Source organism: Dama dama, chromosome 26 (assembly GCF_033118175.1).
Source record: "Dama dama isolate Ldn47 chromosome 26, ASM3311817v1, whole genome shotgun sequence".
NCBI classification, from domain to species: Eukaryota; Metazoa; Chordata; class Mammalia; order Artiodactyla; family Cervidae; genus Dama; species Dama dama.
In genome coordinates, this window is record NC_083706.1 from 50,312,360 (window position 1) to 50,551,750 (window position 239,391).

Here is a 239,391-nt window from a genome sequence, read left to right on the forward strand (position 1 = left end):
GGTGTGAATCATAGTCTCCAGCCAGAGTTCTTGTCTGGATTTGGGGGGTTGGCGAACTCGATCGCTGGACTCCCGCTACCAACCGCAGCCCGTGACTTGGCACCTGCTGGGGCTGCCTGTGTTATTTTCCCGGATTTCCCCGTTCTGCTCTTTCAAGAAGAATAATTTGGCATTCTTGCCTTTGAACCCTGCAACTGCTTGACCTGATTGTGAGGAAAGAATAGTATGTCCTCTCCACATGTAGGTCAAGTGGAGCCACAGGCAGGGGTGGTCTTGTTCTGCTGTCTTTTTGTCTTATTTGTTATTTCTGCCTGTGATTGGTGTGTGTGTGTGGGGGGGGGGGGGCGGGTACTCTTTAGGATGGCATTGGCTGCATCCAAGGGCAAGGGAAGCAGACAAACACCTTTCCCGAGTGAGGGTGGAAGGATCCTCATGGAGGTCGGCAGCTGCCTCTTTCGGAAGGTCGCTTCTTGATATATCTGCCTATTAGAACATCAGAAATCTAATCTAGTTTGCTTTCTCCTTCTTTTTCTATTGGGGTCTGTCTTCCTGTGGCTAGAACAGCATGGGTCTAAAAGTAGTGACTCATAGACGCCCTTCTCCCCAAAGCAGCTGCAAACATCTTTTTTTTTTTTTAAACGAAGCAAGAACCCGGGTGCCTGTGGGATCCCTGTCTACCTCCTCTGGGTCCTGTTGGGCGCCTGGAGGGGCTCTGCTTGATGGTGACTGGCTAGGGGTGGGGCTCCTGCCATCACTGACCCCTGTTTGAGTGAGCGGATTCAGACTCTATAGAACCAAGAACCGGTGGAGTATTTCTGGCACAGAGTTGTAGCACGAAGCTCATCCATGCATTTCTACCCATTGACTATTTGATGTGCTCGGTCGCTCAATCTTGTCTGGCTCTTTTGTGACCCCGTGGACTGTGGCCTGCCGGCCTCCTCTGTCCATGGACTTTTCCAGGCAAGGGTACTGGAGTGGGTTGCCATTTCCCCCTCCAGGGGATTTTCCTGACCCAGGGATGGAACCCATGTCTCCTGCATTGGCAGGTGGATTCTCTACCACTGAGCCACCAGGGAAGCCCATTCAAAGGAGAAAAGAGAACAGAAGAAATGAGACTTGAGTTGAATTGCTGGCTGTACCCAAACTGGCCAAGGCCAAGAGCAGACAGTGGTGAGCAGGGGTCTCAGCTTCCAAAGGAATACACTGTCATGACCTGAAAGCACCAGCCCTGCGAGATGCATGGCTTGTCCTGCATTCATCTTGGATAATAGATGACAGGAAGGATTTCCAGGGAGACGAGGCCACAGCCAGTTGCCTGAATCTGGAGACGGGATCCAGTTCTTTGCTCAGGAGATCTCCAGAGGCAGAGAGATTTTTCAAATAAAGATGAAAAAACCACGAATAACATAAAGGGCAGAAAAAGCATGCCAACCAGCAAAAAGATAAGGTGATACTGAGCAAGAAAAACATGGCTTGAACTTCCTTTCCACGAAAATGCAGTGGATGACCTTTTCCTTCCCACTGAGCACAACAAAAACCCCTGGACAATTTATATGAAACAGTCACCAGGAGACGCTATACACTGGAGAGGAGGCAGACCCGGTGGGCACGTCTCAGCCCAGAGAGTGACATGGGCCCAGACCAGGTGCTGGAGAAGCAACAAGCCAGAAATACCAGTGGTCCCAACCCAGTACCATGCAAAGCCCCAACATAGGCCTGCTCTCTCTAGATTCCTGGGAGTAAGTTGGAGCTTTATCAGACCACAATGGACATCTCCTTTCTCTTTTCTTTTCAGTGTTATATATATATGATCGGTCTTCTGCTAACCCCAAATCACATTGTCTCTTAAATAATCCCAGAACTCTGAAAGATGAAGCACTGCTTTAAGAGTTGCTGTCTGCAGTTCTGCCATGTGAGCCTGTCCTCTGAACAAAGGTGCTGAGCACCTTGGATGTGGTTCCCCGGCTGAGAACAACTAGCAGGGACCAGCGGTCACCTCATCTCGCCACTGTTAAACTTGTGGGTCTCTCGACAGGATCCTCAATGCACAGCCAGGAGACCTTGGAGGCTGCCACCTTCACTGCCCGACACTCGCTATTGATGGTCAGATCCATCTTCACTATGCCTGTCCACATGTTCTCTACCTACTAGCCCGGTTCTCACCTCCAGAACTATCAGAAGTCCCCTCCACTTCCCCGAGGGGACCCCTCCAGCCTACAGTCGAGGTTTGTGCTTTGCCGAGAGTGACGCAGGGAGACTGGAGAGGCCTGTGTTTCCTCCCCGGAGTCCAGCAGGGCCGGCTGGGGCTTTGGTCTGACTCCTCCACGTCCACCTCGTCTCTCACCCCAGCTGCCAATGGCGGAAACCAGAGGAGGACCGGCAGATGGCAGAGAGCGTGATGGAGAGGAAGGGAGGAAAGAAGGACACTCGGGTGTGCTGAGCATGTGCTGTGCTCCAGGCAGCCTCTGGGGAGCCGAGTCTTTCCTGTAATAAGGAGATCGTTTCCACAGGGTGGATATGAGTGTCCCTGATTTACAGAAGAAGACACGAGGGTCAGAGCGGTTTATAGACTTCCTAAGTGTCAACCAGTCAATTAAGGATGAGTCAGACCCAAGGCAAGGATGTCCCCACATCTCCTTTGCCTTTTGTCATTGGCTGAAAGTGACATAAAGTGAAGTGAAGTGAAAGTCACTCAGCTGTATCCGACTCTTTGTGACCCCATGGATTATACAGTCCATGGAATTCTCCAGGCCAGAATACTGGACTGGGTAGCCTTTCCCTTCTCCAGGGGAATCTTCCAAGCCCAGGGATCGAACCCAGGTCTCCCACATTGCAGGTGGATTCTTTACCAGCTGAGCCAGCAGGGAAGCCCAGTGACATGAGAATGGGTGAATTAAAAAATGACCAAGGTCCTAAAACTCGACTCCATTCCCAGAGACCCAGAGGTGGTCCTGACTGCCTCTTACAAACCCCTGCAGCCGGGATTTGACTGTTTGACAAGTCCACTTCAAGAGACCAGATCTTCACGCCATGAGCCAGAGGACACCAGGTGAGAGGCCAGAAGAACGCCATTTGCCACGGAGAAAAGATGTTGAAACTTGCTGTGAATTACTTACAGTGAGTGACCAGATAAGGAGAAGGCAAGGCCTCAGGTCACTTACAGCTCGGTCATTTGACACTTTTCCATTGAAGGACTGGAACAGGGGCAAAGCCCACAGCATGGCCACCGTAAAACCTGTCCTCTGGGTGACAGACCCTACAGCAAAGCCACATGGGCCCTGGGCAGGAGACACACATGAGGGAGGGAACAGGGCGATGGGGCAACCCCCCGCTTACTGCCTGAGTCTCTTGGGCACCCACCAATTCCTTTGTGGGGGTGTCTACACACCCAGGAGTGGGGCATGAGGCTAATACGATCCCACGCTGAACGATCACTTAATCCGTATAATCGGATGATTCATTGAGTTGAGTCGGAAGTATTTCTCGATCTTTTATCAGGTTCCTTCATAATGTAAATAAATGCTGTCCCCAGATTCGGTGTTCTGATAGCACCCAGGAAGGCCAGGTGCGCCCAGGCTGACTTCTGAGCTCTCCCCACCAGAGCACCGGTGGGCACTTGGAAGTTTGAGTCCTACCCAAGGACAAGCCAGCATGTAGGCAGTAGACCCCTGATAGAGACAAAAAGCGCGATGTGGCCTCTGGCCAGTGGTGCCCCCTAGGTATGTTGGAGCCCACCCGGGACCAGGAAGATTGGAAGCAGGTGTCTCGGGGTGATGAGGGCTGTGTGTTCTCCAGCCGGGTCACTGGTGTAATGCTGGCACCAGACCAGGCAGGACCCGGAAGGGGAGTCCACGCTTCCAGACCAGGCCCATCCTTGCCCTCGAGCACCCGTGTCTCTGGGCTGGTTCCCAACTTGTAGGCTGGTGACTATGCCTGAGTCAGAGAGCTCATGAGCAGGACCACTCGGGACCCCCTGCCGCCGTGGCCTCTGCCATCAGCCTCACCCACAAGACATGCTTCACCACCCCCTTCCCCCTCCCCGCTGTCCCCACCCGTCCTGAACGCGCCTCGCACCTCTTCACTGCCTGGCTGTCCACCTGCAGAACTGCGCCACGGCGGTAGGAGGCCAAGCCTGACCCAGAGGGCTTCCCCGGTGGCTCAGCCGATACAGAATCCACCTGCAATTCAGGAGACCCGGGTTCGATCCCTGGATCTGGAAGATCCCCTGGAGAAGGGAACAGCTACCCACTCCCCGTATTCTTGCCTGGAGAATCCCATGGACAGAGGAGCCTGGCGGGCTACAGTCTATGGGGTCACAAAGAGTCGGACACGACTGAGTGACTAACACTTTCCGTTTCAGGCCCTCTGAAAAGAAGGATCTGAGAGGACACCGGAACAGTGCCGCCTGACACGTCAGTTCCTCAGAAATGTTTGTCCTGCCTGGCTCCCCTCAGGTACAGGTGAGCTCACCGCACAGTTGGGTGTTACCAGCTGCTGGAAAGATCTTCTTCATCCAGCATCAGGAGTCATCTTCCAGAACCTTCCACATGCTTGGACACTGTTCTTTCCTTTGGGGTCGGATAGGTTAGGTTAAAACCTTCTTACGCAGAACTTCCTGTTTGGAAGAGGGCTTTCTTTGACCTCAGAATATTCTCTTTTCCAGAGTAAACATCCCCGATCCCTGGTAGCAGGGGGTCTATTCTCCTCACTGCCAGGAACGGCCCTAACGTCAGCTCTGGTTTCTCTCTTCCCCTAACTTGCGGTGTCCGGGGCCTGGCACACCACTCTGGGTGGGGTCCCTGGGGTGCTGGAGAGCTGGGTGCTGCCTGCTCAAGCGGGGGTGGCCTGACCCCCGCAGGCGGGCAACTCCTCCGTCAACCCTCCTGCCAAGGGAGGGCTGACGGATACTCTCTTTGGGCTTCCTGCATTGAGGAAATCTCTGGTTTCGTTTATCTTTATTGGGTCTTTTCCCCCCACAAAATGATGCCCTGTGCTTATTCCCTTCAATCCAGGAAGGCGGGCTCAGACTGGCCATCAGATTAGGGTGCTTTCTTAAGAGGGGCAGGAACGAGGAGGTGACTGAGGTTTCGGGGGTCCCTCCTGCCTACGGCACCTTCTCTTTCCTCTTAGTTCAGCTTCCACACCTAGGATCGGGCTGGGGGCGGGGGTGCAGCTCTGGGGGCTACACAAAGCCTGGACCTTGAGTGTTAAACTACAAGACACCTGCCTGACTTCTTGGGCTTCCTTTAAAGAACTGTAGGGAAAACTAATTTTTAAAACACCCTGACAGTTAATCTCACAGACAGTCTTTGGCATGGACACCACTTGCGTTCAAAGCTGTATTATTTGTTAAGCAAATAGTGCAGAGAGTTCAGTTTTGGCCTTTGGCTTCTGTGTCAGACTGAACCTGAAGCTCAGACAGGCCTGATCACAGAGTGATCAGGCAGCTCGGCCTTCACGCGGTGTTGTTTGCCAAAACACACGCCTTACTAATGTCCAGATACGATCGAACTTTCGTGGGCACTTAACTAAACCCCTGGAGTGAGTCAGCTAAGAATGAACTGCTCTCTTCAAAGAGAGTGTGAATCTGGTCTGGCTGGAAGGGATATCCTTAATTGTCACCTGGGTGCCCCTGGAGAATGAGAAGAGAGGAATCTTTAAGACTTTCATTTCCATTCTCAGCTTTTGTTTTTTTTCTTAAGGGTTGGATTAGTGATCAATTTCCTCCTCACCCCACCAAGTTATTATTTCTTCAGACTATTTATCCAGAGCACTGAGGGCGAGGCTGCCTTTTAATCCTCTTCATCTGATTCTTAGGCAGGTATTTCTACACAGATGTGTGTGCCAGGCTCAGAGGGAATAAATCATGCTAATATCAATTAATCTCAAGCCAATTAAAAAAAAAAGGTGTCAGAAACAGAGCTTGTAGTTCATAGCAAAGCCGCTGGAAGTGTCATGCCTGAGGTTCAAAGAGTTCTGGTTAAAGAGAAAGGGCTGGGACCTCTTAACTTTTCTGGGACGTCGGCTCAGGGCCGGGGTGCAGCAGATAAAAGGGAGGGCCGTCTCCTTGGGAGAAAAACCACTGATTCCAGATCAGGGGGAGTAAATTCAGATGAGGCGCTGGGACATCGTGCCAGGTCAGAAAATACAGAGTGCTGGTTATGCTGAAAAGGCAAAGAGGCCCCTGAAGCTGCTCCCATATTGGCCTAAAACAAGACAATTTGGGCACCAAAAAGGATAATAACCGAAATGGATTGAAATGCATGTATCTTAAAAAATCAATTACTTTGTAATGATTTTTTTTGGATCTGGGCATCAATCTTCAACAGACACTAAATTCCTAACAGGCAGGTCATGGTTCATAGGACTAGGAGTAAGTTGGTGGACCTACAAGCCAAATTCATGTACCCAGGGCAAGCAAGAAAAGAATGCAGTGTGAAGAAAATTGTCTATAACCAAGAATTAAATTTAAAAATTTACATATTTTCTTCATATTAATTTTGGAGGGTGAAATAATTCAGTTTTAGAGGGAAAAAATTCATTTGTGTAAAAGCTAAAATAAGCAAGTGTGGAAATGAACAAAAATGATGCAATTGAGGACAAGTGTGTGTGTTTGCTCAGTCACTCAGTCCTGTCCAAATCTTTGCAACCCCATGGACTGTAGCCTGCCAGGTTTCTCGGTCCACGGGATTTCCCAGGCAAGAATGCTGGAGATAGTTGCCATTTCCTCTTTCAGGGAATCTTGCCAACCCAGGGATCAAACCCACATCTCCTGCGTCGGCAGGCAGATTCTTTACCAGTGCACCCTCTGAGAAGCCCAGGTGAGGACAAGCAAAGGCTCTCTATTCAGACCTTTGGTGGCAACAGAGTCAGCCACCATCACTTGCATTCTGGCAGAGACTCCAGGGTAGGCAGAGGAGTGCTGGGGGGCTTCTTAGTGGAGAAGGGCATGGCTCCAGGTGTGTCCTGATGGAAGCTGGGGGTGTGGGGAAGCTGGAGGCAGCTGACCAGAAGCAGAGCATCCCTGTGACTGGTTACGGGTGCATATTTTGTTTTCTCTAGAAGTGAAAGTCGCTCAGTCATGTCTGACTCTTTGCAACCCCATGGACTACGGTCCATGCAGTTCTCCAGGCTAGAATACTGGAGTGGGTAGCCTTTCCCTTCTCCAGGGGATCTTCCCAACCCAGGGATCAAACCCAGGTTTCCCACATTGCAGGCGGATTCTTTATCAGCTGAGCCACAAGGGAAGCCCCTTGTTTTCTATGGTGTATCCTAAATTGGAAGCCAGAGCAAAAACTAGAGATGCTGTCACTTATTAATCAAGTCCTGGCCATTTTGGTTCAATTGTTGTTTTTTAGTCGCTCATTCGTGTCCAACTCTTTGCGATCCTGTGGACTGCAGCATGCCAGACTTCCCTGTCCTTCACCATCTCCTGGAGTTTGCTCAAACTCATGTCCATTGAGTTGATGATGCCATTCAACCATCTCATCCTCTGTTACACCCTTCTCCTTCTGCCTTCAATCTTTGCCAGCATCAGGGTCTTTTCAAGTGAGTCAACTCTTCACATCAGGTGGCCAAAGTATTGGAGCTCCAGCTTCAGCGTCAATCCTTCAGAGTTGGACACAACTGAGCAACTTCACTTTCACTTTCACTTGTCACTCACCCTGCAGTTTAATTTGTCTATGTTCTGTGCTGTGCTGAGTCACTCAGTCATGTCCGACTGTTTGTGAGCCCACGGACTGTAGCCTGCCAGGCTTCTCTGTCCATAGGGATTCTCCAGGCAAGAATACTGGAGTGGGTTGCTATGCCCTCCTCCAGGGGATCTTCTCAACCCAGGGATCGAACTCACATTGCCTACATTGGAGGTGGATTCTTTACCATCTGAGTCACCAGGGAAGCCTAGATAACATGTTAAATATCTCCAAATGAGACAATCCAACAACACAGAAAAAAAGTTGAGGAAATGAAAATGTCCATCTCAATGATGGGATCAAGTGAAGATTCTCCTAAAATCAAACTGTTCTGAAGCATCTAGTATGTGCACAGTAGTAAGAAATACAAGCAATTCAAGGATTAATTCAAGGATCATACAGTAATTGAGAAAGCTGGAGATGTGTTCACCCTCAGAGAAAAAGTGGCCTAGTAATAAGAGTGTTAAAATGTGGACGACTTCAGGGAATAGACTCTAGGTCTTAGACTAGATAGCTGGTTTCTTCCCCCTCCTTGCAAGATTCTTCTTGCTTGTGCCACACAAGTTACACAAATGTGAGGAGGATTCCTCTATCAGTCTTATTCTTTCTCTTGTATTCTGTATTTATAATAGATACCATCATTCTTTTAATCAAGTTAGAAACTCTGAAGTCATGGGAGATGACTCCTTCCTACTTCACTCATTCAAACAAATAAGTTTTTCATAAGTTCTAATATACTTATTTTTCCTCTATTTTAACCTCTGGTATCAGGGTGTATCTTATAATCAATGGCATCTAGCAAGTGACAGCAATTTGTCTGTAGCGTTTTACTTTAACAGCTAAATTTCCATTTGGTGCTTTTTCAATCTCCTTGTTTGTTTATTTTTTCCTCAATGTCATTTTGTATTCTTACACCACACATTCAAATACTTCCTTGCAGTACTTCAAACTTCTAAAACCTACTCATTTAAAAATATCTTTTAAATGGATATATGTATATGTATATATGCATATATATATATATATAACTAATTCACTTTGCTATAAACCTGAAATTAACACAACATTGTAAAGCAACTATAATTTTTAAAAAAGGTTAAAAGTAAATAAATAAAAATATTTTTTGGATTTCTTTTTTGTGTATATGTTTCTGGAAGTCAGTTTTCTAACCCTTAGCTTGATTTGGGGAACTCAGTTTCAGCTGCTCATCACCTACAGGGCTTGAATCCATGACTTCTGCGTTTCTTTAGTGTTAGACTGAAGTGCCAAGGGGTTTATGGCCCTCCCTTTGCAACTCATGTGGAAACTCAAGAACCACTTCTCTGATTTCGAGTTCCTTCTATGACTCTAGCCTCTAGGGAGATCCTTCTGTTGCTCTGGAGCTTGGCTCTCCATCCAACAACGGTTCTCTCCAGCATTTTCTCATGTGAAGAGCATGGCAGACGAGACCTGCAAGTCTGCCATACTGACCAGCGCCAACTAATATTTATGATGTGCCTACTGTATACCTTCATGGCTAAGTGCTGAGGATGAGAAATGAACAAGACACAGACCTTTAGTTCAGGGAACTTAGAATCCAGAGGGCCAGACAGACAAACGAAGCATTTATATTAAAATACAAGAAGTTAAATGCCTCATAGGATTCTATAGAAGCACCAAGTGGGGGGCATCTGACTCTGGCTTTAAGGGGAGGGTGAGAGTCAGTGAAGAAAATGAATGTTCTTCTAAACAAAGACTCTATTGGAAAAGATGGATGTGAAAGAGCACTTTCTGGGAAAAAGATTTTTGGCTTTATTTTATTTTAAAAAGCTGCACATGGGCCCAACAATCACAATCACACATGGAAGTCCGTGCCTCGCTAGTTCCCACAGTCTAGGACTTTCACAAGCTTCATTTTTCTTTCAACACGAAAGACATTATTTGATGAATCATTTATTCAGCAAACATCATCCAAACAGCTACTAAGGCAGTTTCTCAAAAGATTAATTTTACTGCTGGGATGTGGATTATACCCCAGAAGACTTGCAATCACTGCCAACTGCCATCATAAATATTTGTTAGGAGGCTGTTTCCGATGATTTAGGCGGCTTTTTTCTATTGTTTTTTTTTTAAATATTAAAAAGTGCTATTAATCCACATATTGTTTGTAATTTATGAAAATTATTACTTATATTGAAGATAAATAATTTGGGACAATTTGAAAATAAAGGATCTGAAATGGAAAAAAAGAAAGTGAACTATCTATAGACCCATAGGATGCTTGAGCTGTATATTGTTTAGACACTAAGTCGTGTCTGACGAGTCTTTGTGATCCCATGGACTGCAGCCTGCCAGGCTCCTCTGTCCACGGGATTCTCCAGGCAAGAAGACTGGAGTGGGTTGCCATGCCCTCCTCTAGGGGATTTCTCGACCCAGGGATCGAATCCGAGTCTCCTGTAATGGCAGACGGCGGATGGCGGATTCTTTACCACTGAACCACCAGGCAAGCCCTGACCTGTATATTACCTTGTTGGAAATCTAGTCTGATCTAGCTGAAACCAGGTTTCTTACTTAGAAGCATACCTGGTCTCTCCTCACTAGATGCCGCTGACACAACCCCCACGCTAAGTCCTGACCACATGACCCGGATGTTGCTAAATGTCCCGGATGGGAACCCGTGGTCCACATCCTTTCTCTCAGAGATGAGAAGTGGAGGCCCAGAGAGTGAACCGTGTCACCCGACACAGGTAATTAGAGAAATTAACATTCCTGCAAGAGCATCCCTGGTCTCCTGCCACCTCTTCTCAGGTGCTTTTCCCAGAAACTGCAATACGGCCTCCATGCTATTATTAGTTAGCTGCTCAGTCTGATTTGCAGCAGAGGCCCGGGCTCAGACCCTCAACATAATGTAGCTTCTATTGACAAACTTGGGCTTGGCAAGCTTGTACTGTTTGAGTTGTCTCCGACATAATACTTAAGAACCAGGACTTTTGTGAAATTTCAATGATGCTCATTGAGTTCACTCTAAGTAACCAAAAAGTTCGTTCCAAGCTCACATTTTCTCTTTTTTTGAGAAAATATCAGTTTCTCTCTTCATCTCCTTCACTTGTGAAAAAAATAAATGCCTCGAACCAGGCCCAGAGGATTGTGCCCTTGGTTGTTCTCCACGGTGCCGGTTATTGGGTGACAGAATGCTTGCCAACTGCCATCATAAATATTTACCATTGCCAAATGGTAAATAAATCTGTCCACAGCTTTTGTTCGTCTGATAACTGGGTGTGATATATGCAAAGTTAAAGCTCACTCCATGAAAACATCCGGTTTTATCTGAGATCTTTCCTTCTTGCCACTATATTCTGACACCTGGAGAAAAAACCCGATAATTCACACTTTGAAACTCTGCGGTCCTGTTGTTGGCCTTTTATTCACCATGCTGACATTTAAGTAAGAGAGATGGTGGGGGGTGAGAGAAACCAGGCCGCAGAGTGCCCTTCCCTGGGGGCTGTACCACCGTGACCCAGCGCTTCCTGGTTATTGAGACGCTCCCTTACTCACAGGTTGCTCGGGGTCACTGGGCATCTAGTAACAAAGGCCTGACTTAGATTCTGACACTGCAAAGCTGTTGTCTTTGAAGTCTAGCAGCCTGCGGTTGGAAAAGACCACCCGAGCCAGCAAACGGCCAGTGACACGCAAGCCCAACTCCAATTTATGTCAGTGTGCCGGTGACGAAATTCACTGCTGGCCATCTGATGGGGCAAATCCTCGCCGACAGCCGGTGCCAGCGGCCACAGCAGGTGCTGCTGCGTGCTCGTTGTTGAAATGCCCGCAGCTCTGAGAGATGGCTCAGGAATGCTGCTGACGCCACCCAAGCACTCAGCACCCCTACCTGCTTACGCTACCACACTGCCAGTCAGGGCGGGCAGCTATGTTTCCCTATTGGGACCGGATGACGTCATGGTACCAGATGACGAATTTTAACCTGGCTTTGTGCAGAACCTAGAAATATCCAGTCAAACTGGAAACTGGGGGTGGGAAAAAAATCAGGTCAGTGCTGCAGGGTCAGGACGTCTGGAGGCCCTGCAGACCACAGATCGCTTTCCCCTGAATTACCATTAATACATCTTCTGCATTGTGAACTCAAGTCATGCTGTGATTAAGTCCAGGTGGGCAAGGACTCTTTCCTGGTGCCTTTTCAAACACAGCTCAGTGCTGGATGTGGCAGTACAACATAGCCAAAAGAGCACTGACCAAGGCGGGTCTAAAGATCTGGAGTCCATTCATCCTCTGACAGTGTGATAAGTTTGGGTAAGTAGCTCATGGGCTTCCTTGATGGCTCAGGGGTAAAGAATCTGCCTGCCAATGCAAGAGACCTGGGTTCCATCCCAGGATCAGGAAGATCCCCTGGAGAAGGAAATGGCAACCCACTCCAGTAATCTTGCCTGGGAAATCCTATGGACAGAGGAGCCTGGAGGGCTACAGTCCCTGGGGTCGCAAAGAGTCAGACAGGACTTAGGGATTAAACAATAGCAACAAGTAGCTCGGGAGCTGGGGGAGGAGCAGGTGGACAGAAAAGCTCATCATCTCTTACTCATTCTCGATGGGCACGGTGTTTGCTCCTGCATCTCTTTTCCTTCCACACCTTACAGAGAGTCCCCTCCAGCTCTGCCTACCTGGCAATCAGCAGCTCTGTAGCCCCTGACCAAGCTCTCTGCTGCTTAGACAGCTTCTCCCTCGAAAGCTGCTCGCTCACCCTGACGCTGCCTCTCTTAGCTGCTCTCGTCAGGACCCAGAGATGGTCCAGCTTATTTTTCCCTATAGCTCTACTTATCAGTTTTACATGGGCAGCAGAAGCCGTGAATGAATGAACATGAAATTATACAAATGCAGATCTTCTCCAAGTATATTCCCCAGAAAGCAATGTTTTTGCCTGAATGGGATCCATTTTAGCTGCAGCTAAGGCCAGACTCTCCCTGTTATTAATCAGAAAAGAGGTGCTTGTTTTCATATTTTTTCTCTAACAATTTTTTTCCTTAGATTTCTTTGTTGTTGCTTAGTCACTAAGTTGTATCTGACTCTTTGTGACCCCACGGACTGCAGCACGCAAGACTTCCCGGTCCTTCACTATCTCCCTGAGTTTGCTCTATCTCATGTCCATTGAGTCAGTGATGCCATCCAACCATCTCATCTTCTGTTGCTCCCTTCTCCTCTTGCCCTCCATCTTTCCCAGCATCAGGGTCTTTGCCAGTGAGTTGCATCAGGTGGCCAAAGTATTGGAGCTTCAGGATCTATCTTTCCAATGAATAGTCAGGGTTGATTTCCCTTAGGATTGACTGGTTTAATCTCTTTGCTGTCCAAGGGACTCTCAAGAGTCTTCTCCACAGTTCGAAAGCATCAATTCTTCAGTGCTCAGCCTTCTTTATGGTCCAATGCTCACATCTGTATATGACTACTGGAAAACCTATAGTTTTGACGATACAGATCTTTGTTGGCAAAGTGATGTCTCTGCTTTTTAATATGCTGTCTAGGTTGGTCATGGCTTTTCTTCCAAGGAGCAAGCATCTTTTAATTTCTTTTTTTTTTTTTTTTCATTTATTTTTGTTAGTTGGAGGCTAATTACTTTACAATATTGTAGTGGGTTTTGTCATACATTGACATGAATCAGCCATGGATTTACATGTATTCCCCATCCCGATCCCCCCTCCCACCTCCTTCTCTACCCAGTCCCTCTGAGTCTTCCCAGTGCACCAGGCCAGAGCACTTGTCTCATGCATCCAACCTGGGCTGGTGATCTGTTTCACTATAGATAATATACATGTTTCGATGCTGTTCTCTCAAAACATCCCACCCTCGCCTTCTCCCACAGAGTCCAAAAGTCTGTTCTGTACATCTGTGTCTCTTTTTCTGTTTTGCATATAGGTTTATCATTACCATCTTTCTAAATTCCATATATATGTGTTAGTATGCTGTAATGTTCTTTATCTTTCTGGCTTACTTCACTCTGTATGATGGGCTCCAGTTTCATCCATCTCATTAGAACTGAGTCAAATGAATTCTTTTTAATGGCTGAGTAATATTCCATGGTGTATATGTACTACAGTTTCCTTATCCATTCTTCTGCTGATGGGCATCTAGGTTGCTTCCATATCCTGGCTATTATAAACAGTGCTTCGATGAACATTGGTCTCTTTCAGATCTGGTTTCCTCAGTGTGTATGCCCAGAAGTGGGATTGCTGGGTCATAAGGCAGTTCTATTTCCAGTTTTTTAAGAAATCTCCACACTGTTCTCCATAGCAGCTGTACTAGTTTGCATTCCCACCAACAATGTAAGAGGGTTCCTTTTTCTCCACACCCTCTCCAGCATTTATTGCTTGTAGGCGTTTGGATAGCAGCCATCCTGACTGGCATGTAATGGTACCTCATTGTGGTTTTGATTTGCATTTCTCTGATGATGAGTGATGTTAAGCATCTTTTCATGTGTTTGTTAGCCATCTGTATGTCTTCTTTGGAGAAATGTCTGTTTAGTTCTTTGGCCCATTTTTTGATTGGGTCATTTATTTTTCTGGAATTGAGCTGCAGGAGTTGCTTGTTTATTTTTGAGATTAATCCTTTGTCTGTTGCTTTGTTTGCTATTATTTTCTCCCAATCTGAGGGCTGTCTTTTCACCTTGCTTATAGTTTCCTTTGTAGTGCAAAAGCTTTTAAGTTTAATTAGGTCCCATTTGTTTATTTTTGCTTTTATTTCCAATATTCTGGGAGGTGGGTCATAGAGGATCCTGCTGTGATTTATGTCAGAGAGTGTTTTGCCTATGTTCTCCTCTAGGAGTTTTATAGTTTCTGGTCTTACAATAAGATCTTTAATCCATTTTGAGTTTATTTTTGTGTATGGTGTTAGAAAGTGTTCTAGTTTCATTCTTTTACAAGTGGTTGACCAGTTTTCCCAGCACCACTTGTTAAAGAGGTTGTCTTTTTTCCATTGTATATCCTTGCCTCCTTTGTCGAAGATAAGGTGTCCGTAGGTTCGTGGATTTATCTCTGGGCTTTCTATTCTGTTCCATTGATCTATATTTCTGTCTTTGTGCCAGTACCATACTGTCTTGATGACTGTGGCTTTGTAGTATAGTCTGAAGTCAGGCAGGTTGATTCCTCCAGTTCAATTCTTCTTTCTCAAGATTACTTTGGCTATTCGAGGTTTTTTGTATTTCCATACAAATTGAGAAATTATTTGTTCTAGTTCTGTGAAAAATACTGTTGGTAGCTTAATAGGGATTGCATTGAATCTATAGGTTGCTTTGGGTAGTATAGCCATTTTGACAATATTGATTCTTCCAATCCATGAACACGGTATGTTTCTCCATCTGTTTGTGTCCTCTTTGATTTCTTTCATCAGTGTTTTATAGTTTTCTATGTATAGGTCTTTTGTTTCTTTAGGTAGATTTACTCCTAAGTATTTTATTCTTTTTGTTGCAATGGTGAATGGTATTGTTTCCTTAATTTCTCTTTCTGTTTTTTCATTGTTAGTATATAGGAATGCAAGGGATTTCTGTGTGTTTATTTTATATCCTGCAACTTTACTATATTCGTTGATTAGCTCTAGTAATTTTCTGGTAGAGTCTTTAGGGTTTTCTATATAGAGGATCATGTCATCTGCAAACAGCAAGAGTTTCACTTCTTCTTTTCCTATCTGGATTCCTTTTACTTCTTTCTCTGCTCTGATTGCTGTGGCCAAAACTTCCAAAACTATGTTGAATAGTAGTGGTGAGAGTGGGCACCCTTGTCTTGTTCCTGATTTCAGGGGAAATGCTTTCAATTTTTCACCATTTAGGGTAATGCTTGCTGTGGGTTTGTCATATATAGCTTTTATTATGTTGAGGTATGTTCCTTCTTTTTTTTTTTTTTTTTTTTTTTTTGAGGTATGTTCCTTCTATTCCTGCTTTCTGGAGAGTTTAATCATAAATGAGTGTTGAATTTTGTCAAAGGCTTTCTCTGCATCTATTGAGATAATCATATGGTTTTTATCTTTCAATTTGTTAATGTGGTGTATTACATTGATTGATTTGTGGATATTAAAGAATCCTTGCATTCCTGGGGTAAAGCCCACTTGGTCATGGTGTATGATTTTTTTAATATGTTGTTGGATTCTGTTTGCTAGAATTTTGTTAAGGATTTTTGCATCTATGTTCATCAGTGATATTGGCCTATAGTTTTCTTTTTTTGTGGCATCTTTGTCTGGTTTTGGAATTAGGGTGATGGTGGCCTCATAGAATGAGTTTGGAAGTTTACCTTCTTCTGCAATATTCTGGAAGAGTTTGAGTAAGATAGGTGTTAGCTCTTGTCTAAATTTTTGGTAGAATTCAGCTGTGAAGTCATCTGGTCCTGGGCTTTTGTTTGCTGGAAGATTTCTGATTACAGTTTCGATTTCCTTGCTTGTGATGGGTCTGTTAAAATCTTCTATTTCTTCTTGGTTCAGTTTTGGAAAGTTATACTTTTCTAAGAATTTGTCCATTTCTTCCAAGTTGTCCATTTTATTGGCATAGAGCTGCTGGTAGTAGTCTCTTATGATCCTTTGTATTTCAGTGTTGTCTGTTGTGATCTCTCCATTTTCATTTCTAATTTTGTTAATTTGGTTCTTCTCCCTTTGTTTCTTAATGAGTCTTGCTAATGGTTTGTCAATTTTGTTTATTTTTTCAAAAAAGCAGCTTTTAGCTTTGTTGATTTTTGCTATGATCTCCTTAGTTTCTTTTGCATTTATTTCTGCCCTAATTTTTAAGATTTCTTTCCTTCTACTAACCCTGGGGTTCTTCATTTCTTCCTTCTCTAGTTGCTTTAGGTGTAGAGTTAAGTTATTTATTTGACTTTTTTCTTATTTCTTGAGGTAAGCCTGTAATGCTATGAACCTTCCCCTTAGCACTGCTTTTACAGTGTCCCATAGGTTTTGGGTTGTTGCGTTTTCATTTTCATTCATTTCTATGCTTATTTTGATTTCTTTTTTGATTTCTTCTATGATTTGTTGGTTATTCAGAAGCGTGTTATTTAGCCTCCATGTGTTTGAATTTTTAATAATTTTTTTCCTGTAATTGAGATCTAATCTTATTGCACTGTGGTCCGAAAAGATGACTGGAATGATTTCAGTTTTTTTGAATTTCCCAAGACTAGATTTATGGCCCAGGATGTGATCTATTCTGGAGAAGGTTCCGTGTGCACCTGAGAAAAAGGTGAAGTTGATTGTTTTGGGGTGAAATGTCCTATAGATATCAATTAGGTCTAGCTGTTCCATTGTGTCATTTAAAGTTTGTGTTTCCTTGTTAATTTTCTGTTTAGTTGATCTATCCATAGTTGTGAGTGGGCTATTAAAGTCTCCCACTATTATTGTGTTACTATTAATTTCCTCTTTCATACTCGTTAGCGTTTGCCTTACATATTGCAGTGCTCCTATGTTGGGTGCATATATATTTATAATTGCTTTATCTTCTTCTTGGATTGATCCTTTGATCATTATGTAGTGTCCTTCTTTGTCTCTTTTCACAGCCTTTATTTGAAAGTCTATTTTATCTGATATGAGTATTGTGACTCCTGCTTTCTTATGTTCTCCATTTGCGTGAAATATTTTTTTCCAGCCCTTCACTTTTAGTCTGTATGTGTCTCTTGTTTTGAGATGGGTCTCCTGTAGACAGCATATATAGGGGTCTTGTTTTTGTATCCATTCAGCCAGTCTTTGTCTTTTGGTTGGGGCATTCAACTCATTTACATTTAAGGTAATTATTGATAGATGTGGTCCCGTTGCCATTTACTTTGTTGTTTTGGGTTCATGTTTATATAACCTTTCTGTGTTTCCTGTCTAGAGAAGATCCTTTAGCATTTGTTGAAGAGCTGGTTTGGTGGTGCTGAATTCTCTCAGCTTTTACTTGTCTGTAAAGCTTTTGAATTCTCCTTCATATCTGAATGAGATCCTTGCTGGGTACAGTAATCTAGGTTGTAGGTTATTCTCTTTCATTACTTTCAGTACGTCCTGCCATTCCCTTCTGGCCTGGAGGGTTTCTATTGATAGATCAGCTGTTATCCTTATGGGAATCCCTTTGTGTGTTATTTGTTGTTTCTCCCTTGCTGCTTTTAATATTTGTTCTTTGTGTTTGATCTTTGTTAATTTGATTAATATGTGTCTTGGGGTGTTTTGCCTTGGGTTTATCCTGTTTGGGACTCTCTGGGTTTCTTGGACTTGGGTGGCTATTTCCTTCCCCTTTTTAGGGAAGTTTTCAGCTATTATCTCCTCGAGTATTTTCTCATGGCCTTTCTTTTTGTCTTCTTCTCCTGGGACTCCTATGATTCAAATGTTGGGGCGTTTCACATTGTCCCAGAGGTCCCTGAGGTTACCCTCATTTCTTTTTATTCTTTTTTCTTTTTTCCTCTCTGCTTCATTTATTTCCACCATTTTATCTTCTACCTCACTTATCCTATCTTCTGTCTCCGTTATTCTACTCTTGGTTCCCTCCAGAGTGTTTTTTATCTCATTTATTGCATTATTCATTTTTAATTGACTCTTTTTTATTTCTTATAGGTCTTTATTAAACATTTCTTGCATCTTTTCAATCTTTGTCTCCAGGCTATTTATCTGTAACTCCATTTTGTTTTCAAGATTTTGGATCATTTTTATTATCATTATTCTAAATTCTTTTTCAGGTAGATTCCCTATCTCCTCCTCTTTTGTTTGACTTGGTGGGCATTTTTCATGCTCCTTTACCTGCTGGGTATTTCTCTGCCTTTTCATCTTGTTTAGATTGCTGTGTTTGGAGTGGGCTTTCTGTATTCTGGAGGTCTGTGGTTCCTTTTTATTGTGGAGGTTTCACCCAGTGGGTGGGGTTGGACGATTGGCTTGTCAAGGTTTCCTGGTTAGGGAAGTTTGTGTCAGTGTTCTAGTGCATGGAACTGGATTTCTTCTCTCTGGAGTACAATGGAGTGCCCAGTAATGAGTTTTGAGATGGGTCTATGTGTTATGTGTGACTTTGGGCAGCCTGTAAGTTGATGCTCAGGGTTATGTTCCTGCGTTGCTGGAGAATTTACGTGGTATGTCTTGCTCTGAAACTTACTGGCTCTTGGGTGGTGGTTGGTTTCAGTGTAGGTATGGAGGCTTTTGGATGGTCTCTTGTTATTTAATGTTCCCTGTAGTCAGGAGTTTTCTGGTGTTCTCAGGTTTTGGGCTTAAGTCTCCTGCCTCTGGATTTCAGTTTTATTCTTCCTGTAGTCTTAGGACTTCTCCAACTATACAGCACTGATAATAAAACTTCTAGGTTAATGGTGAAAAGATTCTCCCCTGTTAGGGACACCCAGAGAGGTTCACAGAGTTACATGAATAAGAGGAGAGGGAGGAGGGAGATAGAGATGAGCAGGAGGAGAAAAAGGGGGACTCAAGAAGAGAGAGACAGATCTACGCAGTTGTCTGTTCCCAAAGTGTTCTCCGTAGCCCAGACACCCACAAAGATTCACAGAATTGGATTGGGAAGAGAAGGGGAAGGGAGGAAATAGAGGTGATCTGGGGGAGAAAATGGAGAGTCAAAAGTGGGAGAGAGTAATCAACACACTCCTGAATAAAAATGGGAACTGAATATTGGATTCTTAAATGTCCAAAATTTATATCACATACTGAAAAACAAAGATTAAAAATCTAGAGTAGAGGTTAGACTCTTAAAAATATAATATTAAAAACAAAAACAAAAACACAAAAAATTTTAGAAATATATATGAAGTTCGGTTTAAAAATAGGGCTTCTCTTTTTTTTTTGCAAGGTTATAGTGAAATGAAAATGAAAATTAAGGAGTAGTAGAGGAGTAATAGAGGACTTTAAAAGAAAGAAAAGAAAAGAAGAAAAAAAGGAAAAAAAACAAAAAAATTTTTTTCCTAATTAAAAAAAAATCATAATATATGAAAATGAAAGTTAAGTAGTAATGGGGGAGTAATAGGAAATTTTAAAAGAAAATAAAAGAGAAAAAATTTAAAAAGCAAAGAAAAAGATTTTTTTAATTTAATTAAAAAAAAAAAGGTAAAAATATATCTAGGAATATCTCTGGAGCTGTTGTGATCAGTGTGGGTTCAGTTCAGTTTCAAATAGCTCCTCGTTCCAGCTTACACTTCCCAATATCTATCTATCTATCTATATAGGCCCCTTCCGGTGTAGTCGGTGTTACCTACAGGGATTTTAATCTGTTGCACCAGTCCCTTCTAAAGCGGTTCCCTTTGTTTATTTGGCTTCTGTTTGCCGTTCTCTTCGTGCCTAATTTCCGCCCTGACACAGGCAGGCAGAGATGGTCTCTTGTTCTGTTCAGGTTGCTAGTTCCATGGCGCTGCGGGGAGGGAGGGGAACTGCTTTCCCTGTCTACGCTGCTCAGGCTCCTGGCTGCTCTATATGGAGCGTGACCTGCGCTGCGTGCGGTTCCAGTTTTCGGGTGTTCCACAAAAGCGCGGACTCGGTTGCCCCTGCGTTTTGTGCCTTCCCCGGCCCAGCAGCTCAGGCAGCCAGGAGCTTGACGGGCGCACTCTCCACGGGTGCGGTGCGCCTTCTCCCCTCCGCGTCCCCAGCCCCAGTCCCCGCCCGTGCAGGTCAGGTGCGTGCGCCCTGTGTTTAGCCGCGACCCTCCCGGTGGATGTCGACCATCCAGAATCTCGGGAAGTCTTTGGTTAGAAACTGGAGGCCTGTTTGCAGTGTGGTAGGGGATGCCGCCTCTGGGGCCGAGTTTGCCCCTTTCCCCTCCCCCCTGCCTCCTGCCTCCGGCGGGGCTGGGCCGGTCCGCAGTTGGCTAGCTCCTCTGGACTTGCTCAGACCCTTTGTTCTGTGAACGGCCCGGCAGTGTGTTCGGGCCAGTTAATTTTCTTTCTTTTTTGCTGTCCCACAGTTTAAGCTCCCTCCGATTGCCCTCAGGACACTCAGGCCTGGTCCTTACCCTAAGCAATGCTGCCCGCTCCTCTCTGTTCCGCCCCCCACTTGCTGGTGGCAGATGCGGGCATCTGGGGTACTTTTCTGCTGGGAGTTGCTTTTAGGCACGTAATCTGTGGGTTTTATTTATTTATTTTTCCTCCCAGCTAGGTTGGCCTCTGAGATTCGAAAACTTCCCCCAGACCCGCCAGTGCGAGGGTTTCCTGGTGTTTGGAAACTTCCTCTATTAAGACTCCCTTCCCCGGAAGGGTCTCCGTCCCTAGCTCTTTTGTCTCTCTTTTTATCTTTTATATTTTGTCCTACCTCCTTTTGAAGACAGTGGGCTGCTTTTCTGGGCACCTGATGTCCTCAGCTAGCGATCAGAAGTTGTTTTGTGAAGTTTGCTCTGTGTTGAATTGTTCTTTTGATGAATTTGTAGGGGAGAAAGTGGTCTCCCCGTCCTACTCCTCTGCCATCTTGGCTCCTCCCTCACATCTGTTAATTTCATGGGGGCATTCAACATCTGAAGTGATTCTGGAGCCCAAGAAAATGAAATCTGTCACCATTTCCACTTTTTCCCCATCTCTTTGCCATGAAGTGATGGGACTGGATGCCATGATCTTAGGTTTTGAATGTTGAGCTTTAAGCCAGCTTTTTCATTCTCCTCTTTCACCCTCATCAAGCAGTTCTTTAGCTACCCTTCACCTTCTGCCATTAGTGTGGTATCATCTGCATATCTGAGATTGTTGATATTTCTCCAGACAATCTTGATTCTAGCTTGTGCTTCACCCAGCCTGGCATTTCACATGATGTACTCTGCATGTGAATTAAATAAGCAGGGTGACAAAGTACTGCCTTGACGTACTCCTTTCCTAATTTTGAACCAGTCCATTGTTCCATGTCCAGTTCTAACTGTTGCTTCTTGACCTGTATACAGGTTTCTCAGGAGGCAGGTCAGGTGGTCTGGTATTCCCATCTCTTTAAGCATTTTCAAGTTTGTTGTGATCCACACAGTCAAAGGCTTTAGTATAGTCAATGAAGCAAAAGTAGATTTTTTTTTTTCTTGAAATTACCTTGCTTTTTCTATGATCCGGTGGATGTTGGCAATTTGATCTCTGGTTCCTCTGCTTTTTCTGAATCCAGCTTGTACATCTGGAAGTTCTAGGTTCACATATTGTTGAAGCCTAGTTTGAAGGACTTTGAGCATTACTTTGCTAGCATGTGAAATGAGTGCAATTGTGTGGTAGTTTGAACATTCTTTGGAATTGGAATGAAAATTGACCTTTTCTAGTCCTGTGGCCACTGCTGAGTTTTCCAAATTTGCTGGCATATTGAGTGCAGCACTTTCACAGTGTCATCTTTGAGGATTAAAAATAGCTTAGCTGAAATTCCATCACCTCCACTAGCTTTGTTTGTAGTGATGCTTCCTAAAACCCACTTAACTTCACATTCTAGGATGTCTGGCTCTAGGTAAGTGAACACACTATTGTGGTTATCCGGGTTTAAGACCTTTTCTTTGTACAATTCAGTGTATTGTTGCCACCTCTTCTTAGTCTCTTCTGCTTCTGTTAGGTCCTTGCCATTTCTTTCCTTTATTGAGCCCATCTTTGCATGAAATGTTCCCTTGGTATCTCTGATTTTCTTGAAGAGATCTCTAGTCTTTCCTGTTCTATTGTTTTCCTCTATTTCTTTGCATTGTTTACTTAAGAAGGCTTTCTTATCTTTCCTTGCTATTCTCTGGAACTCAGCATTCAGTTGAGTATGCCTTTCTCCTTTGCCTTTCCCTTCTTCTTTTTTCAATTATTTGTAAGGCCTCCTCAGACAACCACTTTGCCTTCTTGCATTTCTTTTTCTTGGGGATGGTTTTAATCACCACGTCCTGTACAATGTCACGAACCTCCATCCACAGTTCTTCAGGCACTCTGTCTACCAGATCTGGTCCCTTGAATTCATTCGTCACCTCCACTGTATAATTATAAGGGATTTGATTGAGGTCCTACCTGGATGGCCTAGTGGTTTTCCCTACTTTCTTGAATCTTTGCCTGAATTTTGCAATTAGAAGCTGATGATCTGAGTCAGAGTCAGCTCCTGGTCTTGTTTTGCTGACTGTATAAAGCTTCTTTATATTTGTCTGCAAAGAATATAAACAGTCTGATTTTGGTATTGACCATCTGTGATATCTATCTGTAGAGTCATCTCTTGTCCTGTTGGAAGAGGGTGTTTGCTATGGCCAGTGTATTCTCTTGGCAAAACTCTCTTAGCCTTTGCCCTGCTTCATTCTGTATTCCAAGGCCAAACTTGCTTTGTTACTTCAGGTATCTCTTGACTTCCTACTTTTGCATTCCAGCCCCCTGTGTTGAAAAGGACATCTTTTTTGGTGGTAATTCTAGGAGGTCTTATAGGTCTTCATAGAATCGTTCAACTTCAGCTTCTTTGGCGTTAGTGATTGGGGCATAGATTTAGGTTATGGTGATGTTAAATGGTTTGCCTTGGAAATGAACAGAGACCATTCTATCATTTTTGAGACTGCACCCAAGTACTGCATTCGGACTCTTTTGTTGACTATGAGGACTACTCCATTCCTTCTAAGGATTCTTGGCCACAGTAGTAGATATAATGGTCATCTGAATTAAATTTGCCGGTTCTGGTCCATTTTAGCTTGCTGATTTCTAAAACGTCAATGTTCACTCTTGCCATCTCCTGTTTGACCACATCCAATTTACCGTAATTTATGGACCTAACACTCCAGCTTCCTATGCAATAGTGTCCTTTATAGCATCGGACTTTATTTTCACCACCAGACACATCCACAACTGGGCACCATTTCTGCTTTGGCTCAGCCTCTTCGTTCTTTCTGGAGCTATTTCTCCACTTTTCCCCAGTAGCACATTGGACACCTACTGATGTGGGGGGTTCATCTCAGTGTCATATCCTTCTGCCTTTTCGTACATGGGTTTCTCAAGGAAAGAATTTGCCATTCCTTTCTCCATGGACCACATTTTGTGAGGCCCTGACTCAGTGTAGCTGGCTGACACGCCCGGTGCCCTGGCTGTCCCACTGCTGCTCCTCGTTGAGTGTGTAAACCTTCACAGGCCGTTGGATGTTGGTCAACGTGTGCCCTGGAGGGCTGAGGCAGAGGCCCTGCTGGAGGCTCCAGGAAGGGGGTCTGGGGAAGGCTGGAGCCGATGTTGGAGGATGCCCAGGAACAGAGGGCACCCTGCTGTTGTTCACAGATTTCTTTGTCCGATAAATTTTTAAGGAGACAACTAAACAAGTAGCAAATGAAGTCGTTTTATTTTTAAACTCAAAATATCTCCATTAACTGCCTTTTTAAAACAGGTTCAGAGTTTCAACTTTTTGAAAGGAATTTTGAAGCAAGCTTGCAAGTTAAGGGGCTTCCCTGATGGCTCAGATGGTAAACAACCCGCCTGCAATGCAGGAGACCCGGGTTCGATCCCTGGGTTGGGAAGATCCCCTGGAGAAGCGCAGAGCAACCCACTGCAGTATTCTTGCCTGGAAAATCCCAGGGACAGAGGAGCCTGGCGGGCTACAGTGCATGGGGTCGCAAAGAATGGGACACAACTAAGCAACTAAGCACATGCAAGTTAAGACCCCTGAACTGTGGGTTAATGGCAAGTCCATTTTTCCTGTTGTTCAGGCCCAAAACTTAATGTCAGTCCTGACCCCTATTTCTCTTGCACACACAGGTAACCCGTCAGCTCTTGCTTGCAAAATACGCAGAGGTGGACTCTTCTCAGCACCTTCCCTGCCACAGTCCTGGCCTAAGCCACTGTGCTGTCTCAGGGGGGTTGTGGCAAGGCACCTCCACCCTGTCTCCCTACTTCCCCAGGCCCTTTACGATCTACTGTTTCTAATCTAGCAAACGAAGGGCGCCCATTCCTACTCCATGGCTCTCTTTCTCTTTTTTCAACTATTTGTTAAGCCTCTGTTTATTTTTAATCGAAAGATAGGGCCTACTCAGGTGGTGCTAAAGGTAAAGACTCTTCCCACCAATGCAGGAGATACAAGAGACACGGGTTCAATTCCTGGGTCAGGATGATTCCCTGGAGGAGGAAATGGCAACCTGCTCCAGTATTTTTACTTGGAAAATTCCATGGACAGAAGAGCCTGGTGGGCTACAGTTCACGGGGCCACAGAGTCAGACATGACTGAGCTACTGAGCAGACACAATCGGAGGATAATTGCTTTACAAGATTGTGCTGGTTTCGGCAATACATCAGCGTAAATCAGCATGGTGCTCTTTCTTGCTCTGGGATAAGATCCTCGGGGTCTCCCCTGTCCCTGCACCCCACACTCACACACAGTTTCACTTACCTCCTGCTCTCTGTCACCTCTTGCAAGACCTTGCCTTGGCTGAAAAGCCAACCAAAGGGTACAATGTAATCTTTTATTGGCGGGGTTGGGGGGGATGGGGGGTGGGGAGGGGTGGGGTGGAGGGGATCCTCTGCCCATGACTTAGCCACTGAACAACAGCTCTTTTTTAAAAGCCTTCTTCCTCCTATTCATTTTATTTATTTTGATCTTTTGGCCGCTCTGCACAGCCTGTGTGATCTTAGTTCCTAGACCAGGGACGGAACCCACTTCTCCTGCATTGGAAGGTGGATTCTTAGCCACTGAACCACCAGGAAGTCCCCAAATCTGAGATTATTGATTTGAGACCTTATGTCCTTTTAAATACAGGCATTTTACTGCTATGAATTTTCCCAGAAGTGCAGCTTTAGCATCGCCACACGAATTTGGACTATTGCACTTTCATTTTCTTTCAGTTCAAAATAATTCCTAATCTTCCTTTTGGTTTCTTTTTCATTGATTCACGTATTATTTAGAAATGTGTTATTTTGTTTCTAAACATTTTGGGGATTTTCCAATGCTCTTTCTGTTATTGATTTCTAATTTAATTTCATTGTGGTCCGAGAACGTACTTTGTGTGACTTGCTTTTAGCTTTACCAAGATATATTTTATGGTACAGAATGTAACTCTCTTGATAAATGCTTTGTCTATACTTGACAGGAATGTGTAGTCTGCTATTTTTGGGTAGAGTGGGTAGAGTGTTCAATAAATGACAACTAGGTCAGTTGGTTGCTACTGCTGTTCATAATGAAAGGATATATATATATATATATATATATATATATATATATAGTTCTTAAATGATATAATTAATTGCTACTTGTTTGATCAGTTATTAAGAAAGTAGTATTTAAATCTCATTAACTGCAGGTTTTTTAAATTTCTCGTTCCACATATATCATTTTTTGCTTCTTTTTTTTTTTGGAAGTTCTGTTGCTGGATATATAAACTTTCAAGATTGTCCTCTTGATAAGTTAGCTCTTTATCTTACTGAAATAACCATTTCACCTCTGGTAGTATATATATGTTCTATAACTAACTTTGATATTAATATCCACTTCAGCTTTTTTTTTAAACTAGGATTAGCAAATCATCCATCTTTTTCCTTTTAACTTATTTGATTGTTTATATAAAAATGTGTTTCTAAAAAGCAGCATTTAATTCGATTTTGCTTTATTTATGCCCTCTGACAAGCTGAAACTTTTAACTCTTTTAGCTGAGCATTTCATGGACAGAGGAGCCTGGTGGGCTACAGCCCATGGGGTTGCAAAGTGTTGGACACGACTAAGCAACTACCACTTTCACTTTTTAGATAATTTACATTTAATGTGATAATTTATATGACTATATTTATCTAGCATCTTGCTATTTATCCCATTTGCTTTTTCTTCCCTTTTTCCTCTGTTCACCCTTCTTTCCCATTAATTGCTTGTTATTGTTCCATCTAGTCCCTTTTATTGACTTTATTAGCTAAAACTTTTTATTTTGCTATTTAGTGATTGCTTTAGAGTTTATAGTATACATACTTCAAGTGGTTTTATATGACTTCCATATAGCATAAGTATGTACAATATGATGCTTGCAGTTTCCAAAACAAAATCTGTTATCATCCTTATCTTTGTTCCTCTCTACATATTATATCTTTTTTTCCTCAGCTGCTTTTCTGATTTTTTTCTTAGTCAGTGACTTGTGAAATTTAATGACGAAGTGTGACTGAACTGAACTGAATTTGGTGTGATCTTTTTGAGCTCAGGGTTAGATAAACATTTTGGATATATGGGTTTATGTTGTTGTTGTTGTTCAGTTGCTAAGTCATGTCTGTCTCTTTGCAACCCCTTGGACGGCAGCACGCCAGGCTTCCCTGTCCTTCACCATCTCCTGGAGTTTGCTCAAACTTATGTCCATTGAGTCAGTGATGCTATCTAACCGTCTCATCGTCTGCTACCCCCATGAGTTTGTATTCTTCACCAAATTTGGAGAAATTTCATTGTTTTTTCTTCTTTATAAAATTTTTTAAAATTTACTTTTGGCTCTGCTGGGTCTTCATTGCTGCACAAGCTTTTCTCTAGTTGCGGTGAGCAGGGAGTATTCTCTAATAGTGGTGCATGGGCTTCTCATTGTGGAGGCTTTTCTTGTTGAAGACCACAGACTCTAGGGCCCATGGGCTCCAGTATTCCTGGCGCATGGGCTCAGTAGTTGTGGCACAAGAGCTTAGCTGCTCTGTAGCATGTGGAATCTTTCCAGACCAGGGATCAAGCCTGTGTGCCTTGCATTGTCCCCTGCATTGGCAGCTCCCCCTTATTTCTTTAAATAGTTTTTCTGATGTTTTTCTCTATGTTTTTCTTCAGGGACTCTAAATGCAAATATATTAGGTTATTTGAAATTGTCTAGAAGTTTGCTGATGATTTTGTCATCTTTTTAAGTTCTTTTTTTTTTGATATTTTATTTTGGATTGTTATTATTGCTCTATTTTCAAAGTCACTATCTTTTATTCTGCAGTGTCTAATTTGTTGTTAATCACATCCAGTATATTTTTATCTGTAGTTCAGTTCAGTCCAGTTGCTCAGTCATATCCAACTCTTTGTGACCCCATGGACTGCAGCACGCCAGGCCTCCCTGTCCATCAACAACTCCTAGAGCTTACTCAAACTCATGTCCATCGAGTCAGTGATGCCATCCAACCATCTCATCCTCTGTCGTCCCCTTCTCCTCCTGCCTTCAATCTTTCCCAGCATCAGGGTCTTTTCAGATGAGTCAGTTCTTCACATCAGGTGGCCAAAGTACTGGAGTTGCAGCTTCAGCATCAGTCCTTCCAATAAATATTCAGAACTGTTTTCTTTTAGGATAGACTGGTTGGATCTCCTTGCCGTCCCAGGGACTCTCAGGAGTCTTCTCCAACATCACAGTTCAAAAGCACCAATTCTTTGGTGCTCAGCTTTCTTTATAGAAACTATCTGTAGTTTAAAATGCATTTTTATTATCTACTTTACCTCAGTTTCATTGTAAACACTGAAAGTATAAAAGTAAAAATGTTGTGTATAATGTGAATGAAATACAGTAAAGGCAAGCCATACAGAATTATGTATTTTAAACTGTAAAATTAAAAATGTTAACTTAAATGACAAGATGCTAAATAAAGATTATACTGTCTCTGAAAAAGAATAAAAAATATAAATGCAAAAAAATACACTTTTATCTGCAGTTAAAAATTTTTATCTGAAATTTGTAGTTTTCATCTCTAGATGTTTGATTTGGACATCTAGAACACAGTTATACAGTTATGATACTTCTTGAACGTCTAGAATACAGTTGTCCAGTTATAACTGTTTTATGCCCTTGTTTGCTAACTCTAACATTTAATCAGTTCTGTCTTGGTTTTGATTGGTTGATTTTTTTCCTCATAATTATTTTCTTGTTTCTTTCCACGCTTGGTGAATTTTACTTTGGTGCTGGATATTTTTCTACTTCTAAATATTCTTGAGCTTTGTTTTGGGATGCAGTTAAATTACTCGGAAAATGTTTGATTGTTTTCGGTCTTGCTTTTAAGAATTTAGTTGAAACAGAGCAGCATTTAGTCTCAGGTGAATTATTCCACATTACCGATAAAACATGACGTTGAGTGCCCTACCCAATGACCCCACACATCATGATGCTTTCCTGTCTTGCTGTGGGGACAGGCACTTCCCCTGGCCCTGTATGAGTGGCTCAGCCTCTCAGGCAGTTCTTTACCCAGCCTCGCAGGTTCCTCACGTACATCTGCCCAGCAGTTGATGTTCTTTAGCCTCTACGTTGTGTTCAACTCTTTGGGACCCCACGGACTGCAGCCCACCAGGCTCCTCTGTCCATGGGATTTCCCAGGCAAGAATACCAAAGTAGGTTGCCATTTCCTTCTCCAGGGGATCCTCCCGACCCAGGAATCGAACCCTCCCCTCCTGCTTGGCGGGCGGATTCTATACCACTGAGCCATCAGGGGAGCCTGTGTCTAGGCTCTGCTGAATTCTTGAGGGAGCCCTTCCATAGATCTAAGGAATTCTCTCTCCTTGCAACTTTCCTCCCTGGCCTTTAACTCTGCAAATTCTAGGCACCCTGTTCCCCCACACTCTCAGCTCTGTTAATTCAATAGAGCTCTTTTGACTGTGAAAGTCCACTGGGTACCACCTGGATTCATAGTCCCTGAACCGTGGCATGGAAACTCTCTCATGGCAGTAAGCTGGGGTCATCAGAGAGCTCACTTTGTCTATTCCCCAGCCTTTGGGAGGACTGTTCTTCATTGCCTGATGTCCAGTGCCTTGAAAACAGCTGTTTGATACGTTTCACTGGGTTTTTATGATTGTTTTGGGCAGGAGGATAAATCTGGTTTCTGTTACTCCATCTTGATCAGAAGCAGAGGTTGCAAATTAACTAGATTTATTTCCTCCTAACAAGCATGTATGCGTGTGGCTATGATTTTATTAATATATTGTGCACATCTAGTAAATATTTGCTGTAAGTAAAATTGATCCTAATTTTTTATTGGAGCTGAACAGATGAATAATTAATGGATTTTGTTTGCTAGGTAAGCCATACCTGCCAGGTACTGACGAGGTTAGAGAATCCTGCCCTCACTTATCTTCCTATCACTAACGTGCATTCAGGGACTTCTTATCTGATCAGGGGAGTCATATCCCTTCCCAGTGAAGCTCTTTGCTCCCATCAAGTATCCACTGGAAATTTGGGGAAGTTCACTCCTTCAAATTCCAGTTTTTGCCTTTCTGAGGATTTTATGAAAAGATTTCTCTTAATGGGGCTGTCACTTTTCCAGCTTTAAAATTGAAATCTGAAGTAAACCACTTCTAAGAATATACTTCCCACGAAGTTTCTTAAGCATGGAAATATTTAGATATTTTCCGTAGACGTTCAGAAAGTAAATGGTGGAATTTCCACATGAGGTGGTCTGTGTTTCTGATGGATGGATGGGAGTCTTCAAAGCAGGAATAAGAACAGGACAGCCCACATCAACACAGAAATAGCCTGTTCTCTCTTGGAATGGAGAGCCAAGGTTAAGCCAGTACATTTTAGGAAGCTGGACATTTGTGCCAACAATTCTTTCCCAGCTTATTTTTGGCCTTTTTATTTTAAAGAGTTTTAACCTACAGAGGTGTTCAAATTTTAGATTTTTTTTTCTTTTATTTCTTCCATTACTTTTATACCTTTACTCGCATTATGAGAGGGCATAAAGTTTTAACATATTATTTTTATGGGGCTATTTCCCCTGTATCATTATTTAATTCCTATGAAATTTATTAGGGATGTGAGATAAGAAGCCAAACATTTTTTACAAAATGTCAAAAAATTTTGCTAGTGCTATTACTTTACTAAATACCCATCACCATTTATTTGTGATGCCACTTGTATAAAATAAAATATATATTTTTATGAGTGCTAAGATTTATTGATGGATTCTTAGCTCTCTTGTGCTTATTCTTCTGTTTATACTACTATAATGCTACTCTGCGGAGAAGGCAATGGCACCCCACTCCAGTACTCTTGCCTGGAAAATCCCATGGACGGAGGAGCCTGGTGGGCTGCAGTCCATGGGGTCGCGAAGCGCCGGACACGACTGAGCAACTTCACTTTCACTTTTCACTTTCAGGCATTGGAGAAGGAAATGGCAACCCACTCCAGTGTTCTTGCCTGGAGAATCCCAGGGACGGGGGAGCCTGGTGGGCAGCCGTCTATGGCATCTCATAGAGTTGGACACGACTGAAGTGACTCAGCAGCAGGATGCTACTCTGAATCATAGAAAGGGTCTTCTGTAGCTAAAACCTACTCTATTCCTGTTCATTGAGTGTTCTTTTTTATTCAATCCATGTTCCAGATAAACTTTATGCTAACTTTTTCAAGTTCAGAAAAACCATTAAAATTTTCTTTGAGATCAAATAGAATATCTCAATTCTTTGGGAGAAGAACTGCTGTTTTGATAATACTTCAGTCACCTCAATCTTACCCTTCAGAAATATTTTCTCTGTCAATTTATACAACTCAATTATGTCATTTGGTAAATATGTAAATATTTAGTAAGATAGACATATATTCCCTGTGTATTTTAAATAAGATTTCCCTCATTATTTCTTTTTGTTATTATTACTATTGTGGGTGGGAACACTGGACTTTATAACTGATTTTTGCTGGTTGATAGAAAAGATATTCATGTCTCTACATTTTCCATTGGTCTCCTTTAAATATATCCTGTAGTTTTCAGTGGGTTTTGCATTTTTTGGAGTCAATGTGTTACTTGAAACTCTTAATATTCTCTTGATTATAATTCTGTTTAATGAATACCAGGAAGCTCTATGAAATGCTGAGTTGGAGGGGAGAGAATACTACCCCTAGACTTCTAGAATATCCTCACTATGTGATGTCTTTTGTTATAAAATTCTAGAAATCCTTAGAGATGAGTAAATCTTTAGGTATCATCGATCCAGTTCTTTCACTTACAGAGAATAAAGCAGTGTCTGCTCTGTCGTTGTGATGCTGGATGCTGGCAGAGAGGGGAAAGAAACATTAGTGACCATATTATAAGGAGCAATCATCAGTTTCAGTGTTCTGGTAATGTGACCCTGCGGTTTTCCCCATAAAGGTTATCACCATCGCCCCCTTTTGTACAAAATGGCACATTTTGCATCAGAGCAGTGGCAGAAAAGGAGGTTCCACCTGCTCCCTCAGGCTGTTTTTCGAAGCTGGTTTCTAAGCACACGGCAAGTGGTGGGGAGAGCCCTTGTACTGGCTGCATTGCAGGAGGTCTGAACGGACAAAACAAACAAATTGTGACCCTCCAAGAGGTGACCTGCTGCTCTAGAGTCACATGTGTGTAAGGGGATGCAGGGGGTGCCTGGAACTCAGAGCAGCTCCGTGGAGATGGACCCTGGTGGGAACTTGTATGCTTAAAGCCACCAAAAAAAATGCTTTAAAGAACTCTGCAAGCACATCCCATTTATTTGCCTTGGAAGATGGGCCCTTATCCAAATCTCCTGAAGGAGCCAGCCTTGCAAAGTGGCTGAAGCAAACCCTCAGATCAGAGACAGGCAATACAGACCTTTCTCATCATTTGCCACCAGCCTGGAATAATCCTGCCCCTCTTCCTGCCTTCTTTGCCCTTGTCACAGCTTGAAAGTCCCCTGAGAGCAATTCCTGGGTGGGGAACAAATGAGCTTGACACGAAGGTCAAGGGCAGCCAAGTTCCCCAGACGACTGAGGACAACCCAGCTTTTGCAGCATCATCTCCAAACCTCACATAAAAGGGGATGGGGACCACATCTTCAGCTTCATAGAAAACGCTCATGAACTTATTCAGCAAATACAGAATGAGTTAGTTGTGTGTCCAAGACTTTGAGTTACAAGGGATGCAGAAGGTCTCAGCTTCAGGTTGGGGGGGTTCATCATCTAAGTGTGGACAGCAGGTTGGGAGAGACTCACTTCAGTGACAGCCTTTGCTATTTTCACCCACAAACATCAAGCACTGTGCTAGGTATGAAGTACTTAGAGTAGTTTGCTGCTGCTGCTAAGTCGCTTCAGTCGTGTCTGACTCTGTGCAAGGAGTATATTATAATGCGTATAGTAGCCTTTGTACATATCATGAAGTTATAAAGAGGCAAAAAATAATGGGATATATCAAAACACCAAGAATGGGATATTCCAGAACACCTGGAATCTCTGTTCTTACCACTCATATAATTTTGAACACTCATGGCACATATAAACCAGGTGCATGGATGCCACGAGGCCCTGATGGGTTATATAAGTACAATGACCCAGGAAGACTTCCTGGAAGAAGTGGTGGCTGGGATAGCCAAAAGGAGACAGAAACAGTAGGAACCCTGAGACATAGACTCTTACCAGGAGCCTTTCAGTCTCCTTTATGGGTAGCAGAGCAAGCACTCAGCCCTCCAAGGTGGAGTTCGTGTCCTGGTGATGGATTTCATACATAGGCATCAAACATACAGATGCCCCGTAAAGTTACACAGGTATGTGGTCTCCTGTGCCATCACTGGCTTCAACTGTAGAACAGGGGAGGAGGGAATACTTTCCAATGAGAAAAAAGAACTCGAAGTGTGATTTTTTTAGTCACAATCAGTATTCAGCCCTTCTACCTACAAGTTTTAAAATTTTAGTAATTTGTCTCATGGATGATCAGTAACCTTGGACTCAAGGGATCAGGGTCAAGGATCAACTCCTCATTTAGGTCCATTAGAATGGATTATTCTATAGCTACAGTTTGTAACCTCTAATTTTTTTAAATGAATAGGTCAGTATCTCATACTAAGAGGGAGGGGTATGCAAAGTGTGATCTTATATTCACACAACGATCAAGTATGTATTCAGTGACCTGCCTCTGCGTGCTCACCACTCACTAGACCGTGGATACCCTGAGGGCAAAGCCAGTGTCTTATTTGTAGCTCAGTCCCCAGCGCTGCTCTGGGAAGAGGAGAGGTCTCAGTCAAAGTTTGAATGACTGCATGAGTGAATCCCAGCATGAGAAGGACATTGAAGGAATTCACGGCTCCCGCCCTGTCCCCTGGGAGCTGGTGAAGACAGTGTCCTGCTGGCTACCATGGCTTTGCACACTTGGATCGGCACTGATGGGCTGGTGGGACAGGGCTCCCTGCCCCTGCTTTCTGGAGTGTGCGGAGTGAGAGAATAACACTTGGCAGGGAGATGGCACTCAGCTCGGGGGCAGAGCTCTGGAGCAAGCCTCTCCCTGAGGGAGACTGAGTCGTGGACTCCACCTGCTGGTGTCTGCAGAGACCTCACCTACCTGATCAAAGCCGGGAGAAGCCAGCGCCCATGGCTGGCCACTCAGGTTTGGATCTCATGTGGAGGAAGACTCCCAAGGAGAGCCTGGGGGCTGGGTGACTCCCGGGAGCATCTGTGGGCTCCAAAATTCCCAGGGGAGGTGGGCTCTGCTCCCCTGATCCCACCCTAGAGAGCAGCATCCCCAGGGAGACAGCCGTCTTACTCCCTGAAACATGGTAATAAAGCGTTCTGGGAAAATGCTGTCCGAATGCTCCTGAATGGTCCAGTTGTGAATAGCCAGCTATGGGGTTGGCTCTTGGACCTGTTTTCCCAGTGGGTGATCCAAGGGAATGTGCAGAGGGAACTTTCAAGGGAGACATCTTAGTCAGGTCTCCCACCTCCCAGCTAACCTCGCATCTCTGCTATGCCCACGCTGCCTCGTAGCTTTCATGTACATGGAGCTTTACCACTTATGGGGCACACTCACGTGTGACCTGGAACCTAGCTGGCCATCCAGTGAGGACAGATGAGGAGTGCCTTTGTCCATGACACAGGTGGGAAGGCAGACAAGTGAGGTCACCCAGCGAGTGACCAGCGGAGTGGGATCAGCCCAAGGCAGTGAGCTCTGCAACCCCCGACAGAGGCTAAACTCTCAGAATCCATCATCCCTGCTGTTCTATGGCTTGTAGCCTCAGTGTTCGATTTGAGGACTGATATACGCGTGTAACTGGGGCTTCCCAGGTGGTGCTAGTGGTAAAGAACTTGCCTGACAGTGCAGGAGACATGAGATGCAAGTTTGACCCCTGGGTCAAGAAGATCCCCTGGAGAGGGAAATGGCAACCCACTCCAGTATTCTTGCCTGGGAAATCCCATGGACAGAGGAGCCTGGTGGGCTACAGTCCTTGGGGGTGGCAAAGAGTCAGACACGATTTAGCGACTAAATAACGACGACAACATGTAACTGGTATAGCTTGCTCTATTTAGCAGACCATGCAGGGCTACTTCATGGTTTGGCATCTTATTTAGAGCAATTAGGAAAAGAAGAAATCTGAAGGTTTATTCAAGGCATTTCTAGAGCAAGCAAAACACTTTCCACATCTCTGTGGGCCTGACCACACAGGAATTGAGAAACCACAGCAAATATGCAACGGGTGTTCCAAAGAAAACACACACTTTTCTTTTTCTAAATCAGGCATTGGAGGTGGTATGTCTTTTCTTTCTTGAGGTCGTGTTGGACTGTCCATTCAATATGGGTATCTGGGACTTTCTTTTATGGGAGAAGACAATTACAAATGCACAGACTGAATTAGCTGAAACCAAACAGCATAGCGGAAAGAAAATTAAGCTGGGGAGAGGGGAATGAAATGTCTTGACGAGGCCACAGAGAGCCATATAAGATAAACCATAGGGACAAACGTAGACACTTCCTGAGAAGTGGTGCTGTCATGAGAAGCCAGTTTGATCTCTGATCATTTGACCCCTAGTGGAAGAGGACTGTATATAACGTTTCATCAACATCCTGTTATCAGAGAGGATTACCCAAACCCATGTCATTTCCCAAAACTGGGTTAACGTAAAATGAAGCAACAGAATTGCTGTTGCTTTGGGAGTTAAGAGCACTCAGGAAACACAATCCTATAAAAATATTTTTTTAATGAGCAAAAGTCACCAAAAGTCCTTCAACAAGAAGTGCAGAACGAGTCACAGCGGATGTTTGCTACAACTGGGATGACACGGGATGATCAGTCAAGGCTTTTACATGTACATCCACAAACATATATGCAGACATATACATACACATACATATGTGTACACACGTATATATTCACACTGATACAGGCTGGATCATGTCCCTTCCAGTTCCTAACCCTTAGTGCCTCAGAATGTGACTGTGTTTAGAGATGGGACCTGTAGAGGATAAGCTAAAATGAGGCTGTTTGGGTGGTCCCTAATCCAGTGTGACCAGAGAAGAGGAAATTTGGACAAAGAGGCTCCAGGGATACGCACGTGTGTGCACTGAGGGCAGACCACGTGAGGGAGGGCCCAGCGAGAAGTTCAGTTCAGTTCAGTTCAGTTCAGTTCAGTTGCTCAGCCGTGTCTGACTCTTTGAGCCTCCATGGACTGCAGCATGCCAGTCCTCCCTGTCCTTCACCAACTCCCAGAGCTTGCTCAGACGCATGTCCATCGAGTCAGTGATGCCATCCAACCATCTCACCCTCTGTCTTCCCCTTCTCCCGCCCTCAATCTTTCCCAGCATCAGGGTCTTTTCCAATGAGTCAGTTCTTCGAATCAGGTGCCAAAGCATTGGAGCTTCAGCTTCAGCATCAGTCCTTCCAATGAATATTCAGGACTGATTCCCTTTAAGATTGACTGGTTTCATCTCTTTCTAGCCCAAGGGACTCTCAAGAGTCTTCTCCAACACCACAGTTCTGTCAGAGTGAAACCAACCCTGCCCATGCGTTGACCTTGGCCTTCTAAACTGAACTCCCAGAAGTGAAGGGCTCATCACTATGAGGGGCACAGCTCCCAGTTAATAGAGTTAGAGACTATATAGACATGTGAAAAGTGAATGTGTTAGTCAATCAGTTGTATTCAACTCTTTGCGACCTCATGGACTGTAGCCCACCAGGCTCCTCTATCCATGGAATTCTCCAGGCGAGAGGACTGGAGTGGGTCGCCATTCCCTTCTGCAGGAGATCTTCCCAACCCAGGGATCGAACCCAGGTATCCTGCATTGCAGGGATATTCTGTATCAACTGAACCACCAGAGAAGTCCATATAGACATATACATATGTCTGTCTATGTACTCACCCATGCACACACATATATATTTATATATACCTGCGTAGTTGGTGCAGTGGTAAAGAATCCACCTACCAATGCAGAGATGCAAGAGACACTTCCCTGGGTCAGGAAGATCCCCTGGAGTGGGAAATGGCTACCCACTCCAGTATTCTTGCCTGGAAAATTCCATGGAGAGAGGAGGCTGGTGGGTTACAGGCCATGGGGTCGCAAAGAGTGGGATACAACTGAGTGAACACCACACACACACATATTCACACACATATTCACACACATGTACACATGCATCTATACCTCACACATCTGAATGATACTTCTTAGGTTTACTGACAACCGTGAGTTCACACCCACACCTCCGCCTCCATTGAACATTTACTCAAGTTGGAACCGTCCTTATCAGAACCTCCCGCCTCTGGCAGTGAGCCGCCTGGGCTGATCCCCGGGCAGAGGGCCCCTCACTCCTCCTGGACTCTCGCCTCACCCTTCGGGGCTCTGAGCCCCCAGCCAGGCCCCTTCCATGGACCCTCCTTTCCACCGGGCCTCCAACACCCCTTGTCGGGCGGCCTCCGTAAGCGACCAGCCTCCTCACTCCCCCAGGCCCTGTCCCTCCCCTGGGCGGCCTCCTACGCCTCACCCTCCGTACTCCGCTCAGAACCTGACTTGGCCAGCAAGGCTGCCCCTCCTCACCCTGACCAGCCCCGGCAGCCCGGGTATGGCTGCCTGCCCTGCGCACGATGTAGCTGAGTTGTTCTGGAAAAGAAGAGAAGGGGTGAGGGAAGGGAGGACCACCTCTGCTACCCTCATGGGCAGGACCCCCGGCAAATCACTCCATGTCTCTTCGTGGAGGTGGGCAATCTGCCTTGCACCGTGAGTGTGTTATATCAGCCCCCGGACCCCTTGCTGGGGTCCATTTGTTTCAATTTTTAATAATTTACTTTTATTTATTTATTTTTGATTCTTTTTTAAATTTTTTGTTGTTGTTGAAGGATAATGGCTTTACAGAACTCTGTTGTTTTCTGTCAAACTTCAGCATGAGTCAGCCGTAGGCATACATCTATCCCCTCTCTTTTGAAGCCCCCTCCCACCTCCCACCCCATCCCACCCCTCTAGGTTGATACAGAGTCCCCGTATGAGTTTCCTGAGCCAGACAGCAAATACTGTATTTATTTTTAACTGGATGATATTTGCTTTACAATGTTATGTTGATTTCTGCCATACAACGTGAATCAGCCACACCTATACAAATATTCCCTCCCTTCTGAGCCTCCTCACCTCCCCCCACCACCCCAGCCCTCTGCGTTGTCACAGAGCACCAGGCTGACCCCCTTTGCTATGCGGCAGCTTCCCACCAGCCATCTGCTTCACACACGGTCATGTGGACATGTCCGTGCGACTCTCGCAACGCATCCCACCCTCTCTGTTCCCCGATGTGTCACAGGTCTGCCCTCTGCATCTGTGTCTCTATTCCTGCCCTACAGATAAATCAGCCCGTACCATTTTCCTCGATTCCATATATATGCATCTAGATTCCATGTATGTGCGTTAATACACAGTACATTTCTCTTTGTGGCTGACTTCACTCTGTGTTACAGGCTCTGGGTTCAATAGACTCAAATTCATTCCTCTTTATGGCTAAGTGATATTCCACTGTACGATTGTACCACATCTCCTTTATCCGCTCATCTGCCGATGGACACGTAGGTTGCTTCCATGTTCTGGCAGTTGTAAACAGTGCTGCAATGAACATCAGGGTCCATGTATCTTTTCAAACTATGGTTTTCTCAGGGTGTGTGCTCGGCTGCTGGGTTGCTCAGTCGCTCAGTTGTGTCCGACTCTTTGTGAACCCATAAACTGTAGCCGGCCAGGCTCCTCTGTCCATGATTTCCAGGCAAGAATACTGGAGTGGGTTGCCATTTCCTTCTTTGATATTTTGTGGTCACAAAGCTGCAGTAAACATCCTTGCATATGCACTGGGTTTTACTTTTATTTCTATGGGACAGATTCCCAGGGGTGGGGTTACTGGGTCAAAGGGAAATGTTTTAATTATATCTGACATTTTTTTTCTGTATTTGAAAAACAAGTTTTATTAAGCAGTTTTACACCATCAGCCGTTCATGGTCTGCAGTTAAAACACTGTGCATGTTCACTGCTACTCAATTACAAAATCCTCAGACAGCAGAGAAAAACATATCAAATAACTCAAGAAGAAAAGTACTATGGTTCCTTAAAGAATAAAATATTAGGTGATGTCACTTGAGATAGAAAATGAGGGATTTTTTAAAAAAAATACACATTTACTGTACTTCGTTTAGGTGGGCTTTCCCCTTGTTTGCTTATAGCACAAGTTTAAGTGCCCAGAAACTGAAGTAATAATGTACTATGTACCATTTCAGCTTAAAATATTTTGCATTTATCACTTGACACATACTATTCTTTAAACATTTTAATACCTAAAACCATTGAATTTATTAAATTTATTAATAATTTTTAAGTTATTAAATAAATAAATTTAAAACAAATAAATTAAATTTATTAAATAAATTAAATCTATTAATAATTTTAAATGTATTAAGTACATTTTTTTCATTTATTTTTATTAGTTGGAGGCTAATTACTTTACAATATTATAGTGGTTTTTGCCCTACATTGACATGAATCAGCCATGGATTTACATGTGTTCCCCATCCCGATCCCCGCTCCCACCTACCTCCCCATCCCATCCCTCTGGGTCTTCCCAGTGCACCAGCCCTGAGCACTTGTCTCATGCATTCAACCTGGGCTGGTGATCTGTTTCACCCTTGATAGTATACTTGTTTCAATGCTATTCTCTCAGAACATCCCACCCTCACCTTCTCCCACAGAGCCCAAAAGTCTGTTCTGTACATCTGTGTCTCTTTTTTATTTAAAATAAATTTATTTATTTATTTTAAATAAATAAATTTATTAAATAAATTAATTAAATCTATTAATAATTTTAAATGAATTAAATAAATTTAAAATAATCTATTACATAATTTTAAGTTTATTAAATAATTTAAGATTATTAAATTTATTTATTAATAATTTAAATTATATTTATATATAATTATATATTAAGTAATTAAAATTTAATTATTTAATTGTGGCTGATAAGCTGAGTGTTTGTTTCCTCACATGGAAACCAAAGCGCTAAGTGGTATCTGACATCCTTGGTAGCCCTTGAGCCCCAGCAGGTTTCAGCTGCGCCTGACTACAGTCTCATAAGATGGGAGACCGTGTCATGTTCTCCAGCAGCCTGCCAGCCAAGAAACTCCCTTTCAATTCTGTGGGTCCCCATCAGGGGTCAAGTGAACCAGCTTTCAGACTTCCCGAACCCTTCCCTCCTCACCCCAGCTCCATGTTCCGCAGACTTAAAAGCTGACTCTCTGCTGGCACTGGGCTGCAGCCTGGCCCTGCTCACTGTGCACTGGGGAGGTTGACCAGAAAGCCAGTCCTTGTCACTGCCCCACCCCCCCGTCCTGTGCTGAGGGCCCTTGTGACATGGGACAGGCAGCTCAGACGCAAAGGAGGTCAGGGAGGGTGGTGAGACCTTCCCAGGGGAGTGACCCTAGTCTTGGAGATCAGGCAGGTACCAGCCAGGCAGAGGAGAGGCAGGGCATGTCCCACAAAGGAAGCAGGTGACCAGGCGTGTACCCAGAGTACACCCCCTCCACTGGGGATCCAGGGCCCCCACCTCCTCCTGTAGCTCATCCTGCCGGCCCAGTTCCTCCCAGCGCCCCCAAATGCAGTAGACTCTGTCTGGCCTTGCGCTCTCTCTCCTGCGGAAAAGCCCTCTTTCAAAGACTGGCTTCTGCCTGCGGTGTGAAGCCTTCCCCGGCTGCTACAGCCACACTTATCTCCTGCCCTCGGAGCAACCAGCCAGGTGCCTGGCACCTCGTGTTTGTCAAGTCCCTGCAGCTCTTAGTGCCAGAAACCTATCACACGTCTCAGCATCTGATCTCAGGCTGGGCAGAGGGCTTGGGGTTTCCTGCCAGATGGCGGTTCCCTGGGGGTCAGACCACGCTGTTCACGGATGGAGCCCGGCTGGTGGGCACAGAGGAGGAGCGGCTTTGTTCCGTTGTTTTTGGACATCACAAGGGCCTCATCTCCTGGAACTCCTTCACACCAATCTGGGGCTCTTCAGGGAATGTGAGTGCTCAAGCAAAAGCCTCCTCCTAGTTTTGGTATTTGCAAAGTCATCCAATCAACCTTTCCCATCACGTGGGTAGGGTGAGCAATATTGAACCCTCGGGAAGAGGGGAGGACGTTTCCTTTGTGTTTTCTCTTCCCTTCAATGTACAAGGTGACTAAATGTTGGCCAGCTGAGTAGCCCCCGTGTCTTGTAAATCCTCGTAAGGACTTGGCTGGGCTTCCCAGCTGGCTCAGTGTGTAAAGAATCTGACGGCAATGCAGGAGACCCAGGCACAGGCGAGTTCGATCCCCAGGTTGGGAAGATTCTCTGGAGGAGGGCATGGCAACCGACTCCAGTATTCTTGCCTGGAGAATCCCATGTACAGAGCAGCCTGGTGGGCTACATAGGGTTGCAAAGAGTTGGACACGACTGACGCGACTGAGCACTTAACGCAAGGATTTAACTTAAGAGTTTGACTCAGCACGCTCTCAACTGGGGGTGGAGCACCTGATGAACACGGCTGGTGGAAACGCGCAGAATCTGGACTTGTGACTGGGGAAAAGGGGTCATGAGCAACCTCCTGGCTGGGTTCCTGCCTTCCCTGTGCTGTGGGGATGGTGGTTGAGTTCCCAGCATCTGACCAGCTGCTGACCACACCCTGCCAGCAATAGATGAGGACAGCTGAGACCCACTCACCCTGCTGAGACAGATTCTCTCAGGAGTACTTGAGGTCTTTCCTTTGAAAGAGTTACTAAATTCAGCATTAAAGCTGATATCTATTGGGGAAAAAAAAAAGTTTGACAACCACCAACAAAAAAAAAGGTAATCTCTAAAAGCCATTTTTTGGAGGATCAGTATTTTACAGTCTAAATAAAGTTGCACTTTACCTTAAATTGAACTAACTAAAATAAAATCCATGTTTGGTGGGGAAGTCAGCATGTATTAAGGAATAAGATGTTTACAGTGAGAATTATGTGCACTGTGATTCAAAGTAACTGTGCTCAAATGGATTAATGTAGCTTCTGAAGTTACTAGTTGTCAAAGTTCTAGTCTGTCTATAAGGCAGGCCATTAGCAGCTGCGACATTGGGAGAATGGTGATTTCAAGGTCCCAGCCAAGAATCTGCCTTAGAAATGGCTGGCTCAGAGAGAGTTGATTAATTCTGGGTGGAGTGATTTCTAAGAAATTGCTATACTTGGTAGCCAGTCTCTAAGAGAACTCTTATCTGAGTGCTGAGCATCTCCTGGTTAGATTCTGAAGTCAACCAATAAGGGTTAAGTTGGTATTAAGGCCGGTGGAGGTTCTCCCAGGAATGTGTGATGGGACAGCGGTATGGCCAGTGTCAACAACCCTGGTAGCAAGAGGCAGGAGGCTGTTCTTCCTGGAACCAGCTTTGTGACCTTGGGCAAGTCACTTACCTCCAAGACTTCTTCCAGTCCTGTTGTTGTTTAGTCCCTAAGTCGTGTCTGACTCTTTGTGACCCCAGGAACTGCAGCAGGCCAGGCCTCCCATCCTTCCCAATCCCCCAGAGTTTGCTCAAACTCAAGTCCACTGAGTCGGTGATGCCATCCAACCATTTCATCCTCTCTCATCCCCTTCTCCTCCTTCCCTCAATCTTTCCCGACATCAGGGTCTTTTCCAATGAGTCAGCTCTTTGCATCAGGTGACCAGAGTATTGGAGTTTTAGCTTTGGCATCAGTTCTTCCAATGAATATTCAGGACTGATTTCCTTTAGGATGGACTGGTTTGATCTCCTTGCAGTCCAAGGGACTCTCAAGAGTCCTCTCCAGAAACACAGTTGGAAGGTACCAATTCTTTCCAGGCTCTCAGTCTTCTTTATGGTCCAACTCTCACATCCATAGCTTTGACTAGGTGGACCTTTGTGAGCTAAGTGACGTCTCTGCTTTTTAATATGCTGTCTAGTTTTGTCATAACTTTTCTTCCAAGGAGCATTCCAGTCCTAAAGGCTTTGATGTATTAACCTTGGGAAGGTAGTTACGAATATTAGGTAGGAGAGGTTTTTCTGATGAGAAAAATAAAAACACACATTCAACAGTTTAGACTTTCTAATATGCATTCATACTATCAGACTGTAATCACTTAGATTACGGTGACTGGAGCAGAGTGGAGCGATTCAGGAAAGGTTTGTGAAATAGGCAAGTTCCTGAATTTAGGGGAAAGGAGGAGCCTGACCTGAAATGGGAGGGGTTTTCCAGGCAGGGATTAGCTCATCTGATGCCTTGGAGGAGCAGTGAGTGGGAGGAAGAGTGGGCGCTGGGGTTTGGGGGACAAGAGAAAGACTGAGAAGCTAAGGTCATGGTAAAAATGCTTCTCTTGCTAAGATAAATACACACAGACATTTTGAAAATAAGAAAGGTGGACTTGAGCAAGAAATCTGCTGGTCTGTCAGTTCCAGGTGATTGTACATCACAAAACAGGAAAATAAAATTCAGAATTACAAAGACTGGCATAGTGTAGCCAGCAAGATATTCAAAAGCAAAAAAAAAAAATGAACCAAAGAAACAAGAATAAAATAATCTTCTATTAGTCTGACTCATAAAAGGAAGAGATGGCTACCAGAAATTATTGGAATCCTCTCAGGATTTAGACATAGAACAACGGTAGCTTTTAAGAAGTTGAATGATATTTTTCTCACATCCCTTCCCCATTTTGACACAAATCAGCAAAAGCTGTCATGGATCAGCACCATGATTTAACTGACCCACTTTACAGACAGAGAAGCTGAACTCTAGGACTAATCACAGCATATGTTAATTTCCACGAGTTCTTCAGTTAACAGATCACTTTAGCAAGATCTCTGAAAATAAATAAGATGTGTGTGTAAGCAGAGATGGTAGGGAATCTGTGGAGAAAAAGAACCAAGCGTGACTTTCTTGACATGAGAAGTCATTTTTGACTCAAGCCATTTTGGGGTCTGAGCATGGCCATAATGCTTGTCCTTGAACAGGTCTCAGTGGTTAGTGATCTTCAGGGAACAAATGAATGTAGAAAAATACAATTGTCATCAGGCAGGAGAAGTAACATTAGCAAAGATAATAGATCAGTTGTAAAGTTTCCCAGTTCTGTTTCAGTGATGAAGAGTAACCTGAAGTGCTCAGCCACAGGGTCAACTGGAACCTTGTGGCTGATGCTGCTGACCTTTTCTGATGCTCATGACTTCCGTTAACTGAAGCTTTGTCAACCACCTAAGACAATGCATGGACATGCACGTACCCTTAGCTTAAAACTTCCCCAATTTTGCGGTTCAGAGAGACACTGCTTTGGGGAAGATCTTGGTGTTCTCCTTACTTGCTACAAGTAATGAACCCTTCCTTCTGCTCTTTAGCTTGGTTGTGTCTTGGCTTTGATGCTGAAAGCTTGACCTCTGTGCACCAGTGCCGTAACTAATCAAATCTCAGAGACAGAGTTTTGGGTGAAGTAGAAAAGAATAGCCTTATAGGTTTGCCAGGCAATGGGGGACACAAAGGGATCCTACTCTTTAAAAATGATGTGTCCCAACCCAGGAGGATTTGATGAGGAGCTTTATAGAAATGGTTCAAGGGTGGGATTGCTGATAAGATTAGTGTGTGTGCCGGGCCTGTGTGTATGTGCTTATTTGCTCATACAGACTTAGTTGACTCTTTGCAGACTTTCTTGTGCCTGACTCCCTGCAACCGCTGCACTGTCCCCCACCAGGCTCCTTTGCCCATGGTGATGCTCCAGGTCAGAATACTGGAGAGAGTTGCATGCCCTCCTCCAGGGGATCTTCCCAACCCAGGAATGGAACCTAGGTCTCCCGCATTGCAGGTGGGTTCTTTACCATCTGAGTCACAAGGGAAGCCCATGAATATTGGAGCGGGTAGCCCATCCCTTCTCCAGAGGATCTTCCTGACCCAGGAATCAAACCTGGGTCTTCTGCACTGCAGATTCTTTACTAGCTGAGCTACCTCTAATCTGGTCCCAGGTAACCTTGATGAGCTTCTCTGGTTCCTTGAATGTTGCCTCAAGTGGTCTTTCTCTTGTATGAAGAATGCTAACATCTTGAAGAACTTAAAGACATTGTCATGTGTATCCATTGAGGTGAAACTAGGACCTGGCCCCAAGGCTGCACTCTCACTTCCCTTATGGGAAAGAATATGACGAGGACTCGTGGAATGGGGTCAACAGGGTCAATGGTCCTCCAAATATATTTTTAATGTTTGAGATAAACTCACCATCATAATGATGCTCCAGTCTGCAATTCAGTGGCTTTTAGTGTATTCAAAATGTTGTGCAGCCATCACCCACTGTCCAATTCCAGAATATTGCCATCATCCCCTAAAGAAATCATGTACCTCCCAATTCCCTCATCCTCCCATGCCCTGGAAGCCACTAATTTACTTTCTGCCTCTATAAATGTGCTGGTTCTGAACATTTCATATATTTGGAATCTTACAAAATGTGGCTTTTTGTATCTGGCTTCTGTCACTTAGAATAAAGTTTTATAGGTTTATCCATGTCAGGTCATCCATGTGTCAGGGCACTAAGTCGTACACCTATGTTTCTTCTGAGAAATTTATAGCCTAGCTCGCATGTTTAGGTCTTTGATTCATTTTGAGTTAAATTTTGTATATGATATGAAATAGGGATCCAGTTATGCTTTTGCCTGTTGTTCCAGCATCATTTGTTGAAAGGCTATTCTTTTCTCCACTGAATGGTCTTGGCACCCTTGACAAAAATCCATTATCCATAGATGACCACTTCATCATTCCTGAGGTCCTACCCAATCAACTAACATCTCCTTGGACAGAACTGGGTCCATGGCTGTACATTTCTGCAGAGGAGACTGGGGGATGTGGTCATTACTCCAGTTGTTAGAACTCACTGCAAATTGTAATTTTTCATTCATTTACTGCATTTATTAGAAGCCATTGATAGATTCATATAAATTTATAATTCTTCAGTACACTTAAAAGAAATATGTTAATAAATATAAAACATGTATGTAATAGAGATGATCAACCTTGCTAAAACAAATTCTTTGAAGACTCTAATAAGTCTTAGTTGCTCAGTTGTGTTTAACTCTTTGTGACCCCATGGACTGTAGACTCCTCTGTCTATGGAATTGTCCAGGCAAGAGTACTGAAGTGGGTTGCTGTTCCCTTCTCCAGGGGATCTTCCTGACCCAGGGATCGAACCCAGGTCTCCTGCATTGCAGGCAGATTCTTTACTGTCTGAGCCATCAGGGAAGCAAAGTGTTCAAAACTTTGGTTGGATTAATGAAGAAAAATAGAGTTGGTGCAAAGGGGGACAGAATGACAGACGCTGGGGTAGAATTTCCTCCTACCTCAGAGATGCAGTCTCTCTGCTTCCTGTTAAACTGCCCTGTTAAACTCCTAACATCAGCCATATGCATGCCCTCCCCTCTGCCCACAGCCCCTTTGCCTGGGTCTTCATTGTCTCATCTGAGCTGTTGCCCTGCCCCGACCCACCCAGCCCTCCTCCATCCTGCCTCACTGTGCTCTTCACGTGCTGCTGGCCTGCAGGAGAAGTCTTCCACCTTGACCCTGGCATCCCAAGACCTTCTTGCTCTGGAACTGATCTCTTTTCGCCTCTGTTTTCTCTACATCCATTAAAATACTCTCCATTCTCCAAATTCACCCCTGAGATTTCCAGCCTCCACAATTTCGCTGATGTTTCTCCCTCCAATTTTCTTCTTCTCAGAGAACCCAGTGTCACCCAGCAAAACTGCACTATTTCTATCAAGTTTTCAACTTGAAAATTAGTCTTCTTTCACTTGATACTTACAGTAATTTTGTGTATTATTTTGATATAATTTCACACATACAGAAGAGTTGTAAGAATAACAAAAAAGTCTGTGTACCATTTCTCAGATTTACCAATTATTTATATTTTGCTCTATTTACCCCCCACACACACTCTTTATGAACCATTTGAAATGAAGTTGGAGACATGCTGCCTCCTGTCCCTTAAATACATGTATTTATTTCCTAATACATGCATGTATTTCCTATGAACAAGGACATTTTCTTATATATAACCATGGTGCAATTATCAAAGTCAGAATGTTCAACACTGATGCTATACTGCTATCTAACCCAAAGTCTTTATTCCAGCGTCACCAACTGTTGTGATGATGTCCTTCATAGCTATTTTTCCAGTCCAGGACCATGCCCTGCCCTTAGTTATTGCACTTCTGGTCTCCTTTACTGTAGATTAGTTCTTTTGTTTGTCTTCCGTCTAGGGCTGTGACTAAACGTGTCATACAGAACTTAACAATTTCGCTTTCATACGAGGGTTATTTATACACATTCCTTACTTCCTCTTCCAACCTTTGTGCTCCTTCGCGGGGTTATCAATGTGTGACACAACTTTCAAGCTTGCCTGGCACTTACCAAAGTACCCAACACTCAGTAGATTTGTTATGAACAAAATGACTGCTGTTCCTCTGTTCCTGTCCTTGGAAGATTTATTTTGTAGGAAGACTTCCTAGCTCTACGTGGTCTCCCTCGATTAATGAGGCACTTGGAAATCAAAGATGGGTCCCCAAATAGAGAAGGTGGTAGGCGAAGGCAGAAAAAGGAGATTTTCCTAATATTCCCATAAAATCAAGCACAAAGATCTCCCAACTCTGAATCCTTTTGTGCTTTAGATTCCAACCTCTCTGGTCCTCTTTGGAACCATCAACCACCTTCCTTCTTTTCTAGGTTTAGTTTATGTTCAGTCTTTTCCTTGAATTGTATCTTTTCTCTTAACATTAAACACGTTCGAGTGTTTCATCTTAAAATAAAACTCTCTGCCCTTCAGTTTTATTTCTCTCCATCTCTCTATCAATAGCTATGATGACGTCCATGTCACCCACTCTAATGGACAGTTTCCAGACCTTGTCTTATGTGACCTTTCAGCACTTCCGAACACTCTTGAGCACTTTTTTCTTCTGAAAACAGTCTTATTTTGGATTCTCAGACACTACACTCCTGGGTACAACAAAGGACGAGATGGTTGGATGGCATCACTGATTCACTGGACATGAGTTTGAGCTAACTCTGGGAGATGGCGAAGGATAGGGAAGCTTGGTGCACTGCCATCCATGGGGTCGTGGACAATCAGACACAACTGAGCGACTGAACAATAATGATACATCTGAGACCAAGGTGTTGGCAGGAATGGCTTATTTTGAGCCCTCTCTCCTTGGTTTGTTGATGGGTGCCTTCTCTCTGTATTCTCACATGGCCCTTCCTCTGTGAATGTCTGTGTACTAATCTCCTCCTCTTTTTTTTTTTTTAATCTCCTCCTCTTATAAGGACACTAGTTATGCTGGATTAGGGTCCACTTACATGACCTCGTTTTAACTTATTTACCTCTTTAAAGGACCCATCTCCAAACACAATCACAGTCTGAGGTGCTGGGAATTAGGGCTTCACCATATGAATTAGGAGACACAGTCTACCCCACAACAATGTCTAACACCAAGTTTATTGTCTTTCCCTACAAATTTCCCATCTCAGTTAATAGCAGCACCCTGCACCTAGTTCCACAAACCAGAAGACCACGAACCATCTTTATGCCTTCCTCTCTTTCCCCGACTCATCTACCAGCACCAGCTAACCGTTTATTGTAGTATCCCCGGGGTCATCTATTTTGTCCATATCCATCTCTAAGTCTCTCCAGCTAGAACCTATCTCACCAGGACTCCTGAAATAACCTCCTAATCATTTTTCCTTCTTCCCTGATTGGCCCTCTCCAGTCCATGCAGTAATAGTAGCTGCTGTGATCTTTTCCAAATGAAAACTGGATCTTCTTACTCCCCCAGTTAAAAGCATTGGATGGTTCCCCATTGTCCTTAAGGCAAAGGCTGAAATCCTGAACCTGGCTCCAAAGCCTGGGGTGGTCCCTATAGTCCCACCGCCCCTATGGTCTCGTCCTGAACCATGAAAGCTCCCCTTCTTCTCCAGAGTCCAGCCTCACCGGCTCCTTCCAACTCCTATGAGCCTGTGTGCCCCAGTGGGAGACTCATCACTCAGGTTCCCTCCCCGGGAAGCACACTTGTCCTCCCCACCCCCAACTGCTCATCCTGTCCCTGACCTCTCAGCTCCCAGGGCATTTCCTTCTGAGTTCTTTCCTGCCTGTCTACTTAGGCGGGGTTTCATTATTATACCTGTGAAGAGATGAGTTTGCCTTCCTCTCTCTTATCTTTCCAGAGCCTGGCACCTTGTACATTTTAAAATAAGAGAAGGGTGGGACTTCCCTGGTGGTTCAGTGGTTAAGATGCTCCGCTCCCAATGTAGGGGGCCCAGGTTTGATACCTGGTCAGAAAATTAGATCCCACATGCTGCAACTAAGAGTTCATGTGCCTCAGCTAAAGATCCCACAAGCCGCAATGAAGACTGAAGTTTCCACGTGCTGCCAAATAAATACATTTAAAAAGAGAGAGAGAGAAGGGCCTTTTTGCAACTCCAAGTCAGAAAAGAGGTGGATAATCTTTGCACCTGGTAAAGTAGAGGAGATGTGCTGATGGCAAGCTGATCTCCACCGCTCTGGGAATCCAAATGTTTTGTAGAGGGTTTAGTCATTAAAGAATTTGCCTGCAATGCAGGAGATGCAGGTTTGATCCCTGGGTCAGGAAGATCCCTTGAAGAAGGAAATGGCAACCCACTTAGCATTCCTGCTTGGGAAATCCCATGGACAGGGGAGCCTGGTGGTTACAGCCCATGGAGTCGCAAGACTCGGACACGACTGAGCCACTAAACCACCACCACTCCTGGAGATGGAGCCGTGGTGGGGGGTGTTTCCTCCTCCATCTCAGCCTCAGGGGTCTGCACCTCACACCCCTTTCCAGCAGCAGAGCCGAATGGAGAGAAAACAAGTGCCCACCCACACAGGAGGCCACACGAAAAGAGGGGAGGCTTCGGTGACCAGGAAAGAATGAAGTGACTTAAAGATCCAAGGGGGCTGGGGAAAGAAGGTAGAAGAGGGAAGGTGGTCGCAGATCCAGAATGAAGACATCTCTCCCTCCACATGTTGTCTGCGCCCTCAGGGAAAGTGCAGAGAATGGTGTGTTGGTGTGTAGAGAAAGCAGTCTCAAATTTCCATAATTGCCTCTGAGCCAACAGGACTGGCCTTGTTCCGCCCCGCAAACATGCCTTGGCCCCAGGCAGCTGCACACACTTTGACCTTCCTGCAGAGGATGACAGGGATTAAAGAGTGCAGCCAACCAGGAGCACGCTTTTATTGCTGACCCCGCCACTTTCCTTCCCGGTTACAGGTCACATACATCCTCTTACTGCCCTGCCCTCTTGACCACAGATAACTGAACCAGGTATGGATACCCAACTAATGACTCACAGATTCTCTTTTCTGTGAATTCAAAATTAGAACTCGGAGATATCAAGCTTTCTTTGATTTCTTGGTTTACTAGGCCTTAATGATTAGGCAGAAACATTTGCTCCATGGATCAAGAAGCGAACAAAGCAGGTCTGTGAAAAGTGAGAGAAGGTTGGGCAGACATACAATGATCAGCAAAAACTCTGCATCTTCAAGGAAGAGAGAGAGAATGAATAGATGCTCTGGTGGCTGATAGCTTACCACATCCAATTCCAGGCTTTACAATGTTCAGTTCTAATCTTGTATTTGGCCCCAGTGTTTTACCTGCCGTAGGCCTCCACCTCCATGAGCTGCTCTTCTTTTTTCTGATAAAATCTCCTTTCAGCTCCAGCTAATTTCAGTGAATTTCTGTTTTTATAAACAGAATAATCTATTATGTAGAACCAATAAATCTCTAAACTGGTTTCCATTAGTTAGCACCAATAATGATCTGAGATTTGTAGCCAACAATTTTATAATGTGTTCTTCTTGTTGTTGTTGTTCAGTTGTGTCCGACTCTTTGCAACCCCATGGACTGCAGCACGCCAGGCTTCCCTGTCCTTCACCATCTCCCGGAGCTAGCTCAAACTCAAGTCCATTGAGTCCATGATGCCATCTTTCAAAGCATCAGGATCTTTTCTAATGAGTCAGCTCTTTGCATCAGGTGGCCAAAGTGTTGAAGCTTCAGCTTCAGTATCCTTCAAATGAATATTCAGGACTGATTTCCTTTAGGGTTGATTTGTTTGATCTCCTTGCAGTCCAAGGGACTCTCAAGAGTCTTCTCCAACACCACAATTCAATAATATCAATTCTTCAGTATTCAGCCTTCCTTGTGGTCCAATTCTCACAACCATACATGACTACTGGAAAAAGCATAGCTTTGACTATATGGATCTTTGTTGGCAAAGTAATGTCTCTGCTTTTTAATATGCTGTATAGGTTGGTCATAACTTTTCTTCCAAGGAGCAAGTGTCTTTTAATTTCATGGCTGCAGTCACCATCCGCAGTGATTTTGGAGCCCAAGACGATAAAGTCTCTCACAGTTTCCATTGTTTCCCCAACTATTTGCCCTGAAGTGATGGGACTGGAAACCATGCTCTTAGTTTTTTGAATGTTGAGTTTTAAGCCAGCTTTTTCACTCTCCTCTTTCACTTTCATCAACAGGCTGTCTAGTTCCTCTTCAATTTCTGCCATGGTGGTGGTGTCATCTGCATATCTGAGGTTATTGATGTTTCTCCTGGCAAACTTGATTCCTGCTTGTGTTTCATCCAGGCATCTCCCATGATGTACTCTGCATATAAGTTAAATAAGCAGATCGACAATACACAGCCTTGACATACTGCTTTCCCAATTAGGAACTAATCCATTGTTCCATGTCCGGTTCTAACTGTTGCTTCTTGACCTGCATACAAGTTTCTCAGGAAGCTGGAAAAATATTCTCATCTCTTTCAGAATTTTCCACAGTTTCTTGTGATCCACACAGTCAAAGACTTTAGCATAGTCAATGAAGCAGAAGTAGATATTTTTCTGGAATTCTCTTGCTTTCTCTATGATCCAACGGATGTTGGCAATTTGATCTCTAATTCTTCTGCCTTTTCCAAATAGAAAAAAGGTTTTAATTTAATTAATTTAATTTAATTTTAATTCCTTGTAACCCATCAAAACCAGCAAACAAAGCAATGAACCCAGGTGGTGTGATTAAGGCAGAGCAAGCTGTAAGGTTGCTGGGCCAGAAATCCAGGAAGTCTTCAGGTTCAGTGTTGCTCTGGTAAAGATGCCCCAAGCTTTCTATCCCCTGGATGTTTGATCTGACACTAATCTAGATAAGGATTTTGAAAGAACTTTGCAGGTGCAGTGAAGTTTAGAAATCACTTGACTTTTAGATAAGATTATCCTGCATTACCGGTTGGGCCGTGTATAATCACATGAGTCCTTTAGAAGCAGCAGAAGAAGGCAGAAGGGGAAGGAAGAGACATTCCAAGCAGAAGAAGGAGTCAAGGCACGATTTCTGGCTTCGAAGATGGAAGGGCCCCGAGCCCAGAAATGTGGGCAGCCTCAGGAAGCTGAGAACGACTGTCAGCTGATAGTCAGCGAGGAAACAGGGACCTCGGTCCTGCAACCCCAGGGGACTGAATTTGGCCAACAACCCAGATGAGCCCAGAAGTGAATTCTCTAGATAAGGTCCCAGGCCAGCCAACTCCTTGACATTCACCTATGACACCCTAAGCAGAGAAGTCAGCTGAATGACACTGTGCCCAGATTTCTGGCCCACAGACACTGTGACCTAGTAGGTGGGTCTTTAGTCATTCTGTCTGTGGCACATATTACTGCAGGAAGAGAAAACTAGTGTGACTGTTGTCTGGGGCACATCTGTACCACCTCGGGAATCCAGTCCACTCCAAGGCCTAGACCACTCTTTCCACTGTTTGTTTCATGTCTATTGATTGTACAGAAAACAAAGAGAAAAAGAAAATAAAAAACAGAACTTTAGGTCAAGCATTCCAGTCTCTCCTTGGGAACTCTTTATGTATATATAGACTGTATATGCACATTAATGAGGTTTTTACTTTTTAAAATTTATTTTTATTTTTTTTTTTGGCCCAGAGAATATTTTTTTTTAATTGGAGGCTAATTACTTTACAATATTGTAGTGGTTTTTGCCATACACTGACATGAATCAGCCTTGGGTGTACATGTGTTTCCCATCCTGAACCCCACTCCCCCCTCCCTCCCCATCCCATCCCTCAGGTTTATTCCAGTGCACCAGCCGGGAGCACCCTCTCTCATGCATCCAACCTGGACTGGTGATCTGTTTCACATATGAAAATTTATTTATTTGTGCTGAGCCTGAGTTGCAGCATGAGGAATCTTCTATCTTTGTTGTGACATACGAGATTTTTCAGTTGTGGCATGTGGGATCTAGTCTCCTGACCAGGGAAGGAACCCAGGCCCCTTGCGATGGAAGCACAGAGTCTTCCCACTGGACCACCAGGGAAGTCTTTAATGAGGTTTTTAAAAATCACAATAAATGATAAAGCAACTGATATCCTTAAGTGAAGGTCAGGATCATCTTGCTTCATCACATGGGCCTAGGAATCCCCAATTGTGGAATTTATAACTAACCTTCTTCCCAGGCAGGTTGGTAATACCACAAAAACAATCTTACTCAGGGTATTTTGGGAATTATATTCCCAGTGAGAAATGAGAAATGCAGGCCCACATGGAACCGGAAAGGCTATCGGGAGAAAACAACCTGCTAATCTTCCTGGAGCTGGAAAGGGAGAAAGAGGAAACGATCTCAGGCTTAACATTTTTAAAAACAGGGAGAGGGGCTCTTGGGAGTCGTTTGGGTCCTTGATTTGGGCTCCCAGTTGTGGCCAGGAGGCAGGGCACGGAGCTCCCACTCCTCAATTGGCCAGGAGGGCCCAGCAGAGCCCAGAAGGGATTTCTACTTGTGGAGTCTATGGGGCCATGGCAGACAGATTGTGAGAGAGTGTTTTAGTGACTCCTAAAGGGGCAGGAGGTCAGTTGGTAATGAATCTGCCTACAATGCAGGAGACCCAGGTTCGATTCCCAGGTCGAGAAGATCCCCTGGAGAAGGGAATGGCAACCCACTGCAGTGTTCTTGCCTGGAGAATCTCATGAACAGAGGAACCTGGCAGACTACAGTCCAGGGGTTCACAAGAGTTGGACATGACTTAGTGAATAAACCACCACCAAAGGGGCAGAAAGAAGTGACCAACACCAGGGTTACGGATGCAGCCCTGAGATTTGGAGCCCCAGGAAGACAGGGGCAGACCAAAGGCTAAAGGGCCCCCACTTGGAAAGACTCAGAAACTCTGAGCAGAAACCTTGTGGTCCAGACCACCCACAGTGACAAGGAGGCCAGCCTCGCCCTCTCTCCACCCTAGAGCCCAGGGCCAGCCATCTGTTCCTAGTGCAGAGTGGGCAGCAGGAGGGTGAACGGAGGCCCCTGCTCATGGGGGTGCCAGAGGAGGTGATGGGGAAATGCCCACTGAGCCAGAGTGGGACCAGTCCACAAGCTCGGTTCCGAGGGTGAGGGTGAGCCTCGGGTCGGGGGAAGCCTCTGGGATGGGCAAGGCAGCACTGGGGGGCCTGACTTGGCAGGTAGGCTACAAGGCCTGAGAACCCTCAGTTTAGCTGGAAATGTCAAATGATATCATTTGCTTCCAAAGGTCGGTGAAGCCTTCAGTCTGTACCCTCATGCCAAAAACAGTGTGTGGGCTCATTTAAGAGACTACCAAGATGGAAGACATCAATTTTCATTAGAAAAAGCAACATCAGAAACAGAATATATCTCCAAGGACTTCCCTGGTGGCTCAGTGGTAAAGAATCCTCCTGCCAATGCAGGAGATGTGGGTTTGATCCCTGATCCAGGACGATCCCACATGCCACAGAGCAACTGAGCCCCCATGCCGCAACTAGAACCTGGGACCTGTTCTAGAACCTGGGAGCTGCAATCACTGAGCCTGCAGGTCCCAGAGCCTGAGCTCTACGACAAGAGAAGCCACCGCAGTGTGGAGCCTGCACACCGCAGCTGGAAAGTAGACCCTGCTCGCCACAACTAGAGAAGAGCCTGCAAAGCAACAAAGACCCAGCACAGTCAAAAAAAAAAAAAAAAAGAATAGATGTCAAATGAAACCTGTGTCAAGATGGAGTGTCGGGGTTTCTTTTAATCAGCCCTGCCTCTGGCCCCTGCAAATCCTTCAAGAATCTCCCCCAGGTCCAAGAAAGCAGAATTCCATGAGGCCATTCTCCATGCCCACAGCCTCCTTCCAAGCCTCAACCTCAAAAAAATTCCTAAACACAGAAAATCAAGAACAATGGCTCAGCTGAACTCTAGCTTGGGCAAGAAACCCTGAGTTTGCCAAGAGGAGGTCAAGTTCCCTGGCCTATTTTTAGAGAACAAAGGAGGGGAAAGGATGCTTCCTCCATTTTTATATCAAAACTTGTTTTTCTAGGTATAGTGTAGTGGGTTGAATCATCCTCCTGTCCCCAAAAGATATGTCCTAAGCCCTGGAAGTTGTGAATGTGACCGTATTCAGAAGAAAGGTTTTTACAGGTGTAATTAAGAAAAGAATCTTGAGACGTGATCATCCTGGTTTATCTAGATAGTCCCTAAATCCGATGGATGACAAGTGTCCTTACAAGAGACACATGGAAGACAGAAAGGGAGCAGAGCAGACAGAGGCAGAGGTCAGAGTGATGCTGCCACAAGCCAAGGGATGCCTGAGGATGGTAGACAGAAGATGGAAGAGGTAAGGAACAAATTCTCCCTTAGAGCCTCAAGAGAGAGCACAGCCTTGCCCACAACTGGATTTTGGACTTCTGGGCTCCAGAACCACCGGAGAATAAATTCCTGTTGTTTTGAACCACTCAACTTGTGGTAATTTGTCACAGCAGCTGGGCTTCCCAGGTGGCGCTAGCAGTAAAGAACATGCCTGCCAATGCAGGAGACGTGAGACGCAGGTTCTATCAGGTTCCATCCCTGGGTCAGGAAGATCCCCTGGAGGAGGGCATGGCAACCCACTCCAGGGTTCTTGCCTACAGAATCCCATGAACAGAGGAGCCTGGTGGGCTACAGGCAGAGGGTCACAGAGTCAGACACGACTGAAGTGACTTAGCACGCATGCATGTCACTATAGCAGCAGGAAATGGATACTCATGGTTACAGGAACTGGGTCTGTACTGTTTAGCCTAAACTCTCCACTCCTTCGCCAACTATCAATTGGCCCTCGCTGTCTTTTACGAGGATTAAATCACGTGCTGCTGCACCTGCTGGCTTCCAATACCTTCCTGAAAGGAGTTCAGGGTGGAGAGCAGAAATGAGGCACTCCATGCTCTGGGAAAACTGGCAGGATAGGTCTTCAGACAGATATTTTCAGGAGTTGATTTCATGAGCCTAACCCTTGTATCTCCTTATATCTAGAAAAGCATGAAAATCCTTCATGGTGACGACTGCTCCTTGTGACTAGCAGCAATCTTCTGCAAAAAATACGTGCTTGATTGCATGGAGTCTCCCTTCACCAAAATCACATTTGTACTGACCACCCCCATCCCCGCCCACTTACTTCTTTGGAGCTGTTTCTCAGAGCTATCTGAAATGCTGTCTCCCAGGCTATAGTTCTCATTTTGTCTCTTATAAAATTTGACTCACAACTTTCGTGTTGTGCATTTTTTTTTAAGTCGACGTCTTCCTTTTATGTCACTTTCAGTTCTGGTCAGGAGGCAGCTAAGAACTTTCTGATGTTTTATTCATGACTCTGCCTCAAAATGAATCAGTACAAAAGTTGAACATTGAAATAACAATAACTGAAGAATGTGGTACAGTGTGAGCATTCTCACTATTTTGAGTGCTAGCAGCCAACACTAGGAAGACTTGATTAACAGTGAACTTTGAGGGGGGATGCCGGGTTTCTGAGGAATTTATTACATGACTTAGGAAAGATCCTTTTCAGTGTCAGCATCCTGGAGGTCTTATCAACTTTGACAAAAGGAAGTAAAAAGGGTGGAAAGTGAAGGATGAAGCTTGCTAGGATTCTTATATGGTTGAGTCAGGAAATATTTTCTAAGGTTTTAGAATAAGAAAAGAAGGATTAACAGTTTCATTTTTAAAAAGAAGATCTAAAATTTGTTCTATCATCATAAAACATGTAGAGGATTATGGCAAGCTCTTTGGCCCCCTGATGCAAAGAGCTGACTCATTGGGAAAGACCCCGATGCTGGGGAAGATTGATGGCAGGAGGAGAAGGGGATGACAGAGGATGAGATGGTTGGATGGCATCACTGACTCAATGGACATGAGTTTGAGCAAACTCTGGAAGATAGAGTAGGACCGGGAAGCCTGGTGTACTACTGTCCATGGGGTCACAAGAGGCTGACATGACTTGGCAACTGAACAAGAACAACAAAAAGAGGGAGGAATGCTTGTTTTTGTAGAAGAGTTGGTAGATCCTATCAAGAATTGCTAAATGAGAAGTGGAGGGATTTCCTAGGTGGTCCGGCAGTTGAGACTCTGCACTTTCACTGTCACAGCCCAGGTTCAACCTCTACTCAGGCAACTGGGATACCCTAAGGGGTGCAGCATGACCAAAAAGACAAAAGGCAGTTTAAAAAAAAAAAAAAGAAAGAACGGAATCAATGGAAGTAATATCCCGTAAGACTGAAAATGGAAATCATTAAACAACAGTCAGCTCCGGGAAGTCCTGAGGATGGAAATCATTAAAAATCTACCAGCTCTGGGAAGTGGCCCCAGGGACGTGGGAGGTTCATAGGGAGATTGTTGTTTGCCCACATTCCCTTCTGTATCTTTTTTCTTTTTCACACGCATATATTATTTTTAATTAATTTTTTAAAAATTAACTTATTTTTTTAATTTGGAGGCTAATTACTTTACAGTGTTGTAGTGGTTTTGCCATACATTGACATGAATCAGCCACAGGTGTACAAGTGTTCCCCATCCTGAACACCCCTCCCACCTCCCTCCCCATCCCATCCCTCACTGGGTCATCCAACAAGGAAGTGTATTTTGAGGTAGAAGTTGGGGCTAGTGAAGAGGGTCGACAGAGAGGGCAGGACAGCCAGGCGTGTCCCTGTGGCCCTTCCGCCAGCCCAGGGTATCAGGTGCCTGAGAAAGCACCACTTATAATGAGCTCTGGAGTTCTCGGAAGGTTGCAGTGTCAGACGTCCTGGTTTTAGGTACTTAGACGCGAGGGCCCTCATCTCATAAAGTCACCTTTGGGGGCACCAGGGTGCCTGTGTCATGCCTGGGCTGGGGTCACAAATCCGTGGAGACAGGGAAGATCAAGGTAATAAAAAGATGGAAGAGAGCAGCCTTGAACTCATCCGAGATGCCTCTTCTCCGGGAACAGCTCTGCTGGTGATGTATCACTGCGCTGATGTCACGTGGAAGGTACCATGAACTTTAATATCATGGAGAATTCTGGGATATCTTGAAGCTTGGGGGCAGGGCTTTTGCACTTATTTAGCGAAGGGTCAGAGTAAAGCAGTCGGTTCCGTCCAGTTTTCTCTTCCTTTCTCCCACCTCCATTTAGAATTAATTTCGAAGGTGGATTTTGGAGATAATTATTTCGGGACTTGGAGGCTGTGCTTATCACAGACAGAAATCAGTGAGCCTTTTCACTAGGTACTGGAGAATCCTGTGCTCAGATATTCAAGGGGGTAATCCATCATTCACCACTTCTGGGGTGGAAATTCCATTTCTTATGACCTTGACCATATTGATTCAAGATTCCTGGCAGTGCCGCTGGTAATAGATTATTTAGGAAGGCTCTTTCCCTGACAAACGTGTGAGCAAGGACCCAGGGGCATCATGGATTCTGTGCCTCCTCCTCGCCCCCTGTAGACCTGCTGTCTCCTCCACATCCCTCGTATCCATCAGGCCCTTCCGTCCTCACTGTACCTCCTTATGGAGCTGCTCCCTTTCTCTCCTGTGAGAAAGGGGAGAGAAAACCCTTCCCGAAGAGCCACCTGGCCTCTAGTCTCCTATCTTTGAAGCATCTTTCCTCCATTATGCAACCTCGCCTTCAGAGGAATTTTTTTAATTCTGTAGAAGTCTTGCAGCTTTTGAATTGTGACATGTGGCTTCTTTGTCTTGACCTCCGTACACTCATCCTCCTCACTCTAGAATGCCCTTTGCTTCTGTCTGACTCTCAGACAGAACTCGTGTCTCTAGTGTTCCAGCCTGACACCTCTGACGTGTTTTCATAGTCTCTCCCTAGACAGTAAGCTCCTTAAAGGCAGGGAGTTATTAAGGCAGGCAGTGTTATTAATCTCTGCACTTCTGGGACCGGGTGCCATTGTAGGAACTGAATGAATGAGTGCGTGCTTGAATGACAATGAAGCAGACAGGGCTCAATGCAACTTCGTGGAACTGCTTCCTCATTACACTTTTTCGGTTCAGTCCTCCAGCTCATAACAAACCACAAAATCACATTATCTGTGTCCAGGCCACACCACTCCTCTCATTTACCCACAGGATACTGTCGCAGACTCATACAGTGCTTTGCTGAGTTGCCTGTTTCCCAGAATAGGGCGCCAGGAAATGCCAGTATTTCAAGATGTCCTGGCAGAAAAGGATTTCAAGGTCACAGTAAGTTCTGAACGCAGTGCAAACCATTCTCCTTTGGGGGATATACCATGCAGCTTAAGGACTTTGAGAGTTTGACAGAAAAACATTTAGTTTGGTTGTCAAGGCTTCCCAAACTTATTTGAACCCTTTCTCTCCTCAAGTGACGCTTGGAAGCTTTAACATTTCTTATAGTTGGCCTGTGCAGTCTTTCGATTTACCCGCAGTGAGGTTATTTTAGTAATGAGTGACACTGGAATCCTATCTGGTTCCTAGGCAGTGACTTTGGGGGAGCTTACCTGGTGACCCAGATGGTAAAGAAGCCACCTGTAATGGTGGGAGACCTGGGTTTGATCCCTGGGTCGGGAAAATCCCCTGGAGGAGAGCATGGCAACCCACCTCAGTATTGTTGCCTGGAGAAGCCCATGGATAAAGGAGCCCACGAAGGTGGCCTACAGCACATGAGGTCACAAACAGTCACACATGATGGAGCGACTAAGCACGTGAACTGATTTTTGGGGCCATCTTTGCAGACAAAGTGGCATATGGTAGTTTTTGCAACATCTGTTTTCCAAATAAGCAGTTGTTTTGAGTTGATGACATGTTTTAGAAATTAATGATTTTCCCTTAATTAAGAAAACCTCTGACTATCTGAAAGATTCCATGTATCTTATGAGATTTTGTGGTTTTTTTTTTTTAAAGAAATATTCTTGTTCTTCCTAACCAGAATATAGACATACTAAAGTTACTATTTTGACTTCTTAATTGAAATGTAAGTGAGTTAGAGTCAGGTCTTGCTTCCTTTCAGGTTTCACTCCAGGCTCCTTAAGGGAAAAAGCAATACTAATTTCCAACATGATCTGGATGGTGAGCTTCCAACCTGAAGATTTTATGATCTTCACAGAAACTTAGGGTGTATCTCTACCAACATCTTAGACTAAAGTCCAAACTTCTTGTTTAAAAGTGAAAAGATACTTCATCATGAAAAGAAACCCATCTGCCTAGTTGACTTCTATATCTGGGCTTGTACAGAGTGAAATGATATTTCTTTCCCTGATAGCACTTTGGCTAGCTTAAGGGACTGCAGTAAGTACAAAGCGCCAGCCCGCAGTTCATCCACGCGGCATCTGAAACTGTTTCTACTACTCACATCCAGTAGAGTTACTTTTCCCAAAAGGATAATAGTAATCTCAAATCCTATTGCAGAGCTGGTATTTACAAGCTCAGTTTCACTTTTTTTTTTTCCAAGCCAAATTCTCTAAATATCTGGATTAATCAGTACTCTGAAGAAGGGACTCACCATCTGAAAACTGGAAAATAGTGCCTAGAAATGATGATTATCGAGTATTTGCATCATTTCACGTCTGGGTGAGGATTATGCTAATAGCTTCAGACATCACATCTGCAAAACAGTGTTTGATGTTCCTAATGGAGATTTCACAGTCCTGAGATAGCCGAGTGGAAAGAACTGGTTTGTCTCTCACCGTATCTGGTAAATAAAATGAAATAAGTGTCTGCCAACAACACGACCTGACGATCTTTTAGATTGTGTCTATATAATACCCGCAAGGGCAAGAAGGCGTAAGTCACCCATGGGGCTGCCAAGTTTCCTTTGTAAACTTGTTGTGTTGGCATCACCAGCTCATGACAAGTACATCAGAAGCACATCAGAAAACGTCAGTGGAGCAATAATTAGCAACTGCGTCAGGCGCCTGGGCCCATTTTGATAAGGTGAGCTCATGGCTTTCTTGCTCTTGGATGAGCAGGAAAGAACAGTTTCTGGAAGCCTCAGAGCACCTAAATCATTTTTCCACTTGTATGTGGGGGAAGGTATCTTTAAACCAAAGCATTAAGAAGAAAGAGGCTCAGAAGATATGAATATGCCACACTGATCACCAGATGAATCACTGAGCTTCCCTAAAAGGACTCAGAAGCCGAAGGATATTGTAGACGACTTAGAAAAATTACTCTGAGAAATACACGGTGCAGTCCTGGTAGGCAATAAGGCTAGGAAGATGATAATAACTTGTATGACACAACTAGAAAAGAGTATCTCCTGCTAAGTGGGGTGTTATTGAGCACAAAGTGATTTGACACAGGCATCAGTACTTAGGAGTCAAGAGACACAAGGAGAGTTTGGGAAAGAGGCAGGAGCAGGGATGGAATGCCACTAGGAAGGAATTCTGAAAATAATTAACGCTGATCGGGGCTTCCCTGGTGGTTCAGCAGTAAAGACTCTGCCTGTCAGTGTAGGAGACGTGGGTTTGCTCCCTGCGTCGGGAAGATCCCCTGGAGGAGGAAATGGTAACCCACTCCAGTATTTTTGCCTGGAGAAGCCCATGGACAGAGGAGCCTGGTGGGCTACAGTCCATGGGATCGCAAAGAATTGGACACGACTTGGCAACTAAACCACCACCACCACCATCGATGGAATTCTTCTTTTCGTCCAATGCAAAGCTAGGCAATCAACTTACAGCAGCTCATTTATTTTCCCATACAATCCTGAGGGTTTAATGTTGCTATTTGTCCTCATTTTACTAATGAGGACACTCAGACTCAGCAGGGGCAAGTGATGTCTCAAAGACACAGAGCAAATCAATGACAGAGGTACTAATACAGAGCAGCTTGCAAGCCACTTACCACCTTGCTACAAAGCTAGCTCTGTTGTCGTAGAAGACATGGGGATAGATAGGAATCTGAAGATAAATGTACATGTAGGTATAGATGTGGTGGAAGCAGAAGATAGTCGTATGAGACAGCATTTCATTGTGAGAAGACGGTTAGGTATAAAAGTAGGGACTGGCATGGATTTGAGGGGGTTGATGAAAATAACTGGAAAAAGGAGCCTAACTTGGGAGGGGGTAAGAGACAGGGGGATGGGTCATGGGAGATCCCAGACGGTGGGTCGGGGTTAGCACGTGCCAGGCAGGCTGACTGGTCTGGAGCTGAGATTCAGGTAAGGGCCAACTGGCCAAATACTAACAACCGTACTTTGCCTCTGTGCTTTGGACACAGAGAAAAATTATTTAGAGACAAATGCCCAGGCATGTCTTCTGATGTGACTGTAGCCCAAGAGCCCTGTGGGAAAGAGCTTGAACCCCGACTGTTTTTGGGGGTCAGACACACGCAGACCCGAAGGTGCGGAGCAATGGAATCTTGACGACTGAGGGTCAAGGGAAGCTGCGTCCAGCCCCCTTGCCCCTCCACTCAACTGAAACAGGCCCCCTGGGAGGGTGACTTGCTCTTCACCGCCATCAGCAAGCCTCCCTGTGTACACAGCACCATTCTCATCAGACAGTTTCCAACAAGACGCTCCTCTAGTGCACGCCCATCACTTCATCCAGTCTCTGCCCAGAGAAACCACGATCCGTTCTGGTTCTGGACCACTGAGAAGATTTGCGAGTGAGATTTTTGGGCCATATCCTCTTTTCTCTGTGGGCTGATTGAGAACTTAGCCCTTGAATGAGATGCGGTTCCACAGTGCACGTAAAAGCCGCCTGCCCCCCGCCCCTGCTCTGGTCCCCAACCATCATCCTAGGGATTCCTGGAAGGTATAAGGAGAACGGCTGGCAACTGTCCAAACGGCACGTGAGCAGCTCTAGTAGGCAGCCCTGTGCATTCCCAGAAAGGCTCGGGTGGAGCTGGGGATAGATGCACAGGCTCTTGAAGCGGCCACCTTTGTGGGCACAGGCTGGTGACGCGCAGAGAGCCAGTTCTTATAAACTGTCCCGGCGAGTCTTTAGGTGTGCTGTGGAGTGTCCTTGGGTGTGTTATGGAGTGTCTTTAGGTGTCTTATGGAGTGTGCACACAAAACCCCATGGGCCATGGGTATGTCTTAAGCAAAGAAAGCAAGTATTTTGAAGAAGGATCACTAGCACCAGTGACTAAAGTATCAAAGAACAGAAGAAACACAAATCCTACTGGGAAGAAGGTCATAGCTTTCTCATCAGATTTTGGCGAAATAGGATCAGTCACTGTATTAGCAAAACCTTCTCTTTTTTTGGCCCATCTAAAGAGAAATGCTTATTTTGAGGCAGATGAATTCCACAGCTTGTGGCTTCAGTTTCACTTGTCCTCAGTACCAAACCCAAGGACACACTCAAACGGCAGGCACACAGTCTCCAGTTTACAGGTGAGGGGAGCTCCAAGAGGACCCTTGTAAGTTGGTTTCCTGGATCCCAGGAGTGTGTCCCCATCGACTCTCAGCCTAGCCGTAAAACTCTCCCGAACCCCCTGAGTTCTGAAGCTGGTTCCAAGAGCCGCCTCCGTGAAACTGGGAGGCTGAGGATGGCGCTGGGCCAGGGGGTGGGGCTGGGCTTGGAGTGCAAGGACTATCTTGCCCTTGAAGGGAGGAGCTCAAGGTCATGGTCTTTGGGGCACAGGCTTTCCAGAGCTGGTTGTCATAGCAATCAATATAGCATTACTTTTGTTTCGTAAATAATTTTTTTGGAAACAGTTTTAAGATTCACAAGAAGTTGAAAAATAGTACAGATTCTATATATCCTTCACCCAGTTTCCTTAATAATCATCTCCTACATAATCATGGTATATTTTCCAAACCCGAAAACTGACATTGGCAAGATACTGTTAACTCAGAGGGCTTACATGAGTTTGACCAGTTATCTCCCACCCCCACACAAGCATAATGCTTTAGAATCATTAGATCATATTACTCTTCCAGTGTTAACAAAGCTAAAAAAAAATCTCAGTTTTTGCAACAAAATCTTCCATTCTTCACTATAAAATATTTAACTGATATTGTTATTTGAGTGAAGACTGAACAGGTTTTGTATTTATATAAATCCCTTTAATTTTGATATAAAAAAGTAAAGGTTTTCTTTTAAATTTCTATGCTATACTATACTTGTAGCCAACAGAATAATATATGAAATGACAACTTTAAAAGTTAATCTGAGTCAGTGTTTAATAACATGTTTCAGCCTGGCTCCTGGACCTATTGGTGTTATAAACTGAGTGAACTCATTTTAGATGAGTTACTTGATCTCCTTGTTTCTTAATTACTTGACTGCAAAATAAGGAAATTAGACTATATGACTGCTGAAATTTTTTTAGTTAAAAATCCCCTATGGGACCCCCATGTCATAAGTATTATATAGAGATTGTCATAGAAAGCATAAGATGGTTTTATTAAAAACAGACAAAACAAAAACCAAACCCTAGCACAAAAAGGAGACATATCTTGCATTCACAGAAAAGTCATGGGAAGAGGACAAAAGAAAATTCAAGGACAGCATCCCTGTGGAGAATGAGGACTCCTGCCTGCAGATGGTCCAGAAGAGCAGACATGGTCTGAATTTCCCATAAACCACTTAAACTTGTGGGATGTTTGGATGAGTGATGTTAACCTTTCCAAGTCTTCATTTTCCCATCTGTAAAGGATGATGAATCCTATTAGCATCGTTCTGAGGAGTAAAAGGGATATAACAGGAAGACACACAGTGGAGTCCTATTCTGTGAATGTTAACAGAGACTCTTGAGTGTCAGGGGTGAGCATAGATAGGATATGGAGTTAGATGGTGTGAATGGAATGAGGGATCCACCTGCCTCCCAGGAGCTTAAGTGGGGAGCTTCTGCTTCCAGAGGAGACGTTACGGTGCTTAGGTGTGGTTGTCATCACCCTAGGCTCTTGAGAACTAAGAAAGGTGACGGAGTTGCCCCTGTGGACACAGAGAGAGAGACCCCCGTTCTCAGCAGGGGGATGTGAACTGCCAGAAATGGGGAATGCTAGAGCATTCTATTCTGTTTTTAGGAAAAATAGGTAAGTGCCACATACTTTTATCTCACTGTAAATTTGGGATTAGAATTTAGACTCTGAATTCCACAGCCTAAGATATCTAAATATGAAAATGGAACACAGAGTTACTATTCTCTCCCCATTTTGCTGCTTGTACTCATTTCTTATCTACAAACGCCTTCTCTTCTGCCTGGCCTTTTCTGCTACTATTTATAGCATATCTAAAATATAGCCTTCCAAACACAATACTCAAGATAAATGGTAAAATCATCTAGACCACAATTAATTCAATAAAAAAGACAGAAAAATTAATTAATTCAATAAGAAGACAAATGTACTCCTGTCTAGCGGCCCGTATAACATTGCTATTTACATCAACATTTCCTAGTAGGTAGTCTTGTTCTCTTTATACTATCCCTTTGAGCCACATTTTAGAAAGTGTTCATTTTGAATTTTTCAGAGAGCTTTCACCTTTTCATGTTTAAGACATAGTTTTAAAATCTCATGACAGTGAATATTCTGTCTGCCAGCATTCTACAACTTGCATTAAAAAACCAATGTGTACCCACTCCAGTATTCTTGTCTGGACAGAGCCTGGACAGAATTCCATGGACAGAGGAGTCTATAGAGTCTGTCTGTGATTTAATAGTAATAAAATAATTTAAGCAGACCATTAAAGAAAAAAAAAAAAGAAAACCAGTGTGCATAGATACATATATATGGCTTCCCTGGTAGTTAGTGGTAAAGAACCAGCCTGTCAAGATTCTTGCCTGGAGAATCCCTTGGATAGAGGAGTCTGGTGGGCTACAGTCCACGGGGTCACACAGAGTTGGACACGACTGAAACAACTTAGCACGCACACACATGTATACATATGTATGGTTTCCCGGGTGGCTCAGTGGTAAAGAACCCTCCTGCCAATGCAAGAGATGTAAGGGATGCGAGTTCAATCCCTGAGTCAGGAAGATAGCTTGGAGAATGAAATGGCAACCCACTCCATTATTCTTGTCTGGGGAAGCCCATGGACAGAGGAGCCTGGTGAGCTACAGTCTATGGGGTTGCAAAAGAGTCAGACGTGACTTAACAAATAAATGCCAACAATACATATATACATAGATATCAGTTCATGTATATCTATACATATATACACATATATATAAATATAAATAAATAAATATAAATATAAATAAATAAATATATATATACATATATATATATATATATAAAACTGCACTAAATATGACCTTAAAAGACGCTTACTCCTTGGAAGGAAAGTTATGACCAACTTAGACAGCATATTAAAAAGCAGAGACATTACTTTGCCAACAAAGGTCCGTCTGGTCAAGGCTATGGTTTTTCCAGTGGTCATGTATGGATGTGAGAGTTGGACTGCGAAGAAAGCTGAGCACCAAAAAATTGATGCTTTTGAACTGTGGTGTTGGAGAAGACTCTTGAGAATCCCTTGGACTGCAAGGAGATCCAACCAGTCTATCCTGAAGATCAGTCCTGGGTGTTCATTGGAAGGACTGGTGCTGAAGCTGAAACTCCAGTACTTTGGCCACCTCCTGCGAAGAGTTGACTCATTGGAAAAGACCCTGATGCTGGGAGGGATTGGGGGCAGAAGGAGAAGGGGACGACAGAGGATGAGATGGCTGGATGGCATCACCGACTCGATGGGCATGAGTTTGAGTAAACTCTGGGAGTTTGTGATGGACAGGGAGGCCTGGCGTGCTGCGATTCATGGGGTCACAAAGAGTCGGACACGACTGAGCGACTGAACTGAACTGAAATATGACCTGGGTTACTGTAATTTATACATTTTATTTTTGTACTTAAAGGAAAAGAGAGCTTGAACTCATTGCATTTTACAGCCAGGAAATAGTCTAATTATCTTAATTTCATTGTACTTTTAGAAATAAATTATTTATTGGCCCAACCGGAACTCTTCGACTCCAGTATACCCTGGGAAAGTAGACATCTGTAACTTGAAAAATACAAACAAAAGGTAATTCCAAAAGGAAAGGAACCCACAAATAGAAAACCTCTCAGACACAAAATCAGCTGAGCACTCAGAGCCCCTTTCTGTGACTCTGCAAACACAGAGCTCATGTCTCCAGACCATCTTTCAAGCCTAGGCTCTGGAAATCGTTCATCACCTACAGTGTTACAGCATCTGTTTGTGCCTGGGGCACAATAAAGAATTCTCCTGGAGATGTACATTATTGTACAAAAAACAGGATTGCACAGAATGCACTATTAAAGCTGGTATGTGGATTGTCCCCTGCCTGCAATCCAAAAAATGCAAAAATTGGAAGTAAGCATTTAGAAACTTTTCTATCAATCTGGCATTGCCATGACATCCAGTGTGTGACTGGTGGACGGGTCTCCTTGAATGGGATATAGACCAGTTCCGATATTGTTGAATTTACCTTGGGGGTGTCTGTGTCTTGAGAAGCAGACAATTCATGACCAGTAAGACCACACATTGGTCTGCAGTAAGTCAGAAACAGGTTGACAAACACATAAACAGGCCTCCTTTACCATTTATGGGAAGCATTGCTATCAAATGCAGTCTTTGAAAGCTGTTTCTTTTACAGAACATGTGAGCTGTAGTCCATTTCAGTAACTATGTCAATATAATATCATTTTCAGTGAATGTGTTATTCTCCAGTTTCTAAGTTCAACTGTGTGTGTGTGTGTGTGTGTCTGTGTGTGTGTGTGTAGTCACAATCCCACCAGGCTCCTCCATCCATGGGGGTTCTCCAGGCAAGAATACTGGAGTGGGTTGCCATTCTCTTCTCCAGGGGATCCTCCTGACCCAGGGTTTGAATGCAGGTCTCCCGCAATGCAGGTGAATTCTTTACCATCTGAGCCACCAGGGATATTTAATTTAAGTTCAGTTTAAATTAAATGTCACTCAGATTTTAATCGATGCCTGAAAATCTCCCAAAACTGCCTTCTCCAAAGTGATGGTGGCATTACTGTGGTTTGTGGACAGTGGTACTGAGTCAGAAACGTGGATGGCTTCTGAATGCTGTGCTTGGGGGGACCTTCACCACAGGGCTGAAGGGTCCTCCCTGAAAGATAGTTTCATCCAGAATGAGGTCCAATTGGCAATATTTTAGCACTTAATAGCATAGTGGCCAAATCCCCAAAGCAATAGATGTCCTAAGAATTCTGGAGACCCACGGAGAATGTCGTGTCAGCCTGGCACTTCCCGAGCTACACGGATGACAGAAGATGACCCATCTTTTGCCCTCGAGCTCATTTCCCCTTTCCTCCACCTCCACTCCTAGTCAGTCATGATCTGACCTCCTCCCCACCTCAAAGGTACCCTCAGCATGGTGCTCTGGATGGCTCCTGCCCGATGACAGGAGTGGGACAGAAGAAACCCATTTACCATTCCTGGCCTAACCATGTGTGATGGAAAGGTTTTCAAGAGAGATAACATGCTTCACTTTGCACTTGTTAAAGTGGCACAAAACAAGTGTTGGAAGGAACTGGGCAAAGGATTTGCTTTTGTATCTATTTGGAGAGTAAACATGAACTCTCAAATCTCTTAGGCTTGAATGGATTTTTCTGCCTGGTCAAAATTCAACTCTCAAATATTTTTAGCTCTATTTAGCATTTTCTTCATGGCTACCATCTTCTCCAAAGATGACTTCAAGTCCAAGATCCTAGGTACTTCAAGTACAGAGAGCATCTATTGCCAAAGGATAATAGTCACTGTGATATTGTCTCCCAAACCAGAAGCTTTCTAGGGAAGTCCAAATTGTAGTCAACTAGAGAGAGAATGGGCCAGGGAAAGAAATGAATATTGGTCAGTCTAAATCAACATTAGGTTCTGGTGTTCTGCCATATAACAATGGAAGTGCCTTGTGGTGTTTACTAATTCACACACTAGAGTAACAATAGCCGTGTGTGTGTGTGTGTGTGTGTGTGTGTGTGTGTGTGTGTGCGCGCGCGCGCACACGCGCGCTCAGTCGCTCAGTTGTGTCCGACTCTTTGCAACCCCATGGACTGTAGTCCGCCAGGCTCTTTTGGCCATGGACGTTTCCAGGCAAGAATACTGGAGTTGACATTGTATTTAATTGCACTGAGCAGCTTCAACTACATGCAACAAATTCTGGTAAATTCTCTTCTCATTTTTATTCTATTACCGATATTTCTAATTTTCCTTGTTATGGTTTCTTAGAAACATCCATCACTTAAAAGCGGATGTTTAATTTCCAAATACATGGGATATTGTTTAAAGTATCTTTAGTATTATCATTTAGATTCTTTCTAATTTAAATGCTTTCTCCTCTGCAATCACCCGCTCTGCTTTTTTTAGTTTTCTAACTTTGTTGAGGCTTTCGATGGCTAAGTCAAAGATCTCTCTTGGTAAATATCATATGGCATTTGAAAACATGTGGGCTATTTTAAAATATCTTTTGATATTGATTTCTAACATAATTCCACAGTGATAAGAGAACAAACTCTGCACGATTTCAATAACTTTAGATCATGAAATTTTTGTACCTTGTTTTATGTCCCTGGATATATTCCAGTGTCTCCTAGTTTACAGCCTATGGGAACTTGAATAGAATTTGTAATCCTACTGTTGTGTGAAAATTATATAAATCTTAATTATGTTGAATTGGTTCACAGTGTTTTCCAGGTCTACTTTATTCTTATACCTCTCTGTATATTCATTATATTAAGTTTTGAGAGTTTGATATTAAAAGTCCAACTAAAAATTCTTAATTGATCTACCTAAAAAAAATTGTAATATACAGTGGAACTATACGTAACTTTGTTCTGTATTTTCCAAATCTCCTGTAAATGTGTTATCATACTTTCATAATCTAAAAAAATAAAAATTAAAAAAAGATATTGGAGTGAGTTGCCTTTTCCTATTCCATGGGATTTTCCTCACCCAGGGATCGAACCCACGTCTCTTGCATCTCCTGCATTAGCAGGAGGATTTTTTTACCACCATGCCACCTGGGAAGCCCAACAAATAGCAACTCCATTCCAAATAAGGTAAGAATGAGAGTGTTTTAAATATTCGTACCCATTTGTTAAAAAACGAAAAGAAAATATGATTTCTAGTTTTTCCCCTTTAGGCTTGAGCACACGCCTTGAGTCACTTGCCAAATTTTCTGTCAGTGGATTGTTTTCAAAAGTTTTATTTCAAGATTTATTGTAACATTCCCAAGGAAACCAGTCTTTTTTTGTGCTCTACAAAAAGCACAAATGTCATTGTGACGTATTTTGGTAACTCAATATGTGGTGAATAAACACTAATAATCTGGTATATCCATTCCTAAATGTGATTTTAAACATACCCACTATAAAATTTTAGGTAAATAAACCCCAACAATTAACTTTTCAAAAAGAGTTAAAGTCTGTATGTATAACAAAAGCTAAGAGTTGTGGGCCAATAGATTATTGTTGGTCCTATTCAATAATCATTTATGGGTCACTATGTCTGGAATGGGCTTCCCAGGTGGCCCTAGAACCCGTCTGCCAATGCAGGAGACCTAAGAGACACTGGTTCGATCCCTGGGTCAGTAAGATCTCCTGGAGAAAGAAATGGCAACCCACTCCAGTATTCTTGCTTGGAGAATCCCATGGACAAAAGAGCCTGGTGGGCTACAGTCCAAAGGGTCGAAAAGAGTTGGACACAACGGAAGCCACTTAGCATGCATGCACACATGTCTGGACCAGCTCCGTCCAACAGAATTTTCTGTATTGCTGGAAATGTTCTTGATCATCATAGTCCAATATTGCAGTCACCAACCGTGCATTGGTTATCGAGTACTTGAATTGTGGCTCGTTAAGAACACAGCCTTTCATTTCACTTAATTTTAATTTAAATGCAAATAGCCACATATGGCTAATGGTACCTTATTGGACAGTGCAGATATAAAACAGATACCACTGTTTTAAGATAGAAAGAGAAACATGATTTGGCTTTTCTCTCATAAATCTACAGAGTAATGGGAGAAATAAAATGCACACATGTAATTGACACCACTGATTGTATACTTTAAAAATTATTAAAATGGCATGTCTTATGTTTAAAAAAAATGCACACATAATTTTACATCAAAATCCCAATTGAATTTCTACAGAACTTAATAAAGGATAAAATTTATACAGAAGAAAAAAAAATCCCAAATTGCCAAGATGACTCTGAAAAGGAACAAAGTAAGGGCAGAGAAGGGATGAGACTTGTCCTCCCAAATACTAAGAAATGTTACAGAACTATTGTGATTAATAGTAAAATACTGTCACGGAGATAGACATGTAGAGCGATAAAAAAGAACAAAGAGCCCAGAAACCCTTTCATGCATTTTTTTTTCCTTTTGGAAGATGCAAAAAGCAGAAGCTATAAAACAAATTGACACATGGTACTACATCAGAATTTAAACTTGTAGTCACCAGGACACAACAAACACAGTGAAAGGACAAGCCACAATCCAAGAGGGAGGGGACATATTTCTACAGATAGCCGACTCACTCATTCCACAGCAGAACCTAACACAGCATTGCAGAGCAATTATTTGTTGTTCAGTCGCTCAGTCATGTCTGACTCTTTCCCACCCCATGAATGGCAGCACGCCAGGTTCCCCTGTCCTTCACTGTCTCCCAGAGTTTGCTCAAACTCATGTCCATTGAGTCGGTGATCCAACCATCCAACCGTCTCATCCTCTCTCATCCCCTTCTCCTCCTGCCCTCAATCTTTCCCAGCATCGGGGTCATTTCAATGAGTCAGTTCGCCACATCAGATGGTCAAAGTACTGGGGCTTCAGCTTCAGCATCAGTCCTTCCAATGAATATTCTGGATTGATTTTCTTTAGGATGGACTGGTTTGATCTCATTGCAGTCCAAAACTCTCAAGAGTTTTCTCCAGCACCACAATTCAAAACCATCAGTTCTTCAGCACTCAGCCTTGTTTACGGTCCAAATCTCACATCTATACATGAGTACTGGAAAAAAAAAGAATAGCTTTGTCTACAGGGCCCTTTGTCAGCAAAGTGATGTCTCTGCTTTTTATTTGCTGTTTAGGTTTGTCATAGCTTTTCTTCTAATTATACCAATTTAAACAAAAAAGACAAGCTACGGACTAAAGAGATAGAACATAATACATAGCTGACAAAGAAGCAAAGCAAACAAATAAACAAGTAATTTTCAAAAACTTCAGTAAGAAAAAGCAAGTAACAAAAAGAACACAGGCAGAGGATATGAGAAGTGACTCACAGAAGACAAACCTAAATGATGAATGCCAAGTGCTAAGCTGCTTTCACTCATGTGCGACTCTTGCAACCCCATGGACGGTAGCCCACCAGGCTCCTCTGCCCACGGGATTCGATGCAAACGTGCTCAGTCTGACCAAATCAGTAGTGTGTAAATCAGAACAACGGCACTGCGTTTTAAGCCCAGAGTATCTGCTACTGCCCTTGAGGGTAACGAGCAAGTGTGTTAGCGTGGATGTGGATGATCTCAGAGGTTGCTGATGAGACATGAATTGGGGCCACCCACTGAAAGCAATTTGGCAACCTCTGGTGAAGCTCAAAATAGGTACATACTATGGTCCTGACGCAACAGTTAGAACTGGACGTGGAACAACAGTCTGGTTCCAAATTGGGAAAGGAGTACGCCAAGGCTATATATTGTCACCCTGCTTATTTAACTTATATGCAGAGTACATCACGCGAAATGCCGGGCTGGATAAAGCACAAGCTGGAATCACGATTGCCAGGAGAAGTATCAGTAACCTCAGATATGCAGATGACACCACCCTTAAGGCAGAAAGTGAAGAAGAACTAAAGAGCCTCTTGATGAAAGTGAAAGAGGAGAGTGAAAAAGTTGGCTTAAAGCTCAACATTCAGAAAACTAAGATCATGGCATCTGGTCCCATCACTTCATGGCAAATAGATGGGGAAACAGTGGAAACAGTGTCAGACTTTATTTTTTTGGGCTCCAAAATCACTGCAGATGGTGACTGCAGCCATGAAATTAAAAGACACTTGCTCCTTGGAAGAAAAGCTATGACCAACCTAGATAGCATATAAAAAAGCAGAGACATTACTTTGCCAACAAAGATCCATATAGTCAAAGCTATGCTTTTTCCAGTAGTCACATATGGATGTGAGAGTTGGACTATAAAGAAAGCTAAGTGCTGAAGAATTGATGCTTTTGAACTGTGGTGTTGGAGAAGACTCTTGAGAGTCCTTTGGACGGCAAAGGGATCCAACCAGTCCATCCTACAGGAAATCAGTCCTGAATATTCATTGGAAGGACTGATGTTGAAGCTGAAGCTCCAACACTTTGGCCACTTGTTGCGAAGAACTGACTCATTGGAAAAGACCTGATGCTGGGAAAGATTGAAGGCGGGAGGAGAAGGGGACGACAGAGGATGAGATGGTCGGATGGCATCACCAACACAATGGACTTGAGTTTGAGTAGGCTCCGGGAGTTGGTAATGGACAGGGAAGCCTGGCATGCTGCAGTCCATGGGGTCAGAAAGAGTCAGACATGACTGAATGACAACTGAACTGGTGGTCCTGACAGTCTGTTTGTAGGCATTTACTTTAGATCAGTTCTTGCCGAGGGAATGTGCACTACAGCTTCACTGCCATATCATTTATGATTATGAAAAATTAAAAATGAGCTGAGTGTCCCTGGAATATTGTAGTACAGCCATTCAATTGAATAATACATAGCAGTAAATGAGCTAGATCCATATTTATCAAGACTCAGAGGTCTCAAAAATATAATGTGGAGTAAAAAAGGGAAGTGACATAAAAATACAGAGTATGGTATCATTCATGTAAATTTCAAAGCATCCCAAGTGCTATGCAGGTTCCCCCCATTCTCCAAAGGTAGAGCTTGCCCATGAAACTTCTGCAAAGCTGAAGTGTGGAAAAGCAAAGAAGCAGTCACCTTAGGACACACCTGGGTAACAGACGCAGAAAATAAACATAGATGAAGCACAGATGCTCACAGGCAATTCAAACCTATGCTGCCCTAAAGGTGAGACAATGCATGTAGTTTCTGGGTGTAGGCGCTGGGCAGGGCCACTCTCCCTGCTGGGGTGCACACTGCTTCTTGAACGACTCGCTGCAAAACAAACACCAAATGCTATTTTCAATTTTCATCTTTCATTATAAAAGCAAAAATCCTCTTTGATTTCCTTTGGTTAGGAAAAAACAGGTGCTGATGTAATTCTTTCATAAAACAAACTTTTGAAGCGCAGGGGACCCCTGTGTCGCTGTTTGTAGTACCTAGGTATAAAAAGGGTTAAAACATGGATGAGATGAGTAACAACTTCATAACAGCTGTACTTGGACAAGAGAGGGACTGAACCTTTAATAAAGGGGGCCACACTCTGCCTTCCTCTCCCCTAGGGCCAAGCGGGTGTACCCACCTGAAGCCCATGCCCTCTCCCATCTTCCTGCCCCTCACCTCCCACACTACCCACCCCCGCCCCTGCTGGGATCTGAGACCCCAGGACTCCCTGCCCAGCAGTCCTGAGCCCTCTCCTAGGGCCTGCACGACTCTCCCCCAGGCCCACCCTCCAGAGAAAGGGTCCGGTAGCTGCCCTGGGAGGATGTGGGGGTGACAAGGACAGGACATGAAGGCATGTGACGGAGACTGCATCTGTGTCTAGGAGTCTTAGTTCTTCGTAGCTGCACATCTAAGATATAACAAACAAAGGCAGACGGCCAAACAATTGATGCATTCGAACTGTGGTGCTGGAGAAGACACCCGAAAGCCCCTTGGACTGCAAGATCAAACTGGTCAATCTTAAGGGAGATCAACTCTGACTATTCACCAGAAGGACTGATGCTGAAGCTGAAGCTCCAGTATTCTGGTCCATCTGATGTGAACAAATGACTCATTAGAAAAGTCCCTGATGCTGGGAAAGACTGAGGGAAGAAGGAGAAGAGGGCATCAGAGGATGAGATGGCTGGATGGCATCACTGATGCGATGGATGTGAGCTTGGGCAAACTTTGGGAAACGGTGAGGGACGGGGAGGCTTGGCGTGCTGCAGTCCATGAGGTCACAAAGATTCAGACACGACTGGGCAACTAAACAATAACAAGAAGAGGAACAAGACATAATTACAGGACATTTGCAAATTCTGGGAAGGGTGGAGGTTTTTATTACTCTCTTTATTAAGAGCCAACTTATACATATTAATAGCACTCATCATGTGCTAAGCATGCTTTATTCACTCAGTTGTGTCTGACTCTTTGCAACTCCATGAACTATAGCCCACCAGGCTTCTCTGTCCATGGGAGTTTTCAGGCAAGAATACTGGAGTAGGTTGCCATTTCTTTCTCCAGGGGATCTTCCCAACCCAGGGATCAAACCTGAGTCTCCTGCATCTCCTGCCTTGCAAGCAGATTCTGTACCATGTTCTAAGTAATTTGCATTAAAAATGTAAAGGTTCCATACTACTCGATTTTACAGAAAAGGCTAAATATCTTGCCCAGGGAGGAAGCACAAGCTGGAATCAAAATTGCCAAGAGAAATATCAATAACCTCAGATATGCAGATTACACCACTCTTATGGCAGAAAGCGAAGAACTAAAGAGCTTCTTGATGAAAGTGAAAGAGGAGAGTGAAAAAGTTGGCTTAAAGCTCAACATTCAGAAAACTAAGATCATGACATCCAGTCCCATCACTTCATGGCAAATAGATGGGGAAACAGTGGTTGACTTTATTTTTCTGGGCTCCAAAATCACTACAGATGGTGATTGCAGCCATGAAATTAAAAGACGCTTAGTCCTTGGAAGGAAAGTTATGACCAACCTAGACAGCATATTAAAAAGCAGAGACATTTACTTTGTCAATAAAGGTCTGTCTAGTCAAGGCTATGGTTTTTCCAGTGGTCATGTATGGATGTGAGAATTGGACTATAAAGAAAGCTGAGTGCCGAAGAATTGATGCTTTTGAACTGTGGTGTTGGAGAAGACTCTTGAGAGTCCCTTGGACTGCAAGGAGATCCAACCAGTCCATCCTAAAGGAGATCAGTCCTGAGTGTTCACTGGAAGGACTGATACTGAAGCTGAAACTCCAATACTTTGGCCACCTGATGCAAAGAGCTGACTCATTTGAAAAGACCCTGATGCTGGGAAAGATTGAGGGCAGGAGGAGAAGGGGACGACAGAGGATGAGATGGTTGGATGGCATCAGCGACTCAATGGACATGGGTTTGGGTGAACTGCGGGAGTTGGTGATGGACAGGGAGGCCTGGTGTGCTGCAGTTCATGGGGTCACAAAGAGTCGGACACAACTGAGCGACTGAACTGAACTGAACTGAAGGTCATTCAACTCAGCAGAAGTGGGATTCAAATACTCCAAAGTCCATGATCTTAGCAACTTCTCTAGGTCTGCTTGTCCAAATGCTCAGCTTACTTTATTTAAAATAAATACATAAATTAAAAAATTAAATTAAAATAGCCTGACAATGGCAATACAAAGGAAAATGTAGTGAAATTTCTTAAGAAGGTTCTTAGACGTGTTCGGAGCACAGACGTGACTTAGGGAAGAAGGCAGGTAAGGTGGTTGCAGAGGACTCAGCAGAGGGGGTGCTGATGTTCCGCCCAGGCCTTGCCGGGCCGGAGCTGTGAGGATGGGAGGGCGAAATGCCAGGAAGAAGAAACTTCGTGTGGACAGGTGCAGATTTAGGGAAGTTAAGGATGGATTTGAGGATTAGCAAGTTGTATTATGTTTGGCTGTCACATGGGGGGACAACTTGGTGAGGGATATAGGTTGGGATCTTGAAAGGGAGGGTGAGAAATGAGTGTTTAATTTGGAAACAAGGCAAGCCCTTCAAGGCAGCACCTCAGAGCTGCTCTGTGGGAAGGCAGCGAGGAGGGCAGGCTGGCCCCCAGAACAGCTGCTGTGGGTAAGGAGCCCCCGCGGCACTGTGAACAAAGACAGCGGCAGAGTAGAAGAGAAGAAGCCATATGTGTGTGTGTGTGTGTGTGTGTGTGTGTGTGTGTGTGTGTAAGGCGTGGTGTCAGGAAGCATCCATGTATTCCACAAATATTTACAGAGAACCACTATGAACCAAGCAATATTCTAGGGGGTCGCAAGATAGAAAAGAACAAAGCAGAACTTTCTGCCCTCGTGAAACCTGCATCCTAGGCAGGTTTCGTGTCCTAGGGAACATGAGAAAAACAAGTAAATACAGTAGGACTTCCCTGGTGGTCCAGGGATTAAGAATCTGCCTGCCAACGCAGGAGACACAGGTTCAATCCCTGGTCCGGGAAGATTCCACATGCCCTGGGGCAACTGAGCCTGTATGCAACGACTGCTGAGCCCACGAGCCACACCTGCTGAAGCCCTCGTGCCCTAGAGCCTGGCTCCCCAACAAGAGAAGCCACTGCAAGGGCAAGAGGAAGCTTGGGCAACTAGAGAGTAGCTCCCATCCCACTCTGCAACTAGAGAAAGCCTGCATGCAGCAAGGAAGACACAGCCAAAAGTAAATAAATAAAGCAAAGGAATAAAAAGATGCACTTGTTAGATGGTGATAAGCACCTTGGAGACAGATGAAGCAGGGAAGGGTGCTGGGGGCTTGTCTGTATACGTGCACAAGTGTGTGTAAGCAGGGAGGGATGGTAAACAGGGATGAGGGGATAGCACGTTGGAGTAAAGGCCTGGAGAGTGAGGGGTGTTGAGATGATATCTAGGAGTCTAGGACAGGGGTATGGTTACACCGAAAGGCAAGCTGGGAGGTGGAGCTGGGTGGGAGGAGGAAAGACTGAGTCTGGGGTCGGGGGCAGTCAATAACAGAGACTACACCTTGGAGTGTGAAACATGCATGCACAGAAGTCATTGCTAATTGGGTGAGAGACCTGCTTCAGCAGCTAACAAGGATGAGAGAACCATCAAGAGAGCCAGGGCGATCATTCACTCAGCCCCGACTGTGTGCCCCTACCAAAGTGTTTAGTCCTTCCCAGTACCCGGAAGCCTTAGGGCATCCCTAGCCATGGACAGGATTGACTCCGCAACAAAGAACAATAGGATTAAGAGCTAACTTGTGAAAGGGTACAGTAGGGGTCCGGCACTTTCTTGGCACTTTGTATGTAATAATTTGTTCAACCATCATAGCAAGCCCAGGAGAGGATGTCTCATTTGACATGAGAAGACTGGGCTGGCCAAGTAAGGTGACCAAGGTCACAAGCTGGTGAACCGGACAGCCTGGCTCCCGTCCCAGCTCTGAATTAAAAAAAAAAAAAAAAAAGTCAGCCTGCGCTCTACCAGTTTTTCTACCCTCTGAGAAAAGAAATCTAAGCTAGAACGCTTTTTGGATAGCTGGGGTGGGGGTCTGGGGAGACAGCTGGAAAATTCTCGAGAAGGGGGAAGCTAGGCCAGGGCAGGTGGGAGCTGCTAACAGTGCAGGGTGGTCAGCACACGTGAAGGCTGCCGCCTAGAAGGGGCTTCCCACCCCGCCCGGCGAAGGCATCGGAGCGCGGACGCGGACACGGACAGACGGACCAGCAGCCCGGGCGCAGAGCAGAGGCCCGGACCCCAGACCGGACGCAGCTCTGCCAATCTTTGCGAGAAACGTCAGGAAATGAAAAACAGCCATTCAAGCCGGTCAGCAAGCACGCTTTCCAGGCGATTTCAGGCAGAGAAGAGGCCTTGGCTAAAGCAACCTGTAAGCGTCTGAGGTCCCTTCTCGCTTGGAACTCCAGGATTCTGCACAAGACTCTCAGCCTCTGTGGGTTGCCCAGCTGCTGCTTTTGAAAGTTGGACAATATCTGAGATGTCGCCAAGAATCTAACCTCGAGGAGTCCAAGTTCTGCAGTCGGTCCACTGTTCTGGGACCGTTCTGTAGGGGGGCGCGCGGGGCGGCTCTGCTCCGAGGGGACGAGGCCCAGGGCGTGGGGGGGCTTCCCCGGGGCACAGGAGTGGAACACGGAGCGCGGGCGTCCTTGGTCCCCCCTCCACCCACCGACCCCCGCCCCCGCCCCCCCAGGTTGCAGCCGGGACCCTCAAGAAACCGAGTTCCGGGAGCCCGGGAGTCGTTAGGTGGCCCTGGAACTTTCTTGTCTGGAAGCCCGACCCAGGCCCGCCCGCAGACCCGGCTGCTGGCAGGGACCGAATGGAGCCGCGCGCCAGCCCGGGAAGGCTGTGCGCGTCACTCGCAGTCCTGGGCCAGGTCCCCGGCGCGCGGTGGCGCTCCGCCAGGCGGCGCCACCCGGGCCCCGCCGCGCGCCCACCCGGCCCCGCGGCGGCGACCCCCGGGGGAGCGCGGCCCCGACCTCCGCGGACGCCCCCCCACTCCCCACGCCCCCGGGGGCGGGAGGCTGGGGTCCCGGGGCCCGAGGAACGCCGTCCGCTGGCGCGGCGCCCAGGGGCGTGAGCCGGGGAGCGCGGGGGAGGCGGCCGGGGCGGAGGAGGCGGCCGGTCGGCCGGCGGGTCACTCGGCGGCCCCGGGCGGCGGGCGGCAGACGCGCTCAGGGGAGGCGGGCGGGCGCACCATGCCGTCCTTCGATGAGGCGCTGCAGCGGGCCGGCGAGTTCGGGCGCTTCCAGCGGCGCGTGTTCCTGCTACTGTGCCTGACGGGCGTCACCTTCGCCTTCCTCTTCGTCGGCGTGGTCTTCCTGGGCAGCCGGCCGGACCACTACTGGTGCCGCGGGCCGACCGCCGCCGCTCTGGCCGAGCGCTGCGGCTGGAGCCCCGAGGAGGAGTGGAACCGCACGGCGCCCGCGCTCCCCGGCCCCGCGCCCCCCGAGGGCCGCGGCGACGGCCGCTGCCAGCGCTACCTCCTGGAGGCGGCCAACGCCAGCGCCGCCCCTGGCGCGCTCAGCTGCGCCGACCCGCTCGCCGCCTTCCCCAACCGCTCCGCGCCGCTCGTGCAGTGCCGGGACGGCTGGCGGTATGTCCAGGCCCATTCGACCATCGTCAGCGAGGTAAGGGGCCCGGCGGCGGCGGGCGGCGCGCGAATCCCCGCGGAGGTCGGGAGTCCAGCAAGCCGGCCGCCGGGACGGTGCGCGGAGGCTGAGACCAGTTGGTTACCTCCCGGCCCCCGCCAGCTTCATCGTGCACTCGGAAGGGCTGCGTCGCAACTGCTCGCCCCGGGGTTGTGGCTTTTCTTTTTACCCCTCTGCTAGGGAGTTAACGGGGCTTCCCTGGTGGCTCAGCTAGTAAAGAATCCGCCTGCAATGCGGGACACCTAGGTTCGATCCCTGGGTTAGGAGGATCCCCTGGAGAAGGGAAAGGCTAGCCACTCCAGTATTCTGGCCTGGAGAATTCCGTGTTAATGGAGAGGTGCTTTGGTTGCAGGAGTGGGTGAACGAAAACTGCCCTAGAAGCCGAGGGCTAAGATGCTTCGCGCACGCCTCCTCCGGGATCCGAGCATCCAATGGGATGCGTGTTATCTCTGAGCTGTGTGTGAGCAAGTAGTCGGAAGGGAGAGGGTGGACGCGGGTAGAGAACCGCAGAGTCTGGAGCGAGCGACACGAAACAGGTCCGCGCCGGCTGGTAGTCACCAGCCGGCAAAAAAAGAAAGGAGAAATCCAATTTTGAAGGCAGCGCCACCCATGTGATTATCTGAAATGCAAAAGGACAAAGGTCGAGGCTATCCCGGCAGCATGATTTTGGTAAAACTCCTTTGGGGCAAAGAGCAACATTTGAGAGAAGTTGGGAAAGCTGAGGTTTCGAATTAAAAAAAAAAATCCCCCCCAAAGCATGCAGAGTGAAGACCCCACTTACTGTGGGTGGCTGCTGGGGGCCAGGCGGGGGCATTCCTCATGGTTGGGGTAGCTGGTGCCGGCAGTCCCCACAGGCTTCTTGGCTACGTCTGGGTGGCAAAGAGTCTGACACGACTGAGCGACTTCACTTTCACAAGGAAGCAGGGCATTGCAGGTTAGGTGCCCTCTCCCTTGGCGGCAGGACTGTCTCAACCCCAGGCTGGCAGTTTGCATCTTTATCTTGGTTCGTTCTAACCTCAGCTCGTTCTAACCACTGAGCTAAGGTGCATGGGATGAGCAGTTTTATTGAACTTTGTCTGCAATCACAGGTTGGTTGGATTTCTAACAAATGATTGAATGTGCCCAGGCAATTTGGGGGGGGGGGGGATGTCTTTAATTGATTGTTATGAGGAGTGTTGAAGGACCACCTTGAATTATGTGGGAAACACTGGCTTCAGGGTTTGCAGCACCTCTTCTGCCTGTTAACAGTGTTCTTTGGCCTGGTGACCACATCTCTCTGGTGTTGGGATTGTCGATCTTTGAGGTTATGCACGCTCTGTGTGTGAACACGCTGTGTAAGGTCCTCTGCTAAGAGCTCTAGAAATCAAACCCCGGTCAGGCCATATCAGCGTGTGTCTGGGGTACTTTAATTTCTACCTAATTCGTGGGTCACCATCAGGACTGCTTTATAGACTGGTGTTGTTAGTGATTTCACTCTTGAAATGAATGGGCGTGGGAGAAGGTGTTATCACCCATACTTCCTTCGAGTTACATCCAAGGTGGCTGCTTCTATTCCATCCAGCATGACTGCTTAATGCTACTTTCCGAGCAAACCAGAAGATGCCCCTTGGAGAGTAGACACTTGATTTTTGAAAACGTGAATCTCAAATGAAGAATGAAATGACCCTTAAAAGCAACAGGCACATACACTGCAGTGGGTTCCCCTGAACACATGACCCACACACATCAGAGAGGAGAGATGTTGCGATCTCTAACCCCAGATACCTTAATCTGGACTTACAGATTTGTGTCAAGCATTCCAGGGTTATTTCAGAAGAGGGATGGTTATGAAGTCTTCTGAAGCTCTAAAAGGCACTGTGGAAGATGAGAGCGCCGCACATCAGGACCTGGGACTGCCTCCAGGTGGCTGTGTGGCTTGGGTGGATGGCTTGACCTCTCTGGGCTTAGCATTCTCATCTGCAGTATCAGGGGTTGGATTAAGCCCTTTGTGGTCCTACCAGCACCATCAGTGACATCACTGGATGGCTCTTCTCAGTGTGACCAGCACAATGACAAAAATCTTCCAGGAAAAGTAAAATGTTATCCAGAATCCTCTCTTAAGGCCTCTGACAAATTTTGGAAATATGTTAGAGATTATTCTTTATTTTCTTTTGGTCCAAAACTATTTGCTTATTCTAGTTTGTGTTTAATATTTTGATTCCTAAGAGGAAGTCCTCTGTCTATTCAGGAGGTTCAGCATCTAGAACAATTCCTTCCCTCTTAGAGTTCTTCACTGCTAATACACTGCTGTCTTCGGTTTTGCATGTGATCCAATTCGGGCTTATTTTTCATATTCTATCAGAGTGATGAAAGGAACTGTAGTTCTATCTCTGACTCACAGAGTGTACACAGTGTGTTTTCAAGGACTTAAAACTCGAACATATTAATCATGGAAAGGGAGGGTGAATTGGGAGAGCTCAGAAGGTGGAAGGGGAGCTCAGATTCCAGAATGACCGCCTGTGGCTGTCATATTTAATCCTTGCACCACTGCAAGGAAGAGAGCATTGTCCCAGCTTTGCAGAAGGGGAGCCTAAGGCAAGAGAAAGTGAAGGGACCAGCTAGCATCCCAGACCGTCCATGTAGCCAAGTTGGGTTTGGATCCAGGGGGTCTTGATTGTGACTCAGTCTCCTTTGGGCCAGGTGGTGCTTGGAGTCCTTGGAACAGGTCCATGCAACACGATGCCGGGTCACTCACCCTTCAGAACCTGCAAGAAATCTTGTTGAACCTCCTGTTTACTTAGTTACTATCCTGGTCTCCACTGACCAGTGGAGTCATTTTGTTTCATTTCTCGGTGTCGGGAACATGATACGATGCAGATGGGGCGGCTGCAGATGGGGCGGCTGTCTTCCCTGTCGTGGGAATGGCTGTCTGTGCTCCCGGCGTGAACACTGCAGAATGGGCACTGAAACCTCGGCCACCCCTTTTTTCATCTTCCAAAGCAAAACAAGTACCAAGGGGTTAAATCAGAAGTCAATGCCAAGTGCCGGGCTGTTTTGGTCCAGCTCTGCCTCCTGTTTATCCTGCTCTAGGCGATGCAGTGGATTTTTCACCTACATTGAAAGTCCTCAACACAGACTTTTCTGATGTCTGAATCTCAGCCTTATCTGGTTGCCAGACACTGGGCGGAAGAAAGCGTGATGTGTTGTGGACAAGTCCAGGCCCTCGCTACCCAGATATTTCAGTTCCTTCCCCAGGGAGTGAGTCTTTGAAACTGGTGCTGAGACTTTGAAATACTTGCTTGGTGGAGGATGGAGCGGGGGGCTCCTCTCTCACTAGGAACAAGGCTTCAGAGCACCATTAAAAACAGATTGAATCGCCCTTTCTAGATTATTCTTTCTCCCACACACAAAACATGAAGGTCCATTTGAAGGAAGTGGCTGCCCCACTGAAGAAAACGGAGCCTGCTTTGATCTTGGGGGCTGTCCTGGTGTTTCTCGTGTCTCTGCTCTGCTTCTTGCACATCCATCCCAGGACAGGAGCCCAGCCTCAGACATCAGAGCCATGCGCATCTGGTCCTTGGTGTCCCACCCGCGTGGAGGCACACTGCTGTGAGTGCTGGGGAGTGGAGGTTAGCCAGGCTCCCGGCTTATTCTGAGCTGAGTTTCTCGTTTGCTCTGGGCCCTTGGGAAAGATCTTCCTTTTCTATTGTTTTTTTTTTTTAACATGACGCGTGCCTTCCCTGGTTTTTTCGCTGAATCAACCTCACCAGAGCATCTATTTTATTATTACTTCAAAGGATCGACTATGACTGTTCATTTTCTCTTTCTCCCCTTTTATTTCTTTTTAGTTTTCATTATATATTTTTTTAAGTTATTTTATTGGAGTATACTTAATTTACAGTGAATTTCTACTCTACAGCAAATGATTGTTATGCGTGTACTCACATTCTTTTTCATATTCTTTTCCACTGTAGTCTGTCACAGGATATTGAATATAGTTGCCTGCACTCTACGGTAGGTCCTTGTTGTGGCACTTAGATTCTTCATTTCAATTCTTTCAGTGGTTACCCCTGAAATCTTACCAAGATTACTTAACTGAGTCTGCATTGAATACTGCAGCGTTCTCCTAAACAGTTTAGGATCGTAAACACCTTCATTCAGTCGCTCCTATGTCACAGGCAATAGCAGCCAGTATTCTAGGTTTGTTTTTTCATTGTTAATTTATGGGTTTTGTGTAGATCATGTATGTTTGGTTCACATTTGCCCTTTATCTACTCATCATTCCATGCCGTTTCACTTTCCCTGCTTCTTTTTCATATACATCTTTAAAACATTTTTATTTAGTTTGTATCTCTAGATGGCGAATGTTCTCCACTTTTGTTTCTATGGAAACTACTTTATTTCACCATTATTCTTGAAAGGTAATTCTGCCAGGTAAATAGTTTTATTTTGCCAGTTATTTTAACTTAGCTCTTTCAGGATGTGAGCTCTGCCTCGAAGCTCTCATTTTCTTTTGAGAAGTCTGTCGTCAGTCTAACTGTCCTTTTCTCTTGGGTTGTGCCTAGGTGGGTATTTTTTGTATTTATCCATTGCTTCTAAAAGGTCCCTGGAGTATAGTAAGCACTCAGTAAATAGCTGTTGAATGAACCAGTTGTATTTTCTTTAACTTCAAATTTTAGTTCTTTGGTGGGTTCTGGAAAATTCTCAACCGTTATCTCTTCATTTCTTATTTTCTACTCTTTCCTTCTGAAATTCTAATTAGACTTAATTTCGACCTTCTTTATCTGTCCTTTATGACTCTTAAGCTTTGTCTCATATTTCCCGTTTCAGTATCTGTATGATGGTTCAGATAGCTTTTCAGACTTATCTGTCAGATCAGTGTTTCTATTTAGCACTATCAAATCTGCTGTTGAATGCGTTCATTGAAGTTTTTTATTTCAGCCCTTATCTTTTTCATTTATCAAAGTCATATTTGTTATCTTTCAGATATCCCTGGTCATGTATTGGTAGCCTCTTATTGCTTGCTCATTTTTGTGTTTCCATTTTTCAGTTCCTTTAAATGTTTTACATATGATTAGGATACTGGAGTGGGTACCCATTCCCTTCTCCAGGGGATCTTCCCGACCCAGGGATCAAACCTGGGTCTCCTGCGTTGGCAGGCAGATTCTTTACCATCTGAGCCACGAAGGAAGCCCAATTCTATATTTTATATCTGGTATTTCCACTCCCCGAAGCCTTTAGTGTCCCAGATGTCTCACTTGTTGTTTGTTATGTGTTTGGCATTTGTGTGTGTGTTGGTTGAGCTTAATGAGTGAGCAGTCATCCCATTAGGTGTCTGCAACTCGGTATTGGCCACAGATTGGCCAAGCAGATCCATGCAGTGATGTGTATCTGAACCCCAGAGTCAAAAGAAATGAGAACCCCAAAGCTCATTTCCTGCTTTCTTCTGGCAACTTATTAATTAGATTACCAATGAAGCTCAATTGAAATCTATTTAGCATTTACTCTATGCTGAGTGGGCCTCCCTGGTGGGTCAGTGGTAAAGAACCCCACCTTGCCAGTGCGGGAGACATAATAGATGCAGGTTCAATCCCTGAGTTGGGGAGATCCCCTGGAGGAGAAAAAGGCAACCCACTCCAGTATTCTTGCCTGGAGAATCCCATGGACAGAGGAGCCTGGAGAGCCGCAGCCCGTGGGGCCGCAAAAGAGTCGGACATGACTTAGCAACTGAATAACAACATATGCTAGGCACTGAGCTAGGCTGGTGTATGAAGATGGCTAAGAGTCTTTCTCCCATGAGCTCAGGGCCTGGCAGAGAGACTTGCCCTGAGATAGCAAAAGGCCGCGAGTGGTGACAGGTGTGGTGAAGGGATGCCTTCTTCCGATTGCCTGGGGCTGAGTCAGAGCAGACTGAGCACTGACCTTGACTACAGCCTCGGGGACAAGGAGGCGCCCGAGAGGAATACACGAGGAGAAGGATGTCGCATGTGCACACGCTCTCATCTTCATCCTTATTTATTTGTAGCCATGCATCCCATATCCCCGGAGCAGTGACTGATAGGTATCCCTGGGACTTGCCCGCAGACATGAACTCAAAAGATGGGAGTGGTGTTCAGTAATCATCCTTGTTCACACACATGTAAGGCCCCTGCAGGTGGCCCCAAGACCACATGAGGACCGTGACAAGATCCTCGTGGGTGGAACAGCCTATGTGTGGTTGAAGCGAGTGCCAGCTCCCCCAGACACTCTGCAGACCTTGGGGCAGAAGCGTTGGCCCTTTCCTCAACCGGGAGTCCCACACTTTATCTGATGAAGTGCTGTGGTGTACTTGCAGAAAGCTTGGGGGTCTCCAGAGATGGGCAGCTGACAGTAAAACCCTATATTTGCTTGGAACGAGGTACCCACAGCTGCACCACACTCCCTGGGAATCTTGGCACGCCGTGGAGTGGGGCTTTGGGCACAGGCAGGGGTGAAACCACAGGGGATGTCCAACAGATAAGGCATGCCTGGTAGTCTGTACTTTTTTATGTATGGGTTAAAGACCCTTGGCATAAGACAGTTTTCTGTAACATCATACAGAAAAACCCAAATGAACTTTTTGGCCACCCCGATATAATGGGAAGAACAACCCTGTCCTTTGGGGTCAGAGAGATCTCAGCCTAAAGCCCAGCTCCTCCGTGTTTCAGCTTTAAGGACAAGTTGAAGAACCTGCCTGAGCCTCAGTTTCCTCAGCTCTAGAATGGACGTAATTAGGAATTCCCTTGCAGTCCAGTGGTTAGAACCTGGCGCTTTCACTGTCTTAGCCCAGCTTCAGTCCCTGGTCAGGGAAGTAATATCCTGTAAGCTGCCCAGTGCCCCCTCCCACACACAAAAATTTCCCTGTAGCTCAGATGGTAAGGAAACTGTCTGCAATGTAGGAGACCCAGGTTCAATCCCTGGGTCAGGAAGATCCTGGAGAAGGAAACAGCAACTCACTCCAGTATTCTTGCCTGGAGAATTCCATGGCCAGAGGAGCCTGGCAGGTTACAGTCTATGGGGTCGCAAAGAGTCGGACACGACTAAGCGACTAACACACATACACACATAATAACTTTTCCCTTAGTGATTGCTCTGCCATATGCATGTAGAGTGCCTATCACCATGCCTGGCCCTAAGGGATGCTCAAAAAACTGGATCCTGTTAACATATAGAGTCTTGAGCTGGATCAGGGTGGGGGAGGGGGAGAGAGAAGATAGATGCTGGGTCAGACTTGACCTGGAGCTGTAGTTTGCTGGCCTCTGGTCAAGCACAATATATCACTAATGAACTCACCTTCTATGTTGACGGGCACTGATTGCCACTGAGGCTGAGAGTACCGAGGTCCTTTCCTGCTGAGACGCGCAGCGAGGCTGTATTTCCCAGCTCCCCTTGCAGCTTGGGGTAGGGGCGGTCCCGTGATGGAGTTCTGGTCAATGCTGTTGAGAGAAACAACATACCTGGAGTCAGGAAAACCTTCTTCCTCGCAGTCTCCCCTCTTCCTTCCTTCCCTCATCTGCGTGCAGAGAATCCCGGAGCCCCCAGAGATGGCCAGGTCCTTAACGGGATGGGGATCAGATCTGGAAGCCTGCAGGAAGGGGAGCCTCTATCTTCCTCCCCTTTATCTCCTCTTCACGAGAATGTGAAATGTAAACTGTTTACGTGAAGCCTCCGAGATCTGGGAGGGGGTTGTTGAGCCTCCCCTGACAAATATACATTTTATTGTGCTTCTTAGAGGCTGCCAGCACTTGGTGCAATGGTAGGGAGGCTGGTTCCTTCAAGACGGTCCCCGCCTTGGTCTGCACACAAGGTCACCATGACCTTGTCTAAGGGCCCTGCAGGCCCCCTCCTCTGCAGGCTTCCCTCCTGCAGCCCCTCCGGGACTCGCCTGGTTGTCCTTCCCGGGCTGGGAGCGTGCCGCTTCCTTTTCTCCAAATACCTTTCCTCTTTCTTTTTGAGGCCGGTCCATTTTTTTTTTTTTTTAATGTAAAGATGCAGCTGTGCTATGTCTATGCTCAGTCGTGTCCGACTGTTTGTGACCCCGTGGGCTGTAGCCCTCCAGGCTCTTCTGTCCATGGGATTCTCCAGCAAGAGTACTTGAGTGGGTTGCCATGCCCTCCTCCAGGGGATCTTCCCGACCCAGGAATCGAACCTGCGCCTGTTGCGTCTCCTGCATTGGCAGGCAGGTTCTTTACTGGCTGAGCCACCTGGAAGCCCAAAGATGTAGCGAACAGTTACCTGTTCCAGAAATATACCTCCTTCCCCCCTGCTCTCCTCCCCCTGCCCAGCCCTGGGGGATCTGGTCCCCTTCCTCTGCCCACCCACCCTCCCTGTGTGCTGAATCAGACTGCAGCTTTCTTGAGGGTGGAGACTGTTTAGTAAACACTTGTGATGAAATCACAATTGGCATTTAATAAAATCTTGGTTAAATTAAGAAGTAAATGAGAAAGCGATTGAGTGACAAATGTGCCCCCTTTTATAACTCTGGCTTGGCCGGTCCTGAACTTGACCTTCATAGATTATAATAAGCTCTTTCCTGCAACAGTGCTGCTTCATTTTTGCATTAATCCTGTATATTAATTTAGAGAAAAAGGACATTTTAATAATTTTGATTTTTGAACATGCTGTATTTGGTGTCATTTGAATGTGATGTGTTGCTGCGCTTTCTTAGGTGTAATTGAACACCTTTCACGATGTTTTGTACTTTTCAGTAGGAAGGTCTTATACAAATTCCCTGGATTTATTCCTAGGTCCTTGCTTTATTAATAACCGTGTACAGCGCTGCTTCTTCACAGCTTAACCCTCCAGGGCTTGTGTCTCCCTCTCCCTCACACCCACGGGACCTGATGAATCCGGGGTCCTGCAGGAAGTCCCCCCAGCCCCCTGGAGCAGGGGTACAGCAGCCCCCCACTGACCTCAGTCTGCCAGGGTCTGTCAGCCTCAGAGTCTTAACTGGGGGATGCGACCTGGAACACGGAAGGGGGCAGCAGGAGGAGGACCGCTGGCTCTCAGGGGCCATAATTTTAGGTGCTGACGTCCACGGTGCAGAGCAGGCTTTTCTCAGCTGTCCTGGCGCTTTCGGGCCCGTCTGTGTCGTCAGCCGAGCCGGGCACAGGTGCAGGGCGTAGGTCAGCGAGGGGCGCCTGGGGCCGGCTCCCAGCAGTTCAAGGGCGCAGAGCCGAGCCCTCCAAGGCCTCCGGGGGTGGGGTGGGGGAACACTGCCCACCTGTCAGAACAGAATAAAACCCCTTCCATTTTTCTTCATTTTTCCCTCTTCAACTATAACCAAGAAAGGAAACTTCTATCCTGTAAGGAAAAAGTCAGGTTTCCTGGTGTGTAGCCCTCTAGAAGGACAAGAACACAAGCATAGTAAATGATGGTTGGCCTGACTTTTTATCCGAGTGAGAGTTGGGTAACATGGCTTTTGAAGGATTACTGCGCTCTGACTGTTCTGTGCTTGTAAATAAACCAAGTATTAATAACTTTGGGGGCGGGTGCTTGTATAATACTAGAGAAAAACAATGAGGGATGCAGTTTAGGGACCCTTACGAAGGTGAATAAATAAATGTGATGTTTTTTTTTTTTCAAAAAATCTTCCATTTCAATGGTATGACTAGTATGGGCCCCACCAAGTACGTCTCTCAAAGTGCACGACTGATTCAGAACTTATCTTGAAAAACTATGATCGGGGAAATGAAACATAAAAGTCCTCAGATGAGTGTGGTGATTCCTGTAGAATATTTTCTACAGGCTTGAATCCTAGTCTCTGATTAAATCAGTGAAGCGGGTGTCACAGCACAGAGGGTACGGATCCCAGACGGGGAGCTCTGGCACAAGTTACTGGGAGGAACCTTCTTTGATGGGTTTTGTTGTTAACTTGGGTTGTATTTACTTGTAATAAAACCCGAAAATAAGTGTGACAAGCTGTGTTTTCTTATTTCTTAGAAAATGGTTCAGGGACGAAATTTGGAGACTTCAAATGAGGTGAGAAGTGAGAGACACGCCTCTGGCTGGGTGTTTCCGGTTCCTCGGCAGGAAACAGCAAACCACCCACCTTGTTCTCCTCCTCCAAACTATGGAGGACGTTTTCTTCTTGCCTTGGTGTCAGCTCCGTTGTCGCTGCTGTTCAGTTGCTCAGGCGTGTCCGACTCTTTTGTGACCCCACGGACTGCAGCGTGCCAGGCCCTTCTGTCCATGGAACTCTCCAGGCAAGAATACTGGAGTGGGTTGCATTTTAGCAGTTATCAAAATAGAATTGTTTGATTTTTCTTGTAAGACAAGTTAGTATATCATAGTATAGAACGTGATTTTTTTTTTTTTTTTTTATGAAGTGAAAAGCTTATTTTATGACTGCTTGGGTAACGCAGAGACAGATTTGGTAAAATGGCAGTTTTCTGTGAAAAGCCATTAGCACAGTGGTGTCCAGTGTGAGAGACCCAAGTAGTGAAAGTGAAAGTCGCTCGGTCCTCTCCGATTCCCTGCAACCACATGGACTATACAGTCCATGGAATTCTCCAGGCCAGAATACTGGAGTGTGTAGCCTTTCCCTTCTCCAGGGAATCTTCCCAACCCAGGGATCGAACCCAGGTCTCCTGCATTGCAGGCGGATTCTTTACCAGCTGAACCACAAGGGAAGCGCAAGAATACGGGAGTGGGTAGCCTGTCTCTTCTCCAGTGGATCTTCCTGGCCCAGGAATCGAACTGGGGTCTCCTGCTTTGCAGGCAGATTCTTTGCCAACTGATCTACCAGGGAAGCCCACGTAAAGACTTAGATGGAGCCAGGGCCTCAGCAAGTCTTGCTGCCCAGCGAGAAGAATGTTGTCCTGATTCTTAGGACAGGGGGACCCATGAGACAGTTTGGTATTGGTGACTCCTGAGCTCTTTGTAAAGCTCTTGCTGTTTGTGTTATGAAGATTCCGGAGTTAGAGCCCACCTCCTCGGGAGCCTGAGGGTACCGCACCCCCTCACCCCCGGCAGGTACCAGAGCATCCACTGTCTGGATGGTGCTCACGTGAAGTTGGTGGGTCTGCTCCCAGTTGCGATCAAGGCTCCCCACCTCGAGCACAGCGCACGCCCTCTCATCATTCCCTCTGCTTGAGAGTGTCATGTCTCGGACGCCTTTCCCAGTGATGGCATATGCCCCTTGGACGCACAGGGTGGATCTGATGTCATGGGGCTTCTGCCAGCTGGACGCAGCGTGCGGCCGACAGCACAAGATGAAAGACAACATGTGTGCCTCTTGCTCCCGGGATGGATGCTGTAAGCTGATGCCTCTCAGACACCAGCAGAAAGGCCAGGCCCCAGAACCTCTTGAGATCAATGGTAGCACATTTACGGGAGTTCAAGGATTGCGGAGAAGACAGTGTGTGCTTTTAATATAGCTAGTTCTTTAATAAGAGAAACGTTTTTGAGACATTTATTGAGAAACGAGTGCCCTTACATTGTCCTCCAGCGAGGATTTCAAAGCAAACCCCCGTGGGGAAGTCACATGGACAGTTAATTAAATTGTATTAAATATCCAGGGGCGAGGAGAAAACTAAAATGGAAAGTAATTTCATTTAACTTGGCATTGATTTTTAAAAAAACAAATAGAGAAGTTTTAGAGTTTCTGGAGTGTAAAGGAAATTGTTCAAGAACCATGCCCACAGAGAACCTTGCTCTTTCTGTGTCTGCGTTTCAACTACTTGATAATAATGGTAGTAACACATTCATCAGGCTCCCGCTGTCCACCAGCCAGCATTGCCAGAGGAGGACTGTGACCCCTGTCCAGCATGTATATATACAGGGCTCTTCCCCCTGGAGAAGGCAATGGCTACCCACTCCAGTATTCTTGCCTGGAGAATCCCATGGACAGAGGAGGCTGGTGGGTTACAGTCCATGGGATCCCAAAGAGCTGGACATGACTGAACAACTAACAATGTACTATGTATAACTGTAGAGTTATTGACACAACTTTCCTGCTTAGAAACTTTCTTCTAATAAGAAAATGACCAGATGACATGAAAATACAGTAAATGGTCAGCTCATTTAATCCTCACACACACTCTCAGGCATGGTTTGTTATCCCTGTTTTGTAGAGAAGAGAAGGAAGGTGCAGAGAGATTAAGTAACTCACCCCCAGTCATGAGCTGCAGGATGAGAGAGCTGGAAAAGGTATTTTTGATGTCCGAATCAGCAAGAGTTTTTATTTTCTCTTTTTGGCTGTTCTGGGTCCTAGTTCCCTGAATAGGGATTGAACCCATGCCCCCCTGCATTTCAAGGCAGATTCTTAACCACTGGACCACCAGGGAAGCCCCTGAAAGAACTGTATTGACGCTCTCTTACCTAAAGTTGCTTTACTAGTAGTATATGTGAATGGAAAGACTCTCAGAAAATAAGGGGACCTTGTTCAAAGAAGACAGCCATGGGGGAGAATAAAAACCTCAGGCATCACATGCACCCAGCCTGGAAACTGTCTTCCTGTAAAAGGACTCTGCTTCACCCAGTGCAGGGTCAGAACACAAAGTGGGTGAAATGAATACGGGAAACCTATAATGGCCCCCCTTGATCTGAATCATCAAAAAGGAGATTGCTCCATTTAGAGGAATGAAGATTTCATCTGACCTAGCTTTTAATAGCTAGAGTCTATTAAAGTGTCTAGTGACCACATTATATTTTGCATTATCCAGGTTATATTGTTTAATATTAATGATTTTTTTTTAAAAACTATGTGACAAAGTACACTGGGGCTTCCCAGTTAGCACTAGTGGTAAAGAACCCGCCTGCCAATGCAGGAGACCCAAGAGATACGGGTTTGACCCCTGGATAGGGAAGATCCCCTGGAGGAGGACACGGCAACCCACTCCAGTATTCTTGCCTGGAGAATCCCATGGGCAGAGGAGCCTGGCAGACCATAGTCCATAGAGTTGCAAAGAGTTGGACATGACTGAAGCAACTTAGCACACAAGATATGTGATTCATGAACCATTAATTTATTTGGCTGTCTGAGATTATGTGCTATTGGGGGCTATTTGGAATACCAAGTTAATTTCAGGGATAAAATCATAGCAGTTATATATATATCCCAAGCCCTTTAAATATATTACCATTAACATCAAAATAGCCTTATGAGGGAAGTAGTTATTTTCCCATTTTTCCAAGGAGGGAACTGAGGCTGGGAACATTTGTGTGATGTGCCCAAGACAGGACTGTGTGAGAGCTGGTTTGGTCTTGAGGCCAACCTCACCCCAAACCAGTGTCCTGTCTCTGCCATCCGCCTCCAGCCCCGGGGCTCTCAAAGGAAGACGCACCTGGAGGGGCTTGTGAGACTTCAGATGACTGGACCCACCCAGTGTTTCAGAATCAGCACATGTTGGGTCAGGCCTGAGAACGTACATCTCCAGGTCCCGGGGATCGCACGGTGAGAACCGCCTGGTCTAGAAGAAGGTTCCCTTTGGGTAATGATGTTTCCACTGAGATGATGACTGGCTGGCCTTGCATTGAAGGGAAAACCTGGCCCTCTTCAGGCCGAGTTCACGGGAAGTTGGGTTATTCTCGAAACTGCGCAGCTGCTCATTGGCGATGTTTCTCTCGCAGTGGTGTTTCCCCTTTCCCGGCCGGCTTGCGCATCTCGAGGTGGGTCTTAGGGACACGTCATGGTGGTCACAGCACTTTCTTTTTTTTTTTTTTTTTTGCATTTTATTTATTTATTTTTTTATTATTATTATTTTTTTTTTTCCAGTGGGTTTTGTCATACATTGATATGAATCAGCCATGGATTTACATGTATTCCCAATCCCGATCCCCCCTCCCACCTCCCTCTCCACCCGATTCCTCTGGGTCTTCTATTTAGAAAGCCATCAAGACTCTTGCAAATGAGACCCAGTTCAGGTACCTCCATCCCGCGTCAACCTCATGTCCCTGGGGGACGTTCGAATGAGATGAAGCTTCCTTCCTCTGCTCGACACCAGGCTCCTCTGCCCGCCAGGCCGCCACTCCCCGTATCCCACCCGCCGGTCCTCCCGGAAGCCACACCATCACCTGGGGTGCCCACTCCCGCCTTCAGGACGCGGTGTCTGCGGAGCGGCCCGTGTGCGGGGTCCCCCGCTTCCAGGAGGTGGGGGTCCCGACTCCCGCTCCTCCCTCTGCAGCCCCCCCTCCGCCCCGCGCCCCTTCTACGGACCCCGCTTCCTGTCCTCTGGATTCGACTCCAGGTCCAGTTCTGCGGCCAGGGCCGTCGGGGACCCGCGCTGCACATCTCGGCGCTCCATCCTGCTCGGCCTCAGGCCTCAGCTCCTTCTGGCCGGCCCGCCGGACCCTCCGCCTCCCCGCTCCTCTGTTCCCCTCGGACTGCCAGCGCGCCCCTCGCCGCCCCCACCCTGGCCGCTCACGCTCGGCTAAGCCCCTCGGGTTACATTTCCCTGAAGCGGAAAGACTTGGGACCAGGGGCGTCATTCCGTGTGCCGCCGCCGGATTAAGGCAGGCACCGGCGCCGGCTCCCGCCCCGTCCTCCTGACGACGCATCACGACGCAGTCACCGCATCCCTTCCGGAAGAAGGCGTCTCGCTCCCCCTAGTGCAGAGTCCTGCCCCCCTCCCAGGCCACTGCCGCCCTCCACTCCCACCCTGTCCCTCCTCGGGCCTGGCTGTCTGCACTTAAATACCCTGCAGGGCTCCCCAGAAGGCTCCGTGCTGAAGAATCCGCCGCCAGAGAGGCGGGTTCGATCCCTGGGTGGGGAAGATGCCCTGGAGAAGGACATGGCAACCCACTCCAGTATTCTTGCCTGGAGAATCCCATGGACAGAGGAGGCTGGCGGGCTACAGTCCGTGGGGTCGCAAAGAGTCGGACATGGCTGAGCGCGCGCGCGTGCACACACACACACACACACACACGTGCACAAATACGCTGCGGTGTGTCTGGTCTACACAGCACCCTCCCCGTGCCCGTTAGCTCCCCCAGCTGAGGACCCGCATTCCCCCTCGTCAGTACACTTCTTCGCAAGCCTCCAGGTTCTCAGCTTTCACTCTCCCCGCCGACGGTCCCTTCTTGTTCCCACCGCGGTCTCTGGAGACCCCAGGCCGCTGCTCACCTCACCCCCACCTCGCTGCTGCTCTCGCTTGGAGCCCGGAGTGCCACCTGTGCCCCCGGGGGGAGCAGGGCTCACCCTCCTTAGGGACCTGCTGCCAGAGTCTCCAGTTCACATTTCACCGTTCTGCTCATTTTGTGCGTCCCAATCCGTCTCCGGTTTCACCCCGGCTGTTCCGTCCAACGTGTTCAGAAGCCAAGCACATTTAAACGGATGGGCGCCTCTGGGTTCCCGCACGCTTCCAGGAACCCTGGATCCCAAATCTGGGGACGGTCTGCAGAAAGTCTTCTGTTTAGTAAAATGCTGAAGCAGCTGAACTGTCAGGTCATTTGTTATCTCCACCGTTGCTCTGATTACCAAGTGCCTACTTGGAAAGCAGATGCTCTCAGAAGATGTTCAGCCTGAAGACTTCAGCTTGCCTTGCTTCTTTACTTTGGCAGTGATGACTCCATCCCTTAACCACCAAGCCCTCAAAGCCTGAAAGAGTGTATTGATAAACCCTCCCTGAATGCCTGTGTTTACTTGTTAAACCTTCCCAATCGGGTCAGAATCCATGAATGCTTCAAAGCATCATGTGAATAATGCATGCTAATGTTTTCCAGACTATTATGAAAAGATTTAATTCATAAGGATACATGCACCTTGGAGACAATGTGGGTTCAGTTCTGGACCACCAAAATTAATCAAATATTGCAGTAAAGTCGGAAACACATTTTTTTTTGGTTTCCCAGTTGCATATAAAAGTTATGTTTACACTACACTGTAGTTTATTAAGGGTACAATAGCAATATGTCTGAAAAACAGTGTATGTACCTTACTTAATAAATGATGCTGTTGGAAAAATAATGCTGACAGAGTTGTTTGATGCAAGTTTATCACAGACCTTCAATTTGTTTTAAAAAAAACAACAACACTGTCTGCAAAGTGCAATATGTCAAGGTGTATCTGTAATGCAAAACAGTAAAAGAATTTACTCCCTTGTCAGCCCACTATCAGAGAAATTCCCATGATGTGCTGGTGATGTTCATTGGTTGGTTATTGTTCAGTCACTAAGTCATGTCCATCTCTTTGTGACCCCATGGACTGCAGAATGCCAGGCTTCCTTGTCCTTCATCATCTCCTGGAGCTTGCTCAGACTCATGTCCATTGAGTCGGTGATGCCATCCAACCATCTCATCCTCTGTCACCCTCTTCTCCTGCCCTCAGTCTTTCCCAGCATCAGGGTCTTTTCCAGTGAGTCAGCCCTTCACAACAGGTGGCCAAAGTATTAGAGCTTCAGTTTTCGAATCAGTCCTTCCAGTGAATATTCAGGGTTGATTTCCTTTAAGATTGACTGGTTTGATCTCCTTGCAGTCCAAGGAACTCTCAAAAGTCTTCTCCAACGCCCCAGTTTGAAAGCATCAATTCTTTGGTGCTCAGCCTTCTTTATGGTCCGACTCTCACATCCGTACGTGACTGTTGCAAAATCCATAGATTTGACTCTATGGACTTTGTCAGCAAAGTTATGTCTCTGCTTTTTCATTGGTTACTTTTATAGTATTTTCACCTCCACCTTTGAATCCTTAAATGAACATAGTAAAATACAATAGTTTTCCAGGTGAGTCTTTTTGAAATGCTTTCTTTCTCTTCTTTTTCACATCAGCACTTAGAGATCTGCTGGAAATTTCAACAGTGTGTTTTATACTAGAGATACAAATGGATTTCATGTAAAGTTTTAAATTAAAAAAATAAATTTTTCAAAGAAAAATGTAACAGATATTCATGTTCCCATCACCCCAAATGAACAAATGTTAGCATTTTGTCGTAGTTCCCTTAGACTATCTTTTAAAAAAGAAAGAAACTGTTGCAGAACAAGTTAAAATTCCACTTCTTATTGCTGTGGAAGAATTTACACCAAAACTCAATGACTTTAAACCAGCACTTTTGTGTTATAAAGATTAAGAAGGTAAATCTGCAGCTTGCGTGCTACATTGCTTCAGTCGCTCCTGACTCTTTGTGACCCCATGGACAATAGCCCGCCAGGCTCCTCTGTCCATGGGATTTCCCCCAAAATACTGGAGTGGGTAGCCATGCCCTTCTCCAGAGGATCTTCCTGACCCAGGGATCGAACCCGCGTCTCCTGCATTGCAGGCGGATTCTTTACTGTTACTGTCACCTGGGAAACCCAAACCTGCAGCTTACCTATAAATAATCCTCAGCTTGACTTATTAAAATTGGAGTGTAATTGATTTGCAGTGATGTGTTAGTCTCAGGTGTATAGCAAAATGATTCGGTTATACATACATTTCTATTTTTATTTTTCAATTCTTTTCGTTATAGTTTATTACAAGATATTTACTATAGCTTCTTGTGTCATACAGTAAATCCTCGCTGTTTATTTTAAAAAACACTTTTTTGTACTTGCAGATTCCGTGCGTCAGGGAGTCAGAGCACACACAGCAGGGAATGGTCATCCCTGGCCTCCAAGTGGGAGTCTCCAAGGCTTCCTAGTCCATTCTTCACAGTTGTCCTATATCTGGGCATCCATGTGACTGTCCCCTTGTATCCCTCGCTTTCTAAAACCTAATCACAGGAAGCCGTGCAGATGCAGCCTTAGGACAAAGGGTTGTCAGCGTTCTCGTTATTACTCACCAAGCTGGGTTAGAATGGAGCCGGCATTAGTAAAGCAGCAAGTTCACTCCATTTAGTTATCCTACCCTCTCTAATACTTTCTCCTCATTAGTAATAAGGGTGTGCAAAGTCCCTCAGTCGTGTCCGACTCTTTGCACGCCTATGGACTGTAGCCCGTCCGACTCCTCTGTCCGTGGGATTCTCCAGGCAAGAATACTAGAGTAGGTTGCCATTTCCTCCTCCAGAAGATCTTCCCAACCCAGGGATTGAACCTAATAAGTACTTACATTCTACTTAATGTCACAGAGTTTAAGCTCTATTCACATTTATTCCCTGAGGTGAAACTTCGTGAAAATAAAACCTGATAAGAACCTTAAGACTCACCTTCATATTTTGTATGAATCAAATAGAGTACTCAATGATAAAATGCTTTAGAAGCCGTAGAGAGCTGTTAAGATGCCCATTGCTATTGAGACCCACGGTCCGATTTCCCAGTGAGCTGGTTTCGCGTTGCAGCCCGGCCCCACGCTTCATCCTGTATCTCTTTGGTGACCCTGCTTTTGCTTCCGCCTCATGTCTCTGTGCCCAAGTACAACCAGATATTCGAGGCCCGGCTCCAGCCCTGCCTCGGCCAAAACCCCGGGCTGGCACATACCCCAGCCCGGACCGTTTCTCTCCTGGCTCTGTGCTTGCATCGCGCTCTGTGCTTCTCTTGTGGGATTTCAACACATTCCACCTTGTATTCTGTTTCCCATGCTGCATCACCGGCGCTCAGCTGGGAGCTTCGAGCAAACCGGAGCCCACGCCCCTCTCCCTTCTCACTTGCGAGACAGCACGCCTGGCACCGGCAGCCTCCTGGACAAAACTTCTCACCGCGCTGGGGCGGCTCTTGGGCGGCCAGAGTCCAGGCTCTGGCCGCGCCTTGGGTGTGGCCGTATCTGGCCGGACAGGGGACTGTCTCCTGGCTTGTCCAAAGTCACCCTCGGTCCCCCGGTTCAGCAAGAGGATGCTAGCCTCTGAGAGGGGTGTTGCCTGGGCCTCTCCCCATCCTGGGACCGTGGGGCTCGTCCGTGGGGGTTGCGCTTTCCAGTTTGGAGCAGCTGTGGATCAAGAAGAGACACAAGGAAGACGAAAGACTTGGCAGAAGCAGGGCCATTCAGGGCTTTTCCGGGACGGGTGCCAGCCTCCGGTTTAAGTGTGAGGTAATTAAAATATATGAAAGGGTGTCTTGTCTCCAGCTTCACTTGAAAGCTCTGCAGTGACAGTGACGGGAACATCTACGCCTCCCAGGGGCACCGGGAGGGACAGGCCGAGCGGGCGCACGCTGTTTTCTGCGTGGCTCCCCCTGGAAGCTGGGTACCTATCGAGGTCCCAAGTGGGTAGATGGATGGCACCTCGAGAAGTCCATGTGGTCGCCTTACACTTGGTGGCAGAATCTCTCTCCGGAAACTGACCAGACCAGACCTGGACCTTTGACGTGGCGTCAAGCAGGGACTCCCAAGCAACCAGACCCGCGTTAGAGCCGCCAACCCGCACACGGCGCCTTGGAAATGCCCTTCAACAACAGAAGAAGTGCAGTCCTAGCAAGGGTCTATTTTCCTGTGACTTGGCCTAGTCTGAGCCAATGAAAAGACATAAATGGTCACGGTGACACTCTAGAACCTTCCTTCCTTTGTAAAACAAGAAGAAAAGAAGGCAAGTGAAGTAGCTCAGTCATGTCCAACTCTTTGCGACCCCATGGACTGTAGCCTACCAGGCTCCTCCACCCATGCGATTTTCCAGGCAAGGGTTCTGGAGTGGATTGCTGTTTCCTTCTGCAGGGGATCTTCCCAACCCAGGGATCAAACCCAGGTCTTCCACACTGCGGGCAGATGCTTTACCATCTGAAATTGTAAAACCAAGCTGCATAGCTCTCGTACGCAACAGACTGTACTCCCTGCCTCCTTCCCACTGCAAAGCAATTAGTTCTAAGAGCAATATGAAACTGCTAGAGTAATGCTTGAAGAGGGGAAAAAAAAAAAGCACATTGGTACAATGCCAGCATTTTTTTAATGTTATTCCAGTAGCAGAAAATTTTGCTGTAAGCGTGAGGCAGTTTTCAGTTGGTAAAAATATGATGGAAATAGCTCTCCTACTGAAGAGATGGCTTAATAAATTCTTACTGTCTTTTAATCCCTAAATCATGTCCAACTCTTTGTGACCCCATAGACTGTAGCCCACCAGGCTCCTCTGTTCATGGGATTTCCCAGGCAAGACTACCTGTCACTTGGCAGCTCCAGGCAACTTAAGACTTTGGGAAATACATGGTTGTATGTGTGTATTTCCCAAAATAGTGTTGTGCACACACACACTAGAAATACTGTTCAGAGTAGTACAGATTACAAAGTTTGTTCTGCGCTTCGGGTCAAATAATTACAAACTCTGCGGTCACAACAGAATAACACTTGCAAAGCAGTGCTCTCCAGGTGGAATTTAATGAATAATCCTATTGTTTTCCAACTTGCCTGACGCGCTGTCCTAAAAATCCTGGCCCAGACTCTCCTGACATGAAGTGTTTTCTCAAGCCTCTTTTCCTGATTCTAAACAATTGGAAATGTTATGAAAATAACTCTATTGTCAAATCCCACAGATTCTTGATCTCAAATATAAACCACCAAGAGAACAAAAAAACAAACAGAGTTAGCACAAGACACAGATGGAGGAAAAAGCCATCTGCAGATGCTGCTGAGAAGGCTTAATTTTGGTGCAAAGATATGTTTTCAAATTTTATTGAAGTATAGTCGATTGATGAAGTTGTGCTTCAGTTATCCATATACATATTCTTTTCATATTCTTTTCCATTATGATTTACCACAGAATATTGAATATAATTCCTTGTGCTGTACGGTAAGACCTTGTTGTTTGCATCTGCTAACCCCCAACTCCCAGTCCTTCATTCCCCCTCCTCTGGCAACCACAGTCTGTTCTCTATATCTTTAAGTTTACTTCTGTTTCATAGATATGTTCGTTTGTGTCTATTTTCATAGATTCCATATAAATGATATCCTATGGTATTTGTCTTTCTCTGTCTCACATACTTCCCTTAGTATGTGAGTATTATCATCTTAGTATGATAATCTCTAGGTCTATCCATGTTGCTGCAAATGGCATTATTTCATTTTTATGGCTAATATTCCATTATACATACATACACACACACACACACACACACACACACACATCTTTATCCATTCATCTGTTGATGGATATTTAGGTTGTTTCAATGTCTTGGCTACTGTAAATAGAGTTACTATGAACATAGGGGTGCAGGTATCTTTTTGAATTAGAGTTTTCAATTAGATATATACCCAGCAGTGAGGTTGTTGGGTCATATGATGTATTTTTACATTTTTCAGGAACCTTCATACTGTTCTCCATAGTGGCTGCACCCATTTACATTCTTAACAATGTAGGAGGGTCCCCTTTGCTCCACACCCTCTGCAGTATTTGTTATTTATAGGCTTTTTAATGATGGCCAGTCCGACGGATGTGAGGTGGTACCTCATTGTAGTTTTGATTTATGCTTTTTAATACTTAGCAATGAGGAGCATCTTTTCATGTGCCTGTTGGCCATCTTTCTTTGGAGAAATGTCTATTTAGATGTTGTGCCTATTTTTCGATTGGGTTGTTTGGTTTTTTGTTATTGAATTGTAGGAGCTGTTTGCATATTTTGGAAAGTAATCCCTTGTCAGTTGCGTCATTTGCAAATATTTTATCCCAGGCTGTACATAAGATGTCTTTTCATTTTGCTTATGGTTTCCTTTGATGTGCAAACCTTTTAAGTTTGAATAGGTTCCATTTGTATACTTTTGCTATTATTTCTATTGCCTTGGGAGGCTGACCTAGGAAAGCACTGGTATGATTTATGTCAGAGAAAGTTTGCTTATATTTTCTTCTAGGAGTTTTATGATGTCTTATCTTACACTTAAGTCTTTAAGCCATTTCAAGTTTATTTCTGTGTGTGCTGTGAGGATGTGTTATAGCCTCCATGATTTGCATGTAGCTGTCCAACTTTCCCAATACCACCTGCTGAAGAGACTGCCTTTCCCCCATTGTATATTCTTTGGCGCAAAGCTTTTTTTTTTTTTTTTTTGGTTTGAGTCCGTTTACCATTTCTAAGCTTTGTGGTCATTTATTGACTTTTGCTGACAGTAACTTCTGCTTTTCTTATTGATTTATATAATGTTCTGTTTCTCCTCTAAACCTTCTCACTCTATGTTGTTTCTTTCCTAATCTAATAGAAATTACTTTGCTGTTATGAGTCACCTGGTGTTTCTGACACTCATTCCATGTTCAGAGGACGGAAAATAGCAGAACGGGAAAGCACAGACCTTCCAAACTATCTGTTCAGTGTCCTGAGTTTTGATGTGAGCACGAAACGAAGGTTCCAAAAATTCTAGAATGAAGTGTCAAAGTCAGAAAGATGTGATAGGGTTATAACATGGCGTTTTTATAATTTATTTATTTTTCACTGAAGGATAATTGCTTTACAGAGAACATGACTTAATATTCATAGCAAAATCAATGATTTTTTAGAAGATTAAAAAAGATAAGCATTAAAGTGGGAAAATACCAAAGATTTCCTTTCTGTAAGCCAGTTTTTATATTCTGGAGAAGTAGATTTGTATGTGGCACTATTGCTGGTATTTCTTTAGCTTGGCTGCCTGTGTCATGAGAGTGAGTTCTATTAGAAAATATGGTCTTTGGCAGACTTTAAAAGGTGTACATGGTACTCTATGTTCTGACTAGATTATGAAAATCTTTGGTAATGGTAGTTTCCAAGAGGAGAAACAGTGTTTTCAACACACAAACTGAAATCTAGTAAGATGTGATGGGTCTTCTTGATCCTAGAATTCCTCTTCAAGCCATGCCTGATGGACTGTAATATATATCAGGAAGTCCTTGACATCTCAAGATGGCAGATTTTGAAAATTTCTGTGTCAAATCCTCACATGGGAGGTGGGGGCAGGGGAGTCTGTCTTTCTCTGCAAAGGACAGAGAAGATCATGTGTTTATTTTCCTATAAGGGATGGTTAAACTCATTGTGGGATTTATTATTGTTATTATTTTTAGTAGTTTTCCTCTGTCTGTTTCACCCAACCTACAATCAGATGGCTTATGAATCCTTCCTGTAGGTTCCATAACGTCTTACAGTCCAGAAAACTGCCAAATATCTATGTCTGTATTTGAGGACAATTTCTAGTAGCAAAATACCTCCTGGTACCGTTTTCAAAATGCCAACTACATAAGACAGAACAACTACTCGCACCTGTAAAAGTCCCCACGTCTTGTTTCATGATAAGCTAATTTGACACCTTCCTTTCCCCAAACCGAAGAATCACAAAAAGGCAGCTACATGTTTGTTATTAGTTTTAAACATTATCGTGTTTCTAAGGATATGTTCTGTGTGTTTTGTTTGGCCCTCTGTACTTACAATGATCAAATAGTGAGCTCATTTTTGTTACTAATTGTTGTATGTTTCAAATACAAATCAACCCCCGTGAATAACTGCAGTTAGAGTCCTAATAAGAATCAAGGAGTTCTGAACTTGTTTCTGATTTGTATCTCGTTGTTTATTACCTGCCCTCACAAATATATCTGACCTATATCTGCAGACTATGCCATCTGTTTTTGCTTTCCCCGTTGTGCAGTCTGGACAGCTTTGTCTCCAAAATGCTGAGTCATTTTAGTCTGTTTATGATGTCCTTTTAAATGTCTCTGCATTTCCTAATTATTACAGAGAACCATTATCATGTGAGGGATAAAAAATCAACTCCAAGAAGAACCTCTGATCACTCTAATTAACAATGAGGCTAATATAAACAGATCCTGCGTTTTATTTTCTTAAAAACTGGGATTGAAACACTTTGTTGGAAAAAAATGAATTTCTCTGGAATGTGCTCATGTATGTTTATTTTAGGGGTCTGCATAAGAGTTTTACAAAAGAAACTGCAACCTACATAAATTAGCAGGCTGCTTTACCTAATATTTTTCAAAATTTGTTTTGTAATAAGTTGGCATATGAGAAGGTTAACGAAAGAACTGGAATTTTTTTTGAAATTATAACTTAATCTTTCATCCCCAAATCTCTACATTTTGCTTGCTATGACTTGATTATATTTCAAAACTCAGCTTTTGCATTTCTTTTTTAGAGTAAGGCTTTCAGTGTATTTCTATAATGGTGAAAAATTTAAAACTACCCACTCTCTTTTCCAGTATAAAGAATAGGTTTAATATTTATGGTCTAATAATAGGTTTAATAATTATGATCACATATGCAATAGACTAAATGTAACCATTTATAGTGATGGTATGGAAAAGAGATTCACAAACTCACAAATCCCACGCAGACTGTGTAGAATGGTAGAAGGACAAAGAACAAATAAAATAGTAGATGAATATAACCTTATCTTTTGAAAACACATGTGTGTATATAAATATGTGCATGGGTAAAAGTATAGAAAAATATTCATAATAGAGTGGAATTGCAGGTGATTACGGGAGATAGTGAAGGGCAGGGAACCCTGGTGTCCTGCAGTTCATAGGGTGGCAAAGATTCTGACACGACTTAGCAACTGAACAAAACCAACAATAGCTGGTTGTTTTTCTTCTAATTTATATACATTCGCCCTGTTGCTTAAATAAAAAATTGTTTTTAAAAAGTATGGGCAACGATTTTTTTTTAAAACAGTCATTTTATTTTTCAGATTTTTTTTATTTGATAATACAGAATGATAGTGTTGCAGTAAATGAGTTTGCTGCTGCTACTGCAAAGTCACTTCAGTCGTGTCCGACTCTGTGTGACCCATAGATGGCAGCCCACCAGGCTCCCCCGTCCCTGGGATTCTCCAGACAAGAACACTGGAGTGGGTTGCCATTTCCTTCTCCAGTGCATGAAAGTGAAAAGTGAAAGTGAAGTGGCTCAGTCGTGTCCGACTCTTAGCGACCCCATGGACCGCAGCCTATCAGGCTCCTCCGTCCATGGGATTTTCCAGGCAAGAATACTGGAGTGGGGTGCCATTGTCTTCTCCCATAAATGAGTGTATCAATCCCAAAACAAGGACCTCTAGTAGGAGAAGTAACAAGTGCACCTTAGAGACAAAGAAAATTATGGTATTAGGACTTTTCTAGAAAATTCAAGATATGTGGTCACAGTTAAGGTATGTGACTTCTGGAGCTAACTGAAATAGATTTTCATGAAGGATCTGGTAGCTAGGGTGTCTCCAATCCAGGGAGTGCGTTTTATCTAGGTCTTGAAGAAGGAAGGAATGGAATTTTTATCTGACAAAGAAGAGATGGGAAAATGGTGTTTCAGACAGAGAAAACAGCTGAACACCCACAAAGGTAAAAATAACTGAAATATGGGTGAACAGGCCAGTGCAGCCAAGAGTGATGGGTGATAAGATTGGAAAATGTGTTGAGGTGCTATGGGAAGAGTTTGAAAGCTGTAATAAAAAGCCTGCACTTTCTTCTCTAAAAAGTGAGAAGCTTAATAGTAAAGATTTTAATCAAAGGAGGGATCATCTCATTTCCAAGGCACTGCTCCCTAATACCACATGTAGGACCTATTATTATTCTAAGGTAGATTATTATTTTAGTGATATCTCATAAAGACACACGCTGAGCAGACCCATTTTGGGAGGCCTCTGTCTTGAAGCTTGAACATCAAGTATTGGTGTTATGTATGGTTAATATCGGGGCTTCCCAGGTGGCACAGTGTTAAAAAACCCACCTGCCAATGCAGGAGATTCGAGTTCAATCCCTGGGTTGGGACGACCCCCTGGAGGAGGAAATGGCAACCCACTCCAGTATTCTTGCCTGAAGAATTCCATGGACAGAGGAGCCTGGCGGGCTACAGTCCATGGGATCGCAAAGAGTCAAGACGTGACTGAGCAACTGAGCACACATGAGCATGGTTAATATCACAGAACAGGATATCTGAGAAGTCAACTCATCACCAACACCCAAGGCTGATCTTGGTCTCCAGGACAGAGAATACTGGCAAAAATATGAGTCAGATATTGTGTGCCACTTTAAATGAACAGTGTTTTAGGGAATTTAGATGGGTATAGTATCTCAAACACTAATAGTTAAAAGTTATCCTGTTACCAAACCAAATTTGAACCAACAGTCTATTCACAGAGGATTGTGGTGAAGGAAAGAATGATGTCTATTGCAGCTCATGTTCACAAGATCCAAATCCCCTGATGGCTTTCAGAGAAGGTCTTTAAAGGCAAGGTGAGGACGAGGGTCACCGGGTGCATGACACGCTCACAGATATTCTTCTGATTGATTGATGGTGAGGTCAAAAGGTGGTATTTTTGGAGTCACGATCATCAACCTTCTGGTTTCAACAGGTCTGCGGTCTTCAAGGGCTTCCCAGGTGGCACTAGTGGTAAAGAACCCACCTGTCAATGCAGGAGATGCAAGAGACGCAGGTTTGATCCTTGGATCAGGAAGATCTCCTGGAGAAGGGAATGGCAACCCACTCCAGTATTCTTGTCTGGAAAATCCCATGGGCCGAGGAGCCTGGTGGGCTATAATCCATGGGGTCCCAAAAGAGTTGGACACAACCTAGTGACTAAACAACAATAACAAAGGGGGAAATTAAATTGAAATGAAGTCATTTGAGTGGGCCCTGATCCAGATGACTGATGACCTTGTTAGATGAAGATCAGGACACAGACACACATAGAGAGGAAGGCCCTGTAAAGACACAGCGAGAAGATGGCTGTCTTCAAGCTAAGAAGAGAGGCCTCAGAAGAAACCTACTCTGTTGACACCTTAATCTCAGACTTCTGGCCTCCAAAATGTAAGAAGATATATTTCTGTTGCTTAAAGCCGTACTTTGTCATGGCAACCCCAGCAAACAAATACACTGTCTGTCCTTGGTGGTCTTTAGCTCGCAGATGCATCGCTCCAATCTCTCCCTATGTCTTCCCAAGGTGTGTCCCCCTTGCTGCAATGTGCATGTCTGTGTCCCTGCCTCCTCTTCTTATAAGGACAGCAGTCATTACATCAGGGCCCACCCTGAGCCAGTATGACCTCATCTTAACTAATTACATCTGCAAAGACCCTGTTTCCAAATAAAGTCATTTTCTGAGGTTCCAGATTGACATCAACTGGGTGAGGGCTGGGGGACACTAGACAACCCAGCACACAATGTGAAAATTAACTACCCCTCAGCAGGCATGTAACTTGTATACCTATAACCTCCGTGCCTACCCAGGGTTTTCAAACTCACCTGCTTGTTAGACTAGATTCTGATTTAATTGGTCTGGAGCAGAGCTTAGGCTTGTTTTCACTTATTCTAAGTAATTTTAACAAGCAGTCAGTGTTGAAAACTACATTTTAAAACCATTCATTATAGTATTTATTATCATCCTCACAAAATTAAAAGATACTTGTTCCTTGGAAGAAAAGCTATGACAAACCTAGACAGCATAATAAAAAGCAGAGACATCACTTTGCCAACAAAGGTCCTTCTAGTCAAAGCTATGGTTTTTCCAGTAGTCATGTATGGATGTGAGAGTTGGACCATAAAGAAAGCTGAGCACTGAAGAATTGATGCTTTCAAACATCAATTGGTGTTGTGTGGTGTTGGAGAAGACTCTTAAGAGTCCCTTGGACTGCAAGGAGATCCAACCAGTCCATCCTAAATGAAAATCAGTCCTGAATATTCATTAGAAAGACCGATGCTGAAGCTGAACCTCCAATCCTTTGGCCACCTGATGCGAAGAACTGACTCATTGGAAAAGACCCTGATGCTGGGAAAGACTGAGGGCAGGAGGAGAAGGGGACGACAGAGGATGAGATGGTTCGATGGCATCACTGACTCTGTGAACATGAATTTGAGCAAACTCTGAGAGATAATGAAGGACAGGGAAGCCTGGTGTGCTGCAGTCCATGGGATCACAAAGAGTTGGTCACAACTTAGTAAACTGAGCAACAGCAACGTCATTGTCAGATCGCCAACCATAAGGTAGTTGGGAGCATTTATTGGGTATTTAATGTCTCGAGCATTATACTAAGTACTTTACATATATGATCTGAGTGACAGCATCAGGCCAGTTCTGGTGCTCATTTTATAGACAGGGACCCAGAGGGGTTAAAGATGGTAAGAAGGGTTTTCCTGGTGGCTCGGTGGTGGAGAATCCACCTGCCAATGCAGGAGCCACAGGTTTGATCCTTGATCCAGGAAGATGCCACGTGCCACAGAACAGCTAAACCCGCGCACGACAACTATTGAACCTGTGCTCTTGACCCCTGGAGCCACAACTCTGAGCTCAAATGCAGCGACCACTGAAGCCTGTGGGCCCTACAGACGGTGCTCCACAATAAGAGAAGCCACTGCAATGAGAAGCCCGCGCACCGCAACTCGAGAATAGCCCCTGCTCTCCGCAACTAGAGAAAAGCCTATGTGGCAATGGAGACCCAGCAAAGCCAAAAATAAAAACGAATAAATTTATATTTTTTTTAAAAGGACATTAAGAAAATTGCCAAGGGACACAAAGTCAGGAGGGGTCGATCAAGATGCCTGGGCTGACTCCAGAGCTGCGGCGCCTCTGTTCTTGGGTCTGTACAGATTCAGAGCCAGTCAGCTTTCTCTTGTCCTCAGACAGTCTCAGTTCTTTAGAGAAATCGTAAACATTTTCGGATGAGTAATTGCTTGTGTTCGCTACAAAGAAATAAAACGGGTTGAACATCTGAAGTTTGAAGGTGAGTCACGAAGGTCTTAATAAATAATGAGGCATTATTATTATCCAAGTAAATGTAGCTTTCTCCTTTCTTCCAGTTTCGCAAGCTCAGGCAGAAAGCTGTGCATTTAAAGGACATCTGTCCCTTCTATTTCCAAGTTTGTTTGCTTGACTATATATGAAAAGAGAAAGTCGTTCAGTCGTGTCCGACTCTTTGTGACCCCATGGACTATACAGTCCGTGGAATTCTCTAGGCCAGAATACTGGAGTGGGTAGCCTTTCCCTTCTTCAGGGGATCTTCCTGACCCAGGAATAGAACCAGGGTCTCCTGCATTGCAGGCGGATTCTTTACCAGCTGAGTTACCAGGGAAGCTTATATATATATATATATATATATATATATATATATATATATATATGAACGTGTGACTGTTATTGACCTTGGAGATCGCCTGTAGAACAAGTGACACTCTGTAAACCTTGCGTCAGACCGCGGTGCCACTTTACACCAGTGATCGCCTGCTCTAGGCGACTGTTGCAGACTCTTGGGTTTCTTGTCTCTGGGTCTTGCTCTCCTCTCCCTGGACTCTTCCTCTATCCTTTAGATCTTTCTCCTCCTTTGTTATGAGCGCTCTTGATGCCTCTGGTTTTCTGAGTAAGAAACTCTGTCCCATTGCCGCCTGCCCCACTGAGGGCATAGACACAGGTGATCATTCAGCTTTAAGTCTGAGCCCGCCACCCTCTCTGCTGCAGGCAGATCTGAACCTCACTGGCACATGTGCTTTGGTCTCTGTGCCTAGGTTGCCCATGGCCCGGCTCAAACACCCTTCTTTCCCCTTTGTTTCCCTTCTAAACGAAGCTCATTATTGAAGGCTTTGTTTATGTCCCACTTTCTCCATGAATCTAATTGCTCTGGATTCCCACCAGTCATGTCTTTCTCTGGGCCCCTCTTGCATTTAGTCTGTCCCATGCAGTTTAAATCTCAGTTGCCCTGTGTTTGCTTCCCATAAGCTACCCTGGCTCCTGGTGGCTCAGTGGTAAAGAATCTGCCTGCCAATACAGGAGACCCAGGTTTGATCCCTGGGTTGGGAAGATCCCCTGGAGAAGGTAATGGCAACCCACTCTAGTGTTCTTGCTGGGAAATCCCATGGACAGAGGAGCCGGGTGGGCTACAGCCCATGGGCTCTCAAAAGAGTCAAACATATCTTAGTGACTCAACAACAGCTCTGAGCCATGTAATAAGCTCCCCAGGGTGGCAGAAACGAAGCCTGCGCTGGTATTCCTCCTGGCCTCATCTGTGGGATGCCAGCACACCACTGGAAGCTTTAAATACTTATGATCAGTTTCCATACCTACAGCTCATCATGATGGCTCACACAGATCAGAAAAGCAGGAAAATTTTGGTATACCCAAATAATACCCAAATAATGCTATCAGATCATGTTAAAGAAATTTTCGTTAAAACTAGTATTAATAATGACATGCTTCCCCCTCATGGAGATCCGACCCAAATAATTTTCTTTGTGATTGCAGTGTTTTTAAAATATTCATTTGTTTGGCTGCTCCAGGTCTTAGTTGCATCATATGGAATCCTTGGTCTTTGTTGCAGCGTGCAGGATCTTTTTAGTTGCCATGTGCAAGCTCTTATTTGCAGCGTGTGGGATCTAGTTCCCCAACCAGGGGTCAAACCCAGGACTTCTATGTTGGGAGTGCAGAGTCTTAACCACTGGGTTACCAGGGAAGCCCCTAAGATTACAATATTTTAAGCCATTAACAGGCTCTGTGATGGCAGCTTGTTGATTAGAAATGGAATCCATCCATGGGATGAATGTGTGACTGGCCAATGCTAAATGTAGCCAGAGGTAACCCACATCCGGTGGTCAAACCAAGGGCGTACATGATGTTATTAACACTGATGAAGCGTTTGTTGGCTGTTGATTTTTAACTGAGAGCTAATGCGGAATGGCTCGATTTACAACACATCCTGAGAAAATCAAAGCAGAGGCACTCGGAGCTTATCATTCAATTCCAGCGACTTCTCTTTCTCCCACAACAATACAGAGAATGAATAGTTTTTCATGGCTGGAGTCAAATACTGTGATGTCCTCTCAACTTAGACTCTCTTATGTGAGAGTTTGTTCAAGAGGACTAAACAGCACGTCTATGGAAAAGTCAGCTGCCGGCCATCAGGGGTCACTCCCTGTGGCTTCAGGAGCAGGCAAGCCCCCTCCTGAACTCCTGTCTTTTGCATCCCTGCATTATTTTCACCTTACACCTTTGTGTATTGAAGATATTCTGTTGCCCTGGTTCTAAGGATAATTTAGACGTCAAAACTTGAGCCTATATCTGATGATGACCTGATTCAGCATTTTATCACTACAACTCAAGCAGACATAATGTCTGTTTGGATTTTAACATCTAGGAAAAGCTAAGAAAAGCACTTGGTTGGAAGCCCTTTGAAACGAACTAATTAGGCTAGAGTTGTGCTTTCTGCAAATGAAATGATGAGATCCTTCCAGAATTCCACAAACAGTTGTTTGAATCCTTATCTGATTGGCTTTCTGCTCATGCCAAGGGGAGTAATTTTCCTTGCGTAGAAATGAGTTGAAATTTAAATTAAAGTTACTTTAAAGGAAAATTAACAGGATGGATACAATGGATTTATGAGTATTTAAAAATAATTTTAAATGTGTACACTTATAAAAAAGGAGATGCTTCACTTGTTCTTCATAGATTGCCTTAGGACAGACATAAATGTTTGTGACTTTGATTCATACTTAGTTAGGTCTGACAAGAGATGTGTTTTAGGTCTCCCTGGGAACTACAACAAAATTTTAGTACTTCTTTTCAGGAAAAAGTCCTTAGCCTATAACATTCGTTGGCTTCAGTGCCTGCCAACCGCTCTTTAGGCACAAGAACATCTCAGGCCCAGAGCTGTTTGAGCAGCAGACAGTGAGCTCAGACCTGACTATGACGCACACGCCCCAGGAGGCAGGGGTCTGCCTCCCAAGTGGGTGAGCAAGAGTCAAAACCAAGCCCTTCAGTCTTGTGACTGCAGTCTGTTCCCTGTGCTGGAAACCTGTGTGTGTGTGTGTGTGTGTGTGTGTGTGTACTTGTGTGCACATGCATTTCTTTCCAGGTATGTAATTTGTTTAAATTAATTCACTTTCTGCTTTTGAAGGGTTTCCCTTGTAGCTCAGTTGTTAGAGAATCTGCCTGCAGTGCAGGAGACCCGGGTTCGATCCCCTGAAGAAGGAAATGGCAACCCACTCCAGTACCCTTGTCTGGAAAATCTCATGGACAGAGGAGCCTGGTGGGCTGCGGTCCATGGGGTCGCAAAGAGTTGGCCATGACTGAGTGACTGATGCACATCACACACGCTTTTGAAAGATAGCAGGCTCCCAGTCATTAAAAAAAAAAAAAAAGAAAAGAAACCAGGTATATAAAGCAGGAAGGGGTTGGAAAAAAAAAAAAAAAGATGTGGATTTGAGTTGTTTTGGAAAAGCCAGAGAAGCAAGGAGGGGACAGCTCCTGCAGACCCCCTGCCCTGCTCCTCAGCATCTCAGAGCCTGGGGGCCTGTCGCTTAGCCCCGGTGTAGCCGGGGAGCGGTTAGAAGCACTGTGCACGCTCAGTCGCTCCGTCGTGTCTGACTCTTTGCGACCCCATGGACTGTAGCCCGCCAGTCCATGGCAGTCTCCAGGCAAGAATGCTGCAGGGGGCTGCATGCCCTCCTCCAGGGATCTAGCGCTGCTCGTCCTTGCTACAGGTGGAGCCAGCGTTGCCTCCAACCGCCTCCCTCCTCCTTCTCATCCTGCACCAGCGCCCCCTACTGGCAGAACCTAACGGGCCCTGCTGGCCCAGGATTCTGAGAATGGTAGCTTGCACTCCCCCAACAGAGGAAGAGACGGTCGGACGTATCAACGGCTCCATGGACACGAGTCTGAGCAAGCTCTGGGAGCTGGTGATGGACGGGGAAGCCTGGCGTGTTGCAGTCCTTGGGGTCACAAAGAGTCGGACGCGACTGAACTGAACTGAACATCTGTAATACAGAGCAAAGCATAGAAGATGCTCCAAATACGGTCCAGATGGTATCATAGTGCTTTACAAACTAAGTTATCATAGCACATTAACCACTTAAACTTTTAAATTAATTTTATTGTCATAGGAAATATGGGAAAAACTTTTTGATAGCTCTCCTCTTATGTGAGAGTTTAAAATGTCATCAATTTTATATTAAAGAATTTTTGAGTGTATTTAAAAAGTATTTAGAGGCATCTTAATTCACACAATTCAAAAGGAGCTAAATATGTTCATTAAAAGGACTGGAGAAACATTCCTATACCTACGGCTAATCCAGGTGTCTGAAGCTCAGCTGGAGGAAGCAGCTTCTACTGTTTGGGAGTTTACATTTGACATTGGCTGATATCAGCATATTTTCTGAGTCAGAATGTTTTCTCTGGCAGTTAAATCTCCTATTTGATTTCTGAGATTTTACATACTTTAATTCTAGTTCAATTTTTTAAATGCTTAATTCCAATGAGAAATTATTTCAGATGAATAATCACCTGCAAGTTTACTTAAAATGAAATTGTTGTGCCTTAAAAAACCATCATCTATATTAATGATAAATCCCTTTTAAGTTACAACTACTATCCATAGATGTGTATCTTCTTACTTCTTTGGGGCTTCCCTGGTGACTCAGATAGTAAAGAGTCTGCCTGCAATGCAGGAGACCCGAGTTCAATTCCTGGGTCAGAATATCCCCTGGAAAAGGGGATGGCAACCCACTCCAGTATTCTTGCCTGGAGAATTCCATGGACAGAGGAGCCAGATGGGCTATAGTCCACTGGGTCGCAAAGAGTCAGACATGAGAATCTTACTTTTTTAGTCTTCATCAATCTTTTCGGTAGCTCTATGAAGTGGGCCAGCTACTACTGCCCCGAGTCTTCTTTTTTCCAGCTTCTTTTTTTGCAGCCATACTTAACCGGTTTAAGTGGTTAAAGTGCTATGATAACTTAGTTTCTAAAGCACTATGATGCCACCTGGATCACACATTGAACATCTTCTATGCTTTGTTCTGTATTTCAGAGGTTGGAGGAGTGCAAGCTATAATTCTCAGCTTCCAGCTTCTTTTTTCCAGCTATATTGGTCGACAGGTCATATATTAGCTGTGGGACCAAGACAAGAATTCAGGTTCTATAAATAAATATTGCAGCTTGCTTATGAATATATATCTATCAGACCACTCACAATTCTTATCCTAATAACATTAATTTTCATGTCACACTACAGTCTAGAGCAGTGCTCTTCATGTTGGGGCAAGCATGCCGTTTGGAGGTGTGCAGAGATGGTCATGTGGTGGGGGGTCTGGATTCTTCAAAAGCAATCAGCTTTCAGAGCCTCAGCTCACACATGTCCAAAGTGGTGTCGAGGATATGTAGTTAATGAGGATACAGGTCTTTTCTTAACGTCCTCCCCCTTTGCGAAAGGACTCCTACCTCTCTCCCATCTTACTATCAGGTACTGACCTGGAGTTTTAAAACCGGTGGGGAACCAGTGGGACAATTTGGAATACTGGTAAGGAAGTAACTAGGAAAGAAAGCAAATGACCTGAATGATTTGAATGAACACCTTTTTATGAGCTTGGTGGTTCCCATTTCTTTTCTGACAACAAGACTGTGGGAGTCTTAAATGGCATGTTGGTTGATAGAAAAGTTAAACATGAGTTTATTGATGGATTGTTCTGTGAATCTTGGCATTGAGAAAGAAGCAATAGAACCGGGTAACAATCCTGTAACAAAACTGTCTCCGTTCCCATTACTTTATTTATACAGATAAGTTTTCTTGGCACATAAGTTTATAAAAATGAAAAATCAGGAATAGAATTGATGTTGAACCCTAACTCATTCTAGTAATAAACAATCTTCAACCACAGATTACATGAGCTAGCTGGAAAACCCCGAGCTTTCTTAACCTTATTCTAGAAACAGGGAGGTGCATTTCCAATAAAATTTTACTCCAGATAGTACTTGTTTTTCAAGATTCATCTTATCTTACATTCTTATATCATGTTCTAAAAGTAACTAAAATATAACCCAATCAGAAAGGATTCTAATATTTAGAAACATTGTCTCAGGACAAAAGTTAATTAAATGTCAATTTATATACGTAACACAATATTTTCTACATAAAATATTAGGATATATCCATGTGTGAATGAAACTAAGAATTCAAAGAGGAAAAAGACTGGGGTCAAATTTTAGACTATTGCAGAACTTGTTTTCACTGGATTATGGTAGTTGTCATGGCTGCGGTACTCTACTGGATACAGTTGGGAGAATGATTTTAAAATGTCAGCATTTATAGTGTACCGAAAACTACATCGATGGCAGATAGTGAAACTGATAAAGACGACACATGTCACCGTAAAAGCACCTATGTGATACACTTAAGAGTTTTGAAGGATTGTGCGAGCAAAAATGTTCAAGGATACAAAAGATCAGGTGTCTTGAGGAGGAGCGTTGCCACGGGTCTCTCACGGGTTTTCTTTGTCTTCCCAGTTTGACCTTGTGTGTGTCAACGCTTGGATGCTGGATCTCACACAAGCCATCCTGAACCTGGGCTTCCTGGCCGGGGCGTTCACCTTGGGCTATGCAGCGGACAGGTAGGCATGGGTGAGACAGCCGCTTCACATCTAGAAGATGATGTGTACCTGTGCAGAGGGAGATGTTTCGTGTTGACTATTAGGAAGCTATGCTTTCTACATTTGGAAAAGAGTCTTCATGCCCCCATTCATGATGCTGAACACTTATTTGGTTGGACTCATTCTTTCCTTCTTCTTAAACTGTATCTCCTTACCCCTTGAATTGTACAACCCACTTGGGCCTCTCCACTTGGGTCTGAAGACGTCTGAGAGTGAACATAGACCAGCAAGGCAGTGACTTCGTGTCTGGGCCTAGAGCTGGCTTGGCTGGACGCTCTGGAGATGATTCTACGTGCTTCAGTAACTCCCTAGTTGTGGTTTGATTTGATTTACTCATAAAGTCAGCCCCTTACAAATTTGTTTCATTCAATTAAAAAAAATTGTATTTCATTCTACCAGTCAAAAACTTGGCAAAAAGAGTTTTCCAAAAACCATGAAAAGAATTTTATCTCTTATTGAACATCCATCAGTATAAGCCAGTTAATGGCAGACACACTTGACTTATTCAAGACAGTCATTCTCTGTTCAAAATGTTTCAGACATTATTATTGGTTATTGTAGCCCTGTGTAACTACTCATTTATCTCAATTCTAACTATGAAAATGCTTGTGGTGCTTAGGACAGGGACAAGAAAGCTCTGGCCCTTGACCTTATCTGGCTTACTGTCCAACACTTGCTAGCATGTCTGAAGGTGGAATCAGAAGGAAAAAGGGACAGAAAGAAGCCAAAACAGTCACTCCAGCCCAGGAGGGTCTCTTACAGAGCTGCCGACAGCAATTAATTAGCAAATTCCAACAAAACACCCCAAATCCTGTAGGCAATTGATGGTCGTTGTTTGACCAGACCAGGACTTCAAAATGGGTGGAACCTTTGGTTTCTGCCCCTTCCTCTTCTTCTTTTTCTCGAGCACACCCCTAGCCCTCCTCTGGGCCTGGTGCTGTTTCCCCCTCTTTTATGTGTCTTTCCTACTTTCTACTTCCAGCCTTTTCGATTCCTCTTTGCTTCCTTAATCCTCTCCCGTCCCCCACATCATTCTCTCTCTTGGTTGGCTGCCATTTGGGTTTGCGTTATGGGATTTCAATGTGTATTCCTTTCATTTTGCTGTTTCTCTCTCTAATTTAAACATTAGGTTTTGCTTCTGTGTGTTTCTCTTTGACAGTCAGTAAAGGTGTCTTCAAACTACAGTAAATCAGCTACTGGGGGCAGGTGGGCTTTTCCTACTTGCATTCCAGGAGGGGCTGGGCACCTGACCTCAGACGTGACCTGGTGCTCTGAGGAGGAAGGCAGAGTCGTGCGTGTTGCTTGGCCCCACCTAAGGGCTGACCGTCTTGAAACTGCTTCAGTCTCATATTCTTGACGGAAAGGACAGGAAACAATGGAGTAGGTCACCTATCTGCAAGCGGCTTCCCAGGTAGCTCAGTGATAAAGAATCTGCCTGCCAATGCAAGAGAGGCAGGTTTGATCCCTGTTCAAGAAGATCCACTGGAGGAGGCAACCCACTCCAGTATTCTTGCCTGGGAAATCCCCTGGACAGAGAAGCTTGGCGGGTTACAGTCCATGGAGTTTCAAAGAGTCAGACATGACTTAGTGACTGAGCAAGCACACATCCAAATTCCTGGCCCATCATAGATTCCTCTTATATTAATGGAAATATTATTATATATCCAGGGCATTTCTAATCCAAGGTTTGAAAATGGTGGGGCTTAAATGAAAAGCCAATGCATACACTAATGGCGGATACCTGGATGTTCAACACGCAGGACTCTGTCTTTCTTGTCCCTGGGAAGTATTTCTGACCTGAGTATTCTTGCCTGGGAAATCCCATGGACAGAGGAGCCTGGCGGGCTACTGTCTGCAGGGTCTCAAAAGAGTCAGACACAATTTAGCAACTAAACAGCAACATATCTGTGGGAGGACAGTAGGAAAGGCAGAGAGTGAATTTAAAACCCTAGGTAAACCGAGACCACTTCTATCTCTACTGTGAAGCAAGAAACTGTGTGAATTTGATAGAAATTGCTATGGAAATTCACCTGCAGTTGCATGACTGGTATATGGTTGAGCCAAGATTGAAGGCCAGGCCTTTTGGCTGTCATGACCATTTCGGCTACTTTCTGTGCCTCTCTCCTTCTGACTCCACCCGGAGAAATGCTAGGAAGTGTCCAAGCTGCCACCAGGGAGATCGTATGCGAGAAAACGCTGTGGATGAGGACGTGGAGAGATGGAGAAGCTTATCTCCTTGGAAACTGCAGTCCCAAAGGATGCCTTCTGTGCTTTAAACTTCATAATGTCATTTCAGAGGCATATGTTTTTATTTGCCCTGGTTTTGCTATAAAACAAGACGTAGCACTTTCCGTAACCCTTGACGTGATGATCAGGAACTTCTAGGGGACAAAAGTTATGCACTTGAAGTTCTTTTAACAGCACTTACAATGATCGTCTTCTCATGGTGTTCAAAGAAACGTTTAAGGTAATCTCTTCCTCTCTGATTCTCAAAAAGGTACGGCCGAATAGTCATTTACTTGCTATCGTGTTTCGGTGTTGGCGTCACTGGCGTCGTGGTGGCGTTTGCCCCCAATTTCCCCGTGTTTGTGATCTTCCGCTTCCTACAAGGCGTGTTTGGAAAGGGGACATGGATGACCTGCTACGTGATCGGTAAGACCTGGCTTCGTCTCCTTGTCTGTTTGAGAATCAGGGTTTGGGGGTGAGAAGTGCCACTGCTCAGCCCTCCTCCGGCAAGTCTGGTGACGCTTCACTTCTTCTGCAGTGGTTAACTCCTACAACATAGGAGGGTGAGGGACAAGCCGCTGAGTCTTTAGAAGTTAAAATTCCCACCACTGTGTTTGGTATATATTATGTATATATTTGAAAGCCAAATAGGGAACATCACAAAAAACTGGGGCGAACCATTTTCTAGCACTTTCTAGCCATACTGCATTCACATGCTTTCTTGCTTTGCTTCCTTTTTTCTTTTTTTCATGTATCTTTGGTTGCACTGGGTCTGCGTGGCTATGCACGGGCCGCTCGGAGTGGCGGTGCACAGCTTCTGTTCACGGCGGCTTCTCTTGTTGCAGAGCGTGGGCTCCGGGGAGCTTGGGCTTCAGTGGTTGCAGCACATGGACTTGGCAGTTACAGCTCGTGGGTTGCAGAGCGCAGGCTTGGAAGTTGTGGCCCACGGACTTAGTTGCTCCATGGCATGGGGGATCTTTCCAGATCAGGGATTGAACCAGTGTCCCCTGAGTTGGCAGGCAGATTCTTAACCACTGGACAACCAGGGAAGCCTTTGCTTTGCTTTCTCAGAGATGAATTTTTATAAAAATTTCAGTAGTTCCTTGAAACGTTTTAAAAGCATTTTCCATGTATTTCTAGGACACCGTGTGAGCTAACATTGCTGTGCTCTCAAATATTATTCCTTCGATTCTATTCCTTCCACACAAGTGGAGCACTTTTTACCACGCAGGAGATATGACCTGAACACGGGGGCTTCACTTGTAAACCTTTGCTATCTTCTATACCCAGAAAGATGGGCTTCTGATTATAAAGTGAAGAAAAACTTCTCTTCGCTCCTTGCTCCTATTCCTGGAGAAGGTCCTGGATGTTCTCTTTCCAGTTGTGTCTGGGATGGGCACCTTCTCAGAGTCACGGTGGATTTGTGACCAGGGAAACGCGAAGCCTCTTCTTGGATTATCACTCCAGACCTGTGTGCTTCCACTCTCTCCTGTTACTGCCAGACGATCCCTCTTTGGGGTGCCCACTTTGGGGATCTTTCGGATCTTTTTAGTGGTGGGGAAGCAGAGAGCTGGGGGCCCTAATGGTTGATGGCTAGCGTAGGCGGGGTAACTTCTATGAAGTGTTTTTAAGGAGATGTCAGTCTCGGTGAGTTTTCCTGGCTGTGTTCTTAGGACAGCAGTGAGGGAGCATACCCCAGGATGATCGGAATGGAATTAGGGGCAGATAGAAACCAATAGATTCCACGCGGTGCAAAGCAGGCGCTGCAGGAGAGGCGGATTTGATCCCTGGGTCGGGAAGATCCCCTGGGGAAGGATATAGCAACCCACTTCAGTATTCTTGCCTGGGAAATCCCATGCACAGAGGAGCCTGGTGGGCTACTGTCCGTGAGGGTGCAAAAGAGCCAGACACAGCTGAGTGACTGAGCATGCACCGGGTTTGACCAGAGGGCTTGGGAGCACAGGGAACTTACAGTGTCCTAGTGATGTTGGTGGATGGACATAACAGGTGTGATGTCTGTGTTTCTGTGTTTGTTTAGAGCTGATACTGAGCTTCTCTAACCTCTGTGTTTGTTTTCCCTCAGTGACTGAAATAGTAGGTTCAAAGCAAAGAAGGATTGTGGGAATAGTGATTCAAATGTTCTTCACCCTTGGAATCATAATTCTTCCTGGAATTGCCTACTTTATCCCCAATTGGCAAGGGATCCAGCTAGCCATCACACTACCCAACTTTCTCTTCCTCCTTTATTACTGGTAATTTGATTTTGGTCATTATCACATTTATTCTTACTCAACCGACACGTAGAATGTACGCTTCTAAACAAACATGGACATGAAGGCGATTACGGAGATGTCTAACATCTCCAGAATGGCTATGGGCTTTGAGAATTTCTAGAGAATTTTCAGAGGTTATTGATTGATTGATTTTTGACTAATTCTTATTATTAAATTATAAAATTCCAGAACACATTTAAAATAGAGTATTAATTATGTTTTATTATTTTGTAACATTTTTATGAAAACCACAAGGCAACAGACTGTACCTCCCAGTATTTCAACATGCAATTTAAATGCAGTGAACAAGATTGCTTCTCTGTATATTTTACTAAGCAAATTAATGTTACTCAGGAATTCTCAGGGGAACAAGAAAATCTTAAGAACCTCAGAAAATTAAATTATCAGAAAATTATGGGTGTAGGCATTTGATTCTTGTTAGAGTGAACATATTTTAATTATTCCTCTAATTTAATTTTAATATATGAGCAAATCAGTTTATATAAATTACGTTCCTAACCTTTTCCTAAATGCTCAATAAATCCCAGTTCTTTTCTTCTATGTAATTGAGGATGTGTATTCTAATATAGCCTTCTTGCAAGAGCAATGTAATATTGATTTATTTTGTCATGAGCAATGATTCAGTTGTCAAGTGAGCATTTTTTCCCTTTCAGTATAAGCTTGCAAAGGTAATCTACATTTCAGAGAACTAATTCTAAGCTCTCAGAATCTTCTATACGTGCATCTAATTGTAAGATCCATTTTGAATGAAACTCAAGTCATAAACTTTTGAAATTCACAAGCATAACTCAAAAAAGACTTCTTCTCATTAGGGTTGTTCCTGAATCTCCCCGCTGGCTGATTACTCGGAAGAAAGGAGATAAAGCCTTAAAAATTCTGAGGAGCATTGCCAAATGCAATGGGAAATACCTCTCGCCAAATTACTCAGAGGTAATTTTACATATTACTGGTAACAAGTATTGTTAAAGTGTGTGAATTTCAATTTCTCACACACATATTATCAAACATCTGACTAATCATTGACAGTTTGACTTTAAAAAAAAAAAAAAACCTTGGGAAGAATCATAGAAGTAATTGCAGAGTAGTAATAGCATTATAGCTGAAGTGAATTGGTCATTTAGTCCATATTTTATTAGTTGCACCAAATTACTAGATCTCATAGTAATTAACCATTCATTCACCTTACTCACACAAACTATAAATCTTTTCTTAACATTCAATTTTAGTCTAAAGTTTTGTTTTTAAATTTAGTCTTGCAAATATTATCTATGTCAAGCAGAGCTTGGACAAAGATGTCATGTTTCAACCCTTAGACTTACACATGCTAGACAGTCTGCCCTTCCTCCCATCTTTCTTTCCATCCTTCCATCATTCCTTCCTCCAGCAAAGGTGTTTTGGATGCCTCTGTATCACTGCACTGAGAGAAAAGAGGGGTGATGGATTAAAAGCTCATTCTTGGAAGATTCTCAATATGCTGTTGATATATATATATATACATATACACATATATTTGAAGCAATGCCTGAATAATTAGAGAGTAGCATCTAAAAAAAAGATAGAATTTTGCTTTAACTGCAAAAACTAAGTGAATGCACCATAACAGAAGGATTACTATAAGAGAATATTTAAGAAGAATTTTCAATATTACCATTATTCATATTGTTTTCTTTTGTAGCATTCAGTTTGTTTAGTTAGAAAAGTTCTGATAAAAATGGGTTTTGTGGGTTTTATTGTCAACTCCCTAGCTTCGTAGCTCCCTGGAGCCTGGTCAGGTGCATTTGGATTTCTGCCTCCTTTCACTCTTACGTTAAGTGGGCTCTGTGATTTACAAAGGTTTCAGCAGACCAGTTGTCACTGTTGGAAGCAGATTCATGATGAATTGGGTTGACCAAAAAGTTCACCTTTCAGACAAACCCCAATGAACTTCTTGGCCAACCCAATAACTTGAGGTTTGTTGTTTAGCTGCTCAGCTGTGTCAGACTCTTTGAGACCTTATGAACTGTAACCCGCCAGGCTCCTCTGTCCATGGGATTTTCCAAGCAATAGTACTGGAGTGGTTGCCATTTCCCTCTCCAGGGGATCTTCCTGACCCATGGATCCACCCTGTGTCTCCTGCATTGGCAGGTGGGTTCTCTACCTCTGAGCCACCCGAGACACTCACCTTGAGGTTTACAGATCGTAAAACACATGGTAAAGAGAAAACACGTCTGTTGACCGTGAAGACTAGTCGATCCTTGTCGTTGTTTGATCACATTTGAGCTGTGCTTTTAGGGGAAAAGCCATCCCCCTGCCTCTCAATTTGTAGTGGTCAAGCGAGCTATTGGGCTCCACAGCTGGATCAAATGTATGATACTTTCTACTCAGTTTTAGTGGCCAAACGAGTATTTTTTCTATTCATGCAATGAGTACCTTGAAGGTATTGCACATGACATCCCAGAGTGTAAGATCTAAATCAAGGTTTTAAGAGTATAGAAAAATATTATGTCCCAACGGCTTATGAAGGGATGCTGCATTAACCAGTCACGTCACGTGTTATCATGAGTCTTTCTGAGAGGCCCGAGGATGGTTCACAAGAACAGCTGCTGTCCCACATCCAATGAGTGTCCAGCCCAATGCCCACTGACTCGCTTTGAGTTCATGAGCAGGATAGCAATCATTTCAGCAGAGAGATACTTAAATGCCCTACATGGTTTTAATTGTGAAAGATCATGAACTGTGGGTTTGGTGACTTCTAAGACACTGGAACTCTAGTTTTTGCAGTTAGATGATTTCCATTTAAAAGTCAATTTTGAATTAAACTTCAGTTTCTCTGGAGAATTTACTCCAGCATCCTGGCTAACATTGTAGGCTTAGGATCCTAGTTACTGATCATTCTGGTTGATAAGCCCCTTTGGTCTTTTTAATCTGTAGGTTCACTTTTGCTTTTCTAGCAACTTTGGGGGTGGAGAATGCTAGGGTTGAGATCTTAGGTTCCAGACCAGAGACTGAACCCAAGTCCACCGCCTTGGAAGGGAGATTCTTAACCACTGGACCACCAGGGAAGTCCCTTGTTCTTTTCACATTGCTGAATTGGTTGCCTACATTCTCAAAGAGTAATCAATGCATTGTGGATTATGGGGTTTTTCTAAGCCTGCTTATGATTCCTGGATTTATACATACTGTGTCTGTTTCAGTCTTTTGTTTTTGTTATTATCCTTATTGATGCGCAAATCGCCCCTTTCTTTGGACAGATAAGGCTCATCTTCCTTGGTTCCTGAGTCTGTCTGCCACACCTTCAGTAGTTTCTGAATGCTTCCTTGCTCGTTAGCATCATGAGATTTTCCAAGCTTGTCTTGTAATCTCCAATCTCGTGCTTGTAATCACCTGCTGATCAAAGGGTGCTTCAATTTTTTAAACAAATGTCTTCAAACTGATCCTGTTCATCTCCAACCTTTAAAAATTTTACAACATAAGCCAAAAGGCAAAGTATTATCTTTAAAAAGGAAAAGAATTTTACATTTCAGTTTAAAATACATTACTATAGCTGAATTCAGTCAAATTATAGGCCAAACCATCATGTTTTTCTTTTAATTTCAGAGATCTTAATGTTTCCACAAAGCAGGATAATACACAAAATGTCTCTTTCATTACTCAAAAATACTGGATAATAGTGCAGACATTAGATTTGAACTCCAACACCAGCATCAAAGCAGGATCCCATTATATTTTCTGAGTGGGAGAGAATGCTGTCAGTTACTCACATTGCGGTGACTCAGATGATTGTCACCCATGTCAATGTTAGGGTCACCTTGAAACCTTATTTCACATAATCACTTCACACCTTCAGAAACATTTCATTGTTTTAGCTGATGTCCCTGCTCTCTGGATAGAATACCATCAAGGCACCCATGCCCACTTTTCACAGAACCTCTCTTCTTCGGTAAATCCTGACTTTTGGAAGGAGTTATTACCGTGTAAGTGACCTTATCCTCCAAGACCTGTCCAATTCCCACCTCATCCTAGGGGTGGACATTCTAGGTTGCAGTGAAGCTAGAATGAATTAGAATCTTCTGGGATGCAAAGCTAACAGCTGTACCTTCCTAGCCTCACAAGAGCTTCAGCTACCTCCCAACCCCGGCCTGTTCCATCCCTGGTACCTGGTCTATTTTAGGCTTGAGAAGCAGAAGTGGTAGGGGACCAGTTCAGAGCAGAACCTATAAAGGCATCGTGAGTTTCTGACCTCTCTCTTGCCTTTCCATCTGCTGCAAGACCAGCACATCCCAAACTGGAGCTGTTCCTTCAGCGTGGGTCCAGAATGAGAAGAGCTATAAGGTGGAACAGCTGACCTAGGGCGAGATATGGAATGTGGCCAAGAGATCATTGTTTCCTCAGTAAAAACTGTTGTCGGCTAAATGTGTCTCAGTATGCTACAGAAATTTGAGGGTGTTTGTTTCTGCCATCAAAGCTAACTAATGTAGCTGATCATAACAGTACTGGCTCAACTGCGAGAGTGGAGTTTGGTGATCCAACACATTTTTGGCTATCAAGATGACACTGGATAGTAGTCGATTAGATTGCTGTTTGACATAGTAACATCTTCCCCCTCATTTCCGGTGAATGAAAGTACTTCCTGGCTCCACTGATGGTGGACACAGCAATGTAACCTGCTTTGGTCTCAGATGGGTGGGGTGTACTGTCTGCCCTTCGATTCTGGGACTTGCTCATTCAGGTTGCTTTGGTCAATGCTAGGTGACCAGATGTGATGCGGTAGAGTCAGGAAGCATGCTTGCGTGCTTGGGCTTTGTCTCTGGGCTTCAGCCATCACTGTGAGAAGAACATTCCAGGCTCTCCTTCTGAGCATGCAGAAGACTAAGGGACGTTGGGAGGAAAGCTGCCCTAGCAAAGTCTCCTGAAACCGGGATCAGCAGTCTCCCAGGCAGCCCACAGATGGATGAGCTCAATGAATGCCTATTGTCTTATACCACGACGCCTATTGGACAGCATCATGTATCAATAGTCAACGGATACCCTGATGAAATAGCCATGACACCTACTGACCTGGATTATACAACGACATCAATAGTAACTCCGGCAGCAGTTTTGGTTTCATTTTTTTTTAAGGATTTAAAAAAAAAATCCTTTTCCTAAAGATCCCTCTCTTCCCCCCTCCTCCTCCTCTTGTTTCTTAGTGGGCTATGCTCATGGAAAATAGTAGGTTACAACTCTAGTTAACAAAGAGCTAATACCACAGAACTGAATGTGTCCGCATTTGTTGGCAATATTGTCATGCCCCTATTGACTCCAAAAGCTGTAAGGCTTGATTGTAATGTCCTTATTTTTATGATGTGCTTATATAGTTCATTGCTCATAGCTAATCACAGCTTGTTGAGATGTAAGTATCAGATGTTACACTGATGCTCATCCAAGCAGAAATACTCTCCTGGGCAGTTCCCATGGTGACATGTTTGGGTAACATTAAAAACTGACACTTGAGCTTTCTGACCCCAAAGGGACCATCATTGGTGTAAACAATCCCACTCTGATATATTTCCAAAACAGAATTTATTAAAACCTCATTAGAAAGGATCAGGCTAATTTTTCAATTACCTTGGTTACCAGAGAGACTTCCAACTCTTAATAGCTGCCATATTGCCTACATTTTAATGAACCATTACAGAAGCATCAATATTGCTGCAGAGAGGGACTTTCCAGCTTTGGGAATGTCTGTTTCTGACATTTCCTTTCAAAAGGGGGTTTTTATAAACGTAATTTTGGTTTTTCCAAAAGAGGAACCACACCATGATTCCAGCTGTCATGAAGCCCATGTGAGCTCTTTGACTTCATACAGAATAAATGATTCCATTCTACCAGCAAAGCTGTCATCCTTAACATGACACGTTAAAATGATTACTGTAGCCATATATAGTGGAACTATAGGTAACTTTGTTCTGTAACCTTGTTCTGTATTTTCTAAGTCTCCTGTAAATGTGTTATACTTCCATAGTTTAAAAAATAAGAAAGAAAAAAAAAAAGATTACTGTAATATGATATCACCATGTTAGCTTTAATTTAGAATATTCTTGAATGCATAAAAAATGTTGAAACACAAAGATAAAATGCACCTTTGATGCTGAGAATTAATTTAACCATGCCCCTACTTAAACATATCTTTGAAAATATCCTGAGTTCTATAAATGGCGTATATTTTAATGGATTGTTCTAATTCATTCCCATGTCTTTAATGTTTTGAAAGTAAGAAGATATTGCATAACGTGGCAAAAATGTTTGTGGCAGTTCTTTAAAAGCCATAAAGGCAGCACTGAAGGACTGTTGAGTCCAGAACGAGTTCCTTTCCCAAGTTGGGTGATGAAACAGTAAATTTCTTCCACTAAAGGAAACGATCTAAAAATCTTCCAGGTCTGAGGACTCTCATTAATTGGTATAGATCTCTAGGGAGAATGTTTCAGAGCATCACATGGCTTTAATTGAACGAGGAATCCAAGTCACATATCTTTTGATGAATGAGATTTCCACCCTGGAGCGGGCCAGGCAGATTTTCAGGGCACCTTCCTGGAGAGCAGTGTTTTGTGTGAGGAACCCTAGGAGACAGGCCTTCTCTCCCCTCCCTGACACTCACCCGCCAGAGGCCCTTGTGAAATAACCAGGCAGTATGCTTCTTGCTCTGAAGGCTTGAGAAGTATAATATCCATCAGAACTGTGAGAGAGAAGCACTCAGCATCAGTGTCACATAAATATAAATACATGTGTGTGAGCTCAGTTGTTCAATCATGTCCAACTCTGTGCAACCCCGTGGACTGTAGCCCACCAGGCTCCTCTGTCCATGGGATTTCCCAGGCAAGAATACTAGAGTGGGTTGCCATTTCCTTCTCCACGGGATCTTCTCAATTCAGGGATCAAGCCCACATCTCTTGCATCTCCTGCATTAGCAGGCAGATTCTTCACCACTGTACCACCTAGGAAGATACCCAGATACAAATACAAATATATATATATCATTACATATGTACATACAGTGATATCAGTCAGTCCCAGTGTCTGAGGATGTCTTTCTAACGAGTAATGAGATCTGCAGAAGCCAGGACAACTAATGGGCTCAGATGGTGACCACTAGGGTGCTCAATTGTCCTTGAGTGTCCAGGACCAGAAGATCTGTAGAAAACTGGTTTCAAACCTAAACTCAGAGACAATCTCAAGCAAACGGGGTGAGTTGGTCACCCTGTCACTAGGCTGGTCTTCACCTTCCCAGCTGTCCCCAGGGGTGGATGCCAAAGGTTTTCAGTTTCTAGCTTCACCATCTCTCCCAGACCACCATGGACCCTGACGCCTGCGAGAAGACACGGGATGCCTGGCCTGCCTAGAGAATGGGACCTAGGATTTCCCGGTGTCAGATACAAGCTGCAGGCTCCCCGCCTTCCTCCAGGTGCCTGCTAGGCTTTCTCTTTCTTCCTCAATCCCTAGTTCCCTTTTAAAAAACTAACTTTTCAAGCCTTGATATGAAGTGATATTCCTTCAAAAAATACACACACACACACACACACATGCAGAACGCTGTACCTATTTCATGTCTACAACTTACTGAGTCCCCGGTTTCTACTCTAGGTCTTCATCTGGACTTGAACTGTAGCTTGTTCCACTGAGGCCCTGGCCCCTGTTTACCTTCTTTTGAAAGTAGGCTCACTGCTTGTGTCTTTCCTCATCCATCCGTTGTCTGGAGGTCAGACGCTAGCCCTCCTGATCACTGGCCCCCTGCTCTTTGTAGAGACGACGGTGGCTGAGTACCTGTTCCAGCTGGGTCCCACACGGGCCAGCCGTGCCAGAGACCCAGGTGTCCCCCTCCAGCCACTGGCCTCTCCACCTGGAGGAATGTTCTAGATCCAGACACGGAACCAAAGCACTTCTGTTCACCTGGTCCACTCTCCCTAAAGCTGAAATTCCAGCAAACTCTCCAGGCAAAATGATGCAGATTACAACAGTAGAGGGAGAGTTCCAAGCTTTACATAGTCGTGACAGAGTCACGTCAGCTCCTCATTCATTAGTTATGTAATCTGGGAACCAGGGACCCCTCCCTTTTTCCTTCTCAAAAGCTGATCCTTGCCCTTGGAAACAATAGTCCTCGTCTTCCAGCCCCAGCACCCCCGTGGTAACCCAGAGAAGCATTTGCCTTTTCCTGATCTAGCCCGGGCCCTGGTGGCATCACAAACAAAATTAATTAAAATACAAAACAAAATGAATAAGCCACACAGGCTTCTTTTACTCTGTTCATATTGCTTGGTCTTTTTTGTGAGAATTGTGAAAATGCCTAATTCAGTTACTTTCATTCTGGGTCTTTCTATGATCGAATAGAGAGTGAGTGTGCATCTGTTCCTGCTTTTTTGAACACTGGCCAGGAGAATGGTCCTCTAATACCCATCTTTGAAATCTTCACATTCTGTCCGTGTGTGAGAGAGGAAGATGGCAGCTTTTTCAAGTGTTTTGTTCCTGTGCCATTTGGCCCACCCCTATGTTTTTTGCAAAATCAGTCTCTGCGATCCAAATTACTGTGCTTCCCTACTGGGAATAATTGAGAAAATCCTAGCTCTTTGTGAAAGTGTTCCTTGCTGTGGAGGCTGTGATGGGCACAGCTTCCAGAACCTTGCACGCCCACTCCCCGGCAGGAATTTCTGGGTGTTACTCTTAATCCAGAGCTGCTGTTACCATGACAACCCTCTAGTTCTTCAACCCACCAGGAAGACTGCCTTTCTTCCAGAACTAATCCTAAGAAGAACGATGCAGTCTGAGTGAAATCGTTTAAATTCTCCAGGGCTCAGTTGATTTTTGGTGCACACAGATTATTGGTGTACACAGACATGCTTCTTTGATATAGATAACCATGAGAGTATTGTACTAAATCCTAAGGAAGAAAACACAATAGGATCCGTTTGTTTCAACCCCTAGAGGTCCCCTTCAGGTGGATGGTATAAAAGGTATCAGGTGCTAGGTTTTTAAGGGCTAAATCTTCCCTTCCCTGGAGAAAATAAAAATTAATATCCATCTACTTTGGCCACCTGATGGGAAGAGCCAACTCAGTGGAAAAGACTCTGATGCTGGGAAAGACTGAAGGCAAAAGACTGAGATGGTTGGATAGCATCACTGACTCAAGGAACATGAGTTTAAGCAAACTCTGAAAGATAGTGAAGGACAGAGGAGCTTGGCGTGCTGCAGTCCTCGGGGTCACAAAGAGTTGGACACAACTTAGTGACTGAACAACAACATCAACAAAAACAGGTGGCTGGATGCAGAACATCCAGATTGTGTTGGCATAGCAATGCTTCTTCATGTGGGTGAAGTGAAGTGAAGTGAATTCGCTCAGTCGTGTCCGACTCTTTGCGACCCTATGGATTGTGGCCTACCAGGCTTCTCAGTCCATGGAATTTTTCAGGCAAGAGTACTGGAGTGGGTTGCCATCAAAAGGGACAAAGCCCAGGATATCTGGAGATGGCTGTATTTCTTGGTTTAGAACAAATAATATGAATCTCTGCTGTCTTCATTTTTCTTTTAATCCGGTGCTGTTGGAAGGAAGGAAGTATAATTTCATGTACCAAAGGGGGACCTGATTGAGAGCAAGCCTTCCTTCTCCAAATAGTGGCTGTATGTTTCTTAAGGTGGCTGAATAAAGGAAGTTTTAAAGAGTGAAGAAGTCCTTATATCCTTCCCAGGAAAAGAACTTAGGGAATATTGGTGGAAATGGCCTGAACCAAGGACACTTTTATGCTAGAAGAGCAGATCTTTGTTACCATCCCTAGGAATATATTTGCTACTTGGAAGAAAAGCGATGATGACTCTAGACAGTGTATGAAAGAGCAGAGTTGTCACTTTGCCGACAAAGGCCTGTCTAGTCAAAGCTATGATTTTTTCAGTAGTCATGTATGGATGTGAGAGTTGGACCGTAAAGAAAGCTAACTGCCAAAGAATTGATGCTTTTGAATTGTGCTGTAGAAGACTCTTGAGAGTCCCTTGGACTGCAAGGAGATCCAACCAGTCCATCCTGAAGGAAATCAACCCTGAATATTCATTGGAAGGACTGACGCTGAAACTGAAGCTCCAATACTTTGGCCACCTGATGCAAAGAGCTGACTCATTGGAAAAGACCCTGATGCTGGGAAGGATTGAAGGCAGGAGGAGAAGGGGAAGACAGAGGATGAGATGGTTGGATGGCATCACTGACTGAACGAACATGAGTTTGAGCAAGCTCCAGGAGATGGTGAAGGTCAGAGAAGCCTGGCATGCTGCAGTTCATGGGGTTGCAAAGAGTTGGACAGGACTTAACAGCTAAACAGCCACAACAAAGGATTGAGCATGGAGGGTGACTAGAGAGAAGTCTTGCTCACACATTCCTGCCTCCCAGCAGATGTTATCTCAGCCCAGAGCTAATGGAAGAATTCTGTGGCAGTCTGCCCAGTGGACCACTGATCCTTAGGGACCATCAAGTTACTGCCGAAGTCTAAAAACCCTTTACAACCAAGTCTTGTCTGTAGAAGGAATGAATACATTTTGGATCAGTTCAGTTCAGTTCAGTCGTTCAGTCATGCCCGACTCTTTGCAACCCCATGGACTGCCCCACACCAGGCTTCCCTGTCCATCACCAACTCCTGGAGCTTGCTCAAACTCATGTTCGTTCAGTCAGTGATGCCATCCAACCATCTCATCCTCTGTCTTCCCCTTCTCCTCCTGCCTTCAATCCTTCCCAGCATCAGGGTCTTTTCCAATGATTCAGTTCTTCACATCAGGTGACCAAAGTACTGGAACTTCAGCTTCAGCATCAGTCCTTCCAGTGAATATTCAGGGTGGATTTCCTTTAGGATTAACTGGTGTCATCGCCTTGCTGTCCAAAGGACTCTCAAGAGTCTCCTCCAACACTACAAATGGAAAGCATCAATTCTTCAGTGCTTAGCTTTCTTTATGGTCCAACTCTCACATCCATTCATGACTATTGGAAAAATCATAGCTTTGACTAGTTGGAATTTTGTAGGTAAAGTAATGTGTCTGCTTTTTAATATGCTGTCTAGGTTTGTCGTAACTTTCCTTCCAAGGAGCAAGTATCTTTTAATTTCATGGCTGCAGTCACCATGTGCAGTGATTTTGGAGCCCAAGAAAATAAAGTCTCTCACTGTTTCCATTGTTTCCCCATCTATTTGCCATGAAGTGATGGGACCAGATGCCATGATCTTAGTTTTTTGAATGTTGACTTTTAAGGCAGTTTTTTCACTCTCCTCTTTCACTTTCATCAAGAAGCTCTTTAGTTCCTCTTTGCTTTCCACCATAAGGGTGGTATCATCAGCATATCTGAGGTTATTGATATTTCTCCCAGCAATCTTGATTCCAGCTTGTGCTTTACCCAATCCAACGTTTCACATGATGTACTCTGCATATAAGTTACAAAACAGCTACTTCTGCTTCATTGACAATGCTAAAGCGCCCTTGACTGTGTGGATCACAACAAGCTGTGGGAAATTCTTCAAGAAATGGGAATACCAGACCCTCTTACCTGCCTCCTGAGAAATCTGTATGCACGTCAGGAAACAACAGTTAGAAGCAGACATGGAACAATGGACTGGTTCCAAATTGGGAAACGAATATGTCAAGGCTCCCTGCTTACTTAACTTATATGCAGAGTACATTTTGGATAAATACATACTATTTTCTCAGATGAAAACAGATGCTGTGTGATGGATACTGACTAATGAACTGAAAGGCATTATTAAATTCATAGTAAATCTGTGTTATGTTGAATTCTCAATGAACAGAAGTAAAACCACAGTTGCTTCCCTGGTGGCTCAGATGGTAAATAATCTTCTAGCAATACAAGAGACACAGGTTTGATCCCTGGGTCAGGAAGATCCCCTTGAGAAGGAAATGGCAACCTACTCCAGTATTCTTGCCTAGAGAATTCCATGGACAGAGGAGTCTGGCAGGCTATAGTCAATGGGGTCTCAAAGAGTCAGACATGACTGAGCAGCTAACACTTTTTCACTTTCCTATCGTTAAATTCTTTGACATTAACCAGAAGTTCTCATACTCAGTTAGGATGAGAGTCACTGATCAAGAAGCACAAATAACATTAGTTTCCATCTGTTGAACAATCGTTTCCTGAGCTCTCGGAGTTCAAGTTGTATGCAGTTCTCAGGAAAGCCCTCGCTCCACATAAACTTGATAAACAGTATTCTTTATAAAAAAAACAAAACTTCCAAGATTCATTGACTTTTTGATTCAATATAATAGGCCCACTTTTCTGTATTCTGCTCTTTCACTGACATTAAGCACAAGTTCCACTTGTGCAGTTGCAAGGATTGAACAACTTGGTTGGTGAACAGTTGTTGTACCATCTCTCAAAGGCAAATCCTTGTTTTCTTTCCTGTTTATGTATCAGAGCCCACACACCACTATCAGTTTAGATCTTGACACTGAAAAAGTTTTATTGGATGAATGCTCAACATGATTATTTCTATGCCACCAAATACAATAGAGATTAAGTATTTGCTGCATGTGTTGATCACTAGTGGAATGTCCAGGCTTAAATTCTTCCCTTTGAAGCCTGGCATGGACAAATTTCGCTAAAGACAATTCAAGTATCCACTCTGTGATTCATAACCGTGAACATGCTGTGTTTATACAGGCTGATCTAAAATTAGTGGGGAACAGACTTTGATGACAACTGAGTGAAACATGGTCTCCAGTTCATGAAGTATTTCATCCCACAGTTCTGTAAACTATATGGTACACTGGGCTGTCTAAAAACAACCAGCCTCTAAAGTTCAAGTCGATTATTATCTATCGCAGTGAAAATATTTCCCCTTCCCCCTCTGGCAACCACAGGTTAGGTCTCTAAATCTGTGGATCTGTTTCTGTTTGTAAATAAGTTCATGCGTATCACTTTTTTAAGATCCCGCATGTAAGTGATGATATATTTGTCTTTCTCTCTCTGACTTATTTCACTCAGTATCACAGTCTCTTAAGTCCATCCGTGTTGCTGAAAATGGCATTTTTTTCGAACTGTTTTATGGCTGAGTAGTATTCCAATATATATGTATCACATCTATTTTATCCTTTCCTCTGTCAAGGAACATTTAGATTGTTTCCATGATCTCGGCTGTTGTGAATGGTGCTGCAGTTACGATGGGGGGTACGTGTATCTTTTTGAATTACAGTTTTGTCTGGACGTTTGCCCAGGAGTCAGTAACGCCAGCTTGCTTTCTGTGTGTACCCACTGAGTGTCCCCCTCACACATCTGGTACTCCTATTTTCTCACTTTGGCCAGCCTCCGGAGTGTTTTAGGTTGCACATCTCTGGTTATGAGTGAGGCTCAGCTCACTTTGTGCTTTGCTATTTGTGTTTCTCCTCTGTGGATGGCCTCGCCGTATCCTGGCCCATGTGTATTGAGTTTTCTGGGGTTTTTAGACTTAATGGATTTGATCGTCCCCTTCAATTTACAGGATCACCTTTTTATTCTCAATTTTACCCTGTTGTTGGTTTTAGACATTGCAAGTATCTTTGCTTCACTGTTTTAGCTACCCATTAACTTTGCCTGTTTTCTCTTTTTTCCATTGAGCAAAAATTCTTAAATCCTTAAATGTTTTGACACAGTCAGATCAGAATATTTTTGCTTATTGATTGTTTCCTGGGTTTTGTTTAAGAAACCGTCTGCACCCAAAGGCCACAGACATTCTCCTATTCGCTTACGGCTCTAACTGCCACATTCAGACTTGTTCATCTGCCCCACTGCCTCTGTGAAGTAGGGATCTATCTTTATTGGTCTCAACACTGAGCCAGTTTTCTGAATACCAGTTAATAAGCAGAGGCATCATTTAGTTTTTGTATTATTTATTTATTCATTTTTGGGTATGCTGCGTCTTTGTTCCTATACGCGGGCTTTCTCTAGTTGCAGTGAGCAGGAGCTACCCTTCATTGAAGAATAAGGGGTTGTGAGCTTGTCGTAAGGTTCTCTCTCTTTAATCCAGGTTGTCCCAGCAGCCGCTCCTGGACCAGTGCAGAAAAGGGGAAGTTCTTTAGGGTCCTTCTTCAGCAAGTAAATACTTACAAGTCCTTGGCAGATTCAAGGAGAGGGATCAATCATGCAGGCCAATCACTGCAATCCTATCCCACCCCTGTAATGGGCTGGGGAAGGAGGAGGGGAACCCCAAATATTTGACAAATAGTACTTCTGATGAGTACCACCATAGGTGTCTTTTAAAAGAAAAAAAAAATGAGTAAGAATACAGGATTCAGGGGACTTCCTTGATGGTCCAGAGGATAAGATTCCATGCTCCCAATGCAGGGAGCCAGAGTTCCATCCCTGGTCAGGAAGCTAGGGTCCACACGCTGCAACCAAGGGTTCAAATGCCACAATGAAGATCAAATATCTTGTGTGCCTCTACTAAGACCTGGCGCAGCCAAATAAGTAAATAAAAAGAAATTTAAAAAAAATTTTTTTATTTTCATAAAGGATATAGAATTCAGTTTGAAAAACACTAACTTAGGAAGATAAGTGCATTTGAATTCAAATGATTACTATAGAGTAGGTTTTATACATAGTGTCTTTATAAATGGTAGAGAAAAGATAATTTGGTCAAAGTATAAACACAATTTCAAAAGTTCTGATGGAAAAATGCAATAGGAACTGTGATGACCCATTTTCCAGTCAGAGAAACCCCAGCTTTTTGGCATTCTGAGAGCAGAAACTACATGGTATCAAGGGGACTGACCCTCTAGGAGCACATGCTAAATAGAGGGTAAGCAAGGACAGCCCAGTCCATCCGAAAGGAAATCATCCCTGGATATTCATTAGAAGGACTGATGTTGAAGCTGAAACTCCAATCCTTTGGCCACCTGATGCAAAGAGTCAACTCATTGGAAAAGACCCTGATGCTGGGAAAGATTGAAGGCAGGAGGAGAAGGGGACAACAGAGGATGAGATGGTGGGATGGCATCACCGACTCAATGGACATGAGTTTGAGCAAGCTCCAGGAGTTGGTGATGGACAGGGAGGCCTGGCGTGCTGCGGTTCATGGGGTTGCAAAGAGTCAGACACGACTGAGTGACTGAACTGAACTGAACTGAAGGACAGCCAGGTCTCTCCTCAGGCGTGGTCAGCTCGGTGCAGGGACTCAGACAAAATGCCCTGAGAAGATGCCTGTGAACCAGGAGGATGCGGAACACTGGAGGGGGCACCAGGACCGCTGCTGCTTGCTGAGAGGCTGGTGAGAGCTGGATGAAGGAAAAGTGGAGAGGGACCCAGCCCTGAGAAGAAGGCCCACAGGGATAGAGGAGGCAGCCAAGCCCACCCGAGAGCACTCTGAGAACACTGTCCTGGGCTCCCTCCTCACCATTGCCGAGAGCACTAATGTGATGGAGCTGATGCTGCCCTGGCTGTCATTAGCCTACACAGAAAAGGCCACCAACCCAGAAACAGATGGGGACTGCACTATGCCAGCAGTCCCCAAACCCTGGACCACGAACCGGTACCGATCCATGGCCTGTTAGGAACCAGGCTGTATAGCAGGAGGTGAGTGGAGGGTGAGTGAGCGAAGCTTCATCTGTATTTACCACCTGAGCTCAGGAAAACTCAGGAAAGCTCAGGGCTGCCACTGATTCTGCATTATGGTGAGCTGTTTAATTATTTCATTATATATCACAATGTAATAATTAGTAGATCTGGTCACACGGATCACAGCCTTGTCTAACTCAATGAAACGATGAGCCATGCCATGGAGGGCCACCCAAGACAGACAGGTCATGGTGGAGAGTTCTGACAAAACGTGGTCCCCTGGAGAAGAGAATGGCAAACCACTTCAGTATTCTTGCCTTGAGAACCCCATGAACAGTATGAAAAGGCAAAAAGATAGGACACTGAAAGATTAACTCCCCAGGTCAGTAGGTGCCCAATATGCTACTGGAGATCAGTGGAGAAATAACTCCAGAAAGAATGAAGAGATGGAACCAAAGCAAAAACAATGCCCAGTTGTGGATATGACTGGTGATGGAAGTAAAGTCTGATGCTGTAAAGAACAACATTGCTTAGGAACCTGGAATGTTAGGTCCATGAATCAAGGCAACTTGGAAGTGGTCAAACAGGAGATGGCAAGAGTGAACACCAACATTTTAGGAATCAATGGACCAAAATGGACTGGAATGGGTGAATTTAACTCAGATGACCATTATATCTACTACTGTGGGCAAGAAGTACTCCCTTAGAAGAAATGGAGTAGCCCTCATAGTCAACAAGAGAGTCCAAAATGCAGTAGTTGGGTGCAGTCTCAAAAATGACAGGATGATCTCTGTGCATTTCCAAGACAAGCCATTCAATATCATGGTAATTTAAGTCTATGCCCCAACCACTAAGGCTGAAGAAGCTGAAGTTGAATGGTTTTATGATGACCTACAAGATCTTCTAGAATTAACACCAAAAAAAAAAAAAAAATGTCCTTTTCATCATAGGGGACTGGAATGCAAAAGTAGGAAGTCAAGAGATACCTGGAGTAACAGGCAAATTTGGCCTTGAAGTATAAAATGAAGCAGGGCAAAGGCTAACAGAGTTTTGCCAAGAGAATGCACCGCTCATAGCAAATGTGCTCTTTCAGCAACACAAGAGATGACTCTATGCATGGACATCACCAGATGGTCCACTGGAATCAGGTTGATTATATTCTTTGCAGCCAAAGATGGAGAAGCTCTATACAGTCAGCAAAAACAAGACCAGGAGCTGACTGTGGCTAAGATCATGAACTCCTTATTGCCAAATTCAGACTTAAATTGAGGAAAGTAGGGAAAAATACTAGACTATTCAGGTATGACCTAAATCAAATCCCTTACAATTATACAGTAGAAGTGAAAAATAGATTCAGGGGATTAGATCTGATAGACAGAGTGCCCGAAGAACTATGGGTAAAGGTTCTTAACATGAGGTAACAGTAGGTGGCAAGACTACACAGAAGAACTGTACAAAAAAGATCTTCACAATGCAGATAATCATGATGGTGTGATCACTCACCTAGAGCCAGACATCCTGGAATGCAAAGTCAAGTGGGGCTTAGGAAACATCACTACAAACAAAGCTAGTGGAGGTGATGGAATTCCAGTGAACTATTTCAAGTCCTAAAAGATGATGCTCTGAAAGTGCTGCACAATATGCCAGCAAATTTGGAAAACCCAGCAGTGGCCACAGAACTGGAAAAAGTCAGTTTTCATTCCAGTCTCAAAGAAAGGCAACGCCAAAGAATGTCCATACTACCGCACAATTGCACTCATCTCACATGCTAGTAAAGTAATGCTCAAAATTCTCCAAACCAGGCTTCCACACTATGTGAACCAAGAACTTCCAGATGTTCAAGCTGGATTTAGAAAAGACAGAGGAATCAGAGATCAAATTGCCAACATCCTTTGGATCATAGAAAAAGCAGGAGAATTCCAGAAAAACATCTACTTTTGCTTCATTGACTACACCAAAGCCTTTGTGTGGATCACAAAAAACTGTGGAAAATTCTTCAAGAGATGGGAATACCAGATCACCTTACCTGTCTCCTGAAGAATCTGTCTGCAGGTCAAGAAGCAGCAGTTAAAACCAGACATAGAATAATAGACTGGTTCCAAATCGGGAAAGGAGTACATCATGGCTGTGTATTGTCACCCTGCTTATTTAACTTAAATACAGAGTACATCATGAGAAACACTGGGCTGGAGGAAGCACAAGCTGGAATCAAGATTGCCAGGAGAAATATCGATAACCTCAGATATGCTGAAGACACCACCCTTATGGCAGAAAGTGAAGAAGAACTAAAGAGCCTCTTGATGAAAGTGAAAGAGGAGAGTGAAAAAGCTGGCTTAAAACTCAACATTTGAAAAATTAAAATCATGGCATCCAGTTCCATAATTTCATGGCAAATAGATGGGGAAACAATGGAAACAGTGAGAGACTTTATTTTGGGGGGCTCCAAAATCACTGCAGATAGTGACTGCAGCCATGAAATTAAAACACTTGCTCCTTGAAAGAAAAGCTATGACCAACCTAGACAGCACATTAAAAAGCAGAGACATTACTTTGCCAACAAAGGTCTGTCTAGTCAAAGCTATGGTTTTTCCTGTAGTCGTGTGTGGATGTGAGAGTTGGACCATAAAGAAGTCTGAGCACTGAAGAATTGATGCTTTTGAACTGTGGTGTTGGAGAAGACTCTTGAGAGTCCCTTGGATAGAAAGGAGATGAAACCAGTCAATCTTAAAGGAAATCAGTCCTGAATATTCATTGGAAGGACTGACACTGAAGCTGAAACTCCAATACTTTGGCCACGTGATGCAAAGAACTGACTCATTGGAAAAGATCCTGATGCTGGGAAAGATTGAAGGTGGGAGGAGAAGGGGACGACAGAGGATGAGATGGTTGGATGCCATCACCGACTGAATGGACATGAGTTTGAGTCAACTCCGGGAGTTGGTGATGGACAGGGAGGCCTGATGTGCTGCAGTCCACAGGGTTGCAAAGAATGGGACACGACTGAGTGACTGAACTGAACTGAACTGAATAATAATAGAAATAAAGTGCACCATAAATGTAATGTGCTTGAATCATCCTGAAACCATCCCCTGCACCCATCCTGGTCTGGGGAAAAATTGTCTTCCATGAAACGAGCCCCTGGTGAGGCAAACATTGGGGACTGCTACCCTATGCTTTAGGCCATGGCAGAAAGATACCTGTTAGGAATCCTACTGGGCAAAGTTGCAATCTTGCTTGAATCCTGCAAACACCTGAAGCCCTAGAAAAGCTAGAGCTGGGTGTGTATAAGAGCTAAAGAAGCCTAGGGGAAAATATCCCTCAGCTAGTGAGGAAAAAGGCCATCATGTGGATTTATGGTCTATTGTTACATGTTCTTATTAAAACAGTTTCTGAAGCATTCAGAAGCCTGAAAAGAAATGATGATAAGAATGTGAATGGGTGGAGTATGTGGCTTCACTTTTATTTGTTACATAGCAGGTGATTTATTTCACTGTAGCTTTCTCCTCTTTGGAATAATCATTGGCTAACTAGTGACTTATAGATACTCAATTTACTGATTTAGAACTAAACATTTCTGTATCTAGACCTGCTCCTATGGTTTAAGACACTGGACATTCTTTTTTAAAATATTTAATTCTTTTGGGGGGGGTTATTGAGATTAAAGTTTACATAATATTAGTTTTAGGTATCATAATAAGTATACCTAAACATAATAATTTGGTATTTGTGTGTATTGCAAGGTGATCACCAGAATAAGTCTAGGTAACATCTATCACCATACATACATTGTACATTTTTTCTTGTGATGAGAACTTCTAAGATTTGCTCATGTAACAACTTTCAAATATGCAGTAAAGTATAATTAACTATAGTCATCAGGCTGTATATCGTAACCCCTTGATTTTTTTTTTTTTTTTTGGATATTCTTTATCATTTGATATTTAGAACTTTTCTGTTTCAGCAACGATCAGTGACATTTATCGGTGCCGTTGGGGAGATCAATGATGTGTTTAATCCCATCCACTCACATCAGATTCTGGTGTTCCCCCCCCACCCCAAGTTCTGAGTCTTTGTGATTGTTGTTGTTTAGTCAGTAAGTCATGCCCAACTCTTTGCCGCACACCAGGATCCCCTGTCCGTCACTATTTCCTGGAGTTTGCTCAGATATGTCCATTGAGTCAGTGATGCTATCTAACCATCTCATCTTCTGCCGCCCCCCCTCTCCTTTTGCCTTAGATCTTTCCGGGCATCAGGGTCTTCTCCAAAGAGTCAGCTCTTTGCATCAGGTGTCCAAAGTAATGGAGCTTAAGATTAGAGTCTTAAAATATTTTTTTTATTTATTTTGGGCCGTGCTGGATCTTCATTGCTGGGAAGGCTTTTCTCTGGTTGCAGCGAGTGGAGGCTACTCTCTGTTGCAGTGCACGGGCTTCTGGTTGGTGTGACTTCTCTTGTTGCAGAGCATGGGCTCGCGTGCACGGGTTTCATAGCTGCGGTGTGTGGGCTCAGTAGCTGGGGTTCCCAGGCTCTAGAGCTCAGGCTCGATAGTTGTAGCACATGGGCTTCGTTGCTCTGTAGCACGTGGGATCTTCCCAGATCAGGGACTGAACCTGTGTCTCCTGCACTGGCAGGCAGATTCTGTACCCCTGAGCCACCAGGGAAGCCCAAGGTTAGAGATTTAGAACTGAGAATGCAAGTTCTCTTTTCCACCATCACCTCCCCCCCGCCCCCCACTATCATTTACTTTAACACCTTCCCTCCCTCCGAACCCTCACAGATCTGTTTTTAAGAAATGAAGAAGTGTTCCACCGTGTGACCTACAGCTGCAGCCCATCAACCTTTGGATCCCAGGGAACCTCTAGAAAGATGTACTTTTTGCTGTTCCAGGCAGTTAGCCCAGTCGTGGGGGAATGGAATGGAGGGATAGAACTCTCTCAGGCCAGATGGAAATGCTCAGAATAATATCTCTGCTACAGAGCATCCTCACCAAAGAACTGGCTGAGCCCAGGGTCCAGCAAGTACAGGGGCCACCAGCCGTATGTGGCCATGGAGCCCTGAAGCGTGGCTGGTCTGAACAGGGACGTGATGTCAGAGTAAGCTGCACAGTGGATTACAAAGATTTAGTCTGACATAAAGCACATGAACCATCTCTTCAGTAGTTTCACGTTGATCGCCTGTTGAAATGATTGTATTGGGGATAGACTGGATTAAATGCAACATATTCTTAAGATTAATTTTGCCTATTTCTTCTCACATTTTTGATGTTAGTACTAGAAAATTTAAACTGACGTAAGTGACACTATGTTTTTACTGGACAAAGCTGGTCTAGGTGCTTGGAATTTGTTTTTAACTACTTTTGTGTGCATGCCAAATTGTACTAAATTGCTTCAGTCATGGCCAACTCTTTGTGACTTCATGGACTGTGGCCTGCCAGGCTCCTCTGTCTATGGGATTCTCCAGGCAAGAGTACTGGAGTGGGATGCCCTGCCCTTCTCCAGGGGATCTTCCTGACCCAGTGGTCACACCCGCATCTCCTGTGTCTCCTTCACTGGCAGGCAGGCTCTTTACACTGAGCCACCAAGGGAATCCCTTTAACTACTTTCAGTTCAGTTCCGTTTAGTCAGTCGGTCATGTCTGACTCTTTGCAACCCCATGGATCACAGCATGCCAGGCCTCCCTGTCCATCACCAACTCCCGGAGTTTACTCAAACTCATGTCCATTGAGTCGGTGATGCCATCCAACCATCTCATCCTCTGTCATCCCCTTCTCCTCCTGCCCTCAATCTTTCCCAGCATCAGGGTCTTTTCCAATGAGTCAGCCCTTTGCATCACGTGGCCAAAGTACTGGAGTTTCAGCTTCAGCGTCAGTCCTTCCAATGAACACCCAGGACTGATCTCCTTTAGGATGGACTCATTGGATATCCTTGCAGTCCATGGGACTCTCAAGAGTCTTCTCCAACACCACAGTACAAAAGCATGAATTCTTCAGCACTCAGCTTTCTTTATAGTCCAGCTCTCACATCCATACATGACACCTGGAAAATTAACTACTTTAATACGCATCAAATAATCATCAAATACTCATGGTCATTTTAATTATGAACTTTATTTTATCATATGAATTGTCATCGTAAATATCTTCTCTATGATCTTTTTTTTAAGGGAAGTTTTTCAAAATGTTTATTTATTTATTTAGGCTGTTTTGAGTCCTCGTTTCTGCATAGGCTTTTCTCTAGATGTGGTGCGGGGACTCCTCATTGTGCTGGCTTCACTTGTTGCAGAGGGCACAGGCCCTAGGCATGCAGGCTTAGTAGTTGCAGCTCATGGGCTCGGTAGCTGCCATTCCTGGGCTCTAGAGCACTGGCTCAGAAGTCATGGCATTTGGGGCTAGTTACTCACAGCATGTGGGATCTTCCCACACCAGGGACTGAAACCACGTCTCCTGCATTGGCAGGTGGACTCTACCCCTGAGCTACCAGGGAAGCCCTCTACTCTCGTTTAAAAGTATCAGTTCAGTTCAGTTGCTCAGTTGCGTTTGACTCTTTGTGACCCCATGGACTGCAGCACGCCAGGCCTCCGTGTCCATCACCATCTCCCAGAGTTTACTCAAACTCATGTCCATTGAGTCAGTGATGCCATCCAACCAGCTCATCCTCTGTCATCCCCTTCTCCTCCCACCTTCAATCTTTCCCAGCATCAGGGTCTTTTCCAATGAGTCAGCTCTTCGCATCAGGTGGCCAAAGTTTATCGGAGCTTCAGCTTTAGCATCAGTCCTTCCAATGCATATTCAGGACTGATCTCCTTTAGGATGGACTCGTTGGATCTCCTTGCAGTCCAAGGGACTCTCAAAAGTCTTCTCCAACACCACAGTTCAAAAGCATCAATTCTTTGGCTCTCATCTTTCTTTATAGTCCAACTCTCACATCCATACATGACTACTGGAAAAGCCATAGCCTTGACTAGACAGACAGACCTTTGTTGGCAAAGTAATGTCTCTGCTTTTTAATATGCTGTCTAGGTGGGTCATAACTTTTCTTCCAAGAAGTATGCATTTTTTAATTTCATGGCTGCAGTCACTATCTGCAGTGATTTTGGAGTCCCCCCAAAAATAAACTCTCGTTTAAAAACATAATGAGGTTTTAAAAAATTCCCAGAGTGCCGTGGGCAAGTTGGCAAATTCTCTTTTATGGATGCCAGGCAGCCTTGCTGCCACCTAGCAGCTGGCCAGGGTTCTGTGATGTTAAACATCTATTCCTGGACCTGCTGGCTCTAGCCTCCACCTGACTGAAGGGAACGACCGTGAGGAGATGGACTGGGGGACATGGCAGACCAGCACGCCTTCCCGGCCTCACCCAAGCCCCTGGGGCTTCTCTGAAAGACCTACTGGGTGATTAACTTTGAGGGTGACTTCCAAATCAGTGAACCCCAAATCCTCAAGTGCTATTCTGCTCACACAGACTTCTTACAAAACATTTCTAGAGAACAGAGCCTGTGGGGAATTTGTGATGACACGAAGTCAGCATTAGATTCAAGAAGGGATTAAACTCCCCTGCTCATTAGTGGCTTCCCTTTTTCTTGCGACATATGACAACTGTTAAAAAGTCCACCCACTGAGATCCACCAGGTGAAACTATAAGACTGGAAATGCAACCACTTGACATCATCCCCTCCCCGTGCCAGACACTGCTGCTCAGCTGGGTTCTTCCCTCTCAACCCGGGGGCTCACGTTCCTTCCCAGCCAGTCAGAATAATACTAGGAGGCAGCAGGTGAGGCAGGACTTCAGGGACCACCTGGGCATCTCACGCGAGTCTCCTGAGAGGTTGTTAAAATGCAGATTCTGAGGCTTCCCTGGAGACTCAGTGGTAAAGAATCCACCTGCCAATGCAGGAGACACGGGTTCAATCTCTGATCTGGGAAGATCCTACCTGCCGTGGAGCAACTAGACCTGAGCACCCCAGCTACTGAGCCTGTGCCCTGGAGCCCAGGAACTGCAACTGCTGAAGCCTGCACGTCCCAGAGCCCATCCTCTGCAGCAAGAGGAGCCACCACGATGAGAAGCCCACGCACCACAGCGGCAGAGGAGCACCCGCCCGCCACAACTGGAGAAAAGCCCTTGCAGCAATGAAGACCCAGCAGAGCCTAAAGTGAAAAATCACAAATCTCCTCTTTAAAGAAAAAATGCAGATTCTTATCTCTTCATCCAAGGTAGAGCATCTTTAACAAGTTCCCTGGCAAAAAGGCTGTGGATTCACGGACCACGCTTTGAGTAAGAAGGTTCTCCAAGCATCTTTTGTTCTGTGTACATTCTCGCAAAATTACTCTGCCTCAGGCCTCAGAGATCAACAGTGCCAGATGAACCTTATATATGCCTGGTAAACATAAGAAAACCTAATAATAACAGAAGTCTATTCCTTTTTTGCAGAAGGCACCATGACGGTGGTCTTTACAAAAGGAGTGCCTTTAAAAGAATCTCCCTAACTTGTGCATTGTAGTATAAGCTACAGTTTCCTAACTGAAAAGATTTTTTTTTAATGCCAACTGAATTATCATCTGGAAGCAGAGTATCTCCAAAATGTCATAAAAATAATGTTCATATGGAGTAGATTGTGTCCATTTTTGAAGACTCACTGGTACCAGGTGTGTATATTGCTGACCTTAAACAAAATGAACAGCAGTTATTATTTAGTAAAGATGAGTTTATTTGGGAATAGCAGAGGGACTACAAATTGGGACGCATGAACTAAGGAGAACCATAGCCCAGTCTGAGGATACAAAGGGAAGGTTAGCTTTTATTAGGTTCTGGGAAGAAATTGGGGAGAGTTGTTTTAAACAAAAGTTCACTGGAGGAGAACGAAAGTTTGGGGTTGTTTAAATAATGTTCTGGTAAGAAAATGTTCTAAGTAAAATAAAACATCTCTAGCCTGATCCTGGCTGTTTATCTCTTAAAAAATTGTTTATTGAAGTATAGTTGATTTACAGTGTTGTACTAGTTTCAGGTGTAGAGAAAAGTGATTCAGTTTTGCGTACACATTTATCTATTTTTTCAGGTTCTTCTCTCTTATATATTATTAAAATATATTGAGTTTAGTTGCCTGTGCTAGACAGAGGTCCTTGTTGGTTACTTTATATGTAATAATGTGTATATGTTAATTATAAACTCCTGTTTTATCCCTCCCACCCTCTCCCCTTTGCTCACTGTAAGTTAGTTTACTTCTTGCTCAGAAACCAATCCCTTGTCAGGAGAGCTCTGAACACCATATTTATAACGGATTGTTATTTATAGTGTCTTTCTCTTCCTTGGCAATTTAAATTAAAATGTCAACTTCAAGAAATGTTTCAGGAAGGCACCAGAAGGAATTATAAATAGAACTTGATTAATCAAAGAAAGATGAATAAAGTATGCTTTTAACTCAGGGTACATCATTGTTGATGTAGAGCTAAAGTCTTGGAAGAATTAAAAGACAGTTGAGAAACAAATAGAGCAAATAGCCATCAGTTTGGTAAATGAATATCAAGAAACCAACCTGTACAGTTTACCTGTGAGCAGCCCCTTTTTCAACGAGTGGCGTTACTAGGCAACAAGGATCCAAACAGACAGACGTTTCCAAGAGCATTTCCCATCTTCCTTTGCTCCAAATGAGAGCAGGCAGACACCTCTTAGATGAATAAATGTATGACAAACTCTAAAGCCAAGTTTGATACTCAAGATAACATACTGCATGGTTCACTTACATGAAATTCTAGAAAGGCAAACCAATGACAGAACGCAGATGAGGGCTTACCAGGGGCTGAACATCAGGGGGAGAGAACTGACTGCAGAGAGACAGGAGGAAACTTTGGGGGGGTGGTGGAAATATTCCACATCATGATGGCAGGGGTGACTATGTGACTTGACACATTTCTCAAAATTTCATGAAATGTAGCTTAAAGTTGCTAAATACTACTGGATGTAAATTATATTTCAATAAAGCCAAGTTTAAAGTCTATCTATCTATCTATAATAATCTGATGTAGCATTTCTATTCTTTTACATCTAAGACTATGCAAACACTTTGGAGATAGAAAATATGCACAATTTCATTTCAAAATACAGAGCTAGAAGTTGTTGTAAAAGGGTAGGCGCTGCCCCAGTCACTGTGCACGGGTTGCCAAGACTTTCCTGGATGAATTCCATCCAAGATATGGCTTTTAGTCTCCCGAGGTCTTTGGACACCCAGAAAGTGGGTCATCTTTCAGAATATCTGCGTCACTGTGGACAGTGTGTTAGTAAATCAAAGACCAGCTGGATTTGTTCTCAAATTGGCAAAATACTCACTTGCTTGGAAGTACTATTAATCCTTTCATTTATTGAATGGGGAAAATTGGTCTTGATTACTTTCAGTTATTATCAGCGCTGCATATTCTTTTGGTGTAGGATATATATTAGGCGTTAAACATGTGCTTTGGAAAAGCAGAGATCATGTGACTGCTTGATTCTAAATATGAAAAGTTTGAAATTAAGACTAATTAGCTTTTGAAGTTAAGACTAATTAAAACTAATACTAAATATTCTTACAGAGTAAATTGGAGTAGTAAAGCAATTATTTTCGTTCTGTAATGCAAAATTATTTTGGCTAAAATATTCTGTTATTATGCAAAAGCATTGTTCTGGACTAAATTCTTGAGATAATTCTGCTTTTGGCAACAAAGAACAGAAAACCAATCTGAATGGGCTTCAGACGGTAAGCACAGTTCCAAGCTCCTGGATCTGGAATTCTAGACTTAAAACAGTGTCCAAGGTTGTTTAGACATGTGGATCACAATAAACTGTGGAAAATTCTGAAAGAGATGGGAATACCAGACCACCTGACCTGCCTCCTGAGAAATCTGTATGCAGATCAACAAGCAGCAGTTAGAACTGGACACGGAATAACAGTTTGGTTCCAAATCAGGAGAGGAGTATGTCAAGGCTGTATATTGTAACCCTGCTTATTTAACTTACATGCAGAATACATCATGTGAAATTCTGGGCTGGATGAAGCAGAAGCTGGAATCAAGATTGCCGGGAGAAATAGCAATAACCTTGGATATGCAGATGACACCACCCTTATGGCAGAAAGTGAAGAACTAAAGAGCCTCTTGATAAAAGTGAAAAAGGAGAGTGAAAAAGTTGGCTTAAAGCTCAACATTCAGAAAACTAAGATCATGGCCTCCGGTCCCATCACTTCATGGCAAATAGATGGGGAAACAGTGGTTGACTTTATTTTTCTGGGCTCCAAAATCACTGCAGATGATGAGGGCAGACATGAAATTAAAAGACGCTTACTCCTTGGAAGGAAAGTTATGACTCACCTAGACAGCATATTAAAAAGCAGAGACATTACTTTGCCAACAAAGGTCTGTCTGTCTAGTCAAGACTATGGTTTTTCCAGTAGTCATGTATGGATGTGAGAGTTGGACTGTAAAGAAAGCTGAGTGTGGAAGAATTGATGCTTTTGAACTGTGGTGTTGGAGAAGACTCTTGAGAGTCTCTTGGACTGCAAGGATATCCAACCAGTCCATCTTAAAGGAGATCAGTCCTGGGTGTTCATTGGAAGAATTGATGCTGAAGCTGAAACTCCAATACTTTGGCCACATGATGCGAAGAACTAACTCATATGAAAAGACCCTGATGCTGGGAAAGATTGAAGGTGGGAGGAGAAGGGGACAACAGAGGATAAGCTGGTTGGATGGCATCACCAACTCAATGGACAAGAGTTTGAGTAAACTCCAGGAGTTGGTGATGGACAGGGAGGCCTGGCATGATGCAGTCCATGGGGTTGCAAAGAGTCAGACATGACTGAGCGACTGAACTGAACTGCCTGAACTGAATAAATCATTGTGAATATTGCTGTCGAAAAGAGAAGCTTGTCCCCCTCTGTGGTCTGGGTGACTGTGGTGCCCATGTGCAGATGAGCAATGCTGTCAGGAACTTCCTGGAGAGAGGACAGTCTGACATAAACATGACCCCAAGTCTGAGTTGTGGAAAAAACCCTCAGTGAAAAGAAAAGAACCGCTGGAGTAAGTCATCCATCTGTGGAGGAAAGAGGCCCTCATATAATGAGTGGTTTTAATCTGGAACTTAAAGATCCTCAAAATCTAAATAATTTTCATCAAGGCCACCTTTTCCACAAAATAGTGTTTTAACTAAAGATTAGATTTTTGGTCAAATGCATAATGTCCTTCTCTAAAATTATATAGAAGTTACCATGAACCACAAAGAAGCTTTCTAGAATAAAAAGTTTCTATATGTTCAGTAGTGCAGTGAGAGGATGAAGAACAGAAGCTCTCATCAACTTCCTGAACTTCACATCCTGGCTTAGCCACCCTTCTTCTATTGAATCCTTGTGTGCTAAGCCTTGTTTTACCTATTTATACAACAGAACCCTTAAGAGTACTAACTCCAGAGAGTCTTGATGAAAATTAAATGGAATATTTCTTGCTTCATTTCAGTTCATCAATTCATTAACCCAGAATCTAAGAAATATTACATACTTAGTAGGAGTTAGCCATTTTAATGTGGACAGTATATAGAAACTAATTGTGAAAAATATTTTGATAACCATGTAAAAATATACAGTTTTCCTCTGGTATCTGTGGAATATTGGTTCCAAGACCTTCTGCAGATACCAAAATCCTCAGAAGCTCAAGACCCTTGTACCGAATGGGTCTCAGCTGATGCTCTGTATCCACAAGTTCTGCATCCATGGGTTCAACCAATCACAGGCCCCACTGTTGGTTGAATCCACAGAGGCAGAACCCGTGGATGTGAAGAGCCAACTGTATTGTTGGGACATACTAAATTCTTTTGCTTCTGGTATTCCTAATTCATTTTTGGAACAGCAGAGATGAGGGTAGGGGTCTTAGAATTTCGAAGATTAGCTCAGGGAACATTTTAATAAGGATTGTATTAGTTATAATACAGGTCAACTTGCTGTAACAGAGATCCCCCAAAATACAGCGACAAACAAGAGAAAAGTGTCTTTTTCTATTACGTGCCCACGCAGAGGTGAGTAGCCCAGCCCTGAAGGTAGCTCTGCCCCATGAGGTCACCCAGGACCCAGGTTCCATTTATCTCATTACTCCATCATCACCTGCAATAGGTTGTATAATCAAAGCCATTTCACCAGTGTCTTCTTCTTCCATCCCTCAGGAAAGGGAAAACCGTGAATGAAGAGCAAACCATTTCCTTTTTAAAGGATGGGACCCAGAACTTGTACACATGGCTTCTACTCCCACCTCATTGCTGAGATCTTAGTCACTGGACCACCCACAATTGAAAGAGAGGCTAGAAAATATGACTTTAACTAGGCAGCCATAAGCCCAACTAAAATTCTGTGGGTTCTGTTATCCAAAGGGGGATGGAAAGAATGCATTGTTGAATCAATTAGCAGTCTTCCATTAGTGTTGCTATGGAAACTACTATTGCTTCATTGATCCCAGGATACTGTTAATTTGGAGACACATCATCATTTTATGCACCGCTCAGTGAGAAAAGCCATGCTATTGAAGCTGTGGCTCATTACTTTCTTATCAGCTGAGTTACAGGACACAACCTAATTTCGAGATTTTGAAATGTGAAAACTTTGTGTCTTGTTATAGAAGAAATACAAGCTTTCCTGGTGGCTCAGTGGTGAAGAATCTGCCTGCAGTGCTGGAGAGGCAGGTTTGATCCTGGGTTGGAAAGATCCCCTAGAGAAGGAAATGGCAACCCACTCCAGTATTCTTGCCTGGGAAATCCCATGGATAGAGGAACCTAGTGGGCTGCAGGCCATGGGGTCACAAAAGAATCAAACATGACTTGGTGACTAAACAACAATGATAGAAGAAATACAGTGTCAGAAAGACTTAGGAAAATAAAATGATCTAAAGATATTCATTTTGCAGTCTTCTTTGTGTGTATATGACTTTCCTCGGAGCAAGCATAGGCAACAGATATCAAGATTTGGTTGATGCATTGAGTGTAATGTTTAGAACAGGTGATTGACAAGGTACTATCCATGAGAATTCAAGTCAAATTCCAACACAAAGGCTTGGGGAAAGTTTGCCAAGCTTTCCACTCAGTCTGGAACAGATCTGGAGTTGAATAAACAGACAATGAGGGTCCTGTTTTCACTAACCAGGGTTCTCACTTAGCAGAAGGATGAAGACCAAGGACTACACTCAGCGCAGAGTTATGGCCAAGGCACTTGACTTCCTGTTTCAACATTCAGTCATCACCCAAATATTGGTTGGACACCAGACACTTTGCTTGGTGCTACAATACAGTCTCTGCCCCCCAAGAACTCCAGAGCTCATGCAGGGAGAAGAATAAGTAGACCTGTAAAGGCACGAAATTGTGTAGAGCCTATGATAGAAATCTAGTAAGTGGAGGTGCCGGGTGGAGATCGTCAGTTCTACCCGAGGTTAGGGAAGACCTCCCAGTGGTGGCGAAATCAGAACTAGGGAGAGTTAGAGTTCTTCATGCAGAAGTAACAAATATGCAAGTGCATGGAAGTGGGACACAGTGGTCACTGCAAGAGACTGAGTCATGGTCTCTTCAGCACACAGGATTAGAAGCAGAGAGGACTTCCCTGGCATTCCAGTGGTTAAGGCTTCATGCTTCCACTGCAGGGGGTGTGGGTTCAATCCCTGGTCAAGGTACTTAAGATTCAATATGCCACTTCATGCAGCCAAAAAAGGAAGAAGAATTTTAAAAGCTCAGTAATCAAGATAAATACTATTCTAGTACAATATTTAAATACACGAAAATTAATGCAAAAATAATTTGTAAAAAAAAAAAAAAAGGCCAGAAGCATCGGGTATGTTCAGCTGTTTCCTTTTTAGTACTTTATACATAGTAGGCAAATAGCAATGTTTGTTTAATTGAATTAGAGAAAGACCAACTTCTTGAATGGCCAAATAAGGATGAGCCGAATTTTCCTGTTATCAAAAAGCTGCTGGATTCCAGTACACGGACAGGAACAAAAGGACACTGTTGATGCCAGCCTTTCTCTAGAACTTACCATGACTCTAGCTTATTGGTTAACATAAGATTTGAGGAGTTAATAGATAAAGGAACTTGTTTAGAACCTGCTTTCAGCATCTTTATGCTTGTTTTCTCCAATTTGACAAATGCACAAATGTATTTTACTTTAGAACACACCTTTTATCTTTGTTCACTCCAAGCATGTCACACTGCTGATTCTCAGCACAGCAAGCACACCTTTGTGAATTTAACCTAGGACAAAGTCTAGAGAACCAAACTTTCTGTACTCAGGTGCTAAGACCTCATAATGAAAGACCCTGGTCGGTTCAGTAAGATCATTCGGTAGCTTGGAATCTGGTCAGTGACAAATCTGTAATATGCAGATGCCTCTTGCTGTATATTGCTACTGAAAATCTGCTTCTCTTGTATAGATCACTGTTACGGATGAGGAAGTTAGTAATCCATCCTTTGTAGATCTGGTGAGAACTCCCCAAATGAGGAAGTGCACACTTATACTTATGTTTGCTTGGTAAGTTTGATTTGTGATGGATTCAAAAGCTTGTGTCAAATTTACAACGCATCCCTCTCTCCAGATCAGGTGGAAGTTCTGTCTTACTTGTTCTCTGTTGTCTTTCGATGTTACTCCAGGTTCACAAGCGCTGTGGTTTATCAAGGACTCGTCATGCGCCTGGGAATTATAGGAGGCAACCTCTATATCGACTTTTTCATCTCGGGAGTTGTGGAGCTGCCAGGAGCCCTCTTGATCTTACTAACCATTGAGCGTTTTGGTCGGCGCCTACCCTTTGCGGCAAGCAATGTCGTGGCAGGGGTGGCGTGCCTTGTCACTGCGTTCTTACCAGAAGGTAACTGTCCCTCAAGTCTGCTTGGCAGCCAAGACCTTGAAAAAAATCTTAACATAATCAAGAACGGGGGACTTCTCATCTTTAACAAATGTCCCCTAGCATCAGCATCGTAGTGCCAGGCACACTCTCATGATGTCTCTCCGTTTCTGCCAAATCAGTGTAACGACTTTGAATGTAGAAGATTGACTCTATAGATTTTTCCATTTTCTCCAGTTTTAGGGTCATTTGTGGGTGAAATAGATGTGTAAAACCTAGATTGTAGTCATAGTTTACTTTTTAAAAAAATTTTAATGAAATTTACTTTATGTACAATATTGCATAGGTTACAGATGTACAATATGATGATTCACGATATATAAAGGTTATATTCCATTTATAGTTATTATGAAGTACTGGCTATATTCTCCATATGGTACAATGGATTCTTGTAGCTTACTGTAGCACCTGATAGTTGTACCTCAGTCCCATACCCCTACATTACCCCCCTTTCCCTCTCCCCAGTGCTAACTGCTAGTTTGTTCCCTGTATCTGTAAGTTTGCTTTTTTGTTGTTGTTATGTTCACTAGTTTGTTGTATTTTTTTAGATTCCACATATAGGTGATATCTTGTAGTATTTGTCTTTCTATGTCTGACTTATTTCACTTAATATAATGCCCTCCAAGTCTATCCATGTTGCTGCAAATGGCCAATTACATTCTTTCTTATGGCCGAGTAGTATTCCATATATATGTATATGGGCTTCCCTCATAACTCAGTTGGTAAAGAATGTGCCTACCATGTAGGAGACCTCATCTTCTTTATCCATTCATGTGTCAGTGGCCACTTTGGTTGCGTCTTAGTTATTGTAAAAATGCTGCTTCAACATTGGGGTGCGTGTATCTTTTCCAGTCGGTGGCTTTGGTTTTTTTCTCATATATATATCCAGGAATGGAATTCATGTAGTTTGCTTCTGATCACCTTCATCTGACTTAATTTTGTGATATCACTGACCCTGTTTCACATTTCTCCCATATCACTAATTCCCTGCAAAACACGAAGGTTACAAAGGGAAGAAAAACACATTCTTGACAACCTAGTGAAGGGTATGGACAAAGTAGAGCATGGTTCTCAGAAGTATGAACCGTCTCTGCTGGTTCAGGAACCAAACGTTCTTCGTTATCACAGGAATATCCTGGAACCTTCTTTGTTATCGTGGGAATACTCTGGCACGGAGGCTGAGGGATAATCCCTGTCCAGCAATGATAGCCTCACAGTCAGGCCAAGAGCTTGGGTGTGGTCTTGTGAGCTTTGGGTGGCGGCGAAGCGCCTCCAAGTGACCGCAGCAGTGGGGACAATGGCAATGGGGAGGGAGAGATGCTGAGGCCTGCATGGGAGATGGTGATTTCAAAGACATTTCAGAGTTTAACTGGGGAGGGGAGGGCTTGGTGACGGCTGTGAGATACAGAGGTTGTTGGTAACCCCGTGTACATGGCTAACCCACTGCCAATTATCCCTGTCCTGGAACGCAGCGGGCCCTGGACAGTGGAAGCCTTTCAAACTCCCAGGGAATGTGTGTTTTAGATCAAGTTCATTATTTCCACATTCCAGGAGGTGTGGCGGGGGGTGGGGGGAGCGGCGCAGGGGGGAGATTGCTGGGACAGCTGGAGCCTCTTATAGTACTTTATGTCAGCACAAGAGAAGCCTCTTTTTAGTTTGAAGAATTTTTTTCTTAATTTTTTTTTCTTTTCCATATGGTTTATTACAAGATGTTGTGTATAGTTCCCTGTGCTATACAGTAGGACCTTGTTGTTTATCCATTCTCTATAGAATAGTTTGTATCTGCTAACCCCGAACTCCCAATCCATCCCTTCCCTCTGCCCTCCCCCTTGTTAACTACAAGTGTGCTCTCTAGAGTCTGTTTCTGTTTTGTAGATAAACTCGTTTCATAGTTTCAGTTCAGTTCATTCGCTCAGTCCTGGCCGACTCTTTGCAACCCCATGAATCACAGCATGCCAGGCCTCCCTGTCCATCACCAGCTCCCGGAGATTACTCAAACTCATGTCCATCGAGTCGATGATGCCATCCAGCCATCTCCTCCTCTGTCATCCCCTTCTCCTCCTGCCCTCAATCCCTCCCAGCATCAGGGTCTTTTCCAATGAGTCAGCTCTTCACATCAAGTGGCCAAAGTATTGGAGTTTCAGCTTCAGCGTCAGTCCTTCCAATGAACACCCAGGACTGATCTCCTTTAGAATGGACTGGTTGGATCTCCTTGCAGTCCAAGGGACTCTCAAGAATCTTCTCCAACACCACAGTTCAAAAGCATCAATTTTTTGCTGTTCAGCTTTCTTCACAGTCCAACTCTCACATCCATACATGACCACTGGAAAAACCATAGCCTTGACTAGACGGACATTTGTTGGCAAAGTAATGTCTCTGCTTTTTAATATGCTATCTAGGTTGGTCATAACTTCCCTTCCAAGGAGCAAGCGTCTTTTAATTTCATGGCTGCAATCACCATCTGCAGTGATTTTGGAACCCAAAAAAATAAAGTCTGACACTGTTTCCACTGTTTCCCCATCTATTTACCATGAAGTGATGGGACTGGATGCCATGATCTTAGTCTTCTGAATGTTGAGCTTTAAGCCAACTTTTTCACTCTCCTCTTTCACTTTCATCAAGAGGCTTTTTAGTTCCTCTTCACTTTCTGCCATAAGGGTGGTGTCATCTGCATATCTGAGGTTATTGATATTTCTCCTGGCAATCTTGATTCCAGCTTGTGTTTCTTCCAGCCCAGCATTTCTCATGATGTACTCTGCATATAAGTTAAATAAGCAGGGTGACAATATACAGCCTTGACGTACTCCTTTTCCTATTTAGAACCAGTCTGTTGTTCCATGTCCAGTTCTAACTGTTGCTTCCTGACCTGCATATAGGTTTCTCAAGAGGCAGGTATGCCTCTTGTCTGGTATACCCATCTCTTTCAGAATTTTCCACAGTTTATTGTGATCTACACAGTCAAAGGCTTTGGCATAGTCAATAAAACAGAAACAGATGTTTTTCTGGAACTCTCTTGCTTTTTCGATGATCCAGAGGATGTTGGCAATTTGTTCTCTGGTTCCTCTGCCTTTTCTAAAACCAGCATGAACATCTGGAAGTTCACGGTTCATGTATTGCTGAAGCCTGGCTTGGAGAATTTTGAGCATTACTTTACTAGCGTGTGAGATGAGTGCAATTGTGCGGTTTAGATTCCACATATTGTTGTTGTTCAGTCGCTATATATGGGATAATACGAACCACATCTTCTTCATCCATTCATTCTGCTGATGGCCACTTAGGTTGCTTCTTAGTTATTGTAAAAATGCTGCTGAAACATTGGGGTGCATGTGTGTCTTTTCCAGTTAGTGGCTTTGGGTTTTTTTCTCATATATATATACCCAGGAATAGAATTCATGTAGTTTGCTTTTGATCACCTTTATCTGACTTAATTTTGTGATATCATTGACCCTGTTTTCACATTTCTTCCATATCACTAGTCACATGCAAAACAAGAAGGTTACAAAGGGAAGAAGAACGCATTTCTTGACTTGGAGAGGTTGACAACCTAGTGAAGGGTATGGACAAAGTAGAGCACGGTTCTCAGAAGAATGAACCACCTGTGCTGGTTCATGGACTGCAGCACACCAGGCTTCTCTGTCCCCAACTATTTCCTGAAGCTTTTTCAAAGTCACGTCCGTTGAGTTGATGATGCCACCCAACCATCTCACCCTCTGTCACCCCTTTCTCCTTTTGCCTTCAATCTTTCCCAGGATCAGAGTCTTTTCCAATGAGTCAGCTCTTTGCATCAGTTGGCCAAAGTATTGAAGCTTCAGCATCAAGCCTTCCAATGAATATTCAGGGTTGATTTCCTTTAGGATTGACTGTTATGATCTCCTTGCAGAATAATGTCATATAGTATTTGTTTCTCTTTCTGACTTTGCATATGAGAAGGTGTCTCTTTTTTTTTTTTTTTTGAAAATCCACTGAGGATCAGAAAAGAATTGATAACACTGTGGATGTCAAAACAGTCAGACATTTATAGATAAGTTCATTAATAATATAGTTATGAAATCCTAAAACATCAAATAACCTTATTTAAATACCATTACAGGAATGCCCATCTTCAGAATGAGGAGGGGGAGAAATCCTGTTATATTGGAAGGGTTGATGAAAAACAGAACTGTTTACATTTATCTCATTTTTCTTGAGCATCTAAGTTTCCTAATGCTGCTGTAACAAATTACCATAACCTGCATGGCTTGCAACACAGATTTGTTCCTTCATATCCTGGAGGCTGGAGTCCGAACTCCAGGTGTGGGCAGGGCCGCCCTCTCCCTGAAGGCTCTCAATGAGGATATTTGCCTGCCTCTTCCTGGCTTCTGGTGGTTGCCAGCCATCCTTGGCATTCCCGGACAGCGTTCTCATCTCTGCCTCCATCTTCACATGACCTTCTCTGCATCTCTGTGCCTTAACCATGACATCGGCAAAGGTTCTGGTGAACCTGAACTTTGGGGAACATGGTTCAACCTACCACACTGAGCTAACGCATTTTAAGAGTTGGGGAAGGGGATTCCGTGGCGGTCCAGCGGTTAGGACCCGGTGCTTTCACTGCCAGAGCCCAGGTTTGATCCCCTGGTCAGGAAACTAAGATTCTGCAAGCCTCCCTGTGTGGCCAAAAAAAAAAAAGACTTGGAGGAGATATAGGTCAATGCATATCCACTTAGTCTCTATTAATTGCTGCTACTAAACTAGGAGTAAGGATAGAGCTAAAAACAAGATAGACATAATTTCTTTTTTTTTTTGAACTTTTTATTTCATATTGGGGTATAGCCGATTAACAACATCATGATGGTTTCAGGTGAACACAGAGGGGCTCAGCCATACACATACATGTGTCCAGTCGCCCCCAAAACCCCCTCCCATCCAGGCTGCCACGTAATGCTGAGCAGATTTCCATGTGCTGGACAGCAGGTCTTTGTTGGTTATCCATTTTAAATTTAGCAGTGTGTACATGACCATCCCAACCTCCCTAGCTACCCCTTCACCCTGGCAACCATAAATTTGTTTTCTAAGGAGATAGACGTAATTTCTGTCTTTGGGCATTATGCACAATTTAGTAGAAGGTGGCAAATGAGGACCACTGGATACTTCACGGATCTCTCCGTTTTACTTTGGCACTGTATAGTTTTAGGTTTAATTTTTAAATGTAGTTTCCTAAGACAAGGTCATCTGTTCTCATCCCCTATGGAATAAGAATCAAATATTAATTACATATTCATTGCATATGAAATTAGGAAAGTAAAGAAAAAGAAATGACTTAAGTGTGGCCCGTCTTTTCATGATAGAACTCTCCCCAAGATTTTTCTCTGGCCCCAGACGAATTGGGATGATTTTAATGTGTGTTGCCTCCAGCATGATCCCAGAAAGCATTGAAGATCAATTGTCCAAACCCATATTGAAGTAACTAAGTGGGTGGGAATCAAGCTGTCTTACAGAGAACACTCTCATATATTGGAAAACAGAAGACCAAGAATAGAGTTTTCTGTTTGATCTGGTCAGTTTTATTTTGTAGACAAAATTTCCCAAGTCTTAGAGTTGTTCTTAGCAACAGTGGAAACGACCTGCTCCTGTTCTGGGCGCATTTTATTTGTGTGTTCTGCAGATATGGCTGCTTTCGTAGCCTCATGCCCGTCGTAACTGACTGCCAAGAGTAAGTTTAAATCCGTGGTGCTGTGTGTGAATACCAAATGTTAGCAGGGGTTGCTTGCCTGAGCTGAGAGTCCTCACTTCCACTTAAGGGAACTTTTGGACTTGGTTCCTTAGGCTGTTGAATTAACATTAGAAAGACTTTTCCTCTCAGCCATTCTTGACGTCATCACCAGGATGACTGCCCCTGAGAAGAATACTGAGCAGCCTTTTAGGGGAATCAGCTCTAAAATTATCTCAGAGAAAACTGTTTAACCAGCGTTCCCCCCCCTCCCCCCCACGAAGCCCGACTGGAGGATGAAATTCTGGAAACAATTTCAAAACAATCGTTCGGGCTGTATCCTCGTCTAAGACCCACTGTCTCTGACCCAAATTTTTGAATTCTAATTAAAGCCTGAAAAATAAAAGAGCTTTTTATTTAAAAAAAATTTATTTTGTGTTGGGTTATAGCCAATTAATAATGTTGTGATGGTTTCAGGTGAACAAAAAAGGGACTCAGCCGTACATATACAAGTACCCTTTCTCCCCCAGACCTCCCTCCCATCCAGGCTGCCGCGTAACGCTGAGCAGAGTTCCATGTGCCGTACAGTAGGTCTTTGCTGGTTATCCGTTTTAAAAATAGCAGTGTAAACATGACCTTCCCCAAGTCCCTAACGAATCCTTCCCCTTGGCAACTGTAAGTTCATTTTCTAAATCTTTGAGTCTATTTCTGTTTTGTAAGTAAGCTCATCTGTATCATTTCTTGTTAGATCCCCCATATAAGGAATGTCATATGATATTTCTCCTCCTTCTCTCTGTCTTACTTCACTCACTGTGCACTCTCTAGGTCCATCCATGTTCTTACAGAAGGCCTTATTTCATTCTTTTTAATGGCTGAGTAATATTCCATTGTGTATATGCACCACATCTTCTTTATCCATTCCCCTGTTAATGGACATTTAGATTGCTTTCATGTCTTAGCTATTGTAAACTGCTGCAATGAACCCTGGGGTGCATGTATCTATTCGGGCCATGATTTTCTCCGAATGTATGCCCAAGAGTGGGATTGTAGGGTCATATGGTAGTTCTATTTTTAGTTTTTTAAGGAATCTCCATACTGTTCTGCATAGTGGCTGTACCAATTTACATTCCCACCAACAGTTCAGGAGAGCTCCCTTCTCTCCACACACTCTCCAACTTGTTTGTGGATTTTTTTTTTTTTTTTATGATAGCCATTCTGACTAGTGTGAGGTGATATCTCATTGTACTTTTGATTTGCATTTCTCTAATAACTAGTGATGTTGAATATCTTTTCATGGGCCTATTGGCCATCTGTATGTCCTCTTTGGAGAAATGTCTATTCAGGTCTTCTGCCCATTTTTTTAGTGGGTGTCTGTTTTGATGCTTCTGAGCATCATAAACTGTTTGTAAATTTTAGAGACTAATTCCCTATCAGTCACATCAAATATTTTCTCCCAACTGTGGGCTGTCTTTTCATTTTGTTTATTGTTTCCTTTGCTCTGCAAAAGCTTTTGAGCTTAAGTAGGACCCATTTGTTTATTTTTGCTTTTATTTCCATTATTCTGGGAGCTGGACTGAAAAAGATGTTGCTGTGATTTATATCGGAGAGTGTTCTGCCTGTGTTTAAAAGAGCTTTTTAAGACCCATACTCATTTGCCATTTTTAATTTGAGTTTATTCAAGATGGCTATACACCCGGCCATTTGGGTAAGTCTTTTTGAAATGAAAAAGTTGTCTTGGACTTTTCTTTTTAAGTAAAAAGTATTAATGAGTCTGTTGCAGATGTGGCATTCAGAGGAGATATAAAATTGTGTTTGTTTAAAACCCTACATCCTTTCTTCAAACACTGAGGAATTATTCCCAATAATCTCTAGCAGTTTGACCAAATCCCCTTCAGAGGGACCCTCTTTCTATGTGTTCTCAGGAGTTTGTGGGAGGTAGCTTCAGCTTCAGTCCTCAGTCTTAAATTGTCTTCTTTCTTGCCGTTGCTATCAAAAGATATCTATCGTCACTCCAGGGGGAACTTAGAATATTACTGGTTTGGTCAGAAGTTTTTACATGCACTCTTAATATTCACACATCCCTCACACCTCCTATGAATTGTTTTCATTCTACCCTTTTGTTGCAACAGCGTGACTCTTCTTAAACTTCTCTTTTGTCACACATTTCGACAGAATCTCTGTCCAGTGCAGTTAGATACTGGCCTTTACTGCTTAGAGAGAGTTGAGATTCTTAAGAAAACTGGAAAGCATTTGCTTAACCTTTTACTGAATTGACTAGTTATTGATCTATTTTCACTGAGCTAACCACATACATCTCTCATGCTCTGTGTGTGTGTGTGTTAATATGGTTTACTGGTTTTTGTTTTTTTCCCCGTGAATGACCAGTTATAAGATTAAACTGTCATTGAAGTTGTCAGTGGGACTCACTTGTAGAGCAATCTTGATTCAGTAGAAAAAGCTGTAGCTTAAGAACCTAACCTGGGTAATCAAGTTATTTCCATGGGAGCTGGAGGCATTCTCCTCTGCAGTCGCAGAGCTGCAAGAGGTTGCCCGGTCGGGCCGGGACCCAGGGAATCTGGGCACCAGCTGCCGCTTTCCGTTCCCCAGCATCTGGCCCCGCCCCACCTGCTCACTGAAGGAAGGGGTGGAATGCATTTCCTGGTCCCCTTCCCTGGCCTTAATGGAAAAGTAAAGGTTAAATGCAACACGTGTTTACAACTGTGCCAGAACGGACGGCAGCCCAGCGCATCAGCGCATCTCTGCTGTTCCTCCCTCCACGACCTGACGGTAACGTGGGCGCTGCAGGTGTCCTCAGCTGGGAACAACATCAAGGACACCAGGACGTCCTGGCCAGTGAGCAACCAGCATGTGACAAGGTGGAGCCTCCTGGCCATGACCTAGACTCTGGAGCCCTCTTTTTCTCTCTCGCCCTCCTTGACAGTTGTTTTGTCTAATGAGTTTTAGCTTTTTTAGTAGTTGGATATTCTCTGAATATCCATATTCTCTCAATATTCATTACTTTGCCGACAAAGTTTCTTCTAGTCAAAGCTATGGTTTTTCCAGTAGTCATGTATGGATGTGAGAGTTGGACTGTAAAGAAGGCTGAGCACCGAAGAATTGATGCTTTTGAACTATGGTGCTGGAGAGGACTCTTGAGAGTCCCTTGGACAGCAAGGAGATCCAACCAATCCATCTTAAAGGAAATAAGTCCTGAATATTCATTGGAAGGACTGATGCTGAAGCTGAAACTCCAATACTTTGGCCACCTGAATTGAAGAGCTGACTCACTGAAAAAGACCCTGATGCTGGGAAAGATTGAAGGCGGGAGGAGAAGGGGATGACAGAGGATGAGATGGTTGGATGGCATCACAGGCTCGATGGACACGAGTTTGAGCAAGCTCCGGGAGTTGGTGATGGACAGGGGGGCCTGGCGTGCTGTGCTCCATGGGGTCGCCAAGAGTCGGACGTGACTGAGTAACTGAACTGAACTGATTCTCTGAAGAGAACGCAAGTAAATCTGCCGAGCTCCATCCTCTTCTCTCATCTTCCTCATTTGTGCCTACTGTTCTACTAAAAAATTATATATTCAGGAAAGGGCAATAATTCTATAAGGCAGGAGGACCATTTAATGCTGAGTGAGCATAAACAAGTATGAGGATAAATGTTACAGAAAGCTGTGTGGTGGGTCCGGCTGTTTGCAGCTCAAAGGCCAATAAGGTTGGCAGAAAGGAAACTTTGCTTTATTTCAGAAGCTGGCAACTTGGGGGGAGGGTGGCTGACATCTGTGCAAAGGCCAACTCCCCCCCCCCCACCACCACAAGCTGGGGGGTAAGAGCTTTTATGGACAGAAGTGGGGAGGGGGCTACATGCAGAAACAGCACAGTCAGCTCTGACAGTCATCTTCAAACTGGTCATCGGGGGTCTGACTGGCGTAATCCTGGTTGCTTAGGTCCAGTTAATCTTCACTTCCAGAGCCCATTCACTCCTATTTCTCTGAGGCCAGTTCTTGGAATCGTGGCAGCTCATGTCCTGGGTGCAGCCTGATCATCATGTAGTTAACTTCTCTGCCTGGTGTGCTAGTAGCTGTAAGACAGCTCACAGGATGTGGCTCAGAATATTATAGCCCGTGAGAAAGAGGTAAAGGTCCTTGACTATGCTTAATGACTACATTATAATTATTTAATCTCCTTTAACTGTTTTCCTTTGTTTTCCGCAATTCTCACTTCTCTGATTAAACTTATTCTTAGACCAAAGTTTTCCAGAGGCAAAAGGCAGGCAGAGGACATGGTGGGTGGGGGAGGCAAGGACCTTGGGGTCCTGCTCCATTTCATAAAGGGGGAAGGTTTCCTTGTCAAAGATTAAAGTCAGGTGCATGCTAAACACCCTTGACTTTGCTTTGGAGAGCAGACAAGCTCCTATTCATGCAGCCATACGTGCTCACACCACATCTACTAAGAAAGGGTGGCATCAGATCAAAACCACCATGAGGAACCAACTCACACCAGTCAGAAAGGTCATCGTTAGAAAGTCTACAGATAACAAGTTCTGGAAAGACTATGAAGAAAAGGGAACCCTCCTAGGCTATTGTGGGAATGTACCTGGTATAACCACTAAAAAGAGAACAGTATGGAGATTCTTCAAAAAACTAAAAATAGAGTTGCCATATGACCCAGCAATCCTAGTCCTGAGCATATATCTGAACAAAACTATAATTCAAAACATACATGCCCCTCGATTTTCATAGCAGCACTATTCACAATAGCCAAGACATGGAAACAGCTTAAATGTCCATCAGCAGATGAACCAATAAAGAAGATGTAGTACATATATACAACGGAATGCGATTCAGCCATAGAAAAGAATGAAATAATGCCATTTGTAGCAACGTGGGTAGACCTAGAGATGATCACTCTAAGCTAAGTAAGTCCGACAGAAGGAGAAACATCATATGATATTACTTACACGAGGAATCTAAAATATGACACAAATAAGCTTATCTATGAAACAGGAACAGACTTACAGGAACAGACTTACAGGCGCAGAGAACAGGCTTGTGGTTGCCAAGGGAGGGGGCATGGGAGAGGGATGGAGAGAGAGCTTGGGGTTAGCAGATGCCAACAATGATGATGAAACAACAAAGCATAGCCCAGGGAACTAGATTCAATATCTTGTGATAAGTCATAATGGAAAAGAATATGAAAAAGAATGTATGTGTATCACTGAATCACTTTGCTCTCCAGCAGAAACTAACACAACATTGTATACAACTATAGAAAGAAAGTGAAGTCACTCAGTCGTGTCCGACTCTTTGCAACCCCATGGACTGTAGCCTACCAGTGTCCTTAAAAGGATGTCATCAACTGCCCGACCCTTAAAAATTTAAAGTACTGACCTTTGAGGGCCGACATGGTACTCTTTCTTCTCTTAATGCCCCAAAGAAAATATTTAATGTCAAACATTTGGCATTTCCCACTTGTTACTATAGAGGAAAGGAGCAAAGGACCCAGGAGATGTGGGTTCAATCCCTGGGTCAGGAAGATCCCCTGGAGGAGGAAATGGCAACCCCACTCCAGTATTCCTGCCTGGAGAATCCCATGGACAGAGGAGCCTGCTGGGCTATAGTGCATGGGGTCTCAAAGAGTCGGACATGACTGAGCACACACACACATCATTTGCACTTAAATTAGGCTGTTCTACACTAAGCAAATGCCTTTTGTTGTTTTGTAAAATTGTACTGAAAGTAAAGTAGGCCCCTAACTCTTCCTTCCCAAACTTTGTGTGTTTGCAGGAATACCCTGGTTGAGGACCACTGTTGCTACCCTGGGAAGACTAGGCATAACCATGGCCTTTGAAATTGTCTATTTGGTAAATTCAGAATTGTACCCAACAACATTACGGTAATTCCAACATCCATATCGTGGTTTCTCCTAAGTAATTCTGCAGGTGCATGTTTTAAGTTGACCGCCTGCAACGCAGGAGACGCAGGAGACACGGGTTTGATCCCTGGGTCGGGAAGATCCCCCTGGAGAAGGAAACAGCAACCCACTCCAGTATTCTTGCCTGGAGAATCCCATGGACAGAGGAGCCTGGCGGGCTACAGTCCATGGGGTTGCAAAGAGTCAGACATGATTCAAGCCGCTGAGCACGCACGCCATGCAGGCATTAGACTTGAAATCAGAAAATCTGGTACGTGTGCTTGCAGCGTGAGTTACATTTCCCATCATCCCTCTGTGTAAAGGCTCCAGCCTCTGCTCTGACCACACTCCACAGCCAGCTCCTGAAGGATGAAATCAAATAATGTGTGCTGCTAGTGCAAACTGGCCTTCTTTCTGGGGGCACTACTCATGAGTACACCTCACTGTCAGTCTAGGCCCCACGAGGGCACATGAGTGCCACAGAGCTGGCTGGGTAGTAAGCCGATGATGGATGATTAATTTCCACCAATACTGTAGACTCCACCCCCTGGCTCCAATTAGCCTCGCTGTGACTCTGAGTCACAGAGTGACAGGTGTGAACTGGTGCAGCTTGGAAATGAATTGCGTAGGAAATGATTTGCATAGAGTATAAGGGAGGAGAAGTTTTCAATGTCAAACACTAGAGAAATGGGAAATATTGTTACCATTTCTCTTACTTAGATATCTGAAAATATTATTCATCCTGAAGTTATTTAAATATTTTTATTTCAAACAACTTTTTTATTCTGCAGAAACTTTGGAGTTTCACTGTGTTCCGGTTTATGTGATTTTGGGGGGATTATAGCCCCATTTCTGCTCTTCCGGCTAGCAGCCATTTGGCTGGAACTACCTCTTATCATCTTTGGTAAGCATTCACTGTATGCACTATTCTTAAATGCTTTCATCTGCATTCTTTGCATTAATAGAACCTACAGTGATGACCAGGTTCGATATTCATAATATTCATTTGCTCTTCCCATAACAACTCTTTCAGATTTTGAGTAACCACAGTGAAATGTGGGCCCTAAATCATTTACATTTATTTTATATTAAAGGGTTGCAATGAAAAGTGTTCAACTTAAGAACTTTCCTTGCAGTCCAGTGGTTAAGACTCCACATTTTCATTGCAGGGGTCATGGGTACGATCCCTCATTGAGGAACTAAGATCCCACATGCCACAAGGCATAAACCACCCTTCCCCTCCTGCGAAAAAAAAATCTGGAAGGCAGGGTTTGGCAGCATGGGAACAAAATACACTTTTTAAAGAAGTGTTCGATTTAGCTTTCTTTGTTGAGGTTCTGAGTTTAAGTCAAATACTATGAAACTCTTTTATGATATTGTGGGACACAACCAATAGTTTTTGGGGGACCTAATAGGACCTTTTGTGTGTTTAAAACAAGCCTAAAAATTAATTGTGTTGTTGAAAGTTCCATGTCTTTCAACGCCATATCTTCATTTGCTTTGATGCTGAGAGCACCATGTCCAAAGAACAGAGGACACAGAAGCCCTTGCACACGTACCATGAGCTCTTTGATGCCCATCAGGTTCACACCCTCCTTCCTACCCTCTGTTTTCTTGAAACTCATGACGGGATGGAACCATAGCGCAGGGTGAGGCCTGGGGTAATTCTAGCCAGTGCCTCGCCATTGCCAGTCCAGCTTTCCTTCCCGGGTCTCACACACCCCTCCCCTCTCCTTATTAGAAAGAGAGGATGCTGGCTGGCTCCTTGCTCACCTGCTCTCCTCCACCTCCACTTGCTTGCTCCTGGTAACAAAGGCTGGTCACTCACTGCTCAGCAGTTTTAAACTCCAATGAAAATATTGCATCCACGAGGACATACACCCAGAGGAACGCAGTAGTCCTTCAGCAAGGCTGGGACCACAGAGTCAGCGTCTCACCGGGATTCAGTAAATGGTCATTTCAGACTATTTCATGGGATCTGATAAACAAGCTCAGCATTGATTCTGGGCCAGCATGAACAAGCAAAGAGAAGGCATTGTTCAGCCAAGACAGAGCCGTCTAAGAGCCCAGTCCCTCAAGATGGGGGGCTGGCTGGGAGGCGGCTGGCTGAGCTGGGCGCTGGTGCCGGGGGGCAGGCCCTTGCTTTGCAGAGGGAGCTGCCTTTCCAAACCGCCGCTCACAAGAACATGTGATAAAGAAGGGTGTCTTTGGACTTCCCTTGGAGTAGAAAGTGGCAACCCACTCCAGTATTCTTGCCTGGAAAATTCCATGAACAGAGGAGCCTGGCAGGGTCACAAAGAGTCGGACTGAGCCACTTTCACTTTCACTTTTGGACTTCCCTGGTGGTCCAGTGGCTAAGACTGTGCTCCCAGTTCCGGGGCCCAGGGGGTCGATGCCTAGTCAGGGGACTAGATCCCACATGCCACAACTAAGACCCCTGGCATGGCCAGTAAATAAATAAACAAATATTAAAAGAAAGAAGGGTGTGTGAGAGCACATCACAGGATCGCTAACCCATCCCATGGAGTCAAAGGGAGAGAGAGTCAGGGAGGACAGGGCCAGGGGAAGGTGAGGGGAAGTTCCTCACGTGAGAGGGGCAGGCTGGAGCTCCAGGCAATGTGAAGACCTACAGTAAGAGGAAGTTGGGGCTTCCAGGTGACTCAGATGGTGAAGAACTGGCCTGCAATGCAGGAGACCCAGGTTCGATCCCTGAGTCGGGAAGATTCCCCTGGAGGAGGAAATGGCGACCTTCTCCACAGACTGCTGTGTGTGAGGTGGGGCCTGAAGAGAGAGACGGCTGGGGAGACCCGCTGGGGCCCGACCACTGGGTGTGCAAAGGGTCTGCTCTGTATCCAAACCGCAGTGGGAAGCTGTGTGGAGTTTTAAGCTGGGGTTGGCAGGGTCAGATCCACCTTTGAGAAACCTGACTCTGATGGCTGATATGCCAGGAACTTAGAGGGGACTAGTAGGAAGATGATTAAAGGAATGTTGTTGTAATCAGGTCAGGACTGGGTCTGAGGTGATGGCACGAAGGCGTTGAGGAGTGGATTGCTCCGAAGAAATACATTGGAGGTTGAATTGATCAAGAGGGGCTGACTGACTGGGTGAGGCCCAGAGGGAGCAGGGAGAAGGGCCGCGACGCTGCTGACTGGGGGAACCATAGGAGGGTTTAACGCGCTTCAGAGGAGCCTGTCTGCGGGAGGACGTGCGGGAATTCTGTCTGGGCTGCTTGTAGGATGAGGTCCCTCTAAGAAATCCAGGCTGAGATGGTGAGGAGGCAGTAGGTCTGATGAGCTGAGTCAGGGGTACGGTGGCCTCGAGATGAAGGCTTGGAAGCCACCTGGATGAAGATAACCCCTGAGACCTTGTGAGTGACCAAACTCCCGCCCCCCTCTCCACAGGAAACAGGGCAGAGTGGGAGGAGAGAAGGGGCCCAAGACAGAGCCCCGAGGAACCACGAGCATCCAGTGTCAGCGGAGTGAGAGGCGCCGGGCAGGGGACGAGAGGGGGCGGGGGGCGCAGGGGGGAGACCAGGAGCTCGAGGGCTGGGGTCGTCAGGGGCTGGCGGGTGAGGCCATCAGCTGCCAGAGCTGCCGTGAGGCCGGGCAGCAGGGGCCAGAGGCGGGGCCGCTGGGCCTGGTGGTGGCGGCCCCTGTTCCTCTGGCAGGAGCCGGGCCGGCAGGGACCCTGAGAAGAGCCCAGACCCGAGCACACGGGCGTGGGACATGACTCTGGCCCACCAAGGTCAATTGTCAAGTTTTCAAGAATCCTGGAGCCACCCCGCTGGCTCAGATGGTAAAGAATCTGCCTGCAATGCAGGAGACCCAGGTCCAATCCCTGAGTCGGAGAGATTCCGTGAAGGGAATGGCAACCCACTCCAGGGTTCTTGCCTGGAGAATCCCATAGAGAGAGGAGCCTGGCAGGCTACAGTCCATGGGGTCGCCAAAGAGTTGGACGTGACCGAGTGACTAACAGTTATCATTAAAAATTGGGTATACGAGATGAAAAGCAGAGGTAATAAATACACCTGCTCAGTTCCTGATTCATCGGGCTTTGCTGCATCTGACCTTGAGGCTGATGTGTCCACTGGAGTCCACGGTGGAGATACTGCTGCCCATCTCCCCAGAGCCTCACCTTCGGGGCTGCGTTGCTGGAATGAATGATGCACAACGGGCGTATTTACATCTTGGAAATAGGCAAATGCTGAAAATTAAGACTTTGTTTTCTGGAGGTATTTACTGGCACAGCACTAGAATATGAAGATATGTCCCCGATAGCTCAGTTGGTAAAGAATCTGCCTGCAATGCAGGAGACCTGGGTTTGACCCCTGGGTTGGGAAAATCCATTGGAGATGGGAAAGGCTACCCACTCAGTATTCTGGCCTGGAGAATTCCATGGGCTGGCTAGTCCATGGGGTCGCAAAGACTCGGACACAACTGAGCAACTTTCACGGAAAACAAGAAAGGGTGATGTTTCAAGGATTTCGGTTCTAAGACAGAAAGGAGGATGGTGGCTAGAGGATTGTGTGAGTTTGTGAGAAGGCTCTATAGAGAGGAGAGATTTGAATACGTTTCAAGGCATCAGCAGAGGGATAAAGCTGCGGGAGACAGAGGATGAACCCCTACAGCGAGCAGCCCAAAAGGCTCCAGGAGCTGCTCCAGGGCAGACGTGGGGACCAGCCTTGTCGGGTCACGCGCCGGGAGGAGGGCAGGGATGGGGGCAGCTGAAGGATGCTGAGGGACTCCTCCGTAGTGGCCTCTGTTTCCCCCCCTGAAGTAGGAGGTGGGCGCTTCTCAGACTGTTCGGCACTTAGTAGGTCCCAGATAAAGAAGTATGAGATGAGTGAGTATATGGATGGACGCCAAGAGTGCAGGGGCGGTGGGACTGTCCAGGGTCTGAGGACGCTGAGGAACTGTGAGATCGTGACAGAGGATCGCTGGGGAGCTGGGCAGGGTGACCTCACCAGAGCACTGCTGCAGGGGGCGGGGGAGTTAGGGTGGTGAGCGCAGCGGCTTCCAGGGGGAGCAGGGGCGATGCGGGCGGCTGTGCCATCTGGGGACTGTAACGCTGTTTCCCTGTCCCACAGGTACCCTGGCATCCGTCTGCGGTGCTCTTGTGATGCTCCTGCCTGAAACCAAGGGCATCGCCTTGCCAGAAACAGTGGATGACGTAGAAAAGCTTAGCAGGTACGATACAAAAGTCAGCACACCCTAATTGAAAGCGGCATTTCAAACCCACTGGGAAAGGATGGGGCTGAGAACACTGAATGTGGGGAACGGGATACAATATTAAGTCCCTGTCTTGCATCTTAAGCAAAAAATTCAAAGTAGGTTTAAAAGGGTGATGTAAAACAAATCTGAAAATGAACATGTTTTATTTTTTAAATGTGGTCATGAAGAGAGAAATATTTCCAAATAAGGTGTAAAAACTCAGAATCTAAAGGAAAAGGCTTGATGACTGGATGAAGCAGAAATAATTTAAATGTGCGTCCCTGGGCAGCCAATGGTGACAATGATAATATACCCATAAAATGGATTGCTACACAGATATTTAAATAGTAGAAATGTAGATATATGAAAGACATGGAGAGATTTTCAAGGGGGATTACAAAGTGAAAAGTCACTGAACAATGTGTTATAGTATTTATTAAAAAATAAAACCAAGAGTTATCCCTGTCTATAGCTAGATGGGAAGATAAATGATAGTCAGGTGATGATAGATAGATAGATGATAGCAGAAAGAAAATGGGAGAAGGAGAAAGAGATTGAGTTTAGGGGGAGGGTGTCTGAATAGTGTGCAGAGAAAGTTAATATCCAACCAACATTTAAACATAAAATGTATTTTATATTAAAAAGTCACATTACATGCATTCTAATTTTCTCTGAAATTTTTCATAATAAAAATAAGAGAGATTATGAAAATGGAAATGTATAGGGAAAGACCTAAAATGATAAAATATACCATTGGAGATAGAAATGTGTTGGGAAGAGGGGTGAGAAGAGAGAACACTTATTTTATACCCCATAGACTTCTGCATCATTCACTCTTTTAAAATCATGACAACATGGTCTTGTATTATTTGTGAAATTTTTTTTTTAATTTTTAAAAATTTTTTTGGCATGTGGGATCTTAGTTCCTCAACCAGGGATCGAACACATGCCTCCGACATTGGAAGCTTGGAATCTTAACCACTGGGCCACCAGGGAAGTCCTTATTTGTGAATTTAAACAAATAATTTAACAGCTAATTTGAAAAATAAAGATCAGTCTTCTTCTAAACAGTGACGTGGAAATTAAGGATATGGATCTCTAAATTTTATCAGATATATTTATGAGAAGGTGGAGATGTTAGTAATGTCATGGCAGTTTTCTTCGTCACTTGGCAGATTGGGTAGAGATTAGAAACTGACAACTTTTAGGATCCTGTGTAAGTGATCGATGGTTTCACATATGTCATTTCATACTCAAAGTGGTGGTGTGCGATAGAAGTTCTTGTCCTCACTTTTTATGCTCAGAAAGACTTGACAACTTCTGTGTGCTAGGACTGGGGTTGACGTTGCCTAGTGAACAGGTGTGACTGCCGTGTGTCACTTATTTTTGCTGTGTTGGGTCCTCGTTGCTGCGTGGGGTTTTCTCTCGCTGTGACAAGTGGCGGCGACTCTGGCTGCAGTATGTTGGCTGCTCCTTGCGGTGGCTCCTCTTGTTGCAGAGCACGGTCTGTAGGACTCTCGGGATTCAGTAGTTGTGGTGAGTGGGCTCAGTTGCTCCGAGGCACGTGGGGTCTTTCCAGAGCAGGGCTCAAACCCATGTCGTTTGCCCTGGCAGGTGGATTCTTTACCACTGAACCACCAGGGAAGCCCTGGGGGTAGTTTCATTATCTTAGGCTCTATCCTACTTGATTATGAGTAGCTTCATAACAAGAATCTCCCGGTAGGACTGGAGATTTCTCTCTTCATATCCTCTTTAATGAGGTACCATCGCCCTCTCCAGAGATAGGCAACCATTGCTAAGTGTCTTACAGGTATTTTAACCAGACTTTAAAACATATATATTGATTTCATTGTCCTATTTCCTGATGCTATTCTGAGGAACCACATTGACAAACGTTCAGAACATCTCAGAACATTCCTAAGAAAACCTTAGTAGTGTATTAAAATCGAACCACCAGCTGACTTCTAACAGGAGCAGCCAATCAGAGGACAGGTAGACTTTTGTCCCTTGGAGTAACTCAATCAGATGCATATGCTTGTTTGTAAGTAAACGGATAGGTAATCGCTTAGCCTCAACCAAAGCTCTACCTAGGTTTTACCCTAAAATAATGCTACTTGGGGCTTCCATGGTGACTCAGATGGTAAAGAATCTGCCTGCAATGCAGGAGACCCAGATTTGATCCCCAGGTCAGGAAGATCCCTTGGAGAAGGGAACAGCTACCCACTCCAGGATTCTTGCCTGGAGAATTCTATGCACAGAGGAGTCTGGTCGGCTACAGTCCATGGGGTCACAAAGAGTCGGACATGACTGAGCGACTAATAATCCTACTAATGCTACTTGAAGGTTGAGGTGAGGTGGGAGATTCTCTTTAAGACACTGCCATTTTATAAACCAAAATTAAGAAATGTATAAAAGGTAGTATTAATAAAACTGTCCTTTTGAGAATTACATCATGGTAAGGTCTTGCTTTATACAGAAAAGATAAACGTTCTGCTGACTGTGGCATCACAGACAATTATTTGGTTTGTGTCAGATTATTTGTGTCAATTATTTGTATTGGAGCCAGATCAGTATGGTGGTTATCCAATCCTGTCCCTCCAATTGCAGTCATGCTAGAAGGCGGAAGGAGAGGAGACATTGAAGGTTAGACGAAGCAGGTGAAATGGTGAGAAAGGGAATAGGATCATCTTCGAAAAAGATATCCAGACTTTAAAGGTAACTTCCCAGGCCCTAAAGGGTCTGCTCAGGGCTGGGACACCCAGGAGGGCGTCCCAGCCGGGATCACGGGGTGGAACGGAAGGAGGAGCTCGGCGCTGACTGTTGGATGCACACGCCTGCGATGTGCCACTGGAGTTTTAAGACGTCCGAGTCTCAGTGCTGCGGAGCCCTTTTCTGCATACCTGCCGCCCTCGTGGTGAAGGCCTTCTGGGCCAACTCTCCAACCAGAGGGACCGCATTCTTCCTTTTCACTCGACTCCACCTACTGCCACTCGTTTCCACAGTGAGAGTGGCACACCCGTTCTTGATCCCCAAACCAGGCAGAGGTCAGATTTTCAACCTCATCAGGAACAGCGTGGAGGGAGAGGGGGTCATTTGAGGCACTAGTGATCAAGAACCCTCCTGCCAGTGCAGGAGACATGAGAGACTCGGGTTCGATCCCTGGGTTGGGAAGATCCCCTGGAGTAGGAAACAGTAGCCCGCTCCAGTATTCTTACCTGGGAAATCCATGGACTGAAGAGTCTCATGGGCTACAGTCAGTGACGCTGCAAAGAGTCGGACATGACTGAATGCATGCACACACACACACACACACACACACACACACACACACACACACACACACGCTTCTGCCAATTCAATCATGTTAAAAATAGAACCAAACAATTTGAAGAGATGGAGCTTTGGAGATGAGGAGCCCATCTGGATGGTGTGCAGGGAAAATTAATATTCAACCGATAAGTAAACAGGAAGAATTAGGCCAACAAAAATTCAACTTACATGAATTTCTTTCTAATTTTTTTTCTGTGTTTGTAACTTTTCATAACAAAAATTGGATAAGTTAATTATGCCTAGTCCCTACCCTTGAAAAAACACCTAATCAAAGTCTGATCTACAGTTCTGTAAATGAAGCACATTGATTGCATTCTATAGTTACTTGAGGGGGAAAAAAGAAAACTACTCAGCCCAAGTTACTGAAATTTGTGATCATTTTCCCCTCTAAAACAGCACTTAATCATTTTTTAATTTCTTTTTTCTTTTGTTGACATCAGCAGCTCATTTCCAAACCATCTGTTAGAGGATAGAAAGTCATAAAGAATTTATATATGCGAATTAACTCCTGCCCAGGGTCTGAGAGCAGGTGAAAAATGAGTTTGGAAATAGTTCATTGTTCCTTTCAAAGCAGGTTTTTATGAGCAGTTATGCCTGAGTGTATTAGATCAAAACCAACTACGCTATTGAGTAGTAATAAAGACTTCCTCCCCGCTAGTTATATAATCTCTCGTAACAGTTCTCTTTTCTCCTTTGTCAGTCCACATTCCTGTAAGTGTGGCAAGAAAAAGAAACCCCAGGTTTCAAGCTCTAACCTTTGAGGCTGCTGCCAAAGACGCAAGGAAGGAGCTATTCAGGCCAGTCCCCACCAAGGAACCGACGTGGCTTGCAGAGACGTTGTGTGTGTCCATTTCAGCGCTGCAGCTTCAAGTGTTTTCAATACTTTACAAAGACAGTCAAACTATCCAGAGTATTTTTATATGATGTTGGATGAATCAGGAGATATCATGCTGTCAAAGCTTCTGGGAACATGTAACATGTGGCTGGGATAGCCAAGAGCCCGTTGCGTGCACAGCTTCTCCTGAAGTCTTTTTCTCACTTTGGGGCAGAGTCTCTGACCCACTGAGTTACAGCGAGACAAGAGGAGCCCCAGCCAGTTCTCATGACGGCTCCATCCAGAAGGCAGGATGTGCAAACCACGGATCTGGGGAAAGGGTACAGAGATGGGCTCATCAAATCTGATGCAGAAACTGAGGCTCTGAACTGCGTTCTGAAGATTCCAGGTGGATGAAGATTTGGGAAGCCTGTTAAAGAAGAAGCTGAATCAAGGACCTCAGGTCATATGACGCTGAGCCTTTACTTCCTCTCTGAGCACCTGAAGCTCCACAAGCTCCTGGAGCATCTGGGTTTGCAGGCACATTCAGATCTCATCCCAGAAGTAAGAACAAATCTGTGCAAGCTGAGGATTCGGCTGTATAGTTCATAAAATCAGATTTGGTCCCGAGAGATGAGTCAGGATAATCTTGGCTCTCCTTTAGTAGACACTGAGAGTCACCTGTTCAGTTTTTTACTGATGAAACCCATGGATTGTGATTTCATGGGTCTTGTGATTTTAATCATAAAGGGATACTTGTCTTATATATGAGTTTAGTTTTATGAAGGTGCCCACAGTCAAGAATGAAAACTACAGGCAGATCTCATTCATCTTGACAATTTTAACCTGTCTTGGGGAGAAGCTTACATTTTAGTGTAAAAGAAAGATCAGTTCTAGCCATGTTTAGAAGAATTAGCAGAAGTCTTACAGATGACTTTAGAAGTACTAAAAAGCAATTTGATCTTTTTTTTTGTTTCTGAGACTTTCAATATGTGGAGTTTAAACACAAAAAAATGCTGTCTTTATGATGTTCTGCTTTACGTGTTATATTTGTTATATTTTCAGATTCAGTATGTATCTCATGCAAAATTGTTTAATGAGTTATTTTGGGTGGACCGGTAAAATTGGAGCCAAAGGGTTAATTTTGCCAGTTTGGAAGAAAATTTTCTATATGAACATGTGACAACGTGTATGGTATATGCGCTGATTGTAAAATAAGTTTTTAAGCCTTAAAGCACATCAGAATTGAATGTGAGTGTTTGGTTTTTCAGTGAAATAAACACCATTCTCTAAGGACATGATGCTACCTACATTCACCCTTTGTTCATATACACTGGTGTTTTCACTTCCTTTGTATCTCTCTGCTACGAGATGACTGTTGTTCCTTGTATTATCACCTTGGAATTGTATTTTGAGTTGACATTTGAATTCTGATAACAATAAAAAAATATACATAAATTGTCAAGAAAAATCAGTTTTCATCTGTTCTCTTCTTTCTGAACATGCATCACTGTAAAACACTCTTCCCACATGACAGAGTATACCACATATCCAGGCAGCCAATTACTGATGGAAATTAAGTGGTCCACCTTCAATATGTGTTCGCTGCTCCTTTCCAGGCTCTTGGCACCATTCCTAGACCCATGTGTGGCCCAGAGTAACATTCAGACTCTTCACTGGTCTGGTGTTATGACACTTCTGTTGCTTGGTTTCCAACTCCCTGCCCAGGGTCTTGTGCCAGGCTTGAGCCAAGCTGTCAGTAACGGTCTTTATTCCCAAGAGTAGAATTTCTCATGATTCCCCACATTGCAGCTTTGAACACACTTATCTCAGTGCCAAAAATAAAGACATTAAAGATATATGTCAAGGCATCCTTCATTATCAGGGTGAATATATGGGTGACTTACTAGGATTTCTCTGTTAATCTTACAGGCTTTTTGGTACTCTATTCCTTATGAGGAAGAACAAAACCTTTCATGTCTGTAAGAGCTATATTATTTACAATTGGTAGGATGGATGAAGAACATGAAAAGAAAGAAAATCAAAGAGTTAAATCAAAAGAAGTACCGAGTTTATTTTCAACAAATGTCATAGCTGCATTGCCTTGTTATTACAGAATCCAGCAGTCCACAGTCAGGAACAAGTTATTCACAACATCACAAAAAAATGTTGAGGTTTGGCAGTAGATGGCAGCTAAGAACAGTGTCTTACTTGGTTTGATTACTGTCAATTATTGCTGAGCATGCTAAATCTCCTACCCAAGTTCCAGCTTCTAGAACCGTTGGTGCTTCACTGTCTCCCATCTAATTAATGCCTTCTCATAGTTTCTTCAATCCAAGGAACATAGGTGGAAACACGAACATACACACCAGGCTTATTGGGGAGTGCGCAGCCAAGACCCCAAGAAGTGACTCCTTGTAGAATGTATTTGTCCTTCTCAAAGCAGACCAGAGGCCCGCCACTGTCACCCTGTACAGAGGGAGGGGAAAAAGCAATGAGGGGATTAAGCATCCCTCCTTTTATTATGGGACATCATCCTTCCATTACCTAAACGTACGCTTTCGCAGTATTTGAACACTCCTTTCCTTACTAACCAGGGGCTTCCCTGGTGGCTCAGAGGGTAAAGCGTCTGCCCGCAATGTGGGAGACCCGGGTCCGATCCCTGGGTCGGGAAGATCCCCTGGAGAAGGAAATGGCAACCCACTCCAGTATTCTTGCCTGGAGAATCCCATGGATGGAGGAGCCTGGTGGGCTACAGTCCACAAGGGCGCAGAGTCAGACGCGACTGAGCGACTTCACTTCACTTTTCTTACTAACGGGCTTCCCTTGTGGCTCAGCTGGTAAAGAATCTGCCTGCAATGTGGCAGACCTGGGTTCAATCCCTTGGTTGGGAAGATCCCCTGGAGAAGGGAAAGGCTACCCACTCCAGTATTCTGGCCCGGAGAATTCACGGACAATATAGTCCACGGGGTCACAAAGAGTCGGACACGACTGAGCGACTTTCACTTTCCTTACTAACATATTATTTGAACATCTGCTGTGCTTCAGTACTTAGCAAAGTATATTCAACAAAACCATACCATTTAGTGTCTCCTGGGGGTTGGGGGGTGGGCAGGAAATCCTTCATGAGAACCGTACTCATGCCTTCAAGCTTTGGGGACTTCTCTTAGGGAAGGTAATCCCAAGAACAATTGTAGAAGGAGTGCGGGAGTCTTTGTCTTATACCGACCTCCCTTCCCTCCTGGAAAGGTCCTATGCACCAGCATCCCCCCAGAGGGGTGGGGACTGTGACCGTGATGTAACTACGCCCTTACAACCAGCCTGGAACTCGAGGGCTGGGAAATCACCCTTGATGATCTGAGTCAATCATCAGAGACACACGTTAAAGGTTTCTGGGCAATGTTTAGACGGTGGCCTCCAACTGACAAATCCTGCTCGTATTTGCGGCTTTGGGGCTGACATGTCCAAGGGGCCGAGGCAGGCCAACGCAAGATGAGCGCTGATCTCTCTCGTCTCTTCTTACCTGGCAGCTGTCGGACCCTCCATCCAGATCGCCCGCACACAGCTCCGTGGACCTGACCCTCCCGTTCAGATACTCGAAGCGATTACACACCTTGTTCTCAACCACGGGCAGCCGCGCTTCCTTCAGGCGGCCCTCACCGGAAGTGCCTGTGTTTAGAAAGATGAAAGAAAGGGTTACTGGATCTGAACCGTGTCCACAAGGGAACTTCCAGAACAGCAGAGCAGTAACCATAGGTCTCTGGTTTACCCATGAGGTTGCATAAGACAAGGAGTCAGTTCCCAAAACTACTGGAATTCTTTTTTTTTTCTTTTTGACCCTTGAAAGTGTAAATATTACATAAGGTTTCATGTTCCCACGTCCTAATTAATCTGGGCTTCTTTATGGGATTTTTGAGGTTTGTTTGTGTGGTTATCTTCTGCTCCTTTTTTCAAATCATAGAGAAAATTATTTTTAATATATGAGATATTGAGAAATACTAGTGCTACCATATGTATTTTGCATATTCTCTTCCAGGATTTTTATGTTTCTTCTACCTTACATCATATTGCACATTTTTTTCACACAACATTACACAGTAAGGACTTTTATCATCTTTATAAATGTATATTTAGATTATATATTTTATATAATTATATTGTATATATAGATTATACATTTTATAATTCATCTTTATAATTAATATTTGAGTGGGGAGTGACTACCTAATGGATTTGGGATTTCCTTTTGGTCTGAAGCAACATTTCTGTCCCTTGGACTCCAAGGAGATCCAACCAGTCCATCCCAAAGGAGATCAGTCCTGAATATTCATTGGAAGGACTGATGCCGAAGCTTAAGCTCCAATCCTTTGGCCACCTGACGCGAAGAGCTGACTCATTTGAAAAGACCCTGATGCTGGGAAAGATTGATGGCAGGAGGAGAGGGGGACGACAGAGGATGAGATGGTTGGATGCCATCACCGAGTCGATGGACATGAGTTTGAGTAAACTCCAGGAGTTGGTGATGGACAGGGAAGCCTGGTGTGCTGCAGTCCATGGGGTCACAAAGAGTCGGACACGACTGAGTGACTGAGCTGAAGATTTCTGTAAATAGTGGTGACGGTTGTTCAACAGTGTGAATATACTAAATGGCACCGAACTGTACTCATCAAAATAGTTTAAAAAGTAAAATCTACATTCCTTTCCCAATTAGGGACAGTAAAGACTCTTCCATGGGCTTGTCTTTCCTACTCTTTTTTGTGTGTAAGAAAAACTACTGTCTTACTTTGGCGAGTGGAAATAGAAGCCTTGCACAATCACAAGAAGAAATGATGTTTCTCCAGATGGACACACCCAGGTATGTCTCAGTATTTTCACAAATAATCCAGTTTTCCAACTTTGCAAGCCCAGCTTTCACGAGTTTTACAAAGTCTTTGCTTTGCCAGCATGAAACAGCCAAGAAATAAGGTACTAGCTCTCCAAAGGCTTTGAAACAAACTTGGAAAATTGTCTTGAGTTCAGAAAACTCACACTGGAGTTGACAGGAGCTCGTAAGAGGATCACTGTTTGACAACGAGGGGTGAGTCCCAGTGCTGGTCCAGCAGGGGAGGAAGGTCCTGACCACAGGAGCATTGAGTAGTGGGTGTATTGTTTGAACTGAGTAGATTTGTGCATGGTGAAGCCTTCTCGGAAAATTGTTGCTGAAAATTAATTTAACAGTGTCCTGCTCTGACATCTGCTTTCTGAGCAAGACAGACGCTGTGATGCCAGGGACAAATTCTCTAATTGACCAGAAATTGTTGTGTGCAGAGGTGCTGCCATCCTGTGGCCACAATAGAGATGGCACGTCTGAGGGCCTGACGCTAGGAGACTAAGGGTGACCCAGGGCCCTGGGCCCTGACGGGGCTTCCCTGATGGCTCAGAGGGTAAAGCATCTGCCCGCAATGCGGGAGACACGGGTTCAATCCCTGGGTTGGGAAGATCCCCTGGAGGAGGAAATGGCAACCCACTGTTCTAGGTACTCTTGCCTGGAGAATCCCATGGATGGAGAAGCCTGTAGGCTACAATCCATGGGATCCCAAAGAGTTGGACATGACTGAGCAACTTCACTTTCAGGGACTGGATGGTGCAGTCGGGAGGGAGAAGGAGGTCCCTGAAGGTACCCAGCCATTGCTGACGAGGGGCTGGCCCGAATGACCCCCTGGACATCAACCCTTACCTTCTTTGGAATACAGGGAAAGACTAGAGACTAAATGGGAGAATTCTACTTCACACGGAGAGGCTGAGAACACTGACTGATCCAGTGTCATTACTGATGTATAGAACATCGGTAAACAGACCTCACTCGTGTTTTGTGACTCCTGGTCCAATGAATATATCAAGAATCATTTTCTCAAATTACACATTCCGATGAGTCCTGGAGAGACAGGGGAGTCCAGTGCCAGGTGGTGGGTGAGGAAACAGTGATTGGGCTTGGGGGTCTGGCAGGCCTGGCTTCCAAGAGGGCTCAGCTACACACGGGTTAGGTGATGCCTCCTGATGACGGTGACCATGGGGATGAGGAGGAGGGTTGGGGGTTGATCTCGATGCTGATGGTGACGTGGTGTCCATGGCGATGGTGGTGTCCATGGTGATGGTGGTCATAACGACAGTGATGATGTGAGATAGTGATGGTGGTTGTGGTTGTACAAGAAGCACAGAAGCTGCTAAAATACCATCTGCAAAGCACTGAGCTCTTCATATACATTATCTTTATCTGCACAATGACCTTATACAGATGAGAAAACTGAGGCTAACATGCAGAACATCATTTGAAAACATGGATTTTATGGATGAGGGTTTAGATGCCAAATGGTATCACGAGGTTAGGTGACTGGTCCCTTCTCCCTAGCCAATGGCAGAGGCAGAACTACATTCCAGGGCTCCTGACTTCCACTCTGATGTCCTCCACCAACACTTCCAAGAAAGTGAGGCAGCGATCTAAGACATCCTTATAATGTTCCTAGGCCTGGGTCTGAAGGATATAACAATAATTTGTGTTATAATATAACGCAGGACAAACTGCAAAGGGAAGCTGGGATCCCCAAATTATAGTTCGAGTGCTGATCCAGGATCCTGCATAAACGTCTCCTCTTTGTCCTCACCCTGTCCACCAAGGCCAAATACCTTCCTAGAACTGGGACCTTTCTTTCTGCCCCCAGCCGTCTTTCTGCCCCACCCCCAATAGCCTCTCCACACAGACACAGACTGTGTGGGTATTTGGGGGAGACGGGTTGAAATATCATCTTGTTGTTGACCAGCACTTTTTAAGAACTCTGTGTGGTTAAGCTCACGTAAATAATCTAACACCCTTAATCTGCAGCTGTGTCAACACCCTACTTAGCTGAGGAGACAGTATTAGCATTGGATTTACAGGCTGAGAGTCTCAAGGAAACACCACCCCTCCCCTCGTCCATGTCTACGGATGGCTGATTATGGAGACCGGGCAGGTGCCCAGACAAAGTCAGGAAGGGGGTGGACCTCACTCGCTGGTAGGAATTGGTACACACGCCCGTCTCCTCATGCAGGCTGCAGGTCAGAAGCAGTTCATCCCGTGAGTCACGACAGTTATCTTACCTTTGGTTTCTCCCCAGCCAGTGACGTAACATTCTGTCCGGTCTGCGACCACGTAATTCAGGGATGGCAGACAAACTGGGATTACCTCATCAGTGATGATGGCAGGGCTGAAAGCAGAACATCAAAAGTTGCATTTGACTGCCGGGCTGGGAGACTTCTGCCGTTCATTGGATGAAAATGTAAAAGTGTTAGTTGTTCAGTCATGTCTGACTCTTTGTGACCCCATGGACAGTAGCCCACCAGGCTTCTCTGTCCATGGTATTTTCCAGGCAAGAATCCTGGAGCGGGGAGCCTTTCCCTTCTCCAGGGGATCCTCCTGACCCAGGAATCAAACCCAGGTCTCCTGCACTGCAGGCAGATTCTTTACCATCTGAGCCACCTGGGAAGTCACCTGAACCCAGGTCTCCCACATTGCCGGTGGACACTTTACCGTCTGAGCCACCCACAACAGGCTGCCACCTGCCTCAGAGCCCCAGAGCCCTCCCAGCTGCTATTTCCCTGCTTCACTGACAGCTGAAAGCAACTTTTCACCCTCACATTTGCCTATTGGATCTTACGAGTTAAACAAATGGAACGTTTTACTTAAAAGGTACAGGTTGTGGACAAGAAACCAGAGGTGGGAGCAGAGATGACGACGACTTTTCTTGTCTATTCTGGCACTACGGGAATTTTATACCATGCACACTTTTATATCAAGTTAACAGGGCTCTAATCAGTAGGTGAACCATCCAGCTGAAATACAGGGCTTCAAAAATAGCAAATGCCTTGTATCACCAGGAGCAAGCTGTCCCATCTTTGGGATCCTCAGATTCCTCACCCATAAATGTTACAACACCATGGCTCTAAGAATCCGATACAATGCAAGACACCAAATGAAAGAGGATTAGAAGTAATCACCTTGCATAAACAAAGTAGAATTTTTTTTTTAAATAAACTTTTGCATGCCTTAGAATTCCAGAGAATCAAACATCAGAACTTTGATTTTTTTGGACTTGATTCTATCTTATTAGGGCTTCCCAGGTGGCTCAGTGGTAAAGAATTCGGTTGCCAATGCAGGAGATACAGGTTCGATCCCTGGGTGGGGAAGATCTCCTGGAAAGGGAAATGGCTCCTCACTCCAATATTCTTGCCTGGGAAAACCCATGGACAGAGGAGCCTGGCGGGCTATAGTCCACGGGGTTTCAAAGAGTCAGACAGGACTGAGCAACTGAACCACCACCAGAAGAGCGCCCGCCTCCCGCAAGCAGCGGCCCACGCTCATGTATAGGTTGCTCTCATGGAATGCCGAAGACTGAGACTCCTAGGGTGTGGGGAGTGTCCTGAGGGTGGGTCCCCAGAAGCGCAAATGTATCAGGCTATCAGAGAACACGTCCAGAACCCCACATTTACTAAATCACCTGTTTGAGGAACAGAGCTTCCTGACGGCCCAGGGGACCGTGAAGAAAGGAGAAGAAGCAGGCTAAGCTGAGAAGGCCCTGTCTTCCCTTTCTAGGAGGGAGTCACTCCTCATGGACTGACCCAGGAAACGCATGAGGTGTTTCTGCCCGGACCCAGAGAGCCCCCCTCAGCCCCTCGACCGCTGGCCTCACACTGGCCTGGCCGTCCTCCTCACGGTCACTACCGCCCCCTGTCATCTGGGACCCATCAGCCCTCCATTTTGGCTGTCCTTCCTGTGACTATTCTCGAAATAGCTGTCTCTTTATTTAGCTCACTCTCTTGGGAACTGTCTCTAAATACCGCTAACTTTTAAGTGACAGAGAAAAAAAAAAATGATCATTTTGTCAGACTTAATAAAACAGCCATTCAACAGGAAACGTAAAACCAGAGACGGGAAGACGAATGCGCTCTTGTGAATTGTGAGTGTGTGTGCGCGCTGCCTTTCTTTTTTAAAGTGCTTTGACATACATAATCGCATTTGATTCTCCCGAGCATATTACTATGTTGAAAAGAGAATGTCAACCTGGAATAACTGAATAATTCTCTGATTATGAATGCATACTAGCTGACTGGGGAAGTGAAGGCATTCATTCGTGTCCAACTCTTTGCGACCCATGGACTGTAGCCTACCAGGCTCCTCTGTCCATGGGATTTTCCAGGCAAGGGTACTGGAATGGGTTGCCATTTCCTTCTCCAGGGGATCTTCCCAACCCAGGGACTGAACCCAGGTCTCCCACATTGCCGGCGGACACTTTACCGTCTGAGCCACGAGGGAAGCCCCAGGGGAACTTATTAAGTGAGAGAATTGTAGGGATAACCTGTACCTCATGTTTCAACACACTCTTTTTCCGCGTGAGGAAACTGAGTCCTAATGCCTTTGTCACGACCATGTGGGAAGAACACCCCTTTAGCTGTTCACCTGTATTCTCCCTTCCATCCACCTCCATCCTCACCCAGCCCCTGTAGGAGGCGAGCAGGGCTGAGCCCAGGTTTCCTCACTTGAAGGTCAATGCTCTTCCCAAAGCCTGATGCCTTTGGGGTCCTAGCTGGTGCCAGCCCCACACAACTCTGTTACAGCTCGTAAATCCAGCCACGAGCAAAAGTTCTCGGGGCTTACAAGGTGATCGTTGTGGGCAAAGCAGTACCTGCTCAGCTTGAGTAAGGCAATGTCCGCCTGAGACGGTTCCAGGAAGATCCTGGACACTGGTATTTCCTGGACACTCGGTTCCCGGGCGTTCTCATAGTGTGCACCCAGGATGACCTTGTAGAATGACGGCACTAAAAGGCTAGAGAAGACGTCCACATTAGCAGCAAAATAGGGACCAGCCCTGCGTCGGGTGCCCTTTGGAGCCATAAACACCGCATCTCCTCCCCCCTCGGCTACCTACAATCGGAGGCCTCTGAATGGCAAGAACCAAGTTCACGGTCTTCCTGAACCTGGCGGTTAAGGAAGGTTCTCAGACCACAGAGGAAGGATCAAACCAGCACTGAGGTTGGCCCAGGGCAGACACCAGGTCGGGGAGCCTGGGGAGACCAACGCCCCCCGGGGCGAAAGGCTCTGTCTTGCTGCCGATCCTGCTGCAACCTGCCTGACTGGGTCTGCCTTCTTCATTTCTCTCCAGAAACACCGCCCCCCTCCCATCCAGCGGCCCTGGCAATTCTGCCCTTCACGTCCACCCCCAATCCCCGTCCCCAGTATCACTGCCATGGAAGGAAGGAGGAGAGGGAAGGAGACAAGGGAAGGGAGAGAGAGGAGGGAGAAGATGATAAAAAGGAGGCACGGAGTCTTGAAGACAAGGAAGTCTTCGCGTCTGGGGTCCCCTAACGCATACCTGTCCAGGCAGTGCTTAGCCGTCAGCACCCACTCTGGGGCTATTAGAGATCCTCCGCAGAAGTGCTGCCTCGATCTGGAAGGAAAATGTGCCAGGATTTTAGTTAAATCTGATGATTTAATTCTACAGAAAGTCCAAAAGTGGTGCTCACTCTGCTTCAAGGTCACTCATGTTCCCAAAGGACGAGGTGGCCACAAGGACGGTAGGAGTTTTGAGCTTCCTGCAGTGAGTGGGTCCTCCGGAGGCCACCCCACCACTCGGGGTGCAGGGTGGGGTGGGGCTGGGGCTCAGGCCAGGCCAGTCCCCAGGGGAGCAAAGCAGCATGGCTCCAACAGGAGGCCCTTTGGCCCTGGACCCCAGCCCCTTGAGGGCTCTTGTGTTTCTTTTGGAGGAGATCTTCAGGGTGCCACATGGGATCCTGAGTGGCCCGTGATTCCAGGGCATCTGCTGCTCATGCTATTTGAGGAAGTTTGCTTTGGGGTGGGGAAACGTCCCTTAAATCATTCACGTTGCAGAACTGCTTGGGTGCGACATAGCTCATAAAACTCGTGTGAGCCGCTCTTAAGACCGTCATAACAGAAGGGGCGTAGATGCAAGTGAATGGGAGCCAGCAAGGCAATTATCAATCAGGGAACAGACCCCAGCGCAGCTTGGGGAAGAGGGACTAGGAAATACGTGAAAGCAGCTTCGCAGGATCAGCATCGCAAGCAGTTACTACGTGATAAGGCAAAGAAAAGGACAGCCAACGCAGCCACAGAAAGAAAGGGACCGAACGCAGCGTTTAGACACCATCTCACCAGCGAATGGAAGGAAGACCCTGGGCGCATGGGCATGGGTGCCCATGCGAAGAGGAAGCATCAACAGCTGGATCAGCCCATTTTTTCGCGTGTGCTTTGAATGAGACACCCGGGGAAAGGGGCTGATCAAAGACTAACACCAGTGAAAGATCACCAGAACCGTCTGGGTCCTGGAGGACGGGGATGATCACGCTTCAATTATGGCGATCCAGAGCTACTCTCCACTGAAAGAGAGGAGTTTTTGATATGGGTGAGCATCTTTTGATTAAATTCAGTACTTCACAAAACTGTCGAAGGCAGGAAGGGAAAAAGACTCTGCATCTGTGATATAATATTATAGATAATTTTATCTTTATGCTCCCCCACCAGGTGTTGATTTCTAAAAATATCCCTTTCTCTTCATTTTACAAAGCCGCTGTGGGTATCTATATAAACCCTTAAAGCATCTTTCATACTTTTCCAGCAGTACTGGAACTTAGTGTAAATTGCTACATTTAACAATTCTGATGACAGCTACCCAGATCAAAAAATATTTTTAATTTCAAATTATTTTCAAATTAAATAACATAGAACATAATTTTGAAAAAAGAAAGAAGCAGACTCACAGGTATAGAGAAGAAAATAGTGATTACCAGTGGGAAGAGGGGAGAAGGGAGGAGATGGGAGGGGCCATACAGGGGCACGGGATTAAGAAGTATAAACTATTAGTTATAAAATAAGCCACAAGGTTATATTGTACAACATAGGGGACATAGCCAATATTTTATTACATTATATTTTATGACGATAAATGGAGTATAACCTTTAAAAATGGTTAATCACCATATTGCAAAACTAAAACCTATAGAATATTGTGTAGCAACTATACTAATGTACAACCAATGTACAACTAATGTACAACCACAGAAAAAAATTTTTTATAGTTTTCCTTACTCCTTTGTTGAACTTAGAGGCAGGTTCTTATACTGGGGGTGTGTGGATTTATTTGACTGTAGAAAGGTTTGCTGTTTGTTTAATTTTCACTGGAGTATAGATCCTTTGCACTGTGGTGTTAGTTCCTGCTATGCGGCGAGGTCAATCAGTTATACACATATAGCCAGCCCCTCATGTTCGGATTTCCTTCCTTCAGGTCCCCACAGAGCATGGAGTGGAGTTCCCGGAGCTGTATAGTAGTCCTCACTAGTGATCCGTTTTATTCACAGTAATGTGTATTATGTCAATCTCAAGAAAGGTTTTGCAGCGCGTACCCAGAAGGATAGAATAAATCATTTCTGGAAGTGGTGTTACCTTCTTCGAAGACTGACTTGCCAGGGCCAGGAGTGTGGGTTGGCCACACACCCGCCTACAATCCTTCCAGAACATTTCCTCGGCTCCACCTTGGGCTTTCCACAGTCGAATGAAGAGGTCTCTGTGGCACACGTGGGAAAATTTGCATTTGAAGACGTGAAAGAGAGCAACTCATGACAAAGTCACGACTCGTGCCCAAAGCACTGAATTTTTCACATCCCCAAACTCAAAGTAAATAGTCAACTCGTAAACATCTTTTGGATTTTTTTTCTAAGTTGCAAGAAGTGCTAGTAGACACAGAGCCTTCTCCTTTCTAGACAATATAAGTACTTTTCTATTACACTGTTTTCTTAAGGAAGTGATTAAATAAATTGGGAAGAGTCAGGTGTTAGAATGAGAGTTTTGTGGAGAAGAGCTTGACTGACACAGGTTGTTATTCTGACTTGAGGTGATATATCAAGAGACTGTATCGTTACTCCCATCATAACCACCACCACCATCATCTGAACCATGTAAAGCTTGCTGAAAACCATAATTGTCATCCCCATTGGAAGACAATAAGAGTATTTTTTAAATTATGAATCTCTGTGTGTGCATGTATGTGTGGGTGTGTGTGTGCATGTGTGTAGAAAGGATAACTATCCTAAACTGAAATGATGCTTTCTCCCTGCCAATTTCAGGACAGTTCTTCCAGGAAGCCTCCCAAGACTAACCCAGCACCTCGGGGATGACTTCCATTCACGTGCCTCTCTATTCATCTCCCACCTGCTTTCTGCCTCCACCTGGCCTGCTGGGCCACCCTCCTGGAGATTGGGGTTAGTGCCCCATCTCTGGTTGGTATCACTCGCTAATGTCTACAACAGTTCAGGGAGTACATAGGTATTCATAAAATGCTTCTCCATTGTCTGGAGCCCTTCAGGATCTTCATAAATAGAAGCATAAGTCATAGTTAATAATAAATATTATAAGGAGAAAACTTTTAGTCTTAATCAGCCAAGAGATTTTTATCCTCTAGTGAAGCTGGAATCTGAATTTTCCAAATACCTTTCCAATTGTCTTGGCCTATTCTAGGAATCTATATATAGAAGGTTTTTTTTTTTTTAAAGAAGGATGCACTATAATGAAATCCTACTTTCTAATACTGACCTTAGTTTCTCCTACTGTGCCTTACACAGAGTAGACTTACAGAAATGGAATAAGGAAAGAATAACCACAGATATTATGGTACCCTGGTCTCACTATTCAAAACAAAACTGAAGTTCTACTTATTTTTAATTACAATACTTATTATTTGTACAGTTTGTGTTGGTGGAATTGAAATGAGTTGTTAAACCCAATTAACAAAAAGTTACAATTTAAAATGAATGAATATAAATAAAATTATATTTTAAATGGGCATCTTTCAATTTTTGAGGTTATTATTAAAGAGAAAACTCACACAAGCCCCTGGTAAAATTGAGAAGCAGAATACTGGGCTGAACAGAATGTAGTTCTGATTTCAAATTGTTTTACTTACGCTATTCTGTGCAGTCTGAATGGTGCCATTTGTTTTAATAATACAGAATATTTACACAAATTTTTCAGGTGAGTTGCTTAAAGAAGTTTATGTGTAGCCTAAAAAGTTAATCAACGGTACTTTTTCATTTTAAAGATGTTTTCCATGTGAGTTACAAACAACGTAAAGTTTGGAAATTTTAAGGAAAATGGTTATTAGGAAATTTCTCACTTAGGTAAAGGAAATCCAAAATCTCCCAGGGAATGAGCAATAAAAATCCTTTTTTAAAGAGAGGGAAAAAAATGAAAATAATCTTTTTAAAAAGTCATAACTCAAAGAGATTTCACATTCTGAAAAATCGAATAAAGTTAGCAAAAACCATACAAGTACACACAAAAAGTCCCCTTACCCTGGGAGAGCCATCCTTTTAAGCACTGACCTGTCATACTAGAGAAGCTGTCATTTGAGATTTCATTCACTTATTTACTCATTGAGCAAATATGTGTTCAATATATATATGTAGTGCCAGGCATTGCTGTAAGCGCTAGGAAAAAGGAAATACTAATAGCTGAGGTTTGTGATCTTTACATTCTGATGGCTGGGTGTGCAGGAAGATGTTACATTGGAAGGTTCAACAGAGGCCCCAAAAATGCCCCAGAGGGGTGTAAGATAAACCTCCACATGCAGACTCCAAGAAATGGCCTCCTGGAATTTCCCAGGTGGTCCAGGGTCTAAGACTCCACGCTCCCAGTGCAGGAGACCAGATTCAATCCCTGGTCAGAGAACTAGGTCCTATATGCCTGCCACTAAGACCTGGAGCAGACAAATAAGTAAATATAAAAAAGAAAGAAGAAAGAAATGGCCTCTTCTACAATTGATGCTTTTGAACTGTGGTGGTAGAGAAGACTCTTGAGAGTTCCTTGGACAGCACAGAGATCAAACCAGTCAATCTTAAAGGAAATCAACCCTGAATATTCATTGGAAGGACTGATGCTGAAGCTGAAACTCCAGTGGTTTGGCCACCTGATACCAAGAACTGACTCATTAGAAAAGACCCTGATGCTGGGAAAGATTGAAGGTAGGAGGAGATGGGGATGACAGAGGATAAGATGGCTGGGTGGCATCACTGACTTGATGGACAAGTTTGATCAAGCTCCGGGAGTTGGTGATGGACAGGGAAGCCTGGCATCCTGCAGTCCATGGGGTCACAAAAAGTCAAACACGACTGAGTGACTGAACTGAACTGATCAATTCTGGTACCCTCACCCAAGTCAAGGACGGAAAAGAACCAGGTTCTTAGAAGTGGACGAAAGAGGAAAGGATGGAGAAAGGACTGTCCCAGTGTCAGAAAGTCCTGTCCCAGGACTGTCCCACTTCATCACGATGTGGGCATGTGATCAGACCACGTGGTCTGATGTTGAAACCTGTTTCTTGCAGAAGGATCCCCAGGCCTCCTGACACTTGAGAAGCCTGTAGCATCTGCTGGTGGCCGAGGGCTGCCCCTGGGATATTACTGTAGGTCCCCTTCTGTGGGCATCAGAGGTGCATGACTCCCGGGCACAGCTATAGAGCCCAGGGCAGGAATGGCATGATATACGACAACTTAAAGGCAACTGTGCCAGATAGGCACCCTGCCCAAGTCAGCGAGCCCACGCCCCAAGAGGCAGTGGGGGTTCCAGAAAGCTGCAGGGTGGGAGGGAGGAGCGGAAAGGGAGACATGAACCCCACCAGGGACCTTCGGGTGGGGGACCACTGAGACAGCGTCTGGAGAACTGAGAAAATGCACAGTGGAGAAGCAGTCGGCTACACGCTCCTCCTCAGCCCAGGGAGCACGGTGACAGCGGCCAAGAGAATCTCTCCTTCACCCTGGCCTCGCCCTCCTCGCCCCGCTCTAGGCAGGAGCGGCACCGAAGCAAAGCCTGACGGTGGCTCCGTGCTCTCAACCCCTTCCCCAAGCTGCCTCCCAAACCACCTCTGGACTCGGACTTCAGTGACCATGCAGATGCATCTTCTCCTCTCCAGCCTGTCCACCCACGTGGCAGCCACAAACACAAGCCATCAAACCGTGCAAAGGAGAAGTCCAGGCTGATCATCAGGAATCAGGACAGAATCCCTTTGCACAGACAGAGGGTCAGCAGAGAGTAAAACAGGGTCTGGATCAAGGCCGTTTACATTGTTCTCCAGACCTGTACGTGGACTTGTTAGCCCAGACTTTTCAGAACAAAGGTCAACTCCCCTTTCTGTGATCCAAGCTTCTGACTCCCCAGAAAAGTCTGAGAAATGAGGAAAGAACTCAAGCAAGCTTTCTCTACGTTGTCTGGTGAATGCATGGCTAATGCATAGTCATCTTAGGATAAGGAAGTGGGGCCTTAGTAAGGAGCCATGTTCATTGAATTAGGATGACAGTATATAGGTTTACTGCAGACGCTATATGTTTAGCTGTTTCCTGCTGTCTGTGTTTTCTTTCTTACTTCTCAGCTGCTGAAAGAGAGAGTTTCCTGTCTGGATGACTCTGAATTTGTCTTTCAGGCATCCTGTCCCAGACATTGGAGAGGTCAGTGGAACCCCCTGGAGGCTAAAGAGATCCCCTCTGAACTTGCTCTCTGGGAGGATTTTGTATGTATTTTGTTAAGTGTTGGAGGAGAGGAGTGCCTAATAAGGGGGCCCATGAGTAGGACTGATTGAAGATGCCCAGGATGAAAAAAGGGTTCTGGGGGTGAGGGGACTGTCTCCTGCCCAGAAGTACTCAGCCCAAACTCTCATCTTACAGATCAGTGACCAGGTGAAACCGCGTGTGTTTAGAAGCCATTTCTTTCCAAAAGAGACAGCAGCTTACCACACTGGGGGACGTCACAGTAGTCAAAAAGTTTCCTTGGGTTCGTGGTGTAGCACCAGGGACCGTTGGGATCACCGTCAGGATTACGGCAGTACTGGAAAAAGAGGCAGGTGTCTGGGGGAGGGTGCATGCCGGGGCAGGGCATGGCAGAGAAGGTGATAGATACGAGATTTCACTTCTGTCCTTAGAAGATGAAAGGTCATGTTTCTTTGGCAGAGAGGTGGGCAGAGTCATTTTTCAGGGTGCTTAACGAAGCCTCTGACTCATAGAATGTCATCGGTCACGTCTCCTTGTTCAAAAGGAGCTTCAACCGTGAGGCCACTGCCCTGGAGAAGGGGAGTAGACCCTGAGGGCTCTTGAGGTGGGCATTATATAAAGGGGCCTCCCCTGTGTCTGCGGGACCCATAGCCACCCAGCAACAGAGGAGTGTGGACGTGGGACAGGCCCTCATCCAGGTCAGTTTTCTGCCCGATGACTCCCGTTCACTGTTGCTCCGGAATTGCATATTCCCCTAGCCCGGGCACCCTCCATGGCTCAGCCTTGGAAAGACTGCGTCTTCTGTTCCCTCTACACCCCTCAAAGGAAACCCTTCAGAGACTGTGTGAGTGTGGGGGAAATCCTAGCAGAGTCCTGATGGCCCATCCAATTTTTTTTCTAGGAACATCCAACTACAGGGTCATGAAGGTCATCTTTGATCACCGGGACCTAGAGGACAAACGCCGGAAACTATAAACCAGTCACAAAAGCAGGCAGGAAATGTCGCAAATGAAAGAGATAAGAAGCTAGGGGGTTGGCCAGCCTGCGCTAACTGTACCCCCCACACTGAGGCTGTTGGATCACAGGTTCGGTCCCCTGAACCCTCTGGCATCCCTTCCCCACCCCACACCAACACTCAGTTAGGCAGCCTTGCTGAAGCAGAGGTTCAATTCGGTTTGCGAAGGCTGGTCCAAAAAAAGGCAACACAGGGTCCGAATCAAAGGGGCTTACGTTTTTCTCCAGCCCTGCCCGTGGGTATGTCTCTGGAGTGAAGATGCTGTGTCGGTGGGGCTCCTGGGCCGCCCACTCCTGGCAGGGGACGCCGGCCACCGTGGTGGCCTTCTTGCCGCGGTAGCCTTTGCCCGTCCCGAGCATGCAGTCTGGAGGGAAAGGAGAATGGTGTCACCTGTCCCACACTGACCCAGCAACAAGGAACAAACGCGGCAGCGCTCGGCATCTCTCAGGACAGGCTGTGGTCACGTCCTTTGGAACACAGGAGCCCTGGAGGCTTTGGTGAGCTCTGACAATTTTTTAAACAAGTGGCCGGAGATGTTCTTGTCTCAGAAGGAATCACACGTCCGGGTGTTAGAATGGGAACTTTGGCCGGAACACTGAGATACTCAGTTTTATAACAGACTGAGAGGTAAGTAACACAGATGCCACTATGAAGTGTGAGATGATCCTTGAACAACTCACTCTCGGCAAGGATGGAGAAAGTGCAGATGGAAGAGGATTTTATAAAAGTATATTATTTTGGCCAGAGCTCTGCCACCTTCTGGGATGAAAGAGGTAATAAAGGGGTAGCTTGAGGTCCCTTCCCCAAACTCCTCCCTCACCTCGCGACTTGGGGATGAGGCTTGAGCCCTTGATAAGTGTTACATATGGGGACCCAGCGCACAGTGCTCTGATGGGCACTTGGAAAATCCAAACAGCGAAAGTTGGGCCAGCTGGCCCCTTGGCCAAGGAGCAGGGCTGTGCTGGGCCACCTCCAGTGTGTGCCAGGACCAGTGTGTGAGTTACCCATGATCACACATGGGGCATCACGTGGGAGGTCTCATCAGCTGGGATCCACGTGAGGTCTCATCAGGAGGGATCCCCAGCTGGGTCCACGTGAGGTCTCATCAGGAGGGATCCCCAGCTGGGGCACGGCGCCCAAAGTCTCACCAAGAAAGGCGGGCAGAGATGAGCTGGTCCTACACGTACAGCGGATATACAGGGGGACAGTAGGGAGCCACGGTAAGGTTCTCCAGCATCTCAGAGGGGCCAAGTCCACCTCCGGAAGGAGAGGGGGTCTCAACTTGAAACCAAGTCCTCACTTTGATCATTTCTGATTTTGGATTACCCAGACCAGCCTCGAGACCACTGAGCCGGGGCAGAGTCGGTCCCCTCTGTGACCTCAGCCTGTCGGAGGACTGAGCATCCCTGCCGCCCGACAGTCACAGGACCAGAGGCTCAGCACGTGGGCGAGGGAGGCGGAGAAGAGCCCGATTATCCTCTGCCGCCCACTTCGGATGACGTCCTTATCCTCAGGCCCCCGGACCCTTGGAGCTACATATCCGCTTCTCTCCAAGCCTTTGTTGGAGGTGATCATCCACAGTCCTCCTAGCCCTCCTAACTCTGTACGCTCAAAACCAAATCGGTCCTTTCTACCCCTCCACTCAAAAGGCAGAGATTCGCTTTTTAGAATGTCCCATCTCAGCCACCATCATCCACCTCTCAACCCACCCAGGCTCAAAACTGTATCCATCCCTCACAGGCAATTACTTTTCTTATTTTTAATTGAAGGATAATTACTTTACAATGTTGTGTTGATTTCTGCCATATAACAATGTGAATCAATCATTTATATATATATAGGCCCTTTTGAGCCTTCCTTCCCTGTCCCTTGGAGAAGGAAATGGCAACCCACTCCAGTATTCTTGCCTGGAGAATCCCATGGACATAGGAGCCTGGTGGGCTACAGTCCATGGTGTCAGGAAGAGTTGGACATGACTGAGCAACTAAAAGAACAAACAACAACCCCCCTCCCATCCCATCTCTCAAGGTCATCACAGGGTGGGTGATGAACACAGGGTGGGAACACCAGGGTGGGCTCCCTGTATTATAAGCATCTTCCCACTAGTTATCTATTTTACACTTAATAGTGTGTATATAGGTCAATGCTACTTGCTTGATTCATCCTACCCTCTCCTTCCCCACTGGGTCCATAAGTTCATTCCGTTAGTTTTCAACCCTTAAAGACACGCCCACGCCCATCAGGCCAGCAAGAACAACTCTGGCTTCCCCAGATGATACCCTAAAGCAGCCTTCCCCATCACAGACTCAGAGCTCCAGTCACCCTCAGTAATGAAGCCTCTGCCTCCGGAAGACTCTCCACCTCTTATCCTCTCTCTACCCGAGTACACAGATGTCTGGCCACAGACTTCTTACCTGTTTCAGGAGGACTCTCTACGTTTGGGGCTTGGGGAGCCGCAGGAACTTTTGCCACCTGCTCTGTTGTTTCTGAGCATTTCTTCAGGTTGCAGAACTCCCATCTGACCCTCGGATCCGTGGTATAACACCAGGGGCTCTTATCAGCATCTGGATTTCTGCAGTAGTTCATTGTCAAGCCACTGTAAATTCCACAGCAATAGAGGTCACGAGAGTGAGCGAATCTTCAGGGGCATGCCAGCACCCTCTGATTTTTGTTACAATGAAATGGCTGAAATATTTCTTTAAGGTACCAAAGTGAAAGTTGCTCAGTCATGTCTGACTCTTTGCAACCCCATGGACTACACAGTCCACGGAATTCTCCAGGCCAGAATACTGGAGTGGGTAGCCTTTCCCTTCTCCAGGGGATCTTCCCAACCCAATGATCAAACCCAGGTCTCCTGAATTGCAGGCGGATTCTTTCCCAGCTGAGCCACAAGGGACGTCCGAAGTGCCAAAGGTGCTAATTATTATTCTAATGTCACAGGCACAGATGATCCTCAATTTCTGAAGAACTGGGTGAGTGTTTTAACGTAGGTTATAATTTTTATTTAAACATAATCCAAAGTAATACATGCTGCACATAAAAACAGATCATATATACATGCATAAGAAAAAGTATCAGAATGTTTTTCTTTCCCTGGGAGTGTTAAATAAATTCCCCAGGGATAACCAATACAGATTTCGAAGCACATATTTTAGATTTTTTTGTGTACAAGCAAATACATCTATATGTCTGGTTTTCTCTTCTGTGTGAGTAGGGCTATGGAAGTTGGAACTAAAACATATTTATCCGAGGCAGAAAAGACATACAAGAGGATGATATTCCCAGGTCAACCCTCTTAGTCTGTTTTTACTCATGGTGTATTTTGTGTGTGTGTGTGTTCAATTGTAGTCCCACTTTTTGGAGCCCTATGGACTGTAGCCCACCAGGCTCCTCTGTCCATGGACTTTTCTAGGCAAAAATACTGGAGTGGGGTGCCATTTCCTACTCCAGGGATCTTCCCGGCCCAGGGATCGAACTCCTGCCTCTTGCAATGGCAGGCAGATTCTTTCCCACCAAAGCCACTTGGGAAGCCCTACTGTATTTCACAGAGAAACAAAAACTCATGGCAGTAATATAAATAGTAAATAGCACGGACAGATCAGGTGGGTTGGGGGTGCGGAAGGCTTGTGGCAGCCTCCAGGAAAACTAGCTGGGTGAGGATTCTAGAGGATGCATTCTGGGGCACGCGGGAAGAGGCCCCGGGCTCGTCTACCTGCAGCCGCTCGGGGACCAAAGGAAAGGGATGTGAGTAAAGGAGAGTGGGGCCAAAGGGAGGAAGGGGGACGTCTGGGTAGACCAGGGCTTCTGTGGGAGCTGAGTCAGAAATAGCAGAGGAGGGGCCTGGGGCTCATTGGGCAGCTTGGACCCCTGGGGCCTCCGGAGGATTCTGCCCCAGACTCTCAGAAGTCTCAGCCTTGGACTCCCCTTTGGAATGCAGAGCCACAAACTGTGACTCATGAGATCACTTGGAACATCCAACATTCTATGGGAATCCAACACTGTTCCTTTGGGGACTATAGACAAGTGACCGTCTCAGGCCCGGGCCCACAGGAAGCCTGTCAGCAGGTTTCCAAGCAACTGGATGTGTTAGAAAGGCTTATCACAGGAAACAGGCTCTCGCTGTCTTTTGTCCGTAAAGGCACTTTGGTGGACGAGTTTTGATGAACACACACACCTGCATAACCCACACTCCTGCTATGACAGAGAACGTGTCCATCACCCCCCCCAGAAACCTCCCTTGGGTGCCTGTTCAGTCTTGGCTGCTCTCCCCCTGGAGGCAAATACTATTGAGTTCTACTCCAGAGCTTCATATGAATGGGCTCATGCAAGGATATACCCTTCTCTCAGTGTTTTTGAACTTTTACCCATGCAACTTGAGGGTATCCGTAGCTTGTTCCTTTTTATTTCTGAATAGTATTCCATTCAGAATACTGGTAAGTATGAGTATCTTACCAGTTATTCATGTTCTTATTGGTGACCACTGAAGTGGCTTCCAGTCTGGGGTTATTTTAGGAATAAAGCTGCTAAGAACTTTCTGGTAGATCTGTTTGTAGCTGTAAGAAATGTGGATTTGATCCCTGGGTTGGGAAGATCCCCTGGAGAAGGAAAAGCAACCCACCCCAGTATTCTTGCCTGGGAAATCCCATGAACAGAGGAGCCAGACAGGCTATAGTCCATGGGGTCCCAAAGAGTGGGACATGACTCAGCACACACTCGGAAACACACCATGTATAACAGCTGTCCCCACTCCATCCTCAGAACCACTTCTTACTGTTTGTCTTTTTAGTAACTGTCACTGCCGTTGGGTGTTGGGTGGTATCTCATTGCGATTATAGGGGCTTCCCCAGTGGCTCAGTGGTAAAAGAAGGTGCCTGCAATGCAGGGGACACAGGTCCCATCCCTGGGTGGGGAAGATCCCCTGCAGAAGGAAATGGAAAAACCACTCTAGTATTCCTGCCTGGAGAGTCCCGCGGACAGAGGAGCCTGGCGGGCTACAGTCCGCGGGGTCACATAGAGCGGGACACGACTGAGTGATTGAAGAGCAGCATCAGCAGCTCTGTGACTATAATTCTTGCTTCTGTGATGGTTAAAATGTTGAACATTTTTTCAGGTGCTTATTGACTATTTGCATATCTTTCCCTGTGGAACATCTTTTAAATGGTTGAAGTCTTTTGCCCATTTTTGTTAGGTTGTCTTCTCACTGGGATCGTTTGTTTTTGTCCTCTCGAGACCCTTGCATTTCCTTCTGGCAGGCAGTTAATTTACTTGGAGATAATTTTGATCCTTTTAGGATTCCTTTTAATCTTTGCTCAAATGTTTTTAGAATAGGCTTTATCCAAGGAATACACTAACCCTACTGATAAATGGACAGGGGAACCTGGTGGGCTACAGTCCTTGGGATTGCAAAGAGCTGGACACAACTTAGTGACTCAACAACAACAACAACTGATAAACTGGGACTTTTCTGGATTCGTTACTGAATGGTCAAGGTGTCCCCTGAGGTTTCTCCTCTCTGACTTGTAAGAACCTCAACTCTGCAAACAGAATCTCCTAGTGCCCTGGGAGTTCTATAATCTCCATTTATGTCACGGTTCCTGTTCTTTGTTCGCTGCAGAATCTCTCCCTGCGCATGTGTAGCTTTGCATTCACCCAAAGACTTTAGGAGAACTCCATATGTATTTCTGAAACAACTTCTCTGCACAGATCCTTTCTCAAGATTACCCAGCCTACTCAATCCAAGCTGCCTCACTAAGCCCCAGCTCCAGTCTCTGTCTCAGATCAGCAAGACTGCTGTGGTCTACCTTGGTTCCATTTCCTTGCACTGCAGTCCAAGGAGATAATTTCTTCCAGAAGTATCTCCAGGAAGAAAACCAGGGTCATTGCGAGTTCAATCTAATTTATTTTCCTTTCTGAAAAGTCGCAGTCCTGTGCTGCCTGTTGTCTATCATGTGAAATTTTTCCATGTTTTTATAGCCATGTATTGCAGAAAAACTGGTCTGATCAGTCCTATCTTGTCCACTATTCTGCCCACTGACTTGTTCACTGAAGTCCATTTTGCACATCAGTATCTGTGTACTTTCTGACTCTAATCTGCCTTCCTGCATTTGCTCTTAATGCTCTGGTAATTCAGATTCCTTTGAGACCACTAGTGCTCAGGACCCAATATGACGATACAGGTCGGGTTATTACCCAATGGCAAATGCAAAACACTTCAGGAATTGGAGGACAAAATGATAAAACTCCACGGCTGAAAGATGACACTGATCCATAAGCAAGAGCTGTGGAATGATCCTGCTTCTAAGCCTTCAATCATCTGCGCTTCTGAGCTTCCTACTCGTAGGACCTCAACCCCTCTGTCTATCCCACCCTGCTTCTGAAACACTCCTCAGGAAAGAGAGCCAGCCTCTACCTTCTCTTCTTTCAGAAATTTTGCTCAAAAGCAAGCTGCCTGAAACATTTTATCTCATACTCTGGAGCCAAAGGAAATTTAGTCCTAAGACATTAGTTTAGAGCATAGCCCTTTAAACAGAAATTGAAGCTGGCAGGTCTCCTCTACTGGTTGAAAATCAAAGACATACGCGTTGGGGTAGCTTTCTGGGGTCTTCTGATGCCGGTGTGGTGTCATCGATGACCACGACTGGCATTTCCTTCCTGTGACAGTAGTGGACGATGTCCCTCGATAACTCTGCCCATTACCATGGTAGCAGTCCTGGACCACAGGAGTTTGTTCAGGTGGTACTGAAATTGAAAGAGAAGAAATCAGTAACTAAAGACTGGAACAGAGAAACATGTGAAATAATTTATTACACAAACAGAATATCTTCTCTGGGAATTAACAGCATCCTCTTTTTACATATTGGGAGGCAAATGGACATGCAAAGAAAACAATAGATCCAGAACATTCTAACACCTTAATTTTGAGTAAATAGTTAATTTAAAACTTGGGGAAAAAATAAGCAGGGCAGGGTGCTTATAATTGGACATTGCACTCGTGTGCAAGCTCTCTTTTATGGATCTCCACCGGGTATTCCTGAAAACAACTGGGCAGGTCTCCAGAAAGAGACGCATTCATTGTAGAGGCTGCACGCGGTGACTGGGTGCCAGTGAGGAAGACACGGAAACCTTCTGCATTTCCCCAGACTCTTTGCTTATACAAAGCCAAAGCCTTCAGCTGCTGGGGGAAATGGGCCTACATCCGGGACTCAGGCAAAGATCCTTTGCTTCTCAGGGAGGGGTAGGGCCCTGGAATAGGGGCAGAAAATTCTACTGTGCCAGGATACTTCACCAACACAAAGCAGAAGTCTCCTATTCTTCAACCCAGGACTCAACACAGATACAGCTTAGAGTTTAGTTCCATGGGAAGAAGGGGCAAGAATATTGAGAAATATTGCCAGGTGCTCAGATGGTAAAGAATCTGCCTGCAATGCGGGAGACCTGGGTTTGATCCCTGGGTTGGGAACATCCCCTGGAGGAGGCCATGGCAACCCACTCCAGTATTCTTGCCTGGAGAAGCCCCATGGACAGAGGAGCCTGGTGGGCTGCAGTCCATGAGGTCACAAAGAGTCGGACATGACTGAGTGACTAAGTACAGCACAGCATCCGGTGCCCGGAGTCTAAGGCTGAGAGCAGACCAAGAAGATGGAGAACGCCTGCCTCCACCAAAAGCCTAGCACAGAGTGACCAGAAACAGTATCTATCAGTAGGGCCAGGTTAAAAGTGCAGAGTGAGCCCCACCTCTGTGGTGCAGGCGTTACTGCTTACTAAAAGTTGAGAAGGGATTAGGAACACCGAGAAAGCTCTTCAGCACCCCAGACCCAACTCTAAGTACAAGGGGACTGTACCTCATCACTGGGGGGATTTGAAACCTATGGTTCACCTAAGGTAAAAGCAGCAACAACAAAAGCTAAATTCCTTTTATCTGCTAATTATATTAACTCAATTACCCACATATACTGATAAAAGAAGTGTGCCCATTTCAAAGTGTAAATAATATTTGCTTCCATAGCTATTGTTTCTCTACAAGTAAGTCCAAGCATTTGATTAAAAATTACAAGACACACACACAAGAAAAGAAAAAAAGCCACTGTTGAGAGATAAACAGTCAGCAGAGCCAGACTCAGAGCCAGCCAGGGGTGTGGGACTATCAGATTGAGATCATAAGGTAATTATGGTGACTATGTTGAAGGATCTTGTAGTACCATACTGGTCAACAATGTGCATGGAGAGATGAAGAATGTCAGAAAAGTAATGAACTATTTTTAAAAAAGAATAAAATGATCCAATGTAAATACTAGAAATAAAAACCATGTTATCAGAGATGAAAAATTCCTTTGATGGGCTGATTAACAGACTGACCAGAACTGAGGAAATAATCAGTGAACTTGGAAACAGATTGATAAACATTATTTGAACTGACATGCAAAGTGAAAAAAAGAGTGGGGAAAGAAATAGAACAAGCATACGAGTGATATGAGGCAGCATGAAGTGATCTAACATCCAGGTGGATGAAGTCCCAAAGAGGAAAACACAGAGAGAGAGAGAGCAGGGGAAAAGAAATATTTGAGCAGTGATGGCTGAGAATTTTACAAAAGTAATGAAAATCGATAATCCACAAACACAAGAAGCTCAGAGAACTTCAAGGAGGATAAGCACCATAAATATATAAGTAAACAAATAGACTCACTGGGATGCACCATAATCAACTGCTGAAAACTGAAAATGAGAGAAAGTTTTAAAGGCAACCAGAGGAAAAAAGAAACATTAAATACAGAGAAACACAGATTTCCATCAGAAACTATGCAAAACAGAAGGCAATAGAGTAACATCTTTAACGTGGTAAAAGGGGAAAAAATTGTCCACCCAGAATTCTATACCTAACAAAAATTGTTTTTTAAAACTGAAGGCAGTATAAAGATTCTTCCTGACATACAAACGCTGAAAGACTTCATCATCAACAGACTTGTACTATAAAAAATGGAAGAGGTTAAGTTTTTTACAGGAAGAACATGACATCACATGGAAATTGGAGAACCAACAAGAAGAAATGAAGCATAGAAGAAATGGTAGAAATAAATAAATAAAAATAAATATAAGACTTTATTTTTTTCTTTCTAATTTCTTTAAAACAAAACTGATTCTTCAGGGCAAATATAGTATCAATTTATTGTGAGATTTATAAAATAATAGATGTAAACTCAGAACAATAACATGATATTTTGGGACAGAGTAAATATTGCAATGTTGTGAGTTTCTTACATTATACATCAAGTAAAATAATATTATTTGTAGGTAGAATGTAAGTTAAAGATGTATATTGAAAACATTAAATAAATAGTAAAATCAGAGGTAATAAAAGGCAATACAAATACTCAATTAAATCAGATGCAGAGAAAGATGAGAAGGAACAAAATTGAAGTAGGACAATTAGAAATAACTAAATTGACGATAGATTTAAATCCAACCGTGTTAACAATGATGACATTAAATGCAAATGGTCTAAACATCTCAACCAAAAAACTGAGGAAAGAAAGACATCATCCAAAGTCTAGTAAAAATAGAGCTGCAATGGCTCTATTCATATCAGCAAAAGTGGCCTTTAGAACAAGGACTATTACTAGAGATAAGGAGAGATATTACATGATGATAAAGGGGTCATTTCTTTGCAGACAAGAGTCCTAAGTGTGTCTGTGCCTGACAAGGAGTTCCAGAATAGATAAAGCAAAGACAAGACGGAAAAGAGATAGATGAACGCACACCTAACATCACCGATCACCTCTAAGTAATCAACAGAAAGAGGATAGAAATTAACAAGGATTCAGGAAAGCCAAACAATAGTAACCAGCTTGACTTCGTCGGCGTTTGTAGAACAATACACAACAACAGAAGCCAGATTCTTTTCAAGAGCACATGAAACATTCACCAAGAGGACTTTATTCTGAACCATAAAATGAGCCTCCACAAATTCAAAGTGAATGTAAAATACATAGCTAATGGGAAGCTGCTATAAAACAGAGGTTGTTCAAGGCAGTACTCTGTGACAACCTAGAGGAGTCGGGGAGGAGGTTCCAGACGGAGGGGACACAGGTATACTCATGGGTGATTCACGTTGTTGTATGGCAGAAGCCAACAGAATATTGTAAAGCAATTATCCTCCCATTACAAAGAAATTTTTAAAAAATAGAATAAATGAAATCATAAGGCATGTTCTCCGACCACAGCACAATGAAACCATTTCCAAAGCTACTGCGATGCTTCTGGAATACAAAAATATGGAGCAATCGCACCCTCAGCAAGCTCCCGCGGCCCTTCTCACCTGGCACATCCAAATGTTCCGTGGATAACGGAGAGGACTCGCAGGATGGGATGGTGCAGTATTCCCACCTCACTTTGCTGTTGGTTGTATAGCACCAGGGGGCTGTTTCCCCATTAGGGTTACGACAGTAGTTTTCCTCCAAGTTTCTGGAAAAGAAGGGACTATGAGTTTGGCTTTCCAAAAGGCTAAAGAAATAACAAAGTGCACACATACTTCTTAATGGTGATACTGGCGGTGTGTCCAGCTAATTCTCTAGAACTATACCAACTGACGGAGAAGGCAATGGCACCCCACTCCAGTACGCTTGCCTGGAGAATCCCATGGACGGAGCGGCCTGGTAGGCTGCAGTCCATGGGGTCACTAAGAGTCGGACACGACTGAGCGACTTCACTTTCCCTTTTCACTTTCATGCATTGGAGAAGGAAATGGCAGCCCACTCCAGTGTTCTTGCCTGGAGAATCCCAGGGACGGGGGAGCCTGGTGGGCTGCCGTCTATGGGGTCGCACAGAGTTGCGAACTAAGTCAACTGAAGTGACTTAGCAGCAGCAGCAGCAGCATACCAACTGAATAATGGGTGGAAACTTAAGCTGAGTGGGAATCCATAGAGTTATGGAATGGATGCTCCTCTTGGGTGAATGATCGAAATGTATTCCTTGACTGCACACCATGAAGCAGAATAGATCTTTTGCTATTACGCATCAGGCACTGTGCTATATGCTGGAAACACAATGGGTGTTTTCTACACTGCTCTTGCCTCCGAAAGCATATATCATAGCCCTCGAATTTGTGTTCTCAAACCTTACTGTACATTTCACACAAAACCTTGCTGAAACCCACTCCGAGGTCACTGATTTAGTAGATGGGCAAGAGGATCTCCAAGAATTTGCATTTCTAACAAATTTCCTGATGATGCTGATGCTGGAGGCCCGGAAAACCACACTTGAGAACCAGTTTTCTAGGAAAACCAGTGGCTAAATGTCACTTCCCTTGCAGGTGACTTGACCAGTTTTCATTCCCAAAAGCTTTAAGCCGAGGTTGCTATTGTCACTAAAACCAAGGCACATCAGTGGGATCTTGCAGTCCATCCCATGACGAGGATGGAATGTTTCATTCCTGTCCTTGACAAGGAGATGAAACCACAGCGGACTTACTTGCAGGGAAAGTTTTCTGGGGTCCTGTTGTGTTTGTGGGGTGCCTGCTCGCTCCAGCGCTGACACGTGTACCCAGATACGGTGACGGCCACTGTGCCTCGATAGTTTGTGCCGCTTCCCTTCAGACACTGATACGTTGGCCCAGAGGAGGGCGGGGGTGTGGCTTAAATGGGGAAGATACATTACAGTGAGTGCTTCTACAGAAAGGAGGCGCAGATGGAAGTTACAGGAGGTGGATGCAGGGAGTGTCTGTCTTCTTTTCCTCTCATCCTTCCAGAATCCCACATCTGAATGTTGCTTATCATTTTTCAGAAGAAGCTGATCTGGTAGAATCAATGTTTACAAGACCCTCTTATGAAAACAGAGAAGGCAATGGCACCCCACTCCAGTACTCTCGCCTGGAAAATCCCATGGACGGAGGAGACTGGTAGGCTGCAGTCCATGGGGTCGCGAAGAGTCGGACACGACTGAGCGACTTCACTTTCACGCGTTGGAGAAGGAAATGGCAACCCACTCCAGTGTTGTTGCCTGGAGAATCCCAGGGACGGGGGAGCCTGGGGGGCTGCCGTCTATGGGGTCACACAGAGTCGGACACGACTGTAGCGACCTAGCAGCAGCAGCAGCTTATGAAAAACCCCTCAAGGACAAGACCCTTGGAGTAAATGCTCCTTTCTGTATTCTCTTTTTTCTGCATTCTCAGTTCAACACACACAGTGAGACTCAACATGTGTCGTGTCCTACCCCAGATCTGCACGTGTGCCAGTAAACCAACTTCCTTTCTGAAGAATAAATTATTCTTTAAGCACACATAACTGACTGACTCCCAGTATTCCACAAAGACAAACAAGAGAGAGTCCATGGGAAGAAAGAAAATAGTGTCTCAAAGGAAAAGGGTGTGCAGTGAGAAATCAAGAAATTCTTAAGACACACTGTCATATGTAAAACAGATAAACGAGGATTTACTATATAGCTCACGGAAGTATATTCAATATCATGTAATAAAGTATAAAGGAGAAGAATCGGGGGGAAGAGAATACAGATATATGCATACATGTGTATAACCCAATCGCTTTGCTATACCCCTGAAACAGACACAATGTTGCAAATCAACTAAACGCCAACTTTAAGAAAGAAAGCCTCAAGGGAAAAAGAAGACAGAAAGAGACACTGATGTTCCTAAGGAGAGTTCTGAGTCACTTTAGTCACTTTAGCATGACCTTCTGAGCGAAGAACAGGAGGCCAGAACTCGGGACCCACTGAGTCCTTTTAACAGTCTCAACTGTCCTTGTTCAGTGCCTGGCTTCGAATCCTTATAAAAGGAAAATATGATGAAACGGCTTTTTCCAAGTCATTCCCGCTAGGTCTGCCATTTCATCTTTTTCCCCAGACCTCTCTTCTCCTGCCTCTGCCTCCCAAGTTGGCCATACAGAAAAACTGTACATCCTGAGACGCCACTCTGCTTACAGTTAGAAAGAACTCGGTAAAGCGTCTGTCTGCAATGCAGGAGACCCGGGTTCAACCCCTGGTTTGGGAAGATCCCCTGGAGAAGGAAATGGCAGCCTACTCCAGTACACGTGCCTGGAAAATCCCATGGATGGAGGAGCCTGGTAGGCTACCATCCAGAGTCAGACACGGCTGAGTGCCTTCACTTCACTGGTTGATAATGAAATCCAGATACCAGAAGGTGTGGATCTGATTTGCCTTTAGCACTAGAGAACGGAGGGTACCAGAGATCACTCCCAAAAGCCTTCATTTATCTGTACTCAAAAGAGGCAAAAGAGGACCCCTCCCCCACCCCCCCAAAAAAACATAAAAAATAGATGCTCTGATCAATTACTACAGTAAACTATAAACTGCTTTAAAAGAATAATCACATCCCATAGGACTTGTGGGGCTCTTTCCAGGCACAGCACTCTTGATTCTGAGAGAAGAGGTGAAGGTCCCTGAGGACTGGGTCAGAACCATACTTACTACATCTCGGGATGTCACAGAATTCCCAGCGCTTTTGGGGGTCAGTGGTGAAACACCAGGGGCGGGGCTCCCCATCAGGATTACGGCAGTAATTCATCTTCAGATTCTTGCTTGGAAATCTGAAGGTGCGAGAAGGACTTTGACAGCACTGAACATTCACATTCACAGGTGAGAATCATTTCAAATGAGCAAATATTGAGCACTTGCTGTGTGCTAGGCACAGTCAGGCACTCAAGGAGGTGACCGGATGAAGGCTATCTTCAATGTGATGACCATCTCAAAAGAAAGATTAGCTCAGTGTTCCAAGGATTGATTTTCTAACAGTCTACATGTGCCACAATCATGGAACAGGATCAACTTTATCATTTGGGCCATCTGGAAAACTTTATGTCAGCCAACTTCAATGATTCAGCTGCAAATGATAGCAATTATTAAACCACAAAGTACTTACTGGCTAGAGATAGCTATTTAGTAAACAGTTCAGCCTGGAGGTTGATGTCTTCATAGGTTAAAGGAATGGTCCTTCTAGTCTACCCAGTTCTGATCCTGCTAACCTTTAAACTTGTAGAAACGGGGACAGATAAGCTATGTTCCTGTGTGTGGGCCAGGGAGCACCCCACCCCCCGCCAGCAGGGACCGAGTGAGGGAGCCTGTGAGATGAACACCATGCTTCGTGTCCCTCTGGGCTCATTTCACGTCCCTTCCTGAGACTGTAAATGCTTTGTCAGGATGGACAGAGCAACCGATAGTGGCTCAGACAATCTTCTTCTTCCAGTTTCTGGGAAATAAATGTAACCAATTCTGAGGCGGGAGGCTTTCACTGTGTTTCTTCTTTGGAGTGCAGTAGGGAAAAGAAAACTACAACAGTGGTGATTTAACAGAGCTATTTGAAGCAGGAGGTACAGAAATGCAGGGAAGCTGCTTTCCACACTGAAATCTCTGACTTAGTCTCTTTTCCTACAAGTTTTTACAAGCCCCATTATAATCCTATAGTCACAGAATGAAGAGAATGACCAGAAGCAGCTACAGAGAAGGAGGTGTTTTAAGTACAATTAATGTGAAATAGGAGATGCAGAAAATTGTCCCCTACAATTCACCATTGCTTTCTATATCAGGGACTTATATTTCCATTACAGATTAATGATACCCTTTGAGTAGCTAGTGAAAGTTAGGAATCCTCCCTCCCATAAAAATACACTGATATAAACGCACGTAAAATATTCAGGGATTCATAAAGCCCACCCATAGATCACAGGGTAGGAAGCCCTGAATCTCATCAGCATGAAGAAAAAAGAAAGGAATACAAACAAGAGGGGACTATTTGGAAAATATACAGACGAGATGTGTATATTGTATGTTTATAGATGTGTATATCTATATTTCTTACATTTAACCTACAAATTAGCCAGGAATCTGGTTACAGTGCAAATCCAGACTCAATGGGGATGAGATTCTGCATTTCTAACAAACGCTCAGGTGACAGCACTCTTCCATGGACCACATTTTGACTAGTAAGAATGCATACTTCTAAGGGAGGGGATATATGTATACCTATGGCTGATTCATGTTGAGGTTTGACAGAAAACAGCAAAATTCTGTAAAACACTTATCCTTCAATTAAAAAAATTTTTAAAAAAGAATGTATACTTCTTTTGCGGTCACGTAGGGAAATGCAAACTTTGAAAATCAGAAACATCAGGTGTGTTCACTTTTTGAAGAATGCTAAAATACCTAAATAACATTGACTTTTGAAACATAAATAATATTAAATTACCCATAGCATTGCAGAGGCTTAAACATCCAGTTTCACTGCCAGTGAGACTTACTTGGAAGGAATATATCCATGGGCATGTGGGATCTGAGAGTCCCAAGGCTGGCAGTCACGTCCAGACTTGGTCTTGGCAATCTTGCCCTCATAGTTTTCTCCACTGCAATGCATACATTCAACTGGGAAGAATGGAAAGAAAGGAAGAAAGAAATGGAAATGAATGAAGCAAAAAAGGGTAAAGACTAGACTCTCACTAGAAATGTCTCAAATACCTTTGCCACTTGTTCGTTGGTAATTTTCCGACAATCACCTAGCAACAAAATTGGCCATAAAGGCTTAATTTTCTAATACAATCTAAAATGTCATTCTCTTTTTCAAATGGTAGAATTAGCAGATGTGGTCAATACCTTCTTGACTATTACAGTCATGACCAAACCCAGCAACTCCATAATACTTTGTCTTCAAGGTTGGCTACGTGTATTGGTCCCTGGTGGTTGTGGGGAGAGATTGCATATAATCTCAGGAGTCTGTAAATTCTCTACTAGAATTTTTTAATATTTGTGGTCTCTCGTCCAAAAAATTCCTTTGGAATTATTCTGATTGAATGCATGCTTGCTCAGTCACGTCCCACTCTTTGTGACCTCGTAGACTGCAGCCTGCCAGGCTCCTCAGTCCGTGGAATTTTCCAGGCGAGAACACTGGAGTGGGTTGCCATTTCCTCCTCCAGGGGATCTTCCCAACCCAGGGATGGAACCCGCATCTCCTGTGTCTCCTGCATTGGCAGGCAGATTCTTTCCCACCGAGCCACCGGGAAGCTCTCTCTGATTGTCTGGGTAACTACCAAAGAAGCCGGCAGCCTCTCAGGATTTTAGTGCCAGGGTTTTTGCTTGTGTTCGTGACCTCGAGAGAGGAACAATATTCACCTAAAGGGACAATACTTCTCTTTTTATTGTTATTGAGAAGCATGCTGGTTGTTTTTCTTTCTTGCATCCCTGTAAAATGGGAACTTTGCAATTTTTAATATAATGTGATATGGCAGAAGAATATAAGACTTTAATTTTTATGTGGCAGTAAGGAAAATGGAAGCAGACCGGATATAAAAAGGATACTCTCATGTCAGTAAAGGGCCAAATGCCCTCATAACATAGTGTACAAATAAATAAAGAATACCCATGGTTGGAATAGAGGAAGTGATGGGAAACTGAGCCATCACCCAGTACATACTTAATCCACGTGGTTATGCAAATCCCACCTTCATTCACTGCCCTATTGCATCAATAAATGTGGCAGGAAATATGAAGTAGAGAACATGTTCCCATAGGATATTTTACATTCTTTTAACATTGACTTTTGAAACATGCTCTTAAATTGATTGTTCCATTGAAACAATAGATTGCTGACTTAAAAACTGTTTCATTGGTTGGTTCCAACAACATGACAAAGTCTACCATGTTAAATTAATCTGTATTTGAATTGTATTGATTTTGTGGTTTTATGTTAACAGCTGAATTGCAAATATGTTTCTGGCTTAAACTGTGTCAGAGCTTTAAGCATAAGAAGTTTGCATCTAGAGTTTACATCTAGTTTTATATTTGTCCCTGTTGAACCACATGTTAATAAAGATAATTTAGATCCATAATGGGAATTGTGCAAAATTTTTGTCTTTTCCCAGAGGTCATATATTACTTGATGATGTCAAACACAGCAGTAATTATTATTAATATCCCCATAGATAATCAATTTACAGCAAATTGCTCCACACATAACGGGCAGAATAGGAAAACTTTTTCTAGAGCCATCCCTGACCTTCACATTCGGGAATGTCGCAGTAGTCAAATCTCTTGTCTGGATCTGTGGTGTAACACCAGGGCCCTTTGTCATCATTGTCTGGATTCCTGCAATAGTTCTCCTCCAGTCCCGCTAGAGGAAATTTTTCAGGTGAAAAGCTGCAGAGGATGGAAAAGAATCACTTTGACTATATTTTAAAAATCAGCGTGTTATCAGCAGGCTAGGATAAGACCCCTTCTCTTTCCCAACTGTGGTTTGAGATTGTGTCATTCAACTATTCATACTATTCATACTTAAGGGAAGTGAAAAGTAAAGGAGAAAAAGAAAGATATTTCCATTTGAATGCAGAGTTCCAAAGAATAGCAAGGACAGATAAGAAAGCCTTCCTCAGCAATCAATGCAAAGAAATAGAGGAAAACAACAGAGTGGGAAAGATGAGAGATCTCTTCAAGAAAACTAGAGATACCAAGGGAAAATTTCATGCAAAGATGGGCTCAAAAAAGACAGAAATGGTATGGACCTAACAGAAGCAGAAGATATTAAGAAGAGGTGGCAAGAATACACAGAAGAACTGTACAGAAAAGATCTTCACGACCCAGATAATCATGATGGTGTGATCATTCACCTAGAGCCAGACACCCTGGAATGAGAAGTCAAGTGGGCCTTAGGAAGCATCTCTACAAACAAAGCTAGTGGAGGTGATGGAATTCCAGTTGAGCTATTTCAAATCCTGAAAGATGATGCTGTGAAAGTGCTTCACTCAATATGTCAGAAAATTTGGAAAACTCAGCAGTGGCCACAGGACTGGAAAAGGGCAGTTTTCATTCCAATCCCAAAAAAAAAGCAATGCCAAAGAATGCTCAGACTACCACACAATTGCACTAATCTCACACGCTAATAAAGTAATGCTTAAAATTCTCCAAGCCAGTTCTTCAGCAATACGTGAACCGTGAGCTTCCAGATGTTCAAGCTAGTTTTAGAAAAGGCAGAGGAACCAGAGATCAAATTGCCAACATCCACTGGATCATTGAAAAAGCAAGAGAGTTACAGAAAAACATCTATTTCTGCTTTATTGACTATGCCAAAGCCTTTGACTGTGTGGATCACAGTAAACTGTGGAAAATTCTGAAAGAGATGGGAATACCAGACCACCTGACCTGCCTCTTGAGAAACCTGTATGCAGGTCAGGAAGCAACAGTTAGAACTGGACATGGAAAAACAGACTGGTTCCAAACAGGAAAAGGAGTACGTCAAGGCTGTATATTGTCACCCTGCTTATTTAACTTATATGTAGAGTACATCACGGGAAATGCCGGGCTGGATGAAGCACAAGCTGGAATCAAGATTGCCAGGAGACATATCAATAACCTCAGATATGCAGATGACACCACCCTTACGGCAGAAAATGAAGAAGAGCTAAAGAGCCTCTTGATGAAAGTGAGAGAGGAGAGTGAAAAAGTTGGCTTAAAGCTCAACATTCAGAAAACTAAGATCATGGCATCTGGTCCCATCACTTCATGGAAAATAGATGAGGAAACAGTGGAAACAGTGGCTGACTTCATTTTTCTGGGCTCTAAAATCACTGCAGATGGTGACTACAGCCATGAAATTAAAAGACGCTTGCTCCTTGGAAGGAAAGTTATGACCAACCTAGATAGCATATTAAAAAGCAGAGACATTACTTTGTCAACAAAGGTCCATCTAGTCAAGGCTATGGTTTTTCCAGTGGTCATGTATGGATGTGAGAGTTAGACTATAAAGAAAGCTGAGCACTGAAGAATTGATGCTTTTGAACTGTGGTGTTGGAGAAGACTCCTGAGAGTCCCTTGGACTGCAAGGAGATCCAACCAGTCCATACTAAAGGAAATCAGTCCTGGGTGTTCATTGGAAGGACTGATGCTAAAGCTGAAACTCCAATACTTTGGCCACTTGATGCAAAGAGCTGACTCATTTGAAAAGACCCTGATGCTGGGAACAATTGAGGGCAGGAGGAGAAGGGGACAACAGAGGATGAGGTGGTTGGATGGCATCACCTACTCAATGGTAATGGGTTTGGGTGGACTCCAGGAGTTGGTGATGGACAGGGATGCCTGGCGTGCTGCGGTCCATGGGGTCCCAAAGAGTCGGACATGACTGAGTGACTGAACTGAACTGAAAATCCAACTACATTTCAGCTGTGTGCAATAGCATTTGTATCCAGTTGTCAGTGTCTCTATTGATGGCCTGTTCAGTAGAGTAGTTAATATCACTGTTATTATTGTGTGAACAGCCAAGTCTTAGAAGTAGAGTCAAAGCATCTTATGCACAGTAGAGATATAAAGCCCTCAAAGCCTGCCAAATTCATGAGACATGCCAAACACCTGCTTTTGTCAGTTGCCCTTCTCTCTGTAAAAATAATAGATGTTAAGACCATTTTGTCTGTGTGAACTCTGCATGAGGCATTATGCTAAAGTCTCTCTATACATTCTCTAATGTAGTCAATAAAAATCCCCATCAGGAAGGTGTTATTATTCCCACTTCCCAGATCAGAAAACTGAAGCACAGCCATGTGAAACAGATCAAATCTCACCTATGCTTGAGCAGTTAATAAATAGCATCTCAAGAGTTTAAAGTCAGATCTGTCTGATGCCAAACTCCACTTCCCCTCTGAGGTGCGTCTAGAATTAATGGGAGAGTGGGAGGACGGAGTGAAGCTCATTTTCAGGGATAAGCTGCTGTGTTGCAATAAGAAATTGCGTTAAAAACCTAAGACTTCGAATCTAAAATGGCAGATTTTGCTTCTGGTTCTCCTGTGTACCTGTTTTTGGTAGATTTAGTGCTCTTGGGACTTCAGTTTCCTCATTGGCTGGGGTATAGATGACCAAGATTCTCTCTCAGATCCTTGCCATTCTATGACTTGGCCATTTGGTTTGTCCTTTTCATCTCAATAAGCCTTAATGTGCTGGGAATATGAGACTTCATCTCTTTGTTGTTGCTAAGTCTCTCAGTTGTGCCCGACTCTTTGCAACCCCATGGACTGTAGCCCACCAGGTTCTTCTGTTCATGGGGTTTTTCAGACAAGAATAATGGAATGGGTTGCCGTTTCTTTCTCCAGGGGATCTTCTTGACACTGGGATCGAACATCTGTCTCCTGAATTGGCAGGCGGATTCTTCACCACTGAGCCACCAGGGAAGCCCAACTCATGAGGATGGCTAAAGATGATTTGTTTGGGAGTGGGAAGGATCATAGACACTAAATTCCCACTTGATAAGCATTGTTCATGAGAATTAAATATCACCTAATACCACATTGGGCAAAATATAAAGAATGACATTAAAATAGATAATAGGCAAGTCGCAAGATAATTTGTTTTCCGCAATGTTGATGTGAACAAATGTTTGATTTAGACTGATTCAATTGTAAACATCATCATCTTTTGTCTTTTCTCCATCTCAGCCTAGAATTCATGTTCTAGAATTTATTGTTCTTTTTTTATTGTTTAAAATCTTGCCCCCCAAAAGCATATACACAAGAATGAATGGAAAGCAGCCATTTTCTGCTTTTATGCCACCAATTATTGAACAGATCTGCACCAGCATCAGTCAGATTCTCCCCATACTTGCTAGTCACATGTTCTGGTTTGAGCAGGAAGTAATGGAGTCGTTCTGAGTACAAGAGGTGAACACGGAGGCAAAAGAGAAGTCTTACTTGGGTACGTGTGGGGAAGTGGCGCTCCATTTTTGACAGGTGACACCAGTTTTCGTTTTGGCTTTGGTCCCTCTGTAGGTCTTCCCATTTCCGGTCTTGCACTCCAACATGTAGACTGCAAGGAAGCCCAAACAGTGGTCAAACCCTTTCACAACAACGACAAGAAATCACGAGGAAGCCCTGCACTGTTTGATCATGTTGTAGGAGAGGACACGGTTACCCGCTATCTAAAAAGGCAGTCTGTGTGAGCGTTACCGCAGGCTTCCCTGCTGGGTCAGTGGTAAAGAATCTGCCTCCCAGGGCAGGAGATGTGGGTTCAGTCCCTGGGTCAGGAGGATCCCCAGAGAAAGAAATAGCAACCCACTCCAGTGTTCTTGCCTGGAGAATTCCATGAACAGAGGAGCCTGGTGGGGTGCAGTCCATGGGGCCGCAAAAGAGTCAGACACGACTAAAGCAACCAAACAACAACAGCAAAGAATTGTAGTTAAGGGTGGGGCACTGACTCCTTTATCCAGAGCTCCTGCCCTTCCGCGTGCCAGGCAGATGCTGTGTGCAGGGGGTGCTGGGGACGCTTGGAGTAGGAACCGCACAGGTCCTGCCGGAGTGGCGCTTATATCCCAGTGGAGTCTGGGGCGCCAGGTACAGAAGGTAATCAAGGACACGGATTGTGAAATAGACAACCTCATGGCAACATGTGTAACAGAGAAAATAAATAGCATCGTGAGGGAGTGGATGGGAAGGGGGTGAGGGCTTCTCCGTGGAATGGGCAGACCTGCAGAGGCTGAAAAAGATGCAAGCCATTTCTAGGTTCACGGTGGTATTTTAAGTGTGAAAAAAGAACCAAATGGGGTAATGCAGTTGTGGTCTACCCTCAGCATTTACAGAAGACGCTGTCAACCAGCCTCCATTTAAACAACTTGCTGGTTACCCAGTGGGCCCCATCCTGCCTTTAAAACACACTGCCAGGGGTCCCCCTATGGCCCACACGCGGCAGGATGGGCGTCTGTGACTGGCAGGCCACCTTCGGGAGTGCTGACCCGCTCTGTTCCTACCAGTTGGGTTATACGCTTACCAAGAGTCAGTTGTTTTTATTTCCAAAACTTTTGATACAGCTCTATTTGATTACAGATGATCTAAACTGAGAAATGAATGGGGGAGGGGAGGGAGGGTTTTTTTTTTTTAAATAAACTAAGATAAATGGTTTCAAGTAGTTGAAAGAGTAGGGTAGTTTTTTAAATTGTTTTCAAGGGGCTTCCCTGGTGGTCCAGTGGTGAAGACTCTGTGCTCCCACTGCAGGGGACACAGGTTCCTTCCCTGGTCGAGGAACTAAGATCCCCCAGGCCACAGGAGGCAGTCAAAACAAATTGTTACCAAACCCACTGAGAGCAGTCCCTTCCTGTTGTTGATATGAGTCTGAGGGGAGGGGAAGCATGAAAATATAAAGGAATTTTACAGTCAGATTGGTTAATGGGTGTCTCTAGACTTGCTCAACTTCAAAGAGAAGGACAGATTATGGTAGATAATTCATGAGTATGGTTTATACAAGAAATGCTCTAGATAACTTCTGTTGGTCGTCCCCGGATTCAAAGAAAAAACACCTCTGTTTTATGTCCAAAGGTACCAGCATAAGCTCATGTTTTCAAAGAAAATATAAAAGATTTAAAGTATGTTTGTATCATCCATTATGATCCCCCACTTAATATTTTTTAATAGAGGATACTTATTTTACAATGCTGGGTTAGTTTCTACCATTCAACAATGTGAATCAGCCATAAGTATATATATATATATATATATATATATATATCCTCCCTCTTGAGTCTCCCTCCCACCCCACCGCCCGTCCCACCCCTCTGGGTCATCACAGAGCACTGAGTTGAGCTCCCTCAGCTTTCCACGAGCAATCTATTTTGCACATGATAGTGTTTTATGTGTAAAATAAATAGTGGGAAGCTGCTCTATCACACAGGGAGCCCGGTTCGGTGATCTTGGGCTTCGCAGGTGGCATTAGTAGTGAAGAACCCGCCTGACAATGCAGGAGACATAAGAGATGCAGGTTTAATCCCTGAGTCGGGAAGATTCCCTGGAATAGGAAATGGCAACCCATTCCAATATCCTTGCCTGAAAATTCCATGGACAGAGGAGCCTGGTGGGCTACAGTCCATAGGATAGCAAGGAGTCGAACATGGCAGAGGCAACTTAGCACACAGTGTCTACATGTCAATGCTTTAAATTAATTGATCAATTATCTGGGTAGAATACTTCTAACACACCTATAGTAACTGCTGCTTTAAATCCAACACTCTGTTTAAAGATTACAGATATATCTTCAATGAGATATATGATGACAGTCGATATGTTATGCTTATCAAAAAGGTAAGCAAGGTATTCCGGAGGCCAGGGGTCAGGGAAGGGGACCCTCGAGCTGCAACTTGGGTGATGAGGAGCCGGAAGAATAGAGGAGGGTCAGGATGAAAAAGCCTGTGCCCCGCCTGCAGGAGGCATAGACATCAGCCCAGCATGCGAGGCTGAGTAACACAGCGCCCGGTAGCAACTGGTGAGTATTTGGACTTTCTTCTAAGAGCACTGAGGCTTCGAAGCAGGGCTGTTCTGGACCAGCCACTGCGGTGATGAGGGCGGCTTTAGACCCAAGTGGCGGCAATGGCCCTGGTGGCCAGTGGAGGTGAAACTGATCTGACACTGACTGTTCCCAGAAGCACCCTGGCAGGTGATTTTGCAGCGGGTCGATATTCCACAGTAAAGAAACAAACACCCAAAAATGACTGACTTTTGACTCTTTCCCTCTCTTTTGTTTGTCTGTACCCGCCACAGTTTGTATAACCTTTGGCTCCTTTCCATCACCCTGAAAACAGGCAACTCTTCAACTAGCCAAACGAAGCCTAGCGGTCACCCCCTTGATCCTTCTGGTTAACCGTTTACAGAGGACATGCTTAAATGGTAGCGTTTGCACAGAAAATCCCACCAGCATTTTTTAAATGTCTGATAGACTGGGTAAGCCCACATATCTCTTCCCTTACTCACTAACCGCAAGAACTAATAACGTCCACAGATAAACTTCAGATTTAATCTGCACTTTAGACTCAAGAGTTAGAGCTCAACAGTGGACCCGGAGTGAGGTTAACAGATGCACAGCTATTTAAAGCTAAGATGAACCACCATGTAGATATAATCCTGACCTAAAAAACACCTCTCAAAATCTTAAGAGTTTGGTGGGAAAACTCGAGAGAACGTGCAAGCGGTTGTCAAGAATACGTGAAATAGGATGTTTCTTGTTGTCTTCAACACTTGTGATGCAGAATATTTGGAGAGCAAAACCGCTATCAAAATAGTCCTGACACCTCTCTAACAACAGAGAATGGGAAGTAGCTGCAAAAGCATCGTAAGTCACTTGAATCTTCGTACAGACTTAATGAACTTGTGCACACAATTTCTTCAGGAATCTAGGCCATCCGTGGTCCTAAACAATGAAGGATCCAGAGTTTTTAAGGAAACCCTCAAAAATGAGCTGCAACTTCTGCACGTTTTCAAATTTCTGCACCATTTTAGAGACTACGGGAAATATAGGCCAGGACGGAAAGAAAAGTAGAACATGTAAGAGTAAAATGAAGGATACTGTCTCTATTTAAATGTTACTGCAGATTGAAAACACCTTAGTTTTGCTACTGCTCCAGGCTTCAGACCACAGATGGTGGTCCCTGCAGAACAAAAAAACCAAGATTATAAGGAACTTGTGTACTCTCTCTTTTCTTCTTAAAAATAAGAAGAAAATATCTTTGTTATTTAATATCTTTAAATAAGAGGGTCCTAGAGGCAGAAGTGATTTTGTAAATCCAATCCCTGCGTTTTGAAATCAAGAGGAAGGAAACCTAAAAGGTGAAATAATATATTCAGGTTGGCATTGTGGGTTAGTGGCCAAATCTTCTGACTCCAAGTTCATTTTCAATGCACCATAGCTCCTCCATTTTCTGGTCTGATAAATTACAGATAGTAACTGGGCTGGTGGGGAGGGAAGGGAGAGGGGAAGAACAAGAAGAAAGAGAAAGACAGAAGAAGGAGGAAAAAAAACATTGTACATACTTCTTTTCTCATACAGAATGACATCCCTCATCCTAAAGACAGGGGAGGTCTTGCTGTTTTCAGCCATTATGACACATTGTTGCTCTTTACTGTGATACTGGAATGCCCTGCAGAAGAGAAACAGAAAACACTGCTCCAGCCCTTTGTTTAAAGGAATTTAAACACCACTCTATTTCCTTTGTGTAAAGCGAAGTTTTACAGACAACTTTGGATGAAAGCAGGAGCTCAGAACTTGCTTTCAATTCAACCTGGCACCGTATTGAAAGGATGAAGCACCATGGTAGATATTCTTTTTCTCTCTTCTACCCTTACCTTCTTCCCCTCCCCATTTTCTTTCTGTTTTAACTGCTTTATTCTTTCTGCACCTGTTTTTCTTAATGAGGCGCCAGAATATCTGCTTTGCGTGGGAAAGAAGCAACTGAGCTTCTTTGAACCCATTCCCAAGACTGTCCACATGGACGCCTCTACCTTCCCGCTTGACAATGCCTTTGATTCTACCCGCTTCCCTCACGCCCCCCAGCCTGCACTCGTCCTGGGTGAGTATTGACCCTGGCATCAAAGTCGTCCAAGGCTTCCTTTCCAGCCCCATCTCTTACATAAACCTTTGCATCAGCTGACGCGGTCTGTCTCACAGGTGCCCAGCCAGGCTGCCCCCTGCCTAGAATCCTTCCCACCCGGTCGCCGTTTACCGAGATTTCACCCTTCGAAGCCCAGCTCAGTTCCCCCGACTCCACCCCAGGCCTTTCCCCGATTGTCTCAGCTCTTAGGATTGTTATTTCCTCTGAATCTTAACAGAGCACATACTGATTTTATCAATATCTCACATTGGCTGTATTTTTTTTAAAATTTTTTACATTTTATCCAGTTTCTGTGACACCATAAATACAAAACGGCAAGCACTGGCTTTCGGATCTACACAAAAATCTATCATATATACTGATTTTGTATATCTTATATAAAAGCTATCATATATATATATACAAGATCACTGGATCTATGCTTCATGGCTCCTTAAGGTCTAGGACACTTCCAGTCACATGATCCTCAATAAATATTTACTAACAATGATGTTAAAAAGCTACAGCCATAACAATAGCTGCTGATGTCAAGTGTTAAATAATTTCCTCTGGGGGCATTTTTCTAAAAGGACACTAATGAACTTTCACAAGAAACTGTATGGTTTCAGATACCAGAAGCCAATACAGATTCCACACTCCAACCTCATGAAATTCCTCTTAAATCCTATTTTTCAACGATAAATCCCTGAGCAAATTTCTTGTGATCAATGTAATGTGTCTCAATCAACAGGAGTTCTGCGTAGGTGCAGTTACCAGGAACATACCTGCAAACGAAGTCTGTCTCCTCCTCACACTTTGCTGCACAATCCTCAATGCTTCTTCCCACCATGTTCTTCCGACTCAGACTAAGCAGGGAAGCCCCCTGGGTATTTACATAGTCATCCAGGAGGTCTCCGAGACCTACAAAAGTAAAATTAAAATGCAGCAATTGATTAATGCACCAACACTGCTGATAATTAATTATCATGAATTTGTAAATTATTCGCTTTGCATCAACCAAGTAAAATTTGCTGCTGTATTGGAAGCAACTGGGTGGTTGTGAATACAAATGACTAACTAGGAAAACAATTCCATGACTAGATGGCATGATGTTAAAAGGTTGTCTGGATTGCTAGGTTAATAGATTAGAACAATTTAACAATTTTCACATTACTACGTTAATGGGTATGAAACCTTAAATAAGAAAAAATTTGATCTGTTTCTAGTAATTGCATGTCATGATGGAGCGCTAGGAGACCACCCTTGGGCAATTTTGATGCTGATTTCTCCATCCCTGGGTCTAAATAGAACCTCAGTTCAGTTCCGTCACTCAGTTGCGTTTGACTCTTTGCAACCCTATGGACTGCAGCACGCCAGGCTTCCCTGTCCATCACCAACTCCCAGAGTTTACTCAAACTCATGTCCATCAAGTTGGTGATGCCATCCAACCATCTCATCCTGTGTCGTCCCCTTCAAGCCTTCCCAGCATCAGGGTCTTTTCCAATGAGTCAGTTCTTCGCTTCAGGTGGCCAAAGGATTGGACCTTCAGCTTCAGCATCAGTCCTTCCAATGAATATTCAGGACTGATTTCATTTAGGATGGACTGGTTGGATCTCCTTGCAGTCCAAGGGACTCTCAGGAGTCTTCTCCAACACCACAGTTCAAAAGCATCAATTCTTCGGCACTCAGCTTTCTTTATGGTCCAACTCTCATATCCATATATGACGACTGGAAAAACCATAGCTTTGACTAGACGGACCTTTGTGGCAAAGTAATGTCTCTGTTTTTTAATATGCTATCTAGGTTGGTAATAACTTTTTAAATAGAACCTGGAGGCCATTATTTGATTTCCCACAATATAAACTTCAGTTGTGACAGCGTTGCTTAAACTAATGTGACAGGCATTCTCTGAATGGTTCCATCACCAGATACAAAAACTTTGTTGAGCTGATGATGTTGAGAAGAAATTAGACCTGGGCTAAATCTTGACCATAATACACGGTCATTTTTTTACTGGGCTTAGTACAGTGACCCCTCACTATTTATTAAAAAAGAAACCATTTGGGGCTCAATGATAACAGCTTTCTGGCGTTTCTGAGGGAACTGCACAAGAGTCTGGTACAAACAATGGTCTCGATTTTCTTCTGAGATAGAATCTGAGTCAAAAAGTCTGTCTGAAGGTCGCTCTGCCCCTGGCTACTGCAGAGGGTGGCCAGGGGGTGCCCAGCCGCGGTCCCACCACAGGGCTGCCAAGAGAACTCCGTGATCCGGAGGCCAATATGGCCCCTGGGACAGCCGTGGCTCTATTTCATGCCTCGAGGGGCTCCCCTCCATCCTTTGGAATGGAACACCAGCCATGCTCATAGCGTGAGGGGCTAAAAAGAGGTTAACACACTGGAGACGGCAGTTTCCTAAAGTTTGCCTAAATGGGATTAGGCAACCTGGCAACCTTGACCGCTTTAGGGGGCGGAGTGGAGACCAAAGCCCAAGTGAGCGGGTTGAAGAGTGACCAGGACAGGCGCTGGGAACGTCTTGGGAGGACAAGTCTTTTCAGAAGCCTGGCTGTGAAAGGAGCATCTCCTAGAGGCCATATGAAGTCTCAGGAATGTTTTAATATTTTTATTTTTAAAGTTTTAATATTTTAATATTTTTATTTAAAATGTTGATTTACAATGTTGTATTCGTTTCAGGTGTACAAAAAAATGATTCAGTTATACATGCATATTCTTTTTTAGATTCTTTTCCATTATAGGGGTCATTACAAGCTATTGAGTATTGTTGCCTGAGCCACAGCAGTAGGTCCCCATTTATCTATTTTATATAGTATCCCAAAGTGGGGCTTCCCTTGTGGCTCAGCTGGTAAAGAATCTGCCTGCAATGTGGGAGACCTGGGTTCGATCCCTGAGTTGGGAAGATCCCCTGAAGAAGGGAAAGGCTACCCACTCCAGTATTCTGGCTTGGAGAATGCCATGGTGTTATATCCCAAGATATAACATATATTTTATATATGCTAATCCCTGACTCCTAATTTATACCTCCACCATATTTCCACTTTGGTAACCAGAAGTTCGTTTTCTATGTCCATGAGTCTATTTCTGCTTTGCAAATCACTTCATGTGAATCATTTTTTTTAGATTCTACGTATAGGTGATATCATATGATATCTGTCTTTCTCTGTCTGACTTACTTCAGTTAGTATGACCACCTCTAGGTCCTCTGGGAAATTTTTTTAAGATGAGACATTCAGGAGCGTGTTTGGATACTGATGAAAATGATCCAATAGGAAGGATCATTAAGGGCCAGATGCTCTTTCTCAGAAGGGCCATCCCTGACCACCTTGGACACATGCCTTGCTCAGGGGTGATGCACTGTCCCAGACTGAGACAAAGCCATTCCCGGAGCCCACACTCTCCCTGACTCTGCTTTTTCTTCCTCAACCTAAGATTCTCCAAACTGGAAGCATGGATCCTTCCACCCTCGAATAGGAGTTGACTGGTGGGCTGCCGTCTATGGGATCGCACAGAGTCGGACACGACTGAAGCGACTCAGCAGCAGCAGCAGCAGATGTAGCTTAATACACCAAAAAGCTTTCGATATATGTATCAAGACTATAGAGAAACGCATATTTAGACTCACGCTCAGGTCTTCATCCTGAATTTTTCTCCCAATCTGAGCTCTCCTTTCCAGAAACGGTTGTGCTTTGGTAATTTCTATAGATCAGGGTATAACTGTTTTTTTCCTTTCTTTTTTAAAATTAATTTATTTTAATTGGAAGATAATTACGATATTGTGGTGGGTTTTGCCGTACATCAACATGAATCGGCCACAGGTATACATGTGTCCCCATCCTGAACACCCCTCCCACCTCCCTCCCCACCCTATCCCCCTGGCTGGTCCCAGAGCATCAGATTTGAGTGCCCTGCTTCACGCATCGAACTTGCACTGGTCATCTATTTTACATACAGTAATACACATGCTTCAATGCTATTCTCTCAAATCATCTCACCCTTACAGGAAGGGGGGGGGGGGAATCTCCTTCTACAGCAGTTCTTAGTGAGAGGCAGATAAGGAGTTTGCATTTCACAAACAGCCAAGTCTTTTCTTTCAATCACATAAGCATGGGGGCACATATACATACTATTGTGATTTTTTAAAAAACCCACATTATTCATAAACTATACTTGTTTTAGTCACAATATGCATCCACATTCAGTCTAGAATATAAAAATAATTTTCTTACTGAAAAGATTTCTCTAATATTTCTTGGTCAATAAATAAACTGTATTATAACCCACTGTCAAATGAGCCCTAGAACTAAAGAAAGAAAATACGGGAATTTTCAATCTAGAGAGAAGAAAATTTATTCCTTTTTCGGATATTTCTTTGTCATATCAGCTCCTAAGGTAGAGACATAAAATATAAAAAATCATTTATACCCTGGCCTGCTCTACTTTCTAAGAACTCTTGAAAAGATCTAATTTCAGTCTTTATAGGATATATTTTATAGAGTTCTTGTGTTTGCTTTTTAAAAATATATTTATTTTTCACTGAAGGATAATTGCTTTACAATATTGTGTTGGTTTTTGCCATACATCAACATGAATCATACCTTATGTTTATTTTTAAAGTTTCAGTTCAGTTCAGTTGCTCAGTCATGTCCGACCCTTTGCAACCCCATGGACTACAGCACACCAGGCTTCCCTGTCCATAACCAACTCCTGGAGCTTGCTCAAACTCCTGTCCATAGAGTTGGTGATGCCATCCATTTTAAAGTCTGAGGGCAATAAAAATGTTCTAAAAGGTCCTGTGATAGTTGCACAACTCTAAATACTGAGTAAGACCCATTAGATTATACACTTCAAATGTGTGAATTGTGTAGTATGTGAATTATACTATACTCAATAAAACTGTAAAAAAAAAAAAAAGCCTCAAAGACATGCTTAGAATATTTTAAAGAAGGTTTAAAGTTGAAAAAGTGAGAACCATCGGATTCCTTCTTGGAAAGCCCTGACTGAAGTCCTGGTGTCTTCACTTCCTGGTTTTGGGAGTTTGGTCAATAGGCAAATAATGCGATTTTCCTAACTACAGATTTCCTCATCTATAAAACGAGGATAAGTCTACTAAAATACCTGTTGTATCTGCTAAATAAGCTGGTCATGATAATGGACACACATGTGTATGGATGGATGAAAAAGTACCACTCTATCTCAGGCACTCAATAGAGATTTGTTGAATTACTGTATATACATCGCCTGACTAATCAATGCCTGTGATTTCTCCAGGCATAAGAAGCAAGTTAAGATGTAGTAAAGACCTTCCCTAACAGGGAATATGTCAACACAACCACTCTGGTCAAAGATCATGGTCAGAGATATTTCGTTGTTCACATTTGAAAGTCAGGAGAATATGAAACCTTAACAAAAATGGTCTAGCTTAACCAAACTAAGAACCAGGCAAAGAGACCAACAACTTTTGGAGTTGTTAGCACTCTGGGCTATTTTTTTCAACTAAATAACCATCTCTTGGGATCCATCTTTTATATTGAAAGCATCATTCATTATTTTCTCTGTCCACTTGTCTCCAGCATTCACATAAGGGAAACAAACCTTATTTCTTGAAGAATTCCTCCATCTTAGATGCTGAACTGGGAATCTGATGAATCAAAAGCTAAATCCAGCAAGTTGCCCATAAAACGATGATGGCTTTATTTTTAATATATTGCTAGGAAAAAAAATTATTGATTCAAGTGAAAAAACAAATCTTTAAGTCTTACCTGATTTCAGAAATAAGAGAAGTAGGAACACCAACTCCTTATGTTCCATTTTGGGACTGGCCAGCCGCGTCCCGAAAACAGTGTGTCCCAATCCCAAGATGTTATTGACTTACATGAGAGGAAACGCTCTTGCAAACAAAATAATCACACAGAGTTAATCATTCTCCTGGAGGCCCACTGCCACCGTGCTCTGAGGGATCAAACATTACCTGGACGGGAGGATCTTACAAAATGTTAACAGCGGAGTCTGCAATAGATGCTGGGAAGTGGTGGAGACTGCCCACCCCCACCCTGGCTGCCCCAGGCTGCTTCTGCCTCCCTGCACACCCCACCCCCTGGCCCATCTTTTCCACTTTCTCTTCTTTCCTTCCCTCTTCCTTCTTTTGCTTTATTTTGGGTAAAACAAAAATTACAACAGTAGCTAACATGTGCTGAGAACTTTCCTATGCCAGACCTCCTGCATAGTTTCATTAAAATCTTCCAAACAGCAATACTGGGGCTTCCCTGGTGGCTCAGTGGTAGAGGGTCCACCCATTACTGAGTCCAAGCTCGCTCTGCCAGCCGCACGACAGGCCAATGAATCCGAGAGATGAGGGGTTGAGGCAAGGAAAGACTTTAATCAGGGGGGCCTGGCTGACTGAGAAGATGGCAGGTTATCACCTCAAAATAGACGTCTTGGCCGGGGCCTGGTTGCCAGGTTCTTTCGTGCATCAGATCCATAAAAGATGGGTCCATAAATGATGGATCACCTCCAGAGAGGTGAGGAAGCAAAGCAGAAAGACTTTTCAGTCCTTGCAAATGTCCCCTAGAATGGCAAGCCTCAAGCATGAGAATGTGTTCATTTTACTTCCTCTGGTTCAGTTCGGTCACTCAGTCGTGTCTGACTCTTTGTGACCCCATGGACTGCAGCCCTCTAGGCTTCCCTGTCCATCACCAACTCCTGGAGCTTGCTCAAGCTCATATCCATCGAGTCGGTGATGCCGTCCAACCCTCTCATCCTCCGTCGTCCCCTTCTGTTTCTCACTTCCTTACAGTCCTTCACAGGTGGGCAGCTCAGGTTATCTCCCTAAGGCAGGCCATATGTATGTTTACAATAACAAAAGAAAGGTTAAAGTCACAGAAGCAGATTCAATGTAAATTTGAAGTTAACCCTTCCTGGTTACATGCCTGCCAGTGCAGGAGACGTGGGTTCAATCCCTGGTCCGGGAAGATCCCACACATGCCACGGAGCAACTAAGCCAGCGCGCCACTACTGAGTCTGTGCTCCAGAGCCCGGGACTCACGACTGCTGAAGCCCATGGGCCCCAGAGCCCACGAGAAGCCACGGCAATGAGACGCCCATGCGCTGCCCCTGGAGGGTAGACCCTGCTTGCTGCAGCCAGAGAACTCAGCAGAGCCAACAATAAACAAAAAAACTATATGAAAACCACAAGCAATATTATGATCGTCCCCACTTAAGGCGACAGGCTGAGCAAGTCTAACTTTCCAAGGTCACTTGGCTCACAAGGCATGAAACCAATGGACACAGTCTATTGAAAGGCATAAATGTCCATTTTCTGCTCTTTTTCTGCTATGGATGGGGCGGTATGCCTTTTGCCCCCTTTCAACTCTTGTTAGCTACACGAATATATTTGGTTCTACAACTGTTAATGTGTGAATGAGGTTGCCCTCTATGTCCTTCTGACTACGGATTCTTCATCACCTTCCCCACACAGCAGCACCACAAGAACACGGGTAAACAAGAAGTGGAGTGTGGCTACTGCCCTCATTTCGTGCAGTGGAAAAAGAAGAGGAAAGAGGGATGGGTTGCTTAGGTGTAGATGGTGTATCTGGATAGAGGCTCCCATTACAGCTCGGTCCCACGGGGCTCAGCTTCACAGGCATAGGGCAGGCACAAAGAGAAGGACTCCCCTAGACTGTGCGTAGAAATCCCACACCGACTCTCTGGGAGGAATGCAGGACCATGCTTTGGCCCAAGACCATAAAGACAATTAACTCTCCATCAGTCATTTTCTACTTGAAAGAATGGTAGAAGCTAAGGGAAGAGATAAAGAAAAAGATCATCTCAGTACAGTATAGCAGGTCAAATAAATTCTGAGATGTGTATTATCGTTGAGTTCAATTCATTAAGTATGTATTGACCACACAGTAGGTGTTAGATTCTTCTGTACTAAGTCGCTTCAGTTGTGTCTGACTCTGAGACCCTGTGGACCCTTCAGGCTCCTCTGTCCATGAGATTCTCCAGGCAAGAATACTGGAGAGGGTTGCCATGCCCTCCTCAAGAGGATCTTCCTGACTCAGGGATTGAACCCATGTCTCTTGTGTCTCCTGCAATGGGAGGCAGTTTCTTTACCACTAGCACCACCTTGGAAGGCCTAGATTCTTCTAGGATTGTGCAAACGGTCTCTATCTCTCTCCAAATCACAGCCTCTACCCTCCACAGTCTACACCTAAAGGAACTCCAGGAAACTTTTGTGCCCAAGATGTGTGAAGACCACTTCTACACCCAGGTGGTCATGAGGGGGTTGGGGAGCACTTAGGACACCAAATTAGAGAGAAGCTCTGCCTGGCATGGGGCCCACAACCAAGATCCACTCAGGTTCTCATAGGAAGAGAAGAACTAGCTGCTTCCTCCCCTCCCGGCATTAAAGTGGCAAATTCCTCGAAAGTACCTTGAACACAAGGAAAGACCAAGTTCACAAGGGGAGTGGGGTAGAAGCCCCTTTGTTCTCGCCTGCACCCACCTGCTTGAGGTGGAAGTTGTGGCCAGGTGGCATTTGCCCAGGGCAGATGGCACAGACCTCACGCTGCCAGCCTGATGTGGTACCTGTCTCCTTTCCCCACAGACTCCCCAGCTTCCTCCAGCCCTGGGTCAGTTCCTCTCAGCCCAGGCTCTGCCCTCTGGGAACTGTCATTGGAAGGCAGGTCACTTCTTTCTAAAATTATTTAAAAGTTTATCTTATTGAAATATAGTTGATTTACAAACTTGTGTTAATTCTTACTTTACCGTGTCATTTGTTTATCATGACCATCTCTGCATTCCCCTCCCCCAAGACCATGTCATTTTAAAACAAAACAGCAGAACATTAATTCATCTATGAAGGGATTCCCTGGTGGCTCAGATGGTAAAGAATCTACCGGCAATGTAGGAGACCCAAGTTCAATACCTGGGTTGGGAAGATCTCCTGGAGAAGGAACTGGCAATCCACTCCATGGATTGGATTGGAGGAATCCACTGGAAAATCCATGGAAGGAGGAGACTGGGGGGCTACAGCCCATGGGCTCACAAAGAGTCAGCTACAACTGAGCAAATTCAGTTTCTTTCACTTTCATTAAGGGCTCAAAATATGCCTTCATCATTGCAAGGGTTCATCAGTTCTGTTCAGTCACTCAGTCACGTCCGACTCTTTGCAACCCCATGGACTGCAGCACACCAGGCCTCCCTGTCCATCACCAACTCCTGGAGTTTACTCAAACTCATGTCCATTGAGTCAGTGATGCCATCTAACCATCTCATCCTCTGTTGTCCCCTTCTCCTCCCAGCAACAGGGTCATTTCCAATGAGTCAGTTCTTTGCATGAGGTGGCCAAAGGATTGGAGTTTCAGCTTCAGCATCAGTCCTTCCAATGAACACTCAGGACTGAGCTCCTTTAGGATGGACTGGTTGGATCTCCTTGCAGTCCAAGGGACTCTCAAGAGTCTTCTGCAACACCACAGTTCAAAAGCATCATTTCTTCAACACTCAACTTTCTTTATAGGCCAACTCTCACATCCATACATGACTACTGGGAAAACAATAGCTTTAACCAGATGGACCTTTGTTGACAAAGTAATGTCTCTGCCCTTTAATATGCTGTCTAGGTTGGTCATAACTTTTCTTCCAAGGAGCAAGTGTCTTTTAATTTCATGGCTGCAATCACCATCTGCAGTGATTTTGGAGCCCAAAAAAATGAAGTCTGTCACTGTTTCCATTGTTTCCCCGTCTATTTGAAGTGATGGGACCAGATACCATGATCTTAGTTTTCTGAATGCTGAGTAGTTTTAAGGCAACTTTTTCACTCTCCTCTTTCACTTTCATCAAGAGGCTCTTTAGTTCTTCACTTTCTGCCATAAGGGTGGTATCATCTGCATATCTGAGGTTATTGGTATTTCTCCTGGCAATCTTGATTCCAGCTTGTGCTTCTTCCAGCCCAGCATTTCTCATGATGTACTCTGCATATAAGTTAAATAAGCAGGGTGACAATATATAGCCTTGACGTACTCCTTTCCTGATTTGGAACCAGTCTGTTGTTCCATGTCCAGTTCTAACTGTTGCTTCCTGACCTGCATACCGATTTCTCAGGAGACAGATCAGGTGGTCTGGTAGTCCTATCTCTTGAAGAATTTTCAACACTTTGTTGTGATGCACATAGTCAAAGACTTTGGCACAGTCAATAAAGTAGAAGTAGATGATTTTCTGGGACTCTTGCTTTTTCGATGGTCCAATGGATGTTGGCAATTTGTTCTCTGGTTCCTTTGCCTTTTCTAAATTCAGCTTGAATATCTGGAAGTTCATGCTTCATGTACTGTTGAAGCCTTTCTTGGAGAATTTTGAGCATTACTATGCTAGCATGTGAGATGAGTGCAATTGTGCGGTAGTTTGAGCATTCTTTAGCATTGTCTTTCTTTGGGATTGGAATGAAAACTGACCTTTTCCAGTCCTGTGGCCACTGCTGAGTTTTCCAAATTTGCTGGCATATTGAGTGCAGCCCTCTCACAGCATCATCTTTCAGGATTTGAAATCGTTCAACTGGAATTCCATCACCTCCACTAGCTTTGTTTGTAGTGATGCTTCCTAAGGCCCACTTGACTTCACATTCCAGGATGTCTGGCTCTAGGTGAGTGATCACACCATCGTGATTATCTGGGTCATGAAGATCTTTTTTGTACAGTTCTGTGTATTCTTGCCACCTCTTCTTAATATCTTCTGCTTCTGTTAGGTCCATACAATTTCTGTCCTTTATTGAGTCCATCTTTGCATGAAATGTTCCCTTGGTATCTCTAATTTTCTTGAAGAGATCTCTAGTCTTTCCCAGTCTGTTGTTTTCCTCTATTTCTTTGCATTGATCACCGAGGAAGGCTTTTTTATCTCTCCTTGCTATTCTTTGAAACTGTGCATTCAGATGGTTATATCTTTCCTTTTCTCATTTGCCTTTTGCTTCTCTTCTATTCACAGCTATTTGCAAGACCTCCTCAGACAACCATTTTGCCTTTTTGCATTTCTTTTTCTTGGGGATGGTCTTGCAAGGGTTCATAGCAAGTTTATTTTTGCATTTGAGGCCAATTTGCAGAGTGCTTTCACAGTGTAAGTTTATTAGGGTATATCACCTAGGAATCATGCTATCATCCATGTGGAGGTGGGGGTCCTTTCTTTATTTGACCTCTTCCTCTCGTTTGCTGGCTTTTGCTCCTCAGGCTCTAGGACCAGGAATGAGATGCTTATCAGCCCTGAGCCCTGGTGAAGAGATAACAGAGCCGCTCAGCGAGCTTGGGAGTTAAAATGTAACCTGCCCAGGAGCACTTCCTAAGCAAGACCTGAGTGACCAATTCAGCGGTCAGCAAGGTGGTATTTCTTAATTGATTGTCCTTACGGAAACCAACATGTTTATCCGTTTTGTTTTTTTTTTAAGTGTCTTCACCGGACATCTCTTCATTAGACTTGTTATGTGCTTGCGAAAAATATCAACAGAGAAGATAGTAACTCCCAGATAATTAACTAACCCACTCTGAGTCAGCAGGAGAGGCACCCAAAGATCAAAGCAAGCAGAGAGAAAACAGGTCATCCTCTCCATCTCTAAAACTCATCATTCTCTAAGGTAATTACGACAAAAGTCTTTTTTCACCTTATCTGAAGAGACAAGGCATGCCGAAAACATTAAAATCTTTTAAGGAAAAAAAAACGAGTGTGCATAAAAGCTGGTGAAATCTGAGCAAGTTCTGTGGACTATCAATACCATGCAATTCTTAGTATTGATGATAAACTATAATTAAGAAGATGCTACCTCTGGGGAAGACTGGGTGACTGGGTGATAGTTATGCTGGATCTCTCAGTAGTATTTTTGTAACTTCTTGTGTGTTTATAATTATTTCAAAGTAAAAGAAAACCAGGCTTATGTCTATATTTTATATATTTAAATATACGTATATATTTTGATATACTAGAGATACATCTATATGTTTAGATATGTGTGTTTGTATTTGGTATATGTGTATACATTTGGGCATATGTACATTATTTGGATATGTGTGTATATTTGGATATATATGCATATATTTGGCTATCATGTACTTAGTCACTCAGTCATGTCCAACCCTTTGCGACTGCATAAACGGTAGCCCCCAGGCTCCTCCGTCCATGGGATTTTTCAAACAAGTAATACTGGAGAGGGTTGCTACTTCCTTCTCCAGGGGATTTTCCCAATCCAGGGACTGAACCTGTGTCTCCTGTGTCTTCTGCATTGCAGGCAGATTCTTTACCCTCTGAGCCATCTGGAAAATCTCTCATATAGGGATATAAGTGTACATATTTGGATATGTGTGTATATATTTGGGCAAGTGTCACACGCTAGTAAAGTAATGCTCAAAATTCTCCAAGCCAGGCTTCAGCAATAAGTGAAGCGTGAACTTCCAGATGTTCAAGCTAGTTTTAGAAAAGGCAGAGGAACCAGAGAACAAATTGCCAACATCCGCTGGATCATAGAAAAAGCAAGAGAGTTCCAGAAAAACACCTATTTCTGCTTTACTGACTATGCCAAAGCCTTTGACTGTGTGGATCACAATAAACTGTGGAAAATTCTGAAAGAGATGGGAATACCAGACCATCTGACCTGACTCTTGAGAAACCTGTATGCATGTCAGGAAGAAAGGTTAGAACTGGACATGGAACAACAGACTGGTTCCAGATAGGAAATGGAGTACATCAAGGCTGTATATTGTCACCCTGCTTATTTAACTTATATGCAGAGTACATCATGAGAAACGCTGGGCTGGAAGAAGCACAAGCTGGAATCAGGATTGCCGGGAGAAATATCAATAACCTGAGATATGCAGACAACACCACCCTTATGGCAGAAAGTGAAGAGGAACTAAAAAACCTCTTGATGAAAGTGAAGGAGGAGAGTAGAAAAGTTGGCTGAAAGTTCAATATTCAGAAAACTAAGATCATGGCATCTGGTCCCACACTTCATGGGAAATAGATGGGGAAACAGTGGAAACAGTGTCAGACTTTATTTTGGGGGGCTCCAAAATCACTGCAGATGGTGATTGCAGCCATGAAATTAAAAGACGCTTCCTCTTTGGAAGGAAAGTTATGACCAACCAAGACAGCATATTAAAAAGCAGAGACATTACTTTGCCAACAAAGGTCCGTCTCGTCAAGGCTATGGTTTTTCCAGTAGTCATGTGTGGATGTGAGAGTTGGACTATAAAGAAAGCTGAGGGCAAAGAATTGATGCTTTTGAACTGTGGTGTTGCAGAAGACTCTTGAGAGTCCCTTGGACTGCAAGGAGATCCAACCAGTCCATCCTAAAGATCAGTCCTGGGTGTTCACTGGAAGGACTGATGTTGAAGCTGAAACTCCAATCCTTTGGCCACCTCACCCTAGGAGTTGACTCATTGGAAAAGACCCTAATGCTGGGAAGGATTGGGGGCAGAAGGAGAAGGGGACGAGAGAGGATGAGATAGCTGGATGGCATCACCAACTCGATGGACATGGGTTTGGGTGGACTTCAGGAGTTGGTGATGGACAGCCTGGCGTGCTGCGGTTCATGGGGTCGCAAAGAGTCGGACATGACTGAGCGACTGAACTGAACTGATGTACATATTTGAATATGTGTATATATTTGGATATGTGTGTATATATGTGGACGTGTATGTATATATTTGGATATATGTGTATGTATTTGCATATATATGTATATATTTGAACATGTGAGTACATATTTGGATATATACTTAAGAGGACCCAGAATGATGTAGATGCTTCCACAATATTTGAGAACTTCCCAAGTATACAAACTTGCGCGGGGAGAATCTAAACTTATAGAATTTCTAAACTGGGGAGGCTAACCCAACCTTTGATTTCTGTGGGCTCACAAGAAGGGTGAGTGAGACGACAGGCCCTCTCCCCGCCTCCACGCGCCCCCCTCCGCCCCCCGGAAGCCAGACATTATCCAAGCCTCGCTGATGCCTCCGGCTCAACAGCCGCCCGCCCCCCCCCCCCCCACACGTCGCCCTGCAATCCAGAGCCGTCGGAGCTCAGGCCTGCTCGGGCCTCCTGGGTGCTCAGGGGAGGCCATCATCTCTGCATGCAGGTGAACCATCTAACAGAGGCCCCAGCAGCTCGCCTGGACCCCAAGAAACCACCCCTCCCTCATCTGCGCATCCTCGCCAGACCCACCCTGCGAGGGAGGCGCCCCGAAAGGTCCCCGAGGGAAGCGTGGAGCTGGGAGGCGGGGTGGGGGGGTGGGGGTCAGAGTTTCAAGGAAAGTGAGGCCTGATCTGGGCCGCGGCCTTCAGTTCTCGCCGCTGCAGTGTCTGCAGGGCGGCCGGCGCGGTGCGGAGCGCCCCGGACACGGGGAAACCCTCCCGGCCCCCCGCGATCCCCCTCCTGACCGGGAGGGGGCGGTGCGCGTCCGCGGCTCGGACTGCGAGGCGGGCCGGCCGCGGGACGGACGCTTGGCGGGAGGAGTGAGACCCCGCTTCCCGTCTGGGGAAGTGAGACCCCGCCTCCCGGGGAAGCGACCCAGACCCTAGAGGACGAGCGGGAGTGGTGAGAAACAGAAGCCTGTTCTGAGCAGAGAAGATGAACGTGCAGTGTCGCAGAGGCAAGGGTCCCATCCAGGAGAGGCAAAGTCCTCCAAGCTGCGAATCAGAAATGATGGAAAAGAGCCGGAATCGCATCTACACCCTAGCAAGAACGACAGGGACCCTTGAAGGGTCTTAAAATGGAAGAGTGGCCTCATCCTCCTGCCTCGTGTAGTGAGCAGAGAAGGAAGGAAAGTGAAAGTCACTCAGTCGTTCCGATTCTTTCCGAGTCCATGGACTGTGTCCATGGAATTCTCCAGGCCAGAATACTGAGTGGGTAGCCCTTCCCTTCTCCAGCGGATCTTCCCAACCCAGGGATTGAACCCAGGTCTCCCGCATTGCAGGTGGATTCTTTACCAGCTGAGCCTCAAGGGAAGCCCAGAAAGGAAGGAAGTGACAGATTAGGGAGGTCTGAAAGCAGACACCTGCAAAACAGAAAGGGCATGGGATCAGGGAGGTGTTTAGAGAAAATTGACAAGGTTTTGTGACTGATTGGATCTGGGGGCGGGGAACGGCGGTGAAATCAAGGCTGATGCCAGGGTGTCTATCTTGGTAGAGAGGGGTGTCTTCATTGAGAAGGAACCGATCGAAGAATGAGATGAGCTTGCTTGGAGACATGTTACCTCTGGGAACTTATGAAAGTCCCCCGTAGCAGTTGCCCAGAAGGCAATTGGATATTTGGGTCTAGAGCAGCGTTTGGCAAACCATAGCCCATGGGGCCGCCTCCTGGTTTTGTAAATAAAATTTTATGGGCGCACAGCCCAGCCTGTTCATTTACTACCGGCCACTGGCTGCATGTGCATGACAATGAGTAGATGCGACTGAAGCTGTGTGTTGGCCAGAGGTCCATAAAATATTTACTACCTGGCTTTTTGCAGGAAATGTTTGCCCAGGGAAGCGGTGTGGGCTGGAGATACAGAATTGAGTATATAGCACTGAATCAAGGGAAGTGGATGAGGTCACCCCGGGAGAAGAAAAGAAGACTTGGGATGGAACAAGGTATATTCCACATCTTCTTTATCCGTTCAGCTGTTGATAGACATTTGGGTTGCTTCCATATCCCGGCTATTGTAAACAGTGCTGCCATGAACACAGAGGTGCATGTATCTTTTGACTTAGAGTTTTATCCCAGTATATGCGCAGTAGTGGGATTGCTGGGTCATATAGCATTTTTATTCCTATTTTTTTAAGGAAAAACTTTTTTAAAATTTATTTTTAAGGGAAAAAAAATAGGAACAAAATACTCTTCTCCATTGTGGCTGGAGAATTTACATTTCCTCAACAGTGCAGTAGGGTTCCCTTTTCTCCACACCCTCTCCAGCATTTATTATTTGTAGATTTTTTTTTGAGGATGGCCATTTTGACCCATGTAAGGTGGTACCTCTTTGTAGTTTTGACCTGCATTTCTCTAACAATTAGTGATGTTGAGCATCTTTTCATATGCCTATTGGCCATCTGTATGTCTTCTTTGGAGAAATGTCTATTTAGGTCTTCTGCCCAGTTTTGATGGGGTTGTTTCTTTTTTGTTGTTGTTGTTGGTATTGAACTGTATGAGCTGCTTGTATGTTTTGGAAATTTCAAGTATTTTCTTCCAGTCTGTAGGTTATCTTTTCATTTTGTTTATGGTTTACTTTGCTGTGCAAAAGCTGTTAAGTTTAATTAGGTCCCATTTGTTTACTTTTGCTTTTGTTTCCTTTGCCTTGGGAGACTGACCTAAGAAAACATTGCTGTGACTTATGTCAGAGAAAGTGTTGCCCATATTCTCTTCTAGGAGTTTTACCGTGTCGGGTCTTATGTTGAAGTCGTTAAGCCATTTTGAGTTTATTTTTGTGTACGGTGTGAGGGAGTGCTCAAGGGAAGTCTTTCAAGGTGATGAACAGTCAGCTGGAGAGCACTAATGGTGGTTCTGAGAAACCAAGGAGAGTGAGACTTTGTTGATGGTGGGAGTGGTCAGCAGTGACAGATGCTTCTGAGAATTCAAGTGAGATGTATTTGTGTGTCCCAGCAGGTGAGAACATATGGGGTCACAACACCTTATGCAGCCAAATCTCAATGGCTAAGGCTCCAGACAAAATCCACTCTGCCCACCGCTCTCACTAAATATATACAAACCCCAGGTGGCGCACTGATAAAGAATCTGCCTGCCAATCCAGGAGGTGCAGAGGACGCAGGTTCAATCCCTGGGTCAGGAAGATCCCCTGGAGGAGGAAATGGCAACCCACTCCAGTATTCTTGCCTGAAAAATTCCACGGACAGAGGAGCCTGGGGGTTGCTGCAGTCCGGGGGGTCGCAAAGAGTTGGACACGACGGAGTGAGGACAGAACATGGGAAAATAGTTGATTTTATTCAACCAGTTCCTGATCCACCTCTGTAACCCTTTTGCCCCAGCATGTTTGTTCTTTGACTGAATCTCCATTTAGCAGTGATTTTGTAACATCACATTTTATGAGAGAATAGAAAAGTCATTCATTCTTACTCGAGCATTTTTTTATCGGTAGATTTAAAAACTTTCAAGTTCATAACTTATTATTGATAATGAAAGACAGCTTTTAAGGATTGTTGTAAAATTTAGGGATGGCCACCATCAAATTACTTTTACGTATGAGCTGTAAGATTTGGAATACTTCCCAGGACTTTCTTCCAGCTTGGTGCCTTTCAAATGCATGTATCATATCACATTAGCGAGAGAAAAAGAAATCTGCTAGGTTGAGACTTGGTGGACTCTTTACCATCTGAAACCATCAGGGAAGCCTCCTAGTTCAATGAGTGGGGTGGATATGTTGATTTTGGGTTCAAGTATCATAAAGAAGTTACCTGGTTGATGTCTGGTGAGTTTAGGCAGAAGATGGGAGCCAAGTATATAAACTTTGCCTGGGAAGGGGTGAATTATGTCCTGACCCAGTGTGAGAGTGATGAAGGGACAAGACCCAGGTAACGGTCACCCAGGATGGCCCCTCACGAGCCCCGTGGGGCTGGTGACATTCCATTCGTATGTTTCATGTGGGATTTCTAAGAAGAGGACACAACACATACTGTGAACTCGTCACTCATCAGTTTTTTCTTTCTTTTTTTTTTTTAAATGAACCTATTTATATGGGCTTCCCTGGTGACTCAGTAGTAAAGAATCCACCTGCCAAGCGGGAGATGAGGGTTTGATCCCTGGGTCCAGAAGATTCCCTGAAGAAGGAAATGGCTTCTTCAACCCCCCTCCAGTATTCTTGCCTGGGAAATCTCATGGACAGAGGAGGCTATCAAGCTACTGTCCATGGGGTCGCAAAAGAGTCAAAGACGACTCAGCGACTAAACAACAGCTGGTAGTTCAGAAAGGCTCCGCAGGCAAGCGGCAGCTAACCTATATGTCACTGCAAGCCCCCTGCGGGGTTCTGTACCCCAGTTCCTTCCAGAGTCCTCCCCTGTCGTCCGTGGAGTGAGGGATTGCTACAAACATCGTCCAGCTTTATTCGACCTATTTACAAAACCAAGTCCCACCATCTGAATAACTATGGGAGCTAAAGGGTTACTGCATTTGGTTCCTCAAGACCCCTTTCCACCTGCCCAGGCCAAACTTAGGAGTAATCCCATGAAAAGTCCTGGGGGCCCTTCTGTGAAAATTACAGTACATCAGACATTGCAGGAGACTCGCTCTGCCTGAAACCAAGGGCTGCCATCAGTCATGCCTTCCTTGGGAAGGAAGCACCGGGATCAGACATGGCCGGGCAGTTCACTAAGGACTGATCTGCTGATGAGCAAAAGAGTGGAAAAGTGAAATGAGACAGACATTATTACCATAGGGGCAATTTCTTACTTCCAACTACCATTTATTATAGACTTGTCCACTCTCTGCTGGGCACAAACACCATGATGAATGAAGCACAATAAAACCCCATATCATGCTATGATTAGCAGCTTTTTCTCTATTATTATTATTACCATCTTACAGGTCAGGACATTGAAACTCACCTGCCCAAAGTCATGCCAATGGAAAGGATCCTAAGTATCTGGGTCCCAAGTGACTGCTTTTAACCACTGCCTTGCAGACTTCTTCTGGAAGAAGCAACATCAGTGGCAGCGACAATAGTGTTAGCTCCACTGGATTGAGAAATGGTTGCACAGGAGGCCCTGTCCTTAGTACTTCACGTGCGGGCGTGCTCAGTTGCTCAGGATGTCAAATTCTTTGCAACCCCGTGCACTGTAGCCCACCAGGTTCCTCTGTCCATGGGATTTCCCAGGCAAGGATACTGGAGCGGGTTGCCATTTCCTTCTCCAGGGGATCTTTCCGGCCCAGGGATCGAACCAGCATCTCCTGCATTGGCAGGTAGATTCGTTACCACTGAGCCCCTGGGAGGGAGCCCCTAGCACTGTACATGGATTATTTCATTTACTCCTCCTCCTGACCCTAAGAGGAATTTGTTATCATTCACGTCTTACTGACACAGAAGGAGAGGTTCAGTTAACTGCCCCAGGGTCACACAACTGGTGAGGCTGGATGGGGTATCGAATGCCAGGGCCAAGCCCTTCAGCCCTCTAGCTTCCTATCGTTGCCACATTCACTCCAGTGCTCAGAACGAGCATTTATTGAGCATCTACTGCTTTTGTGGAACTGTGATCACCCTGGAAGTGCCAGCACTGGGGCCAAGCCAAGCGCTGTTAGAAAGAACAGAAGTGTGCTGGCTAGAAGGGGTGGAGTAGGTAGAGGGTGGGGGGGGGGGGGAGGGGGTCGCTGCTTATCTCGTGGTGCTGCCCAGAGGCCATCTGCGTGGGTTTGCACATTTCAGTTTCTTGTACTGAGCTTGCTGCCTAATTGTGCAGAGTTCTGTTTGCTTTGTTTTTAGAATGAACATCACCAAAAAGAGGTTAAATTCCAGGACCCGCACTGCACATTGCATTTCCCTTGTATATCCCCAAACCAGCAGAGGGTGTGTTGGTCCTCAAATAAATGAAATTGAGTGAAAGCTTCTCTTTCTGGTCTCTCTTCATTATTGATCCATAAAGGCCTTATTTAAGGGGGTCAGCTTTTGTTACAATCAACAGCTAGGCAGGCAAAGAATCAGGCCATCGAAGGCTTTCTTCTTCTCAAAGCTCCTTTTTGAGCCGAGTTCTGCAGAGTCTTGCTTATCTGGAGAGACGGGCAAGCCATAGGAGATAAAACAGATTATGTTACATGCTTAAATGTGGAACGTTGGCTTCCTGCAAGAGCTTGGAGTTTCCAGAAACACCGAAACTGCCTCCCCTTGGGCGATCCCAGCGCCTCGGGGGCAATAGCTCTGACGCAGTTCAGACTTCACTCCAAACCACAGAAGCGCAAACAACCTTTCTTCTCAGCCGGGCCTTTGAAGCGCTCTACTCGGCCGGGAAACACTTCGGAGCCAAACAGAAGCGGACTCCGACAGCGGCCGGCAGGGGACGGCAGACCCCAGCCTGTTCAGCCGCGGGGGCTGGCCCCCCCCCCCCCAGGTGGGGGTCCCCCGGTCCACCAAACCTGTCGCAGGTTTTCTGCTCAGAGGCTCCACGAGCCTAGCTCATTCCCTTCTCAGGCTGCAGGCTCGGGCTGCAAGGGAGAGGATTCCAAGGCGGGGATGGGAGCTGGTGCGGGCGCCTGGCCAATTGCTGTGGACGATTTATGCCTCTGATAGGAAAACTGCAGATGCTGGCCAAGTCGGCAGCTGCCTGCATTCCGGCAAAGTCACGGGGCGGCGGCGGCGGCCTCGCGGCCAGTGCCCGCGCGGCGGGAGCCGGGACCCGCCCCGGGGAAGGATGCGCGGAGCCAAGGTAGGGGACCCCTCCGCCTCCAAGCTGGGCTCGGGTCTGCCGGCGCGTGGCCCGCCCTCCCGGGGGTGGAGATGGGGAGCGGGTCAGATACCTTCGGCCCAGGAGCTGGCTCAGCGTTGGAGCACAACGGGGTGGCTGGGTTGACCATCTGTATGGAAGGGGAGAAACGGAATTTTAAGTGAGTGGGTTTTTCCCTTTCCAGGAGCGCTGATGCTTGGCCCTGGTGCTCCAGACTCTGAATGCCCAGTTTCGAAACTGGCCAGAGTAGGCGATATTTAGGAGGAGGGCAGCCCCCTGCATCTCCCTGTTTTTACATCCTTTTGCTGAGGGTGTGTGAAGAGACTGTGACAGGCTGGGTGGGAAGAGATGGGCAAAGAGCTCCAACGCCTGTATTTCCGAGCAGAGACATTTCACAGCCAGGAAAAACCAATATAATCAGTTCTGCCTTAACATGCCCACTGTGGGCATGTCATCTTCCTGCTACAAATTTACCTTGTTTTATGCTGTACCTGTGTTCCTAGAAAGACATATTGTCCCTCAGTCATGTCCAACTCTTTGCGACTGTATGGAGTGCAGGACGCCAGGCTTCCCTGTCCTTCGCTTTCTTCCCGAGTTCGCTCAAACCAACGTCTGTTGAGTCAATGATGCCATCCAGCCATCTCATCCTCTGCTGCCCCCTTCTCCTCCTGCCCTCAATCTTTCCCAGCATCAGGATGTTTTCCAGTGAGTTGACTCTTTGCATCAGGTGGCCAAAGTATTGGAGCTTCAGTCCTTCCAATGAATATTCATAGTTGGTTTAGGATGGACTGGTTTGCTCTCCTTGCTGTCCAAGGGACTTTCGAGAGCCTTCTCTACCACCACATTTTGAAAGCATCAGTTCTTCAGCGCTCAGCCTTCTTTATGGTCCAACTCTCACATCCAACATACATGACTACAGGAAAAACCATAGCTTTGACTATAGGGGCCTTTGTCAGCAAAGCAATATCTTTGCTTTTTAGTATGCTGTCTAGGTTTGCCACAGCTTTGCCATAACTTCCAAGGAGCAAGCAGCTTTTAATTTCATGACTAACAGTCACCATCTGCAGTGATTTTGGAGCCCAAGAAAGTAAAATCTGCCACAGTTTCTATTTTTTCCCCATCTGTTTTGAAAGCCATGGAAAACATTTTTGTTATTAACTCGGATTTAAATGGCAAGAAGTAGCTTACCGTAGGGTATATTGATTGCAGGTTAAAGGGACATTTATATGCCCTTTGCTATGAGTATTTATGTTCTCTGTATGCTTCATGTTATGTAGAACTACCAGTGAGATAATCCCCTGGAGAAGGAAATGGTAACCCATGCCAATATTCTTGACTGGAGAATTCCATGGACAGGAGTGTGGTGGACTACAGTACATGGGGTTGCAAAGAGTTGGGCATGACTGCATAAATAACCCTTTTACTTTCACTTGCAAATTCATATAAGTACAATAAAATTAATACTCTAAAACTAGCTAATGTGCTTACTAATCAGAAAAAAATCCAATTTCTAAAAATTCTATCCCATTTAGTAATTTGACCCATATGACATATATATGTATGTATATGTGTGTGTATAGATAGCTTTATAAGAAAAGGTTACATTACACATAGTACTGAGTTTATTTTTTCTGCCCATCACTAAGACGTCTTTTAATTTTAAAAAGTGGATTATATAGATCTGTGAAATAAGCAACTAGAACAAAAACATTGTGTGCTTTTGTGGTTACGTAAACAAAAGACTGAAAGTAACAATTTATACTGCTGGTCAAGCATTAAGTTGTCCTTATCAGCAATTGTCAATTTAAATGCTGATAAATGGAGAAGACTAGAGCTGAATTCCCAGAAGGTCAGACCTTGGAAATTTCTCTTTTGAATAGATTACTGGTAGTTGTTGTTCGTCTGTCTTAACAAAAGTAGAAACAAGTATGTTGTTGTTTAGTCGCTAAGTCACGTCCAACTCTTCTGCGACCCCACGGATTGTAGCCTGCCAGGCTCCTCCGTCCATGGGATTTCCCAGGCAAGGATACTGGCGTGGGGTGCCATTGCCTTCTCAAGGGGCTCTTCCTAACCCAGGGATAGAACTCATTTCTCCTTCATTGATAGGCAGATTCTTTACCACTGAGCCACCGAGGAAGTCCAGAAACAAGTATACAAAACTGGATTTAGAAAAGTAGGCATTTAAACAATCGCAGTGCCCTCCTCCTAAAGGTGATCAACAAGTGATTTCAATGACACTTATGCTGGGCTGGTCATCACTCCCTCCCTCTTCTAGATGACAGTCCTCCAGATTTCTGCAGCCAGCGCCCCTGTTCCCAGACCCAGCATCGCCTGGTGCTTCAGGACTTCCCAAGTCCCTCAGCAGCATCCCAAGAAAATGGGACATCTTAGAGAAGACCCTACTGTGTCCTCCAGGTATGGTCCAGAGAAGGAAGACAAAGCCCTGGTTCATTCATTATTCAGTTCAGTTCAGTCGCTCAGTCGTGTCCGACTCTTTGCGACCCCATGAATCACAGCATGCCAGGCCTGCCTGTCCATCACCAACTCCCGGAGTTTACTCTAACTCATGTCCAGCGAGTCGGTGATGCCATCCAGCCATCTCATCCTCTGTCATCCCCTTCTCCTCCTGTCCCCAATCCCTCCCAACATCAGGGTCTTTTCCAATGAGTCAACTATTCACATGAGGTGGCCAAAGTATTGGAGTTTCAGCTTCAGCATCAGTCCTTCCAATGAACACCCAGGACTGATCTCCTTTAGGATGGACTGGTTGGATCTCCTTGCAGTCCAAGGGACTCTCAAGAGTCTTCTCCAACACCACAGTTCAAAAGCATCAATTCTTTGGCGCTCAGCTTTCTTCACAGTCCAACTCTCACATCCATACATGACCACTGGAAAAACCATAGCCTTGACTAGATGGACCTTTGTTGGCAAAGTAATGTCTCTGCTTTTTAATATGCTATCCAGGTTGGTCATAACTTTCCTTCCAAAGAGTAAGCGTCTTTTAATTTCATGGCTGCAATCACCATCTGCAGTGATTTCGGAGCCCAAAAAAATAAAGTCAGCCACTGTTTCCACTGTTTCCCCATCTATTTCCCATGAAGTGATGGGACCGGATGCCATGATCTTAGTTTTCTGAATGTTGAGCTTTAAGCCAACTTTTTCACTCTCCTCCTTCACTTTCATCAAGAGGCTTTTTAGTTCCTCTTCACTTTCTGCCATAAGGGTGGTTCATTATTACGCATCCCTTAATCAAGAGCATCCCTTAAGCAAGAGGCCCTATTTCTATTAATTCTGCAAACGGTTGTTAAAAGACCATTCATTTTAAACTAGTAGCTCATGTGTCCTGTGTGCAAGCTGCCCTGAATCTAGCTCTCCACATCCTCCACTGTGTCACTGAGTGTAGTTAGTTCATCATGTTATGTTATTTGAGAAATGTGAGCTATGTAGAAAAGGACAGACTGAGCAAATGCTGAAGCGATTCACCAACTTTCCTTATTTTGTAAATATTTTTGGTTTTCAAAGATACATTACTTATTTATCTTTGGCTGTGCTGGGTCTGGACTGCTGTGCCCAGGCTTTCTCTAGTTGCAGCCAGCGGGGGCTACTCTTCCCTGTGGTTCCCGGGCTCTAGAGCTTAGCAGCTTTAGTAATGGCACACGGGCTTGGTTGGTCCGCAGCATGTAGGATCTTCCCCGAGCATGGGTTGAACATGTATCCCCTGCATTGCAGGGCAGCTTCATAACCCCTGGAGCACCAGGCAAGCCCCTGGTTGCTTTATAATCGGCTCTTGAAGTTGAGAAAGGACATCCACCTAAAATACAGTCAGTTTGCTGGGTCAGTATTGACCCTAACTTTTGTTTCCCTTTGCTAGTATGGTTTTGGAATCTGATATATCTCTAATTATTTGTCGTGTTGTATTACTTAGCATCACTTTGCCCCCAGCCATTTTAAAGAGGCTTTGTGAGGAGTCAAGTCAGAGGCCACCCCATCTTTACTAAGTCTTTTTTCCCCAGTCATAATTCATTTCCTCAGCTTCCTTCTCGTCTTCCAGCTTTGCTTCTGACACACCTCTTCTCTACAGAAAAGCTGAAAGACATTTTCATTAGAATTAGAAGGAGTAGCAAATTATAATAGTTTGTTTTTCCTTTTCCTGTTTCTTTAGAAAGTCTCCCGTTTGCTTTCTTTGAAGCCGTTTATGAGTGATCGCTTTGTTCTGCTCCCCTAACACCCTTGCACGTTTGTTCTCTCTTTCATCATCA

General features: G+C 44.6%; 2 protein-coding genes across 5 annotated transcripts; one reads left to right on the top strand and one right to left on the bottom strand.

Moving 5' to 3' along the window:
* The first annotated feature begins 79,345 nt into the window (after nucleotides 1-79,345).
* On the top strand, nucleotides 79,346-173,266 carry SLC22A3 (solute carrier family 22 member 3). 3 transcript variants are annotated; one of them, XM_061130142.1, is made up of 11 exons: nucleotides 79,346-79,819; nucleotides 114,806-114,909; nucleotides 117,446-117,600; nucleotides 119,258-119,426; nucleotides 120,281-120,398; nucleotides 150,404-150,501; nucleotides 150,621-150,835; nucleotides 162,346-162,454; nucleotides 163,264-163,376; nucleotides 167,559-167,658; nucleotides 171,713-173,266. In XM_061130142.1, the coding sequence occupies exons 1-11, from the start codon at nucleotides 79,388-79,390 to the stop codon at nucleotides 171,771-171,773; spliced, it is 1,674 nt and encodes a 557-aa protein (XP_060986125.1). In that variant the 5' UTR covers nucleotides 79,346-79,387; the 3' UTR covers nucleotides 171,774-173,266. The 3 variants fall into 3 exon arrangements, 2 of the variants coding, with proteins under 2 accessions (XP_060986125.1, XP_060986126.1); XR_009690655.1 differs by lacking the exons at nucleotides 150,404-150,501; nucleotides 150,621-150,835; nucleotides 167,559-167,658; nucleotides 171,713-173,266; XM_061130143.1 differs by lacking the exons at nucleotides 119,258-119,426; nucleotides 120,281-120,398; nucleotides 150,404-150,501; nucleotides 150,621-150,835.
* A 665-nt stretch (nucleotides 173,267-173,931) lies between these two features.
* PLG (plasminogen) lies at nucleotides 173,932-220,556 on the bottom strand. 2 transcript variants are annotated; one of them, XM_061130099.1, is made up of 19 exons: nucleotides 220,502-220,556; nucleotides 215,514-215,649; nucleotides 214,172-214,278; nucleotides 210,074-210,188; nucleotides 206,404-206,543; nucleotides 204,656-204,776; nucleotides 202,830-202,948; nucleotides 200,859-201,021; nucleotides 199,708-199,853; nucleotides 195,974-196,133; nucleotides 191,810-191,991; nucleotides 189,611-189,759; nucleotides 188,624-188,717; nucleotides 184,293-184,413; nucleotides 182,209-182,283; nucleotides 181,522-181,662; nucleotides 178,940-179,046; nucleotides 175,350-175,495; nucleotides 173,932-174,295 (listed from the first exon to the last, which is right to left on the bottom strand). In XM_061130099.1, the coding sequence occupies exons 1-19, from the start codon at nucleotides 220,548-220,550 to the stop codon at nucleotides 174,134-174,136; spliced, it is 2,433 nt and encodes an 810-aa protein (XP_060986082.1). In that variant the 5' UTR covers nucleotides 220,551-220,556; the 3' UTR covers nucleotides 173,932-174,133. The 2 variants fall into 2 exon arrangements, with proteins under 2 accessions (XP_060986082.1, XP_060986083.1); XM_061130100.1 differs by lacking the exons at nucleotides 175,350-175,495; nucleotides 178,940-179,046.
* Between the last annotated feature and the right edge of the window lie 18,835 nt (nucleotides 220,557-239,391).

Bases quoted from the DNA above. Each gene is read 5' to 3' on its own strand.
- PLG (XM_061130099.1), bottom strand. From the start codon at position 220,550: ATGGAACATAAGGAGTTGGTGTTCCTACTTCTCTTATTTCTGAAATCA. The intron at 214,279-215,513 runs GTATGTTCCTGG...TCTCTTCTGCAG, and splicing joins GAGACAGACTTCGTTTGCAG to GGCATTCCAGTATCACAGTA. The intron at 184,414-188,623 runs GTAAGCTGCTGT...CGTGTGCCACAG, and splicing joins CTGTGACGTCCCCCAGTGTG to AGACCTCTTCATTCGACTGT.
- SLC22A3 (XM_061130142.1), top strand. From the start codon at position 79,388: ATGCCGTCCTTCGATGAGGCGCTGCAGCGGGCCGGCGAGTTCGGGCGC. The intron at 79,820-114,805 runs GTAAGGGGCCCG...TTGTCTTCCCAG, and splicing joins ATTCGACCATCGTCAGCGAG to TTTGACCTTGTGTGTGTCAA. The intron at 120,399-150,403 runs GTAATTTTACAT...TCTCTTGTATAG, and splicing joins TCTCGCCAAATTACTCAGAG to ATCACTGTTACGGATGAGGA.